We start from the raw sequence: 253,157 nt of genomic DNA on the forward strand, positions 1-253,157 counted from the left end.
TTTATATCTACCCAGTAATTATAGATTCCTCTCCCTCCCTCTATCTCCCTCCATTCTTAGCATCAGCCATTAACCACACTCAAGTTCCTCTGATCTGTCACCAGCAATTAAATATGCTCAAGTCTCTGCCATCTTTAAAAAAAATATCCTCCCTACACACTAGGTACCTCTCCAGCTCCTCTTTATGGGCAAATTTACTGAAAATGTACTTTACAGGTACATTTGCAATCTGCATTCCCTTACTTCTTACTCAGCAATTTGGCTTCCTTCCACCAACACTCCACTGAAACTGTGCTCAACAAGATACCCAACCAATGATCCCTGTTTCAATAAATCTGTATAAATAGATAGATAGATAGTAGATAGACAGATAAAGGCATTTTCACTCCTTATTTTGCTTGACCTCTCCCCTACATTTTACACTGTTAACCATTTCCTCCCCCTTGAAAGTTTTCCTGAGGCATCTATGAGGCCATACTCTTTTGTTTTTCCTCCTACCCCTTTGCCCTCTCTTCAGTCTCCTTTGTAGATTCCACTTCTGCTATCTAACCTCTGAAAGCCAGACATTCTCAGGACTAGGCTACATATACTCTGCCCCCCCTAAATGATCTTTCATGCATTTGGTATTAATTACCATCTATATGGCCATGACTGTAATTTTATAGCTCTATCTAGACCTCTTCACTGAGCTCTGCTTTCTTGACATCTCCATGTGACTTCTTGCAGGCACCTCAATCTCAGCACTTCCAAAGATGAACCCACCATCTTTTCTCCTAAATTTGCTCCTCCTCCAGTGTTTCTTGTCTTAGTAAATGACAACATCCCACCCAAGGCAGAAACTTGGCACCTAGCATAGTAGCTGGCACATAGTAAGCCCTCCCTAATAGTTGTATAATGAATGAATGTTTCCTAAGGAAACAGAGATGTACCCAAACTTTTTGTACAATGATGTTAACCCCGGTATTACTTAGAATAATAAAATACTAGGAAAAAACACAATGCTTCAATGGTTAATTAAATTACAGTATAGTCATATAATGGAATATTATACAGACAATAAAAATGATGTTTGCACATAGTTCATAATGACAGGAAAATGCTTATGCTCTAATATTGTTTGAAAGTAAGATACAACATTAATACATGATCACAACAATTAGTGAAAATGAGTAGATATGCATGGAAAAAGACTAAAAAGAAATATGCAAAATATTAATAGTGGCTATCTCTAGGTGGCGGAACTAAACAAATTTTTTGTTTTCCTCCTCTGTTTTTGTATTTTTCAACTTTCTTATTAGCAAATATGGTTTTGATGATATAATTTTTTTTGAAAAATCTTAAAAGAAAAAGAAAAAATCATTTTAATTCTAGCAGACAAAACAGTAAAATTCAGCTCCCAGGCTCTACCCAGAGTTTCCTTCCATACTTTCGCCCTTCAACACCCCGCCCACAGCCTGAAGTGTGAAGAAGTCACTTCAAAACGGAAGTCCTTTTGTTCTGTCCAGCTTTGCCAACTCAGCCCTCAGGGCCCACTCTGCTCAGGCCTGGGCTTTGAATGTGTTCCCCTCCCTAACCTGGCCTGTGGGAACTCAGACCAAGCACTTCCCCACTCCTTCTTTACAGGTGATCCTTGGCAGAACTGGAAACACCCTGAGCCAGAAGGGACTTCAGAAAATTTTTAGTCCAATCCCCTTATTCCTCAGCAAAATTTCCAGATATTATTTAATGTTTTTACTTCCTTCTATACGTACAGTTTCTCACTCTCCAAGGTCTACCTCATTGAAGAGAAAGTGGGATCTGACTCATTTACTCTAAGACAGTCTCACTGAACTAGCTACAGACACACAGAGATAAACATAAATGATGAAGCAAAACTAAGTTAGTGCCTGTTTACACAGATTCTGTGTTCTGCAAACTGCTGCCCATTTCTGTTTGATTCTCCTTGTTTGCCACAAGGATGCTGTGCTCTAATTCTTCTGCCAAATATTGTGAGGGGTCCAATGCAAGCAAACCCAGACAGTAACCAGCTGCAACAATGGAAACAGGAATTTATGATTATCCTATGGAGAATACATAAACTCCTGTCCCATACTGAATGATCGGATTTAATGAGTTGTTTGATTTTTACCATGTTAGTTCTGGCTAGTGCAAACTAATAAGATGGAGATTTTCCCCAGCCCTAAGTAACAGGATGCCTCAGTATTGCACAATCATTCTCTTTTAAAAGTATTAAATATTTCAAAAATACATAACTGTATAAAAATAATATAACAAGAATATGCCCACTACTGAGCTTAAGAAATAAGGCATTGTCAGTGCAATAGAAGCCTTCTGTAACACCTCAATCCTGAGGTTTTCACTGTCCCAGATTTGATCTTGATCATTTCCATGTATATATTTCTACATTTACTACATATATGTCTATCCCTAAACAATATAGAGTACTGTACATAAGTAGTATCACTCTGTATGTACCTTCTGCAATTTGCTATCCTCACTCAACATTATGCTTAGGAAATGTATCCCTGTAGCTTTAATTCATTCATTTTCACTGCTAGAGAGCATTCCAGGCATAAAAGTATTATAACTTACATATCTGTTCTCCTGTCGATCCGGTACATCTCAGTTGCCAAAGTCTTAATTCTGGTTTCCAGGACACTCCATTTCTGGTTGGATAAGCTTACTTTTGTTAATAAAAAAAAAAAAAAAAAAAACAAGGAAAAAACAGGCTTCCTGACAAAGCAAATGTAGTGCACTAGTGGTCTACAGTAAGCATAGCATGTAAAAAGTAGATTCAGTCTCTTACTCAGGCAAGATCAGGGTTTATCCACCTCTACACTATTGACCTTTTGGACCAGTTAACGCTTTGCTTTGCTGTTGGCCGGGAAGGAGGGGTGTGGGACGGGAAGTGGGGAGGGAAGGGCTGTCCTGTGCACCGTAGGATGTTTAGCGGCATCTCTGGCCTCTACTCACTAGATGTCAGTAGTGATGACCAAAAATGTCTCCAGATATTGCCAAATGTCCTCAGTTGAGAACCACCGGTCAAGATGTACTAAGCCCTCATTGCATGTGAAGCACTTTAGCAGATGCTATGGGAAGAAAGAAGATGAGTAAATATTGAGAGCACACCCTTTTATTCAAAAATATGTATTGAGCATCTACTACATGCAAAGTATACCATACTAGGCACTGATATTTTGGTGACCCTTTCCTCAAGGAGTTCACAGTTTATCACATGGACTGAGGGGAGGCAGACAAACCATAAACATAATATTATAATATGATGTGGAAAGTGCAGAGCTGGGGAGATATGCAGGATATGTGGGAGCACCAAGGAAGGCCACTTGAACCAGCCTGGTGGGCAGTGAGCAGTGAAGAGTTTCTGCGAAAAGTAATAGCTTCTCTGAAACTTAAAAAATGAGTAAGAATTACCTAGACCAGAAAGGGTATTTCAGGCAAAAGAATAGCATAGGCAAAAGCACAAATGTGGGAAACATGAGGTCTATGCAAAGGAAGTACAAGGAAGTTGGTGTTGCTGGAGCATAAAGTGTAAGGAAAAAGTGATCAGAGATGAAGCTAGAAAGATGGTGTATTAATTTGCTAAGGCTGTGGTAACAAGGTACCACAAAGTGAGTGGCTTTAAACAACAGAAACTTATTGTCTCAGTTCTGGAGGCTTGAAGTCCAAGATCAAGGTGTCTTCATAGTTAGTTCTTTCTTAGAGCCATGAGGGAAAAAAAACATCTGTTCCTCTTTCCTAGCTACTGGTGGTCTGTTGGCAGTCTTTGGCATTTTTTGGCTTACAGAAGCATCACCCTGATCTCTGCCTTCATCTTCACATGGCATTCTCCTAGTATATGTGTCCCTGTGTTCAAAATTCCCCTTTTTATAAATGCATCAATCATATTGCATTAGGGCCCATCATAGTGACCTCATCTTAACTAATTACATCTGCAATGACCCAGTTTCCAAATTAGGACATATTCTGAGGTACTGGGGGTTTAGGACTTCAACAAATGAATTTTGGGAAGGATGTAATTCAACCCATAACAGATGGGTAGGGATTAGAACTTCAGAGGTCTTGTAAGTCATGTTAAAGAATCTGGACTTTATTCAGTAGATAATTACAGCCATTCAAGGAGCCCTGCAGTTCTCCATTTGTGGTGACATCACTCAAATTATTCTTCATTCTTTTTATGGCTGAATAGTATTCCACTATATGCATAGGCCACATTTTGCTTCTCCATTCATCAACTGATAGATACTTGAGTTGTTTCCACACTTTGGCTATTATGAATAATGCTGATATAAACATTTATGTGTGAATTTTTTAAACATATGTCTTCAAATCTCTTGTGTATACACTTAGGAGTGGAATTGCTGGGTCATATGATAACTCTATGTTTAATCTTTTGAAGAATAGCCAGACTGCTTTCCAAAGTGGCTGCACCATTTTACATCCTCACCAGCAAGGTATGAGGGTTCCAATTTAACACATCCTCCACAACACTGGTTATTGTTGTATTTTTTTTAATTAGACATCCAGTGGGCGTGAAGTGGTATCTCACTGTAGTTTTGATTTGCATTTCCCTAATAACTAATTATGTTGACAATCTTTTTGTGAACTAAATAGCCACTAGTATATCTTCTTCGAAGAAATGCCTATTCAAATCCTTTGTCCATTTCTAAGTTGGGTTATTTGTCATTTATTACTGAGTTGTAAGGGTTCTTTATATATACTACTCATACTCTTGAAAAGAGGGGATGGATTAGGGGAAGGGAAAAGGGAGAAGGGTATCCTTAGCAGGAGTGGCATGGAGTTGTATGCAGATGTTAATAGCAGGTTTTGCTGTTTCATTCAAGAGGAGAGTCCAGGTCAGGGAAAATGTACTGAAATGTATTGAAGATGGGTCCTTTGCAGTCATGGCCAAAACTAAATAAGTGCAGGACTGGTTTGTTCTTTGGAGGATGATGACTTTTAAGACCTATTCAAAGATTTGAATCTGAATGGTCATTCATTCTAATAAAAGTATCTCTGAAGGAAGGAAAACCATTACTTACCAGGATATGAAAGCAAAAGATAGGGGCGCCTTGTTACAAAAGTTAATGGCCGTATCTGTTTTATTTTCTTTTGCCACTGTTGCCCATTTCTTCTTTTTAAAGTCTCCTCTCCTATGGCTTTTGGAACACTGCAGTCTCCTGGTTCTCCTATCTTTCATTATCTTTCTTATTCTTCTCAGACCCCACATTCTCTGCCCATACCTTAACATTGAAAGTTTAAGTGTCACATTAATTTATTCAGGAGAAGTCTGAGGGCACTAACATTTACTAGTGCCTGTTAAATGAACTGTTTTTAAGAGCTGGGAATGCAGCAGTAAACAAAAAAAGATCTTGCACACATGGAGCTAACGTTCTAAGTCAAAGAAAAATAAACAGCACTAATAGCAAACACACATAGCACTTGCTATTACTCTAAAATATGAATCTAAGACTCTCACACACACATTCAGTCCTCACAAAAATCCCATAATGTAGATACCATTATTATTCCCATTTTACAAATAAAGGAACTGAGGCACACAGAGAAGTCAAATGGTGAGATCTGAAGCCAGAATGGTTCCAGAGTCCATGTTCTTAACTAGTACTTTATATTGCTTCTCAGTAATAAATAACACATTAAATAAGACTTACTAAGAGGTAGCTAAACTGGTATTTCAATTATCATTACTCACCAGTCATTTCCATTCCATATAGGAGAATTCTAGAGATTAACTAGAGGAAAAGAAAGAGAATTTTTTGAGGGGAATTCATAGGAACAGAAAGCACTGCATTTCCCCTGCTCAAGCCAAGCAAACTGGTCCCAGTTAAACCTTTCAAGAGGGGAAACTGGCATCTTACTCCCAGGCTGAAGTCTTCTGCACAACAGAAATTTTTAGGCCTGCCTGTGTTGCCACTGAAGCAGGAAGAGTTCATGGGAGAACTTCACATGTGTCCTGTGGTGTCAAAGAAGATAGAAACTTGTGCTTGACTTTTACCTGAAGAAATCTGAAGGCAGGAGGCTGGTTGAAGTTGTTCACAGCAGCAGGGCAAAGAAAGAGGTCTAGGCTTCCAAGGGACCATGTTTTCAGTGGGCCAGGGAGTTTTCTTAGAGTGTATCTGGCAACTCCAGCAGCAAGAATGAGGATTCCATAAGAAAGTTGTGTAGGCAAGAGCCAAGGAGGGAGACAGGCAGGGCAGTCAGGGCACACATTGTCCCCATCAGGAATGGTGCAGAGATGAGGTCCGCTAGGCGGATGGGGAGTGAAGGAGTCTCTGAAGAAATTACAAAAGCACATTACAAAAAAGGCAGTATTGAGGCATTACAAAGGACACTGATAGCCAGATTACACCAGCCACAGTCAATTAAGTTTGGGCTGTCCCTTTAAGACTCCCTCTTTCTACCTACCCTCCCCCACACACACTGGAGGAAGCCCAAGCAGCAGAGCAAGTAGGGGAGGAAGTGGAGCAAGGAGAGTGAAAGAACAGACCAAGTCACCTTTCTTCACTGGAGATCTGTGTGATCTCTAGTCCCGAGGCACTGGAGGTTGGAGGCTACAGAAGCTTTAAACTGAATGTGAGATAGAAATTTTGGTTTTGAGTGGTTGAACTTTTTAATGCCTGTTAGTCAAACTATTGTAAATATCTGAGAGTAACCAAAAAGCTAATGGGTTATATACCTAACCTAATATGGGATAGTAATGTGTTACTAAATAAAAACAGGGTAAAGGAATAGAGTGATGGGGTGATACTTTGCATACATTTGTCAAGGAAAGCCTCTCAGAGGATGTGACACAAATGAAGTGAAGAACCAGGCCATAGGAATAAGCTGAGCCCTCATCTCTTTACAGTATACACATTCTCCTTGGACAATCTCATCCATTTCCATAGCTTCAGTTTCCCCTGATGACTCTCAATCTTGTATCTCTACCCTAAATTTTCTCCTGATCGTCAAACTCATATATTTAATGCTGACCAGATATCCCCACCTCAATGATCACATTCAAATTCAACTTTTCCAAACTTAAACTTCATCTTCCTTCCAAACCTCTTCCATACTAGTGAATAACATGACAAGTACCACAAGCCAGAAACTGTCCTCATTCCTAACTAGTCCCCAAATCCTACTGCTCTCATCACCTAAATAGATCTTGAATTCCTTCCCACTGCCATTACTCTAACTCAAGTTAAAATCATCTCTCCCCGGACTACAATAATAGCCTCCTGACTGGTCACCATAGATCTTGAATTCCTTCCCACTGCCACTACTCTAACTCAAGTTAAAATCATCTCTCCCCGGACTACAATAATAGCCTCCTGACTGGTCACCATAGATCTTGAATTCCTTCCCACTGCCACTACTCTAACTCAAGTTAAAATCATCTCTCCCCGGACTACAATAATAGCCTCCTGACTGGTCGCCTTACTTCCAATCTGTTTTCCACACTGCAGCTAATCTTCCCTAAATCTAAGCAGCATGATGGAGAAACTCAATGGCTCTTGATAGTTCTCAGAATTGAGTCTTTCATGTGACTTAGAGGGACTTTCATGATCTGCCTATCTGTCTGACAAGCCCTCTCTTCCACCACTCCTTGTTCTTGAGCACTCCTCTCCCAGCCAACCTAAATGATTTGCATTTCCCTCCAAACCCCCAATTCTCTTATGTCTCTTCTATCCTCCCTTTATCTTTGCCAGGCTGTCTTACTCATTCTTCAGCTCAAATGTGATGTCTTCTGGAAAGCCTTCCCTGCAGCCAACTATGATGGGTGCCCATTCTCTGGCTCTCATTGTCCCATAGCAACTTCCATTTTTTCCCAACAAAGCACTCACTCCATGGCTTTCTCATTTTTCAAGTGGTGGCCTCTCCCATTAAAATGTGAGCTCCTCCAGAACAGGACCTATGTTTTATTTATTTCTGTATCCATAAGGCCTGATGAATAAAATGGTTCTTTTTCAAAATCCAGACTGTTCCTTGTTCCTCTGCCTGAACTCACTCATCATTTGCCTTTTAAATTTCCAATCATTCCTAAAGATTTCATTAGCCTATACTACAGGAGGTTTGTGTGCCAAAGAGCTAGCAGATTCGTTTCTCCTAAGGCTCGTTCTCAACTGGAAACAAAGTTGCCCCCTCCCCAGGGGACACTTGGCAATGTCTGGAGATACTTTTGGTCATCACAACTCAGGGGAGGGATGGGGTGCTACTGGCATTCTAGTGGGTAGAGGCCAGGGATGCTGCTAAACATCCTGTAGTGCACAGTACAGCACCCCACACGCAACAGAGAAGTATCCAGATGAAAATGTCAGTATTGTGGAGGCTAAGAATCCCTGCCCGAGGGCAAGCAAAGCCCAAAGTCCAGCTATGGTGGACTTTCTAGCCTTATGTCTCTTAACCTGAATTACAGAGCTGCCTGTGAAATTCAGCCCTGTCTTCTGGAGTCTAAGATAATAATGAGGAGGAAAAGGAATCATAAAAATAAAGTTCTTGTGGTCTAGGGTTTTACTGGATGAGCAAAACCACATCTGAACGTACGCTAAAACCCATATTTGGGAATATACTTACAGAGAGATGAGCCATCCTACATACAGCCCAAAGGGCTTTAACTAATTCAGAGAACTCTTTAGAGCCATGATTTTTGACCCAGGCTAAGTGCACTAGACCAGCTCCTGTACAAGTGGAAAAAGAAAGACCAATGAACATTTGTTGAGCTATTTCCATATGCCGAATACTGTATAAAGTGCTTTACATGCATTATCTCTTTTAATCTTCACAATAGCAGTATAAATTAGGCACCGTTACTATCTCCACTTTACAGATGAGGAAACTGTGTCTCCGAGAATTAGGTCACACATTAATGCCAAATGAAGAAATAAGTACTTATATCCAATGCCTTTCTGTTACACCATGCTAGGATGCTTCAGTTCTCAAAGCACATAAAAATCAAGTTCTCAAGGCAGAAGATATCTTCTCATTCTTTCAACATCTAGTTTGCTTCAGTCAAACTTAAAAAGGAAAAAGTAGATCCACTCCAAGTCTAGTTAACTCTTTGATTCTTCACACTTGAGTAGGACCATCTTTCTTTGGTATATGTCTGTTGGGGGCACTGTAGTCCAACAGGATCATGCTTGAGCTGGGAATCAAAAGATATAAACCTATTCAATTAATGAGGTGTACTTGAAAAAATGGCTGTGCATTTATTTACCTCACTGTTCCTTGGTTTCTCATTTGCAAAATGATAAAGTTTGATTATGATAACTATAGGCTATGACAGATGTGTTGTATCCCACATACAGGCCTTTCTCAGACCCAGACCCACTCCCTAGCCAAAGGTCCCCAGGATTCAGTCTGCTCTTCCCTCTTTACAAAAGTGCTGCTGCCCTTTCTATCCCCTTGGGGTTCTCATCAATATTACCCTCCCCTCATTTGTAAAGTGGGAAGTAATCTTAGTACTCTAGATGACAATCACAGGAGTACTTTCTATGGAACCTGTTATATCATTGCTAAATTAGTCATTCCCTTACAGGAAGTGACTTGCATGGACCAGAATCAGAGGAAAGCGTGCATCATGCAACTTTTCTATTGTTTAAAAACACCACTGAAGACTGCTCTAGCGTCCTATATAAAGCTCCATAAGGATGGTGGTCACTGTAATAGGATGGTGCCTGCCTTATAATGCCTCAATTACTCAAGCATCAACATGCCCTGATGCAAAAGACAGTTTTTGCTGATGCGGTAGCATATAGTCTGACCATTTCACACCATAACCTGCATTACTAGCCACTCCCCCACTCTGCTTAATAATACCTCCTCTAATATCACAAGTTTCATCTTCAAGGATTTTGAGGTCACATCTCCACCTGCCTTGCTGTTGCCATTCCTTTTAGATAATGCAATTCAAAATTTCTGTCTTCAGACTTACAAGGAGCGACTGTCTGCACATCTCTTCACCTGGGTTTAATCCCTGCTTCTTTCTCCTAAAATTCTCCTTGTGGTTCTCTTTACACTCCTGCTTGATAATCTTGAGGTTGTTTTTAATGTGTAGCCAAGGGTATATGGGAACAAAGCCTGACAAAAATAAACTGCAATTAGAAGTGCAGGTAGTCGCTAGGGAGCTTCCGCAAGTTTGTTGAGTCCTGGCACTCATTTTGAGTAAACAAACAAGTTTACTGAGAGTCCACCCTTCCCAGATACCTTTCTATTTGAAGCTCAGTAAACTTAACAATGATCTCACCTCAGCATGAACTGAAAAGATACAACAAGATTTCTGAATAAAAGATACTTGACTAGTGGAGTTAAAGTGAAAAGTGGTCTTCTTTTTAAAATAAGATTGTTTCCCTCTGTGCTATGGGTCCTATGGTTGGCCTGTGTCACATTTTTCACATCTTTCTTTTGCTCGTCAAAGAAAACCTGATTTTTCATATGCTATCTCTTTATTTAGGTCTTAAAAAAATCACAACAGGATCATTTTAGAGTGAAACTAGGGCCTTAAAGAATAATAGAACAAGAAAGAAAGAAAAGGCAAGGGACGATGTCAAAATTCCATCCTTCCGTTGCCACTGCTGACCATCCAGAGGAGGAAACTGGTAGAAAGCTGACACTTCAGCTAGCTCTGAAGCAGTGAGACAAATAATCAGCTGGGGCATCCTCCAGGGAAAAAAAAATAAACATGCATCAGCACCAGTCAGCTAGCTTAGCGTAGCCTCCACTCTGTGTACATCTCTGCCTGTGCAGATTCCTCCACTCCAGGCTCTGTTTTATCAGCCTAATTTATAAACTTGATGAGAAAAAGCTTGATTATTTGGGGTCAGCATAACATTGGGCAGTGGAAAAGCAAATGCAGGGGATACGGACAAGATGTTCTACACATACATAGTGTCATTTCTTTTGAGGAGACATCGGAATCAAACAGCAGGAATTTTTGGCTCTTCGGATTTTGAGGGCAAACAAAATGACCTTGGCATCTAGAAAAAAGCTCCAGTTCTGAAGATTGAAGTTATTACCCACAATAAGATTAGATTCTGCTCTGTGGGAACATATCTGTGTTCTGCAGTCAATTTGAGATTAACATTTTCAGGGCCGCTGGAGAATTGATTGGTTCTTAACTTCTCTCTCTGGGCTGCCTTAGGCTCTAGAGGGTTCCATGTATTGCAAAGGAGCTTTGTGCAGCCAGCTGTGCGGCTGTAGCTTATTTACCCATGCTTCTGGCTTGGATTCCTCTGAGTGTGAGAACTGCGGAAGGCAGCCCCTCCCAGAGAGCACACAAGCCCAGCCCAGCCCAGCCCAGCAGGACTTAGTGTGGGCGGGGTCCATCCAGTGCAACAAATGTGACAGTCCAGAAAGGGGCGGTACCATGAAACCACCCCAGGTCTGCCTCCTCCTCTGCTGTGCTTCGCTTTTCTTCAATTGCTCCTGCTTTATACACCCTACCACAGACAGGGCACTTGTGAAAATTCCAAAAGCCCAAGAATTCAAGCTGGCACTGCTTCAGGAATTGTGGATGTTTCAAAGAAGTGTGCAACTTAGTTTAAAAGGATATTCATCAAAATGTCAATGGGGGTTATCTCTGGAAGTTTTCTCTCTCTCTCTCTCTCTCTCTCTCTCCCTCTCTCCCTCTCACTCTCTCTCTCTCTCTCTGTGGTTTCCTAAATTTTTCATCATGACCATGTATATTTTTTAAACTTCTTATTGAAAAAGGTAACCTTTCTAGATGAGTCATTTTTATTTTCCTGGTGCTCAATCTCCAAGTACTGGAAAACAGCCCAAAAAGTGTACAGAAAAACACTCAAGTGAGTTTTCCACTACCAGTATTATTGTTATTTAAAAGCATGGAGATAAGGCGAAGGATGAAGATATGAAGAGACTTTTATCAGCAGGGCCTTGGAAGGAAAATAGTTCACTCTAGATGGTTCAGATGAATAGTTTGCGAAAAGACTATTTACAGTGAATGGTCAGGGTTACAGGAAGAAACAAGGGAGAGTGAAGTATGAGTGGTAAACTGTTATCACCCCTAGAGCCAAGGGGTCAAAGGAAGTGACAGACTTCCCAGAGCCCAGTGAATGCTGGAACCATGAGGAGGAGGAGCACAGTATATGTTCTAGTCTACAGAGATGCAACTATTGCCAGAGACGCAGTGTCAGAACAGGGAGGGAGCGGGGAAGGAACACCTTGGCCCCCCTTTCTTTCCACTATCTGATCTCTTACCATTTCCACCCCTTTACCAAACCCAACTACAAGCCAGCAGGCAAGAGAGCCAAGAATATAGTCTGCAGGGGTAAATGTCCTAGTAAACAAAGCAGGGCTACGAAGAATAGAAATTGAATGGGGGTACAGGGCAAAGAATAATCAGCACGGCCTACCCCTTCTGTCATTCAAAGCCATTTCTGTCCTTTGTGCAAAAAAATACCATCTCCAACACAGAGGGGACACAAAATCTATGAGCCACTATATCAGCATGAGGTGATACTGATTCAATGATATTCCTATCTGGAACCTAACTTATAACATTTAGCCGCCACCATACTCTTTATCAAGGAAGCAAGGAAAGGGAAATGAGAAAAAGAGATAACTGATTAACATAAAATATGCATAGCTTTTCCAATCCCCACTTGCTGAGAAACCAAGGCAGTACTCCCTCATTCGCCCAACCCCACCTCCACACACACACCCAGGGAACAAGGCCTCCTCTGCATACAACCCTTTCAATAAACGCCCCTGGGGACGTTGCCAGACAAATTAGTGTTTAGCTGGATCCACATTCTCATCTGCTCCAAGTCCATAAGGAGAGTTAGATTCCTAACACAGCACAAATTAGAGTGGTACAAGGCCTGATCCAAGAGAGAGCCTGCCTATTCCCCAAGAGACTCTAGACCTCAGCAGTCTATACTGCCAAGGAGCACAGGATGCATGTATGGAACTGAGTTCTAAGAGTGCTGACCGGAAGGGAAGAAATGTAAGACTTGATGGTGTTGGATTCACTGATGTACTTACTCATCCAGAATTCAAAATTGAACGTGTTGGCTGAAGCATTGAGATGTGTTGTAATGGTCTATTAAATTGGTTAGTCAAAGCCCGGACTCCATGACAGCTTGCAGTCATTGAAGTCAAAATGCCTGAATTTCTCTAAAATCCTATAGAAGAAGGAATCCAGAAGTTCAGGGAAATGGATATAATAGAATACATTTACTTGCAAACTGCTTAGCTACCCCCTAGCCATACCTCCTGGAGGACACATAGGACACTTCCCTCACCAAGGCATTAAACAATGTATTGATGCACTTTCTCCTCCCTCCCATCCCTGAGCAATTCAGTCTAAAAGCCATCAGGAGGGGCAAAGCAAGGAAGGCATCATGGAGGGCAGGGCGGTAGAGCCTGAGTGCGGTCAAGAAGGCATGGCATAGGGTTATGAAGCCTAAGCAGGGTGTGGAGGGCACCTACGCAGATGGAGGTCATCACACATGGAAGCAGTCTGGCATGTAGTGTCAAAGCTGAAATGAAGAAAGGAAGGAGTTCATGCAGAGGGGTGACCTGGCACGGGGTTCTGGTGCTAAAATAGGGTTAGGAGAGTGTTCATTCTAGATGGAAGTCCAGCGTGGTGAGTCACAGCCAGGGCAGGGTGAGAAGAGCATCCCCAAGGAGAAGTGTTCTGTCTTGGACTATCAGAGTCCAAGGATGGTGAAGAAAGCATGCACATGGAGTGAGGAGGGATGCTTGGGGTGGGGAATCAGAGCCCCTTGAAGAGAGGATGGCCTGATGATGGGATGTCAGAGCCCAAGTGGAATGAGGAAGATGTCAACAGGGAGAGGGGGCCTGGCATGTGATGTCCCAGCCTAGGTGGGCTTAGGAGTATGTCTACACTGGAGCACAACTCAGCATGTCAAGTCAGAACTGAGCAGAGTGAGGAAGGCATTCACTCAGAGGTGAAACTTGGCATGCAGTATCAGAGCCCAAGAGGAGTAAGAATGGTGTGCATGATGGCAAGGAGCCTCATACAGGACGGCAGGTGCTGAGCAAGGTGAAGAGTACATCCATGCAGTAAAGTGGCAACCTAAAGCAAGGTGTCAGAGGCTGGGCAGAACGAGGAAGGCATACATGCAGGGGTAAGGCCTGGCATGGGGTATCAGATCCAAGAAGAGTAAAAAGAGGGGTCCATGAAGGAAAGAGACTTCTTGGCATAGGATGTAAGAGTCCAAGTGGGAGGAGAATGGTTTTCATACAAGTGAGTAAGCAGTCTAGAGAGGGGTGTTTGAGCCCAAACAAAAGGTGATGTCTCCAGGGAGAGGCTGCTTGATGTGGGGTATCAGAGCTCAAGCAGTGTAAGAAAAGCATCCATGTGGGAAGAGGGGCAGTCTGGCATTGAGGGGTCAGAGCCTGAGCAGGGCAGAGTGTAGAAGGCATCCCAAGACGGGTGGCCTTGCGTAGAATGTCAAAACCCATGTGGAGTTAAGAGGACATCCACACTGTGGAGGGGGAGTGGGGTGGGCAGTGTGCAATATCAGAGACTTAATGGGATGTAATGGGCATCCCCACAGAAAGATAGCCTGGTATGGGATGTCAGCAGCCAAGAAGGATGAGGAGGGCGTCCATGCAGAGGGATGGCCTGATGTCAGGTGTTGAAGCCAAAGTGGGGTTAAGAGGGCATCTCCATCGAGTAACGGTTAGTGGAGGAAATGCAGATTAATTACATACAAGGCGCTGAATCAAATTATTAAGGATAACTGAAGCCAGGTTTTGTGTGCACTGTCAGAGAAAAGAGTTACCAATATGGTAAGGGAAAAAACCTATAATGAACCTTGTGGTATTGGATTGGAATTGGAGGTATCAAAGAGAAGTCATGGCTTTTAATATAAAAATAAATATAGATGTAAATGTGTTTCTGTGTATTTATAAACATTTAGATAGATAGCTAGAGAAATAAATACACACACACACATACATGCATTTCTACATATATTTCCTAACTCTGTCTGCTGAGAGGACCTAAAAGCAATGTCACTTCAGTAGCAATGATCACACATAGCACCCAGATCTTGTTTTCTAAATACCATTTTCTGCTAAAAGAAATCAGAGCTCCTTGGAGAAGTGGCTTGCTTATTGCAAAGGCTGGACCAGGAAAATGATAAGATGAGCCTCTAATACCTTTTTGTGCTAGAAACTAAGGAAGGAAGGTAATGTTTGAAGAATGGGTTATTTATGTAATTTCTCAGTATCTCCTCACAAAATACTTATGAATTACAAAAGATAAAAAGAGTAACTTTACAATGGAGAAGCCTGGCAGGTACCACCTTAATCAAGTGATCAAAGTGAACATCATTAGTAATGGGACAAATAGAAATTATTCACCACCTGATAGGACACTAGAAGAAGAATGCAGTGTTACTTTTGTGATATTCCTGCTAAAGATGCCCTATCAGTCAGGGTTCAATGAGAGAAACAGAGCTACAAGGAATTGGTCAAAGAAATTTCATCTTTTGCAACTGTCAGACCTGGTTAATCAGTGAATGCAAGGCTATTGTGTTCATGTCTGATGCTGGAGCTCGCAACCCACAGGTCAGGCAGTTGGAAAGGTACGATAGACATAAGATGTGGGCAGGGCGGGTGGGTGGGGAAGCATGGACAAGTTGGAACTCACAAGCATAAGCTGGCAGTTCTCGTTGCCTCTGCCCCGTGGTATGGGTATCCCACAGAAGCTGGGCGCTTCATTGTGAAGCTAAACCTATATCTGGCCCAGAGAAGCTGAAGGGAGATCTAGGGGAGGGAGGGGCAGTTTCAGGCCCAGTTGGTGCCCCACACCAACAAACTAAGACAACAGACAAACAACAATGTGAGTAAACTATAAAATGGCTGCTGCTTCACTTCCACCCTCCAACTCTCCTGTGAGAATCTCTTTCATGGCCCCTTCAGCAAGAAACATACTGAAAAGGGAATTCTGGAAAATGCAGTTTACCCAAACCAGTTGACATTACAAAGCCACCAGAGATACCTGACATGAATCTAGTCATGAGAAAATTATCAGAGTAATCCAAATTGCAGGACAGTCTACAAAATAAATGTAATCTTCAGAAGTTTCAAGATCATGAAAGTTAAGGGAAGACTGAAGAATCATTTCAGACCAATGGAAACTAATGGTACATTACAATTTAATGGAATGCATAATTCTGTACTGAATCCCAATGCTCTGAAAGACAACTGGCACAACTTGAATAGGGTCTGAGGATTAGATGTAATAATGTATCAGTGTTAATCTCCTGATACTGATGGTTGTCATGTGATTATATAGGAAAATGTCCTTGTTTATCAGAACTACACACTTAAGTATCTGGGGAAATACATACTTTAGTATTTTGAGGTGGAAGGGCAATATGTTGGCAGCTTACTCTCTAAAGGTTCCAGGGAAAAAAGTTACTTGTATTTGGCACTTTTCTATAAGTTTTCTGTACACTTGTGATTTTTTTAAGAAGTTATAAAAATATGCATTGGTAAGGGGAGCATTGCATCTTTGACAATCTAAGTAATGGCCATACTCGGAAGGCCCGAGATGATGATGGGAGATACTGCAATGGAACTGAGTTCCCTGAATTCATATGGGACCTAATAGGTTCCCAAAGAGATAAGAATCCAGTGGCAGCCTAACCACAAAATAGGAACATTTACCACAGTAACACTCAGAGACAGAATGGGACTCTGAGTGTTTTGGCCATCAAGGATCTGTGGTAATGGCTAATTGATCACAGGGTCCCTAGAAATAAAATATATGGGTAGCCTACTAAAGTGCTGCTTAACATACATAGGAGGAAAAATTATCGGTCTGCTGGGCAGAAACCTAACTTCCTTTGGTCACTGTTAAGAAAATTCATGGCCTCTTACTCGGTTTCCAGTCATAAGCCAGTTCACAAAGAGCCCCCTGACTGAGGAAGGATCCTGCAATGCAGCCACAGATATGTATCATGAATCTTCCTCCAAGGGTCTTGTGGCAATTTATCAGAGTAACTGGGCTCAGGGAAGGGAAATATTAAGACCTTCTGGGGATTATTAGATACTGGCTCTGAAGGTATGCTAATCCCTAAGCAACTGGAATAATCACTACTATCCACGGATAATAGGGAACCTGTGGTGTTTAGGCGATAGATGGGAGTCTGGGCTTGAACATGTCTTACATTGGGACTAAGGACGCATCCTATGGTTATTTCCCAAGACTCAGAATATATAGTGAGAATAGATATACTTACTAACTGGAAGAATTCCCAAATTGATTCTCTGACTCATGGAGTGAGAACTATTATGTGAGGAAAATCCAGGTGGAAGCCCCTGGAACAACCCCCACTCCTACCATAATAGTTAAACCCTAAGGAATAATGTGTCCCTGGGGGAACTGCCTTGATAACCCATATCAAAAATTGAGAGATGCTATAAAGGCAATTTCTACCAAATTCCCATTTGACTCACCTGCTTGGCCACTGTAAGTGAGATGATTTATGGAAAATTAGAGTAAATTATCACAAATTTAATCAAGTGATACCAATTGCAGCTGAGGTTGCATATGTGACATCTCTATTGGTGTGCAGTTATTGACCTGGAAAGTGTATTCTTTTTCACTTCAATCAACAAGCCAAATCAGAAACAGATTCCATTTACAGGACAAAGACAACAGATTAACTCTATACCTTTACTGCTGCCCCAGTGCTATGTCAACTTCTCACTTAGTCCAGAGGAAGCTTGATCATCTCAATATCCCAAAGAGCATAACACTAGTCCATTATATTGATGATATTATGCTAAGTAAACCCAGCAAATAGGAAATAGCAAATAAATACCTTAGCAAGACATATGTATGCCAGAGGACAGAAGATGAACCGCGGAGAAGGTCAAGGGCCTGCCACATTGGTGAAGCTTCTAAGGGTCCAGTGGCATGGGGCAGGTCTGGATATTCCTTATAAAATAGAATATCAACCCCTGCACTTGTACATCCACCATGAAGAAAGAGACACAAGGTGTGGTGAGCCTCTTTGGATTTTGAAGGTAATATTTAACTATATTTGATTATGTTCCTCTGACTCATTTATCAGGAAACATAAGGCTCGGCTTTGTTGAGTGAAGCCCAGAGCAAGTAATGACTTTGTAGCAGGTCCTGGTTGCAATGAAAGATGATCTGCCCCTTGGGGCTTAGGACCAAGCAGACCCAATGCTATTCAAAAGATCATGTCAGTGACAGGCAGAGAAGTAGTATGAAACCTCTGGCAAGCTCTAATAAGATATCACTGTGAAGATCACTACGGCTTATGAGTAAGGTCCTGCCCTCCTCTGCTGACATACTATTTTGTATTGAAAAATCACTACTAGTTTACTACTGGACCCTGGTAAAGACTGAACACCTGACGATGGGAAACAAAGTAATTATACAAACCAAAATTGTTTTCATGAACTGAATGCTATCTGATCCACCAAACCATAAAATTTCTCATACAAAGCAGCATTTTGTTGAAGGTGGAAGTGAAGGAATTCCACAACCAGAATGACATATGAGGAGCCCTGTAGATCCACTCCAGAGTGAAACAAGCATAACCAATAAAAATCATTTTAAAAGCCAACTGTTTAAAGTCCCTGATTTTTGTCCTAGGGCAAAGAGCAAATGCAGAAACACTTCTTCTTCAAAAGAAGCTACTAAAACTCAGTAAAAATAGCAAAAATCTGTGACAGTTCAGCCAAGAGCCATTCCCTCCCTCCTCATCCCCCAGCTGGGTTAATGCAAACTTTCCTCTAGGAGGATGTGGCCAAGAAGACAAGTCTCTCCTACCCCTCAGCTCCAAATCAAGGCTTACCATATTTCATTGGGAGAGGCAAGATCCCAGCACTTCTCACTCCCTCCCACTTGAAGTTGAAGAAGTCAAATTCCTGGTCAATATGGCCAAGAAGTTGGGACACCCTTCCTTACCCAACTTCCACTCACGGGGCAGAGGCTCTACATCAGGCATGGCAGGCTAAAATACTAGGGCCTCATCACCCTTGCTTCAGCTTACTGTAAAAGAAAGGGCTCCAAAGATGTGGAGAAAAGGGGACCCTCCTACACTGTTGGTGGGAATGTAAATTGGTGCAGCCACTATGGAAAACAGCCTGGAGATTCCTTAAAAAACTAAAAATAGACTTACCCTATGATACAGCAATCCCCCTCCTAGGCATATATCCAAAGGAAACTCTAATTCAAAAAGGTACATGTGCCCCAATGTTCATAGCAGCACTATTTATAATAGCCAAGACACAGAAACAACCTAAATGTCCATTGACAGTTGACTGGATAAAGAAGTTGTGGTACATTTATACAATGGAATACTATTCAGCCATAAAAAGAATAATATAATGCTATTTGCAGCAACATGGATGGACCTAGAGTTTATCATGCTGAGTGAAATAGATCAGACAAAGACAAATGTCATATGATAACATTTATATGTAAAATCTAAAAAAATGATAAAAATGAACTTATTTACAAAAATAGAAACAGACTCACAGACACAAAAAATAAATTTATGATTACCAAAGGGGAAGAGAGGGAGGGATACATTGGGAGTTCAGGATTTGCAGATACACACTACTATATATAAAACAGATAAACAACAAGGTCCTACTGTATAGCACAGGGAACTGCATTCATATATTGTAGTAACATAAAATGAAAAAGAATATGAGAAAGAATATATGTATAACTGAATCACTACATAACACAACATAGTAAACTGAATATACTTCAATTTTAAAAAAGAAAAGAAAGGAAGGAGGTTGGGGGTATAGCTCAGTGGTACAGCACATGCTTATCATTTGCAAGGTTCTAGGTTCCATCCCCAGTACCTCTGTTAAACAGTAAATAAATAATTTTAACAAAGAAAGGAAAGGCTCCATATCAGGAGAAGACCAGAGGCTACTACTCTCACACAGTGCCCGAAGAATGGCTCAGAGAATTTTCCCAAGGGGAGAGGCCATCCATAATAACAGAGTTCCAAAGTTCTTCTCATAGAAATTGATTTAATTTGAAGTGGTATATGGGAAGACCAAGGGTGCTCTTAGAAACAATGGGCATTTTGGTAGTAAGAAGAGACTGTTTACTCCTTGAGAGCAAGGTAAGTTGTAGGCCAATAAATTTGTCAGAAAGAGACAGCTAAGACTAACCTTCCAGGTATCAGAACAAACCTCAAATATGTACCTCAAAAGCTATCCCTACAAAGGAGCCTAAATTTAATTGGATCAAACTATGGAGCAATTTAAGTCCTCCAGATAACATCATACTTAATGATGAAAGACTGCATGCTTTCCCTCTACAATCAGGAACAAGACAAGGATGTTGCTCTTGTCATTTCTACTCAACACTGTACTGGAGGTTCTAGCCAGGGAAATTAGTCTAGATGAAGAAACAAAAGTCATACAGTTTGAAATGAAGAAATAAAACACTTTCTATTTGTAGACAGCATGATCTTGTAAATAAAAAACTCTAAGGAATCCACAAAAAAAACTATTAGAGCTAATAAATGAGTTCAATAAGGTTTCAGCATATAAGAGCAATATAGAACATCAATTGTATTTCTGTAAATATAATTGTATTTCTGTAAGTCCAAAACTCAGTTGCATTTCTGCAATGAACGATTTGGAAATGAAACTAAGAAAACAATTCTGTTTACAAAAACAACAGAAGCATAAAATATTTAAAATAAAATATTTTATAAATATTTTATGAAATAAAATAAAATATTTAGGGATAATTACAACAAAAGAACTGCAAAATTTCTTAATATGGTGTATCACATTTATTGGTTTGCATATGTTGAACCATCCTTGCATCCCAGATAAATCCATCTTATAGTGTAAGACCTTTCTTTTTCTTTTGATATATATTTATCATTATAAATTTCCCTCTCAGCACTGCTTTTGCTGCATGCAACAAGTTTTGGTATGTTGTGTTTTCATTTTCATTTGTTTCAGGTATTTTTTCATTTCCTTTTTCATTCTTCTTTGATCCATTGGTTGTTTAGGAGTGTGTTTTTTAATTTACACACATCTGTGAATTTCTCAGTTTTCTCCTGTTATTGGTTTCTAGTTTCATATTTTTATGATAAGAAAAGATACTTTGTATGATATCAATCTTAAATTTGTTAAGACTTGTTTTGTGACTGAACATATGATCTATCTTGGAAAATCTTCCTTATGTGCTTGAGAGGAATATGTATTCTGGTGCTGTTAGATGGAATGTTCTTTATATGTCTGCCAGGTCTATTGGATCTAATGTATGGTTCAAAGTCAGTGTTCCTTTATTGATATTTCTGTCTGGATGATCTATCCAATATCAAAATAGTGGGATATTAATGTCCCCTACTTTTATTATATTGTTATCTATTTCTTCCTTCAGATGTTATTATTTGATTAATATATTTAGGTGTTCCAATGTTGAGTGTGTTTGTATATATACATACATGTATATATATACACAATTATACACATATATACACAATTGTTATATGCTCTTAATGGGTTGCCTCCTTTACCATTATGTAATAAACTTCTTTGTCTCTTGTTACAGTTTTTGACTTAAAGCATATTTGGTCTGATATAAGTTCAGCTACTCCCACTCTTCTGTGTTTTCCATTTGTGTGGAATATCTTTTTCCATTCCTTTACTTTGAATCTCCATGTGCCCTTAGTCCTTAGACTCCTGATGTGTGTCTCTCTTTTGTGTTATTCATTTATCCACTCTGAGCCTTTTGATTGGATGATTCAATCCACTTGTAATTATTGATTAAAGTAATTATTTAAAGGTTAAGGACTTACTGATGCCATCTTATCAATTGTTCTCTGGTTGTTTTATAGTTTCTTTGTTCCTTTCTTCCTCTTTTGCCGTCATCTTTTGTGAATTGATGATTATCCATAATGCTATGCTTTGATTCCCTTCTCTTTACCTTTTATGTATCTACTATAAATTTTTAACTTGTGATTACTATGATGCTTACATAAAACATCTTACAATTATTATAGCAGTCTATTTTGACTTGATAGCAGCGTAACTTCAATCATGTACAAAAATTCTACCATTTTACTTCCTACACATTTTGTGTTTTTGATGTCATAACTTATAACTTTTCATATTTTATATCCATTAACAATTTGTAGCTATAATTATTTTTAATGCATTTGTCCTTTAACCTTTAGAGTTAAGTGGTTAACGCACCACCAGGATTAGAGTATTTTGAATTTGACTATACATTTACGTTACTCTTGAGTTTTATACTTTCATACGTTTTTATTTTATTAATTAACATCCTTGCATTCCAGACTGAAGAACTCCTTTCAGCATTTCCTGTAAGGAAGATCTAGGGGTAATGAATTCCCTTGGCTCTTGTTTGTTTTGGAAAGTCTTTACTTTTCCTTCATTTCTAAAAGACAACTTTGCTGGGTAAAACATTCTCGTTGACAGTTTTCCTTTTTTTTTTTTTTTTTTTTTTTAGCACTTTTAATATACCATCCAACTCTTTCCTGGCCTGCAATGATTTTGCTGAGAAATCCACTGACAGCCTTATGAGAGTTCTCTTGTGAGGAATTTTTTATCTTGCTGATTTTAAAATTCTTTTTGATTTTAGACCGTTTTGTTATAATGTGTCTTGCAGAAGACTTCTGGGGGCACCTATTAGCTTCATGAACTTGGGTGTTCATGTGTCTCCCCAGATTTGGTAAGTACTCAGCCATTATTTCTCTAAAAAAAGCTTTCTATCTCTTTCTCCTCCTTTTCTCCTTCTGGAACTCCAATAATGCATAGATTGTTTCACTTGATGGTATCCCATAATTCAAGTAGCCGTTCTTCACTCTTTTTTTTTTATTATTATTCCTTTTCTATTGTGGTAGAGTTGATGTAAAATATTATAAGTATCAGGTGTACAACATAATTATTCACAATTTTTAAAGGTTATAGTTCATTTATAGTTATTATAAAATATTGACTATATTTCCTTGTATATATCCTTGTAGCTTATTTATTTTATAAATAGTAGTTTGTACTTCTTAATCCCCTACTCCTATCTTCTCCTTCCCCTCTTTCCTCACCCCACAGGTGTGTTCTCTGTATCTGTGAGTCTGCTTCTTTTTTTGTTATGTGCACTAGTTTGTTGTATTTTTTAGATTTCACATATAAGTGATACCACACAGTATTTGCCTTTCCCTGTCTGACTCATTTTACTTAGTGTAATACACTCCAAGCGTTGTTGCAAATGGCAAGATTTCATTCTTTTTTACGCCTGAGTAGTATTCGTGTGTGTGTGTGTGTGTGTGTGTGTGTGTGTGTGTGTGTGTGTGTGTGTGTATGCCACATCTTCTTTATCCATTCATCAGTTGAAGGACACTTATGTTGCTTCCATATCTTGACAATTGTAAATAATGCTGCTATGAACATTGGGGTGCAAGTATCTTTTCAAATTATTGTTTTTGGGTTTTTCATATAAATGCCCAGGAGTGGAATTTCTGGGTCATCTGGTAGTTCTATTTTAGTTTTTTGAGAAACCTCTGTACTGTTTTCCATAGTGGCTGCACCAATTTACATTCCCATCAACAGTGTGGGAGGGTTCTCCTTTCTCCACATCCTCACCAACACTTGTTATTTGTGTTCTTTTTGCTAATAGCCATTCTGACAGGTATGAGGTGATATCTGTGATTTTAATTTGCATTTCTCTAATGATTAATGATGTTGAGCATCTTTTCATGTGCCTTTTGACCTGTGTGTGGTTTTTTTTTTTTTTTTTGAAAAAATGTCTATTCAGATCTTCTGCTCATCTTTTAATTGGGTTGTTGTTTTTTTTTTTTTTGATGTTGCATTGTATGAGCTATTTATATATTTTGGATATTAACCCTTTGTTAGTCATATCATTTGCAAATATTTTCCCCCATTCAGTAGTTTGTCTTTTCATTTTGTTGATGGCTTGCTTTGCTGTGCAAAAGCTTCTAAGTTAAATTAGGTCCCATTTATTTATTTTCACTTTTGTTTCCTTTGCTTTAGGAGACAGATTCAAAAAAAATATTGCTACAGTTTATGTCAAAGGGTATCCTATGTTTTCTAATTTGTTTTCCTTTGTTCTCCTGATTAGATAATTTCATATAACTTGCCTTTGACTACACAGATTCTTTTGTTTGATCAAGTCTGTTTTTGATGCTCTCTATTGCATTTTTCATTTTATTCATTGTATTCCTTAGCTCCATAATTTCTGTTTGGCTCTTTTCTATGATTTCTCTCTGTGTGAAACTTATCATTTTGCTTCTATATTGTTTTCCTAGTTCCTTTTAATTGTCTTTCTCTGTTTTCTTGTAGTTTATTGAGCTTCCTTGCAACAACTATTTTGAATTCCTTATTGGGCAAATCACAGATCTCCGTTTTGAAAGATCAGTTACTAGAAACTTATTGTGACCCTTTAATGGTGTCATGTTTCCTTGATTTTACATATTCCTTGAAGGCTTATATTGCTGTCTTCATATTTGAAGAAGCAGTAACCTTCTCCAGTCTTTACTGACTGGCTTTAGGTAAGAAATACCTTCTGTCATCGCTGCTAGTGATTCTGAGAGTTTCTCAGACCTTTTCTATAAATATTCCTACTCCACACTTCTTGTTCACTCTGGGGGGAGGGGGCAATTATTAAGTTTGTATGCCTTCTCTCAATAATACAAAGCCAGGCTGGGTGCTGACAGCCTCCCATCTGCTTTCCCTACGGCACTGCCAAATGTTCAGTTTTGTGTGCTTTCTCCCAGTCCCACAGAGACAGGGCAGTTTTCTGTGTGTTCTCATTAAACATTTGCAAAGCTTACATGTGTTTCCCTTGGAGTAACACACAGGGAGCCAGCCACGTGGTGAAGGTGTGTGTGTGCATGAGGAGCATGGAGTATTGGGGGCCAGCTGGGGGGATCCACAAATGAGATGTCCCCAGCGGCTTGTGGGTGGGTTTCATGATGGAATCAGTGAAAGGGTTACTAGGATCTACATCCTTTTGGTGCCCTCCAAGAGCCCTGGTTGCTGTTCTGCCAGCCCCTCTCCACTGGCCAGTCATGCAGCACACTTACGTATTTTGGTGGGGTGAGAAAGAAGTGGGCTTCTTTGGCAGCTTTCTACACAGCTGAGGAATCTTTTTACTCACTCACACTTTATTTTCCCCATGGGAGAAATCATGGGTGGAGAGGGTCTTTTTTGGCACTGAGCTGTGCCACCTTAGGGAAAGGGTGATGATGCAAGTGAAGTGAAACTTATCTTCTTACCCTTTTCAATGTATCCAATGTTGGGTAATTTTTGCTCCAATAGTGTGCTAGAATTTCTCACTGGACTCCTGGACTTCCACGAAGGCACTCTCATCTGTGCATGATTGTAAAAATTGGTGTTCTGAGGAGGGAAGATGGTACAAAACTCCTATCCTACCATTTTGCTGATTTCATTCTTAATCCCATTAAGTCTTGTTATATTGTGGGTTTGTTTTCATTTGTCTCAGATACTTTCTAAATTCTCTTGTGATTTCTTCTTTGATTATTTAGTTGTTTAAGAGTGAGTAGTTTAATTTCCACATATTTGTGGATCTTCTGATTTCTATTCTTCTATTGATTTCTGGTTTCATTCCATTGTGGTTAGAGAAGATACTTTGTATGATTTCAGTCTTCTTAAATTTGTTAAGACCTGTTTTGTGACCTAACATGAGAATATTCTTGTGTGCCTGAGAAGAATGTGTATTATGCTGCTGTTAGATGGAATGTTCTGTATACGTCTGCTAGGTGCACTTGTCCTATGGTAATGTGAAGTCCTGTTTCCTTATTGATCTTCTTCCTGGTTTTTCTATCCATAACTGAAATCAAAGTACTGAAGTCTCCTATTATTGTTGTATTGCTGTTCATTTCTCCCTTCAGCTTCCTCAGTGTTTCCTTCATATATAGGGGAGCTCAAATATTAGGTTCATGCATATCTACAATTGTTTCATCCTCCTGATGAATTGACCCTTTTACCATTATATAATGTCCTTCTTTGCCTCTTTTAACAATTTTTATCTTAAAGTTTATTTTGTCTGATATAAGTATGGCCACCCCTATTCTTTTTATGCTCCTGTTTGCATGGAATAGCCTTTCTATCCTTTCATTTTTAGTCTGTGTGTCCTTAGACCTTAGTGTCTTGTAGATAACATCATGTTAGATCTTGTTTTTTAATCCATTTGGCCAATCCATGTCTTTTAATTGGCATGTTTATTTACATTTAAAGTAATTACTGATAGTGAAAAACTGAATATTGCCATTTTGTTCATTGCTTTCTGTATGTCTTAGTTTTTTGTTGTCCTTTCATCTCTTGCTGCCTTCTTTTGTGTTTTTAAATTTTTTTGTAGCAACATGACTTGATTCCCTTCTCATTTCCCTTTCTGTTTATTCTATAGATATATTTTGTGATTACCATTGCAATTACATAAAACATCTTAAAATTATAACAATCTATTTTAAACTGATAACAACTTCATTCCAATCACACATAGAAACTCTAATCCTTTAAATCTCTATCCCCCCAACCTCATGCTACTGATGACACAAATGATCTTTTTATACTGCATATCCATTAACTTAGATTCATAATGACTTTTTATGCATTTGTTTTCTAAATTGCATATTAGTTTTAAAAGTGATTTATGCACTTACATTACATACAATACTATAAAGTTCTATACTTACATATTTACCTTTACTGTGGAGTTTATATTTTCATATGGTTTTGTGCTATTTTTTATCATTGTTTTACCTTAACCTGAAGGACTGCCTTCAGCATTTCTTGCAGGACAGGTGTTTTAAGTGGTGATAAACTCCTTCAGCTCTCATCTGGGAAAGTCTTAATTTCTCCTGTAATTTTGAAGGACAGTTTTGCTGGATAAAGTATTCTTAGACAGCAGTTTTTTTTTTCTAGCACATTGAATATATCACCCCATTTCCTTCTAACCTGCAAGTTGTCTGCTGAGAAATCCACTGATACTTTAATAGGAGCTCAGTTGTACAGGCATACATTGGAGATATTGCAGATTTGGTTCCAGACCACCACAATAAAGTGAGTATCACAATAGAGCAATTCACAATTTTTTGGTTTCCCAGTGTATATAAAGGTTATGTTTACACTATACTGTAGTCTATTAAGTGTGCAATAGCATCATGTCTAAGAAAACAATGTACATACCTTAATTTAAAAATCCTTTATTGCTAAAAGTTTCTAACCAACATCTGAGCCTTCAGCAACTCATAATCTTTTTGCTGGTGGAGGGTTTTGCCTTGATGTTGGTGACTGCTGACTGATCAGGGTGGTGCTGACTGAAGGCTGGGATGGTTGTGGCAATTTCTTAAAATAAGACAATAATGAAGTTTGCTAATCCATTTACTCTTCCTTTCAGGAACGATTTCTCTGTAGAATGCAATGCTGCTTGATAGCATTTTTCTTACAGTAGAACTTCTTTCAAAATTGGAGTCAATCCTCTCAAACCCTGCTGCTGCTTTATCAACTAAGTTTATGTAATATTCTAAATCTATTGTCTATTCAACAATCTTCATAGCATCTTCACCAGGAGTAGATTCCATCTCAAGAAACCATTTTCTTCGCTCACCTATAAAGCAACTCCTCATCAGTTCAAGTTTTATCATAATATTGCAGCAATTCAGTAACACCTTCACCTCTAATTCTAGTTCTCTTGCTATTTCCACCACATCTGCGGTTACTTACTCCACTAAAGTCTTGAACTCCTCTAAGTTATCCATAAGAGTTGGAATCAACTTCTTCCAAACTGCTAATGTTGGTATTTCGACCTCATCCCATGAATCACAAATGTTCTTAATGGCATCTAGGATGGTAAATCCTTTCCAGAAGGTTTTCAATTCACTTTTTCCATCAGAGGAATCACTATCTATGGCAGCTATAGCCTTACAAAATGTATTTCTTAAATAATAAAATCTGAAAGCCAGAATTACTCCTTAATCCATGGGCTGCAGAATGGATGTTGCATTAGCAGACATGAAAACATTAATCTTATTGTACATCTCCATCAGAGCTCTTGGGTGACCAGGTGCATCAACAAGTAAATAAGCAGTATATTTTGAAAGGAATCTTTTATTTTGAGCAGTAGGCCTCAAAAGTGGGCTTAAAATATTCAGTAAATCATGCTGTAAACGATGTGCTATCATCCAGGCTTTGTTGTTCCATTTATAAGCACAGAGTAGATTTAGCCTAATTCTTACAGGCCCTAGGATTTCAGAATGGTAAATGAGCATTGGCTTTAACTTCAAGTCACCAGCTGCATTAGTCCCTAACAAGAGAGTCAGTCTGTCCTCTGAAGCGCTGAAGCCAGGCATTGACTTCTTTCTAGCGATAAAAGTTCTAGATGGAATCTTCTTCCAACAGAAGGCTGTTTTGTCTGCATTTAAAATCTATTGTTTAGTGTAGCCACCTTCATTAATTATTTTAGCTAGATCTTCTGGATGACTTGCTGCAGCTCTTATACCAGCACTTCCTTTACCTTGCACTTTTGTGTTATGGAGACAGCTTCTTTCCCTAAACCACATGAACCAACCTCTGCCAGCTTCAAACTTTTCTTCTGCAGCTTGCTCACCTCTCTCAGCTGTCACAGAATTGAAGAGAGTTAGAGCCCTGCTCTGGATTAGACTTTGGCTAAAGGGAGTGCTGTGGCTGGTTTGATCTTCTATCCAAACCACTAAACTTTTCTCTATATCAGCAATAAGGCTGTTTTGCCTTCTTACAATTGTGTGTTCACTGGAGTAGCACTTTTAATTTCCTTCAAGAACTTTTCCTTTGCATTCATAACCTGGCTGTTTGGCACAAGAGGTCTAGCTTTTGGCCTCTCCTGGCTTTCAAGATGCTTTCCTCATTCAGCTTAACCATTTCTTGCATTTGATTTAAAGTGAGAGACATGCAACTCTTCCTTTCACTTGAACACTTATTGTAGCATTATTAGACTTAATTTCAATATCGTTGTGTCTCAGAGAACAGGGAGGCCTGAGCAGAGGGCGAGAGACTGGGGAATGCTGAGTGATGAAGCAGTCGGAACACCACAGCATTTATCAAGTTTGCCATCTTATTTAAGGTCATGGTTTGTGGTGCCCCCAATTACAATATGACATCAAAGACCACTGATCACAGATCATCATAACAAATATAATAATAAAGAAAAAGGTTGAAATATTGCAAGAATTACCAAAATGTGACACAGAGACACAACAGTAAGCAGATGCTGTTGGGAAAATGGTCCTAACAGACTTGCTCGATGCAGGGTTGCCACAAACCTTCAATTTGTAAAAAACACAATAAAGCAAAGTGCAATAAAACAAGGTATGTCTGTATGTGCTAAGTTCCTCGTCTCTTAACTTCTTTCAAGATTTTCTGTTTGTGACTTTTGACAGTTTGATTAGGTATGTCATGCTGTAGGTCTCTATTTTATCTTAGTTGGGGTTTTTTTTCTTTTGAGCTTCTTGAATTTGTATGTCCATTTCTCCTCAGATTGGGTAAGTTTTTGGCCATTAGTTCTTCTAATAGGCTCTCTGTCCCCTTTTCTCTTTCTTATCCTTCTGTGACTCCCATATGTTGTACCACTTGATGGTGCTCTTAGACTCTGTTCACTTTCTTCATTTTTTTCTCCTTCCTCTTCCTGGGTAATTTAGAAGTCCTTTAAGTTCACTGATTCTTTCTTCTGACTGGTCAAGTCTGCTGTTTAACCCCGCTAGTGAAATTTTCAATTCATTAATTGTATTGTTTAGTTCCCCAAGTTTATTTCTTGTTTCCTCATAATATCTTTTTGTTATTATTCTAATTTACTTCATGCATTTTCCCCCCAATTTCGTTTAGTTGTCTATCTGTGCTCTTTTAATTCCCTGAGCATCCTTATGGCAGTTTTAAAATTTCTTTGTCTACAAATTCATATGTCTGTTTCTTTAGGGTTGGTTTCAGGATGTTTAATTTGTTCCTTTGATTGGGCCATGTCTCCCTGTTTCTTTGTGTACCTTGTTAAGTTTTGTTCAGACTTTGGCATTTGAAAAATCAGCCAACTCTCCCAGTCTTTGTGATCTGGTTTTGTGCAGGGAAGACTTTCTCCAGTCACCCAGTAAAGATTCAGGAGACCTTCTAAAACTTCCAGAGATTCATCTTCTCTGGGTTTGTATATGTAATCTCCTAATTGAAGAGATTTGCAGGTTTCTACTCACAAGCACTACCTGGTGTCTATGTGTGGTATTGCAGCCTCTTTGGTAGTATACCAAGCCACAGTGTTGGATGTCCATCTAGCGTCTGTTTGTGGTACTGCAGACTATGACGCATGTTGCTCTCATTTGTTCTCATAGTCTCCCAATCTGGCACCCTGCTCTTCTCAGAGTTTAGATTTAAGCAAGACAAAAACCGATCTCTTGGAAGCCCCCCAAAGAGTCAGAACATTGGATATGTTATATTCTTTCTCTCTCTCCCCAGGGAGAAGTAGGCAGTTGGGAGTTTTCTCCCAATCATGCCTACTGTGCTGGAAGGAGAGGCTCTAGTGTGTGCCATGAATTTTTCTACCAGACTTTGATGTAGTTGGCTTCCTGCTTGTAGAGGTGCGGGAACCTCCTGTTTCTTAATTCCTTACAAAGGCAATTGGTCTGTGCATTGTTGTTAAGTTGGTGTTTCTGTGGAGCAAGGAGGTTCTGGTGTTTTCTATTCTGACATCTTGCTGATGACATTCCCAATGAGTCTAGTCATTCTCTTTGTTAAACAGCCTTATTGGATTATAATTTACATACCATACAATTTACCCACTTAAACTGCACAACTCAATGACTTCTTAATATATTCACAGATGTGTACAACCACCATCACTGCCAATTTTAAAACATTTTCATCACCTCAAAAAGAAACCCAGTATAATTTAGCTATTACTACCCCTCTCACTGCCACCCTCCCAATCCCTAAGCAAACACTAATCTACTTTGTCTTTACAGATTTCCTTATTCTGGACATTTCATATGAATAAACTCATATAATATGTGGTCTTTTAAGACTTGCTTTTTCCACTTAGCATGTTTTCAAGCTTCATCCACATTGTAGTATGTATCAGTACATAGTATCTTTTTATGGCTGAATGATATTCCATTGCATAATTATACTACATATACAAAAAAGAAATCTACAAATATCTCACTTAGATTAAAATATTCAACAAAATAACAAATTGAACCCAGGAATGTATCAAAATAATTATACCAAGAGCAGTTGCTTCCAACTATGCAAGGTTTGTTCAGTATCAATGTAATCCATTATATTAACAGGCTAAAGAAAACAACCCACATATCAATTCATGGTGAAAAAGCACTTGAGAAAATTCACCCATATGCAAATTCCAATAAAGCCATCTTTTAAAAGTCTTAGTAAACTAAGAATAGAAGGTACCTATCATTTTGTTGAAGATTTTTCCATCTATATTCATTAGGAATATTGTTCTCTAGTTGTATTTTTTTGTAAGTGTATTTTTTGAAAACTTGGCATCAAAGTAACACTCCCGTAGAATAAAGTTGGAATTGGTCCCTCCTCTTCTATTTTTTTGAGAATTATATAGGTTTGATATTAATTCTTTAAATGATTGGTAGAACTCACCAGTGAAGTGATATGATCCTGGGCTTCTTGTTATGGAAATAAATTTTATTGAAATATAATTCACATACCATAAAATCCAACTTTAAAAAGTGTACAATTGTGAATTACTGTTTGCAGAGTTGTACAACCATCACCACAATTAATTTTAGAATACATTCATCTCCCTTGAAACAAAGTCTGTAACAATTGGTATTCTCATGCCAACCCCATCCCCTCATTTCTATACAACTAATATCTACTTTTTATCTCTACATTTTTGCCTATTAATGGACATTTCATATAAGCGGAATCATAAAATATTTGGTCCTTTGTAACTGGCTTCTTTCACATAGCAAAATGTCATTAAGGTTTATCTATGGTGTATCATGTACTAATACACTTCACTGCTTTTAACATCTAAATAATATCCCATTGTATGGATATGTCACATTTTGTTTATCTATTCATTAGTTGATGGGCATTTAGCGTGTTTCCACTTTTTGGCTACTATCAGTAATGCTGCTATCAACACTGACGTACAAGCTTTTGTGTGAACATGTGTTTTCAATTCTGTTGGGTATACACCTATGAGTGGAATTCCTCTATCTTAACTCTATGACTAAACTTTTGAGGTTTTGTTTTATACAGAGGCTGCACCATTTTCCATCCCTACCAGCAATGTATGAGGATTCTAATTTCTTCACATCCTCATCAACACTTCTCATTGTCTATCTTTTTTATTATAGCCACACTGATGTGTGTGAAGTAGAATCTCATTGTTGTTTTTATTTGTATTTCTCTAATGACTGAGGATGTTGAACACATTTCAAGTGCTTACTGGCCATTTATATATCTTCTTTGGATAAATGTTTACCCAAATCCTTTGTCCACTTTTAAATTGGCTCATATGTCTTTTTACTTTGTGTTGTAAGAACTCTTATGCTCATGTAAGAGTTCATATATTCTGCATACTAGACTCTTACCAAATATATGATGCAAATTATTTTCTCCCTTTTGTGAATTTATTTTTCACTTTATTGCTAGTGTCATTTGAAACAATTTTAAAATTTTTGATGAAGTATAATTTATTCATATTTCCTTTTGTTGCTTTTCCTTTAAGTATCATATCTAAAAAAAAAAAAAACATGGCCTAATCTAAGTACAGGAAGATGTACACCTATGCTTTCTTGTCATAATTTTACAGTTCTAGCTCTTATAAATAGGTCTCTGATACACTTTGAGTTAATTTTTATATATGGTATGAGACATTTTCAGGAGGTCCCTGTACTCAAGCAGTGGTCAACAAGCATCTAACATACAGGCCACCTGTGGCTATATATATAGAGGTCGATGACAAACTCAAGATGCCTCTTTCCTTTGGGATTCCATTGTTCTACTGTCTATTGAAAAAGGGGAGAAGGTGGGAGTCCTGGTAAGTATATCCCACCCCCAGCCCATCTCCGCATGCCTGACAGTGTTGCCTCCCCTAGCAACATGTATGGCATGCACAACCAGGTCAGATTCCTAAAGCTGCAGCCATATTAACATCTACAGATCAGACAATGTGTTATTCTTGTAGAAGGGGAAGACCTTTACATACAAGTTCCTGCTAAATATCTGTCTTTTTAACATTAGACTTCTGCTGCTCCTTTCCTGTGGCATTCAGTCGCTGGATGGGCACATTTTCCACTGGTAGGATTATTTGGCCATTGTCTTTATTCCTCCCATTGTCCTGGAGAACATCATAGCACATATAAAATCCCTTACCAGATTCACTCAACAAGACTTAAGTGATAGACAGCAAAGTCTCTAATGGGAAAAACCATCCTCTAAAATAGGATGGCCTTGGACATTATAACTGCCTCAGAAGGAGGTATCTATGCCATTATCCAAGCAGAATGTTGTATGTTCACATCTGATGAGTTTGTTAATGTATCATCTTTATTAAATCACATGAGGACACAAGTGAATGCCCTGAATGAGCCGATATCTAGCCTATGCGACTTAGTAAATCAATGGTTTGGATCATGGGGTTCTTGGTGGAAGAAGTTGTTACTTATATTAAGAATCATTGTCTGTATCTGTGTATTGTCTTGTATGCGCTTATACTCTTGCTGTGGCATCTACCTCCAATGCAGCCAGACAGCTGCCAAACGAGCCACCTCCATGGTGATAAAACCCCTTGCTGATTACTCAGAGACACTGCAGAAGAGGAGGATGTATAACATTATAAGAGTTGGATGGAGAGTTAGAGGAGGTCCTTGAGAGGACACTGAGAAGATGTGACCTTGAGCTGATCTGCGAGCTGGACCTGGTCAATGGAAGGCTGCCTACCCACTCCCCATCCTTGGAATGTACATTTTGCCCACCATTCCATACTACAAGTTGCTTCAAGGATGCAACCTTGAGAGAGTTATGTATTGTTGAGACCATCTGACCATCTGAACTGTGTATGTGGCTGAACCCTGTTAAGGCCTCTACATAAAAATTTTAGATTCTGGTGGGTGGGTGCAGACATCAATGTCTTATAGCTACCTAGGACAAGCCTCATATGTAAGTTCTCTTGCTTATTAAAACTGACACCTACCAATCTGGAGTGGTCTAACTCTTTCTTTGGTTTCTTCTTATCCTCCAAGTATGGGGGCCAGTTTCAAATTTCACTCAGGGTAGACTGATTGATCTATCTATCTAATCACATTGCTGTACACCTGAAACAAATACAACATTGTAAATCAATTATATTTCAATAAAAATTTGTTTTAAAAAAAGTATAAAGCTGATATAAACATCCATGTGCAAGTTTTTGCATGGCAATAAGTCTTAAGTCCTTTAGATAAATACCAAGGAGCATGATTGCTGGATCATATGCTAAAAGTATGTTTACTTTTGTAAGAAACTGACAAACTGTCTTCTAAAGTGGCTGTACCACTTTGCATTCCCACAAGCAATGAATGAGAGATCTTGTTTCTCCACATCCTTGCCAGCATTTGAGGTTGTCAGTGTTCTGGATTTTGGCCATTCTAATAGGTGTATAGCGGTATCTCATGTTTGTTTCAATTTTCATTTCTGTTATGATATATGATGTGGAATACTTTTTCATATGCTTAATTTCTACCTATGTATCTTCTTTGGTAAGGGGTCTGCTAAGGCCTCTTGGCCATGTTTTAATTGTGTTGTTTTCTTACTGTTTAGTTTTAAGAATTCTTTGTATATTCTGATAACAGTCTTTTATTAGGAATATTGTCTACAAATATTATCTCACAGGCTGTAGGTTTGTCTTTTCTTTTCTTTTTCTTTCATTTTGACAGTCTTTTGTAGAGCAGAAAATTTTAATTTTAATTAAGTCCAGTTTATCAATCCATTCTTTCATGGGCTATGCCTTTGGTGTTGTATCTAAAAAAAATCACTGCCAAACCCAAAGTCATCTAGATTTTCTCCTATGTTATATTCTGAAAGTTTTACACTTCTGTGTTTTACATTTAGGTCTATGATCCATTTTGAGTTGTTCTTGTGAAGGATAAAAAGTCTGCATATAGATTCATTTTTTTACATGTGGAAGCTCAGTGATTTCAGCACCATTTGTTAAAAAGACTATTATTGATCCATTTTATTGCCTTTGCTTTTTTGTTAATTGTATGGTACTGGCATAAAAATAGACACAAAGACCAACGGAGTAGAATAGAGAGCCCAAAATTAAACCCTTGCATACACAGTCAATTAATTAGGAAGCCAGGAATATCCAGCAGGGAACAGATAGTCACTTCAACAAATGATGTCAGGAAAACTGGATAACCATATGCAGAAAAATAAAATTAGACCCCCATCTTACACCACTTACAAAAATTAACTTGAAATGGATCAAAGATTTACACATAAGACCTACAACCATAAAAGCCCTAGAAGAAAACACAGGGAGAAGCTCCTTGACATTAGTCTTGGCAATGCTTTTTTTGATGTGGCACCAAAACCACAAGCAACAAAAGCAAAAATCAACAAGTGAGACTATATCAAACTAAAAAGCTTCTGCACTGTGAAAGAAACAATCAACAAAATGAAAAGGCAACTTACAGAATGGGAAAAAATATTTGCAAACCATGTATTAGATAAGGAAGTAATATCAAAACTATATAAAGAACTTTATAATACATACAACTCAATAATTTTTAAAAAACCCAAACAATCCAATCTTTGAAATGGGCATAAGAACTACATAGACATTTTTCCAAAAAAGAAACCCAAATGGCCAACAGGTACATGAAAAGGTGCTCAACACCACTAACCATCAAAGAAAAGTAAATCAAAGCCTCATTGTGGCTTTGATTTACACCTGTAAGAATAGAAATCATCAAGAGATAACAAGTGTTGGCAAGAATGTGGAGAAAAGGGAACCCTTGTGCACTGTTGGTGGGGTTGTAAGCTGGTTCACCCACTATGGAGAAAAGTATGGAGATTCCTTAGAAAATTAAAAATAAAACTAATATATTATCCAGCAATTCCACTTCTCAGTATATATCCAAAGGAATGAAAGCAAGTTAACAAAGAGATATATACACTCCATATATACACTCCTATGTTTACTGGAGTTTACTGTTTACTATTCTTTACAATAGCAAGATACGGAAAAAAGCTAACTGTCCATTAATGGATGAATGGGTAAAGAAGATGTGGTATATACATATACAACGGAATACTAATCAGCCATTAGAAAAATGGAAATTCTGCCCTTTGCAACAGCAATGGATGGACCTTAAGGACATCATGTTAAGTAAGTCAGAAAGAGAATGACAAAAAAATGTATGACATCTCTTATATGTGGAATCTAAAAAAACCAAACTCATAAAAGCAGAGAATGGAATGGCGGTTACCAGAGGCTGGGGGGTGGCAGAATGGGAGAAATGTCATTTAAAAGTAAATACTTGCAAATAGTAGATAAATCCTCCTTGAGACCTATACACAGTACAGTGATTATAGGCAACAAAACTGTATTAAACATTAAATTTCCCAAGAAATTAATTTAATTGTTCCCAATATTAGAAGAAATGATAACCACATGATGTGATAGAGGTATTAGTTAATGGTACAACAGCAATCACACTGCAAAATATATGTATTAAATCAATATGATGTACACATTAAACTTACACAATGTTATATGTCAAATACAACTCAATAAAAAACTAAAAATAGAAAGTTATCAAACCACAAAAGAAGAGAAGAGGAACAAAGGAACTACAAACAGCCAGAAACCAATAAATAATGTGATAGGTCCATACATATCAATAATTACTCTAAATGTAAATGGACTAAATTGTCCAATCAGAAGACATAGAGTGACTGTATGAACTGAAAAAAAAAAAGACCCAACTATACAATGCCTACAAGAGACTGACTTCAAGTTTAATGACACACATTGATTTAAAGAGAAAGCATGGAAAAAATATTCTATGCAAATGAAAACCAAAAGAAAGCAGGGATAGCTATGCAGTAGTCCCCTCCTTATCCACAGAGAATATATTCCAAGATCCCCAGTGGATGTCTGAAACTGCAGATAGTATAGAACCATATATATACTATGTTTTTTTCCTATGCATACATACATACCTATGATAAAGTTTAATTCATAAATTTGACATAATAAGACATTAACAGTAACTCATAATAAAATGGAACAATTCAATTATAACAATATGCTGTAATAAAAGCTATGTGAATGTGGTCTCTTTCTCTCTCTCAAAATATCTTATTGTACGGTACTTACCCTTCTTCTCATGATGATGTGAGGTGATAAAATACCTACATCATGAGATGAAGTGAGGTAAATGACATAGGCATAGTGATGAAGTGTTAGGGTACCACTGACCTTCTGACAATACATCCAAAAGAGGACCATCCACTTCAAGTGATCCTGGATCATTAGGCAATGACAATGTCTGTGATTGTATGTTAGGAGCAGACTATGTCAGTGGTTAGGGATCCCATTTGGGAACAGAGCAGAATGATGTGAGATTTCATCATGCTACACAGAACAGCATGCAATTTAAAATTTATGAATTATTTCTGGAATTCTCCCTTTAATATTTTCAGATAGCAGTTGACTAAGGGTAACTAAAACTGGAGAAAGTGAAACTGTGGATAAAAAGTGACCACTGTACTTATATCAACAAAATAGATTTTAAGCAAAAATTACAACTAGAGACAAAGAATGTCATTATATAATGATAAAGGGTTCAATTAATCAAGAGGATATAAGAATTATAAATATCTATGTACCAAATCAAAGCATGTAAATATATAAAACAAACATTAAAAGACCTTTATAGTGAAATATACAATACAATAATAGTCAGGACTGTAATACAAACTTTTGACAAAGGGTAAATCACCCAGATAGAAAATTAATTAAAAAAAATTGAATATAAACTACATGTTACACCAGATGGACTTAAACACATATATAGAACATTTCATCCAACAGCAGCAGAATACATTCTTCTCAAGCACACATGGAACATTCTCCAGAACAGATTATATGTCAGGTCACATAACAAATCTTAATAAATTTAAGAAGACTAGAACCATATCAAGCACCTTTTCCAACCACAATGGTATAAAACTACAAATCAATTACAAAAGGAAAAATGAAAAATTCACAAATATGTGGAGATTAAAAACATGATTCTGAACAACCCATGGGTCAAAAAAGAAATCAAGAGAGTAATCAAAAAATACCTTGAAACGAATGAAAATGGAAATACAACATAATAAAACTTACAGGATGTAGCAAAAGTAGTTTTAAAAGTTCACAGCAATAAATGCCTATATTAAGAAATTAAAAAGATCTCAAATTACCAACCTAACTTTATACCTGAAGGAAACAGAAAAAGAATTTTAAAAGGCCCAAAGTAAGTAGAAGGCAGGATATTAAAAAGATCAGAGTGGAAATCAGTGAAATAGAGTAAAAAGACAATAGAAAAGTTCAATTAAACTAAGAGCTAGCTTTTGAAAAGATAAATAGAATAGATAAAACTTTACCTAGTCTCAAGGAGGACTCAAATAAATAAAATCAGCAATGGAAGAGTAGACGTTACAAATGACAACACAAAAATAAAAAGGATCATAAGAGAAAACTATGAACAATTATATGCCAATAAATTGAACAACCTGGAAGAAATGGATAAATTCCTAAAAACAACCTACCACAACTGAATCATGAAGAAACAGAAAGTCTGAATAGACTGACTACTAGTTAAGGAGATTAAATCACTATTCAAAAACCTTCCAACAAACAAAAATCCAGGACCACATGGCTTCACTGGTGAATGCTATCAAACATTTAAAGTAGAATTAATACCAATCCGTCCAAACTCTTCCAAAAAAATAAAAGAGGAGGAAACACTTTTAAACTCGTTTTACAGGGCCAGTATCACCCTCATAACAAAACCAGGCAAGGACACCTGGAAATGACAGGCCAATATCCCTGATGAATATAGATGCAAAAATCTTCCACAAAATATTAACAAAATAAAACCAACAATATAAAAGAATCACAGACCATAATCAAGTGGGATTTACTCCAGGGAAGTAAGGATGGTTCAACATCTGCAAATTAATCAAGATGATACACCATATTAACACAATGAAGGGTAAAAATCATATGAACATATCAATAGATGCAAAAAAAGCATCTAACAAAATTCAAGATGATTTAAAAAAAAATCTCAACAAAGTGAGGAAAGGGAACATACCTCAACATAAAAGAAACCATATATGACAAGCCCACAGCTAACATCATATTCAATAGAGAAAAACTGAAATCTTTTCATCTAAAACAAGGAACAAGACAAGGATGACCACTTCACACTTTTATTCAAAATAGTATTGGAAGCCCTAGCCACAATAATTAGGCAAGAAAAAAAAAATAATAAAAGGCATCCCAATCAGAAAAGAAATAGTAAAACTGTTGCTGTTTGCAGATGACATATAACATATGGAAAACCCTAAAGACTCCATAAAAAAGAAAAAACTCTTAGAATGACTGAACAAATTCAGTAAAGCTGCAGGATACAAAATCAGAAAAAATGTTGCATTTCTATACACTAATAATGAACTACCAGAAACAGAAAATAAGGAAATAATCCCTTTTACAATTGCATTAAAAAATAAAAATAAAATACTTAGGAGTAAATTTAACCAAGGAGGTGAAAGACCTGTACAATGAAAATTAGAAGACACTGATGAAAGCAGGAGAACAAATGAATGGAAAAACATTCCATGATCATGGACAAGAAGAGTTAGTATTGTTAAAACGTCGAAACCACCCAAAGCAACCTACAGATTCAATGCAATACCTATCAAAATTCCAATGGCACTTTCCAAAGAAATACAACTAATAATCCTAAAATTTTTTTGGTATCACAAAAGACCCCCAAGTAGTCAAAGCAATCTTTGGAAAAAAGAACAAAGCTGGAGGCATCATACTTCCTGATTTCAAACTGTATTACAAAGTTATACTAATCAAAACAATATGGCATTGGAATAAAAACAGACACATAGATCAATGGAACAGAATAGAGAGCCAAGAAACAAACTCATGCATACATAGTCAATTCATTTACAACAAAGGGGCTAAGATATACAATTGGGAAATGGCAATCTCTTTAATAAATGGTATAGGGAAAACTGGATAGTCACATGCAAAAGAATAAAACTTGACCACTACCTTACACCATATACAAAAACTAACTAAAAATGACTTAAAAACTTGAACATAAACCTGAAATAATTTTTTAAAAAACTCCTAGAAGAAAACATAGGCAGTAATCTCCTTGACACTGATACTGTTAAGGATTTTTTTGGATTTGACACCAAAAGCAAAGGTAACAAAAGCAAAAATGACAAATGGAACTACAGCAAACCAAAAAGCTTCTGCATAGCAAAGGAAACTATCAACAACATGAAGAGGCAACCTACCAAACAAAATAAAATATTTGCAAATCATATGTCTGATAAGGGACTAACAACCAAAATATACAAAGATCTCAAACAACTCAACAGCCAAAAAAAAAGATTGAAAAATGGGTAGAGGATTTGAATAGACTTTTTTTCAAAGAAGAAATACACATGGCCAACAGGATATAAAAAGGTATACAGGATCACTAATTATCAGGGAAATGCAAATCAAACCTCAAGATATCACCTCACACCTATTAGAATGGCTATTATCAAAAAGACAAGAAATAAGTGTTGGTAAGTATATGGAGAAAAGGGAATCCTTGTGTGGTGTTCATGGGAATGTAAATTGGTGCAGCCACTATGAAAAGCAGTATGGACGTTCCTCAAAAAATTAAAAATAGAACTACCGTATGATTCAACAATTCCACTTCTGGGATTTATCCAAAGAAAACATAATCACTAACTTGAAAAGATATGTGCACCCCTATTTTCACTGAAGCATTATTTATTATTCATAATAGCCAAGACACGGAAACAACCTAAGTGTCTATTAGTGGATGAACAGATAAAAAATGTGATGCACACACACACACACACACACACACACACACACACAATGGAATGTTATTCAGCCATGTAAAAGAAGGAAAATCTTGCCTTTTGCAACAACATGGATGGACCCTGATGGCATTATGCTAAGTGAATAAGTAAGGCAGAGAAAGACAAATACTGTATGACCTCACTTAAACGTGGATCCTAAAACAAACAAAAAACCCTGAACTTATACAAAGAACAGGCTGGTGGTTTCCAGAGGTGGAGCTGGGGTGTGGGTGTGATAGGTGAAGGTGGTCAAAAGGTACAAACTTTCAGTTATAAAGTAACTAGGTCATGGGATATAATGTACAACATGATAACTATACTTACTAATACTGTATTGTATATTTGAAAGCTGTTGAGAGAGGTCTTAAACTGTCTCATCACACACACAAAAATTTCTACTGTGTATGGTGACTGACGTTAACTAGACTTATTGTGGTGATCATTTCACAATATATACAAATATTGAATCATGTTGTATACCTGAAACTAATATAATGTTACATTAATTATATATCAATTAAAAATATTTTCAAAAGATATATCTGATATGGGACTGTTATCCAAAATGTACAAAGAACTCTTTAAAATAACAATAAGGAAAAGTGATATACCACATTAACAAACTGAAGAATAAAAATCATATGATCATCTCAATAGATGCTTTTGACAAAATTCAACATCCATTTATGATAAGAACTCTCCAGAAAGTGAGTATAGAAGGGACATATCTCAACACAATAAAGGCCATATATGATAAGCCCACACACAGCTAACATCAAACTCAATGCTGAAAAGCTGAAAGCATTTCCTCTAAGATCAGGAACAAGACAAGGATGCTCACTCTCGCCACTTTGATTCAACATAGTATTGGAAGTCCTAGTCATGACAATCAGATGAGAAAAAGAAATAAAAGGAATCCAAATTGGAAAGGAAGAAGTAAAACTGTTACTGTTTGCAGGTGACATGATACTATACATAAAAAATCCTAAAGACACCACCAAAAAAACTACTAGAACTCATCAGTGAATTCAGTAAAGGTAGAAGATGCAAAATTAATATACAGAAACCTGTTACATTTCTGTACATTAAGAACAAACTATCAGAAAGAGAAATAAGGAAACAATCCCATTTACCATCGCATCAAAAAGAATAAAATAGGAATAAATCTATCTAAGGGGGTAAAAAACCTGTACTCTGAAAACAATAAGACACTAATGAAAGAAATTAAAGACAACACAAACAGATGGAAAGATATACCATGTTCATGGATTGGAAGAATTAATATTGTTAAAAATGATCATACTACAAAAGATAATCTACAGATTCAATGCAATCTCTATCAAATTACCAATGACATTCTTCACAGAACTGGAACAAAAAAATGTTAAAATTTGTATGGAAACACAAAAGACCCTGAATAGCCAAAACAATCTCGAAAAAGAAGAACAGAGGTGGGGCAATCATGCTCCCTGACTTCAGACTATACTACAAAGCTACAGTAATCAAAACAGTATGGTACTGGCACAAAAACAGACACATAGGTTAATGGAATCAGAAAGTCTAGAAATAAACCTATGCACTTATGGTCAATCTACAGAAAAGGAAGCAAGAATATACAATGGAAAAAGAGTCTCTTCAATAAGTGGTGCTGGGAAAATTGTACAGCTACATGTAAAAGAATGAAATTAGAACATTTTTTCACACCACATAATAATAAACTCAAAATGGATTAAAGACCTAAATATAGGACCAGAAACCATAAAACTACTAGAAGAAAACATAGGTAGAACACTCTGACATAAATTGTAGCAATATTTTTTTGGCTCTGTCTCATAAGGCAAAGGAAACAAAAGTGAAAATAAATGGGACCTAATTAAACCTAAAAGCTTTTGCACAGCAAAGGAAGCCATCAACAAAATGAAAAGACAACCTACTGACTGGGAGAAAATATTTCCAAATGATATGACTAATAAGGGGTTAACATTAAAAAAATGTATAAACAGCTCATACAACTCAACATCAAAAAAAAAAAATCCCAATTAAAAACTGGGCAGAAGAGCTGAATAGACATTTTTGTAAAAAAGATACAGGTGGCCAACATGCACATGAAAAGATTGCTCAACATCTTTAATCATTAGAGAAAAGCAAATTAAAACCATGAGTTATCACCTCTTACCTGTCAGAATGGTTACCATAAAAAAACACACACACACAAATGAGAAATGTTGGCAAGGATGTAGAGAAAACAGAACTCATTTGGTACACTGTTGGTGGGAATGTAAATTGGTGCAGCCAGTGTAGAAAACAGTATGGAGATTTCTCAAAAAACTAAAATAACACTGCCATATGATCCAGCAGTTCTACTCCTGGTATGTATCCAAAAAAAAAAAAAACTGAAACATTAATTCTAAACTATACATGCACCCCAGTGTTCACAGTAGCATTATTTACAAGAGCCAAGATATGGAAGCAACCTAAGTGTCCTTCAACAGATGAATGGATAAAAAAGATGTGGCACATATACACAATGGAATACTTACTCAGCCATAAAAAAAATGAAATTTTGCTATTTGCAACTAAATGGATGGACCTGGAGGGTATTACGCTTAGTGAAATAAGTCAGACAGAGAAAGACAAATATTATATGATATCACTTATGTGTGGAATCTAAAAAATAAAACAAACTAGTGAATATAAAAAAACAAACAAACAAACAAAAAAAAGGAACAGACTCACAGATACAAAGAACAAACTGGTGGTTACCAGTGGAGAGAGGGAAGGGGAAACACAGGGGTAGGAGATTAAGAGGTACAAACTACTATGTATAAAATAAATAAGCTACAGGATATATTGTACAGCACAGGGAAATTAATCAATATCTTATATTAACTATAAATGAACTATAACCTTTAAAAATTTTGAACCACTATGTTGTACACCTGAAACTTATATAGTATTGTAAATCAACTATACCTCAATAAAAAAAGAAATAATGTTAAGAGCCAATGCTTTTGTAACTGAGCTCTATCTAATTATTAAAAAATGAATGATTGGGGGAAAGGTATAGCTCAAGTGACAGAGTGCATGCTTAGCATGCATGAGGTCCCGGGTTCAATCCCCAGTACCTCCTGTAAAAATAAATAAACCTAATTACCTCCCCCCCAAATATAAAATAATTAAATAATATAATAATAAGTAAATAAAATTTTTTAAAAATTAAAAAAATTTTAATTTTAAAAATTAAAAATGAATGATTAAAATAAAAACAATAAAACACCTTAACTAAAAAATGGACGTAAAATCTTAACAGACACCTCACTGAAGAAGATATACAGAAGGCAGATATATATATGAAAGAAGCTCCATACCATATGTCATCAGGAAATTGGAAATTAAACGAGAGAACACTATACACCTATCAGAATGACCAAAATCCAAAACATTGACAACACTAAATGCTGACGAAGATGTTGAACAGCAGGAACTCTCTCATTTATTACTATTAGAAATATAAAATTGTATAGCCACTCTGAAAGACAGTTTGGTGGTTTCTTACAAAACTAAACATATTCTTACAATACAATCCAGCAATCACATTCCTTGGTATTTACCTACAGGAGGAGAAAACTTATGTCCACATGAAAATGTGCAGACAATTATGTATAGCAGTTTTATTTGTAACTGCCAAAACCTTGGAAGCTAATAAGATGCCCTTCAGTAGGTAAATAGATAACTCAATTTTGGTGCATCTGGACAACAGAATATTACTCAGTGCTAAAAAGAAATAAGCTATTAAGCCATGAAAAGACATTTAGGAACCTTAAATTCTTATTACTCAAAGAACACAAACTGAAAAAGCTACATACTATATGATTCCAACTATATGACATTCTGGAAAAGGCAAAACTGTAGAGACAGTAAAAAAGATCAGTGGTATCCAGGGGTTGCCGGGCAGGGAGTGAGGGGTGGTACTAAGCATACAGGATTTTTCGGGCAGTGGAAATATTCTGTATGATACTTCAATGATGGATACAAGTAATTATACATTTGCCCAAACCCATTGAATGTACAGCATCAAGAGTATACCCTAAGGTAAACTATGATCTTTGGGTGATTATGATGTGTTGATACAAATTCATCAATTGTAATAAAAGTACCACTCTGCTGGGAGATGTTGAAAATGGGTAAGACTATGTGTGAATAGACAGGGAGCATATGGGAAATCTCTGTACCTTTCTCTCAAATTTGCTATGAACCTACAACTGCTCTGAAAAAAATTAAGTCTTTCAAAAGACATACCAAATGGAAGGAAACATTTGCAAATCATACATCTAATAAGGTTTCAATATCTTGAATATATTAAGAGCTCTTACAATTCAACACCAAACAGACAGCCCAAATAAGAAGTGGATAAAGGACCTGAATAGACATTTTCCAAAGAAGTTATACAAATGGCCAACAAGCACATGAAGATGTTCAACAGCATTATTAGAGAAATGGAAAACAAAACCACAAGGAGATACCAATTCACACCCACTAGGCTGGCCATAATCAAAAAAACAAAGTAACAAGTGTTGGTGAGGATATGGAGAAACTGGAACCTTTGTACATTGTGGGACTGGAAAATGGTACAGCCACTCTGGGAAGCTTGGCATTTTCTCGAAAAGCTAAACATAGAATTATCATATGACCTGGCAAGTCCACTCCTAGGTATATGCCCCTATAAGAATTGAAAATAGATATTCTAAATTTATCTAAAATGACTAACAGTTGCATACCCTGGATTACACTAAATACAATTGAACTGTTCACTTTAAATGTGTGAACTGTACATCATATGAATAATGTCCCAAAATAGCTGTTAAGCGCACTTGCACACATGTAAACACACACATTCTCTCACACATAAATGCGGAATGAAGTACTGATATATGCTACTCTATGAATGAACACTGTGCTAAGCAAAGGGAGCCAGTCACAAAGGATTATATTATTCCATTTACATGAAATGTCCAGAATAGGCAATTAAAGACAAAATATACATTAGTGGCTGCCCAGGGCTTGAGGGACTAGGGGATTGGGGTGATTATAGCTAAAAGATACATGGTTTCTTTTTGAGATGACAAAAGTATTCTAAAATGACTGTGGTGATGGTTCCAGAACTCTGTGTATATACTAGAAACCACTGAATTATATATTTTAAGTGTGAATTACATCTCAATAAACCTGTTTGTTCTTTAAAAAAAATTAAAAGAGATCACTAGGAGACGAGGGGATTACAACTTGGGTTGAACTAATAAGTTAAGGGAATCAACTAGGGAAGCTTACTCACACACGGAACCCTTATGCCCTAGGATTCACCTCCTCTAGTCTATGAGAGAACAGGGGTGATGGTTCACATCGAGGACCATGTGATCCACATGGGCAGCACAGGATTTCACTGGCTGAACATGCAAGACTTGTGTCTGCGTCTTCCACAGTTTACTGTGCACTTGGTGGAGAATGGCAATGTGTGTTTCTACAGGTTGAGCCCACCTCTGCCACTCCGGTTTCGTGACTGCTGCCAGCATTTCCCTCACAGAAACCCTAGTAGCTTTATATTTCCACTCCTCATTGATAATTTACTGAGGATAATGACTGCACTGCTTCTCCTCTATGTCCCTGCTTCCAAGTAGCTAGAGATTCTCCCCCAGGAAAGATTCCACATTTTGGCTGACATGCAAAATGCCTCCAGTGTCCTGATGTAACATCTGGCAGGCAATGAACCAACCTTCTTCAGGGCTAAGGGCCAGCCAGAGAATTGCCCTGTCAGCCATGCGCAACAGTTTCAGCTACAACAGGTGTAAAGAAAACGAAGTAAGGAACAGCAGCAATACTATCAAATGCTACCTAGCCATAGCGCAGTAAGAGGGGAAATGACTATGTAGATTCTTCCAAGTCTCTTTTCCAATTGTGTATTTTGAAAAGAAAAGGAGAAAAACAAAGAAACAAATTCTTCCCTACTTTATTCTGCAGGAAATGAGGATGACTCATTCTTCATGAGTTTCACTCCATCTTAACATTTCTCCCATCATTCTCCTCTCCAATTTCTTTTACAGCAGGCAATCTACATCTCTAAAACCACATTAAAAATCTAAAGCCCTATACTTGTATTTTAATCAATTTATTATCTTTCTGTACTAGTTTCAGACTTTGGCTGCTTACTGAATCCCTCCTCCACCCAATTACATGCAATTAACTTTCTACAGTGTATCACTCAAATTCTCTGAGTGAAATCATTCAATATATAAAGAACAGTACATTGTATAGTGAGATGAAGGCAAGCAATACAGTTGGTCTTATTTTGTTTTTGGAGAAAAGGGTATTTTCTGAAAGTCACCGCCTGGTGGTATATGTGGAATGTCACTCTGAATTGTCACAAGATATATTTCCCCTGCACTCACCTTCCTGTTATCCTCAAATTATATTTGGCACCAATCAGCTACTCCATTCATCTCTAGATTTTCTTTCTCAGAGCAGCTACAGCATGAGGATTCCAGTCACAGGCATGGATGAAGGCAGCATCAGCAGAAACTAGGAACGGCAATGTAAAATAGTCAATCTCTACAGAGAGATCAGACGCTGCTTGAGATTATGGGCCCCAAGTGGTCAACCATAAATAAAGGTTCCAAGCTCTGAGACTCAGAAAGAGCAATTTCCTTGAGGGACCACTCAGCTGTGGACTGAGTTGGGAGTTAATTTCCTGTAATCACAGCCAAGGGACTAAAGAAGGCTGTGAAGCAACCTTAGATGTAAGAAGTCATCCCCTCCTCATTCAAATTTATAGATGACTATACTCTAGACCAATTAGAGTCTTCATCTTCCTCCTCATTATTAATAAGCAGATACTTAGTACTATATTGACTGGGGCTCTTACATACACGTTCTTTAGGGAGAAAACAACATTAATACAAATATTTAAAAGATACATAGAAACACAACCAAATGTTGAATACTTTGAGTATTCACACCAAACACATTATCAAGGGTCAGTGCACTCTAGGGAATAACTGAACAGTAGTGTTCAAAAGACAGTACATAAGGAGGTATTACCATTCCTTAAATTACTCCAGGTGGAGTTTAAAAGGTTCTTTGAATGACAGTCTCATGAAGGAAAATATGAAAAAACATGTCAGGCATATGGGAGTCATGGGAGAAGGCTCACAGGTATTAAAAAACGTGGCAATCTAATACGTGGTGCTGACATTCAGGAGGAAGATTTTAGACTTCATCCACAGTGAAACAGGAAGGGCCTTTAAGAGGAGAATCACATGATCAAAAGGAAGACAATCTCTCCTTACACTTTAAAGAGGTCACCTAACAAGGGGACATTAAATTTGTTAGGAAGGTAATAAATAATTTTTATTTGTTAACAAAAAGAGATTTGGAGTTCACTGCACTTTAATATGAATATATCACATTTGAACAACATAATTTTCTCATGGCTTTGAAGAAAAACACTGATAAAGACTCAAGAGTGGACTGAACCTGAATAGGGGTCTGGGGAAGAGGTGGCTACTTCAAGCCCATGGTCCCTAGAATCGTCACCTGTATAGAGACCCCCTAGTGCTTCTCCAGTACAGGGCAATGATGTCACTCACAGCTTCTGTGTTGTGATATCAAAGGAGAACATACACTGGGTCGCATAGAAATTATTCCTAGGGAAAGAAATATAACAAGAGGGAAGCTGAATAACACAGGCACCAAATTTAAAAAGTGAGAACTCACAGCTGTTCATGACATTATAGAAGCTAGTTCAGACAAGTAAAGAACTGTAACTGATAACAATGGCTAACCTGTGAATGCTCACTATGTACCAGGCACTGTGCAAAAGCATGTGTTCTAAATCATTTAATTATCACCCCAACAACCTCATGATGTTATTATATTCATACCACAGATCAGGAAATTGAGGTTCACAGACACACAGGTAGAAAGTGACAGAGTTGGCATTTGAACCAAAGGCATCTCTTAGTTTGTGCTCTTAAATTACCTCCAAATGTCTAGTAAACTATCATTTGAGAGAGAATTGGATTATGACCATTCTAGCTTTCCCTTTTTTCTTTTGCTCCTGTTAACCATCTTCTACACACACATATCCCTCCAAATGAGTTTCCATTCATTCTACCACAGCCATCTAGATTTCTCATATTCTGAAGACATTTTGATTTACTAATAGGAACCAGGGCTCCTTGGAGAAATGGGTAATTCTCCAAGGGCTGTGGCAGGGAATATACAAAATGAGCAACCTATAGTGCCAGAAAGTAAGGAAGTACTCAAAAAACAAAACAGTGGCGGCATGCCAAAGGAACATAGGGACCAATGTGAAAGGGCTTCCAATGAACAAAGCTGGAATAATTTGAGAAACAAAATAAATAATTCTTCCTTATAGAGGAATGCTAAATAATTTATGTAGATTCTCACCCTCCAGTAAGTGGAGCTTTATCTTCTCCAATCCTTCTTAAAAGTGGGCTGGATTTAGTGACCTCCTTCCAAAGAATGGAGCTTAGAAAGTGGGGAATATAACTTGAAGGAGGAGAAACCTGGCAAAGGTTGGCCAGCTGATCAAAACCTTGATATGATATGATATGATATGATATGATGAGAATAGTATTTCACCTATGTGGTCTTTCTCCCAAGCACCCGTTACCCCAGTCTAATCATAAGTAAATATCATACAAATCCCAACTGAGGCACAGTCTACAAAATACCTGAGTAATACTCCTCAATAATTTCAAGATCATCCAAGCAAAGAAATTCTGAGAAACTGTCACAGTCAACAAGAACTTAAGGAGACACCAGAGCAATGTGATGTGGCATCCTGGACTGGATCCTAGAACAGAAAAAGACATTAAGTAAAAACTAAGGAAATAAAGTATAGACTTTAGTTAATCAGTATTGGTTCATTAATTATAGCAAATGTACCATACTAACCTAACATGCTGATAAAAGGGGTAACTGTGTGCAGGGCAGGGAGTGGGTGAATATGGGAACTCTCTGCACTATTTTTGCAACTTTTGGTAAATCTAAAATTATTCTAAAATACAAAATTTATTTTTTAAAAAATTCACAAAACCTGGAAGAAGAAATAGAATCAAAGCCTAGCTTTTATCCTCATTAACTGGGTAACCCTGTACAAGTCACTATCTAAGCACTGGTATCCTTGTTTATAAAATAGATAGGGTACTAGCTTTTTAGTGACATTTGCAAGTTGGCAAACTAGGAAGCTCCAGGCCCTCCTTTCCCCATCCACATTAACATTTAAAAAACCAACTAGAGATTGGCTAAAATAACTTTACAGGAGGTCTGGAAAACAGTCTTTAACAACCAAGTGGAAGTTTAATCAAGAAAAAGCCACATAGGAAATGGTAGGAAATTCCATGGCATTTTTACTTATTTTAACCCCTCTTTCCCCTGTAGTGCAGTGAAGCACAGTCTGGGGAAAGCAGTGGCCCAGCTGTCAATTCCCTCCCTCTAACTGGAGAGAGGAAGGCAGACCTTTTTTGCAGTGTTCTAATCTGCCTAGGACTACCTGAGGTATTAGTCTCCCGGAGTTCAGGAAGAGAAAAGCAGTATAGCTCGGATCTCGGGGTAGGAAAAGCCATGGGAAATGGTGGACACTGCTTGAGAAAGCTGCAGAGGGACTACAGTCTCACAACATCTGAGGCAAGAGATTAGAGGCAGAGGAACACAGTGGAATATCAATGGCCCCCCGAAGAAGCAGTGGTGGGAGTCTTTGGGAAATTAAGACACTTAAACCAGATGTGTATTTAAGGGAATTGAAAAAAGCACACACAGTGGTCCAGACAAGATGTATGCCTAGAAAAGGTCCAGGAAGACCTTTAAACCTTTACATGAGGCTGATCTCAAGGCTCAGAGCAAGCCGTCCTAACTCGTAAATGTCTTTCCCAGGACAGAGCCTATCTGCAAGGCATTTTTCAAATGCCCAGCTTTCAATCAAAAAAACCACAAAGCATACAAAGAAACAGGAAAATATGCCACATCAAAGGAAGAAAATAAAGTGGTAGAGAATGTTTCTGAAAAAACACTAGGCAATGACTAAAACAATGATCTTGAATACGCTCAAAGAGCTGAAATAAAACACAAAGAACCAAAGGAATGAGGAAAAGAATACGTTTTTTAAATGAGGACATCAACAAAGAGATAAAAATTATAAAAAGGAACCAAAAAGAAATTCTAGGGCTGAAAATATAGTAACTCAATTGGAATATTCACTAGTGGGATTCAACAACAGTTTGAAATAGGAAGAAAGAATCAGTGAAGTTGAAGATATCATTTGAAATTCTCGGGCCTAAGGAGCAAAAAAGAAAAAGAGGATAAAGAAAAGTGGGCAGAGATTCAGAGACTTACAGTGTACCATCAAGCAACAAATGCATTATCAGAGTTCCAGGAGGTTAGAAGAAAGAAAAGAGCAGAGAGGCTATCTAAAGAAATAATGGCCAAAAACTTCCCAAATTTGAGAAAAAACATGGATTATTCACAAGTCCAAGAATCTCAATGAACTCTAAGTATGATAAACCCAAAGAGGCTTACACAAGGATACATTATAGTCAAACTGTCAACAACCAAAGTGAGAATCTAGAAAGGAGCGAGAAAAAAAAAGCGACTTCTGTACAACGGATCCTCAAAAAGATGATCAGCAAATTTCTCAGTGGAAACCTCAGAGACCAGAAGTGAGATAATATATTTATAGGGCTGAAAGAACAAATGTCAACTGAGAATTCTGTATCTGGCAAAACTGTCCTTCAGAAATGAAGGAGAAATTAAGACATTCTCAGACAAACAATATTCAGCATGAAAAAGGAAGTTTTAACCATGGAAATTAGCCAAGAAAGTTAAATGAAAGGCATCCAAATTGGAAAGGAAGAAGTAAAAGTACCTCTGTTTGCAGATGAGATGATCTCATATGTAGGACACACTAAAAATTCCTCCCCAAACAAAAAATAACTCATTAGAATTAATTCAGCAAATTTGCAGGGTACAAAATCAACATAAAAAACCAGCTGTATTTCTATACACTAACAACAAACAATCTGTAAAGGATATTAAGAAAGTAATTCCATTTATCATAGCATCAAATAGAGTCAGTAAAGGCAACAAAAACGAAAATAAACAAGTGAGACTCCATCAAACCAAAAAGCTTCTGTACAGCAAAGGAAGTCATCAACAAAATAAAAAGGCAACCTACTACATGGGAAAAAATATCTATAAATCATATATCTGGTAAGGAGTTAATATCCAAAATACACAAAGAATTCCTAACATCTAATAGCGAAATGGCAAACAATCCAATTAAAAAATGGGCAGAGGCTCTGAATAGACTTTTTTCCAAAGAAGACACACACATAATCAACAGGTACATGAAAAGGTATTCAACATCACTAGTCTTCTGGAAAATGCAAATCAAAACCACAAGGAGGTATCACCTCACATCTGTCAGAATGGCTATTAACAAAAAGGCAAGAGGAGGGTATAGCTCAGTGGTAGAGTACAAGCTTAGAATGCGCGAGGTCTTGAGTTCATCCCCAGTACCTCCATTAAACAAACAAACAAACAAACCTAGTTACCTCCCCTGCCAAAAAAACAAACAAACAAAAAGACAAGAGATAATAAGTGCTGGTGAGGGTGTGGAGAAAGGGAACTCTTGTGGACTGCTGGTGGGAATATAAACTGGTATAGCCACTGTGGAAAATAGTACGGAGGTTCCTCAAAAAAATTAAAAATAGAACTACCACACAATCCAGCAACTCTACTTTTGGGTATTTATCTGAAGGAAACAAAAACACTAACTTGAAAAGATATATATACCCCAACATTCACTGCAGTGTTATTTATAATAGTCAAGACATGGAAGCAACCTAAGTGTCCATGGATGGACGAATGGATAAAGAAAATGTAGTATACAAATACACGGGAATATTATTCAGTCATTAAAAAGCAGGAAATATTGCCATTTGTGACAACATGGATAGACCTTGAGGGCACTATGCTAATGAAGTAAGTCAGAGAAATACTGTATCAGCTCTCATATATGGAGTCTAAAACAAACAAACAAACGAAAAACAACCTATAGAACAGATTGGTAGTTGCCAGAGGTGGGGTCTGGGGGCAGTGGGTGAAAAGGGTGAAGATGGTCAAAAGACACAAACTTCCATTTATAAAATAAATAAGACCTGGGGATGTAACGTGCAGCATTGTGAATATAGTTAGTAATACTACACTGTGTACTTGAAAGTTGCTAACAGAGTAGATTTTAAAAGTTTTCATCACAAGAAAAAAAGTTGTAATTATGTGTGGTGATGGATGTTAACTAGACTTATTGTGGTGATCATTTTGCAGTACAAACAAATACTGAATCATTATGTTGTACACCTGAAACTAATATAAAGTTATATATCACGTACAATTGTGTAGTATATACACACAATGGAATATTATTCAGCCTTAAAAAGGAAGAAAATTCTGACACATGGTACAACATAAATGAATCTTGAAGGCACTATGCTAAGTGAAATAAACCAGTCATAAAAAGAAAAAGTGTTATGACTCCACTTATATGAAGTACCTCAAACAGTCAAATTCACAGAGACAGAAAGTAGAATGGTGGTTGCCAGGGGCTGGGGGGAGGGGAGAATGGGAAATTAGTGTTTGATGGGTATGGTGTTTCAGTTTGGGAAAACAGTAATCTCTGGAGATGGATAGTGACAGTGGTTGCACAATGTGAATATTCTTAATGCCACTGAACTATACACTTAAAATGGTAAATTTTATGTTCTGTATACTTTACCACAATAAAAAATAGATAGCATACTAAAACTCTCTCCCAGGTTTTGTGAGAATCAAGTGAGATCTATGCAAAAAAAGCTTTGTAATCTATACGGCCCTTCACAAACATTAGCTCTTTTTAATCATCACCCTGTTTACCCCAACCTGATACCATTATCTACATGCTCAACCCAGCCATACTCACCTAGCAGCATACTGTTGGAAGTTTAAGTGCTGTCCAGTGACACCCATCTTCATTTTGCTAAGCCCTGGATTCCATATGCCCAGGCAATGGTCTCCCAGAGTTCTGGTTCTGAAACAAAACAAGCACCAAAATAGACATGTTTTAGACAAGCCTGGTGGATTCTAGAGAAAAAACTCAAAAGACTTCCTCCTCTTACTCTTCCCCCAATGCTTGGCTTGGAAGCAGTCCTCATTCAGCAACAAGAGGTCAGCAAGCCACTGCCAAGAACAAGGGAAATCTTCCTTCAGTTCAGCTGACCACCTAACTCCCTGGTCTGCTACCAAGCAACATATCTCATAAAACAGCCTTTGAGCAGGTGAACAGTCTTGAACCTCCTTTGAAGGAACAGGATTCTGAGAGAAGAATACAGGAAATATATTCAGTAAGCATGAATTGAGAACAGAAGTAGTTAGATAAAAAAATGAAAATACTAAAATTGAAAGGCCAGAATAACCAGCTTTGATAGATTAGACATCAGTCTGCACAGTAGCCTCAGAGGTGAACCCTCAAATATTCTCAGACAGTATAAATATTGGTACAGAACCAGCGTGGTAACACAGTAGTGCAAAACCTAGGAATGATGTTTCTTTCTGGAAAGCAAGCCAGTTGGTACCTACATCCAGATATTGACCAGGATCTGTGTCAGCATTCAGGTGCTCTTTAAGTTTCCTTATCTCTTACAAGCACTGCTCACTGAGGATTTCTCCTAACTTGGGTCAATGCTACAGTGCTATTTGGAATCTTTTTCATGCAATGATGTCTATCCAGAAGTTGCTGCCTTTCCAGATACTCTCTGGAGGGAATATCCTAATGAGGGATTTCATTCCATGACTCTCTGAGGAACTTTAAACATGAAGTAGCACCTACCTGGGCCTTGGAAGTTTGACCTATGGCCAGGAGAAAGAACCCAAGTCTCTGTGCCCTCACAATCTTGAATGTCTTTGCTTGCTTCACTTGTACCCTATCCAATATTCCTACTGTCATCAATAAGACTGGATAAGAACTCAGGACTTTTTAACAAAACTTTCTGCCAATGCCCCACAAATCTTACCTATGGTTTCCCAAATTCTTTGATTCTCTACTGTGTACCCTCTCCCTTCTGCTCAGAACCCCCAAATTACACTTATCCTATATATACAGTCCCATCTGTGTAGAAATGCATCTTTCTGAGTTCTTCCCCTACCTGTTCATTCTGTACCTATACTGTTCTGTTAACTGAAGTTCAATCATAATACCTACAACAGCATCAGATGTCCCACCTTCTGTCTTCATTTTGCTATAACCTGGAGGCAAAAGAAATGTGTCACTCTGGGAGCGTGGCAATGAAGGGAAAAGATCCTCACGGACAACAGCACTGAAGCAGGGTCACTAGCACAAGGCCTGTAAGAGAAACCCAAATACAAAAAAGCAAAAGCTTAGGTAATATTCCTTGTACACCCCTATGCTTTTCAACCAGCAGGAGTGGCTGATGAAGTGATATAACCAACAGTCCACAAATGGCTGATGGCAGAACAAACCCTGGCTAAGTGCTTCAATCTATTCTTTGGTGGTTCGTTATCATGAGCCATTGATCCACCATCACCAGGTCCTACGCTCTAAGTTCTTTTCCAAAACTGGTTTAAAAAAAATTGAGCCATTCTAAATTCTCTCAGTTATACTGGGAGGCAGTAGATACAGCAGTTAAGCATTCAGTCTCTGGAGCCAAAACAACCTGAGTTCAAGTCCTGCCTTAGCTGCCGGTCGTGTACCACACAGGTCACTGCTGTTTTCGGTTCTGATGTTTTCTGCTACCCTGCCAGCCAACGCCCTCCGCCGCCCCGCCCCCTCACCACCGCCAAGCACACGGAGCCCAGAGCCTACAAGGAAGCAGACAGGGGCCTGTTTGGCGTTTACCTCCCCATCTCCTCAGCTATGTCGGCGCCTTGACGTTGAGCGCCCCTCTCTAGGATGCTGCGACTCTCTTTCCTCATCTCACTCCGTACGCTCACAGCTTTTGCAAAGGGATAAAACGCATGCCGCTGGGGCGGGGCCAAGCACTTCCCTCCCCTAACGGGGCGGAAATAAAACGAAAGTGCCACGCTTGTTTATCCAATGACTTCCCCGTTACCATAGTAAAACCGCCGCCGCCATAGTTATTTCGGTGGACGGTTACTCGCGTTTAGCCAAAAAAAAAAAAAGCCTTCAAACTAGCCGAGCTCCAGCTCGGAACGGAGTTACTCTCAGGCAGGAGCCCAGCCGGAACGGGGCTCACGCCCTCGCGGACGTAATGCGCGCCGGCTGCTGACGGAATGACGCCGGAGAAGGGGTCTGCGTCCGTCCGGCCCAGGCGCTTCCAGCTCACGCGCCGTACGGAAGCGTGTTCTGCGCTGGGCTCATGCGCCGTACGGAAGCGGGCTCTGGCGCACCGGAAGCCGCCGGAAGAGAACGATGGCGGGTTTGACTGTGAGAGACCCTGCGGTGGATCGTTCTCTACGTTCGGTGTTCGGTGAGAGGAATTCGGTGAAGCCAAGCATCGGGGAGGGACAGAAAAAAGACAGGGAGCAGCGGGGAATGCCCCCCTACACTTCATGAATCGCCGCGGGAGCCGGTGATGGGTCGGGCTTGCAGCTCGACCTGCCTATCCTGCGGGGCGGTCAGCCTGGTGGACTTGTGGGCAAAGTGATGCTCCCCTTCGTCCGAGGTCTCGCCCCCTTTCCACGACGTGACTGAGGAAGTTAAACTAGTGTTCAGCTTCTATGCGTTTCTCCTTTCATGAGCTTCAATTGTTATCTAGAAGCGAGGGCTCATGGCAAATGTCCCATAGTATTTCTCACCCCCTATCCCAGAGTATAGGTTAGGTGATGAGGGTATAGAGCCTTGTGTCCACTTCCCTTCCCTCTCATAGGGACTTTCATCCTCTGCTTTTTACCCGTTATGTTTTAGTTCGTCGTTAGTGGTAGCGGCTACCTGGCGTCTTAAGGTGGATTGTAAATGAATGAATGAATGAGCTATTAAGACGACGTCAAAGAAATTTTAAAGAGGATTGAATCGATTCTGAGTAATCTTTTCAGCCGAAATAAGTTTTTTTTTAAGTATGTGTGGTGATTTGAAAGCACCTTCTAGAAGGGACATGACAAGACAATTAAGAATAATTTTTAAACATCCTCCACTACATTCAAGGTCATTCTCTTTGAGTGTGTGTATATGTGGAAATACGGACGTATGAGGCGGTTTTTAAAATTACAATATTGACATTTTTAGTAATTGATAAGACTTGCAGACCTTCGGGTGAATACCAGTGCCTAAATATTTATTTTCAACATAATTAAGGACAATCTAACACATGTCAGATCCATCTGAGAACTAATACTTAGAAGTGCCTACACCTTTTTTGTTTAATCTCAGTGGTTTATTTCTCTTGTAATTAACGTCAGCAGACACGATTGAAATCTTGTCTAACAGAGTACCATGGAACCAGGATTGGATGAACACTGTATTAGAACCAGTCATTACATTTTCAGTGATATATGTAGATACTTTCTCACTAAAGATCTAGATTACAAACTCAGAATTTTGGTTTGTTATCTATTTTCTTCCTTAGTGGGGAACATCCCATATGAGGCTACTGAAGAGCAATTAAAGGACATCTTTTCTGAGGTTGGACCTGTTGTTAGTTTCAGGTGAGATTCCCTTTTATTACTTGGTGGAAGTTCCTTGAAAAATCACAAATCTGGCCCTTAGTTATAAAAGGTTTTTGCTGGTGACTTCTCACACACATTCTTTTTTCTTTGTTTGTTTATACCAGCTTTATTGAGATGTAATTCACATACCATGCAATTCACATTCATTTTTACTAAAAGATAAATATTTTTTCATTTAAAAAGATGTGTAAAAAATATTCCAGTGAGACGGAAAGATAAGGTTATTTGTCTTAACAGTAGAACAAATTTAGAATGTGGCAATGTCAGCGGGAACCCTGTGTGTATGTAACATTTGTGCCTGATACTTAGTTCTGCTCTCTAGGTTGGTATATGATAGGGAGACAGGAAAGCCAAAGGGTTATGGCTTCTGTGAATACCAAGACCAAGAGACAGCACTTAGTGCCATGCGAAACCTAAATGGACGTGAATTCAGTGGGAGAGCACTTCGAGTGGACAATGCTGCCAGTGAAAAGAACAAAGAAGAGCTGAAGAGTGAGTATAAACCCAAGCTGTGTGCAACATGAGTTAGTTAAGATGTGACAGTGAAGATTTCCACTTATGAGACCTTTAGCATCTGCTAAAATGCTTATTAGCCATACAGCTTCTTTCTTTGACCCACATGAGGTACCTACACTAGGAAAGTGTTTATCTTAGAAAAATAAGGTAAAGTTGACTTAAGTCCACCTGTTGCCAAGGAGCTGATTGCTGGTTGAAGATGAATTACAGGCTCACCAAGCCATTAGCAGTGCTAACTATGTCTGTCATTAGTGTTTGCCGTTCCTGTGATTATGTTGCCAGATGTATAACTGGTGGGAATACCAAGGCATTCTCGTGGCTTTTTTCATAAGGTAATAAATAGATCCAGGAATTCCATTTTGAAATTAAAAAATTTTTTAAATAAAACCTTTTGCTTCTTGGGGGGAGGGTATAGTTCAAGTGGTAGAGCACATGCTTAGCAGAGGTCCTGAGCTCAATCCCCAGTACCTCCTCTAAAAAGTAAAATAAACAAGCCTAATTACTTCCGGCCACCAAAAACATGGTTTAAAAAAAGCCTTTTGCTTCTGAAATGACTTGTGAAAGGAAATGGATATGCCTAGTCCGTAATTTAGGTTAACATCATTCACCTGTGTGATCCTGGGTCAAACTTTCCTCTAAGAGCAGAAAATACACTCTCATCTTCCTCCACAGAAATAAGAGACTCGCAAATCACTTATTTCTCAGCTCCAGAAAATTTAAAGTTATCAACAGGCCCTTATAGCAAACCTGGGAAAGTAGATACTTGAAATGATTTAGCTCTTTATTTTGCCTCCTTAACATTTTGGTACTTTCTTCCCCATTAGGCCTTGGCACTGGTGCCCCTGTCATCGAATCACCTTACGGAGAGACCATCAGTCCTGAGGATGCCCCTGAGTCCATTAGCAAAGCAGTTGCCAGTCTTCCACCAGAGCAGATGTTTGAGTTGATGAAACAAATGAAGGTGGGAGGAGGTATTAGGTTATGGATAAATGAAATCACATCAGATTTTCAGAGTTCGTTGATTAGTTAATGGAAATGATTCCCTGAGCTCAGATAGAAGGTGTGCCTCTTGACCAACATTTCTGGCACCTTGAGTATCCATATATGCACAGTGTATTTTACATTTCGTGCAAAGAGCTTTCCATTTTCTATACACAAACACACCTATACAATCTGGCTGGGGTTTTATGGCCCGTAGATACCAAATGTAGATGTTAAAATGTGGCTTTTTTCCTAAGTGATGGTATTATGGTATTTGAAATGCCTCTTCCTTCTCTTGCCTACCGTGACTAAGATTTTATTGCTACATGAAAACTGAGAATAGCTTTAAAAGCCTCTTGAATAATACGTTTCTCAGATGGGAATGGCTGTAAATCACTATCAATTTCTAAATAATAAGTACTGAACCTAATGATGAACCTCTTTATCTTCTCAGCTCTGTGTCCAGAATAGTCCCCAGGAAGCACGGAACATGTTGCTTCAGAACCCTCAACTGGCTTATGCTTTGCTACAAGCACAAGTAGTGATGAGAATTGTGGATCCAGAAATTGCCTTGGTGAGTGCTTCTGGTTCTTGTATGGAAATGCTGGGGTAAACCTTGAGTGGGGTAGAAACAGACAACGTATAGATTCGTCTTTTCACTTTTTAGAAAATTCTACATCGCCAGACAAATATCCCAACGCTGATTGCAGGCAACCCTCAGACAGTCCACAGCGCCGGACCTGGCTCAGGATCCAGTGTGTCAATGAACCAGCAGAATCCTCAGGCCCCTCAGGCCCAGTCTTTGGTAGGACTTTATTATGCCTTAATATTTTTTTAATGTGTCTTAGAATGTTATTGTCATTTTAGGAGGATATATTGAAAGAAGAATGGTCAGAAGCCAGAGATGATAATTTCAATTTCCAGGCATAAAAGCAGTTAACAAGTTTGCAAAGTACATGACAGCTGAATGAATACAGGTTCAATGCCACGTTTGTAAAACAAAGATCCTTCCTTTATGCCCTTTTTTATAAGCTGATTTTATGTGTATGTGCATGCATGGCACTGTGGTTGACACTTTTGTCATTCCATATATATTATCTCATTTAATACTTATAGCAGTTTTATGAGGTTGGCACTCTTTATTCCATTCTTACCGATGAAAAAAGTAAAGTTCATTTTCCAAGTATGACACAAAACCCTGAAGACATGAAAAATTGGTATATATGAAAACTGAAAATTTTCTGTATAGAGAAAAAGAAAGAAATACCAAAGACATGACAAATTGGGGAAAAGTATTTGCCACACACATGATGGACAAATGGACGATAGACTGATGATTTAAGAGCCCTTTAGTTATGTTCAAGAATGTTTATTGCCACATTGTAGTGGTGAAAAATTGGCGACATCCTAAATGTACAACAATGGAAAAATGGAGAAAATGTGGTATATTTATTCAATGAAATACAGCAATTAAATAAACTACATGTGTCACTGTGAATGACTTTCAAAAATATAATTCCATATAGCGGTTAAGATGAACTAGGATACATGGTATCAACACAGATAACTCAAAAACGTAATGCTATACAGAAGTGAAAATAAATGAATGTGGAAGTATTCCAAAATACAGGATATATGTGTTTGTACATACCTCCAAAAACATGTTGAATGAGTTGCAAAGTATATGTTCAGTATGTAATGATTTACATACAAATTCAAAACATCTATTAGAGTTCTTAAGTGATTGTCTAAGAAGGGGATACAGGATGCAATTGGGAAAGACGATACAGAAGATTTCAATTGTATATATAATTTGTTTTCTAAGCTGTGTGCTTATTTTATTCTCTATCCAATTTATATATCTGAAATTTTTCATAAAAAACAAAGACCTCCTATAAATTAGTAAGCAAATTACCAAAAACCCAGTAGAAAACTATGCAGTGGGCATAAACAGTTCATAGAAGTAGAAATACAAATATATATTAAATATATGAAAAATGTTCAACCTGAAAATAAGATAAATGTGGACAAATACAATACGCTACTATTTTCACCTGTTAGATTGGCAGAGGTAGACAACTTGAATAGCTCATTCAAAGGTTTAATTTAAGGTAGGGGTCAACAAACATCTTCCAAATGGCCAGACAGTATTTTTTGGCTTTGCAGGCCATAGGATCTGTCTTAACTACTCAATTCTGCCATTGGAATGTGAAGTGAGCCACAGACAATACATAAACAACTGTGCATCATTGTGTGTCAATAAAACTTTTATTTATGAAGCCATTCAGTGAGCCAGATTTTGCCCATGGGTCATAGTTTGCCAACCCCTGCACTGATTCAGTGAATAATTTTTCAGAAATAGGAAGGAAATAAATTAAGGCCCAGAGAGATCAACTGCTCCAAAAATAACAATCCTAAGTGGCAGATCCAGGATCTGAACCTGGTTCTGTCTGACCTTGTAGCCTGTTTTCTCTTAATCACCTCCCTAGGCATTTCCTCTTTTCTGTTTTAGAGTTTTGTTTGTGTTCTCTGAGAATATATGTGATTATATGTGTGTGTGTGTGTATAATTTAGCTTTTATTATTTATTGAGGTCTTTCTGTTCCAAGGGACTGCTCAGTTTTCTTGGGAATACACAGATGAAAATATAACATTCCCTTTCCCTCCAGGAGTTAATGTAGCATTAAATTTTTTTTTTTTTTACATTCCCTCAACCCAGAATTATATTTGAGGACATGGATGAGAAAAGATTGGTCAAATGAAATAACTTTGATCTTAAAAATGTAGGCTGCCGGCAGTTCCTTTTTTTAAAAAGTCCTAATCTCTCCTTGGGATCAGCACTTTTTTTTAAACATTTTTTATTGATTTATAATCAATTTACAATGTTGTGTCAAATTCCAGTGTAGAGCACAATTTTTCAGTTATACATGAACATATATATTCATTATCACATTTTTTCTCTGTTAGCTACCATAAGATCTTGTATATATTTCCCTGTGCTATACAGTATAATCTTGTTTTTTTTTTAACTCTTAATTGCCAGGCCCTGGTCTTGAGGCTGTATATGGCCTCACTACACAGGTAAGACTTGTCAGTCTCTGCTTTTAGAATATGGTCCATCTTAACCATGTTCTATATAACCAGACTCATCGTGTGTATTGCAACTTCTGTTCAAAGTATGTTATAAATCTAATGCTGCAGAAGACATGCTGTAGGAAAAAGATATTTGGTAGAATATTTGGGAGTGTCAATTTGAAGAGTTCTTTAAGATCATAGACTTTGTGTACTGAGTCTCCACAGAGGCATACTCTGCTTTTTCTCTTGGTCAGAGTGGAATGCATGTCAATGGCGCACCTCCTCTGATGCAAGCATCTCTGCAGGCTGGAGTTGCAGCACCAGGGCAGATGCCAGCCACTGTAACAGGACCTGGCCCTGGTTCCTTAGCTCCTGGAGGTATGTTTCATTTAGAGTCTTCATCATTTTGGTATTTTGCTAAAGTTTTGTTACAGCAAATGGCATGGTGTAGCCAAATTATTATGTGGCAATGAGATCTTGATATTAAATTAATATGTAACTAGGCAGTATATATCCTAGTTGGAGGAAATAGTTGATTTTTTTAATGTACAAATCCTATATATCTGATTATGAGAGCAGAGGAAAGGACAGTAGATTGGAAAAGTACAGTAAAATTCCAAATTACTGAGGGGAAAAATAGAATAAATGGAAACTAGACCAAGCCAGTGAATACAGAGAAAAGGAAATGACATTGTGGAGTAATAATAAACACAGTTAGGGTGGAAGGAATAGAATTTCGTATAGTCATTATTCTGCTAAATGTGAATGGCCTGAATTTTACCATTAGAACCCAGAGACTGTCAGTTTAGGTTAAAAAGCACATGGGAGGGGGGAAAACAGAAACAAAATACCTGATCACATTTGTTACTATATTTAACAAACATAAAATTGGATTTCATGGAATATCATTAGACCAAACAATAAAAGGAAAAAAATAATTTTAAAAACTATGTATGTTCAGTAAAAGTATATATATAGGTATTAATAGAGTATTTCTATTACACTTGTAGCTTTTTGTCATTCAACAGTCGTAACTAAAGAAGTTATAGGTGAGATAGTTATTCCCCATGTGAAACACCTTTATGAATACATGATGTATATTAGTATTTAAAGTTTTTTTATGCAACAAACTTGTTTCTTGTTAATTTATCTAATCTGGGTTAGATTGACTACAACACAACTCATGGGGAATCATTTGAGTTTAAAATGTTCTGTTTTATAGAGGAACCAGTCTAAAGGGCTAAACTGACAGGGAATAAATTTCAGCAAACTACGATTTTCACTTATCCTATAGAATTAGTTAAATTATCTTTCAATGAAAGAAATAAGATTTTGGTTTTATACATTTTTGTGTGTTATAGGTGCCTAGCCTACCTTAAAATAGCACAAGTTGTAATGTGGTCCTATTACACATGACAAGTGTGCAACCCATGACATATGCAGCTCATTACATAAGTCGAAAAACACCCAAACTAGCCTATACTCTGTTCAGTGAGACAAGTGCACTTCATGCAATTGGATGTCATAGCAATGTCAAGTTGCTATAAGAGTTTCTAAGCATCTGCTGTCCATTTTTGTACTTAGCATTGTCATAAACTGTTAACACAGAGTGTGTGGATCACTGTCATCTGTGGACCACACTTTGAGTAGCACTGTGGTAGTAGACAAAAAATAAGGATGTTGAGAAATAAAATAATAGAATCAATAAGCTTGATTTAATGTATAGAGGGAGGCTTTTATCTTTTGACTAAAGAACATACTCCCCCCCATTTAAAAAAACTTGACCATGTTTTTAGCCATAAAATAAAAACAAATTTTAAAATGTAATGATTTTAGAGGCTGTATTCTCCAATTATGCCAGTAAAGTTAGAAATAAGTAATTAAAAGGTGACAAAAAACTTTACTTAAAAAATTAAGGAACATATGTAATCCTTGAATTAAAGAAGAAGTAAAAAAATTTATAAATTTTGTAAAAGACAACAAAAAGTAGTACACTTCATACAAAAAAGTGCAGGAAATAGTGAAAGCAGTACTTAAAGGAAAATGAATATCCTTAGGTGCCTGTATTATTAAAGAATAAAGGAACTTACTAGTTCTAAAGTATTAGAAAAATAATTTTTTAAAAAATAAGATATCAAGAAGAGGGAATTAATAAATATAAAAGTTGAAAGTAAGTGTAGAAGGAACTTAAGTGAATTTTCAAGTGATTTTTTTGTGAATTTTTAGCATTTATAGTTCTGAAGTTATTAAAACTTCACAGATTTTTGAGCTACCCTGTACAAAGTTCTTTGGCAGTTGATGAGAGGTGGGGGCAATCTAGTAGAAAAGTAGGCAAAGAAAATGAGTAGGCGCTTCATAGAAGAGCACATCATAGAAGAGCAAATTCAAATGGCAACAAAAACATTCATTTATAATCAGGGGATTGCATATTAAATAATGAGGTTTCACTTTACTTAAACCCATCAGCCTAGCAAAAGTTTTAGAGGTGACACTTGGTATTGGTGGGGAGTGGTATACATTGCTGGTAGAAATGTGAAGTTTTTCAGCCTTTTAAGAAAGTAGCCTCACATTAAAATTAAAAATTCATATACACTTTGACCTACCAATTTCACTTCTGGAAAGCTAGCCCATACAAATAAAAGTGCCATTATGTGATAGAGTATAATATGAGCAATTATGCCCAGAATGCCTTCTGAGTGGTCTGAATAAATCATAGAATATTATGGATAGAAGAGAGCTTTGAAATCATTTGGACCTCACAGTTTAGTGTGAATTAGAATCACCTGAAGGGCTTATTAAGCCACAGATTGATGGTCTCCACCCCCAGGCTTCCTAATTCAGGATGTCTAGGGTAGAGCCCTGAGAATTTGCAGTTTTGACAAGTTTCTGGTGATGCTGATGCTGCTGGTCTGGGGACCACGTTCTGAGAAAACACTGGTTTAGACAAACTTATTCACTTTATAGATGAGGAAGCCTGCAGATATGTTAATTTTATCAGACCAGTTGTTCAGAATTACAAGTACTTAGTAGCATTAGTAGGCTAACACAGATTCAGGTTCTTAATCCTTGCCCGGGATGTTAAATGGGATAAGAGAATGTGACATGTACTTGGGGTATTTTAGGTGAGTATTAATGAACTACAAACAGTTCAGCTTGTCTTTTGTCCCCACTCGCAGCATATATTGTTCCTTTGAAGAAAAGAGAATTAATTACTATGTAGGAAGGACCAGACAAGGACTTGTGACACATGATTAGTCTTTGTGTAGCAATCATACCCCACTGGTTAGAGTAGACCTGTCACTCTCAACCCTGTTAGACCACGTGGTCCCTTTTTGTAACAGGTATTTTGCAGTGACCATTTACTACCCTAAAATGAAATGCACAGATGACATAGCATATTTAACACAGATTCAAAAAAACTCAATATAGTACCCTAACTATAATACTAAAGGAGAACTAAAAGGAAATCACAGTAAAAGAATACTTTTAATATGCAAGTATTTGAGCACAGCTACACTGGAAAACAAAAAATAGCAGTCAGATATTTGTACCTATACCATAAAAGTAAAAGACAGATTCACGTATGTTGTTTTGGCAACTCAGATACCACAAGGACTGTTAACATTGATGATGTGATTTTCTAAAATGGTGAAAATAAAAACTCTTGGTAAAGTTCTTAACAAAACAAAACGCGGTACCCATACTTTACTTAGTATTGGCATTTTGGGAAAATTCAGTGTATGTGTGTATATATATATACACAGATATATATCTATCTGTATGTGTGTATATATATTTATGTATACACACATATCAGCAAAACATTTGAAGGTTTTGCAAGACGGTAATTCCTGATTCTTCAGGACTATCTCATACGTTGCAGGAAAACTAGTATCTTTTTTGGCTTCTCATAAAATGCCAGCCATGCCCCCACGGTCTTTGTCACAACTAAAACAGTGTACCCACACATTTATAAAATCCCCTGGGAACAGTACTGCCTCCTGTGGGAGTAGTTACATGGGAAAGTGCCATTGTTCTGTATTACAGAACTCCCTGCCAAGGTTTTGGTAACCAATGAGATTAAGAATTGTTACTGAACTCACTTTTCTGTCACCAAAGCCTAAAATGTACTACCAAACTCCATCTCCTGTATAACTGCATTGTTTAGTGGTAGTTCTGATCTTCCTTTGTAGGTTTTTGCTTGTTGGGCAGAAAGAGGAAATTTGTTAACTCAGCCACTGTCCATATTTTTTCCCCACTGTCCTAGTTTATGTCTTCCTTTCCCGCCCTTCATCTTCTAGGAGGAATGCAGGCCCAGGTTGGAATGCCAGGAAGTGGACCAGTGTCCATGGAGCGGGGACAAGGTAAATAAATACTAATGTCTGATTAATGTGGACTAGACTTGTGAAGGTTCTATATCTGCATTGTCTGATATGGCGGCTACTAACCCCACATGGCTATTTAAATATTAAATTAATTGAATTAAGTTAAAATTAGGTAAAACCTAAAATGCATTTCCTCATTCACACTAGGCATAGTCTAAGTGCTCAGTAGCCATGTGTGGCTAGTGGATATCATACTGGATATTGCAGACATAGAACATTTCCATCATTGCAGAAAATTCTGTCAGCCAGCACCGTCTCGATTTCTATCTAGTGACTCAGAGCGCGGCTCTACAAGAATTGATGACAAAGCAAATGGATCCTTTGTTTCTATTTAATTTATACCACCTTTTCTGATAGTTTAATGCTTCTGCTGACACGTTCTCTCTGCCTCTACGGAGATCTGAGTAAGGAATTTTACTAATGAGCATGTAATATGTGGCTGGGTAAGTGGAAGACTAAATTTAAACCCCAGAGAAAACTGGGAGGGGATCAGAAGTCTGTGAAGCCTGCTTGATAAGTGCATGTTGTACTGTGGCGGTAGCACTGGACACCACAGCGGCAGCCATTCCAAAATCTCTGCGTTATTTCTCTATGTTACTGGAGTTTGAAGAAAAAATGCAGTGATTCGGTTGAAAACAACATCAGGAAGAAAGAGAGTGAGAAAAAGAACTAATAGTAAAAACTGAGTGCATCCTAGAGGCCATGCACTTTAATTTTCATAAACAGCCTCATGAGTTAGGTGGCAGCACCTCAGTTTTCAGGTGAAGAGCTGGAAGCTCAGAGTTTTGAGTTACTTCCTCAAGGGGACATGGTAAGTAAACGCTGGTGTCTGAGTAACATGGGCTGGGCTTGGTGCACTCATCATCTCTTCCTAATAAGCTAATAAGCGGCAGAACTAAGATTCTCAAGTCTCTGGCTCCAAAATCTATCCTTTTTCTGTCAATCTACAACTGCTTCTATTAACTTCCAAAAATGCTCTTTAATGTCTTCTTATTCACTGCGTCCTTGCGATGAGAATGAACTGCTTTGGACAAGCATAGGGAAGCTTAAGTTCCTTCTTATTAACATATGGTCTATAAGTAAAACCCATTTTTTTAAAAGCACAATACTAAAAAAAAAATAGGCCTGTGCACCGTACTCCTCGTCTGTGGTTTGTACACTGGGATTCGTTGCTGAAGCGACAAAACTAATCATCTTGGCAGGCAGTTGACAGTGGAACAAGCTCTTGTCCAAACACCTCATCTGAGCAGCCCATGCTTTTGTGCTGTTGTGCCTCGCCACTGTCAGATCATGTGTGTACCCCAAACTATTTTTGCAACAGTGAGAAGGAATTAGGGTTTCAGTCCTACCGTTACCTCTCCCCCAGCCATCAAATCAATCAAACTTCAGCTGTTGAATACACACTTCCGCAAGACATCTTCCTTCCTGCTATGGTTATCTTCACCTTTCCGGTCAGAAGTTAACAAAGGGAAATGACTTGAATTTTGAAGGTGTATCAAGGATGTCTTCGTGAAAAGACAAAATGAAATGGGTTTCCTTTTATAGTTTTCCTTTAGCATCCAGCCGAAGAAGCGAGAATCTTCCCATTTGTACCCAGTCGGTCTTGCTTTTCCTGCAATCCATGCTGCTTTCGCACATTTGTAATGGTGAAAAGAGACAATGAGATGTTTAAGAAGATACTTCTTCTTGCCTTCCACCACCTTTTTTTAAGTGTTGGTGCCCTCGTCATCTTATTAGTCTTGGTTTGCTGTTGCCATGATGTTACTTATTGAAGACTTGCAGTGGCAGAGTATTTCTTGAGGAGTGATATTCTCTTTCCTTGTCTAAACTTCATTTACTGCATTCCTCCGTTTGATACTTTTTGATAGCAGAAATTCTTGTGCATTAAAAATACAGCAAAAATAGTTACCCTACTTTGTTATGGGCGTTTCCAGAATGAATCTTGCCTTCCAGGTTCAGTACAATCGCTTTCATTTTTTGCTTATGAAAATATGCTTGTGTTCTTTGCCTAACTAGAGATTCAGAACCATCCTTTTTATGTTTTTAATTCTTTTTTTTAATAGAGTCACAAGGAGATTTAAGGGGAATTGTGGTAGCAGAGGTGAAAATTGAAAGTGGCTGGTTATTACTGTCCAAATAAAATCAGTGGCCATAGGTTTTATGTTAGGAAGCGGTCTCATCAAAGCAAAACAGTTTCAGATCCCAAAGAAGCTAACATGGTTTCAGAAGGTTTTGTAGCCCAGGGCAAGCTAACGAACTGTTGGCTTTTTAACTTGTATGTGTAAATCTCCAGTGTCTGTCTGTGTATGCTTCTGCGTGTGTGTGCAAGCTATTTTACGTGTCTGCTCTTTCTCCTTTTGAACTTACTGCTCACCTAGGAACCCTACAGCACTCGCCCGTGGGACCCGCCGGGCCTGCATCAATTGAGCGAGTTCAAGGTACCCATTGGATCTGCGGGTTTCCTTTTGCTTGCGGTATTCAGGGTGGGACGTTGAGAGGACAGGGCTACTTGGCAGTCACCCTCACACTCAGAACCCAAAAGGGTAGTGTTTTGGGTTTTTGTTTTTTAATTTGTTCCTACTGGGGCCACAAGCCTAAGCTTGACCTCTTCACACAGGGCAGAGAGCATGGATGATATGGGCATCTGCCTCCCTACTGGTGTCAGGAGGCTTGGATGGAATAGCAGTCTGTAAGGAGACAGCAGGTTCTTGCAGAGCCATGGCAGTGTTCACATATGCCGAGACCCTACGTCTCTTTTGAGACTCCAGTCCTTGAACTAAGGTTGATGATAAGGAAAACCAGGAGCATTAAGTTGAGGTTGTAGTGCTAGTCCTTGGCAGGTTGCTCCCCAGTTTGCTCTTTATATAATTCCATCCATACCTCTAACAAGGCACAGATTCTGCCTCCACCCTGCTTCTTTTCTTGAGCTGCAAGAGGAGTCTGCTGTGGTGAGGTCTCACCCACTCTAAGGTGTCTGAATGATATCGTCCACGGAATATAGAGTCATTTCTTGTGTCCTCATGTGTCCTTCACAGCAGTAACTCCCCGTTTGTTTCCCTGTCAGTGCCGATGCAAGACCCCAGAGCAGCTATGCAGCGTGGCCCCTTGCCTGCCAATGTCCCAACTCCTCGAGGTCTGTTAGGAGACGCTCCAAATGACCCACGCGGAGGCACTTTACTTTCTGTAACTGGAGAGGTAGAGCCTAGGTAAGCACTAACACAGAAGGAACAGTTTGGAGGAATCAGAGTTTTCCCTTGCTTTGAGAACAAAGTCTCTTCGTTTGGACCTGTTTGCCTGCTTCAGAAGATAAATATTCCTGGCTGCTGTCTAAGACTAAGCACTTCCTGGGCAGAACCATGTAGCTGAGCATGTCATTTGGAACTAACCATTGCTACTCCATCTTCAGAAATTGGAATACATATCTGAACAGGAAAAACGTACATTTCTTATTGGTAGTAGGAACACTGATGACAGTGATAATCATAATAATTGATATTAATAGGGATTATGCCTCTGATTCTGCTCTGAGTGCTTCACTGAGATCATCTCATTAAATCCACACAACACCCCTGGCAGATTGATACTAATATCGGTCCCATGTTACAGATGAAGAAACCAAGGCATAGAGAAGTTAAGCAAACATGCCTAAGATCAATCAGCTGTGAAGTGACAGAGCCTAGATTTGAATCCATACAGTAACCCATGTTCTTCAGCACCATACCGCGTATTCATTACATATAATGGATATCCACTACTTCCTCCTTAATTTGAGTGCCCCGACCAAATATGAAATTCTGGAATACATGGATTTACATCTCCATAGCTTTTCTTCGACCTGTTTGGTGTTATTCTCTTAGCATCTTTAGACTGATGTCTGCATCAGTTCTTTGTCTGATTTTTACTTACTTATCTTCTGGTTGACACTTTTTTCTTGTTGTTTTGTTCTGTTTTAAAATATAACATTTTTTTCTCCATCTCTAGAGGTTACCTGGGACCACCTCATCAGGGTCCGCCCATGCACCATGTCCCTGGCCATGACAGCCGTGGCCCACCCCCACATGAGATGAGGGGAGGGCCATTAGCTGAGCCCAGACCTCTAATGGCAGAGCCAAGAGGACCCATGCTAGATCAGAGGGGTCCACCCTTGGATGGCAGAGGTGAGGGGAAACCACGTCACAAGGCTGACTGGCAGTTGTGGGCTCACGATGAACCCGCTCTCTTAGGCTCTAATCTGGGATACAGAATGCTGGGGCAGTAGGGTTGGCAAGCATTTTTTAGGTTTATCTGCAAACCTGAGAAATTGAGGAGGGAAAGCAGTCTCATGTAGTTGGGGGGAGATGTGACTGGAGGAATAGATTTCTATCTTTCTTTGGTCATTGGTTCGTCTTGCAGTAAAGGTGAGTAACTACACAGTGGTTTCCTTGCCACTTTTTTTTTTTTTTAAATAGGCGGAAGAGATCCCCGAGGCATGGATGCACGAGGGATGGAGGCCCGAGCCATGGAGGCAAGAGGATTAGATGCTAGAGGATTGGAGGCCCGTGCAATGGAAGCCCGTGCAATGGAGGCCCGTGCAATGGAGGCCCGTGCGATGGAGGCCCGTGCAATGGAAGTCAGAGGGATGGAGGCCAGGAGCATGGATACAAGGGGCCCAGTCCCAGGCCCTAGAGGCCCCATACCTAGTGGAATCCAGGGTCCCAATCCAATTAACATGGGTGCAGTTGGCCCCCAGGGATCCAGACAGGTATGTGTAACACTCACTTCTGGCTTCTATGTGAAATCTTGATCTATTCAGGAATTGATTATTGAGGCTGATTATTACTGCTTTCTGATTTGGGCTGTTTCTCAGCTTGTTAGGGAAGATTAGGATCTCTCTTTAGTTTCTCTGTCCCTCCGGGTGGTGATTTTCTGATCACCAGGATTATAGTCCAAAAGAGTAACCTTGTCCCACAGTTTCAAATCCCATTTAGAGCAGAGTCCCTGATTTTAGGGAATAGAGAGCACATCGTAGAATCTAGGCATGGATAATTTTAAAAACCTCCCCCAGTGATTCTAATTTGTAACCCTAAGAACCACTACATTGGAGCATATGAAGAACTATCAGTGGTCATTTAGATAATATTAGGTTTGCAGAAATCTATTTTAATTTACTTTCATCCCAAAGCCTAAGTGAACAGTGGCGTATGAAAGGCGCTTTACTAATGCGCGCACTAAAACCTGTGCATCTGAATTCTCATCGCTTCTTTCTCTTTATTTGGCTCTCTCCAGCTTTGTGTATATGGTGGCCTATGATTGTCTTGTCACCTCCATCATTTTTACCGTCCAGTTGGTTGTGGGAAGGTGGTACGTGTGTCTCTTCCCTGTGAGGTTTTTTTGTTGTTGCTGCTGCTAGCACCTTTGTTTCCCTCTAGCCCCTCCACCTTCCTCTTTCCTCTGTGTGACTTCCTCCTTCCTCTGTGCACTTCTCTCTTCTTTCTCCCATATGCTTCTGTGCCTTACTCCCTTTGTGTGTGTGTGTATGAGAGAGAATTGTATTGTCAGAGCTGGAATGGAATGGGTCAGTTATCTAGTTCTCTTATTTTATAGGTTTGGAAACTGAAACCCAAGAATTCAGGTGACTTGTCCAAATTCACACAGCTAAAAAGTGGCAGAGCAAAGAATAGAACCCACTGTTTTTTCCACTGTCCTAATCTGTCCTGTTCTCTGCACGTTGTGTATGTGTATATGTGTATCTGTCCCCCTTCTTTAATATGAAATATGAATATGGTTTTTGGTATGCATAGAATAACACTTTTCTATTTTTTTTTCAAGTTTTACTTTTTAAAAAATGTGTTCATGGGCTTGATTTTTATTGTGCCCTCTGGTCAGTAGCCTCATAATTAAAATATTCAACAAATATTTATTGAGCACCTACTATGTACCAGACAGAGCTGTAGGTACTGGTGATATAGCAGTGTGAAGAAAACCAAGTCTCTGCCCCCTTGGGGCTTGTATTCTAGTTGGGGAGATAAATAACCGCATGATGTGCTTATGCAATTCTATCAATAATTCTTTGGAGAAAGATGTTGAAAATAATGGTTGGAAGACCATTTCTGGTTAACATCTTGGTCCTTTATCTCTGCTAGTACTTGAACTCATTACTCCTTAGTATTAGGATTATTATAGTTTTTATTAGCAGATTCTATAAGACCAATTAGATCTCAGGTAGAGAAAACAACTTTTATCTTCAAACCTTTTCAAAATTGTTTAATATGTTCAGTTATAAATAAATATATAAAATACATTCATTCATGTATAAAAGATAGGAAGAACGCCACTATCTCCCCTCTACCTGTCTCCCCATGACCCCATCTCCTGTAGATAATCTCTTTTATTAGATTTTTTTAACGTATCTTTCTAGCAAATTATATATATATACTTTTTGCAAATATGAATAAACATATATTCTTATTTTTCCTTCCTTTAACTGTTCTGCACCTTGTTTTTTTACTTAACAGTATATCCTTAATTCATAGTTTTAAATTAGATTTTAAATTTAACTCCAGTCCACCTCATTGGAAACTTGTTGGTAAAAGGCTTATTACTGGGGTGACTGTGTAGCTTATTGTCCAAACAGGGACACGTTTGAGAGTGAAGAGTGCTGCTAGTAATTACTGTGGGGCAAAAGCATAAACTGGGACTGTCTTGGGCAAACCTGGATGTGTGGTGGTCACCTGTGTTACTACTTGTCTGCCCAGAACAGGCTCTTTTGGAAACTTTAAATGGCCGTTATTAAATGGTTAGATCACATTACAGTACCTCGAATTAGTATTGACTGAAGCTTCAAAAAGTTTATTCTCATAGCTGTTTCAGGTCTGTAACAGATCATTAAGGTTTAGACGGGTCTCCAGATTAAGTATTGATAAAGAGCAGAAAGTGATGATATTCCAGCAATTGTACAAAGCTGTACTAATGCTTCATGTTTCTAGTGTCTTTGGGAAGTGAGTTAATGCATGTAAATGATTGTTCCAGATAATAGAACTATTCGACCAAGTTTTAAGCTACTTTAATAAAGAATAATATATAAAATGTACTGTGCTTCCTTCTCTTCTTAAACAGGATACCAAAAAAATGATTTTAATCATTTCTGATTACTCGAGGTCATGATTAAATGTCCCCATGATTGTTTATGCTGTCATAGAAAGCATAGTTGTCTCCTGTTTTGGTTTCTGGTCTCCTTTGCTGTCAGGCTGTCACCTGGCTCTTCACGCTGCTGTCATGCTATCTGCTCCTAATGGTTTACCCACATTTCTTGTATGCTTTGCTGCTTTTCATCTGCTAGGGAAGCAGGTAACGTGTTTGTTAACAATTTGTGTTTAATAGTAGTACCACCTAAGCTCTGGGTGAATGCTTTGAGTGTGAACACAGCTGCAGCATAGGGACCTTTTAACAATTAGTCTAGGTGCTCTGAGGCCCGTGCCTTGGATTCTGGTTATCTCTCAAAAGCTTGAACCTATCAAACAGCATATTAAGTACCAATAAGCATGATGCCACTGTACTTTGTTAACTCAGGTCAGTTATGTTTCTTGGTCTGAGGTTAGCAGAATGCTTCTGCTGCATATTCTGTGTGGAAAGTTATAAAAAGCAAATGTTGGGCTAATAGCAATCTTTTCCCCAGAGGCCTTCCCTTCTCCTTTCATCTCTGCCTTACTTGTGGGTTAAGGCCCTTTGGGACGAACCGCCCATCTCTGATTGAACTAGAGGTAGGCGGTGTCCCTATGAATGTAGCTTCCCCAGAGGAGCAGCATACATTATTCTAGACTCTCAGCTTTCGTTTCTGTTTCCACTGAGTGCTAGTTTCCGGGATGCTCTCAGTTTTCCCTGTGCTTATGTGGCTGAATTCTGCTGGATTTGATGGTATCCGGTTGTGCTGTGTGATATGCGTTGATGATGCTGGAGCTGTTGTAAGCAAAAGTATCTAACTTGCTAGTTGATCTCTGGCTGAACCCTGCCTTCTGCTGTTGCTGACAGTAGGAAATGATCTTCAGAGTCATTAATTTGCTCTCTTTACTCCTATCCATAATTAGATCATATTTTTTCACATTGTTATTACTGGATTCTGGTTATCTAAATGAGAAGTACTGAAAATCTCTCCTCATCTCTCTCTGTGCACATAGGTCCCAGTCATGCAGGGAGCAGGCATGCAAGGAGCAAGCATTCAGGGTGGAGGCCAGCCTGGTGGCTTCAGTCCTGGCCAGAACCAGGTCACTCCACAGGACCATGAGAAGGTAAGCAATGCTGTCCAGCTGCCTCCATATGCACAAATCTTTTGGCGTCCCCTTTTCAGTTACCATGCGGAGGTCCTGGGTCTTCAGTCCCTTTGGAAGTGATGTTTACACTTAGAACTCTTTATGATCTTGTTACCTGAAAACCTATGGGCCTGCTCCTAAAATTCTTAAATGGATGTATTTGAACGGCAGCTTATCTTACATTTCAGACATCTGCCAATAGATTTTTGTGTGCGCAGTCCTGATTGACTTGGAAATTCAAATCCCTTTCTTCCTGCCGCTTCTACCTTATCCCTAAAAATGATAGCAGGTTCCCTGTGAGTATATCTTTGTTTCTATATTTGACCATTGTGGGGAGCTCATCATATCTGATGGAAAGGCCAAAACTTGTGAAAAGGAGACATTTTCAAAACAGAATTAAAAACTGTAGACTGCCCAGGACTCACAGATACCATCTTAGTCAGCAAGAATTTGGGGTTCATGAAGGTGTCTGTTTTGAGTCTTCTAATCTGAGGTAATGTTGTACTTTTACTTTTCATTGTGCCTTTTCTTACCAGCTGGTTTTGGTTTTTTCTTTGTTTTGTTTTATTCTGTTTTGTTTGGCCTACTGTGTTCTGTGAGTGAACTCTCCTTCCTTTTTGGACAGAAGCTGGTGGTGGTGTTTTTTAGCTGCCGTCATTAAAACTCACTACCTTTTTTTTTCCTCTGCACAGGCTGCTTTGATTATGCAAGTTCTTCAACTAACTGCAGACCAGATCGCCATGCTGCCTCCTGAGCAGAGGCAGAGTATCCTGATCTTAAAGGAACAAATTCAGAAATCTACTGGAGCGCCTTAAAAGGTGAGCAGACTTAACTCTGCCTGAGTCAGACAGGCTCCTTGTGCACTTGGTATATGCTTTCAGGCTTAACCAACAAGACTCTCTGAGGCCTGCCCTCCTCTTGGCTAGACCCTTCACCCTTCAGTAGTTCAGCCCCTATCACAGCAGGGGAAGGCGATAGGCATTTGTCCAGTTGTTGAATTGATTGTAATCCAATGTAACCTTTCCTGGTGGCAAAAGTGACATTGTCAATCTAATGATATTAATAAAATACAGAAATCTAGAAAGTTTAGGGTAAAAGCTCTGCTTCCTCAACCTCATTCCCCAGACATAACCTCTAAATATAGTTTGGTGTGTATCCTTCCTAGAATCAGTTGTTATTTTCTTCCAAACTATCCCATCAAAACGGAATATACAAACAAGTTCAATAGAATGTATAAACATTTGAGTTTCCAGTATTTATCTTACTTTGAGTATTTTGAGGTTAAACTGCTACAGCACACAATTTAAGGCAGTGAATGTCCACCATCCCCATCAGTCCCTGTACATTTTAGAGGTTGCTCTACACTGCTGCCCTTATTTTTCTTGCTCATCAGTTGGATAAAAAGGAACATAATCGTGTGAGACCTAACTAGATTACGTGTATTGGTGTTTCTTTTTAAAATTTTTCCCCAACATCTTATATTTTATAAACAATTCTGTTTTCTAAAAACAGTTTAAAAATCTGCATTGTCCCAATATCAGCTGCAATATCACATTTTGAATTTCTACTTTTTTCTCCATCTTTCTTACAATTCCCATCTATGTATCATCATGTAACAGTGAACTCATTTACACTAACCTAGCCGTCTTTACTAAATATATTGTACTTGAATCCTTATTTGTAACATTAAAACATCCAAACTGGAAATATGCGTTGTATCTGTATCTCAACTTTAAATGACTGAACTTCAATGGGAAGCAGTCATAGACAGACGGGGATAGACTTTCAGTATGACCAGTACTTTAACTTTTTAGTCCAGATACCCAAGGCATTCTATTTTCTTCAGTAAAACTATAGACTATCTGTTATATTCATAGGAATATAGATTTTCTGAAAAACTCTTCCTCTCTTTTACTTTTTCTGATTTATTTATGCCAGAGAAGGCATTCCCTACAATGTGGGGAAATTGTGTTTTGGGATAGTACAGGTAGAAATGTTTCTGAAAGTTCTTTCTTTGTGTCATTGTATATTCTTGCTTATAAGATACCTCATTTCAAAACCTTGCACATAAACCAGGAAGCGAGGTTTTTTGTTTGTTTTACCTTTTATTTTGAAATATTAAAAATTCACGGCAAGTTGGAAAAATAGTACAAAGAGCCTTGTGTACCCTTCCCCTAGCTTCCCCTAATAACATCTTGGGAAGTTAGCAGACACAATACCTTTTTGGTTTGTAGTGAAAAATGAAGAAATTGACATTAGTATATTATTAAGTAGACTACAGACCTTATTTACCTTTCACCATTATTTTAAAACCTGCATTGATATGTGTGTGTGGTGGGTATGTAGTTCTATGCAGTTTTATGCAGGCAAGGTTTTAATGTGCATTTGCTGGTATTTGTGCATACTGTAGCCAGAAGGTTGGCTCTCCCTCCATCCTGTACATTGCTGGTTGTGATCCATCTCTGCTATCACTGACAAACTTATACAGCATCGCCGTTAGATCGCTGGTTCTCAACCAGAGGCAGTTTTGCCCCCTACAGGACATTTGGAAATGTCTGGAGACATTTTTGGTTATCACAGTTTTGGGGGGTATGGTGTGCTACTGGCATTCAGTGGCTAGAAACCAGAGATACTGCTAAATGTCCTATAATGCACAGGACATCCCCTGATAACAAAGAGTTATCTGGCCCCAAATGTCAGTAGTGCTGAGGTTGAGAAACTGCTGTAAGAGCAGATTACTTTGAGGAGGCAGGAGGCAGACACCTTAGGAATCTGTCCCTGGTGTTGTCCTCTTATGCACAGCCTCCCTTCCCTACCTTTAACTTTTTTCCCTGCTGTTTGGGGAAGAGAACTTTGTCTCCACTTCTAATGGATTTCTCCCAACTTTTTCTTACAGGGTTTTCAAAAATACCTGGCAACAAATCTGGAAAGTAATTCCATAACTTGGTTGAAATGTTCCAAAAAGATGACTTCTGCATCCTAACCCTTGAATGACTCAAATTGGTGCCAGGTGGAGGACTCCCATCACCTCTCAAAACAAAATCAGCTCATTCTGTTGTCTTAGTTTGTATATTTTCTGTGACTTGAAATAAACTTTGAACACAATTTTAGTATACTGCAAATTGATATACACAACCTTTTTGCTTTTAAAAAGCGGAGCACCAAGGGTGAAACCTTAGATGCGTTTTCTACCCTTACCGCAGCATTGTACTTTAATGTTATGTTGCCACAGCTCTGTTTTTTCCTTCTAAGTTAGCCATTTATTCTTCTTGATGATATTTGAGAATTTCTCAGAAGCAGTGTTTTCTGGGACTTAGTTTTTGCTTAGTTTGCTACCAACAGGAATAATACGATTTGCCCTTTGAGAACTTGCTAGAACTTCTGAGTCTACTGGGAAAAAATAGCATGTGCTTAGAGCTGTAAAATGGTCAGTAGACCAACAAAGCAAAGAGCCTACCTAGCAGAGCAGTGTATTTAGTTTAGAAAAATGCAAATATCAAAACGCATTTCTTTTTGTCAGTACCAGGTCTATTCACATACATAGTTCAGAGTTAAGACAAAGATGACATATGAGCACTGGTTCGAGTGTGTCAACAACACTAGAGACCGTTGACATTTACCTGTCTCTTCTAAAACACTTCAGCCTGGGTAGTCAACCATAAAAGTTAAGAAAGCCACTAATTTTTCACATGTTCAAGATGAAATAAAAACAGAAATCAAACAAACAAAATACATTTCATCCTCCCTTCTGGATAATTACTAATCTACAGCCCTACCGTATAACCAAATTTATTCTGGGAAATTAAAACATAGAAACTCTAAAATTTTACATTTTTCTCCTTTAAGAGGACCAAATATAGAGCACAAGCAGTCAGACTGCCCATTAGGCCTGCCCCTGCCTGCTTCCTTCCAGATGGGTATGAACATCATTAGTGCCACTAGCTCTAATCTATGGCTCTTCTGGCCTGGTCTTCTTTCTCTCATAGTGGCATTAAGGAGAAACATGATTTCTCTCCCATCAGGCCAACCTCAAGAGGTTAAGAGGTGCCTTAATAATTAGTAAAGTTCCACTGGAACTACTCTTGAGCCTATTTATATTCTCAGAGTCCTAGCCCCGGCGTTAGGATTATGGTCAAGTGAATTAAAAGCCTGCCGTAGGCTTAGAGAATGTAATAGCATATTGCTTACATGCCAAGCAAAAGAATGCAAAGATAATCAATTTTATGAGAGGCATTAAAACTGAGGGATTTTTCTACTCTGATACATAAACATTTACTACAACAAAAATTTGCTGAACAAAATACTTGATATTACAATTTAGGAAGAAAAACTTGCTCAAAACAGCTGAGGAGCTTTCTGGGTATCCTGCTCATCCCCAGTTCGGGCTTGGGTGTTGATTGTGTGTAGGATTTATTATCATTACCTTTTCTGCCTAGTCCATGAACATTCTAGGCCTTGATGTATTGATTTTAGCAGTAGTCATATCTTGAAGTGTCACTGTATTTAGACATTAAGACCAAGAGTGAAGCCTTTCTCATTAGGACCTTATAAGTTTCAAGGAACACTAAGATTCCAAATCAAAGTCACTGAAGATCAAGTTTTCATTTGGTCAGCAGTTGTTTACTAGGAACTGTATCATCAGGGTTCCATTGTGCATTTTCCTAAAGCCTTATTTAATTTAGATAGCTGAAATCCAGGAAATTGGCAACAGCAGAGGTACTCCAATCTATTCCGATGGAAACATCCATTAGGTATTTTTTTTACTGATGTCCACTTAATAAATGAAATACAATTAGCTACCATGAGTTCAATACTTACCTTTATTTTGTTCAGACTAGTGACTGAAAAAATTGGTTTTACTAATCCTTCAAGTCATGTACGTTTCTGGATAATTTAAAAACAACTATTTATTCATTTTTGTTCACTTAATGGTAGAGAAATAGGTGCTATAAGGTTAATTCAGTAGACTCATTCTTATAAGTCTAATGAATTGAACTGTCTTGGGGCACAATGAAGTGTGGATTTTTCCCCTCTTTTAAGGGCCCTGGTCTTTCCTGCTACTGATTTACTGTGACTACTAACATCCCGGAGCCAGGTAGATGGGAGAAAATAAAAAGCATTTTGCTAGAAGAAAGAAAAGGCATTTTGCTTATGTCATTAGGTGAATGATTTCTTAGTGAATAGGTAGATAGGAGCAAAAAACATGTCAAAATTTTAAATTATCTTTTTTCAAGACTAAACATTAATAAACCGCTTAATAAAAATGGCAGTAAAGAGCCCTTGTTGACTAAATAATCATCCTAAGGTGGGACTTCAAGTTTTCACAATTATTTCCAACAGAACAATGCAAGCTAATGACAACATAGCTTACTCTCCATTATAATGCAATTTCAATTAAGATTAGCATACTTTCAAGATTTTCTTTCCCAAATGGACAGCCTAGATAAAGTAACAAAAGATTCATTCATTAAGCAAAGAAGAAAATCCTTCATTTTTTGACAAGCAAAAATAGGTAAAGCATAAATTGCTGTTCACACTGGATAAGACTTATGTTTAACAGTGGTAAGAACGTACATGGTGTTATATAGGGATTGAGTTCTTGGTAATTTTATGTTTGTTGTTTTCCTATTTATGCTTATTATTGTGTTGTCATTAAGTCGTTAATAAATTTTTATTTTAAAAAAATCACCCTACTCAGAAATCTTCTTTGAGGGTGGGAGGTAGGGGAGAATGTGACCCAGAGCCCGGGAAACAATAACACTTGGAATCAACAAAATCACCTGGCGTTAAGTTGTATAACTGTCAAGCACCTCTGCTACCTTGCTGCAATCAAGGCATTCCAAAAGGATTTGCAATTGTCTTCCCAAGAAAGGATCCATGGGCTTTGCAATTATTGGGACTTCTGGAGTTTTTAAGTCCATGAAGCTCAGTGATGATGAAGTTGAATCCAATCAATAAAGAATGCCAGGGAGTCAAGGCTTGAAAAACACGTTATTGTCCTTAAGTGGCTGCCCAGACCTGACCAGACCAAGTAAACTGTTAAAGATACAAAGGAGAGACAATGCAGATTACCATCCTTATTCCCATAATTCAGAAATTTTCTTTGTTGAAGTGGAATTGAACCTTCCTTGGATCCAGACTGGAGTATCGTTGACAGCATTTGCTCAGGCTCTTTGCCAAGGTCTGAGGTCCACATAGGAAGACTCCCACCGCCGACCTGCAGGAATAGAAAGGTAGGCCTAGAATGCCGTGGGAATGGAGAAGCTGCCTCTGCGCGGCAGGCCGCTCCTACTCTCAACAACCTTGCGTTAAAAATTCAGCTATTGGGAGTGGGGTGAAATAGCTCAGTGTTAGAGCATGTGCTTAGCATGCATGAGGTCCTGGGTTCAATCCCCCGTATCTCCAATTTTAAAAAATAATTAATAAACCTAATTACCCCCCAAAACAAAATACTAATAAAAATAAATTTTAAAAATAAGTAAATAAAGGTTTTAAATTCAGTTGTTGACTCCCTCTCACGTTTGTCACAGTAGCTTTCTCACCTTTTCCACTTGCAAGCCCCAAATGTGCTCCCAGCCCTTAACACTCTCAGCACTCAGCCTTTCTTATTCTCTTGGTCTTGAGCACAGACGCTCAGGAGATGTAGTGCCACGTAGTGATTCAGTGCTAGGTTCTGGAGCCAGGCTGTCTAGATTTAAATCCCAGTTCTGATGTTTGTCCCAGCTGTGTGACTTTAGGCAAGTTTCTTAACCTCTCTGTGTCTCTATGTCTCCCCTCTGTAAAATGGGGATAAAAATAGTACCCACCTCCTAGGGTTGTTTTGAGGTTTAAACAAAAAACATATGTAAAGCTATTAGAAAGATGCCTAGCACATAGCAAGTGCATATGTGTCAGCTGCTATTAAAGCCATCCAGTGTGCACTTATCTCCACAACAAATTTTCTCACACTGAAGACGTGGTGGTTCTTCTTGCCAAGGATAATCTTTCTGACTAGACTCTGGGTCCCCCTCTCCTTCCTTCCCTCATACCTTCCTCTCCCCTCATTTTACTTGACACATAATTCACACATTTACCCTTTTAAAGTGTACAGGTAGTGCTTTTCAGTATAACCACAAAGTTGTACAACCATCACCACTATCTAATCCGAGAACATTTTCATCGTCCGAAAAAGAAACCCCAAACACATTAGCAGTCACTGCCCCCTCTCCCCATTTAGTTCCTTAATACTTAAGCATTCCTTAGTACTCTGTCCTCTGCCACTCTCTCTCCTAATAATCTCATCCCTTCTCACAACTTCAACTATGGTCAGTTTGACATAATAATTAACATAATCTCTTTTGCTTATATGCTGCTTTACAGTTTACAGAGCATTTTTCATATATGGCATAATATTCATGACAATCCTGCAAGTGAGTAGAGCCAGCACTTACTAATACAACCCCCGTTTTACAGATGAGGATTCTAAAGATCAGAGGGTTTTCGAGCTCAAGGTCCCAGACCCGGAAAGTGTCAGAACTAGCAGCAGAACCCAGGATCATCCAAATCTGAGTCAGTACGTGTTCTCCCCACTGCCTTCATGAAGCCTTTCCTGACCACCCCATGTGGGCATGGACATTCTTTTGCTTCATGTCCACGTGCGTGTTTCATGGAGTGCATCATTTTGCTTTGAGCTGATTGTATGCATCGCTTATTAAAATGTGTATTCTTTGAAGGCAAGAATCATACCCTATTTCTCTTTCAACCTCCAAAGCTTTTAGAAGAATGTATGCTGAGCCTACAGAAGGCAACCAGTAATGTTGGTGGAATTGAACTGATCTTACCTGCCAACTTGTTCCAGGAATTTATGTAACACCATCGGCTTAATCTCCTTGCCATTGGAGTGGCTGATTTTGTGGTACCAGACTTTTATGTATGCTCTAGTATGTCTCAAAACCCCTCAGAAAACCAAGGTCAGGTCATTGGTTAATCAGTTAATACACTCCAAACTCTTTTTAGTTTAAGTTGGGGTCATTAAGGCCCAAGATAATGCATTTGAATTGTTCCATTCTCTATTTTAGTTGGTAAAACCACCAGAACTGAGTTTCTTTGCCTTACTGTTTGAATGCGGACTTTAAGGAGCAGCAAACGTCTTCTCATCAGTTACGAGATCATGGCCCTTACTGGATGAAACCTTAGATGAAATTTCCTCATTTTTAAGCAAGAATCTAAGATTCATGCAAATAGTTTCAGCCTCAGAGGTCTTTCGCCAAGAATGTTCAATGTACTGTAATACCTTTCCTAAATCTTAATTTTGGAAGCTCAACCAACTAGAGAACACACTTACTTGGGGTGGGCAGCAGCTACTGCAGAAAACTCATTGTCCCACATAGGTCTCCCAAAGAAGGTTTTCTGTTTCAGACCTGTCAGGATGTCAGTGGCCTTGTCAAAGTTTAATGTTGCATGACCAGCCTGGAGTCAGAGAAATAAGAAGTTAGAAAAAGCAGGTCCTGATAGCTGTCTCTTCCTTCAGCCACTTTTAAATTTGGGTGTGAAGGTGAGAGCAGGTGGGAAATCTTAAGAAATAATTACTTCTAATCAGCATAAACTACCTTTCATCTAGCATTCATCTTGCATCTATAACATGGAAATTAGTATGTTACTGAACTCACAATGTTGCTGTCCCATCCAGTGAGGAAGAGACGGTAGTTTAGAAAACCCACTTTGCCTAATTCCTCCATCTCCTGTTCCAGGGAAGCCAATAGGTCATTGAACCAGGCAAAGGCACCCGTCTCCCTGCAGATCCAGTAGAAATAGATCTGGAAGCAGCAAAAGAGAACGTAACCTTATTAAGTGCCCTTTACGATGTGCACTAGGATGACACGCTTATGTACATATACACTGTATTTATTGATCAAGTCTAAGAGTGACCTGAAAAATCACATCTACAGAGCAGCAGAACCTAGGTGGCATCCATATCCAGAGTCTGACAACTACCCACATGGAAAGAGAACTCCAACATTCTCTTTGGTTCAAGGTGACTTTAAACTCCAAATTGAAAATGAATACCCAGTTCTTATGGTAAGTCTGTAGAGTGGATGCCTTGGCAAAGAGAAGTGATCACTTACTGTCATAACTCCTGGGAGAGGTTACTCTATTATCAACTGTAAAGTGCTTAGCCCAAGAAAGCAACAGACCTATCAGGCCCAGACCAGATAAAAAGTGGTATTCAAGAGTGTACCGTTTGTGTTTTGAGGTTGTGATCTGCATGCCGGAATTTGTACCAGATGGATTTCAAGATGGAAGCGAAGGGGGTAACCCCAATTCCTGCTCCAACCAACACAGCCACTTCATAATGGAAAACATCCTCACTGGCAGTGCCAAAGGGACCGTCCACCTCAATCCTGGCGGAAGGCAAAAGACAATGGGCAAGTGAAATCTCATTTCCATCCCCAACATCTAACATCCTCCCAGAAACGTAGTTGTTCCACAGCTGATTGCTGCCTGCTTGTTTTAATCATACTCTATTGTACCAGACTTAAGGTTCAATGAGGAATTGCTTTCTCTTTTCTGTCTGTCTGCACTCTGGTCTGGGTCTCTGCTGCTCTCAGGGACCTACCTGGGAACCGGGGAATCCTGTTGTTCAAAAGCCCTAATGAGATTTTCTGTCCAGTCCCCTGCTGCTCGGATATGAATGGAGAAGAAGTCTTCCTCCGGAGCAGATGTCAGGGTAAAAGGATGCCATTCCAGGTAAGAGATTGAGGGGCAATTAACAAAAATATACTGGCCCACTTCCATGCTGAAGCCACACTTGTTCATCTGCAATTCCACAACTTTGGATGGGTGCATGACAACCTATGAATGAAGCAGAGGGCAAAGGAGGCAAATTCAAATGGTGACAGGGGCAGGCAGATAAAGTAAATGAGTAAAGCTGGAGGGCTGGTGATGGCGGTGAATTGTAAGCATAAGTCCTTTCTAAAGGGGGCAGCAGTTACTAAGCCCAGACAATGGTTACACTGTGGAACTGAGACAGCATTATCAGGTTGCCTGATTCTTGAAGAGAAGCCAGAAATGCCATCTTTAGAAATGGAAGTACAGTTGATTTACAATATTGTGTTAGTTCCAGGCGTACAGCACAGTGATTCATCTTTTTTTCAGATTATATTCCAGTATAGGTTATTCCAAGATATTGAATATCATTCTCTATGCTGTAACTGGGTAGGAAGGAAAAGCAACAAGAAATGCCATGTTTTTTTAAATGTGAAAGCCTCCATCCAGATTTCTAAATGTTAGCAACCAATTCGGCTTTCTAAACAATCAGTGTGTGAGGCGAACAAAATCTTTCTGTGGGCTAGAGCTTGCGCAGGCTGCCTGTTTGCAGCTTCAGACAAAGACCCACGCTGATGACTTCTGCCAAACCTCTCTTTCCAGTTCTGTCCAACACTGGAGGAACTAAGTATATTGCCCTCAAGTTCTTTTTTATTCCCTTCAAGATGACAACGTGACAACTTATTTCTATAATCAGGAAGAACAGAACTCCTTGCATAGCAAGAAGGAAATGCATATTCTTTACCTTGGTAATCACAACCTTCTGCTGGGAGCGATAAAATCGAAGGATCCTTTCAAAGAGATAAAGAATGCTTGGTGCAAGGATCCACTTCCAAGACTGCACACAGAGACAATAAAAAATGAGGTCACACATTAAGCTCTTCTTTAGGATTTATTTGTGTAGCAGTTCATTCCTTCATTTAATAAATATTTATTGAGTTCTCTGATGTGTATCATTATTAAGCCACTAATTTCACCAATATTTGAAGACGGAAACAGAAAGAAATAATCTACAAAGGTTTTGTTTGCTAAATTGTTACTCATAAAGCAGATCATTTCCTGAAATGTTACCGGTCTCACCAGGACACAAGAGAAAAGCAAAGGAATAAAATACATGGTAATAATATATATTATATACATTCTTAAAATTTTTTTAAAAGTTTAATTTTAAGAATCTGAGACCATCTTTCAGGACAACTTGTCCAATCTGAAAAATCAACAGAGAAGGTAGATGTGAAATAGAAGCAGATGACTGAAAACCAAATGAACAAAAAAAGGAAAGTGCGTAGCTGACACACTATTAGTAACAATATATTAAACTCAGTATTTATCCGTCACTTCTTTTCTCAAATGCTCAAAACATCTAACATAGTAATACACTTTATCTTGTCTATATTTTTAAAAAACAAAACAAAACAGCCTTTCCATCCCTGAGATCTTCTCAAAGGTAGCAGGTTGCTTCCATATGCACAATAGCTACTAACAATGTATTTCCTAGTAATGCTAAGTCATGTTCTTTTTCACACAATTGCTTAAGCGTGATACATCGGAACTGTGCAGAATGAGGTTTCTTATGCCGTTTCAGGCAAATAACTTCCTTGGGTATCTCTGGGGAGGAAAGGGGCATAGACTGGATAGTGAACCTGAGAGTGGACATAATACAGTTTGATGCTACTTCTTATTGGGAAAGAAAATCCCCAGCTGAATTCAGAAGATATGAAAAAAAATATATTTATGAAGTCGCTAATAACAACGTGGGAAAAAAATGTTAGCTTCGAAAGTAATCAGAGAAATGAATACTAAAACAAAATAGCATCTTGGCCTCTCAAATTGGAAAATAGCTTTCAACAATAATGCCCACCATTAACTGGGGTGCAGGGAAATAAGCATATTCAAATGTGCACCTGGGGGAAGTACAAATAAGTAGCATCTTCCCAGAGAGCAATCTGGCAACACATCTCAATGGCCTTGAACATTCCTTCTCTTTGACCCAGGAATTTTACTTCTAGGAGATGGAGTATAAAGCAATAATTAAGTTGTGTGTGCACAAAGTATGTGCGTATACTAATGGCCCATTATTTACTAAGAAAAAGAAGACAAATTGGCATATCATACAGGTTTTTTTGGCCAGTACCAAACTATCTTTTCTTAATATTTATTTCTTTGTATTGGGATATAATTGACATATAACATTTTAGTTTCATGTGCACGACATAATGATTTAATATTTGTATATATTGCAAAATGATCACCGCAATAAGTCCAGTTAACCCTTCTCACCATGAATGGTCACAAAAATTTTTTTTTCTTGTGATGAGCAGTTTTAAGATCTACTCTCTTAGCAACTTTCAAATAGGCAGCACAGTGTTATTGTAGTCATCAGGCTGTACATGACATCCTTGGGACTTATTTATTTTATAACTGGACATTTACACCTTTTGACTACCTTTACCCATTTGCCTTATCTCCCCTACAACCCCTGTCTCTGGCAACCATCAATCTGTCCTCTGTATCTGTGAACTCATTTTTTTCAAGTAGATTCCGCATATAAGTGAGATCATACAGCATTTGTCTTTTTCCGTCTGACTTATGTCACTTAGCATAATACCCTCAAGGCCATGAAAAATGACCATGTAGGAAAAAGTGACAAAAATGGGATACCATTAGGCTTTTTTAAAACAAATGTTTCAGGAGAATATTTGACAATAGACTGAAGCATCCATGATACAGATTAAGGGGAAACAGTTATTACCTCTAGGTGGTAAAACTGTGAAATTTTAATTTTCTTCTAAATATTTTTCTGTGTTTTCCAAACTTTCTACAATAAACATATTCTTTTTATCATTTTTAAATGGGGAGAATGCAAACAGATTATTTTTGTGTGTGTTTATGGAAGAAGGAAACCAATGCATTCAAACAGATGGCAAAACTGGTGTTCTCTCCCTTGGGGTATTACATGACCAATCAAAGCAACCCCTGAGTTCTAAGTGTACATCCAAATAGGCCAAACGTACCTTATCTCAGGTAATAGAGGGGAAAGAGATAGAAGTTAATGTGTAAGGTAAGACAGGAGATTTATTGCCTTAACTAGTAAGGGGCTAGTCAAGCTCTACAACTTCCTGTATTTAAGGACTGCCTGCCAACTGGTCAAATAATACAGAAGGTGTCTGGTCGTAGCCTGCAAGTTCCTCTGACTTTAGAAATGAAATGTGCTGTTAACATGCACCAGGTATTTCCTTTTAAAATTATTTTAAAAAATAGGTAATACATGTACATGTCACAAAATTCAAAAGTACAACAGGGTATATAATAAAAAGGAAATCTCCCTTCCATTCCCATCCATCAGCTCCCCAAGGAAATCAATGCTATTATTTTGTGAATCCTTTTTGGAGAATATGCATTTAAGTGATAATATTGGATTAAGTACAAATGGTAGCAGACTATACACACTGCCCTGCCTTTTTTTTCATGTAACATCTTAGAGACTGGTCCATATTAATAGGTATAGAGCTACCTTTTTCTTTTCAGTGGCTACAGAGTATGCCATTGTAGGAAAGTTCTGTGATTTAACTAGTCCCCCATTAATGGGCACTTATTTCCAATCTTTTGTTCTATCAAGCAATGCTACAATGAACAACCTAATATGTGTAGTTTAATACAAAGACAAAAATATTTTAGAGTAAACTCCTGGAAGTAGAATTTTAAAGTTTGATAATATTGCCAAATCACCTTTACAAGCAGTTGTACAGATTTACATTCTCACCAGCGATGCATGAGAGCATTACCAACATAGCACGTGAGCAAACCTTTTGATCTTTGCTGACCCGTTAGGTTTATTGCTGTGGTCATTCTGGTCATATCGCCTACATCTTTTTAAAACATCAGGTTGTTAAGCTTTTTCTTATTGATTTGTATGAGTTATTTATATATTAGGAAATTAGTTCATGGTCTGTGAGTTGTAAAAACTTTTCCACTTAGTAATTTGTCACCTGTCTTTATTTATAATGGGCTTTTTTTGCCATTAAAATTATACATAATGTATGTGTGGAGAGAAAGAGAAAGGGAGAGAGAAGGAATAAATAAATTTGAATGAATATATATTATCTTTCCTTTTCTGGCTTCAAGCTTTTAAAAAATATTATATAGAGAGTATTTTTACTAACACTCCAGTATTAGAAAAAAATGCCCATGTGGTCTTAGGGTGCTTTTATAATTTCTTTCTTTTTTTTCAACATTTAAGTCTTTAATCCATGCATCTTTGATCCATATTTTACTGTAAAGTGTGGAATAAAAAGACAGCTTTTTTCCTAGATGTCTATCTTATTATTCTAAAAAAAATTACTAAATAATCTTTCTCTCCAACTGATTTGAAATGTCAACTTTAGAGGATTTTTAAACAAGCAGTTTTACCTTTCTATATGAAGACTGAGCTACTGCTCTTAATTCTGCATATGATTTAAAGACTAATCATGCTCAGAGCACTTTGAGGCACCTCAAGTCAACCTTTCCCTTCTATTTATTCCTCAATCTAACATATTTTATGAACAAACAAAGGTAAGGCATAATATCCATGATAATTACCTTGAGGCACACCTTGAATTCCCTGGAACCCAGTTTCTTGATCATCCACTCTCAGACAGTATTTTCCAAGCATGTTCTTACAACATCAAAGAAATCCAACTTTAAGAATGCTTTAAAAAATAAATTGAGGGGGGTTCTAGTGTGGGCTCTGTCAATGACATATGGCAAAATAGGGCACTAAGCTTCCCAAGCCTCTGGTTCCCCAGCCAGGAGTTGAGGAGAGGACCCTCCTTCAGAGGGTTCTTGTTGACATTTTATGAAATCACAAGGCAGCAGGCTGTGGCCAAGATCGTGGAGTAGGAAGACCCTGGTCTCACCTCCTACCACAGGCACACCAAAACTACAACTATCTACAGAGCAACTATCTATGAGAATGACCTGAAGACTAGCACAAAAGATTTTCCACAACTAAAAATACAGAGAAAACCACAATGAGATGGGAAGGAAGGGTGGAGTCGTGGTATAGTTAAGCCCCATCCCCCTAGCTGGCTGACCCATCTCCCCGGCTGGGTGACCTATCCCCCTGGCTGGGTGACCCACAAATGGGAGAATAATTACAACTGCAGAGGTTCTCCTCAAGGAGCAAGGGATCTGAGCCCCATATCAGGCTCCCCAGTCTGGGGTCCTGCACCTGGAAGACAAGCTCCTAGACTGTTTGATTTTGAAGGCCAGTGGGGCTTACTTCTGGGAGGCCCAGAGTGCTGTGGGAAATAGAGACTCCACTCTTAAAGGTACACATAAAATCTCACACACTGTGGGACCCAAGGCAGAAGTAGTAATTTCAAAGGAGCCTGGGTCAGACCTACCAGCTGATCTTACAGTCTCCTGGAGAGGCAAGAGGCCACTGGAGCTCAACCTCTAGGATATAGATCCTGAAGGCAGCCATTTTGGGGAACTCATGCTACCACGAGGACACTGATGCTGGCAAGTGCCATTTTGGAGTCATTCCTCAAGCCTATTAGTGCTGGGAGCTTACCCACTCACCAGCGGGCTAACTCTGGGATCCCCCCGCCAGACTGCACAGACAGTCACACTGGGACCTGGTCCACTCAAGAGTAGGCTGGCACCAATCCCAGGACCTGCAGACTGTGAAGGCAGTCATGCAGGGATCCAGTTACCCAGCAGGTCGGCAGCTACCACAAGAGGCAAGTCCTGGCAGCCAACTCAGCCAGAAGCCAGCCATGCTTACCAGTGTGCCCACAGTAGTCAGCCTCATCACAACAGAAGAGCCTATGCAGCTCGCATGGCAGGAGGGTGCCATATAGTATATACCTCTGGTGACCAGAAGGGAGTGTGCTACTGGGCCCCATAGTATGTCTCCTATATAAGATCACTTCTCCAAGATCAGGAAGTGTAACTGACCTACCTTATACATAGAAATAAACACAGATCATTAGGCAAAATGAGGAGACAGAGGAATATGTTCCAGATGAACAAACAAGACAACACCCCAGAAGAATAAAGCAAAACGGAGATAAGTAATCTATCTGATAAAGAGTTCAAGGTAATGATCATAAAGATGCTCAACAAACTCAGAAGAAAAAATGAACACAGTGAGACATTTTAACAAAAGAAGAGCCAAACAGAGCTGAAATTAAATAAATAAAACAAAAAATACACTAGAAGTAATCAACAGTATATTAGATGATACAGAGGAACAGATCAGTGAACTGCAAGACAGAGTAATGGAAATCACTGAAGCTGAACAGAAAAAATAATTTTAAAAAATGAGGAGAGCTTGAGACCTCTGGGGCCACATCAAGCATGCTAGCATTCACATTATAGGGATCCCAGAAGAGAAAGAGAAAAGGGCAGAGAACTTATTTGAAGAAATAATAGCTGAAAACTTCCCTAACCTAGGGAAGGAAGCCGATATCCAGGTCCAGGAGGCACAGAGAATCCCAAATAAGATGAACTCAAAGAGGTCCACACCAAGACACATTACAATTAATATGGCAAAAATTAAAGATAAAGAGAGACTCTTAAAAGCAGCAAGGGAAAAGGAAATAGTTATATACAAGAGAACTCCCATAAGACTAGCAGCTAACTTTTCAGCAGAAACTTTGCAGGCCAGAAGGGAGTGGCACTGTATATTCAAAGTGATGAAAGGAAAAAAATCTACAATCAACAATACTCTGCCTGGGTGGAGGGTATAGCTCAAATGGTAGAGTATACGCTTAACATGCACAAGGTCCTGGGCCAGTACCTCCTCTAAAAATAAGTAAAATAAACCTAATTACCCCCCCCCCAAAAAAGAATACTCTACCTGACAAGGCTATCATTCAGATTTGAAGAAGAGGTAAAGAGTTTTACAGTCAAGCAAAAGCTAAAAGAGCTCAACAGCAGTAAAGATCAGAGTGGAAACAAATTAGAGACTTAAATAAATCCATGAAACTAAGAGCTTGTTCTTTGAAAAGATAAACAAAATTGATCAACCTTTAGCCAGACTCATCAAGAAAAAAGGAGAGTGGGCCCAAATAAATGAAATCAGAAATGAAAGAAGAAAAGTCACAACTAACACCACAGAAATATAAAGGATCATGAGAGATTATTACAATTATTAATTGCTAATAAAATGGACATCCTAGAAGAAATGGATAAATTCCTAGAAACATACAATCTCCCAAGACTGAGTCAGGAAAAAATAGAAAATATGAACAGACTGATTACTACTAGTGAAACTGAATCACTAACTTAAAAAACTCCAAACAAACAAAAATCTAGGACCAGACAGCTTCATAGGTGAATTCTACCAAACACATGAAGAATAGTTAGCACCTACTTTTCTCAAATTATTCCAAAAAATTACAGAAGAAGGAACAATTCTGAACTCATTTCACAAGGCCAGCACCACTCTGATACCAAAACTAAAGGCACTACAAAAAAAGAAAATTACAGGCCAATATCACTGATAAACATACATGCAAAAAATCTCAACAAAATATTAGTGAACAGAATTCAACAATACATTAAAAAGGATCATACACTATGATCAAGTGGGACTTATCCTAAGGATGCAAGTATGGCTTAATGCCTGAAAAGCAATCAATGTGATATACCACATTAACGAACTGAAGAATAAAAATTATATGATCAGCTCAATAGATACAAGATAGCTTTTGATGCCATATGATACCACTTATATGTGGAATCTTAAGAAAAGGACACAGATGAACTTATCTACAAAACAGAGGCAGACTCACAGACATAGAGACTAAACTTAAAGTTACCAGGGGGTAAAGAGGGTGGGAAAGGATAAATTAGGAATTCGAAAATTGCACCTCTTGGGGAGTGATGGAAATGTTATCTATCTTGATTGTCATGGTGGTTTCATGGGTGTATACAGCTATCAAAATTCATCAAATTGTACACCTGACATAGTGTAGTTTACTCTACAGGAACCATACAACAATAAAGGTGTTTTAAAAAAGAATGAATAAAAATAGACAGCTTTTGATAAAATTCAACATCTATTTATGATAAAAACTCTCAACAAAGTGGGTATGGAGGGAACATACCTCAACAAAATAAACACCATATATGACAAATATACAGCCAATATCACACTCACTGGTGAAAAGCTGAAAGCATTTTCTCTAAGATCAGGAACAAGCTGAGGATGCCCTATGGCACTTTTATTCAACATAGTATTGGAAGTGTTAGTTAGCCACAGCCATCAGACAAGAAAAATAAATAAAAAGAATCCAGATTGGAAAGAAAGAGGTAAAATTGTCACTGTTTACAGATGATGTAATAATATATATAGAAAATCATAAAGACACCAGCAAAAAACTATTAGAACTAATAAATGAATTGAGTGATGTTGCAGGATACAAAATTAATATACAGAAATCTGTTGTGTTTCTATACAATAATAACAAACTATCAGAGAGGAAAATGAAGAAAACAATCCTATTTACAATGGCATCAAAAGAATAAAACACCTAGGAATAAATCTAAACAAGGAGGTAAAAAACTGTACTTGTAATACTATAAGACATCAATAAAAGAAATTAAAGAGGACACAAATACATGGAAGATATACCATGCTTATGGACTGGAAGAATTACTATTGTTAAAATGATTGAACTACCCAAGGAAATCTACAGATTCAATGCAATCTCTATCAAAATACTAAAGGCATTTTTCACAGAACTAGAAAAAATAATTCTAAAATATGTATGGAAACACAAAAGACCAGGGATAACCAAAACAATCTTTGAGAAAGAACAAAGCTAGAGGTATCACACTCCCATATTTCAATGTATACTATAAAGCTACAGTAACCAAAACAGTATGGTACAGGCACAAAAACAGACAAACATATCAATGGAACAGAATAGAGAGAGCCCAGAAATAAACCTACACTTACATGGTCAGTTAATCTATGACAAAGAAGGCAAAAATATACAATGGGAGAATGATAGCCTCTTCAGTAAATGGTGCTGGGAAAACTGGACAGCTATATGCAAAAGAATCAAACTGGACTACTTTCTTACATCATATACAAAAATAATCTCAAAATGAATTAAAAGAATCCAATGGAAGATCTGAAACCATAAAACTCCTGGAAGAAAACAGGCAGTATGCTCTTTGACATTAGTCTTAGCAATATTTTTTAGATATGTCTCCTCAGGCAAGGGAAATAAAAGCAAAAATAGACAAATGGGACTATATCAAATAAAAGCTTTTGCACAATGAAGGAAACTATCAACAAAACGAAAAGACAGCCTACTGAAAGGGAGAAGATATTTGCAAATGATATATCCAATAAAGGGCTAATATCCAAAATATACAAAGAGCTCATACAACTCAACATCAAAAAAACAAACAATCTGATTAAAAAGTGGGCAAAGGACCTGAACAGACATTTTCTTAAAAAGAGACATACAGATGGCCGACAGACACATGAAAATATGCATAATGTCACTAAATCATCAGGGAAAAGCAAATCAAAACGACAATGAGATATCACCTCACACTTGTCAGAATGGCTATTCTCAAAAAGACAACATATAAGTGCTGGCAAGAATGTAGAGAAAAGGGAATCCTCGTGCACTGTTGGTAGGAGTGTAAATTGGTACAGCCACTATGTAAAACATTATGGTAGCTCCTCAAAAAATTAAAAATAAAACTACCATAGGAGCTAGCAATTCCACTTCTGGTTACAGTTGACCCTTGAACCACATGGGTTTGAACTGCACATGTCCACTTATATGCAGGTTTTTTCAATAAATACATACTACATTACTAAAAGATCTGTGGTTGGTTGAGTTCACAGATGCTAAACCACAGATACAGAAGGCCAATTGTAAAGTTATATACAGATTTTCAATTGCCTGCGGATTATCACATGTAACCCCTCAGTTGTTCAAGGGTCAACTTCATTTTTCCAAAGTAAATTAAAATACTAATTTGAAAAGATACATGTACCCCTATATTTATTGCATCATTATTTACAATAACCAAGATATGGAAGCAATCTAAGTGTTCATTGACAGATGAATGGATGAGGAAGATGCAATTATGTATTTTTTAAAACACTTTTTATTGATTTATAACCATTTTACAATGTTGTGTCAAATTCCAGTGTAGAGCAAAATTTTTCAGTTATACATGAACATATATATATTCATTGTCACAATTTTTTCTCTGTGAGCTACCATAAGATCTTGTATATATTTCCCTGTGCTATACAGTATAATCTTGTTTATGCAATTATGTATTTTATATATAATATATATACATACATATATAACATATATACATATATGTACATATATATAATGGACTATTACTGAGCCATAAAAAAGAATGAAATCTTGCCATTTGCAACAACATGGATAGACTCTGAGGGTATTACGCAAAGTGAAATAAGTCAGAGAAAGACAAATACCATATGATTTCACTTATATGTGGAATCTAAAAAAACAAAACAAGTGAATAAACATAACAAAACAGAGTCATAGATACAGAGAAGAGACTGGTGATGGAGAGAGGAGCTGGGTGAGGGGGATGAGTGAAATATGTGAGGGACATTAAAAGGTACAAACTTTCAGTTATAAAATCAGTCACAGGGATATAATGTGCAGCATGGCAAATACACTCAATAATGTTTTAATAACTCTGTATGGTGACAGATGGTAACTTATGGTGATCATTTTGTAATGTATAAAAATATCAAATCACTATGCTGTACACTTGAAACTAATACAATATTGTAAGTCAATTATACTTAAAAAAAGAAAAGAAGTTGAACTCAGAAACAGAAAGTAGGAAGGAGGTAGGGGTTGGGGGAAATGGAGAGATGCTGGTCAAAAGGTACAAGCCTTCAGTCATAAAATGAATAATGTACAGCATAGTGACTATAGTTAATAATAATGTGTTGCATACTTGAAATTTGCTAAGAGAGTAGCTCTTAAGCATTCTTACCACGCACACACGCACAAAATGGTCACTATGTGAGGTGATGAATGTGTTTATTAACCTTATAGTGGTAATCATTTCACAAAGTATACATATATCATTCATCACATTGTACACTTTAAATATTCATGACTGGATTTGTCAGTATGCTTCAATAAAGCTTGAAAAAAATAATGCTTTTCCCCCCAAAATTGACTGGGCTTTCACAGCTGAGCTTTGGGACATTCCAGTGGTCAAAAGCACAACCTTTGGAATCCGAAAGGCCTGAGCTCAAATTCCAGCTCCACTAGTTACTTGCTGTGAGAGCTTGACAGTTTACTTAATCTCTCTGAATCCTAATCCTTTTGTTTTAATATGGAGGCAAAAAGTGTCTACCTCATAGGTTATTGCTATGTATAAATGAGAATCTGTATTACACAGCAAACCTGGCACATGGTAAACACTATTAATAATGTAGGCTATCATTATTATCTTTAGAGAGGGTCTCACAACATGCAATAACCATTCGTCCTTCCTTTCCAGGATCTCCTGCAAATGATAATTCTTTAGCCTGTTGCCAGTTACTTGATGGTAGAAACTTTGTGGATATATCCTCTATAAGACCCAGAACGAGGCTGAGCTAATAATGGTTATAATAAGAGTAATAATAACAACAATAGCAATACAGCTCCTAACAAGAGTCTATCCTTGTCCTGGTCTTACCTCAGCAGGGAGCCCTTCAAATTGAGGACGCTTGCAGTGGAATTTGGGATCATCCCACTTCTCGAAAAACTCTGAACAGTTGTCAGGATGACTCTCACCCATGCTCTCTTCTGTTTGACCTCGGACAATTCCACTGAGACAGGCAAAAAGGACAGTATGTGGCAAAGAATTATGCAAAGTTAGGGGCTGGGGCATGAAACGGTGGGGGAGGGTTGAGGACCTTACCCAATGCCGTGAATCGCTAAGCCAATGAAGTAGATGACAAAAAGATGGTGTGTATACCAAAAGACCTCAAAATAACTTCTCCGGATAAATTCTATAGCTGAAGTCACCATGAGAATCAGAGCTATTGTGATGATCACTCCAGTGAGACCAGCAATGCTGGTGAATGTCACATACTCCACTGTCTATTGAAGGGAGAAATTTAAGCCTGACACAATGTCCACAAAGGACACCATGCTCATGACCAGATCCCAGGTGCTTTGCCATTGAGTCAACTCACCATGTTTGGGGACTGGATGGGATTTAGCCAAGAATCCCCCTTTTTCTCTTGATGAGATCGGTTGGAGAGAATGGAAGCAAGGGATCCATCTGTGGCCCGTCGGCCTCTGCTGTATCGTTCAAAGTTAAACAGGTGTGCGATGATGTGAATAGCTAAATGGAAAGATGGAAAGGAATGTGAGAGGTGTCTCTGGAACATCATGGCAGGCATGCCCCATTACAAAAGGAGGATCTAGTCCACAGAACATGCCCAATAATGATTGCAGAGAGAATCAAGATCTTTTTCATACTCTCTCTGTTCCCAAAGGAATAGAATATAAATTCCATGAAAACAGATCTAGAACAGTGCCTGCCAAATACTACCAAGTGTTCGATTCTGCTTTTTTTTTTAATGGAGATACTGGGGGTTGAACACAGGACCTCATGCATGCTAAGCATGTGCTCTACCACTGAACTATTTCCCTCCCTCCTCAATTATGTTTTAAATGTTGATATGAATGGATGAATGAAACTACATTCTGAATGCTCGGGGAGCCCGCAGTTTGCCTCAGTTTGCCTCAGTCACCTGTGTGTAGGCAGATCATATACGCCACCAGCTTGTGGAAGGTGAGGTTGTGATCCAGTTGCTTTCTCAGGGTGCTCCTACAAAACTACACATATAAAATGATCAAGGTCAGGTGTCTCTCGGCAACTTAGTGAAATTTACTAACCCGTAGCCAACATGTCTTACATAGAGCGTGCCAATACCCATCCCCTTGGTTACCAAAGGAGACCTCTGGCTTCCATTCTTAGGGGTTTGGTGCTGAGCTGTCCTACTGAGGAATTCAGAGTCTCTTGTCTTTAATGTGAAAGTTGACCTACAAGTGGTTGGGACTCACTGAGCAGGTGCCCCTCAAGAAGGACAGCAGATTTCGACACACGGGAAGCAGGATCAGCATGCTGTTAAAATTCAGGCAGCGAGCAGAGGCTCGGGCCCAGGCCAACGCTGACTAGAACAGAGAGAAGAGACCGTCAGCTGCTTTATCTTCTCATCCAGCAGGTGAGCCCAGACCCAGTCTGACACCTGAACAATCAGTCCCAGCTCTCTGTTTACAAACGACAGAAAATTTGCTGAACTTAATATTGAATTGAAAAATTCTCATGACAGTGGTTTGGAAATGTTTGACTATGCATTTATCAATATGAAAGAGAATAAGATTTAATGATTTCATGTTAACAAATAAATTCTATGAAAGCAATACTTTGCAATGAGTATTTTGCTGAATACACTCAATGATGAGTTTTAGTTTGTCATTTGTAAAACAATCTTGAAGATCATATATATCTTACTTGCATTTTAAAGAAAGTTTATATTTCGAAGTATAATTACAAACTGTGACTATTTTTCTCTTTTCTATATCTTCTAATGTTGTCATTATAAGCATATAATAATCATGTCATAAAAACAATAAAAAAGTAACTACCTATATTTAAGATCTCTTTAATAACTGAATAAAGCAATCAAAACTAATGAACCCCTCAGAACAAAAATTTTAAACTTAGGAAGAGATTTGAAAAGGGAAAATGTCTAAGAACAGAATTTCAAACTGATTTCCTTGGCTAGCCAGGCAGCATACATCAAGATCAATCTGATCTAGGAGTAGAAGCTGCTAGAAAAGGAGACAAAGATTCAGTGCTTCAAAGAAGTACGTAGCAAAACAGAAACAGACTCACAGACTTAGAGAACAAACTTATGGTTACCAGGGGGTCAAGCAGGTAGGAAGGGATAAATTGGGAGTTTGAAAATTGCACCTCTTGTGGAGTGATGGAAATGTTAGCTATCTTGATTGTGGTGGCGGTTTCACTGGTGTATATAACTATCAAAATTCATCAAACTGTACATCTAAAGTGTGCATAGTTTCTTGTATAGGAATCATACCACAATAAAGGTGTTTAAAAAAAATAAGTATGTAGCCCAGTAACAGGCTTGATTAGGTATAGGCTGGACAGAGTATGTTCAACTCCATGGTAGCTAATTCTGACTTCTCTCCTCCATTGTACAACTGGTCTCCTCATCAGCTCCATGTACTTGGGACTGTAGACAATGGAGTGTGACAATTTCATGGCAGCAGGGGTGCCAGGCAATTTTTGTTGCATTTCAGCTGACTGGCCAGCCTCACATGCGTGCCTGTCACGACTTGGTAAAACGAAGAATATAAGTTAGGCTTAACCATTTTTCAGCATTTTTCTAACAACCTTTTCAGCACAAAAAACTATTTTTTCACCCAACCTAAACCCTAAGGCAATGTGACATCGGTTTGATAAGGCAGGACAAGATCTGCCTAGCATCCATCATGGCTGATGATGGCGGGCGGTACAGTGAACAGAGCTGCCCTACTGTTTTCCATTTCTGACTCTTCCACATGACCTGTGTTTTCTCCCTCTGCTGAGTCACACTCCGGCTGTTTTTGGTAGAGACAGTCTGTTCTATGCCTGAGTCAATTTTCTCTGCTTATCTCTGAGATCCTGCATTTCCACATTGGTTCCCACAGCTTGCTTATTTGAGTCACAGAGGTTCCTTAAAGCTAAAATTGAGAAGTGAATTGAAAATACAGGCCTAGAACTTGACAGCTCCCTATTCTTGTGGAGGCTATCTGGAAGGGACGAATTCTTTATAGAGCAAATCTTGTTTCCCTGTTGCAGCATATTGAAATATCTCAATTTATGTTCACTTTTCAACACCAACACAAACTGCTGTTGTAATTCAATTGCAGCTGTCATTAATACCTCATTGACTATGGATTTAAACTCCTTCCTCTGCTACTTACTTGCTCTGCTATATAGTGAATCAATTAACTCTGTGTTTTCCTAGATGAAGCACAAATTTAAGAAATTCCCTACAGAATGATTAAATAAATTAGGGTGCTGTTATGTTCTTAAAAGGATGAGAGCTATATGCAGTGGTATGGGGTGGTAAATGGTTAACAACCAGCTTTTGGTGGAGGGGGGTTCTTGATTTCCAGCATTTGCCAGTTTACATGATCTAAGTATTCCCACCACGGCAGATTTCAAGGTGCCAACTTGATGTTATTGAACACCCCTGAATGCAGGGTTGGGAAGTGATGCACACAACTGGCTTTTGCAAGCTAGTATGAGCTGGTTCCAGCATATCAATGGTTATATACATACATGGAAAGACATCTGAGATGCATTAAGTAAGTGTAGGAAGAAATTTCCAGCCAATATCTCCAATGTGATCTTTTGGTTAAAATAAAAAACTGTGTCCTATTGAATGTGTTTATCTAAACACCCCAAAGAGCAAATTTTACTGTATACAAGAAATAAAAGAGGAAGTATAAATAGTACCCACCTCAAAAACAAAAACAAAACCTCTATGTCTGATGCATTTGTGTGCATAAGTCAATGTGTCTCTATAGACACACACGCCAAACTACTAACAGTGGTTATCTCCGGGGAACTGGGATGGGAGGGCAATTTTCATATTTTACCCTTACACTTCAGTATCATTTGATCTCTTAGAAAGCAGCATTATTTATCATTAATTTTTTTATAGAGAGGATTTTAAAAAACAAAATGTCCACAGGATATCAGCGTGATTCATTTTTCTGCTGCTGACTTTTTGGTCATAAAGCAATTCAGTTCTTAATAACTAGTCACATTTATTGCATCATTCTCTTAATAAAAAGCTATTTTCAAAACAAATTAACACTTCCTTTGGAGTTAAAAGTTTCCAAAGAAGGATTAAGGATCAACATTTAAAATGGAAAACAGCAGGGTGAAATAAGTCATGAACAGAACGTTCAAATTAGTTGTGATCTCAACATAGATCCTTTGATTATGGAGAGAAAGGAAGTGTTTTGAAAAAGGACAAGCTGTCTTTAAACATGTACATTGGGTGGGATGTTGTGGAAAGCTAACAAAAAGAGGCACCGTCAAGATGAAAGTGAATTCTCCAAATCCCTTACCTTTTACTGAATAACTGATTAGCATTAGCAGTCAAATTTGTTTTACTAATCAGGCAGTGGCCAGATTGATGAGACCGGGAGAGAACCATTCTCACCTCCAGGCTTCTCCCTGTTCACCTCCATATCAACGTGCTCTACCCACCCCCTACCCTTCCTGTTCTATCCTTCATCTGCTACTTCTCCAGCCTTCTCCATCCTGTTACTTTGACTGTATCCCCACCTTTTTGTAAACTTTGAATTCTGCAATGCCATCCACTCCACAGACTACCCACCCCAGGAAGTACCCCACTTGTTTGATAAGTATTTTTCTGTGGGATCAGTCCACAGTGATGGTTTTCAAGCTATTTATTTGCTTTCAACCAAACTCATTCTTAAAATTATAAGCAGGAGTCCGTAAGACAGATAAAGGCTGCTTTGGTTAAAGTGTGGACTGGGGCAGGACTACTGTCCAGTTGGCCTTCCCCTCACACCCTCCCTGTAGGGGCACTTGAGTTTCTGTGGAAACCAGTTTGCAGATTGCTTAATATTTTCTTTACTGTGTGTTTTCATTATTAGGTTCAGGGAGTATGCCCTGGATAAAGCTGTCACATTTAGTGAAAAAAAATACAGGATGCCCAGCTAAATTTGAACTTCAGATTTTAAAAAATGAATAATCGTTTTTATTGAAGTATAGTTGATTTACAATGTTGTGTTAGTTTCTGGTGTACAGCATAGTGATTCAGTTTTATATATATATATGTTCTTTTTCATATTCTTTTTCATTATAGGTTATTATAAGACATTGAATATAGTTCCCTGCGTTATACATTAGAACCTCATTGTTTATTTATTTTATATATATTAGTTTCTATCTGCTAATCTCAAACTCCTAATTTATCCCTCCCTCCCTCCCTCTCTCTTTCCCCTTTGGCAATCATAAGCTTGTTTTCTATATCTGTGAGTCTGTTTCTATTTTATAAATAAGTTCATTTGTCTCATTTTTTTTAAGATTCCACATATAAGTGATATCATTTGATATTTGTCTTTGTCTGTCGGACTTACTTTATTTAGTATGATTATCTCTAAGTCCATCTATGTGGTTGCAAATGGCATCATTTCATTCTTTTTTATGGCTGAGTAGTATTCCATTGTGTGTGTGTATATATATACACCACATCTTTACTCATTCATCTGTCTATGGACTAGCTTGCTTCCATGTCTTGGCTATTGTAAATAGTGCTGCTATGAACACTTGGGTGCATTTATCTTTTTGAATTAGAGTTCCCTCCAGATATATGCCCAGGAGTGGGATTGCTGGATCATATGGTAATTCTAATTTTAGTTTTTTGAGGAATCTCCATACTGTTTTCCATAGTGGCTGCACCAAATTACATTCCCCTCAACAGTGTAGGAGGATTCCCTTTTCTCCACACCCTCTCCAGCATTTATTGTTTGTGGACTTTTGAATGATGGCCATTCTGACAGGTGTGAGCTGATACCTCATTGCAGTTTTGATTTGCATTTCTCTGATAATTAGCAATATTGAGCATCAAAAATGAATGATTTTTAAATATACCACTGTCTCATGCAATACTTGAAATAAGTTATACCAAAAAAAGAAAGCTAGCTCTAGAGGAAACCAGGACACTGGGTCTCAAAGGATCCAGGGTCAGAGATAAGAAAAGAACAGAGATTTCCCACATCACAACTGTGACACTCACCCCCAGGATTTGTCTTGTGTAGTAGTACTTGTCGGCCTTCTCAAATGACAGGAAGGCATACACAAACAGGAGAACATTCAGCCCCAACCAAGCAGCCTAGAATAAGAAATTAAGCAAGGAATAAGTGACATTTGGGTATGGGAAAAAGTAGATAAGGGGTAGGAAATAGTGTCACCATCTTGGCTATTTTGTGTTTATCTGCTTTCAAACGAGTACAATCCTTCTAGTATCTAACTTACTTTCAGAGTGAGTTAGGAGTTCAAGACATGCATTAGAAGCTAATAACCAAGGTCAGTAAGTCAAGACCCAGAGGTCAACTCTAGCTCACCACCTGTTTTGTACAGCCTACAAGCTAAGAGTTGTTTTTACATTTTGTTGTTTTCACATTTTTAAATGGTTGGAAAAAATCGGAAGAAGAATGTATTTCACAACATGTGAAAATTATATGAAATTCAAATTTCAGGACTTATAAAGTGGTTTTGGAACTTAGCCACGCCTACTTATTTCTGTACAGTTTATAACTGCTTTTGTGATTCAATGGAAGCGTTGAGTAGTTGTGACAGAGACCATACGTCCTGCAAAGCCTAAAATATGTACTACCTAGCCCTTTACGGAAAGCATTTGCCAGCTTCTGGACTAGAGCATTCAAACTATTGCACCTAAAAGATGGCAATAAGTGAATAAATGGATTTCTAAAGAAACAAAGAATAAATTTAACACCTACAACAATACCCATCTGAAAGGACTAAACCATTCCAGACGGGCCTGCCTCTTTAATTATACCCTGACACACATTTTTCTGTTTTTAGATTGTGAGTCTTTTTTCAAATGAACCTATCCTTGCTTTGGACTCATTTGAGCTCTTAAGACTGCTTTTGTCTATCCCAAGATCTGTCTCTGCATTGCCAAAGGGGGAAATTTAGAACCTACCGCCCATTGCCTTGGAGAATAGCCAACTGGGCTCTAGCCTAAGCTTGAAGGTGCTAGTCTGTAATTGAGCAGGACTCGAGGGCACTGGGATGCCACTAATAATGTATCCTTGACCCCCAGGATGGTCCACAGGTAGAGGGTCTTTAGCCTAGGACATGGCCCATTCAGATTCCCTAGGTCTGGACCACTCACACACCTCTGGCAGCATAACATAGTGATTTAAATTATGATACTGGAGGCAACCTGCTTGGGCTCAGATTCTAGTTGTACCACTTTCTGGCTGTATCATCTTAGATAGACACATGATTTAACTTTCCTGAGCCTCAGTTTTTTCACCTATAAAATGAGGATAATAACAATATCTACCTCACAGCAATACTGTGAAGCTTTCATGAAATAATGCATGTGGAATGATTCATACAATGCTTGGTGCATAGTAGGAGCTCAATAAATGCTGGCTACAGGGCTGTGTCATTCCCAGACTGGCTTTACCAATCAATTTCTTCCTGCATCCTTTGCTCATACACCCTTTCCAGAGCTGTGTGTCTTCCAGAGATCCTTTGACCCTATTGGTAAAAGAGAGGTGAAAGACACATATACCTCAAGAGTTCAGAAGACAAAGGAGAGAAGCCTACTTAGAAGAGCAGAAATATTTCAGGATCTGAGAGGGACACAGAGGCAAAGAGTCCTGTGTCAGCCCATTATCAATTGTAAGCAAGGTGAGTGATGAAATACAGTGACATCTGAGAGTAAGGAATTCCATTTCCCACTATAATTTCCTCCACTATGAATGGGAAAGAGAATGGAATAGAAGACCTGGCAGGAAGGAGGAGTAAAAATATTTTTTAAGTAATTTATTTCTCCTTAAAAAATAGTTCAAAAGAGTATATGTCGGGGGGGAGGGTATAGCTCAGTGGTAGAGTGTGTGCTTAGCATACATGAGGTCCTGGATTCAACCCCAGTACCACCATCAATAAATAAATAAATGAATCTAATTATCTCCCCCTTAGAAAAAAGAAAGAAAGAAAGAAAAAGGACTAAATGTCAGAAACAATAAGAAGCCTGAGCCTGCTGGCAGGATTGGTGGGAGGTGGAAATTCAAAACTTGATGGTTAAATGTGAGTCACCACCAAGGGTGATGAATTCTCCTAGCAAAAACTAAAAGAGGGATAAAAAAAAGACAAAAGTTTATAGCTAGAAAAACATATATTTATATCTAATCTAGTTTTCATGGATCTTCACACACATACACACACAGGTGACCTGGAGTCTAGAGAGGATAAAGAATTTGTCAAGGTCCCTCAGTTAAGAGCAGAACTGAAACTAGAGTTCAGTTAGAGAGTGTGTTAGGAGAAGGGGATTGTGCATATGTGGTGTGGTGAAGGATTTCTGGCCTGAACACTGGGGAGCTGGATAAAGATGGACATTGCATAATGATAAAAGATATGATCTACCAAGAAGACATAGTAATCCTAAATCTGTACACCAAAGAACGGAGCTTCAAAATATGGAGCAAAAACAGATAGAATTGAAAAGAAAAATAAACCAATCTGCAATATAGTTGAGGACTTTAACAACCCCTTTCTCAATAGAACTACTAGATAGAAAATCAATATCAATATAGAAGAAACACACCACTGTGGTAGGCAGAATAATAGTTTTTCAATTCATCGTGGGATATCTGGGTCTTATTTCCCCATGTAAAATCAGGAAATTCATTTATATGTGAACTATACAAAGCCGTAGCCACTACCCACATATGGTTCCTAAGCACACAGAATGTGGCTAGTTTTAACTGAGATGTGTTGTAAGTATAAAATACACATTGGATTTCAAAGACTTAGTAAAAATAAAAGAATATAAATTATCTCATTAATATTTTCAGTATTGACTACATGTTGAAAGGATAACATTTTCAATATATTGGGTTAAACAAAATATATTACTGGACATTAATTTCACCTATTTCTTTCTACTTTTTTCAATGCAGGTATTAGACAGTTAAAAAAATTTTTTTTCACCAGACTAAATAATTATCAACTCATGGGCAATCTTGTTCAATCTATTAGCCCCCTACTGCCCTCATCATTTCTTAGGAGCAAATCCCAGACTTCAAATGACTTCATCTATAAACATTTCAATGTGTATTTCTAAAAGATATGGACTCTTTAAAAAACATAGTCACAAAACTATTGTTACATCTTAAAAAAATGAAAAATTTCTTAATATCAAAGATTCAGTGTTCAAATATCTTTGATTTTCTCACAAAGTTTGTGTTTTACAGTATTTGAATCAGGATCCAAATAATGTTTATACACTGCAATTGCTTGCTATGTCCAAATAATGTTGATTCTCTAGAATCTTGTAAATGTGACCAGTTTCTTCTAATCATTATGAATTCATGGATTTAAATAAAGTTCATGGTTTAAAAGAATTTTTATTGAAGTACAGTCAATTACAATGTGTACAATGTGTCAGTTTCTGGTGTACAGTACAATGTCCCAGTCACGCATATACATACATATATTTGTTGACAACTTTTAAATTACGTATGTGACGCATGTTATAGTTCTAGTCGACAGCACTGGGCCATAATCTCTAAGATGCCAGCGCTGGCCTTAATCTCTAAGATCACTTCTGTCTCGAACGTTTCATTATTTTATGGTTTCTTTTTTTTAACTGAAGTATAGTCACTTTACAAAGTTGTGTCAATTTCTGGAGATGTTATGGTTTCTTAATGTGAGCAATATAGGAAGGATGGAGAGAAATGAATGTTCCATGGCAATAGTTAGAAGTGAAATTGAAGAGAAAAACAGAAGACAAAAAACAAAAACATTGAAATTCCAAATACTTGTGGTTTATAGTATTTGTCTCTTTACCAATTTCTGGAGTTGGATATTTTTCCTTTTCTAAATTATTGAAACATACACAGAAAAGTAGAATATATATATATATATATATATATATATATATATATATATATATATATATATATATATATGTATTTACATATATAAATTCTAGAGTTGAACTTTTCAACTTATAACTGGCCTTGATGAGCCCAATATTGGCATGGAATCTTTCCCCTTGAAGTAACTTTACAAATATTAACAAACATAATGTCTCCTTACTCTGTTAAGAGTAATTAATAGAAAGTAGAACATCACTTACCAGAAACAAAACTGAAAACCAATGGTTAATCACCCAGTTTCCCATTGTCAAGAGTAGTTTGGAGCCCATATAGGCAGCAAGGAAGACTTATCAACCTGGATTCTGGAGAGGTTCTTCAAGGTTGGCACGTCTGTCCAGCTGGGGATCTGTGAATCCTTAAGATGTGAAAGGTACACACCTATCCACAAAGCTCCCAGGAATGAATAAGTGCATTCTGCCTTCCTTCTCTGGACGGAACTATGTTATCAGCTTCAGTAGACCAGCCCTACCTATGAGAACCACAGGGGTTTTCCCTGGTGGGGTTTTATCCCTTCAGGAAATAGCAATCTTCCTGGGTGAGAATATTCTTTGTCATCAACTTATCAACATGACTTAATTGATAATACATTTGCTAAGATTTCTCACAAGAAAGATTTAAGGCTAAGACTATAAACAGATGATCTCAGGAAAAACAAGACAGGAAGCAAGCATGTTAAAGAAGCTGCTTTCCAGGTGGGCTTTCTGAAGAGCTGCCGCATCTGCCTGCGGCAATTTGGACCTCAGCCTGGCTAGTTTAGAAACTTCAGTTTACCAATTCTTCTGGATGATGATCTGGCTCTGGGGAGCACAAGTAAAAAGAATGGCCAAATAGAGTTAAGAGAAAATTTATCAGGTATAAATGTACACCTTGGTTCAAAAAAAAAAAAAAAAAAACAGAGGCAAAATACTCAAAACAAGGGAGGTAATTGTCTTCTAGTATGATGGATCAGCTAAAGTTGTATGTTCAATTCTGGGCACTGATATTTTTCCTTTCCTAAATTGGTGAAATATACACAGAAGAATGTATAAAACATATACATGTAATTTTAAAAATAATTTTAAGGAATGAATATCCATGTACTCAGTACCCAGGTTTAAAAAATTGAATATTTATTTCCACTGTCTTAAAGTCCTCTGTGTGTCCCTCCATGGACACATCTCCCTTCTTCCCCAGTTCCTCCTCCATCAGATGTAACTACTATCCTGAAATTTGGAGTAATCATTGCCTTGCTTTTCTTTATAGTTTTACTAACTAAATGTATTCCTAAACAACATATTGTTTAGTTTTTCCTGTTTTTGAACTTTAAAATAAATGGAACCTAGATGTTAGTATGTATGTAATACTCTGTGATTTGCTTCTTTCACTCAACATTGCATTTCTGAGATTCATACATGTTGGCACCTGTAGTTTCAGTTTAATTATACTACTATTTTCAGTTTATTCATTCTACTATTTTGGATATGATAATGGAACAAGGTTGATGGAATACGCTACTGTTTCTGTAGGGTATATACCCTGGAGTAGAATTCCTGGGTCCTGGGATTTGCACATGTTCAACTTGACTGCTTAATGCCAAACCCTTTTCCAAAGTGCTCACATAAATGTGTACTTCAAGGAGCCATGGATGAGCATTCTACTTTCTCCACATGCTTACCAGCATTTGTTATTTTCCAGACTTTTTATTTCTATGATTTTACTAAGTGTGAGATATTATTTTATTGTGACTTTAATTTTCATGGCCCTCATTACTAATGAAGTCGAACATCTTTTAATTCAATTATTGGCCATTTGAGTTTTCTTCTTTGAGAAGTACCTATTCTAGTTTTTGGCATTTCTCCCTCCCTCCGTCTCTCTCTCTCTCTCTCTCTCTCCCCCCTCCTCCCTCCCTTCAGTTTCCCAAGTCTTTATTGTGTGGTTACAGAGGATGTGAAGATTGGTTTCAGGAGTTTAGACATGCTGGGAAAGACAACGCATTCCCTGAGCTCATCAGTGTTTTTGTAGGTTTCTCAGTGCTTGGCTCTGCATCCTTTTCTGGCCACCTTACACCAAAAGACTAAGTTTTGGGAATCAAAAAACTCAACCTGGTTTCAGCCCCTCTTGGAAAGGTGATAGTTTGAGCTTGTTTTCTTTTTTTTCTTCTCTTTCTTTTTCTTGATATTTCCTCTTTTGTCATGTCTCATTGTGTTTCCTTCTTTATATCTTTAGTTGTAGATCTTTTCTGCTAGTCTTTTGGTTTTTCTCATCAATAGCTTCTCTGTAAATAATTGTAATATCGATGTGCCCGTAGGAGGAGGCGAGCTCAAGGTCTTCCTATTCCACCATCTGGGCCACTTCTATTGGTTTCTTTTTCTATGGCTTGTAGATTCTTAGAGTTCTCTTTATAATCTGATATTAATCCTTGATTATGTTTATGGCTTGTCCTTTCTCTCTCCTAATGGTGTTTTCTGATAAATAGAAGTTCTTAATTTTAACGTACTCTGACTTGCCACCTTTTCCTTTATGATTTATACATTTTGTGCCTCCTTTTAGAAATCTTTCACTACCCAGAAATCATTAAAACATTACCTTATATTTTCTTCTAAAAGTTTTACATTTTTGTCTTTCACATTTATGCTTTGAATCCATCTGGGGTTGATTTATTTTAATGTATAGTATGAGGGATTGCACTCACTAGAACTTCTGATACAATGTTGAACAAAAGTAGTAATAATGATCCCCATTGTCTAATTCCCAGTCTCAAAGGGGATTCTTTCAACATTTCACCCTTAAGTATCATGTTTGGTGTAGCTTTTTGTAGATACCTGGCTACATATTCTTATTTTACTCTATTCTAGGCACAAAAGTGAATATTTATTTAAAGTAAGAAATCACAGCACATTTTTAACAGCTTGATTGAGGTATAATTTACATACCATAAAATTTCCCCATTGTAAAGGTACAGCTCAATGCCTAGCACATTTTATATTTTAAAAAGCTGAAAACTCTCTTCAATATCACAAAACTCATAAAAATAACATAACACTTTCTTTAGCTGCCTAACACATCTGCAACTTAATGTCATAATACAATGTGAATTAGCACACTGAGTGGTAGTAGTAGTCCTGGAAGCCATTCCTCCACTAAGACAGCTAGCAATCAGTTAACTATACATGAAAAGTGGCAGTGAACCACATAAAGTAAATTCTTCTCAATCCAGATTAAATATATCACTCACACAACTTCCCCTTAGCTGTATTTCAGATTTTGCATGGCCACTCCAGCACTGCTCGACATGAGGACAAATGTGACAGAGGAGAAAGGAGAAGGAGGAGTGGAAAGACAGTCGTCTTAACCATTTGCAATGAAGATATCTTACTTTTGCAAATTTTACAAAAACACTTGACCACACCTTAAAAAAATAACTAAAACCTGTCCATGGGAGGGTGACCAGAATGATGTAACGATTTGAAATCATCTTATATGAGGAGGCTTTAAAAAATTTAGAGTTTGGCCTGAAAGAGAGGCTTATCAGGGATGTGAGCTTATCTATGTGTGTTTTTTTTTTTTTTTCTGGAGGTTTAGTTTGTTTTGTATTTGGACCCAAGGAGTTAATCTAGGACTGAAGGCTCTTAAGTAACATGTTTTTGTTAACGATGCAGATATTCATTAATAAAGCAGAATTTTCTAACACAGGTATTCAAAGAAGTAAAGAGGTAATAAATTTCCTGTTACTTGAGATGCTCAAGGAAAAATTTTCAAAAATTTCAGCACCAAATGGCTGGTTAATTAAATGTCTTTGAAGTATCTTCTAATCTTGAGATCCTGTGATTCATAGAGAATGACTTATAATTCAAATGGCAATTTATGTATTACCTAAGTGATTATATATAGGCCATTCTGAATGGAGCCTTGTGTCTGTGGGTAGAGACTCTCATTCCCAGAGTACTAGGAAGTCAATTGATAAGTTGGTGAGCACAGAATCTGAGTAAAAATAGTCAGATGATCTTAATGGAATATTATTATTAAGCTCCAGCACCAGGATCAGGTGGACCCTTTTAAAATAAGATTATACTAGCTAATCCAACTATAATACTCATGCCCTTAGTCTGAGGTCCCTCTTTCTCGGGCAATGCTGGACACACTAAAAAATTCTTAGCATCAAACTCCCTTTCTTGTAAATTCTGCCAAGAATTGCTTTCCTTCTTTGAGCTCTACACATTATAGCTTCTCCGCCTTCCTTATTTCACCAGATTGTCCTAATGTTTGCATTTCCCAGGTTTATAGATTGACATTATTGAAAAGTGAGGTTGGTTACTTCCTGGAGACCTCTAGGGAGTACCCAAATGTCATCAGTAACTTATCCACAGTTAAACTATAAATAGGTTTCAGTCTTTTTGAAAGATTTCCTGTAAACGGTTGATTCCACCCATGGTAGGTGGATTTTTTTGTAAACTACAAACGCAGAGCCCCTCCCTAACTTGCTTGCTCTATCTTCTTCCTGATTACTTGTCTATGTCATTGTTTGTCCCAGATTTAACCTTTACAACTATAACTCTTGTACACCCTTTCCAGGTATTAACGTGTAACAGTCAGCACTGAATTATTTAGCAGTTTAAACATGTACTTAGGATACCCAGAAAAATGCTTTTAAGAATTCTTTTAAGAATTTGTGGGTATTTCAAAAGAAAAAATTAAGTAGTCATGATGGGGAAAATTGGTACTTTGTTGTATTTATTTTACTGTTTATAATTGCTTTTAATTTGTATCCACAGAGGATGGTTTTGGAAGAACATCCTTCTCCTTTTAGAGCTTAGAGCCTAAAGATATTAATTAGGCCTTGATCACAGTGTCCAAAAATAAAACATCCCATAATGATAAAAGGAACTGATGCATGTGGAATCATTTGAAATCAATTCTTTTCACTATGTTGGATCAGAACCAGACATCACAAAGTAGCCTCTCCTAAAAACAGCATGGTGTGATGAAACTGGATTTAACTCCCAGTTGTCCGCTCACTACCAATGCTGCCTTGGAAAAGTCTACCTTTTCCAGGACTCAGTTTCTTCATTTATCACTTAGTACTCTGGTTCCTAACAGAGTAAATGTCCAAGCAGTAGCCTATACTGATAGGCAGAAGGCAGGTGGTGGTAGGAAGAGACAGTGGGGAAATATGGTATAATGGTTAGGAACATAGACTCCAGAGTCAGTCTACCTGGTGTTGGAGTCAGCTTTGTTTTAATTATCCATAAAATGGGTTGCTGTGATAATTGAATGAATTAAAATATGTAAAGCATTTAGAACAATGTATTCTATAGCTGCTTACCACTCTGATGATGATAATGATCCCTAAGAAAATATAAATAGAAGGCCTGAACCCTATGGTACTTCCCTTTACCATTGAAAAAGGGAGCAGAAATTATAGTTTAGAGGTCATCATTATATAAATTTTATAAGATTATGGAACCTTTGCCACTCTCTTATGTCTATCAGTCTTATCCTGTTTCTCCAGAGTACTTAGCAGATAAACCTTAAAACTAAATGAGCCTGTGTGCTTGGCTTCAACATCAGCAAACAAGTGGGAAAGGTGGAGAGACTGTGTCTCATTCTGCAGCTAGGCTTAGGAAGACAACTACCAAAAGGAGAGAAAACAGGCTGTGTTCCCGTGGCTGCAAGAAAGAAGGAATATGGGGAGCAGACGTTGCGGAAAGGGACCTAGGAACTTAATGATGGCAATGTTCTCGTGTTTCTCTGCCCTCCCTACTTCCTTCACAGGGCTGTGGTGAGCACCAAACAAGCTTTATAACAGTGCTTTTAAAAAAAATTGGGAGGGGGTTATTTAATTAGGTTTTTGTTTTTAATGGAGGGACTGGGTATTGAACTCAGGAGCTCATGCATGCTAGGCATGTGCTCTACCACTTAGCTACACCCACCTCCTGTAATAGTGCCTTTTAAGCTAAGTATTATGAAGACAGCACTTGAAAGCAATGAATACTTTCATTCTACAACTGTTACATTGGAAAGCTGAACTCAGAAGTGTGTGTTGTTTGCAGAGAAGCTGAAGCATGTTAAAAATATTAAGAGTTCATTTGGCAAAAATGGATTTGAATAGGACAGCACCAAACTGGAAGTGGTTAGGAGCACTCCACCAACAGGAGCTAGGGGAATAAATTATACAGAAAAGGTATGGAAGCAAAGAAAGGAAATTATTTGGCCATAGCTTAAAGCCTAGCTGTCTATTTGTGATTGGTTATCCTTAAGTTTCTATTTCTTAACCTTGAAGCATTTACAGGTGTAGGTTTGGGTTTGTTTACATAGGTCACCAAAGCATTAGAGCCACCTTAGTCTAATGGCCTCCTTGTTTAATTAATTTAACAGTGTGTAAAGCTTGTTCAACTCATTGAATTCAGTTCAATGTTTCACTATTGTTGAAACAACATTCAAATCTTGCCCTTTCTTGAAGATGATTAACCAAGTTCTGCCTCTTCCAGGAAGCCTTCTCTGAATTCCTCAACAATCACATCACACCATCCTCTAATTTTCATAGCAGGAATTCCTCTTACCTTCTTAACTTTTCTGTGGCCTATAAAGCCATCTATTGTGATTTATACTTTTCTACGTAATTCCTGCCTCCCCCAGATGACTCTTAAGGTGGATCACAAAATCCTCTCTGCAATAGTAAGTGTTCAACAAACCGTTGTCAAGTGATGGCACAGTGGGCAGTATAATAGCCACCCAAGGATGTCAGCATTCTAATCCCTGGAACCTGTGAATATGTCACCTTACGTGGCAAAGGGAAATTAAGTGTGTAGACGGAATTACAGTTGCTAATCAGCTGAATAATAGGGATATTATTCTGGATCACACAGATGGAATGATATAAACATAAGGATCCTTAAATGTGGAAGAGTGAAGCAGAAGAAGAGGTCAGAGTGATGTGACATGAAAAGAATACAGCCCTCTGTTGCTGGCTTTGAAGATGGAGGAAGAAGGCCAGGAGGCAAGGCATGTAGGCAGTCTCTAGAAGCTGGAAAAGGGCAAGGACCTTGATTTTAGCTTACTGAGACCCACTGCAGATTTCTAACATCTAAAAACTCTAAGATAATAAATTTGTATTGTTTTTTGCTGCCAAGTTTGCAGTACTATGTTACAGTAACAATAGGAAACTAACACAGATGGCAAGAAATGACCTTCCTGTGACTGTACCCACTTGCTCTGAGCTTCCTGCTCTGCCTGCGAAGGAAAAGCCTTAAGTTTTCAGAGCTTAAAGTTGATGGTCTAAAGTCCCTACCATTAACATAACATGTGCTGTGGGGTAAATGAGTTAGGACTATTTTGGTTGCAAGTAAAGCAGGATATAAATGATTGGTCTTTTTAATAAGAAAAAGCAACAGCTTTAAAAATCACATTTTCCTTTGTTGTATTAGAAACATTCAGTTCATTCTAGGTGTAAGGATGGAAATTTCTGCTCTCTCTTCCAGAGAGTACAAGATGAGATTAACTAAATGTTGAAGACTGAGTCTTTCTTGCTATCAAGAAAAGGTTTTTGATTGTTAAGGATTTGGACTCTGGTTTGAAGTTCTTCACTGTGGGTCATCAAGATCAACAAAAATAGAACTGGGCTTTGAGGGGAAAGGAAGTATCTTGAAACCCAGGAAGGATATGGAGTGGGAGAGACAAGGAAGAGAATTGCTGGATGGGTTAGGGAAGGTGGCCCAGATGCACCGGGGCTCAATCCTAGAATGCTGTCCCCACACCTGTAGCTGGTCAAGTGCACGGAGAGAAGAGCCACACTGAAGGGCAATACTTGCACCCAGGGCCTGGGCCCATTGTTCCTCCAGTCTGCATGTGGGCAAGAACACGACTCTGTTCTGCCCAGTGCTTTACAATCTGATCGTCCATTCTATGTGATGGAGTTAATACCTGAACTTCAATAAGATCTTTGTGTGTGTAGTAAAACACACATAAAATTCACCATTTTAATCACTTTAAAGTGCACAACTCAGTGGCATTTAGTACATTCACAATGCTGTACAACCATCACCAGTATCTAGCCCCAGAAAAATTTTGTCACCATAAAAAGAAATCTTGTGCCCATTAAGCAATCAGCCCCCATTCCTGCCTTCCCTTAGTCCCTAGCAATTGCTTTCTGCTCTCTGGTATCTTCTTTTTGTCTCTATGGAGTTGCCTTATTCTGCACATTTCATGTAAATGGAACCTTACGATGTGCGACTTTCACTTAGCATAAGGTTTCAGAGTTCATCTGTGCTATAGCATATATCAGGACTGTATTTCTTTTCCTTGATGAATAATACTCCATTGTATGAATATACCATATTTTATTTACCCATTCATCCTTTGATGGACATTCAGGTTACTTCCACCTTCTCACTATTATGAATAGTACTGCAATGAACTTTAATGCACAAATTTTGGTTTGAACATCTGTTTTCAATTCTTGTCGGTATGTCCCTAGGAGTGAAACTGCTGGGTCACATGGTAACCATCAGTTAACTTATTGAGGAACCGCCAAACAGTTTTCTACAGTGGCTGCATCATTTTGCTTATGATAAAATTTTGCTAGGGAATGTAATGTACAGCATGGTGATTATAGTTAATAATACTGTATCACATATTTGAAAGTTCCTAAGAGAATAGATATTTAAAGTCCTCACCACAAGAAAAAAAATTCTAACTATGTATGGTGACTGATGTTAACTAGATTTACTGTGGTGATCATTTCATAACATGTATAAATATCAAATCATTATGTTGTACACCTGAAACTAATATAATGTTATTTGTCAATTGTACCTCAATAAAAATAAAGATTTTGCTCTGTCTTCAACCCACCTATCCCATGCAGATATCTCCCCACAATATCCACAAACATCCCTTGTTCTGGGAGCTACTCCTCCACAAGTATCTCATGTTCCTACGTATCTTGCTGGGTATGCCAAGAATGCAAGGTCCTGACCCATTCTTTACCCAGGCCATTTCTCAGAGTTGTATTTGCAATGAGCAGCCTTGAGAGATGAGTTAATATTTCCCTGCAAAGAGTGGGCTTGCTTCTGCTTGCTATAGGTCAATAAATCCCACAAGCTAAGTGTTCCTTGGCCATAAAGCAAACTCATTCCATGTATAGCACTGCCTGGCCCTCCCTCACCCTGCTTATGTCTCCCCTGTGGGACTTGAGAAACATGGGGAATCCACACAAACCAACATGAAGCTCGTACTGCTTGCTGTGTCATGGGTAATAAAATCCTTTGTCTCTGACCCAGGAGTCTCATGTCTTCACCAGCATCCGTGACACAAGCAGTCTCACTTATTAACTTGTTAAGTAAGGTAAAATCCTTGACATTTCAGTTCTTGACACCTATAAGCCTTTGACATTTATTGGGGTAGTGGGGATAAGCTTCCACATCTGTTCTAGGAGGAAATGTGAACTGATCAAGCTTAAACCCCAGGGCTGGGACATAGCATTTTGGTATTTTTAAATGTCTTTCTATGAACTATGATTATTTTACCATAGAAGACTTGTATATTTTTCTGTGTATTTATTCCTAATAGCTCATATTTATTATTGCCTGACATTTTGAATTTTAAATTTCATTTTTAATCTGTTTGCCATCTCTATGGGATTCAATTGATAGATGTATTTTTACCCAAGAACCTAGCTCAATTCTTTTTAATTCTAATAACTGGACTTTCTTTTGGACTTTACAGTTTAAAAATTAATGAAGTTCACTTGACACATTGTAACCGACTATACTTCAATTAAAAATAATAATAAGTAAATAAAAATGAATGAAATTCAGGCACCTTGTAAGAAAAATCATTATTACTTAATGCATATTAAGTAATATTTTTAGACAATATTTTTTAAAATATAAGGTCTATGGAGGAAAATATAAAGAAAGAAGTCCTGAGTGATGAAAAGTTTGGGATCAACCAAACTATGCTATCCAATCTTGATGACTTGCATGCATCACAAAAATTGAATTTTACATTTGGTATTTATTGGATATCTGTTCAATACAAGTAGTGAGGAAGTCAAAGACACAGTCCCTTCCTTCAAGGAGCTCATAGTGTAGCAGGACAGATGGAAGAAGTGTCTTTAATGTTCTGTTTATGCAGAAGCCACTGACTTTGTAGTCCACCATTCATTTATCCCTCCAGACTACAGTGTTTTTGCCTTTATTATTGCTTATTTTTTCACCCCTGTGATTCAAAGAACAGAAACCAACTCAATGTACTACAAGGAAAAGAGGCCCTATTTTCAGGTGCATCTTCACTGTTCTTTTTATGGATTACTTTCCCTCTCATCTCTATATCTTTTCTGTTCCCTCACCAGTATTTCTGAGAACAGACTTTGATTGGCCCAGCCTTTCTTATGCTATAGGCCAGATGTGGTTGCTGGCCATTCTACTTGATGGTGTTGACTGTCTCTGGGTTACGTGATCATCCAATCAATTAATGTAATTACTAGTGAAGGATATGGCCAGTGAGGCAGGAGGAGGATAAAAAAAAGACTTTAGAACCAGCGCCCTTCTGCTTCCCATGGGATCATGAGAGTAAAATCTCTGAGTGGGGAATGAGACAGGAGAGAACGGGACAGGGCACAACCATTAAAAGAATGACACAGCAGTTAGGCCCAAGATGGCAGAAGATTCGACTTCCAGTGGACCTTGAGACATGGTACACCCTCAGGTGCCATGGCAGTTCCCAGGTGGACCACAAAAGGCCAAAAGGTGGGTGGGTGACCAATTCTTGGAAATCCTCGCCCCTTCCCTAATACAGTTGGAATAATCCTTCCACTCATTAGCGTATAAAATTACCAAGGCCATAAAAAGTAATCACCCCTACACCTCGTGGCTGCTCTTCCTTCTGAGTGAGATGGACCATACTCTGTCTGTAGAGTTTGTATCTCCCTGAATAAACTTACTTTCACTTAAAAAAAAAAAAGACTTTAGAATATAGGTATAACATAGGTAGAGCAGATAATCATTTACAGCTCTGGTATGGCAAATTAATCTCTTGAAGATCCCATTTTTGTTCCTATAAATGAGCATGTGAGTAAGCCCCATAAACTATTTTGTGCTGTGGGTTGAAGGCCTAAATAACTAGTTTTATGTAACTAGTTTCAGTTCTACCCAAATGAAGAAATTATAACATAATTATTGGGTGAAATATTGGTCAAATATTATCAGGATCCTTTAAGCTTCAGTAAATTCCAAGTAACGTACTGTCATCTGCAGGGAAACCTTCACTCAGATCTCTGTTGCTTCACTTGCTTTGGAATTGCAACTCATTTGTACATAAACATGAAATAGCTGATCACATGACAGCTTCATGGTTCCACTTCTAAAATCAGACAGTGTTGCTTATAATGAGACCAAAGCAGATGAAAGGTAGAGCAGGAAGTATAGGATAGGTAGGCAGTCTCCTATGTTGTATAATTTTTTGAGAAATTCAAAATGCTATTCCTACTTTCCACCTGACTAAAAAAAGTAGCCTTTTCATTAGTCTGTCATAGCGCAGGAAATTCTCACCATTGGAATTATTCCTTTGGGAAAAGCTTTGTTCCTAGAGGTTATGATTAAATCCCATTGTTATCTTGTGATGGTGCAGGGGTGGGTGGGTGGGTTTTCTACTCAAAGGAGAGAGAGAAGGAAGTAACTAATCAACTTATTATTGCCTGTAACTCATATTTTCACAGAAGGCAGGGTCCAGAGAGAAAGGGACCTAAGACAGGTCCCTGGGGTGTCTGGCAATAAGGGGGTAGTTAGAATGGGGTACTACAGCAGAAGGCTTTGGAAAACCGGATGCACTGGGTGTTTGGAGGGGGCCTGAAGCCAAAGTGAATGCCTGAAGGCCCAACTGATCCACCTATAATGTCCTCTCCAGACCTACTGAATCAGAATTTTCATTTTAACAGGATCACCAGGTGATTTATGTGCATGTTACATTGAGAAGCATTGCTCTGTGGGGTCTGCAACTCACAAGAGCTCAAAACCTACTGACTTACGTGGAAAAAGATTAGATGGAAAAAAGTTGGTGAGGTATCACCTCACACCAGTCAGAATGGCTATCATTCAAAAGTCCACAAATGACAAATGCTGGAGAGGCTGTGGAGAAAAGGGAACCCTCCTACACTGCTGGTGGGAATGCACTTTGGTGCAGCCACTGTGGAAAACAGTGTGGAGATTCCTCAAAAGACTAGGAATAGACTTAACGTATGACCCAGGAATCCCACTCCTGGGCATATATCCAGAAGGAACCCTACTTCAAAAAGACACCTGCACCCCAATGTTCATAGCAGCACTATTTACAATAGCCAAGACATGGAAACAGCCTAAATGTCCATTAACAGATGACTGGATAAAGAAGAGGTGGTATATTTATACAATGGAATACTACTCAGCCATAAAAACCGACAACATAATGCCATTTGCAGCAACATGGATGCTCCTGGAGAATGTCATTCTAAGTGAAGTAAGCCAGAAAGAGAAAGAAAAATACCATATGAGATCACTCATATGTGGAATCTAAAAAAAAAAAACATAAATACAAAACAGAAACAGACTCATAGATATAGAATACAAACTTGTGGTTGTCAAGGAGGTAGAGGGTGGGAAGGAACAGACTGGGATTTCAAAATGTAGAATAGATAAACAAGATTATACTGTATAGCACAGGGAAATAAATACAAGATCTTGTGGTAGCTCACAGCAGGAAAATAAAATGTGACAATGAATATATGTTTGTTCATGTATAACTGAAAAACTGGGCTCCGCACTGGAATTTGATACAACATTGTAAAATGACTATAACTCAGTTTAAAAATGTTAAAAAAAAAAGAAAAAAGTTGCAAATTGATCTCACAAAATGATTTAATTAAATTCCTTCCTCCCTTTATTTAACAAAGATTTGTCTTTTAAGAAATGGTTTAGATACTAAGCCTCCTTTCCCACTTGCTTGAATCTTCCCAGATAGCAAACCACACACAATCTCAGCTTTCTTATATTACAGGAAAAGCTGGAGTTTAGGTGAATAAGCATCAAAGATTCCGGGTTATAGCCCTTCTTTGATCATTAAGGAAATATGAAAACAAACAGTAATCAAAAACCCCCAAGACACTTTGTTTAGATATGACTTTATCTTAGCAACTGTCAGAGGTCATACAGCTGAGTGCTAGGAGTTAGGTGGCAGGTCAGAATGAGACAGCAGGACCCTGTGGCGTTCTCCCTGGTGCACATCCTTTCCATGTCCCCCATTCTTGTTTGTAGGAAATAGGCTTCATTCAGCCTCCCTGATCTTCTCTGAGTTCCAAAGGGCAGATTCAAATAGTTTCTAATCAGGGAAGGGAGGGAATGCAGAAGGAAAGGGGGAACAGGCAAGAAACAATAGTGCAGCCTTGGGGCAGGGTCCTGGTTCCTCCACAAGGGATATACAGAACTACATCTTTGAGTTCTTCTGTAGGAACAGAGGCCCCCCACCCAGGTGGAGGGTGGGAACTTCAGGCTGAGCACAGGGTTCCTGGAGCACCGTCCTGTTACCTCACCCCCAACCAAGCAGAAGAAAGTCATACACCCTGCAGCCCTCATACCAAGTTTTGCCTATAAAATTTTTTTCCCCAAAACCATTGGGGAAGTTGGGATTTTTCAAGCTCGAGCCGCCCATCCTCCTTGCCTGGCACTGCAATAAACCTTTCTCTGAAGCAAACGGTGATATTTCAGTTTGTTTTGCCTCATAATGTGTCAGGCTCACGAACTATTGTTCTGTAACAAGAACTCAAAGTAGATAACTCTTAAAAACAAAAACCTTTAAGGAATAACATATAGACATTGCTCTGACTTAAGGCTCATACATTTAGAAATCCATTTGGGAAGTTAGCTTGGTTCCTTGGCCTTTTCTGAGCAAGTTGATTCAATGAAAAGGGATCCCCTATTTTTCCTAATAGGTAGTCTCATTAGGCCCATTAATGTGTGTCTTCCAGAAGTGAAAAGAACTTGCCAGGCTGCAGACAGAGCAGGTGGTGGACAATCTTTGAGGAAAGATTGAAAATGTGACTCTGCCTTGGAACTGACCCCTCTTCACTCTGATTTTTGCTGCCCTCAGGTGGTTTCCTGGTAGTACAAGCAGAGGAAGACCAGGGAACTTCAGGGAAGAGGAGTAATATTATTCTATTGTTTTATAATTGGATTATAAATTACTTCATTTCAAAGGGGAAAAACAGACATCTTGAGGAGTTTGGAATCAGTTCCATTTTCTCAGGGAGAACTTCCTTCTACTGAGCTTTCCAGAGACTAAATCAGAGAATCAAAAAAGTGAGCATTTCCTCATTCAATGTTCACTCAACAAACATTTATTACATATTTACTAATAGGCACTGTGTTAGGAGCTGATGATACAGACAGACAAGCTCCCTGTCCTTATGGAACTTATATTCTGGTGGGAGAGACAGATAAAAACAAGTTAAAAAGAAATATATTTCAGGTAATGATGAGTGCTATGAAAAAAACTGAAACAGGGAAGGGTGTAGACAACGATGAGTTAGTTGGGAGTCACTCTTAGTCATTTCCATAATATTCCACTGGTTACACTACAGTGGTTACATTCTTCTCTATTGAGTGTGGGAAGGGAGTAAGTACACAAGAAAGGAATTACTGGGATATCTGTTAGGCTGGCTACCACATGATGGGATATAGGATATAGGCATTCTGAGGCCTAGAATGCCACTCCAAAGAGTGCTGAGCTGCTGGGCTAGCTTGAAGCCCCTTGATGACATTTCTAGTCACTCCATATATTCTGAACACAATTCATTTCACCAGTGAAGATTTCTTACATCTCTCATGCTAATAAGAAGAGTCCGTGGGGCAAGGTTTCCTAACCTTGGGTCCTGTGAATAGAATCCAAGGAATTCTTTGATGGGAAAAATTATTATGCCTTTATTCTTATCAATTTCTAATTGAATGTAGTCAACAACCACAGTCTCATTAGCAGTACCTGTAACTCTGCTACCAACACATATCAAAGATATTTTCACATCACATTATAGCTATTGCCACTATCTCAAAAGATCATTAAGCTTATCACTATTTCAAAACTATGGTAATTATTAGACCTGCTGCCAGATCTTGTTATTTGCTGAGTTAATAAAGAATTACACATATGAATATGTCAAAATTGTATCTTTAATATTTTGATAATGTGCATTTCAACGCAATTGATTTTAATTGGAATCCTATGTGTTTTATCCTGTTGTGCATTAAAAACACTCTGAAAAGGGCTCACCAGTTGGCCAAAGGAGCCTATGGGACAAAGAAAATAGAAGAGCTCCTGCACAGGTTCAAACAGGAAAATGTGAACATCCTGGGGTATAGCTACCTGTGGGGTAAGGACACCTGAGTAGGATCTTTCAGATGCTAACTAACCATTCCTGATTAGGATAATTCAAATGTTAATTAACCACCCCCAGAGTGTGGGTTAAAACGAATTTACAATGAGTTGTATAAATTGTTTATCAATATGAGTAAACATCTCCTGTTTCTTCTCCACTTCAAAATATATCCTAAATCCACTCCTTCTTCCTACTTCCACTGTCTCCAACCTAGACCAATATTTCAAAACATTATTTTTTAGACCGATACACCATTACATTAAATCATTGAGTCTATGAATCCAAGCTGTCCCTAGGTTGTAAGACCATCATTCTTCTATGCACCAAGAAAGAAAAATTGCTTCTATGCACCAAGAAAAATTAAACTATGACATACTATTAATGGTAAAGTTCACCCCAAATTCAGAGGTGATAAAAAGTGAAAAAATGCATCTTAGAATAGATTAAATAAAGTATATTACACAGCTGATACCGAAGTGTTTTGAAGTAAATTAGAGAAAGTATAAAACATAGCACATATACAATATAACATGGCAAGGAGTTTTGGATTTTATTTTAAATGTGATAGAAAGCAGTTTTGAGCAGGGAAGAGGTAGGGTCTGGTTTTCATTTTTTATACGTATACTCTGGTAGTGGTGCAAAGAACAGATCATAGGAGAGGTGGATGTGACCATAGAGGTTTGGTCTAGGGTCAGAGCAGTGGAAGTAGGAAAAAAGGGTGGATTTAGGATGTATTCTGAAGCAGAAGAGGACCAATAATGTTTATTCATATTGATAAACAATTCATACAACTGGAGCAAAAAGAAAACATTGCTACAAATCTAAATAAATCCCAGAATAATTAACTCTTGTTTTTGGCATTTATTAAGTCAGTACTGCTGAATCTCTGACTTCTAGAAGCTCTGTCAATCTTTCATTAGCTGCAGCTAGTTCCACCTCCAGGTGCCAGTATTTCACTTCATGGTAAAGGAGGAAGCAGCATGAATGACTAGCCCAAGGGCAGGAACGACTGACGACAGCTCCTTGTGTGAGTCTTACCCAGGGACATTGATATTTACATATGGGTACTTGAAAATACAAAGTAAGTATGTATATTAGTCTGTTTGTGCTGCTTTAACAAACTAGCACAGTGTCTGAAATAATAGAAATTTATTTTCTCACAGTCCTGGAGGCTGGAAGTCCAAGATCATGTCACCATCAGGTTGGTTTCTGGTGAGAGCTCTCTTCCTTGTATGTAGATAGCTACCTTCTTACTGTGTCCTCACATGGCCTTTCCTCTGAGTGCATGGAGAGGGGGGGAGAGGGAGGGAAGAAGAGAGGGCAGAGTAAGAGAGACAGGGAAACAGGGACCATCCCTAGCAGATTAAGGCCCCATCTTCATGACCTCAACCTTTATTACCTACTTGTATGCCTTATCTCTAATATAGTCACATTAGGGGTTAGGGCTTCAACATATGAATTTTAGGGACACACAATTCAGTTCATGGATGAAGGTACTTAATGCTTTGTCCTACTTACCATTTGATCCCACCATCCCACTCCTAGGTATTTTTGCAAGAGAAAATAAAGCATATGAACATACAAAGTTCTGTACATGAATGTTCATAGCAGCTTTGTTTGTAAGAGCCCAGAGCTGGAAACAACATAAATGTCCATGAACAGATGAATGGATAAACAAATTGTGTATATCCATATGGTAGAAGACCACTCAGCAATAAAAAAGAAAAGGCATTGATACACACTACATGATTAATCTCAAAATAACTATGCTGAGTGAATCCAGGGGAAAAATGCATACTGTACAATTTATGTAAACTTCTAGAAAATAAAAATTGATATATAGGAACAAAAGTAGATCAATAATTGTTTGGGGATGCAGGACAGGAGAGAAGAAGGAGAAAGTTATAAAGTGGCAAAAGAAAACATTTCGGGGTGATAGATACATTTATTATCTTGATTGTGGTGATGGTTTCATGGGTGTATACACATATAAAAATGGCCAAATTGCACAATTTAAATATTTACATATCAGTGTATGTCAGTGATACACCAATTAAGCTGTTAAAATTTGTGGGAGTAAACAGATGAGGAGGATAAAGTAGGAATTTCAGTGATAAGTGTAAGAAGTTCTAGAATAAAACAAATGCATAGAATTTTTAAAAAGCACCATTCTTCAGAATATGTTAGGGAAATAATTTCAGTACATAAGAAAATCATGAATAAGGATACTCATTGCGCATTAGCTATAGTGGCCCAACAAAAAGGAAATAATCTAAATGCTCAATAATAGAGAATAGTCAAATCAATTATAGCATATCTACACAGTGGGACACTACACAGCTATTTAAAAGACTGTAACAGGAAAATGTATTTACTTTGAAGTTAATGGAGAAGAAAACCCAAGATATCAAAATCACAATAATGTATAATTTGGCAAGTAAGAAGCCTGAAAGGAAATATAGCAAAATATTAGATGGGGCAATTGATAAGTAGTGGGTTTCTTTGAGATTTTTTTTTTTTTGATTTTCTGAATTTTCTAAGTTTTTTATAATGGGAATGCATTGCTTTTATATTTTAACTTATTTTTTTTATCAAAGTTAGACATAGTTTACAGAGTTAAATAGTTCTACAAGTTTCATTATGAAAAACAGTGCTCTTTCCCCTTACCCATAATTTCCTGCTCCCAGGGGCAAGAGCTTTCAACTCTTTTAGCTGATTCTTTTCGTACTTATCTTTGTTCTCTGAATAACATTATTTTATTGCTACTTCTTGAATTTTCAGTTTTCAGCATTGTCTATTGACATCACCTTCATGCACCCTGCCCCCCACCTCCTCCAAAGACCCTTCCTATCCCTACATTCTTCCAATATAGGCATATCATAATTTTGGCTAGACCACTCTTCAGTGTTTACAGTATGGTGGCCAAGGAAACATTCTTCACCGCTGAGCCATAAAGTGTCACAAATACTTTTCCTTACTTGCACAGTGTTTTGTTTTTCCTGGAGCTAATAATTATTTTGTTTTTTGTTTAGTTTTCTATGTACTTAGCAGAAATTCAACTTTAAACTCTTGTTCAGTTATCTCCAGCTCCTCTCCATGTGTTTAGATGAATCAGATATCTTGAAGATATCTTCCCCTGAAGTCTTCTGAGCTGTGTGAGTGAGCTGTCCTCGATTCTTTCTTGGTGTGCAGCTGTCATTCTGGAACCTCCTTTCACCATCATTCTGGAGCTTCCCTTTTGCCTCTTTCTTATGCTGGATCCCCCCACCCACTAACCCAAGTCCTTCCTCTTTCTTGGTTTAAAACTCTTGTTTTCTATAACTCAATAATAAAAAAAAAAGAAACATAAAAAAAAACACTCTTGTTTTAAGCAAGAGATGCATGAAGGGTAAATTTTTGAGACCTCACTTGTCCCTCACACTTGATTGACAGCTTGGCTAGGTACAGGACTCTAGGTTTAAAATAATTATTCTTCAGAATTTTGAAGGCATTTCTGTTCATCTCCTAGTGTTCCAATGTTGATATTGAGAAATGCAAAGCAATTCTGATTCCTGATCCATCATATATGACGTGTTTTTATCTCTGGGAGCTTGTAAAATCTTTTTAACCCAACGTTGGGAAATTTTAGGGAGCTGTATCTTGTTGTGGGTCTATTTTTGTCAGTCGAGGATCTTTCAACCTGGAAACTCATAACCTTCAGTTTGGGAGAAATTCCTTGAACACATTAAACATTTTATTCCCTTCATTTTCTCTTCTCTCTAACTAGAACACCTCCTATTCAGATGTTGGACCTCTGGGACAGGTCTTCTAATTTTCAAATATTCTTTCTCCTATTTCAATCTTTGTCTTTTTGCTCTCCTTTCTGGGAGATTCCTTTAACTTTACCTTCAACATTCCTATTGAATTTTTCCTGCTGTCATATTTCTATCTCCAAAGAGCTTATTGTTATTCTGATTTTCCCTTATAAAGAGTACAACCCATTCTTGTTTATGTCTTAACTCTAGGAATACTAATGATACAGGAAAAATGTGGGCTGTGAGAGGATGGTGGTGTCCCAGGTCTCAGAGTGCCTGGGATGCGCCCCACCAAGTGAGGGTTCTTGGCTTCACGCAGGAAAGAATTCAAGAGCAAGCCATTGTTGAGTAAAAGTAGATTTATTCAGAGATGCACACTCCATAGAGTGAATGCAGACCGTCTCAAAAGGCCAGAGAGGCCACGAGGCAAGGGAGGTTGGTTAAAGTAAAAGTAGATTTACACACTCCATAGACAGAGTGAGGGCCATCTCAAAAGGCAAGAGAAAGGCCTGGGAGATACACATTCCATAGGTAGAATGCAGGCCATCTTACTCAGAAGGGAGAGTGGCCTCAGAGCATGGAGTCGTCTAGGAAAACTGAGATCGGCCAAGTGGTGTGAGGGTTGTTAGTTTTTATGGGCTCGGTAACTTCTTATGCTAACGAACAAGTGGGAGGATTATTCCAACCACTTTGGGGAAGGGGCTGGGAGTCCCAGGAACTGTGCCATCATCTACTTTTGACCTTTTATGGTCAGCCCTAAAACTGTCCTGGCACCTGTGAGAGTGCCATCTAGCATGCTGTTGTATTTCAATGAGCGTATATTGAAGCTCAAGGTCTACTGAAAATTGAATCTTCCACCATCTTGGTGCTAATTGCTGTGTCATTCTTTTAATGGCTGTGCCCTACCCCCTTTCCTCCTATCTCACTAACAACAGTTTTTTTTTTTTGTTTTTTAAAATCTTTTCTTCTCCATATGTAGTAGACACCTGGTGTACATTGCTTCACATCCTCTCAGCCCACCATTTAGCCCAGTCATTGCTGTGGCAATCAGTGCTTTGCAGGAGTAATCTGCCAGTGCCTCACTTGAGGTGTACCAAGAATTGCTTTACACCCTAGGGCTCTTCTGACCTACAGAGGTATGCTTGGGGAAATCAGTTCTGTGCTGCAGCCTACACAACCCAGAAGTGCAGGGTAGTTGATATCCTTGACCAATGAGGGCTGGGAGCCAGTGGATTAATGCTCTCCCTTTTCATAATACCCTATAAAAATCATCCCTCAGGATAATTCTGACGTAGGTTCAACATAGCCCCTCAGAAGATACTGGCAAGGTAGAACCCCAGTTGCCAACAGCAGTGATTAACTTGATAATGCATCCTTCCTTTCCTTCCCTATTTTACTATCCTAAGTCTCTCATTCTTGTCTCCTGGGATTACTTCCCAAAATTAACCAGCTATGGGCAAGCCTCTACCTGAAGCTCTGCTTTGGGGTAGAAGAAACAGACTGAGAAGTTCTGAATTATCCACTTTTGCTATGTTTATTTTGGCTTCTATCTTTCATATTAGAGACTTTCTTCAGATGTGTACTGATCTTTGACCACTGACTATAATTAGCAATGGAAACGAAAAAGCTGATTGGAAGTTCAAAGCCTGTAGTTGGTGTTTGTCAACTGTGACCTTACTGTAGGATAATGTAGTTGGGCCATTTCATTGGGGAACACTTGACATCAATATATTTAGGTCTTTCTTCCTGGGCTTTTCTGATTCTCCAGAGAAGGGTCTTCCAATCTCCTATCTGGAGGATACACACCTGGCCAACAGCTTTCTGGAAACTGAGTGGGGAAGAGGGCTAAAGTTATCAGCATTCAGTTTGTAAACATTCACTTAATCTCTCTGTTTCTGGTTGGATACCTTTGTCTTCAATGGTATCTGGAATCCCTCCTGTCTAGAGATTCTCTGTTTTACCTTTTCCAGAAAATAAATCTCCAATCTTTTGCCAGGGAAAAGGACAGTTGCCATGTGCATGGAATGTAGGAAGGATTCTGGAGATTTGCTTCTTAGACAGATTTTCAACCAATCCCCCTGTTTTTAGGCCCATCTTCATTCCCATTTTCAAAGCTGCTGTCAATTTCTGAGCCCTTTTGGAGGGCAGTGTAAATTGGTTTTTTTCTCACTATTGTTATAAGGTTCCACTTTCTCAGATCTGCTGAGTAAATTACCTACTTCACCACTTGCTTTCCAGCTTTAAAAATACTACCTTTGCTATCTTCTTTCCTATTCCCTTGGTTCTTGTGGGTTATGCCTTTTAAAAAATCCCCGCATTGTCATTTTTCACATATTCAACACACATATTCTGGATACCAATCCTTTTGTCTTGTTATCATTTTGCAAGTCATTTAAATGGGGCAAAAACAAATTCATATGTTCAATCTGCCATTTTGAGTGGAACCATGCTTTGCTTTTATAATTTAAAATACATATATTCACATACAAGTGAAAATTTCCAGAAGAGAAAAAGTCTAGTGGAAAACATCTTTTTGGTTCCAGAGTCTTTCCAGAACCCTTCGGGTCACACCTTTTAGACTACCACTGAAACATCGAGTCAGCTCTGGGGAAAAACTTTAATGAGCTGCAATACCCAGCATGTACCATGGATAGCAATAAATGAAATGGTACTGTGAAAATTTGCCATTATATCAGAAAGTGCTTTCAGTTTCTCTCTCAGCTTGCTAAGTCAGGGTCCCTGCAGAGGCTGAATAGATGATGCTTGTATGACATGATTCCAGGAAACAGTCTCACTCTCAAGTTTGTACCCTCCCTTCATTCTACCATTGCCAGCCTCCCTGGTGCCTGAAATCCTTTTAGCCAAAGACAGAAGCTTTCTTTTCACAGCTAGAGGACAGACTCTCTGGGAGAGGAATGTGATGACATATGGTTACAAGAAGCTATTGATGGGTGCAGAGACCACCAAGCCTCTAAGTATTTCAGGTCAGAGAGAGGGTACCTTGAAGAAAGTCTGGGAGTGCAAGAATAAGGGGAGGTCTAGAAAAAATCTTGGAACACTGGTAATGAACATTTTCTACTTCACAGTGTTGCCAACATTTTCTTCACACTTATGAAAAGTCAACATTTCAATTCTTAAGCCTGCCGACCTGCCACAAGATGGCAAGAGCGCCAAGGAGACACTTGGAGAAGCAGTGAATGCAAGTGAAGACTAGTGGCACAGATGAAAGAAGTGTCAACAACAATGACAATGATGTGTTTGTCTTTTGGATGCCTCCATTGGGCTTAGTTCAAAGCTGATAATAGTGAACAGAAAACAAGTACTTCAGGGAAGTATAAAGGTGCACATCTAATGTCCCATTCTGTCTTGTGTGTCCTGGCCTATGCCCTCCAGTCAGGGGCATAGGCAAGATCACATAACTGGGACAGACAGCAGACCATGTGGACTCATTTGCAACCAGGCTGTCAGGGCTGTTTAACATGTTTCAGAACCTGCCTCAGCTTCAGACAGCTTGGGACGTGGCTCATAACAAGCCAAGGCTTGCCACATTACTTCGTTCCTCATTACTGCCAGGCAACTCATTTGTTTTTAGCACAGGGTATGTAATAGGGAAAATAATAGGATGCCAGCTCTGGTATATATCTGTGGGATGAGCGGTGAAGGGTGTGAAGTAGCTCCAGTTCCATGAAGACCAGAGATACCAATTGGATCCTCACTAGCTCTGTGGAGAGATATAAAGAGGCCTGAACTCACACACTGGTGATGGGAATGCAAAATGGTACAGCCCCTATGAAGATGAATTTGTCTCTAGTAAAATTAGATAGGCACACATAAAGCAATCTCAATTTCCAGAAACTATTCCAAAGACATATTAGGAAAAAAAATGCAAAATGGCATGCGTCCTATATTTTCATTGTGACATTATTTGCAATATTAAAAGACTGAAAGAAACCCATGTATTGGAGTAATATATGGTTATAAAAAGGGATGAAGATAATCTTCATATATTGACAAAGAATGATCTCCAGGATACAGTAAGTGGTAAAAAGCAAGGCAGAGAACAGTTCCTACAGCGTGCCGCCTTTTCAGTAACAGGCGGTAGAAATACATACACATACATATACACACATATACATATTTGCTTATGTTTTCAACAAGGAGCTCAATAGTATAAACCAAACTCTTAAAAAGCTGGGGGAAAGAAGGAACAGAGTACAGTGATAAGAATGGAAGCCACCCTGCTAGGTTTCCAACATGATTCTAGATTTCTAACCTGGTATTCAATCTAGATTGGGAAACAGGAAAAGGAGCAGGGCCAGAGGTAGTCATGATGCCTAAGAGGCATCCAAATGCGTGGCAAACACACGGCCCAGAAAAAATGAGGGCACAAAGCAGCTTCCAACCTTGGTTGCTTTGTTAAAGTACAGAAACATCTGATTAGAGAAGCAATGCATAGGTTAAATTTTTAGAAAACAGCACAGAAAAGGGAAAAAAAAATCCATTGTAATCCCACTGCTTAAAGAGAACTACTATTAATGTTTAGCTTTTAAAAAAAGTTTAGCTTTACATGGTTCTAGACTTGTGCTTACTTCTTCCCCTTAACTTTGACATATAAATGTCAAATGTAATAATGAAGGGGGAAAAGCATTAAGTTAGGCAAAGTACTTCATTTTATATTGAAAAAAGCATTATTTATGATGAAAGCAAAATAACTATTTGTTAGATAGTGAAATATCAAAATATATAAAGAAAAACTATTCAGAGACACAAGAATATGGAAAAATTGTATTAATATTACCAAGGAAAGCACAGAAATTGGCTGTCAGTTTTGGGTGGAATAAAAAATAAATTCACCACTTGGAAGACTATAAAAAAAAGAATGGAAGCTAATCTCTGAATGTACCTTGTGATCTAGTTCTGATGTTGGAAGCATAATTAAAAATGAAATTAAGTCAAAAGAAAATAAAAAATAACCCTTAAAAATGGAAAACAAACAGAAACAAATGGCCTCACTGCATATCAAGTTGGCATAATCATACAAAGAAAAGAATAACATCAAGTGACTTTAAAAGACAGTATTTTGGCTATACATCCCTAGTGATATGTGGTCTAAGAACAAAATGAACCACAAAGAAATTTTAAACAGCTTTCAGTAGTCTTATTGTTAATAATAATATTGGCATTGTTATTTTGAAATTATTATTGCTTTATTTAGAATAAGCCAAATAAGTATGATGTTAATGTAGTTAGAAACCAAGATTATCAGGGTAAGAGAAAAAAGATAAAAATATAAAATAAAGAAATTGGGTAAAGCCCTGTACTACTGAGTTTGAACTGGAAATATCATTATGAACTCACGATATTTTTCATTTTTACAAATGTTTTCCCTAGCTCTAGCCAGTGAAAAGCCTAGACGCAATGACAACTCAACAGCAACTAATACCCTTAGCACACAGGCTTTGGTCTTTAAATACCATTTCCCACCTAAAGGAACCAGAGGCCCTTGGAGAAATGGCTATCCAGGTCTGAGTCAGTGAATGTCCAAGATAAGCCTGAGACCCTGTACCAGAAAGCAAGGGAGCTAACAAAGATGACTGGGATTCTGTCAAAAGGACAACAAGCCATTCTGAAGGGGATTTCACTGGCCAATGATGAAGACAATTTGTGCATTAAAAAGTAATGAGTGGACATCTGGTTTTAGCTCAGTCATGTTAGGAGCTTGGAAGTGGAATTGCTATCCTTACAAAAAAAAAGAGTTTACCAAAAATGATGGAGTAGGTAATTCCAGGGTTCCATCCCTCCACAAAGGCAACTAATAAGCTATCAGACTTTCAAAATCAACTTTCTGGGATCATTGGAATCTAGTAAAAACTCATACCAACCAAGGGAAAGCTTAATGAAGAAAGAAGATGCTGCATAGCAGGAAAAGGGGACTGTGGCATTTTTAAGTTGTATGCTTGCCATCCCTCACTCACCAGATTGGCAGCAGCTGTGAAAATAACAACCTATACTCCTGGTGCAGGTGGTTGTGCCAGAGGAAACAATATAGTCCTTATGCTCAAAGAATTGTGAATGTGTATTTTGACCTGTCTGGTAGTTGCCTAAAGGAAAATTACAAGGGTTGGCTGGTTTCTTCAAAAAACTAAAAACAGAACTACAGTGTGATTCAGTAATTCCACTCCTGGGTATATATCCAGAAAAAAACAAAAATACACTCACCTTAATGTTCATAGCAGTGCTATTTACAATAGCCAAGATATAGAAGCAACCTAAGTGTCCATCAACATATGACTGGATAAAGAAAATGTGGTATGTATACACAATGGAATAGTACTCAGCCATAAAAAAGAATAAAATCCTGCCATTTGCAACAACATGGATGGACCTAAAGAATATTATGTGTTATGCTTAGTGAAATAAGTCAGAGAATGGCAAATACCATATCATTTCACTTATATGTGGAATCTAAAAAAATAATACAAATGGCACATCAGGGGTATGAGATTAAGAGACACAACAGTGCTATATTATATAACACAGGGAATTATAGCCATTATCTTGTAATAACTTATAATGGAGTATAAACTGTAAAAATACTGAATCACCATGCTGTACACCTGAAACTACTATAATATTGTAAAGCAACTATACCTCAATAAAAATGAACTAGATCTCAAAAAAGAAACTTGCAATGATATGGCATTTAAAGAATTATTATATATAAAGATTTTTTAATTGCCTAACACATGCTAATTGTAATGGAGGAAGTAAAACTATGTAGAAAACCCCAAAGAATCTACAAAAAACTGCACAAACTAATAAGTGACTTTAGTGAGATAGCAGGACATAAGGTCAATGTCCAAAAGTTCGTTGCTGGGAAGATGGAGTAGACATATTTTTTCCTGTTCCTTTCACTAAGGACAACTAAAACCTCTGGAAATAAACAAACATAAGAAACCTCTGAAAGATGGAGATAAGAAGGCAGACAGGCTAGGGACCTGAGTTCTCTGGGTTTTCTTTTTGCTTCATATATCCTGGAGTGGAAGAAGCCAGCAACTTGGAAACACCAATGAGTATAGACAGAAAAAAAAAATGCAAAAAAAACAAAACCCAAAAAACAAACAAAACTCCAGCAGAAGCCTGCTGTCTTTATCCAGTGGACTAGGCAAGGGGCAGCCTAACAAGACAGAAAATTTTTAGAGAACAACTGCTCTATTCCAGCCAAACACAACAGGAAAAAAAAAACGTGATCTCACCCCATCTAGACTTTCACCATCACTAGATGTAACAAGGTACTATGAATGAATGAGAGAGAAAGAGAAAGAGAGAGAAAAGGGAGGAGAAAGGAAGGAAGGAAGAGAAGGAGGGAGGGAGGAAGGATTGGATTATAGCCCAAAGAATAAAATATCCATGATGCAAATAAATGATTGAACAAATAAATAAATGGGGGAGAATAGACAAATTCCCCATACAGATAGAATTTCAAATAATTTATGTAGATAATGCCTCCTTACCGAGATGGAACTTAACTGCCCACCCCTTGAGTGTGGGCTGCTCTTAGTGACTTGCTTATAAAGACTAGAGTATGGAAGGGGGGCAGATAATATTACAGCAGAGAAACCTGGCAAACACTACCTCAGCCAGGTGATCAAGGTTACCACTGGTGATAAGTCATGTTGATAGCATATATCTTTCATATGATGTGGTGAAAAGAGTACTTTTCCTCTGTAGTCTTTCTCCTAAGAACACATAAGCCCAGTCTAACCACAAGAAAAATATTATACAAACCCCAGTTGAGGGACATTCTACAAAATACCTGACCAGTACTTCTCAGAACTCTCTAGGTCATTAAAAACAAGGGAAGTCTGGGAAACTGTTACGGACCAGAGGAAGCGAAGGAGACATGACAGTTAAATGTAATGTGGTATCCTGGGTAGGATCCTGGGACAGAAAAGAGGGGTTAGGGAAAAATTAGTGATATCTGAGTAAACAATGGAGTTTAGTTAATAACAGTGCATCAATAATGGTTTCTCAGTTGTGACAAATGTATCATAGTAATGTAAGATAGATGTTAAAAATAGGGGAAACTGAGTGAGGGGTATATGAGAACTCTTTGCAACATTTCTGTAAATTTTAAGCTAGTCTAAAATTAAAAGTTTATTAAACAAAGAATAATGACTGCATTGGATTGAAGCACGTCCAACATAAAATTACATAAATTCATACTGATGCTAAAAAGCAAAGCAAAATGAAACAAAACCTTTGCTGAGCACCATTGGAGACTGCTAAGGCAACAACTTATTCCTCAGAAGACCAAGAGAAAACAAAGTATTTATCCTGGCTTTCCTTGTATAAATTGCCTCAGATTAAGCAAATAGCTGATGAGGGAAAGTTCTTTTTTATAGAAGAACTTTAGCTAATAAATGCAGAAGAAATGTTAGTATTAGAAGAATCACCATTTTGCCATTCTATAATGATCTAGGCAACGGTTATTTGGTAAAAGGTTGATGGAGATCTTCACAATAGGGGTATAAGCTGGCATCATCTAAACCCACTGATCAATCTTAGCGTCAATCAAAATGAGATATGCAGACATAATGCACCTTATAATGTAAAAAATTGATACTAAATCTAATCAAATCGCTGGATCTAACTAAGAGTTCACAGGAAATATAAGTGACAGAAGAGCAAGTTAAACAGTATCATAAGGAAGCAATTGGCCAAATCCATAGTGCAGGATAGTCTACAGAAAAAAATGACCTAGTTTCCTCAACAAGTCAGTGACATAAAAAAGGGAGGATGGACTATTACAAAATAAGAGAGACGGTAACTATTACCCAAGTGTGATGGGTGGATCTTGTTTGGATCCTGATCTGAATAAACCAACAGTACAAAGACATTTTGAAAACAATTGAGAAAATATGAATATGGACTGAGAATTAAGGAATTATCATTAATTTTGTTGAGTGTGATGATGACATAGTACTTACGTGCATTTCTTAATATATTTCACAGTTATAGAATGCACATCAAAGTAATTACTGTGAAACTTTCTTCAAAATCTTCCAGCCAGATGAAAAGAAAAAATAATTGGAGGCTTGATGAAATAAGAATAGCAAGATGATAAATGTTGTAACTGGGTGATGGTACATGAAAGTATATTATAGTTTTCTCTCTTCTTTTATGTACGTTTGAATATTTTTATAAGTTGTTTTTGAAAAGAAGTATGGACTAGAGGTATGAGCCCTAGATTCCATTCTGATTTACCCTTAATTAGTTGTGTGATCCTGGCCAAGTCAGTTCATTACAGTACCTTAACTCTTTCCTTAATAACTTAGAAATTATAACTGATAAAATGATGATAAAATTTATCACATCTAACATATGTCTAGAATTATATCAAGTAGTAAAAAAGCACAAAGAACTTCATATATCCCACTTATTCTCCAGGCATCAGGGTTGAGGTGGGGGAGCAGGAGGAGAAGAAATATGGCTTTGGAAATGTAGAATATTATATAGAAGAAAATTATCACTTCTAATCCCATCACACAGAAGAAACACATTAAGATCTTGGTGTGTATTTATACACCTTCCAGACATTTTACTATCCATATATACACGTCTTTTAAAAAAAAAATTTTGGACTATATTGTATGTGTTTTTTTGTGGCCTGGTTTTTTCTATTTGTTTTGTTTTGTTTTTTGGTCCCTCTGTGTATGTACTATTACACCCTTTGGGTGATCATACTAAAGTATATCAAAACATTATAGATATGTAAACATAACCTTGTTTAGTTTCTTTTTTCCCCCCACAGCTATTTGATTAATTACAATCAGCCCTTTAATGAATATGTACCATTAATGGTCATCTCTGGTTTGAACTCTTGGCAGCTGGTCTCTTGACATCTAGTTTTACACTCGTCTAATCCATCCTTCACACAACACCAAAGTGATCTTCCTGAAATAGCCTTAACTACCTCTGCTCAGAAACATTCAGTGCAAGAGGTTATGTACTGTATGATTCCATACAGACGACATTCTCAAAAAGACAAAACTATAGGGAAAGAGAACAGATCAGTGGTTGCCAGGGATTAGAGGTGTGGGAAGGGTATGACTACAAAGGGGTAGTATAAGGGAATTCTTTGGGGTATTGGAACTGTTCTGTGTCCTGATTGCAGTGGTGGTTACACAAATCTCTACATGTGTCAACATTCATAGAACTATACATTATCCAAGAATGTCAGTTTTTCAGTATGATGCTTTCTTAAAGCCTTAAGTAATTCCCCATTGCTTACAGATTCAAATTCAGGATTCTTAGCCAATATATGTAAGGCACCTCCACAGTTCCCCCACCTCCCACTCTACCTTTCTAACTTCATCTCTCCCTGAGCCTCATCTCTAATGCACACTATATTTCAGCCACACTGCGACTACTTCCTGTTTAGTGAACATATATGTCATGGGCCTTGACAGCTTTTTTTTAATTGAAGGATAGATTGATGTAAAATATTGTATTAGCTCCAGGTATACAGCATATTAATTCGGTATTTTTATACATTACAAATAATCACCCTAAGTCTAGTTACCATCACCATACAAAGTTATTATATTATTGACTATATCCCCCATGCTGTACATTACATTCCATGACACTTATTTTATAACTGGAAGTTTGTAACTCTTAATCTCTCTCACCTATTTCACTTATCCTGTATCCTGCCACACCCCTCCCCTCTGGCAACCACCAGTTTCTTCTCTGTATCTGAGTTTGTTTCTGTTTTGTAATTTTTTTTTTCATTTGGGATTCCACATATAAGTGAAATCATACAGTATTTGTCTTTTCTTGTCTTATTTTGCTTAGCATAATATCATCACATTCCAGCCATTTGATATGACATTGCCTGGCAGTGTCAGGCAATGACATATAAGCAACATTCATCCTTTTTTTGTGACTAATATTTTATTGTGTGTGTGTGTGTGTGTGTGTATCTCACATCTTCCTTATCCATTCATCTATCAATGGACACTTACACTGCCTCCATATCTTGGCTATTGTAAATAGAGCTGCAATGAACATAGGGGTGCATGTATCTTTTCTAATTGGTGTTTTTGTTTTCTCCAGAAAAATACCCAAAAGTGGAATTGCTGGATTGTATGATAGTTCTATTTTTAATTTTTTGAGGAACTGCCATACTGTTCTACATGGTGACTGTACCAATTTACATTCCCACCAAGAGTACACAATGGTTCCTTTTTCTCCACATCCTCACCAACGCTTGTTATTTGCTGTCTTTTTGATTATAGCCATTCTAACAAGAGTGAGGTGATATCTCATTGTGGTTTTCATTTGTATTTCCTTGATGATTTAGTGACATTGTGCATCTTTTCATGTCTATTGGCTATCTGTATGTCTTTTTTTAAAAAAATGTCTATTCAGGTCCTCTGCCCACTTTTTAATCAGGTTGTTTTTTTAATGTTGAGTTGTATGAGTTCTTTGTATATTTTAGATATTAACCCTATATTGTATATATCATTTGCAAATATCTTCTCCCATTCAGTAGGCTGTTTTATTTTGTTGAGTTTCCTTCACTGTGCAAAAGCTTTTTATTTGATATATTCCCATTTGTTTATTTTTGCTTTTGTTTCCCTTGCCTGAGGAGACATCCAAAATATCGCTATGACTAATGTCAAAGAGCATACTGCCTGTTTTCTTCTAGGAGTTTCATGGTTTCAGGTCTTACATTTAAGTCTTTAATCTATTTTGTGTTTATTTTTGTATATGATGTGGGAAAGCAGTCCAGTTTTCCTAATACCATTTATTGAAGAGGCTATCTTTCCTCCCATTGTATATTCTTGCCTCCTTTGTCGTGGACTAGTTGACCATTTAAGTGTGAGTTTATTTCTGAGCTCTCTATTCTGCTCCATTGATATATGTCTGGTTTTGTTCCAGTACCATACTGTTTTGAATACTGTAGCTTTGTAGTATAGTCTGAGGTCAGGGAGTGTGATTCCTCCAGCTCTGTTCTTCTCTCAAGATTATTTTGGCTATTTGAGGTCTTTTGTGTTTTCATATGTATTTTTAGAATTATTTGTTCTAGTTCTGTGAAAAATGCTATTGGTATTTTAATAGAGATTGCATTGAATTTGTAGATTGTTTTGGGGATTATGGTCATTTTAACAATATTAATTCTTCCAATCTATGAGCACAGTATATCTATTTGTGTCGTCTTCATTTTCTTTCATCAATGTCATAGTTTTCCAAGTACAGGTCTTTTATCTCCTTAGTTAGATTTATTCTTAGGTGTTTTATTCTTTTTGATATAATTGTAAGTGGGATTGTTTTCTAAATTTCCCTTCTTTATAGTTAATTGTTATTGCATAGAAACACAATAGATTTCTGTATATTAATTTTGTATCCGGCAACTTTACCCAATTCATTTGTTTGTTCTAATAGTTTATTGGTGGTCTTTAAGGTTTTCTATATATAGTATCATGTCATCTGCAATAGCTCTGTGTCATTGCTTGTTTGTTCCCTCTGTTAAAATGCACCCCCACCCACCACCAATGGCAACTCTACTTATCCTTCAAGGCTCTCAGTCCCAATTGAATCTTTCCTCAGTGCTCTCACAGCACTTTGCTTATATCTCGTTGCCTTCACTGACAGGTATTATAGAGAAAGCCTAAACAGAAGCAGTCTCCAATGATTAGGCAATAAAACCCCAAACCTCACTCATTCACTTAGTGACAAGCATCTGCATTCCTTCCTTCCATTGCTGTCTCAGTCAATGCCACACTGGTTTTCAGGCCAGGCTACCCCTGTAGACTTCAGATTTGTCCTGTTATTTACCTGCCTATCCTTCAGATCCCAGCTTCAACTTCATTCCCAATTAATAAATTCCTGCTTTTCTGCTCTGGCACTGAATTCCTGGCTTGGCCACTTAAGCAAACATGAGTCTTCCCTGACACTCCCAGAGACGTTCTAGTTTACTGACCTGGCTATGCCCATTCAGTCCCACTTTCCTGGCTGGAAGACAAGGCAGCTTACCTAGCAGGTGTGAGTACCTGGGGCCAAGGCTTACAGGAGGAATCTCTCATTGGCAAGGGAGACAATCCAATGGGAAAGAGCAAATTGAACAGTCAAGTGAGACAGGCAGAGGTTTGTACACCAGAGAAGCAGAGCCAAATGGATCAGGAAAGCAAGGAGGCACTGGAACCTAAAGCCAAGAATATGAGCAATGGAAGACAGGAAAGCATATAGACAAGGCTAAGCCATCGCCTAATTTGGGTAAATATTAGAGATAAGGGTCCTTTGTTCCCCTCTGTGAATGTACTTGCCCCATTTAAAGAGCCAACGATGAGTGTAAAATACCCATTAACTTCAGTCCTACCCAGTCCAGACCATGAGACCAACATCTATGTGAGGCAGTGTAGTAGAATGCAAAGAATATGATCTTTGGAATCAAAAAGACCAGGATTTAAATTCTGGCTCTTTCCCCTAGTAGTTGTGTGACCTTAGGTAAATCACTCTCAGCTTTAGTTTCTTCATCTGAAAAATGGAGACAGATATCATCTACTTCAGAGGACTGTTGTGATGATGAAATAAAATTATGTAAATGATCCAACATGGACCTTGGTATCTAATAAGCACTCAACAGATGACAGCCCACTTCATTCATGGGTACCTATCATAATTTGCCTTATATTTCTAGTTAGTTGTATAGAGTACATCTCTCTCCAACCAGATTTTAAACTTGTTGGGGGCAGACACTGTGCGTAAATTGTTTTTTACATATATTTACTTTTTAATATAATATATTTTTCAGATTTCAAACATCTAAAATTATACAAAATTCAAATATTGCAAGCTACTTAACACAAAAGAAATCCCTAATCATCTCTGCAACCTCCTCAACCAGAGAACTGCTGTAAAGAGTTTGGAGCACTTTCCTCCAGCTCCTCCTACCACCATATTGTTGTTTGTTTTGTTTTCACAAAAATCATCATTGTTAAAATATGATTTTCAAAATGTTCAAAAAAATTCATGCAAATAGAGTGTGTGCATGTGTCAAAGTTTAATTTTAACTCATGAAGGAAACCAGCAGGATGGCAAAGTTAAATCAAAAGAGGATATGAGAACTGGTAGTTTATATATAGTCAGTTAAAAAACAAAGAAATGCAAAAATAATATTGCTAAGTTAGAATTAAAGCCGATTAATGTCCAACAGGGCAGTATGAACTAAAATCGTGGTGTCTTCTTTAGGTGGACAGAAAATGTCATTGCATCTTATCAGTTTCACAGAATTGTAAAATGACTGAATCCAATCATGCCAAATTACACTTCTCTAGACCTAGAGAGTCAGATGACACCCAAACAGGCCTATTAGAAAATGCTTTTTTTTTGTTTCACATTTTTTTTATTTTATTGAGTTATAGTCATTTTACAATGTTGTGTGAAAATGCTCTTAATGTGACATTAAAGCATCAAGTAATCATCTCTTTCCTTTGTATTAGTTTCCTAGTGCTGCTTTAATAAATCACCACAAACTAGGTGGTTTTAAAAACCAAATTTTCTTACGGTTCTGCTGAATGGAAATCCAAAGCCAGTTTCACTGGGCTAAAATCAGTGTCGACAGGCCCTGCTCCTTCTAGAGGCTCTATGGGAGAATCTTATTTCCTTGCTTTTAACAGCTTCTAGAACTGCATTTCTGTGTGTGGCCCCTTCCTCCATCTTTAAAGACAAAAGTGCAACATCTTCAAATACCTGTGCCTTCTCTCTATGAGGACCTTTATGATCATATCTAGCACACCTGGATAATCCAGGGTAACTTCCCATTTCAAGGCCAACTGATTAGCAACCTCAGTTGCCCCTTAATTCTCCCTTGCCATGTAACATAACATATTCACAGGTTATGAGGATTAGGACAAGATTTCGGGGGCAAGGTGGAAGGAAGTGATCATCATTCGTCCTATCACACCCTTGTTTCCAAATTTTGAGTAGTTCTTCAAACCTTATCCTATATATTTTGTTCTCCAACTTGCTTTTTTAACCTATCTTTTCACTCAGCACATGCTGTATACACCCACTCCATTCTTCTTAATGACTGGACAAAACTTCAGGAATGGAATTGCCAGAATTTAATCATTTCCCTATGGATGAAAATTTAAGTTGCCAATTTTTCATTTACAAACTGCCTCAGTGAACATTCTTGTACATATCTCTCTGCTCAACTGTGGCTGAAAAATTCCTAGAGGTTAAAATTCTGAGATAAAAAGTATACCCGTTTAATTTTGACAAATACTGACAAATTGCCTTCCAAAAACTTGTGCCAATACTTTACTCTCATACCAGTAATGTATGGAGAGTGCCTGTTAATCTCTAATATTACTTACACTCAATATTTTGGACTCACTTGTCTTTTAGCATCTATATAGCACTTTCAGATATCAGCAAAGGTTTTCCAGGCACAAAATAAGAGTTTAATAATTGTCTGATTAATTGAATTGAAAGTTAGAACAATGCAAATCCATGTGTACAACTCAGAGGGCTTGTTCTAACAATGACACAGTGGTACGAGAGCTAATACGTGTTAAGTGTGCCTTGAATTTTATAAAGTGCTATTTCTCTTCATGGAAATGTGTTTTCACATGTAGTTCCCATATCTCACACAGGTTGGCCTTGCTACTTCCTGGGTTCACATGGTATATGCTTTGTTGCCAAGGCTCATAACATACTCTCACTGTGCACCTCAGAGGCTCTAAGGTCTAAAGTGTGTGACTGATGGTGCCAGTCCTTCAGGAGGAAAGGCAGGATAAGATTATGGGCATATGCGTCCCCTGGATAGTAACTGTGTGGCTGAACCACACTGACTCCATTTTGTCAGCTCCACCTGAGGCCCGCAGTCCTACGCCCTTCCCTCTTCGCATGACTGAACTTCAGCATAACTCACAAGGAATGCACCCAAGCCAGATGAGTTCCCTATCAACTTTTACCCTGCTTTCATCTGATATGAAGAGTTTAAGAATGCCTTTTGCTGACACAGGTGGTTAATGGTCATGAGACCCCTGCGGGGGAGGAAAAACACCCAGTTTGCAACAGTGTGGACATGCTTTTCCCTTGGTAGTCAGATTCTCTTTTTATCTTTCAGCGGTGCAGTGCACAGTGCAGCTGAGAATACCTCTGAATTGTTGCTCACTCGATCCTGCCTAGACAGAAGTTACCCACAATAAACTTCATAATTGCACTTTATGGAGCTGCCTGCTTCATTTTTCAGTCTTAAAGTTCCTTCTCAGTTTGGAGGATATTATTCAATATCCCCACCTCCCAACAATAATAAAGCCCAATAGCAAAAGCTTCAGAGAAGGAGGATCCCCACTCTTTGGTAAATATTTTGGAGGGTCCAGAGTCAAGTGATTTGATACTAAAGGATTTCTCAGAGACAGAGCCTTATTGATTTAGATGGAGTATTTGGGGGAGTACCCTACAGCCACCCACCTCAACCCTGCCCCAGGAAGCAGCAATCAATTCTGTAACACCAAGGACTATGACCTTGTGAGGTGCAGGCATGAGAGGGTAGCTGAAAGAGCACTCAAGGTTGACCCAGGCTCTCAGGACTGTGACAGCTCCTGGAGGGGCGTTATTCAGCACTGTCCCCATTCCCTGGCCTGCTCTAGAACCAAGACTCAGCTTCTCAGCAGGAGTAAGAGCAGTGTTGGCAAGACAAAGTATGACAGCATGAGCTTCAGCACCACCCTGCTCTGACTGCTTGTTTCTGGAGGAAATATTCATACAAACCTGCCTGGGAATTGCTCCTTCCTGTTTTATTCCCACAACCAGGGTCTGGAAGGTGTGTGTTTAAGAACATAGAGGAGACAAATCCTGAAACTAGAAAGGAAATGAGTCCTTCCACCATCCTTCCCCTCCCCCCAACCCCACTTCCCAACCCTCCCTGTTTCCAACCTTCAAGTCCATGTGAACACACGCTCAGTTTTCATCCCAGGCCTTTTAGGACTTGACCCTTCTCTAGAGTGGATTGAATGGTGCCCTTTGATAAGGAGTATTTGTGAGAAAGCCTGCTTGATATGAACCCAGCCATAGCCCATAAAATATTGCTGAAAGCACTAACATATTAAAATAGTTTCACAAAGGACCTAAGAGGACTCAGAGGTTTGTGTCATGATCAAGAGTATAAACTCTGGCCGGGGAGGGTATAGCTCAGTGGCAGAGCACATGCTTAGCATGCACGAGGTCCTGGGTTCCATCCCCGGTACCTCCTCTAAAAAATAAGTAAGTGAACCTAATTACCCCCTAAAATAAAAAATAAATAAGATAAAATTTTTAAAAAAGAGTGTAAGCTCTGGAGTCAGAGTGCCCAAGAATGAATCCTGGTTCTGACACTAGCTGTGACCTTAGGCAGATCACTTCACTTTTCTGTACCTTCGAATCTTTTTTTTTATACAATGGGGAATAACAGTATCTACCCTCATAAGAGTTGTTTTCAAGGCTGAATCAAACAATGTATATAAAGCACCATGCCAGATATATAGTAAGTGCTCATAAATATGAGCTAGTGTTTAATTCTCTTGCAGTGCCTCATGGTTCTATGCCCATAGTCTTTAAAGCATTTGTGGCGCAAATGAAATTGACAACGATTCATTTAATCCATTTCCCCAGCATGTTCACTTGGCCTACTGAATTTCCAATGACATGAGAATAGCTGTTGCTACCATGGCCTAGCTTTCCCCCCTGAACTTCATGGTTCTGCACTCCTATTCCAAGACTCATTTGCTGGCCCCATCTCTGGCCCGCCTCCCACTCAGTTAGACTTGCCCCTACACAAGTACCAGTGTGGCTTTAAGATTTCAGAGGGTAAAAAGAGAGTAGTCAATTAAAGAAGTGTTTGCAGGTAGAAAGGAGCACGTTCCTCTGCCCGACCACCCATATCCCACAATTCCTTCATCTCTGGTGTATCTAAAAGATTGCTGTGGAACAGAAAGACCACCACCTATAGGAGGTTCCGCATGTTCATTTGTATAATGTACCCCTGGAGTCTCTTCTCCCTGGGTAAGGGTAGCAGGTTTTTCCGGTGGAAGCTGCTCTACAGACCTCGCCCTAAACTCTCTGCATTCCTGGGATATTAAGTCACTGAGGCTGGAGAGGATACACGGCGGGAAATGCTCCTGGTCCAGCACGAGGCACATCTCTCAGCCTGTATATCTCCACGCCAGCTCTAATTGGCTTGCCTGGCTCAGTGTGTGTCTCTATGTTCTCATAGCACTGGCCCCTGAAGGAGTTGACTCACATGGCTTTTATGGACCAAATTATAGTTCCGCACACTCTTGCTCTTAATGGAAGGCATATTAACCACTGGGGAGAAATTCCTGCTTGAATTCCAAGGGGACAGTGTGTTCTTCTGGAGGTTTGGTAGATTATTTCTTTCAAATGCACCTTGAATAACACTCAGAGGACAGCAGTGTGTGCTTTTTATGACAACAACCTAAGTCTCCATCATGAAAGATGAGGATGAGGGATGAGGGTGTTAGACTGAAAAAGGAAATCTCCACTACTTCAAAGCAAGTCACTTCGCTCTCCCCCAAATTAAAGTTCCAATCGTTTTAGCCCTAAACAGTGCTTGAAGATGGGAAAGCTTCACTAGACATGTCAGGAAATAGGACAATTCTGGCTCAGAGCCCTGCCACTTAGAAGAGGGAGCTCTTCCAACAAAATGTCCTGACATGGGATAAGAGGAGGGGAAGTGGCTAAAGATAAATTCCTAACGTGATCCCAAGAGTAAAACTGGATGAGAATGAAAAGCCTTAGGTTAGATTGTTCACAATTCCTCACAGCATTGTGATGGTCACAACTGGTACGTGCTACCTGGAGTTCTTCTCACTTTTCTGGTGTGTGAGGGGCAAGCATCAGTTAGGTAAATGCTGGGGGACTCGGTCCCAACAGGCAGTGGCCATAGTAACTTCAACCCCTTGGTAACTTTAGAGGCATCCAGCTGGCATGCTCATCAAAATACCCAACAAATATGAGATCTAAACACTAAGATAATTAAGAAAGAGAGACCTGCATTCATCCATTGGGGGTGTGGCAACGAACAGACAGCTGATAAGCATAGGCTCCTTATTAGAAAATAAAATCGTGTGGGCAGAAAGCAGTACTGATGATGATTTAAGGCGATCAGACCTGGTTTCCTTCCTCTGCCTTCACTCTGCCTTGGAGTGTGAGCCACTGTCCCAACCCCAAAAAACATAAAAGTGATGTCCAAGTTATTTTTACCTTCTCTCTTCCCTAAAAAGTCAAATCAACAAAATACTCAGGACAGTAGGAGACACAAAGCAATCTTCATTTCTTCCACACTTTAGAAACATTTTCAATTACAGTTGAGCTTCTCTGAGATCCACATCAATTTTGGTAAAAGAGCACAGAAAAAGCCAGGTTGGAGGAAATCCCTGATAATGAGGCATGAAGCTTTGACTCAACCAATCCACTCAACATGCTGGAAGCCCATGCAGGTCCCTGAGATAAAGAGTCATTCTGGTTTACACCTTTAAGGAATCCTACTCTGCACTCCCTCCTCAGAGCATGCCTTTGAAGGGCCACTGACAAGTAAGATCCTTGATGAATGATCACAAGTAAAATCCTAATGGAGAACTAACTCATTTGGGGAGCAGCTCTTTTAATAGTAGGGGTTTTCCTCTTAATCAGAGTTTCTCATTGGCATTAAAAGACCCCAGCCACGTTCACAGTTACAGGTTCCACATTAGTCAGACCATTTCCTGGGAGGCACCCATAACCAGTAAGCAGTCACACCCTCTGATCAGTCAAGATATATTCTGGTGGGATTTGGGGCCTTTCGGCTCAGCCTATGGAAAGGTCAGTAATGCTCAAGCAAATGAGCAGAGCTTAAAGGTCAGAGAACCTTAGGTGTGTGGAGGTAAGTCATCCCAGAGGGCAGCCAGACAGCTGACTTGGGTGGGAGGGATGTGAATGATATCTCTGACCCTCCCAGGTATACAATGGCTACCTTGGTATCCAAACATAGCAGTCAATCTTAAGGAAATCAAATCTATTTAGGGGCTGCTCTTTCTTCTGATAGGATTACCAGAAAACTCAAAACAATGTCCTGGTGGGTCCTCACCCATGAGCCTCGTAGTCTCCTTCAATTTCCCAGTTGCTCTTGGCAGTTTCCCCAACCCATTCCCACATACCCAGAAGACAGAATCAGACAGTGCTTTGCCTTTCTTCAGCATCAACAGATGGCTCTGAGTTCTCAACCCTGCCCCGAGGATGTCGGTGGCAGCAGACACAGTGGAGGTAATCCACTACATTGTGGGTGAAGAGTGAACGCAATGGGTGCAAGTACTGGAAGAAAAGGAGCATAAAGCCAATGGAAATCAGATAAGCAATAATGAGCTGCAAGGCAATCAAGGAATGACAGTAATTCAGTAACACTTTCACGCCAAAGAACTTAAAAACTAAGACCATGATCACATTCTCTATCAATCTCACACTATAGTGAAGGCCCATATGTCCCCAGTTCTGACCTTTCTCAACAAGGTCCCTGTCTGCCAACTTCAACTGCAAAGCCGACCAGCAAGAGAAATTGATGCCAGCGTAGAGGACAGTAACAGAAATCAACACCATCAGGGTGCCGACCCGGCTGAAGTTTTTCTCAATGTTATTGGGCATCTGGGCCCCACTCCTCCAGAACTTAACCCAGGGCTCAAAGAGGATGATCAGGAAATTGAGCAATAAGAAGGGCACAGCCTTCAATTTCAAGGTGGCTGAGAAGAGCACCAGAATCAGAAGGCGGGAGGTGATCTCCAGTGTCCGCCAAATGGTGATGCAGAGGACTTCTAGTGGCCCCAGGCGAATCTTGTATTCATCGTACTTGATCTGGATAGCCAACATATTGCAGAGGGTAGCCCCATAGGTGACAGATATCAGGGAAAAGACCATTAGCACAGCTGTAAGAAAAAAAAATAAAACAGAAAAAATAGACAATCAGTCAATGTTGGTGAAGTCTATATTCTGACCCAGAGGTTCAGAGAGATGACAGGTGAGACTTGACGGGCCCAGTTAAGAGCAAATCTAAGTACGAATACAGCTACATAAACAAATAACATGCACAGAAAGAAAATGGAAAGAAACTAAATTTTTTGTGGTAAGGGTTGTAGCAGTTTTTAATTTTTTCTACATTTCTCTAGTGTCTAAATTCCCCAAGAAATTAGAAAATGACCATGTACTGCAATACTTATACAATCATAGAAACATACAAAATGAAGTTTTTTTAAAAAGTGGGTCTCTGAACAAGCATTGAGAGGCACTAACACAAGAAGAGCACATATAAAGGGATGGGCAGCATCTACCCGATGAAACAAGGTTCTGAGGAAACAATGGAGGAGGCAGAAAGAACTCTATCCGGAAGAAAACCCAGTCTTAGAAGACTCATAGAGAATGCCTTTGGTTATAGAAGTCCCTTCTTTGATGAATATCTTTCCCAAGGAGCTAATCTTGTTTGTGTGTGCTTCTAAAATGTGTCAAAATATATACTGGAAATCCCATGAGGGCAGAAGGGACCAGGTCTATTTTGCTCACTGCTGCATCCCCGGAGCCTAACACACTGCCTAGAGTATAGTAGGTGCTCAATAAATGCTTGTAGAGTTAATGAAGAATTCTGAGTTTAGAGAGGCAGCATAAAATACCCACGACTGGAAGTCCTTGGTTCAGCAGTGTGGGAGCTTGTGCCAGTCACTGAATATCTAGTTCCCTAGGTCACTCAGCTAATCTAGAGTTGCTTGTATGAATCATCAGCAGTGCCAATTTATCACCCCGGGGTTTTGGCATCCTTTAGCAACTTCCAGAAGAATGGTTTAAAAATTTTAAAGCCCCATTTCCTAGCCCATAACATCCGTATCACCATGTGTTAGAGTAGGGGCCCTGAAGGGTCAGGGTGCTCTATAACCTGCTATGCTAAGTCTCAGCTATAGAACACACAGTGGCCCTTTCCTTTCCTTTCTTTATGTCAAAGGATACCGATCACTAAGAAAAATCTCGTGCTCTCTAGAAGAGTGAGAGGTCTGAGTGTACTCATCCAAAAGAAAAGCTGGAGCTTTCTGTTCCCATAAAAACACTGCATCCAGGGAACTAGAGCCACTGAAATGTCAATTTAATACCATCCTCAAGAATTGATGTTCCTTGTGGAGTTTGGAACACCAGAGCATGTACAGCTAGCCAGGTGTGGTGATGCTTTCTCTTAAATTAGAACTCATTTATTGATAGTAGTGTAATAAAAGGTAGAAAGCTTCCAATAAATATAAAAACACTTTTTGTCTGTCTCCCTGCAAACAGATACACGCCATAAGATGTCATAATGCTGCTAGTGAATTTGCTCATCTATGCTGATACAGATGGCCTCTCAGCAAAAAAGGAATTAGAAAACGGGTAGCAAGGAGAAGACAGCAGGGTGGGTGAAAATGAGGAAAACTAAAACCAAAAAGATGCTTACAAAACCTTAGAAGAGATGGTATTGTCAGAAAGTTAACAGGAGAAATCACTGAAGAACTGAAAACAAGGCCTTGCAGAAAGCTTCCCTTACATTCTTTGTAGAGTGATATAGTTAGAAATACCGGTTCTAAAGGAAGACATCCTGGATTCCAATCCTTTTTGCCACCGATTACTTATGGAGCCTTGGGGAGTTTGCTTAACCTCTCAGTGCCTCTATTTTCTCATTTGTAAGATGGGGATAACAAGAAGTATGTCATAGAGTTGTCGTGAAGATTTAAATGAAATAATTACGTTAGAGAAGTGCCTGGAACACAGTAAATGCTATCTGCTAGCTCCTCTCATCATTATCACCATTCCCTATTTCCAGAAGTGCAGTAGGTACATTTACTTTACCACCCTGACATTTAGGAAATCAGGTGAGTCTAAAACTGATAGAACACCTAGAAATAAGCCTTACAAAAATGTGCAAGACCCACAGCAAGAAAACTATACAACTTTACTGAAGTATATTTTAAAATATTGAATGAAATGTACTTCAGTAAATTCGTATATAGTTGGCCCTCTGCATCTGTAGATTCAACCAACCACGGATAGAAAATATTCATAAAAAAAATTCCAGTAAGTTCCAAAAAGCAATACTTGAATTCGCTGTGCACTGCCAACTATTTACATGGCATTTACATCATATTTACAACTATTTACATAGCATTTACATTGTATTAGGTATTATAAGTAATCTAGAGATGATGTAAAGTATACGGGAGGATATAGACAGGATATATGCAAAAACTATGCTATCTTATATAAGGGACTGAGGATTTGTGGATTTTGGTACCTGCAGGGGGTCCTGGAACCAACCCCCCACAGATTCCCAGGGTTGACTATAGTTTTCTTGCTACAGTTCTTGCATATTTATGGCATAGAGTACAGTGATACTTCATGGATGTATACTTGTCTCCAAACTCATCAAGTTATATTCATTAAATACGTAGAGGTTTTTCCTTGTCAATCATATCTCAATAAAGTGATTTTTAAATATTTAATGAAATGGAGAGTTAAATTAACATGAAATTGACTGATCCTATAAAGATGTAAATTCCATTGAAAGTAACTTAAATAATTTAATGCAATCCCAATCACAGTCTCCACAAAATCTTCTTTTGTTGTTATTGTTTTGCTTTGTTTTGGTTTTTTTGTGAGGGAATTGACAAATTGACTGTAAAAATTTATTCTGTTGGGAAGACCAAGCTAAACTGCTCTATCAGATATGAGCTGTGAAAGGCCTTTCTAAGAAAAGCATGGGATCTAAAAGCAATAAAGAATTTGAATATATAAAAATTTAATGCTTCAAAATGCCAGAAAATACTACAAGTATATTGTCTCTTATATATATTGGGTTGCATATCTGTTACATGTATGACATGTATATGCACATTTAAAATATGTGTGCATGCATCTATGATCAATTAATCTTCGACAAAGGAGGCAAGAATATAAAATGGAGAAAAGACAGTCTCTTCTATAAGTGGTGCTGGGAAAACTGGACAGCTCCATATAAAACAATGAAATTAGAATATTCTCTAACACCATATACAAAAGTAAACTTAAAATGGATTAAAGACCTAAATGTAAGGCTGGACTATAAAACTCCTAGAGGAAAACATAGGCAGAACACTCTTTAATATAAATCGCAGCAATATTTTTTTGAACCAGCTCCTAGAGTAATGGAAACAAAAGCAAAGATAAGCAAAAGGGACCTAATTAAACTTAAAAGCTTTTGCACAGCAAAGGAAACCATCAACAAAATGAAAAGACAACTTATGGAATGGTAGAAAATAGTTGCAAATGATGCAACTGACATAGGCTTAATTTCCAGAATACAAAAACAGCTCATAGAACTCAATAACAAACAATCCAGTCAAGAAATGGGCAAATGAACTAAACAAACATTTCTCCAAAGAAGACATACAAATGGCCAATAGGCACATGAAAAAATGCTTAATATCACTAATTATCAGGGAAATGCAAATCAGAACTACAATGAGGTATCACCTCACACCTGTCAGAATAGCCACCATTAAAAAGTCCACAAATGATAAATGCTGGAGAGGGTGTGGAGAAAAGGGAACCCTCCTACACTGTTGGTGGGAATGCAGTCTGGTGCAGCCATTATGGAAAACAGTACGGAAATTACTTAAAAAACTGAAAACAGACCTACCCTACGATTCAGAAATCCCATTCCTGGGCATATATCTGGAGGAAACTCCAATTTGAAAAGATTCATGCACCCCAATGTTCATAGCAGCACTATATACAATAGTCAAGACATGGAAGCAACCTAAATGTCCACTGACAGATGACGGGATAAAGAAGTTGTGATATATCTATACAATGGAATAATATTCAGCAATAAAATAGAATAAAATAATGCCTTTTTCAGCAACATGGTTGGACCCGGAGATTGTCATACCAAGTGAAGCCAGAAAGAGAAAGAAAAATACCATATGATATCACTTATATGTGGAATTTTAAAAAAGGACACAAATGAACTTATTTACAAAACAGAGGGATTCACAGACATAGAAAACAAACTTATGGTTACCGGGGGGAAAGGGGGTCAGAAGGGATAAATTGGGAGTTTGAGATTTGCAGATACTAACCACTATATATAAAATAGATAAACAACAAGGTCCTACTGTGTGGCACAGGGAACTATATTCAATACCTTGTAATAGTCTATAATGAAAAAGAATACAAAAAGGAATATATATATAGAATATTATATATATATATATACACACACACATACATATGTATAACTGAATCACTATGCTGTATACCAAAAACACATTATAAATTGACTATACTTCAATAAAAAATAAATGTATGTACACATATACACAAAACACTATGCAAATATATACATACATACTTATCCACAGCAGAGAAAGAATAGCCAGAATAAGTAAATAGCTCCTCCAAATTAATAAGAAAAAGACAAACAACCCACTAGAAAAAGTGAGTAAAATATATAAATAAGAAATTTAAAGAACAGAATGACTAAGCATGAAATAATGTTCAGTTTCACTCATAATTAAAGAAAGCAAGTTATTAAAACAGTTATAGTTACACAAATATTTGGTTTAAAATATGAAGAAACAGGCACATTCATACACTGCTAGCGGGAATATAAATTCATACGTTTTGGAAGGGTTATTTGGCAGTACTGATAAAATTCTAAAGGAGCATATCTTTTCACCTAGCAATTCTACTGCTAAGAATTTATTCTACCAAGTATCATTCCACTAAACAGATACTTATAAAGATGTTCACAGGAACATAGTTTGTAATAAAAAAAACTTTTTTAGGTGGAAAATTATAAATAAACTTTAATCTTACCAAAAGCCAATTATGGAAATAAGAATGGTCCAATGCATATAAGGGAAATACATATTTATCATCATCATTATTATATATGTACGTATAAATAACTTTTGAAGAAATATTCTCATACTTTTGAAAAAGACATGTTGCTGAATAGAATGTTTAATGAAGTCATTTTGGGGGCAAATATATATATACATATACATAATATGTTGTATGTATGTTTATATTTACATAGTAAAAAGAATTCTGGAAGGATATACACTAAACGGTAAACAGAGATTACCTTTGGGAAGTGAGATTACATTTCCTGTTTTACATATATTCTACATGGTTTTGAATCTTTACCATAACCATGTATGATTTTTATTAAAAAAATAAGGACCCAAGGACCAAAAATAGTAATAGACGATCATGGTAAAAAGAAACTGAAACCATATAAAAGGGTATAAAGTAAACGCTAAAAGGTGGCTGACTTCTCATTTTCACTCCCTAGAGGTAAATCGTTTCTTGCATACCTTTCTAGAAATAGTCTGTCCATATACGATTTCCTGCAGGTCATTCGGTTTGTGCATTATTACTTTTATAATGCATACATATTTTAATTAGATGATTTAATTACTCTCAAAATTCTCAGGAGGAAAGGCATCATCATTTCTGGGGACTTTTCTCCCCAGACTACTGTCAATTCTAGGCATGTAAAAAGCTTCAAGACGAAAAGAACTTCATGAATAATTCTTAGTGGAGAAAAAGAGAAAAGAGGGAAAATTTCCTCCTGACATTTATTTGCCAAGCAGGGTCAGCACCTAATAATAAGGAAATGGTCCAACATTCTACCCACAGCTGTCCCAGCTCCAGCCCAAGCAGATGAAGCTAATCTCAGGCTGTTAAAACTCATTAACAGAATTTTATCTCGGCTTTGAAAACACTGACTCACATTTCATCCTCTGCTTACAGGTCTTAACTCATCTCAGGATCCCTTTTATAAAGTGGGAAATTAAGACAGTGACCTCTTTGGTAACTTCCTTTAAAGATCACAGAGAAGGTCAGAACTGGGACCAGGTCTGACTTGCATCAGTATTCATTCCATACTTGTTTTTCTTTCTCCCCGCTGGAGTTGGGAGAAGTGATTAAATTAGTGGTTCCCCAAAGTGGCTGATCAGAATCAACCGGGGTACTTCCAAAAAACATGGATTCCTGGTCCCCCCACACTCATATTGATTCAGGTCAAAGCATGGAATGTAAATTTAAAAAGGAGTTTTCACCCAGTAATTATGTTTTCTCATGATCAGTAATATTTGGGAACCTCTTATTTAAAGGCAGCCATCCCTGAAAGCAACCAACGAGCCAAGCAAGCAAACAAAAACTCTCAGTACAACTTAAACACTGTGGATAGGAAAAATGTCCTACTGGATGCTGGTATTACATGCTTCTTCTGGGCCCAGAGAGGGTTTATCTGTGTGTGGCATTTTTAGTCTGGTTTACCCCGGTTTAAGAAATCTGACAGGCCTGAGACGTCTGGCTCCCCAAGTTCTCTGACTATCGGTGCTGTCCAATAGAAATTTCTGCAGAAACTTTCTGTGGAAAGTTCCATAATACCAGTACAGTAATCACTAGGCAAACATAGCTATTGAGCATGTGAAATGTAGCTAGTATGACTGAAGAAGTAAATTTTTCACTTTTCATTATAATTTAAATAGCCACATGAAGCTGGTAGCTGGTACACTGGACAGCTCAGGTCTAGATTTCTAAGACCTTTGATTTAAGTGGAGCCCTCCCCTCAACTGACCCCACTCACCTCTACCCAGGGGGACTTCTGCAGAGATCAGGGTCACATAGAGCTGATAGGTCAGCTGGGGCACTGAGCCCAGGAAGGCTTGGATCTGTGACATACGTTTGTAGGCATTGCGGTGCATGGCCAGGGTCCGGATGGAGTGGCCCACTTCCCATTCTATCAGCACCTCCTCACCATCTATTAGCATCTTCTTTCTGGTGAGGCTGACATAGGGCTCCTCCTGCCCCTCTTTCTTCCACAGTGTGAGGTACTTAATCATGGCCTCCAAACATCTGCAGAAGTAAAGCATCACGGGAACTTAACTAAGACTGTCCTGGGAAGGAAAGTTGCAGTGGTGGGAGGGGATAACTCAGGGAGGTTGTGCTAATTTTTTGCATTTCTTCTCTCCTGTTCTACTCATTTCTCATGAGTCAAGGAGTTGGTCGTGCCTTCTACAAGTTACTTGAGTCTAAATCCTTTTGTAGTCAGTCATTGACCAACCTAAGAACACCAATTCAAAAGTGTCTGAGGACTTAAGAAATTGCTTTATCTCCTTAAGAATAAGCTTGAGATAGAAGAGTGGCTTGAAAAGAAAAAAAAAAAAGAAAAGTGGCTTGAACACAAAGACATTAACAATGTATCATGAGAAAATCATGAAGGTTCCAAAAGGCTCTGGTTTTCGTAACACCTCAAGCTCCTGAGGTAAAGCATTTCTTATTCAAAGCATTCAGCTCCATTATCAAGGCTTTTGAGCTCTGCTTTTTCAAGACAAAGTCCACACAACTCTAACTGTCTCAGCCAGAGTCTTGGGCAGCATCTGGGGAAAACAAACTCTGGAAAGCCATTTAGCAGCAAAGGTACTTAAAAGACTTGACAACTCAGAACTGAATGTACTATATACCTAGGGAACTTCAAAAGATCTCTTTAAGGGTTGTTTTGGGGGGCCCTCTTGACCTGTTTAGGAACGATAGCCTTTTAAACTTCATGCTTTCTTTACAAAGAGGAAAACATCCTTCTGAAAGCCTATCACCCTTGAAAATGGTGAGATCACATTTCCTGTTGTACCCGTCCCATCTCCCCCATGTAAATCAGAAGCCTTTAGCAGTTCTGATGTGGTGAAACGAAAAGCTACTAGAACATCTTGTTTTGGAACACCTGAGTTACCACTTCCCCTGCTCACCCTGAAATGAATGGAAAGTGTGGACTATTTCTTATGATAAATAAGAACAGTTGTGTCGAAAATTAAGCTGTCTTTCCTGATAAGCTGAGCGCATGGGTTGTACTTATCCTGTCCACTGCACTTACCACATGGAGCATTGAATAAATATGTGCTGAGTAAGCGAAAGAGTAAGAAGGAAGAAAAGAATACAGAGTGAGAAGTGATGAGGGGAGATGATAATAATAATGGCAACATAATTTAACAGAAAAATAGACTGAAGGCAAGCTCAGAGATGTATATGCTCTCCGGACCTTCGACTCCCAATAGGAAGATCTGGAACATGCGCTGCCATTCTCCACAGGACCCCTTTGGTGCATGTGTGCCAGCCTGAAGCATGTAGTTTGAAACATCCACGTTGTAGGGACAAATTCTAAAATCCAGGGAGAAAAAGACAGAAGGAGAGAACAGAGAAGAAAAAAAGCAATTTTCTCTTCCTATTGTGGAAAAATGCGTAAGTGCATTTCCAACAAAAGATTTTCACTTTTAACCTGAGCCCATCAATGCTATTGCTGAATAAAATATTGGGGGAGTCAATGGCATGAAGCATTCTGTTTATGCTTCTGTTCTATTCTTAAGGCTACTTACTGGTTTAAGTAACAGTGTCTGCCTTGCCTATAAGTGTCAAGAAATTAGAGTACATTTTCATTTTCAGAAGTATCTTTGTATTTCATATAAGGGAGCCAGGCCCTCCAAACACCTTCATGTGCCTAATAGCACTAATCAAGTTCCCACCTACCAAAAACATAATTTGCCTTGAAAATAAGCATTATCCAGGGTATCACTTATGAGCTTTTAATTATTTTTCCCTGCTGTGGGGTTAGCTGATTGAGATTATAAATGCTTTCCAATCATTTCTAGTGGAAGCTGAATGACAAAAATGAAACAGTACTCAACACTCCACATGGAGGGTCCAAATCAAAGATGGCTTGGGGGCCACAAAGCAAAGAAAGAAGTCAAAACTGGGAACTGGGGCAGTATTTACTGAAATTTGCATCATGAGAGTGCTTGATCTGTTAACTCAATATATTGCATTTGCAAAGGGGGAGAACGGTTTCCTTGCTCCTCTAATCTCTAAAAGGACATCTTGGTTCCAAGTCAAAATGAGGTCTTCCTTTTACATCTGACCTTCAAAGATTTAGAACTGGAAAGGACCTTTAGATTACCTTGTCCAGAGGTTGTACATAACAGAGGCTGTCTGGCCTAGACTGTGTTTTTATTTGATTACCATAATCAGTTGTCAAAACTTTAAATCATTATATTTCACATAAAATCCTGTCTTGGGAGCTTCCTCTGAAAAGTGGGGCCCTGGCAATACTGGGTCCGAATTTCAACAGGGAAACAATGGGCCAGAGCTGTAGAGTGGCTGCCTCCTTTAGGCAGATCTTGCAGACTCCAGATTGCCACCATACTCACTACTCTCCATCATTTCCCTAACACTGAGACTTCATTTTTATTTATCATCACAAATGAAGCTACTGTATCTTCTCATACTTGGCTTGCTTCACTCCTTTATGATACTGCCTGGCCTCTGTAAGCATTTGAGTTTGAGATCCATAATCTAGCCCAACCCATTTATTTTAACAGACGAAGGAACGGAGGCTCAAGGCATCTTCAGGGCTTTCACCAAGGCCATGTAACTAGTCAGTGACAAAAGGAGGACTAGATCCCAGGTCTCTTGAATTTCAGGCCACTGTTTCTGTTGATAGCCCATATTTTCTCTGATGAAACATAATCAATTCCTCCCCGTTTAAATAGATTGATTTAAAACAATTTTAAAGGGGGAATTCCATCCCTAGTTTCAGACTGTTTACTTCTCTAAGGATGAAATACCTTCCCATTGTAATTACAACACCAACACTCTGACACACATTCCTCAGCTGACTGCAGGTTTCTGCCTCTTTTGCAATCAAGACAAACTTGGTCCATTCTTTCCTACTGACCTCATAAGTTTTGCAACATCTCCCTACCTTGGAAATACCATAGCATCCAGATGAGACTTCTGGCACAGATGCCTGACTCCCTAGGATAAGGCATATTCTTGTCCCTTCAAGGCAATCTGAATGGAAAGACTCAATACTATCACAGGGTGCTACAAGCATCCAGATGGAGAGATAGACTATCTTCCTTTGCCCTTTTCTAACTGTGTATTCTTTACTGCAGAAATATACAAAGAGATAAATAGGAGACAGATAAACTGACAGAGAAAAATAAACTCAATGGCACAGATGAGCGCAAATGGCTTAAAATATTTTCCAGATGTCAGATAACTCCAGAAAATTTGAAAATGTCAGGAACAGCAACCCAAGCAGCTCAGGGTAAAGAAACTGAATGTGAAATGGAATGGAGGGGGTTAGGAACTTTCATCCAATTTAAAGAGCAGCTAAAAGGCAGAGTCAAAATAGCACGCTCGGAAGCTACAACCTGTTTTCACAAGGTGGCGACATCAATTGGTCCCATACAATTTTCACAGTCCAAATCCAGATAGCAAACATTGTCTAATGAAATCTTATCAATGGTAACCATACAGTTTTAAAACACAGGTACAAACCACATCTTCACCGTGGTGGCACTTAAAAATGCAGATAGAGTTTTTGGATAGTAGGCAGGGAAGCCAAGAGTGGGAGAGAATGGGAGAATCACTTAGAGGCACAGTATCAGTCTTAGAAATATTAAATTCATCTTTCTGTGTACAAGTCGGGTGTAGGGGAGGAGGAAAACAATTCAAAAGTTGCTCACCTAATAACAGGTCCCAAGAGGATTAGATGCATAAACAATGAGAGTGGCTTGTCTTTGGCCAGATCTCTGTGGACAAAAATGAGGGTCAACTGGACCATAATGGATGAAAACATAAAGAAGGAAAAGGTGTATGTCATCCAGTAGGTTTCACTATTCTTCCGATAGATTCTAACCATGTACAAGGCAGATGCTGCCTCCCCACAGTACAAAAAAGTGGAGAAGAGGATGCCAAATGGAAAGGTAAATCGGGGGTTGGTTCCACGGATGACATCTTCCTCCAGAGAGGACACTGGATCCACGTTTGGCTCCTCAGGAATTTCAAAAACTTGGTCCATTGTCGAGGTTCTGAGTGTTGTGGTTTGGTCTTCAGAGCACCTCCGCCCCAATTCCCCTCAAGAGAATCCAGGAGCCACTGCAGTCCAAGTAGTGGTGAGGACAGCTGTCAAGTCCAACTCCACAACGTTGATCTACTAGTTAGAGCAGGAGACCACTGTCTTCTAGTCTCAGATTAGACTTGTTGGAGTCTGGGATGGAGAGCCCTGAGTGCCACTTTGAACTTGACTCCACTGGGCCTGGATTCCAATTGTCAAGATGCGTGCTGTAGAACTTGGACAAGGCAAAAGCAAGCATTTTAGCGCCCAGTCTGGAGTCCAGTTCCAGGACTGTAAAGAGCCATGGGAACAGCTGTTTCTGTGGCGACTCCGGCTTCGGCTTCAGCTTTCGCAGACCCCCAGGGATCTGAATCCAGAGGGAAAGCCACTCTGTCAGGGACACCGACACTCAGCAGCTCTTCTCGAGGAGTCCTGACCAGTGTGCCCTCTCCAATCAGCTGAGAACTGAGCCAGGGCAGAAGAGGGGGCGCAGCCTGAGCATCCCTTCAGGGATTCAGTTCAGTGCCCAGGTACCCTAGCTATCGCTAGGCTGTGGCTATTAGCTCGCCCGCTCGCCGGGGCCGGCGCTCTCTCCGGACCGCGCAGAGTCGAAGGTTCTCACGCTGGCTCCTCGGATTCTCCAAGCTCCGCCCCCAAGGCAGCCAGGCCAGGGGCTGGAGCAAAGCCACAACCCCGTCCCGGAAGCGCAGTCTCGGGGAGAGAAGCAGAGCGCGCGCCTGCTACAGGATGAAGAGAAAGCTGGAGGGGCTTCTTTTCCAAGGAGAAACTTTGCTAGCGAAAAACACGACGTGCGGGCGCCAACCCCGCCAGACGGATGTCTCCAAACACTTGGGCGACCGTCTGCTGCCGGGGTCCTGCCGGGCCCGCAATTCCAACTGTCGGTGGCTTCAGAAACTAAGGCACCGAAGGCGCCTGCGAGGGAAATGGGAGACAGCTGGGGCCAAACAAAACCAGCCTGCGAGTTCCAGGGCGGGCAGATGAAGGATGCTTGGTGCATAGAAGCGCGACAAAAAGGGGCTTAGGCCAACCTTCGCGAGTCCTTCTCACCACGACTCCCGGACCCGGGAGTCACAGCTCTCCTCTTCCCAACAGCAGCACTCACTCCTACCCCGCCCTCCCTAGCTAGCTCGCTCCCACACTAGCTCAACCCACGCGGTTAGGCAGGTGTGTCTCACTCGGCCTCAGGGTTGAACCTCCCTAGGTCCTATTGCCCTCCAGATACTGTCACGGTGGGGTTGCGGGGGAGACGTGGGAGGCAATTAGGCCATAGAGTTTCTTTTCCAAGCGAGACTGTATGCAGCAGAAGGAAGAAAGAAAAGAGTTAGAGGGGATGTCAGGACTCAAGGTCAGCCCACAGACCCTGAAAGCTGATACTATATATGCCTTGATTTCTCCACTTGCAGAATAAGGCCGGGATAGGAACTTTACAATGAACTTTCAAGTTTTTGGCTGGAACGTTCTGAAGAGGTGCCAAATTCTAAATAGACTGGAGAGGAGCCAAGAGAGCTGTTAGTAAAAACTGAGAGAGCTGTCTTAAAGAGCTCTGAAAATTGCCTAGTTCTTAAGAGCCATTCTCCCCCACCTTGCTCAGCTTTTGTTTTTGTGCCTTCATTTGCATAATTCTCAACCCCAGGGTAAAAGAGAAAACAGCTGCCCCCTGGTAATATAAATGTAGCAGAACCTGTGCCAATCTCCTGCTGCTGCAGGAGGTCAGGAGAAAGAATCTATGTGAGGAGGGGCCAAGTAGCAGCCACCAAAAGGATGGCCTCAAGAAAGACAGTCTTGCCCTTGTGCTGGTTTTTTAAGATTCCTTTAATTGCTGCCTCCTTTCCCTAGGGCTGATTCAGGGACAGATCAGCTTCTAAAGATTGTTGCCTTTGAAGCTGACACTCCAGCTTGGTCTGCACCTGTGCTTGCAGCTGGGCTAGCAGGCTGCTCCTTCCTCCTTTCTGTTTCACAAGGCAGGTCAACACTGAGAACACTTCACACTTGATGGGCTGGGACTTTCCAAATGGCACAAGGTTCACCAACAACAGTGTTATGGTGCAGAATTTCTTGGGGGCTTCTCAGAAAACTATTCTCAAGGTGGATCACAAGCAGGGTGACCAGCTCATCTCAGTTCGCTGAGATGGGATGAGTTGGTCACCCTAGCATGGGAGACTGAAGCTAGGGAGACCAGAATCCACATGTTTTGCTTTTAGCCTTTCCTCTTTCTTCCCTGTGCCCTTGCCACTCCCCAAATACGCAAATCTATGATGCCTTCCTATTTTGTTCAAATATGACTCCTTCTGTCTGCCATTCAAGGCTTTCTATAATTATCACACAATTTCCCTCTCCAACTTCATCGCCCACGTTACCCAGCCACACCCTTTGCTCCAGTCCAGCAGGTTTTTTGCTTAATCACATTTGGTTTGCACTCTCCATGCCTTGCTGAGGCCATTTTCAGCCTCCTTCACTCTTTTTTCCATTAGTCCAAACCCTAACCTTCCTTCAAATGTCAGCTCAAGTACTACCTCCTCCAGGAAGCCTTCCCTCACCTCCCCAACTCACACTTTTCCCTGTCTTTGTGCTGCTGGCACATACTCTCTTGCTCTGGTCCTTCAACTCTTTCTGTGTTTGCCCTGTCCTGCCCCCAACAGAAGCACAGACTCAGGGAGGGATGCTCAATTAATGTTTACTGTGGTTCTTGTTGATGACAATAGTGATTAACAAATAGTGATGATGATGAAGCCTCCTCTGCTATTCGTCCTCCGGGAAAACATGAGGCACACTCATCTCTAAAAGCTGTAGCCACTGTAGCTGGGGCATAAAGTCTTTTGGGACACCCACTGCCTCAGTCAGCCATTCAGGTCACAGAGGATGTCAGCCCACAACATCTGTCCCTTCCCGGAGTTCCTATAGCACTTTTTCTGTTTCTCAGTCCAACAGTTAAGCAACAAATTACAAATTATTTCAAGTCTATTAATTTTTATTTCACAACTGAATTACTATAAACCCCTTGAAGGCAGAGCCTACTGTTATAAATATTTTGGATTCCCCCAAGGCTGGTACAGACCTGTAAATCTGCCATCTGATCCCCCTCACCCACCAGCTTCTCTGTTTTCAGCTGCAGGACTCTCTGGCGCTCCAGGTCACTAAATCCTCTGGTCTCTTATTTCCCTGTTCCTTTTGCCCTGCTATGAGAAACTAACTGAGAATTTGCCCTGTTTCCGTCCAACTCTTTCCTCTTTTAGGCAATCTCTAGACTCCAGCCCTTTACTCTTCCTAGGACTAGAGATGCTGGAGATGTTTACAGTCATGAGACTGCTGAGGCCCTGGGAACTTCTTCCCCATAAAGATCACTGATCTCCCAAGGACTGATCATGTGAGGTGACACCCCTAGGCTGTGCCCTGAATGCTAGGCCGTGTTCAAAGGTTTGGTTCTCTAAGAAAGGGAGACCCAAGATTTGATTCCCCATTCTCCCTATACCCAGGCCCCAACTCAGCACGAACAGAGAACCGATGTAAAAGGCATCTGGTTGAAAAGCTCTTGGCATCTTTATCAGGTTTCAGAACCCCTCTGAACCATATAAGGCCCAGGGACAGGTTTGAGTTTTCAAAGCCCACTGCAGCCAGAGCTGACTCATAAGAGGTAGTAGGTGGCATCCACGAGGGAAGAGGATAGGAAGGAGACTGCTGTGCAGCAAATGGCTGATAGTCCAGTCACAGAACACTGTTTGGTGGGAGGTGATGGGCCAGGCCCAGAGAATCAGTAGCTAGGATGGAAGAAGGCTTCCTTCTAGAGGACGCTCAGTTTGGACTGTTCGAATCCTTCAAATATACCTAATGCAAAATCAGTCACCTATCCTCTGGGCCATCTCTTTTTAAGTTCCCTGGGGACAAAGACTTTTGCCCATCTTATTCTGAGCCACTCTCTCAACAGGTATCATCCATTTTTCAAAGTGGCCAAATCATTTTACATTACCATCAGCAGTGCGTTTCACCACATCCCAAACAGCAAACAGCATTTGTTACCTTTTTTCATTATGGACATCCTAGTGGTTTTGGATTTTCACTTCTCTGATGGCTAAATCGTGTGTGTGTGTGTGTGTGTGTGTGTGTGTGTGTGTGTGTGTGTGTGTGTGTGTGTGTGTGTGTGTGTGTGTGTGTGTGTGTGTGTGTGTGTGTGTGTGTGTGTGTGTGGTCATTTGACCACAGTCATTGATTACTTCAATAAACATTTATTTGTAATAGCAATGAGCAAGACAAAGATCTCTGCTCTCAAGGAGTTCACACAGTATAATAGACATTTGTCCTTTTGGGGGTGTTGCTGTACAGCATTTGAACCCTTTTGTTTGGGGGAGAGGACATAGGAATCTTGTAAAGAAGCAGGTCCTCCTTGGAGTTGGGGCACAGGCATATGACTTCACTCAGTTCAAGGATCCATCCCTTGAATTGGGAGCTAGGGACCCAAAGAAGTGGACAATCTTCTCCGACTGAGACAGTCATGAAAATGTGCCTCTTGGTTCTTCCAGTGGGGGAGAGTGTCAACGACCTTGGCCCCAGCTGCTGTGCTTTAAATTCACCCCAATATTTGCTGCTTTGCTCTGAAGCCACACTGCTCCCAGCCAATGACTGAGCACAGCAGGAATCCTAAGTCAGGCACATTTCTAGGAGATGCAGGACTACGTGGCCTGTGACTTTAGTAACAGGACTCCCCATCAGTATGGTGGAACTTTATTAGCACAGCACTTCCTACCCCATCTTCTTCTTTCCTTCTCCCATCCAAAAGGTCAGATTTACACTGCAGTGTAAGAGCTCTCCCAGCTTCCTCTGGTTCCCTCCCTAGGTTCCCTCATAGACATTTTCCCGCAATAAATCTCCTGCATGTCTAATCCCAGCTTGGTTTGTGCTCCTCTGAGGACCTGAGCTAACATACTAATGGTGCTAGCATGGCAGCAGTAAGGGTGGTGCTGTGATGTTGGCTGTGTAGCCCTGAGTCTGGTTCTCTGGTCCAATGTGTGATTCTGTAAGCTATTCAAAATGCTTTTAAGCATCTTCTGCTTAAATTAGCCAGTCAATTTCTGTTGCTTGCAGCTAAGAACCCTCTGGGTTATAGGGAAAGGGACAAAAACATTCAATTACAATATAGCATGACAAGGGTTATGACAGGAGCACAGAGTCTGTGGTAGTACACAGGGGCCACCTAACCCAGGCTTTATATCTTCTCAAGTGAAATAACCATGTGCTACCTGGAATGGCTAATCAGCTCGTTTCACAGGCCACTGCAAATTCAACAGCGCAAAACCATCTTCTCAATTTTCCATTTCTCAGGCAGTAGTTCTCATAGTTACATTCACATGAGAAGTTTCTGAGGAAGAAGACTGCTTGCAGACTTCAGGGCCCCGTCCTTTAAGCAATGCTCAAGTGCTCAGATGATCATAACTTGAGAAAAACTGTCCCAGGGATAGGTCTACAATCTGTTCCTAAAATAATTTTATCCATCATCATAGTGTGCATTTCACAAATGCTGGCAGCAGTTTTCCCCTCTATGGCTTGGGCCAGAGTAAAGAGATAGATTTAAAAGTCATTCCACACAAGGGTCCTTGATTTCCTTTGGCTGCGCACAAAGACTATCACCTGTAGTTTGCTCCCTAGCACAATTCGGTAAGAATTAAACTATCTGCACACAGTTTCATATTCTTTCCTATTTGGCACATTATACATTTGTTGGACCTCAAGGTGCTCAACCCTATGGCCAAGGAAAGGAGATAGCCAAGCCGTGCCAAGAGGAGAAAGGCACTCCCCCTAGACTATATGATGACTTAATGGATGTATCAAGAGAAGAAAGCTTGTGTAAGATCATAAATCTTGTGCCATTCCCAGATGTCTTCCCCATACTCCTGCCTCTCCTACTTGGCTTTACTTCTAAAGGGTCCTCTAGTTGTAATGGACTTCAATTCTAACTTAAAAAAAAAAAAAGATGGCATTATTATTAGTGGGAGAAGTCAGAGCAGCAGGGAAAGTAAGGTAAATTAGGTTGGGAAAGTCAGATCCTGCAAAGAGAAAGCATGTAAAAACAGGGTAGTGAGATCACGGCAGGGCAGATAATGCAGAGTCCTACCTGTCAGGACAGAAATCGGGCCATGTCAAATCTCTCTGACAGACAGCAGCATGGTGTAGTAAAAAGAGCTACATTATGGACTGGAGTAAAACACTATGGGTTTTAATTCTGGACCTGCTTCTAAATTTCTGTGTAATCTTGGTCCTCTCTGAGATCTCTAAGATTCCTTCTAGCTTAACATTCCATGACTTCTCTGTAGTTGGGCATAGCTAGGCCTCCTAGAATCTTTGATTCTACACATAGTACTGTGGTTTTATCATCACCAAGCAACTGAACAAGCCAGTGACCCAAGTGCCCTAACCAATTTCTCCTAGAGATATACTCTCACATGTGAAATATAATATCTATAAACATGTTTGTAATAGCTCAAGGTTGGACACAATCTAAATATCCACCAACAAAGGGCTGCTTAAATAAATTCTGGTACATCTATAATAATTATGGAATGCTGTGCAGCCATGCAGCCATAAAGAAACTCTTTATGCACCGATATGAAATAGTCTTCTGGGGGGGAGGGTAAAGCTCAGTGGCAGAGTGCATGCTTATCATGCACAAGGTCCTGGGTTCAATCCCCAGTACCTCCATTAAAACAAACAAACAAACAAACCCAATTACCTGCACTCCTCCAAAAAAAAAAAAAAAAAAAAAAGAAAGAAAAGAAAAAGTCTTCTATATAAAAATTGAAAAAAAGCAAGGTGCAGAATAGCATTTATGGTATGCTACCATTTGTGTAAAAACTAAGGGTATACATATACAAATATGCATAGACTATCTCAGAAAGGATACACAAGAAACTAGTAACAGTGACTGACTCCAGGGAAGGGAAATGGACAATGAGGGAGATGATAGGGAAAACAGATACTGATCTGCTCAAAACATAAAAAAAGAACCTTAACCAATCATGTCACAGACCTATCTTTTTCAACCATTGAACAGAACCTAAGGAAACAAAGTTAGAAGCAACTTTCTGAAAGCAGAAATAAAAGAGTCTAAGGCAATTTCCTGGCTTGGCCTGTCTCAGAAGTGTAGGTGGCTATGCTGGGTCTTCAGCTGTTTCCTTCCCTCTGCCTTCCAGACCTGAAGGTGCATCTTGAGAGCTGCATGAGCAGCTGACTGTCAACGGAAACTGGCGAGGCTAAGAGAAGCTTCCGTTTGGGTGAGGCCTGGAAGAAAGTGAAGCAGCAGCCAAAAGTTCACAAACTACCAAGCATGCATCTAGAGACTTTCTCATTCCACGAAAAAGCTGTCACTGCACCCACAGTACATCGTGAGCTCACTGACACCAGACAAGAAAATATCTTATTTTCATTATCAGTCCCCTATGAGAACAAGGAAGAGTTCATTCTTTTTTTCTGAAATGAGTATCGTAATAGCATTCACTGAAAGCTAGTAGCAATGTAAAAACTACAAAGTTTAAAAAGATATAGAATTCACTGCGAAGAACTAACCATAGATTAAAACATTCAGTGGGAAGGAAAATTTGTCCTCTATTTAGACTTATTTTATGAAGGATAATCATATGATAAATTAAGTGAAGAGTTATACTTTGAAATAGAACTCATTAAACAAAAAGTCTAGGGCTCAGTTTTAATATTCTGAATGGGCAAATTTAACACTTTTTTGGTGAAGATTAGCTTTAACTATTATATAAATTGGAATAAAATAAAAGAGCTCTTTAGTTTAATATTAATACCAACATTAATTGAGTGCCTACTATGTGCCAGGTGCTGTTGTAAGCTATTTAAGATCTCAGTTAACACTCACAATGCCCCTATGGGATAGGAGCTATGATCATCTCCAGCTTACAGAGAAGGACATTGAAACACAGAAATGTTAAAGAGACTTGTCTGAGCCAAAACAGCTTAGATAGTAGGGCTGGGATTTGAAGCCAGGAAGTCAGGCCATGTTGCCTAGGCCTTAGTCATTTAAAGTAGCCAACAAATTGTGTGCAAAATTCAAATATGGCCTGCTGGGAAATATTAGGGATTGATTTGACAATTCCAAGGTACCAGCCAGAAAGAAGATCAGGATTTGTGAAGTTCATGTCTGAACTACTTTAACAGTAGCCTAACTGGTTTCCTTAGCTAGTTTCTATATCCTACAGCATCTCACCTTATCAAGCTTCCTATGATTCCTCTATCACCATGTCACTCCTTTGACTAAAAGCTTCCAGTGGCTCCCTTCTGCCTATCTGATGGATCTCAAACTTGAATGTGCATCTTTCATACCTGCAGAGCCTACATACAACACTGATTTCCTAAGCTGCAACTCAGAAAATTTGATTTAGTAGGTCAGGGAGGGGCCTGGAAATTTGTGTTTTAAGCAAGTGTTGCAAAACATTGGCCTCTGTGGACAAAGCCAAGCACTTTTCTCTAGCATTCAAGGCTGTCCATGACCTGGCCCAAACCCACCTAACTCCTGATATGAATACTTATTCTAGAAAGGCCATTGTCCTTAAAGTTCTCATATAGGATGCATTTCTAACTAAACTTTTGCCCACCCACTCCAACCCGCTGGAATGACCTCCTGCCATCTTTCCTCCTATCCGAACACTAGACATCCTTCAAGGTGAAACTCAAGTTTCACCTGTTCTACAAGACTCTCCTTAAATTCCCCAGCCCAGAAAGGGTATCACTCTTTTTCTGAACAATTAATTGTCTGACCCCAATCCTTTTGGTATTTAACTGGTTTCAAGAGTATATGCCTTACTTCCCCAGTCAGACTGATGGCTGCCACTATCCACACATGGCTATTTAAATTTAAGCTAATTAGGATTAAACAGAATTGAAATTTCCATTTCTCAGCCACACTAACTACATCTCAAGTGCTCAACGGCCACATGTGTATTTGTCAGAACAGAGAGAGAACATTTCCACATCGCAGAAAGTTCTAATGGGCAGCATGGTAAGAGTCTGCTATGTCTGTCACAGCTGCAGCTACCTTCTTACATACTCTCCCTAAAAGCACTGCTTGCTCTGAAGTTAAAGTAAATATGTATCCTGATCACAGAAAGTGATGGATTTTCTTTTTAAACTCCAGTTCCCACTTCCAGTAAAAATAAGGAGCTCAGAAGAGAAGACTCAAATGTAAATATCACTCTGCATTTCTAATCAAGCCTCAAAATCCTTGCCTTTTCTCAGTTCTCATCCTCCTTGACCTCTCTGCTGCATTTAGCATTAGGTAGGGCAGATGTCCCTTGTCTACTGAAAATGCTCTCTCCCTCTGTTTCCATGACACTGTAACAACAGCAAGAATGATCATCATTAATTTATTGAGCTCTTACCATGTGCCAGGCACTATGCTAAGTAATTTGCATACCTTAACAACCATATTAGGTAAATACGATTATTGGACCACTTTACAGATGAGGCAGCTAAAGTTCAAAGACAATTGAGTTGCTCATAGTAAGTGGCAGTGCTGGGACGAGAACCCAAAACCTCTTTTAAGGCTCTTCTCAAGGATCATTACTATATCAAGTGCCTAAAGCAGGCAGGGCAGACCATCAAAGCCAACATCAAAGAAAGGAAAGAACCCATTAAAGAGAGTCTCTTCTTTTCTTTTCTTCCTTTTTCCCCTGCCCTTCTCACACTTTCTTTTATTCTATCTCACATACACCTCTGATAGACTTTCAAGGTGTTAACAGTCTAGGGAATTTAGAGCCAATTACTAAGTAATTGAGAAAAAGTAACCACAGTAGGTCAGGGAGAGCAGGGACCATGTATTGCCTTTTCGTTTTCAGGAATTCTGTTTTTTCCTAAATACCTCATAGGCCCTTAACATTAAAACCTGTGTTGTCCAGGACTTAGAATTTTGATTCAAGCACTCTGCCAGTAGTCCATTTTAATTATACCAGAGACCATTTATAGCTTTTCTGTTCTCTGGGCTAGGTAGGCTTTGAATCCAGCAGCTATGCCAGAGCTAGTCAAACATGACAGAAATGCTGAAGTAGTTCAGCTTTAGATTGGAACACTCACCTGCTTACTAGTGTTTCATGTTACCCTGTTTACTGATACCCCTAAACAGGTCCAACTCAGCATTCCTGGCCAGTAGACAGAAGGTGAGGATGTAGAAAAAAAAAAGTTTATAGCAACCTTGCCCCTCTGCCTTCATGTAAAAGAGACGATTAACCTGTTGATCCCCAAACTCAACAGGCTCCTATAATGTGTTCTGAACTACACAAGGCAAATTGTAATGACTGTGCAGACCCTTTAGAGTTTGATGTCTCCATTCCTTTGGTTAAAGAAGAATAAGGAATATGGAAAATCTCTGTACCTTCCACTCAATTTTGCCTTGAACAGTAAACTTCTCTTAAAATTAAGTCTTAATTTAAAAAAAAAGAAAGAAGAAGAAGGAATACTGGTTTCTCTCCCTAGCTCTGCCACTAGCTGGCTGTGTGCGAGCACAAATATTTAGTGAGAATTTTTTTTCCTTTTCCTTTCCATGCATGTACCATAAACATTACAGGATATTGTTTTGTGCTCTTATATTTTACATAAATGTAATTATATAGAACTTTATGTTTTTTCCTCAACAGTATGCTTTTGATTCATTTTGCTCCAGTTCTATGTTGCTACATGTAGTTATAATTCATCTAACTGCTTTATGGAATTCTATCAGATGAATACACCATACTGTAATGAATGTATTCATTCTGTTGATAGTCATTTAGGTTGTTTTCCATTTTTTACTATCACAAACCAAAATCTTCAGTGGACATCTGTACATGCATATGTATCCTTGTTCACACGTGGGAGAGTTTCTCTTGATTTAAAATCCATGAGTGGACACAGACATAGAAAACAAACTTACGGTTACCAAAGGGGAAAGGAAGGGGAGGGATGAATTTGGAATTTGGGATTAAGAGATACACACTACTATGTATAAAATAGATAAACAATAAGGTCCTACTGTATAGCATACAGAACTATATTCAATAGCTTGTAATAACCAATAATGGAAAATAATCTGAAAAAGAATACATATATGTATAACTGAGCAACTTTGTGGTACACCTGAAACACTACAAACCAACTACCCTTCAATTTAAAAAAATAAAAATTAAACAAAACCCATGAGTGGAATTATTTGGTCATAGGTTATACATAAAAGTTCAGCTTTACTAGGCACTGCCAAATAGTTTTCCAAAGTGGCTGTTCCAATTTATACTCCATCAATAGTGGAAGAAAGTTCCAATTCACCCACATCTTCATCAGTACATGGTATTGTTGGTCTTTTTTCACTTTAGCCACTCTGACGGGTGTGTACTGGTATCTCACTGCGGTTTTAGTTTTAATTTCCTTGATGACTAGTGAGATGGAGCACATTTCATAGGTTTATCATCTGGTATGTTTTCTTAAAGTAGATATGGATAAGAACAAGAAAGGGCTGAGAGGAAGGATACGGGGCAGGTAGTGACTAAGGGACATAGGTGGGAAGAGAAAACCGTAGAAACAAGAGCCTAAGGGCATTAAATCAAACTTTCTGAGAAAACCAGTTTTTCTGAGGACTAGCCAAGTGTACACAGATTCGGGAGTCTTGACAGCTAAAGGTGCTGTCAAGGTGCATATAAAACATGTTTGAAGTCCAAACATAAAAATCTCCTGGCAGTAACCCAAGGCCAAGTTCTCCTTCCTTGTGTCACTGTTGTCAGCAACAGCTCCGGCTGCACCCTGGCACCTTTCACCAGGTTAGGTTCCCGACTGGCTCTCAAAGCCCTTGTCTCAGAAAATGACAGCTCTGGCCTTGTAGATTCCACTTAGAAGGCCATATGATGCCAATGTTAAAGAGCACAGAATGGTAATTCTTTCTTTCCTGCTTTATTGAAGTACGACTGATAAAATAAAATTGTTTATGTTTTAGGTGTACAACATGATGTTTTGATATATGTATACACTGTGACAATTACTACAATCAGGCTAATTAACATCTATCACCTCACATAGTTATCTTTTTTTTGGTAAATGTTCTTTTTACTGATCAAACAGAACTGTCTACAGTATTCAGTAATAGACTGTAAAGTAACATGATTTCAAGTATTGCATTGCAAACTTTCATGTGCATGTGAATCCCCTGGAGATCTGTTAAAATGCAGATTCTGATTCAGGAGGTATGAGGTAGAGCCTGAGAGTCTATATTTCTAACACGCTCCTGGATGCTGCTGATCTGAGACCATACTTTGAGTTTAGAACATGAGCCATGGAGTCAGACAGACCTGAGTTGAAATCCCAGCTCTGCTTTCTTAGCTGTGAAATCTCTGGTAAGCTATTTAATCTCCCTGAGCCTTAGATTCCATGCCTATAAAAAGATAAAAATCATTATCTACTTCATAGGGTTGTTGTGGAGGTTAAATAAAATAATACATATAAAACATGTACAGCACAGTGCATGGAAAGAGTAAGTAATGGATAAATGTGAGCTATTATTAATATTCCATGAACTGGCACTCCTACACATTATGATACTCTGAAGACTGTGCTTCAGAATGGTTATCTGGAAACACTGCAAGAGCCTAGATTAATCAGAGAGAGACAGATTGAATCATATTTAGTCGTATTTTATGTTAGGCTTACTTCATTGTATTCTAAGCCTTTGAAAATTGAGACTTCATCTGTTTCAGTCAGGGTCCCAGCAGGAAACAGATGGCACACTCAAATTAGTGTAATTAGTGGAAAGTTTAACAAAAGGACTAGCTACAAAAGTATGAGCAGGGTATAGGAAAACAAAGAGGGATATATTGTTTAGTAACTTGGGGCTGTTACCACCCCTATACACAAAAGGATGAGGGAGAGAACATATATAAGAAAAAGGAGAATGTGGTGTAGAGAGGGTCCCCTTGAGAGGCACTATGACCTTTAGTTAAGGGATAGCAGCCAGCCAGAGGCAGTCCTACAAGGAGGAAACCAGGAATAAACACACTGACCTCAGTTTCTTTCCTCTTTTTGATGTCCTGCCAGTGATCTCCACTGGCCAAAACCTATCAGAAGCTAAGAAGGAAAGGGAACTCACTGACGTAATCCATACAGATTAGCCTCCTTGGGCACAGAGCAAAGTATAAAAGGGTGGAGTGTGGATCAGGGGGATCAGGAGGGCTAAGCAGAAGATATCTGGTACACCATCCACGATACATATACTCAACCAAAACACTACCCAAACCAGAGCACTATTCCTCTGACCAAACCAAAAGAGAACAGACCACCTACTATTTTAGACAAAGCTAAACTCAACTAGTTCATCATCAAATAAGGATCAATAACTTCCAGGGTATCTCCCCATTGGACATCTTATAGTCAGCCAAAATGCAACACTGCTAAAAGTGAAATCATCTTCCTCTACCACCATAACTCAAGTTTCCCACTTCCATCAAAGGTGGCCTTTGCTATCCCAGTCTCTCAGCCTGAAACATTCTTCCCTTTCCTCCTTGCATATTTAAATCCTACCTACTTACCTTTTTTCTTTTAACATTTTTATTGAGTTATACTCATTTTACAATGTTGTGTCAAATTCCAGTGTGGAGCACAATTTTTCAATTATACATGAGCATACATATATTCATTGTCACATTTTTGTCACTGTAAGCTACCATAAGATCTTGTATATATTTCCCTGTGCTATACAGTATAATCTTGTTTATCTATTCTACATTTTGAAATCCCAGTCTGTCCCACCCCCCGCCCCCTTGGCAACCACAAGTTTGTATTCTATGTCTATGAGCCTGTTTCTGTTTTGTATTTATGTTTTTTTTTAAGATTCCACATATGAGTGATCTCATATGGTATTTTTCTTTCTCTTTCTGGCTTACTTCGCTTAGAATGACATTCTCCAGGAGCATCCATGTTGCTGCAAATGGCGTTATGTTGTTGGTTTTTATGGCTGAGTAGTACTCCATTGTATAAATATACCACTTCTTCTTTATCCAGTCATCTGCTGATGGACATTTAGGCTGTTTCCATGTCTTGGCTATTGTAAATAGTGCTGCTATGAACATTGGGGTGCAGGTGTCTTTTTGAAGTAGGGTTCCTTCTGGATATATGCCCAGGAGTGGGATTCCTGGGTCATACGTTAAGTCTATTCCTAGTCTTTTGAGGAATCTCCATACTGTTTTCCACAGTGGCTGCACCAAAGTGCATTCCCACCAGCAGTGTAGGAGGGTTCCCTTTTCTCCACAGCCTCTCCAGCATTTGTCATTTGTGGACTTTTGAATGATGGCCATTCTGACTGGTGTAAGGTAATACCTCATTGTAGTTTTGATTTGCATTTCTCTGATAAGTAGTGATACTGAGCATTTTTTCACATGCCTATTGATCATTTCTATTTCTTCCTTGGAGAATTGTTTGTTTAGGTCTTCTGCCCATTTTTGGATTGGGTTGTTTGTTTTTTTCTTATTAAGTCATATGAGCTGCTTATATATTCTGGAGACCAAACCTTTGTCAGTTTCAATGTAATACATCACATCAACAAGAGAAAGGACAAAACCCACATGATCATCTCAATAGATGCAGAAAAAGCTTTTGATAAAATTCAACACCCATTTATGATAAAAACTCTCACCAAAGTGGGTATAGAGGGAACATATCTCAACATAATAAAAGCAGTATATGACAAACCTACAGCCAGCATAGTACTCAATGGTGAAAAACTCAAAAGCTTCCCACTAAAATCTGAGACAAGACAAGGATGCCCACTATCACCACTCCTATTCAACATAGTCTTGGAAGTCCTAGCCACAGCAATTATTGAGAGAGAGAAATAAAAGGGATCCAAATTGTAAAAGAAGAGGTAAAAGTGTCACTATATGCAGATGACATGATACTATATATAGAAAACCCTAAAAGGTCCACACAAAAACTACTAGAAATAAAGAATTCAGCAAGGTAGCAGGTTACAAGATTAACATTCAAAAATCAGTTGCATTTCTTTACACTAATGATGAATCAACAGAAAAAGAAAGTAAAGAAACAATCCCCTTTAAAATAGCACCCAAAGTAATAAAATATCTGGGAATAAATCTAACCAAGGAGGTGAAAGACTTATACACGGAAAACTATAAAACGCTGATGAAGGAAATTAAAGAAGACTTTAAAAAATGGAAAGATATCCCATGCTCTTGGATTGGAAGAATCAATATTGTTAAAATGGTCACACTGCCCAAGGCAATCTACAGATTTGATGCAAGCCCTGTCAAATTACCCAGGACATATTTCACAGAACTAGAACAAATCATAATAAAATTTATATGGAACCATCAAAGACCTAGAATTGCCAAAGCATTACTGAAGAGAAAGAAAGAGGCTGGAGGAACAACTCTCCCAGACTTCAGACAATATTATAGAGCTGCAGTCATCAAGACAGCATGGTATTGGTACAAAAACAGACATATAGACCAATGGAACAGAATAGAGAGCCCAGAAATGAACCCACAAACTTTTGGTCAACTCATCTTCGACAAAGGAGGCAAGAATATACAATGGAATAAAGACAGTCTCTTCAGCAAATGGTGTTGGGAAAACTGGACAGCAGCATGTAAATCAATGAAGCTAGAACACTCCCTTACACCATACACAAAAATAAGCTCAAAATGGATCAAAGACTTAAACATGAGACAAGATACAATAAACCTCCTAGAAGAAAATATAGACAAAACATTATCTGACATACATCTCAAAAATGTTGTCCTAGGGCAGTCTACCTAAGCAATAGAAATAAAAGCAAGAATAAACAAATGGGACCTAATGAAACTTAGAAGCTTCTTCACAGCAAAGGAAACCATAAGTAAAACAAAATGACAACCTATGGAATGGGAGAAAATTTTTACCTACTTACCTTTAAGGTCTAACTAAAACACTTCTCCTTCTTTCAAGAGGTCTTGCCCCAGCTACTTTAGCCTACACTGATTTCCTTTTTCTCTGAACCTCCACTGCCAGTAATTTAGTCACTACTGTCAGGTATCGCTATTTAACTAGTTTGGCTTTACTTACCGTCACCCCAACTAGATACTATACTTCTTGAAGGCAGTAACTATGTCTTAACTTTTTTTTTCCTCCTTGTCAAAACTAAGCGTCCTGAGACTTAATTGAATATAAGTACATGATAAACACCTAAAGAATGAAGAATAGGGTAAGAAGCAAGGTTCAAAATTTTAATCTCATCTTTCTATGAGAGCTTCTCAGAAAAAGCCTCTCTGAGGGACTGGATGGCATTATGTAGAAATATGCAGGCACAAAGGAGAGCTCTACCTCCCATCTATCCACTTGGGATTTCAAAAATGCTCTTCTAAATAATCCTTGGGTTAAATAGAGAATCAAAACAGAAATTATCAACTGTTTAGAAATAATCAACAAGGAAATCAACACCCATCAAAGTCCATGACATCCAGCTAAAGTGGTACTCATAAGAAAGTAGTAGCATTAAAGTCATTTGTTTACTGCAATATATTCAAATATAACTCAGTTGATAATACATAGACTATTTCGACTGACAATAAATGAACTAAACAGTCAACCCAGGAATACAGACAAATGACAATAAAATATACCCAAAGAATGTAGAAAGAATTAATAAATTTTTTTTCAAAATTAGTGGTCCATTTCTCACTAGTTCTCCCTTTCACAACAACAAGGAAAAAAATCCTTGACAAAATAACAATCAAGCATAGGAAGACTCGAAAAAGTGGAAATGAGAAAGTAGACTGCCTGGGGACTTCAGGATGTGAGGAACGCTATAGTGTTGAGTTGCCTGGGATTTCTTTTTGATTCCCATATATTGCAGATGGGGCACTGGAGAAGACTGCAACCTGAAATTGCCAATAGGGCCAAGCCAAAAAAAGACCCAGGAAAAGGTTGTTCCCTTTAGCTAAATAATCAGGGAAATGGTGGCCTATCTGAACAGAAAACTTTTTTGGTAATACTCAACAAATTCTGGCCAAATATCAAAGGAAAAACTGCCCCTTCCCTGTGGTGTCAGTCACATAGAGCTACCCATGTCTGGCCCCACATGGCAGCAGTTAGGCAGGGAAAGTTAATCTTCTGTCTCTCACAGGGGTGATGTCAGTGGGACCAACCAGAACTTCCACCCCACCTCTCTAGTAGCAAAGAAGTGGAACAAGGCAATGCAAGGTGGTGATAGTTGACACTCCATTTTCCCCATTGGGGTGACGTTAGTGGGGCCATTCCCACCTGGCAGCAATGAGGTAGCAAGAGTCAACCCTCTATTCCCCATTTTTCCACCTGGTGTTGGGGGAACCTAACAGGGAGCTGAACTTCCACCTCTTCCTAGCAGGAACAGGGAAGAAATTAACAGAGCCTCAGGGACCTGTGGGAAAATGAAAAAAGGATAGCATTTATATCACTGGAGTTTCAAAAAAAGAGAGAAAAAGACTATGGGGCTAAAAAAGTACTTGAAGAAATAATGGCTGAAAGGTTTCCAAAGGTTAAAATGATGACATTAGTAGACTGTGATAAGTTACTTATTTATAATGTAATAACTAGAGCAGCCACTAAAAAAACTATACAAAAAATTTACTCAAAACCTGTATAGATAAACCAAAATGGAATTTTCAAAAAAGGTTCAAGTAGCACACAGCAAGGCAGAAAAACTGAGAAGAGAAATAAAAAAGAGGGAATAAATAAGAACCAAAAAATAAAACAGCAAACATAAGCCTTAACATATCAATAATTACATTAAATGTAAAAGTAATAAACATTTACATTTGGCCTACATAAATCAATTAAAAATGAGATTGCCCAAATGATTAAAAAAAATGACCCAAATATGCTGTCTACAAGAAATCCACTTCAAACATAATGACATAAATAGGTTGAAAAGGATGTAAAAAGAAATACCATGCAAAAGAGTCAAAAGATAAGACAGACTTTGGAACAAAGAAAATTACCAGAGACAGAGAAGGTTATTACATAATGATAAAAGGGGCAATTCCCCAAGAAGACAGCAAATCTAAATGTATATGTGCCAAACAACAGAGATGCAAAATACATAAAGCAAAACTAACAGAAATGAAAGACAAACAAATATACAATTACACTTAGAAAGTTCAACATCGCTATTTCAACAATTGATAGAACTATTAGAAAATCAGCAAGTATATGGAAGAACCGAATACCATTAACCAACATTTGTAAAACATTCAACCCAATAGCAGAACACACATTTTTCTCAAGAGCCCATGGAACATTCACTAAGACAGACCACCTCCTGGACGATAAAATAAATGTGAACAAATTTAAAAGAACAAAAACTATAAAAGTGTGTTCTCTGACCACAGTGAAACCAAGCTAGAAATCAATAACATTAAAAAAAAAAAAAAGGAAGATTTCCAAACATTTGGAAATTAAGCAACTCACATAAAAATATATCATGGATCAAAGATGAAATCTCAAGGGAAATTTAAAAAATACATTGAACTGAATAAAAATATAAATAAAATATACCAAAATTTGCAGATGCAGCCAAAAACAGTGCTGAGAAGGAAATTTATAGCAATAAGTCCTTATCTTAGAAAAGAGGCAAATTCTCAAAATAATCTAAGCTCCCATCCTATTTTAAGAAACTAGAAAAACAACAGCAAACTACACTCAAAGCAACAGAAGGAAGGAAATCATAATGATAAGAGCAGAAATTAATAAAATTGAAAATAGAAAAACCATGCAGAAAATGAATGAAATAAAAAGCTGGTTCTTTGGTGGGGGGGGGGACCAATAAAGCTGATAAACCTCTAGAAAGACTGAAAAAGAAAAAAGAAGATGCAATTTACCAATATCAGGAATGAAATATTGCCACAGAACTTGCATACAGATCTGACAACTTAGATGAAATGAACTGATTCTTTGAAAAGCATAAATTACCACAACTCATCCAATATGAAATAAATAATTTGAATTGCTCTACAACTATTAAGGAAATTAAAGCCATAGTTCAAAAACTGCTGAGAGTTCTCCAGGCCCAAGTGGTTTTACAAGATTTCTACCAAATTACTTAAAAAATTAATTTTACGCAATCTCTTTCAGAAAAGAGGGAATTACAAATCACTTTATGAAGCCAATATTATCTTGAGATCAAAATCAGATAAAGCCAGTAGAAAAAAAAAAACTATAGTCCATTATCACTCATGAACAAAGATATAAAAATCTTCAACAAAATATTAACAAAGAATATCCAGCAATGTATAAAAATAATTATGCACCACAACTAAATGAGGTTTATTCCAGGGATACAAGGCTGGTTCAATACTTGAAAAATCAATATAATCCTACTATCAACAGGCTAAAAAAGAAAAACCACATTATCATATCAAATAATGTAGAGAAAGCATTTGACTAAAACTCAACATCTATTCATGAGAAAAGCTCTCAGCAAATTAGGAATACAAGATAACTTCATTAACCTAGTAAAGAACACCCACACAGTTGAAAGACTGAATACTTTCAGAAACAAGAGAAGGAAGTCTGCTCTTACCACTGTTATTCAACATAGTACTAGAGATTCTAACCAGCACAGTAAGGCAAGAAAAATGAAATTAAAGGAATAAAGATTAGAAAGGAAGAAATAAAACCATTAATTTATAGGTGACATGATTATCTATGTAGAAATTCTGAAGGAATACACACACACACACACACAAACTACTGATACTACACACAACAAATTGGATGGCTCTAAAGGGAATTGTGTTGAGTGAAAAATCCAATCTCAAATCATGATTCCATTTATATAACATTCTCAATGATAAAATTATAGAGATCAAGAATAGATAAGTGGTTGCCAAGACTTAGAGATATAGGAGGAGAGATGATTGTGACTATATAAAGGGGTAGTCAGAAGGATATCTGTAGTTGCAGAACAGTTCTATATTTCATTATGGTTGTGGTTACAAAAATCTATGCATGCGTTAAAATTGCCCAGAATTTGGGGACAACTGGATATCCACCTGCAAAAGAATGAAGTTGGACCACTACCTCATACCATTTACAAAAATTAATTTAAAATGGATAAAAGACCTAAATTTTATAATTTATAAAATTATAATTTATAAAATTATAAACTCTTAGACGGCATAAATCTTCATAAACTTGAATTAGGCAGTGGTTTCTTAGATATGATATGCAAAGCACAAGTAACAAAAGGCAAAAGATAAACTGAACTTCATCACGTTTAAAATTTTTTGCTGCAAAGGAAACCATCAAGAAAGTGAAAACACAACCTGCATGATGGGAGAAAATTCTGCAAATCATATATCTGATACAGTTCTTGAATCCAGAATATATAAATCTTACAAATCAATAATAAAAAGATAGATAGTCAAACTTTTAAAATGGACAAAAGATTTGAATAGATTTTTTTTAACATTGTTGTGGGGAGGAGGTAATTAGGTTTTTTTATTTATTTTTTAATGGAGCTACTGGGGATTGAACCCAGGACTTGGTGCATGCTAGGCACATGCTCTATCACTGAGCTATACCCTCCCCACCTTGAATAGATATTTCTTGAAAGAATATATACAAATGGCTAATAAACACATGAAAAGATGCCCAACATTATTAGACATCAGAGAAATACAAATTAAAACCACAATGAGATACCCCATCACACACACTAGAATGGCTATAATCAGAAAGACAGATAATAAAAAGTGTTGGCAAAAATGTGGCAAAGTTGGAACCTTCATACACTGATGGTGGGATTGTAAAATGGTGCAGCTGCTTTGAAAAATTCAGTTTGGCAGTTCCTCAAAAATTTGTTACCATTTGACAGCAATTCCACTCCTAGGCATATGACTGATTGAGAGAAATGAAAAGATACACCCTTACAAAGTTTTGTACACAATACACAATATCCATCACAGCTTTATTCCTAATAGCCAAAAAATAAAAACAACCTAAATGTCTATCAGCTGATAAATGGATAAACAAAATGTGGTGTATCCAATACAATGGAATATTATTTAGCAATAAAAAGAAATAAAGTACTGATACATGCTACAACACGGATGAATCTTCAAAATATTATGCTAAGTGAAAGAAGCCTGTCACAAAAGATTACATGTTGTATGCTTCCACTTGCATGAAATGTCCAGAATAGGCAGTCAATAAAGACCGAAAGTAAATTAGTGGTTGCCTAAGGCTGGGGGTGGGAAGAAAAGGTGAGTGACCTCCAATAAGGAATATCCTACACAGCAAGGTTATCATTCAGAATAGAAGGAGAGATTTAAGAATTTCCAGACAAGCAAAAGCTAAAGGAGTTCATCACCACTAGATCAGCTTTATAAGAAATGTTAAGGGACTTCTTCAAGCTGAAACAAAAGGGGACTAATTAGTAACAGGAAAACATATGAAAGTAAAATCTCACTGGTAAAGGTAAACACTTAGTGAAATTAGGAATATTCTAATATTGTAAAGGTGGTGGATTAATCACTTATAAAGCTAGTATGATGGTTAAAAGACAAAAGTAGTAAAAATAACTATAACCACAATGCTTTGTTAATGGGTACCCAAGATAAAGAGATATAAATTGTGACATCAAAAACATAAATCATGGGGGTTCAAAATGTAGAGCTCTAGAATGCATTCAAACTTAAGTTGAATAGACTGTTATAAATATAAGTTGTTACATGTAAGCCTTATAGCAATCACAAAGCAGAAACTTATAGTAAATATACAAAAGATAAAGGACTACATAAAATCATCAAATCACCAAAGAGGAGAGCAAGGACAAAGAAACAGAGGAACTAAAGCACAGGGAATATAGCTAATATTTTATAATAACTATAAATGGGTATAATCTATAAAAATTTTGAATCACTATGTTGTACACCTGAAACTAATAATATTGTAAATCAACTATACCTCAATTTAAAAATATAAAATCACATCCATCTTGTTAAAAAAATCCTGAATATGAATGTTTATTCTAGCTCCATTCATAATTGCCAAAAATTGGAAATAATCCAAACATCCTTCAAAAGATGAAATAAATACACCGTGGTACATCCACACACTGGAATGCTACTCCATAATAAAAAGAAACTATTTATACACACAGCTACTTGGATGAATTTCAAGAGCATTAGACTGATGTAAAAAAGCCAGTTTTAATCATAAATGTATGATTCTGTTTATATAACATTCTCAAAATGACAAAACTATAATAATAGAGAAGAGATGATTAGTTGCCGGAGGTTAGGGGTATGTGGGGGGAGGGAGGGTTGGGGGAGAGGTGAAACTATAAAGGGAAAGCAACAGGGAGTTTTTTGGGGTGATGGAACTTGTCCTGTATACAGATTGTGGTGGTGGATACATGAATCTCTGTGTGTTAAAATTATATACATGTGTTTTTTAAAGTGTATTTTATTTTTTAAAAACATTTTTAATAGAGGTACTGAAGACTGAACCCAGGACCTTGTGCGTGCTAAGCATGTGCTATACCCTCCCCCCCAAGTCTATTTTAATGTATGATAATTTTAAAAAGAAAAAAGAAAGGAATAGAGGATAAACCTGTAGATTAAATAAGATGATAGTTACTAGGGTGTTCAATTTATAGTAACTCTTTAAGCTAAGTTTTGTTTTCTGTATCTTTATTTTTAACTAAAAAGTTGCTTAAAATAACAGGGATGAAAGGGGAAAGGGAAAAAACCTGGTTCAGGGAAGGTTTCTTTTGAGGTGACAAGAAGATGAGAGAATTGAGAGATGAGAAGGAACCATGAAAGTGAAGGGTGGGAGGAGAGTATTTGAGGCAGAGACTGGACGCAGGAGATAAAGGGTAGGACAGGAAGTCCTGATGCAAGAATATGTAGTTGTTCATATCCCAGCAATAGGATGTGAGAGTGTGTAGATTTATTATAAGGTATTGGCTCATGTATTTATATAGTCTGGCAAGTCCCAAGATTTGCAGGGTGAATTGACAAGCTACAGGTCCAGGAGAGCTGATTAATTGGTTCCAGTATAGTCCTAAGGCCTGAGAACCAGAAAAGCTGATGGTGTAGTTCCAGTCCCAATGCAAGCAGGCTCAAGACCCAGGAAGAGCCATTGTTTGACTCTGAGCCTGAAAGAAGGAAAAGAATCCAATGTCCCAGCTCAAAGACAGTCAGGCTTCTGCCTGACTTCTTCCTCTCTTACTTGGGGGATGGTCAGCTTTTTTCTTCTAGTCAGGCCTCCAAATGACTGGATGAGGCCTACACATTAGGGAGGGCAATTTACTTTACTAGGTCTTTCTATTTAAATGTTAATCTCACCCAAAAACACCCTCACAGGAAGACTCAGAATAATGTTTGGCCAAATATCTGGGCACCCCATGGCCCAGACAAGTTGAAACACAAAACTAACTTATTACACTATGTGTATTACAAATGTATCAAACACTTCACTAAAGGGGGTAGGCAAGACGTGTTGACCCAACTAACTTTGGAAATAAGCGGAGTCTGTAACACTAAAGGCAAACGGAACTGCATTAAGGAAATGAGAATGAGGACTTTAGCTGACCTTAGTATATCGATACTGGTTCTTACCTTATGCACTATATGAGCGTAAGGTGCTGTAAAAACTAATAAACAGAGTCAAGAAGCCAGAAGGGGGAGTTCTCACAACCTAGACACAGCAGCCACCAACGGGAAGTAGAAAGACTTCCTATTTTTGCCTAGTAAGAGCTCAGCCAATGAGAGACTGTCACAACTCAGCCAATGAGAAGCCACTATACTGCAAACTCTCGATTCCACCAATGGAATCTTTGCTTACTAGGCCTCCCAACCGCCTCTTTTCTTTTATAAAAGAGTTCTCTCCCCTGTGTGGTACAGGGAGTTGCCTGTGGCTCGCCAGCGTTGCAGGCCTGAAACGGCCGTTCTCCGCTAATTCTGAGTAAATCTAGTTTTTGCTAGCGAAATAACTGACAGCCTTTTTTGTTTAAGGTCAACATTTTGGTGGCTCACAAGGGGATTCAGAGAAGACCCCCCAACGACTCTGAGGCTGGTGAGCGGACAGGTGTGTGGAACCCAAGGAGCGCACTGAGGTAATTTTTTTCTCACCACCCCGAGGTCTGAGGGTAAGTCTTTTTCCTGGATCCAAACTTCTGCCCTCTTTGCGTTTTGAAACTCTCCAGGTTTAATTTGGGGTTTATTTTAAGGGTTTATTCTTTCTGATTAAGGCATTGTTCTGTGAGTACTTGTTTGGCACTTTGGCCTCGTTTCTTTGAAATTACGCTGTTCCAACTGGAACTGTGCTAGCCTTTAGCTTGATTTCTTTTGGAATAGGAGCTGTTTCATTGGAAACTGTGCTGTTTGGCCTTCGGCCTGACTCACTTCAGGAATAGGCTGTTCCATTAGAGCTGTGCTGAGCAGACTTTGGCCTGGCTCCTTTGAGTCTAGACTGTTCCCTCAGAACAGGCCTGCACGCTGTTTGAGGCTGTTTAAGCTGTTTGAGCTGTTAAGACTGTTTGAAAATTGTTATTTTACTCTAGAAAAAAACTTCTGAGAAATGGGATCCCAATTATCTAAATATTTTGAGGACACCCCCGCCTACAGGGACCCTGGCTGATTTTATGTTTAAAAACTGCAGTTCTTCCTCATACATATTTCTAACTAAAGGGACCAACCTCACCAAAGGCAATTTAGAACGTCAATGGACATTATGGGGAAGTTCTGAAACCCCAAACTTACTTTTCTCAAAACCAAACTGAACAACCACAGCTCTAAAATTTCCAAAACTGAATGGAATGCCTATTCCGATTATTTTGAGGCTTCAATACGTTATCAGGAGCCTAAAATTGCATCTCTGCAAAATAAAGTTTTAGGATTAACTGAGGCAAAGAAAGAAAGAAAGATAAAATGGCTTCCAAAGCCTCATGTCCCTCTTCCCTGCCTTCTATGTCTCACATCCTGCCTCCAGTATTATCTTGTTCCTGTTCCCTAGCTCCACCTCCAGCACCATCCTCCTTCCCTTCTATATTGCCTACAGTTCCTCTGTAACTCTCAGTTCCCCCATACCAATTCTCTCACCAAACTTTCCCTTTTCTTTGAAACTCTCCCCACTGCCTTTTCCACTGAACTTGTCAGAACCCATCCCTTTAAAATTAAGGCTTCTGAGGATCCAGAAGCTAAACTCAATCTTTTTTTATATTCCCTGGACTAAAGTAGAGCTGTGAACCATAGTCAAAGATTTTCTCAAAGTAACTGAAGATTGTCACAGATTTTCTGAGGAATTTGATACAGCCATTCAAACTTACCAGCCTGGTTACTCTGACTTAAATCAGCTAGTCATATACTTGTCAGCGAAGGCCAGGCCCAGCTTCGGATGAAAAAATTGCCAACTGGGAAAATCCTGAAAGATCTCTGAAATTACAACTGAGAGACCAGCCCATTAACTTATTATATGATCAAGTTCAGGCAACTGCTAAGTGACTTCATAGAGCAATTCATAGGGCTTTTCCAAAGCCTGTTGATTAGAACAAAATTCAAGCTTGCACACAAAAAAATCTGATAAACGTATTCATGACTATTATGATCAATTTCAGAATGTATTTAAGGAAAACTCTGATCTTTCAGATGTTGATTCCACCCAGGTAGCCTTCAACTCTATTTTTATTAATGGGCTGAACTGGGATCTTTTCTAGTAAAAAGGACCAGGATGGAATGGAAAACTATGACCACTCCAGATTTAGTTATCTGGCAAAACACCTCTCTCACACTCAAGATAAGTCACATAAAAGGAAAATTGCTAAAATTCTTAATCTTCAACTCCAGGAAATGGAGGCCCGTAACCAAAATCAAAACCCTCCTAGTTTCTGCTATTATTGCAAAGAGCCAGGACACTGGAAAAGAGATTGTTAACAAATTTAAGCACTTCAGGTGCCTTCAGCTTTCTAACTTGCCTTTCCAACATCCTCCCAATGCTAAATGACAGGACTCCAAGGAACTACAGGGGTTTTTCCCAACCCCTCCCTCTTGATTATCTTGGAGAAACATTTCTCCAGATTAAGGATAAATCTTTTCTAGTCCTGACACCAGAGCCACACTCCTGGTGCTCAACCTTACTACTATGAAACAGTCCCTGTCTTGGAGTATTAAAACATTTCAAACAGCGGGGATCTCTAATGAACCTCAAGAGATTCCTCTGAACCTGTTGCTTTTTATTTAGGTCATTTGAGAGATACACACCCTTTTCTCCTTACTTCCTCCACCGTAGCCATTTATTTGGCCGAGACTCCTTATAGAAGTATCATGCTGGAATTTTTCTCTCAAAAGGAGGAAATGATTCTTCAGTTTGACACTAGTCATCAAAGCAGCTAATCAAGTGAATTAAATGACCCTGTGAAATCTTTTTATTTGCTCTGTCTCCTTACGTGCAAAATCTCCAACTAATATTGGTAAAATTCACAGAACACCTCCCATCAAGATCCAAATAAACTTCTCAAAACTTCTTCCAGAATTAATCAATACCCTATAAGTAAAGAAGCTATTCAAGGTAAAAAGCTCATAACAGAAGATAATAAGGCTTAAGACCTTATTATCCCTTGTACTAGTCCCTGTAATTCTCTGATTTTACCAGTGAGAAAACCTAAGGGCTGAGAGCAGAGGTTTGTCCAGGACTCCTGAGCAATAAACAAGACTGTTATCCCTCGACACCCTGTTATTCCTAACTCTTATATGCTACTAACCTCCAATTCCACCAGAGGCAAATTCTTCACTATAATTGATTTGTGCAGTGCATTCTAACCAATACCTTTTTGCCTTCATTTGGGAAGAAAAACAATTCACCTGGATGGTAACGCCTCAGGGTTATACTGAGAGTCATTCTTATTTCTCACAAATCCTGAAGGCTGATCTGGATGATATAAAGTTCCTTGGGAGTTCTACTTTGTTGCAATGTGTACGGTCTGCTTCTTTGCTCTCCTTCTCAAGCCTCCTCACAGAAAAACAGTATCCACCTTCTAAAGTTTTTAGCCTTAAAGAGACATAAGGTTGTTAAGGAAAAATTGCAGTTTGCCCAAACCCAGGTTCGATATTTAGGGCATCTAATATCTGAAAAAAAAGCTACATCTAGATCCAGAAGGCTTCATCATGTCCTAATTTCCCCCAAAACCAAAACTAAGTGCCAACTGTGAGGTTTTCTTGGGCTAGTTAGTTATTACTGGAACTGGATTACAAGTTTTTCTCCTATGGCCAAACCTCTGTATATTTTACTAAAGAGCAATACCAACCCAACTTTATGGGAAGAACCAGACAAAATAGCCTTTAGGACGTAAAGGAGAGTTTGATGAGCCCACCCACCAATTATCCAATTATCAGATTCCCTTTTTCATTTTTATATATGAAAAGGACGGTAATGCCTTTAGGGTACTCACCCAAAAACATGAGGACCACCATCCATCCATAGGGTATTATAGCCAGCAACTGGACCCTGTGGCACAGGGATACCCACCTTTTGCCTTAGAGCCATTAATGCCACCGCCCTTTTGGTTAAGGCCACCAAAAAGATCATTGTGCAATCCCCTTTAAGCATTTTTGTACTTCATGCAGTAGAAGCCCTTCTGAATTCTCATCACACTCAACATTTCTCAGTCAGCCTCCTCACCTCCTGTGAAGTCCTTTTGTTAACTTCCTCACATAATTCTTTTAGGTTGTTAATAACCTTAATTCTGCTACTCTTCTGCCCTCCATCACCAATGAAGTCCCTCACGACTGCTTAACACTGATGGATCACCTCCTGATACCTCGTGATGATCTGCAGGAAAATCCTTTGGGTAATGCTGACTTCTCATCATTCGCTGATGGTTCTTATTTAAAAGATGATAATGGCAAATATTGTGCTGGGTATGCTATTGCAACTCCTTTTGATGTTGAGGTAGCATGTTTACCTCTGGCTACTTCAGCCCAACAGGCTGAATTATATGCTCTTACAGAGCTTGTACTTGAGTCAAGCACAAAACTCCCAATATTTGTACTGATAGTAGATATGCTTTTGGAGCAGCTCATGTTTCTGGAACACTGTGAAAGCAACATGGCTTCCTAACTTCTAGTGGACATAAAATTTAAAATGGCCCCTATGTTCATGAATTACTGAATGCAATTCTTTTACCTGCCACTTAAGCTATTATTAAAATTCCAGAGCATTCTAACCTTGACTCCCTGGGAGATAAGGGAAATTACCTTGCTGACATTTCCACAAGGAATGCTGCCCTTAAAGGAACCAACAGCAGTCAAATTTCTGTCATGGTCCAAAGGGATATTTCCCCAACTGATACTGTAGAAAAACTAGCTGGATTGACACAACATTGTAAAATGACTATAACTCAATAAAAAAAAGTTAAAAAAAAAAAAAAAAAGAAAAGAAAAACTAGCTGGAGAAGCCCAACAGCTGACCTCAGAAAAGGAAAAACAAGACTGGAAATACAACAACTGTTGGTTTGATAAAAAGAGAAAGCTCTGGTTCAGACCAAATAACAACTCAGTCCTACCGGAGACTCTAAAATTCCCATTCCTAACCACTGTACGTGCATTAAACCATTGGCCTACTGACCAAATTATAGCTTTCATGAATCAGTATTGGTGGGGAAACATTAACAAGGCTGCAAAAACTACCTACCTCACTTGTCCCACTAGTCCAAAGTACAACCCGGGGAAGCCTGTTCTTACTGCTCCTGGACATTTAAACTGCCTAATGGACCATTCGAGGTCTGGCAATTGGATTTCATACAACTTCCTCCATCTCAGAGATATAAATACGTTTTAGTCATGGTCTGAATGTTTTCACACTGGACTAAAACATTCCCTTGCAAACAAGGTACTGCCTCTTCTGTGGCTAAAGTCTTTTTGTAAAATATTATCCCCACCTGGGGAATTCCTCTCAAACTTCATAATGATCAAGGGACCCATTTTCCTGGTCAGGTACTTTGGCAAGTCTGTACTGTTTGGCCAGTTTTACAACACTTTCACTGCACTTAACATCTTCAACCCTCTGGTGTGGTCAAATGCATTAACAGCATTATTAAGACTCAATTGGCAAATTTGTAAGGGCCCTCTAAGTAACTTAGCCAAAAGCATTGCCATTGGTCCTTCTAAATCTTAGATCCATCCCTTTTGGAACTCAAACTCTCACCCTTTGAGATAGTCACAGGACACTCAGTGCACTTGGCTTCTGCCTCTTTTGACCCACAACTGATAAAAGGAGAGATACTTCAATATTGAAAAAGCCTATTGCTTCTATTTAAAATAATGATGTTTTGGTAGAGCAATGTTTTCACAGTGCGCTCTTAGGAGACGAAGACCTTAAGCATCGTTGCAACCTAAAGATTTCATCTACTGGAAAAGACACCTCCAGAAGGGCTCTCTAACCTCACTGGAAAGACCCCTATCAGGTACTGCTAACCAACCTTTGTGCCATCAAACTCCAGAGAACAGACTGCTGGATTCATATGACATACCTAAAGAAAGCACCGCACCCTGAGAGGACCTGCATATCATCTGGTGACCTGAAAGTTAATAGTTCCCGGAATTGAAGCAGACAACATCTGATGAGACAGCTTACCCCAGACATCGAGACCAGACCTGCTGGAAGTTCGTCTGCCAAACCTTTGATAATGATGTGACACTTCATATGATCCCCAATGTCTATGATCTTGATGATATATGGACTTTAGATAAAAAATGCCTGAGAGATTTCCCTCCTACCCTTCCTTGTTACTTGAATGTGACCTCAATAGGTTTCCAATACGTGCACTTTCCCTCCACTGTGGGACACTATACCCAGTAAAGGTCCCTTCTGGCATTCAAGGACAAAAAGCCACTGGAACCAGAAAACCTGACTCTTGATCAGCCATGCTTTTAGAGAAAGATCATGATCAAAAGGAGGAAATGTAAAAATGAATAAACAAAAATCACAACTGAAAGTCAGGAGGCTAGAAAGGGGAGCTCTCACACCCTGTGACAACAGCAGAACCCAACAGGAAGAAGAAAGACTTCCTCCTCTTGCCTGGTAAGAATTCAGCCATTGAGATTGCCACAACTCAGTCAATGAAAAGCCACTATAATGCCAACTCTCAATTCCTCCAACAGACTCTTTGTTTACTATAGCCCCCCAACTTCCTTTTCCCCTCCTTGCTGTAAGAGGTACCTGTGTGTGGCTTGCCATGGTTGGAAACCCCAAATTTTAATTCTTTGTTGACCCTGAATAAACCCATTTTTGTTGGCAGTCTATTTGTTTTAGGTCAACATTGTTAATAATAGGGGAATATGGGTATTTGGGGACTATCTGTATTTGTAATTTTTCTGTATATCTAAAGCAGTTCTAAAAATAAAGGTTTTTTAAAAGTTGACTAAAAAAAAAAAGATAAGTACCATACAGTTTGTCCAGAAGAAATGGAGAGGCCCAGAGCTGAGACAGTTACTCTGGTACCCGAAATCTCACTCACACAGCCTGTCAGACCCTTAACTTTAATACACAGACGCTGAAGCCAGACCACCTGGCTTTGAATTCTGGCTTTACGACTTACTAGCTGGGTAACCTTGGGCAAGTTACTTAACCTCTTTGTGAACCTCATCTCTTAAAAAGAATGAAAGCCCTGCTTTTTGTCATGTTATAATAAGGATTAAATGAGTTGAATATGTATAAAATACTTAAATGTGTGCTGGCAAATAGTAAGTTCTATACGAATACTTTGTAAACTGAAAAAGGAAACCATGATGACTAAAAGTTCATTTAGTAATTAGCTATAATCATACAAGGTAGGGAGATGTGGGTTTGGTTGCTATGAATCAGGCAGTGGTTGCCATGGACATGACAGAACCTTGCCAGCCACTGTTAGGACACTGCCATACCCTTTATAAGGGGGCAACTGAGCTGTGTTACTCTGCCAAGAAGGCTAGAAAGCTTAATACACCTTCCAATTATTCTACACATCTTATGTCTTTCACCCAAAAAGAACCAACTTCTAATCAGATACATAATTAACCACCTCAAGGTAAGAAAAATATATCATTATCTCCATTCTATAGATAAGAAATCTGAAAATGGCAGGTTTAATTTAGGTGATTTCATCCCAGAGTATCCAGGAGAGGTGCTAGAAATGAAAGAAAGGACCTGGTAATTCCTAGCCCAATTATTTTCCTTCTCGGTTACCCTATGTATCCTTCTTAGGATATGTTCTTAAGGAAGAATTTGTGTGATGCCAGTTTGACCTTTCTTAGTGGCACTAACAAATACAGACTGCCTGAGATCAAGTTAGGAAGCTCTGCCAATTATCAGGAAATAGACATGAAGCTGCTACTGGCCTTGTCTCAAAGGGAGATGGCTATCATGGAACCCAGATGATCAGACTCTGGTGTTTCAGGCTTCAGGTCTTAACAGCTTTATGAGCAAAGCCGGAGTGACGCTGGTTTTGATCATAGGCCACATATAAGGTTTCTCTTTTGTCTGGCATAAACCAGAGCCATTCTCCAAGAGGTCCTTATGGGAAGCCGAATAACTTCCTAGAGAATGAACTATGCTCTAAGAAATGATACGAAATGTAAGAGTCTCTGTGGGAAAGGCCGTTGTCCGAAACAGTGGGTGACTCTGCAGAACCCTGCTAAGCTGGCACATACCACTGTGCTCATAGACAGCTAAGCAAAACCCATCTGGGTATGAGCCTAAGTACTTTGTTAACCCAGCCAGAGCTTCCCCCAGCCCTGGACCCCAACATAATTATTCATTAGGAAAATATGAATCAAAACCACCATTAGATACTACTTCACACCCCCTAGTATGGCTATAAACAAAAAGACCAAAAGAAGTTGGAACCATCCTGCACTGCTGGTAGGAATGTAAAATGTAAAAAGAGTCTGGCACTTCCTAAAAGGGTTAAACATAGAGTTATCATATGACCCAGCTGTTATACTCCTAGGTATACACCCAAGAGAATTGAAAACACATGTACACACTGAAATTTGTATACACATTTATATAGCAGGATTATTCATAAGAGCCAAAAAAGTAGAAACAATCCAATTGTCCATTAACTGATGAATGGATAAACAAATGTGGTATATTCATACAATGGAATATTAGTCAGCCATAAAAAGGAATAAAATACTAATACATGCTACAACATAGATTAACCATGAAGTGATTGTGTAAATTACTTTTTACTTAGGCAATCACTCCCAAATATGGCTGTACTTTGAAATCACCTAGGCTGCTTATGCAACCCCAAGAATCTTTTGAGAGTACAGCACCTGGACTGATGTTTGAAATCCATTAGACTAGATGATCTCTAAGGTGTCTTACAGCACTAGAAATTGTATGCAATCTATGATAGTGGGTCACCAACACTCACATTTCTGAAGCAGAGGCAGTAAGAGAACCAAGCCTAATGGATAATTGTTACTTAGAACAGGTTTTCCAATAGCTCCTTCTTGAAACCTAAGCTAGTTCTTCTCCAAGGCATCACTCCATCCCACCCCGACCCCCAAAGCTGAATGAAGATATTCCTAACAGGGATAAACCAAGATTGAAGGGATAGGCCATACCTGATGCCATCATGCCTGTGTGGGTTGCTTTAGTGAGAAATCACCCTATTTTGCCTCTCGAGTTGATGATAACCAGTCCCTCCCTATATGACATAGGCAAGGTTGGACAGAATGAAGTAATGGACTTCCAGTAATCCCAGGCTTTCCGTTTATCGGTACCTGTGTACTCATAAGCTGACTTAGGTTTGGTGTTAATAATGGGGCTGATTTCTTGTTTACTTGTTTTCTTTAATATTAAAGAACAAAACTGAATCATGTTCCGGCTACTGACCTCCTGCTGGTCTCGCAGTAAGGAAACTGAAGAGGCACGAAGGTAATGTAATTATTTCTCTAGACCTGTTCTCTTATTTCCTCCAATGTATCTGCCCACAATCCCTCAAAGGACAAGTCTTTATGATATTTATTGTTAGGTGAAGTGACTAAGCAGTGTCTACAAGACTGGGGGCAGGGTTGGGGGAGGATGGGCAATTCTACAAAGCCAGTGAATTGGGGAAGAAAAGCAGCCTTGGAGGCTTTGGGGAGGGGTTCCCATACCACCTTCTAACACCTTGCTGTGCCTGCCTACTGCAGGCAGATCCCCAAACACCAGGAAGAGTAGAATCCTTTGTTTAGCCCGAGAACTAATGGTGCTTTTAAGGCTTTGGCTCATTTTTCTTTTCCATTTCTAGGAGTGTGACCATCATCGTCATTGGATTGGACAACTCAGGCAAAAGTGTTCTTGTGGAGGCGATCCAGAGACGTAAGGAACTAAGAGCATTAGATACTGGTTTAGGTCTCCCATGGGCCCCAGGGACCAATGAAATAATAATTCCCTCCTAGCCCTTACTTCATGGCCCTCAAGTTTCCTCTTTTGAAGGTAAACACTTCCCAACACACACACACTCACTCACTCCTCTCCTCGGGTGTTAGCAGCCTGTTTATGTAATGTCTGTCACCTGCTCCCTTTACAAGCTATCCTAATTGAACGTCCTCTCATGGTGTCAGTACAAATGAACTCACACTATATAAAGCACTGCAGTCAATTATGAAGGATATTTGAAACAGTGTCTAGTTTCAGAGCTCAATTAAAGTGGAATTTGGTCTAGATAAGAGAGACAAGTGTGGGATGATGAGGAAGTTTAATAACATGCAACTCTTTGTGACAGTTCATATAGAGGGTTGGAGCTTGAGAAATGTTGTCAGTCCAGAGATGTGCAAGTTTAATACTAGATCTCCAGTTTAATACCTTGACATTTCAAGAAGCAGTTACACAGAATTGCAGGGAGCTACTTTTCCAGTTGTGAAGACCTTGCTAACTGCAGGCCAGTTAATCAAAGAGCCTAACACAGTGGCTGGCATAGGATGCCCTCCACTGATTTTTAATAAATAAAAGAAGGGGGTATGAGCACGTGGCCATATTTTATATAACCTGGCAGCCCTCTTCAAAGTATAGCAAAGGGCTAATCTGACTCCTCTGCCTCTGGCCAACTTGAAGCCAGTATCAGTTTCCTTGAATGACAGCCATAGCCCGCTGGCTGGTCTCACCGTCTCTAGTTGTCTCCCCAGTATTCAGTCCACACTGTTACCGGAAGGACTTGCCACACCTCTGCCATCATACCATTCTCATTCACATGCCCACACTTTCTGTACATGCTGTCCTGCTCCCTAGCACTTCATCCCCTCCATCATCTACCTACTTAATCAAATGCCTCAAGACACAGCCTCAGCTTGACCTCAGGAAAGTTATCCCCAATGCCCGGTGCCTCCTTCCCCGGCTCCCACTCTATTCTCTGCCTCCCTCTATCATGCACTTATCACGGCATCGTTGTGCAACTGCAAGTCCACCCCCTGCACTGTGAACCCTTGAGTGAAAAGAATGGATCATTTTAGCTCTGTATCTCCAGTCTCTGTACTTTTATTGCCTTCAGGTAGGTACTCATATACATTTGTGGAATAACTGTTCTCCCAGACTCCACCATTCTCCTCAGGCTACATGTTGACTCTTAACAACTTCTCCCTCTCCCCCACCGACCCCCCAGAGGGGCAGCCCCAAGCACAGTTTAGCCAATGGTTCAGCCTAGTATCCCACCTTATAACAGGCAGCAAATTTGACTCCACCTCTCCCAATTCTCTGATAGGCAGACACAGTAAAAAGGTAAGCAGTAGCAAGAAAACCAAGGAGCCAGGATAAATCACAAGATTGCTGATAAAAGTGGGGGTAATTTTTAGAGCCCAACTCAACCCCACCCTAGGTTCCTAGGTTTACCAGTCTGAGTGGGGCCTGGGAATCTATATTTTAAGAACTCCCCAGGTCTTTCTAATGGCCAGCCAGCTTTGAGAAGCACTCACCTGCAATTACCCCTATGCTATTTTGTCTAGGAGAATACTGTCTGCTTTCCATCCTCATTTCTAGAGGATAGAGCCTGGACTCTTAAGTTCTTACTGTGTAACTTGCCTTGTGCTTGGTGAATAACTTGGGGCTGATTCCTAAACCAACAGGTTTATGGTTGTGACTTCATTCACAGAGTTTTTAATGGCTAAGGAGCAAAGTGCCACTGATGTCCATTCTGAAGAATATCTCAGGCCACCTCTGTCCATGGAGGACTGCCAGAGTCAATCCAGTAGGTTGCTGTGTACCCAAAACATAATAGCTCACCTCCCCTGCTCTGGCAGATGTTTATGACTGCCAAAAACAGACAATAACCTAGGCAGGAAGTTCTAATCTACGAGTCATCACTTGTGTATTTGAAGATACCAGCTATAAAATATTTTGGGACATAAGCCATTACTGTCAATGACTCCATTCACTGTAACATGGCATGGTCATGTGGGGCAAGAAACCCGAGCATGAGCACAAGCAGGTGCTCTAAATGAGAGCGTTTAGAGCAGTGCCTCTCAAACCTGGCTATACATTTCAGTCATCTGGGGAGCTCTAAAAAAAATGATGCCTGAACCCCACCACAGGTCTATGGCATCAAACCCTCAGAGAATGCGGCCTCGTGGCAGGGGTTTCAAAAGCTCCACAGGTGATCCTGGAGCACAGTGAGTACTGAGCCAAAAATCAGAATCACTTGAAGCACTTTCACATCTACTGACCTGGGGAACAAAGGTTCAGATATTTTCCTCTGAAGAAGGCTCAGGAATCAAAATCTTAAGCACACCAGACAATAATGAGACACAACAGGCATGAGTTTTACTGCTTTCTAAGCTGGCCTTGATACAGTGAATATTTTAAAATTACCTTTAGAGTTTTAACCTATTCATTTATTTTTAAGTAGTCTAATCCAGACATAACAAATAACACATCAAAGTTATAAGTGAAAATTGTATGTTATGTGAAAGCTATAATTAAAATCATTGACTAACATAAAAACAGAAGAGGACATTATGAGATGACATTAAATGTGGTATGTACATATACACACATACATAGAGACATATTATGTATACATATAAATGTGTGTATCATGTATTTCCAAAGATCTGAAAGCATCCTGTTAACTTCAGAGCTAAATCACTTGTTCTGGCAATCCTATGGAAAATGTCCCAGGTAGATCTGATACTATAAATAAGACACTACTGATTCTGGTCTTGGAACTCCCAGGTGTAAGTGCACAGAATCTATAAAATCATTATGCTACTAATGTAGGCAGAGAGCTAGGCCAGAACTGTCAGCTCAACAAACTGGAATGTATCTACAGGCTGTCATGCTGAACTACATTTCTCTGGGGCTGACTGAGGTGTGGAAGGCCCTGCAGGATTGTATGGTCTGACCATAGCCCTGAAAGGGCAAATGAATCTGAGTTTAGCATGGTTTCTCGGGGGAGATATGAGGAAGAGGACTTCATACTCTCATTCACAGTAATAGGCACGATCACCATTTATTGAACACCTACTAAGTGTAAGGGAAGGCGAGCCCCTCCCTCACAGAGCTTATATTTTAGTTGAGGAGACAGCACACGCACAGAATGAGGTGAAGGACCAGTGTAACAGACCATGTGCTCAAAGAGAGAGAAGTGAGAGCCGGGCAGGTCAGAGAGGCTTCCTAAAGAAAGTGGTACTTGAGATGAGCCTTGAGAAGAGCTGGGAGAGAAGGGCTTTCTGTTCATTTATTCATTCGCTTATCCAATTCAGTCAATAAATATTTCCTCAGCCCCTGTGTGCCAGCTTCTGTGCTTGGCATTGTGAAAATAACAGTAAAACCGAGGGGTTCCTATCCTGTTGCAGTTTATAACCCAGACAAACAAATCACAGAATGCAGAATGCTGTAATATGTGCCATGATAGTGGTTAAGTCCAGAAGACAGGCACCTTATCCAGACTGGGGGATGGTGGTGTGCATTAGAGAAAACTTTCTAGAAGCAAGATCTAAATTGGTATTTAAAAAACCAACCAGGTGTTAAGCCAGCAGAGCGTGGTGGAGGAGTGTCCTAAGCAGCAGGAATAGCACCTTGTGAAGGCCCAGGACAAGAGAGAGTGTGACAGTCATGTGGAGTAGGGGCTGGGGAGGTAGAGGAGCCAAGAAGTAGAGGGAGGAAGAGATGGCGTGTGGACCAGGGACCCTGGACACCAGTCAGGGTAGAGATGGATCTGGCAAGTTAGGAGGTAAAGGAGTCTGTAGTCTATCCTGGAAGCGGTGGGCACTCACCAAACGTTCCTGAGCCAGGAGAGGGTAGCATGGGTAAAGTGCCAGCTTAGGAAGATGAATCTATGTGTGAGCAGGATGGCAGGACACCCCATAGGAGCCCTCAGGGCAGGCTCTATTCAAGTCTCAGATCACCTTGTGACAAATTCCTTCATCTAACTCTAGACCCCTGTCTTGTGGTTATTTCTCCTTTCTTTCCCTATGCATAGTGCTCCCCAGTAGGATGGGCAGTTGTATGAAATCTGAACTGACCACACTCCTGCTGGATGATTATGAAGTTTCCATCTATGACCTGAATGGAGATACGAAGGGTCAAGAAATCTGGCCCAACTACTACGCGCAAGCACATGGGCTTGTTTTTGTCCTGGATTCCAGTGACTTCAGCCGCATGCCAGAAGTGAAGTTCATCCTAACACGCCTGTTGTCTGATGAAAGAGTGGCAGGAAAACCCATCCTACTGTAAGATTCTACCTTTGTGTCTGATCTTCCCTTCCCATTTTGTGCCTTTAGAAAAGCAGCAACATAGGAAGGACCTAGGTGGTCCCTTTGTCACATCCAGCTAGTCCTCCTCTCCTCTTAGGCTCAGTGAGGGGGAGCAGCTCAGTCCTCTGGGGGTGGTTTTCAGGAGCCACTTTCTACCAGACACTGCCATGGGGAAACCTATTACCTAATGGTGCAAAGATAATTCTGAAGGCGAGCATCAAAGGGAAACAGAGTAATATCTGGACCTTCCACCCCTATCCCTCAACTTGTCCTGAAGACTGCTTTCTTAAATTTGCTTCTCTTTTCTGGCTTCAGTCTCTGACCCTGAGACGATGGCAGAAAATCCCTATTTTGTATATTCATTGCCAGTGGCCTCCTCCCTTGGTGGACTGCCTAAGAGTTATGTAACTAACACTTATTCCAGGCTAATAATTCGGGTGGCCCATCAATCTGCATCCCTCACCCCACTCCCTTTTAGCCTTTTTGGTTCCTCATTAGCACCCCCAACTCCAGCAAGAACAGAGCTTGGAGGATGTCAAAGCTCCACATCTGTTCATATCCCAGGTAGCAATTCTAATGAAAGTTTAATGGCGTAGCGTAGAGGAAGTGGGAAATGAGGCCTGGAGATTAATTGTGGTTTCAAATTATTTGTGCTATTCTTTCCTTCACTGAGAGGTGGCTAGAAAAATGTCTGGCTCACCTCACTGGATATGAACGCTAGTTCCTGGATATGCAGCAATTGTACCAGAATTGGTTGACCCCTCCCTTTCCTTTCTTTTCTTGCCCTTGACCTCAATTTCTGTTTCACTTGTCCTCTCTTCTTCCCTCCCTCTCTCCAATGCCCTGCCCTAGCCTGGCCAACAAGCAAGACAAGAAGGATGCCCTCCTCCCTTGTGATATTATTGAATATCTGCTGCTGGAAACACTAATGAATGAGAAAAAGTCCCCGTGCCGAGTGGTAAGTGTCCAGCCCTCCCCGCCTTCATCCTCTCCAGCAAGGCCAATGCCTCTCCTGGCCTGGTCCATAATCAGCCTCCTATGGCGCGTCTTAGGCAAAGATTCTCCCTGCCAGGCAACAACCATGGTCATGATTTCTGACTCAACAGTGATAATAAATATCACACTCTGATAACACTTCACATCTGTTTTCTCATTAGGCCTGCAAAATAGCTCTTTAAAATTGGAAGTTTCAAGAGCCTCGTTTTATGGATAAGAAAGCTAAGGCTCAGAGACTCTCAGTGACTTGTCCAGGGTCACACATCCAAGACATTACACTTGATTAAAGGATCTTAGCTTTTGTACCTTTCATTTACTCTCTCAGGAGTGAATGCTGGGTGTCTCCTGGAAAGTCTTTTTTTTTTACTTTGTTATTGTATTATTTAATTATTTTATCTCGGTTGGGGTGGGGAGACGTAATTAGATTTATTTATTTTTACAGGAAGTACTGGGGATTGGACCCAGGACCTCGGGCATGCTAATAATGTGCTCTACCACTTGAGCTATCCCCTCCCCGCTCCTGGCAAGTCTTAAGAGCCTCTCTAGGCACAGCAGAGCTTACATGTACCTCTGCTCTTTGGCTCAGGGTGATTGGGATTGTGGGCCCCAGGACTCCCAGGTTCCTGGGCTGGAGCCTTCTCTTCTTTTTTTTGTCACAGGAACCCTGTTCAGCCATTAAAAACCTTCAAAGAAGGAACCATCAGCCTGTAATTGAAGGCCTGCGCTGGCTGTTATCTGTTATTGAGTATAAACGTGAAGAGCAGCATACTCGCCAACAGCCACCCCCATCAAGCATTCCAGCTTCCGGAAGTTTAGACGAAAGATGCTCATCAGAAAGGTACTGAGCGGCCTGTTAGGTGTACTGATAAGAATAGATGCAGGATCAATCTTCAACATAAGCAGGGAGTCCTGGGAGGGGCTTGGATTCTGTGCAGCACTGGGCAAATCTCTCAAGAGCAGCTGGCCCCAATGGGGCAAGAGCAGTGACCTTGAGCATGCCAGCATGGTTAGGTACTCCCTCCCCCTGGCACAATGTGAGTCATCACGTTAGTGGGATGAGTTGTACAAAGGTGAAGCCATCAGAATTAGAGCTTCTCCAAAATAGGGTTTCTATTCCCTGGTTTGTCACACAGAAAAGGAGCACGAGCCCCTTAAGGAGCATACTGGCAATATCCTGCGGGTGAATATCCTGGAGCTGCCCCATTCTCCACTTCCCATTCTCTGATCCTCCCAATAATAAGGAAAGATGGGAGAGAACAGGAATGTGGAAAAGAATAGGATCAAGGTTTTGAGGAGTAAAAGGACTAAATGTCCTCTTGCTCGGTTATCCCTTTCATTGTCCAAACACATATGGCAGGGATGGGGTGATGGCTGTGCTTGATTAAGGAGCTTGCACCTTTTTTTCACTATAGCTTTGTCCCTTCTATCTTTCCCAGTTTTGCTACCCAGATGGGAATGGCCAAAGGAAAAAGACCACATCAAGAACAATCCTCAATGGAACCAAGGCCTCTAAAGCCAATCCTACAGGTTAACAGCTCATTAAATGTCACTGCCCTAGGGACCAATCACTGCACTCTCAGGCACCAACTGACCTTTTTTTTCCCCCTCTGTCTTGCTATACAGAAAGAAGATATAAGAGTAAGAGCTAAAAAGAACATATCAGTTACATTTGCTTTAGAAGAACCCATGGAGGAAGGTGAATGTTTTGGGGGAAATGGATCTCATAACATCACTGAGCATCACTACAATCAGCGTGATAACTTGCAGTCCCAGGATCCATATGCCGAGGACAATCCTTTTGAAGGTAATGCTGGATCAATGGTTCGTCAGAGAAGAAAAGATAGAAAGACCTTCCCTAACAATTTATAAAACAGTATTCCTATTTTGAGTTTGAAACTTTTCTCATACTGTGGTTGGTGGTCAGGAGAAAGAGGAGTAGATGAAGTGTAGGGAGAGTGTTCGGGGACCACTCGCTGGCAGCCCAGTATGATGCCCCAGCACTGGCTGACACAAGATCTTTGTTTGGATGGCTGTAGGGTTAGCTTAAAGGTTATGATTTCCGGTGGTGGAAGTATAAATTGGTACAACCTTTAGGGAGAGTAGTTTGCTCTCCTGCTCTCCCTCTCAATATATATATCAAGAACTTTCAAAATGTGGGAACCCTATGAGCTAATCATCTCATGTCTTAAACTATAGCCAAAAATAATTCTACAAGTACCCAAAAAAGGGTGCTCATGGTTGTTCAATCATGGTATTGTTTACAACAGCCGAAAGTTGGAAACAAGCTAAATGTCTAACGATGGTGAATGGCTAAATAGATTATGGTGCCACCCACACACATGGAATGCAATGCAGACATTAAGAGGGCCAATGTTGTCTTACATTTACTGGCCTGTAAAGTTTTCCAAGACCTGACGTTTTGTTAGAGAAAATGGCAAGTCAGAGGACAGCATGTACAGCATGATGTGTATACATGTGCAGAATATCTGGAGGGAAATCAAACATGAACAGTGGTTTTCTCTAGGGCTAAGATTCTAGGTGATTTTGAGAAGTAAAGGATCAAGGTACCTTTTTTGTGGATTTTGCTTTTATTGGAACTTTTTAATAATCATATATGATTCTCCCAGTACACTAAAGGCACTGAAAAAAAGCTGTGAGGACTTACAGGCCCATTGTTGTTAATAGCTTATGCCATCTCAGTGTTCCTTGGCCCCAGTCTCCATGATGGTAAACTGCCCATATTATAATTTCACCTCTGCTCTTCAAGGGATCTGGCCCTTCACACTACCCCAGAGCCTTAGGCTGTCACACCCATACCAGAGGGGCCTGAACTTGGCCAGGGCTGCTGAGGAAGAGAGAGGCACTGCTCTGAGATTGAGGGGTGAGGATTAGAGTTGAGTGGAAGGAATCTGGTAGAAGAACGGAGGAAGTGTTTTACTAGAGGTCAGAAAATACCCCTAAATCTCTGTCCAAAATTGAAATCCATTTTTTATTTCTATAACCTCAGAACCAAGGGCAAAAAAGAGAATGGACACCTGGGACCCAGAGGAGATACTAGTGGACAATCCCTGTGGAGAAGCCTTTGGATCCTGCGGTTAGTATTCCTCACGGGAAGGGGAGAGGGGAGAAAGCAAAAGGGAGAGAAAGTATGAGGTCAGGGCAGAGGGTGTGTAGCTAGTGGGGTGCAATCTACACCCCCTAGGGAAGTAGCGAACACCCTCCTCCCCCGGATGTGGTCTGGGAAGGACAGGAAGCCTAGTACTTAGCTTCACTTGCAGTGACTGGCTGTTTTCTTTCTCTTTTTAGACTTTTAACAGAGCACTGAAGAGAAAAATGGAGGGAAGTCAAAAGAAATATATCCCTCCTTCAGTGAATGGATTTATCTACAGAACCATCAGGATTACTTAGCTTTTCAATTTCTGTTTGCTAATACCTCTACAGTCCCCCCTAAAACTCCACCTAATCTAACATAATATTCCTAAGAACCCCCATTGTTCTTGTCCATCAACATTCTAGCCATCAAATGAATCTTATCCCCACGGAGAGGCTCAGGAACAGCAGGGGAGCATCCACTTGAGAATGAAAACAACGTTGGCAAAGAAGATCAGAGCCTTGACATTTCTGTACCCAGATGCTCCTGATGAAGTCTGTGAACATGTCGTGGGTGACCAACTGAAACTGAGGTTTAGATGTACACAGTCAGTTTAGAATTACATCTTCCCCTCTACGGTTATTGGGTATAAGGGGACTGGCATAAACAATTTCTCTGCTGAGAATTAGGCTCTGTTGAATCATTTTCAGTCATGCCTCCAAAAACAACTCGGTTTTAAATTCCCAGCCACTGTCTGTGAAGCCTGGCAACGATTCTTTTGCTGGCCCTTCAGGAATAACAATTGCTGTCTGTCCTAACATTTGGGTTAGGTATGCAAAACCTGTATGAACTTAAACCCATTCAACTCTCCATCCCAAGAAGGGCAGTGGTAGTGGTGGTAGTTATGATTCGTTATTATTACGACTATAACTTTCACCATCAGCAGCACAGCCCCCATTTACTGAGTGCCTTCTGGACATCAGGTGCAGCACTAAGCCCTTCCCATTCATTATCTTATTCACAACAACCCTTGGGAGTAGGCAGTATCCGTGCCTGCGAGTTACAGATGAGGAAACTAAGGGGCAGACATTAAATAACTTATCCAAAGTCCCACAGCCTGTAAGAAGCAGAGCAGGATCCTGTATCCAGATCTCACTCTGGGGCTACTTCAGGCCAGAAAGATCTGCTTAGGCTTTTCTCAAACTCCATCCAGAAAGAGAAATCTACACCCAGGAGAGATGCTGAAGCTTAGCTATGCCCAGGTCAGAATTATGTTGTTAGCAGAAAGCACACCAGTAGTCTTAGCAGACAGCTGAGTGAGCACTTTCACTGTACCAGGTGCTGGGCTAAGTGTCTTACATACATTATTGCCTTTCATCTTCACAAGTTCTGAGGTCGGCTCTATTATCATCTTACAGAGGGAGACACTGATGTTCAGAGAGGTCAAATCACTTGTCCCAGGGCACCCACTTGGAAATGGCAGAACTGGTGTTCAAACTAAGGTCCAGCTCCATAACTCAAGCTCTTAATTCCTACACTATATGGTCTCACCAGGCAGTATAAACCAACTAGCCTACAATTGTTTCTGAGAAATACAAACCTGGCCCAGAAAGCTCAGTCTCACAGCCCCATCTGGAGGACCCAACACTGTCTAAGGCTGCAGCATTGACTCTTCTACCTGGCCTGTGGCCTTATGCCCAAGGGGACCACCCCAAGAACCTTGTGGGACTTTGACAGGATTCTGACTGAGGCTCAGCTTATTAGTGATGGAGCCAGAAGGAAACTTACAGAACCTCCAGTCCAACCCCAGTTGTTAAAACAGATGAGAAGTTTGGGGTACAGAGAGGTTAAGTGACTTGCCCAAGACTATACAGCTGATCACTGACAGACATGCTCCTAAGATCCAGATCTCCTGAGTACCCGAGCCAGTGCCTCAATGTACTATGTCCTCCCTGGGTCTTCTCTGGCCACTCTTCACCCACCTCCTCCAATTTGCCAAAAAAATATCACTGGACAATTCTGCTGACAGTTACTCTCTGGGGTGCAGCAAGTATCTGTACTGATGCAGAGTTTTATCAGGCAGGAGACCATGATTCAACAAACCAAGGTTCTTCAGAAAACAGAATCTTCCACATTTCTCTTTATGACATGTATGTCTACAAGGCAGGCACACTTTCTCTGCCAAGGGGGAGGGGGACATGTGGCTAAAAGGGGCTGGGAGTGCTACCTATGACTATGGACAGGGTGGACAATTTAGGCTGAAACAACCTCTGACAAAACTGAAATTCAGAATATGGGCACAATTCCCTTTCTACAGTATTGTTCCTGTGCTCCTGGGTGTCAACCAAATTTTCCTACATAGAATCCATCAATCACTAAAAGTTATTTAAAGAATATCTTCCAAACACAGCCAGCACGCTCTTATTTATTTGGAGTGAGTAGTTTTGTTGCTGCCAGCTGTTAACGTACTTTCCAACCCCTTATCAGGCTGGGTGACTGGCCAGTTTCCCCTAGTGGAGGCAGGAATACGAGAACCTATCTCATAGGCTTGCTGTGAGGATCGAAGGGGACAATCCAGATCCAAATGTTTAGCATAGTGCCCAGCACATAATAAGTAGCTCCTGAAATGTCAGCTGCTATTATTACAATTAGGGGAGGATCTTAAATCATTAGACAGCTATACCCCGCTTCTGGGAGAAGTATCCTCTTTTCTGTAAAGAACAACCCAAGGAGAGATGTCTTAGAGTCTACGGTCCAAACATTGAGAATCTATGGTAACTATAACCACTGCCGACCACTGCTTCTCACATCCTTGTCTTTGAGAATCCTAAATCTGCCAAAAAGGTCTTACAAATCTATCTCAGCATGGCAGCACAGAGACCAAGATTAATGAGAGTTTCTTGAGCCTCGAGGGCAAATTTTCTTTCAGGCAAGTGGTTGCCTTGGAGTTTCTCTCCTTTCCTTGTCAAGGTCCTGGCCTCCTCTGCCAGGACTTTTAAAGTCTAGCTCCTGTCAGAGGCACTTCGAACATGTGACCCTGGACCATCATTCAACAAGCCCCATGTGGTCTGGGTTCTTGTCCATTTTGTCTTGCAAGACAGGCCTGGGCTTTCTGACTAGAGAATTCAATATGCATACGTAGAGGGGTCCCTCTGCTCCAAATGGTTTTTACTCTTGAAATCTGATCTCCGCTGTTCATATATTGTTTCTACCCACCCTGCAGTGCCCATTCTGCAGGGTTGGTATCCAGTATGACCTGCAGAACATGGGTCATAGAGTCACTACAGAGTAAGGATTAAGGAAGAACTGTGATAATTTAGGGCTGGAGCATGGAAACCAAGAGTAACTAACCCAGCTACAAACGCCCTGAGATTTAAATGTGTGTTGCTTGGGCCATCCCAGTTGTGTTTTGAATATCACTTCTCCTTCCCAGTAACCTATTAAAATTACTTGCTTTCCAGGCAGTTGCAACTTGCAAGACTTAACCAAATACACCGAAAACACCACCACTCAGAATTCTGCCAAGTAGCATTCTTAACCATAAAACACCACTGGCTATGGGTGGGGTAGGGGGCAAGCCTGCACTCACTGCTTTGTCACTCACTCCTGTAAACCCTTCACTGGATGGCCGAAACTAGGATTTGTAACAGGAAGTGGGGTAGAGAATAGGACTTGAAACCATACCCCCATCCCGCTTCATTTTCATAGGTGCACCTAAAAGAACTGTTGCCATGTCACCCCGACTTCTGCCTTATTCCTTTAGCTATAATAATCTATCTTCCCACTCCCCTTGCATTTTCTCTCATATCAAGCCCTGTGGGAAACGCAGGTGGAGTTGTTATCCCAGGCGAGAGAGAAAGCAGCAGGAACTTCCTGCTGTTGGCAAGGAGACAGTTTCAGCCGAGGGTTGTGGGAGTCAGGGTCTTGCACTTCCAATCCTGCGCCCATGAAGTGCCTGGCTCAGGTCCAGGGAGCCCAGGAGGCCCTGCTGCCGGGTGGTGGGCAGAGCGATGTTAACAAAGCGCTCAAACTGTGCTGTGCACTGATGACTCAAGAATCCCACGCAATCCCACACTCAGGCTAGTCGCCACTTCCAGGAACTAAAATAGACCTCTGGTGCTAAGAGACAGCAGGCCTTTTATATCTGCTCAGAAAAATGAGCCCAGCCCTAAGAACCATCCTGCTATGTGATACAATGGAATGTTACATTAGCCATTAAAGGTGACAATTATGCGCGCTGTGTAGGTGGGAACCAGAATGTGAAATAATGTCACGAAAAAAAAAAACCAGCAAAATAGGTAACAGGTACACATGCTGATCAGAACTATGGAAAATATACAGAGAAGAGCTCATCCCTAAAGAGCGAAGAGAATGAGGAGCACCAGAGTTGGAGTTTCCACTCTCCCTCCGCTGACACCTTTTGTAATGATACACTTTTTAAAGTCGCTGTGCTGGTCACACTAGGTTACTGAGACACCTGCCTTTTAACTGACACAGGAGTTAACTCTGTAGATCATTTGATTCAGGCAATAATGAAGAACTGAATGCTAAGGGGGCTGGTGCTTTAAAATGACTGGATCCTTCCTCTTACCACTTCCTTTCTCAGAATCAGTGCACAGATGAACATTTCAGGTTTAGCACTATGAGAAATTAGCAGTATGAGAAAATAACAGAATTTAGCACAATGAGAAATTCCTTCCAAACACCTGGCCAACCAGACTCTAAGATGAGAGTTTAAGAAAATGTGTATTTGGACCTCTCTTAAGTTAAGCTGCTGTGTTTTGAAGTTGGCTAGCTTATATGGAGAGAAAGGAACTGTTTTTTGACAGGCTGCCAGAAATTCCTTATTGTAAAAGAATTTGCTCAATGCTCTCCTCCCCACCCTTTGTCACTTTGTCACATGTAGTACTTACAGTCAGCCAAACATCCAGCATATTATCTGTGTTATCTCCTGGGGCCCTGGCCTCAACCCTTGCCCAGACTTGGTTTTTCTAGAATTAGCTTTCAATCAGTATGTTTAGTTTTTAAAAGATTATGTGTAGGTTTTTTTAACTTTGTATCTTTAAAATAATTTTAGATTTGCAGAAGAGTTGTAAATACTGTACAGAGGGTTCCCATATACCCTTCACTCAGCTTTCCCTAATGGAAAGCTACGGAACTTTGATCAAAACCATGCTATTAACTACGGAACTTTGATCAAAACCATGCTATTAACATTAGCACAATACTATTTACTACACTATAGACTTTGTTCAGATTTTCATCAGTTTTTCCACTAATACCCTTTTTCTGTTCAGGAGCCAGTTCAGGATCCCATGTAGTATTTATAGCATGGTTAGTTTAAAAAAAAAAAAACAACCCTAGAAATAAGTTTCCTTTTAGAAGGTGGAATAGGTAAGTAAATGTCTGGGCAATTTATGATCCTGAGCTGTTGTACCCAAAGGGGACCTCTATCACTTCTGTACCAAAGCCCTTAATTCATGACACCTCATCACAGTTATTTTCAGAAATCATGTCTTACATCACTACTTCTCACAGTAGTACAAAGGGATTTGACAAGTAAACTATTTTAGCAACCAATATTATAAGGGTGACAAAAATGAGAGGGATGGCCTTATCTGTTTCCTATGCTTCATTTTTCTTCAGACTGTATTGAAACTTTGTACCAGAAGCTGTAATATTTGACTATAACATAAATGCTGAGAAACACCCACACCAATAGCAAAGGGACTCTTTCCAATGTGTATTTGGTTTTGTTTGCCTGAAATTTAAGTATTGAAATCTTACAGAAACCAAACTGATTAGGTTATTTTGGCTCATTAATCTCAAGAGAGGGAAGAGAAAGCAGGCTATGACATCCATTTCTCGCTTCAACAAATAATGAGATTATTAAGAATAACTCTCACTTAATCCATGCCAACTGTGTGCTGGGCAATTTGCAAAGTGCTTTACATACATTATTTTGCTGAATGGGGCACAAGAATGCCGCGAAGTAAGTAATGTTATTACCCTTCTTTTACAGGGAGAGGGGCAGGGAAGAGAGGATTGAAGAGGTTAAGTAACTCGCCCAAGGTCACACAGCATGTAAGTGACGGAGCCAGGTTCAAGGTTAGGTCAGCCTGATTCCAAAGCCGGTCCTCTTGGCCACTATGCTTATTGCCTCTCTGCCACCTGCCACATTCAGACACTGGGCTGGGTGTGAGACAGAGATACAAGAGTGAATGGCCCTTATTCCCTCAAACCTTACAGTCTAGTTGGAGGCGAGAGACCATTAAACAGCTAAGTAACAGCCCTCTCTTCTCAGGTACTCCTTGCATTGGTTACAAATAAAGGTGATCAGCAAACGCAAGCAGTGAATCCCCGTACCTTTATATATTTAAATTCCTTTTTCAGGTCCTCAGGGGAAAGTCCTCTCCCCTCCCTGTACCCTGAGGATCCCTAACAGTTAGGAATGGACTTGAGGATACTGACATGTTCCTCCATTTTGTGGCTCTGGGCTAGATGTTGGCATTGCCACCCCACTGTCTCCTTTGAGGAGAAACAATAGGAAATATAATGTGCAGATACATATAATGATGGAATCAAACCAGCTGATGGAAAATTGTTAAGTCTGGGACATAATAATTATACTCCATTTCAACTGTCCTTTTTTAATGTTTATTTATTGATTTATTTATTTATTTAATGGAGGTACTGGGGATTGAACCCAGGACCTCCTGTGTGCTAAACATCAACTTTTGCACTTGCATTAATTGGTGAGCTCTAAGGGAGCTTCAACTGATTAATGACTGTACTTTATGGACACGCCATTTTGAGACATATTTCTTAGAAAAATGACAATGATGACCCTGTAAATTATAAACTGGCAACATGATTTTGAAAGTGAAGGGCTGGAAGACTTAAATCTCAGCAAATGACAATCAGTCTCTTCTCCCTCCCAACCTTCAGTCAAATACCCTAACATTGTGGTATTCAATGCCAGCGGCACAAGGAAATCACTGGGGAAACTTCAAAATTACCAAAGCCTGTGTCCACCCCTCAGCAATTGTGATGATTTAACTGATCAGGGGTGTGGCCTGGATTTTGGACGTTTTAAAAGATCCCCAGGGGATTTTAATGTGCAGACAAGTTTGGGAACCACAGCCGTAATGCCCTAATCAGAGGATCATAACCCTGGCTGCACATTAAGATCACCTTGGGGGAATCTTTTAAAAATCCAGATGCTGGAGCCACACCCTGGAACAAATAAATTAGGATATCTGGAGGTAGCACCCAAGTCCCAGGAACCAGGATTTTTTGAAAAGCTCTCAGAGGAGTCCGATGTGCAGCCAAGACTGGGAAGCATAGCAGTAGCTGCAACTCCACACCTACAATAAAGGTGCATGCCAAAATTTGCACCCAGAGCTGCAGCAACTCTAAGGTAAGCCTAATGAGAAGCAGCCAGCTCTAGGAGCCAGGTAGGAAGCAGGCTGAGGACAAACCCTTAAAACAATCTTCCTACTTTAATATTAAAATGAACCCCCTTTTCTCTTGCCGTGTACGAGGGTGAATTTTAAGGCTTATCTAGCATCACTAGTAACTGATGGCATCTAAGCCCCACTCTCTACCACACACACCAAAACAACTGCACAACTAATGGGAAAGAGAATGCTTTAAAGGGATGAAAACCTTTGCAAAGGACTGCAAACCAGTGCTCAGACAAGAAGGAAGCAGACAAGCGAGCTATTTGGCCCACATACTACCCAACTAGTTAGTTTTTATGTGCAACTTGATGTGCATTTTTATTCATCAAGCCAAACACCGGGCTTGGAGAAAAAAACAAAGCAACCTAGATTGTGTTTCTCATCCTTACCTACACATGAGAGCCATCTGGGGAGCTTTTAAAATAATGATGCTAGGGCTGCACCCAAAGTGAGTGAGCTCAATCTCTGAGTAACTCACCCAGGAATCTCCATTTTAAAAGGTCCCCAGGTGATTCTAATGTTGCAACTATAAAACAAAGAATGTTGCCCACCATCCAGTTCTACCTAGAGTCCACCCTGTAAGGAATCCAGGAATGAGGCACTCTCTGCTCTGGGAAAACAGGCAGAACAGGCCCTCAGATTATCTTCAGAAAAATTTTTATGAACCAAGATTCTTGCATCTTCTCACACTTAGAAAAGCACTAAAATCATTAACAGATAATTATCTGTTCCTCGTTACTAGCACCAACCTTCTCGTGACTAGCAGGAACCTTCTACTGAGCTGTGTGCTGGACCGCATGTACCCCTTCTCCAAAATCACATACATGCTAAATTCCCAAGCTACCTCTTCATCAGAGCTCTCTGAGAGGCTGTGTCCGTAAGTCCCCAAATAAAACTGAAACTCATAGCTCTCGCACTGTGCGTTTTTATTTTAGTTTACACAACCAAGGCTGAGAACTGTTGCTCTAAACCAGTGGTTCTCAAACTTGAACATGCATCAGAATCACCTGGAGGGCAAATTAAATAAAACACAGAGAGCTGATCAGTGTTAAACCAGGAGTCCCAGGCAAACCAGGACTGTTGGGCACACTACAGTCAGATTCCTAAGTGGCCCCAGTGCTGTTAACAAAGGGTGGGGAGACTGTTCTAGATTAAAAGACTAAAGAGACTAAAATGCATCATGTGAACTGGCCATAAAAGACATTCAGGGGACTGTTGGGGAAATCTGAATATAGAGCAGTGCTACTCAGCCAGCCCACAGATATAAATGAACCACGTCACTAAGCACACTATTTAATGCGGCTGACATATTTTTGGTAACAAGACTTTCTCAATGAAGGATGTGGCACACTGATACACTCTCTGGTGCAAGCTCCTTATCTCTGTGAACCATCAAGCAGTCTGCAAATCACACTTGAGGAAGCACTGGACTAGATATTAGATAATGTTAGTAAAGATCAGTGATGGACTGGTCATTGTTTTTAACTGGGCTTATGGTATAATAGGTAGAAAAATGTCCTTATACTTAGACGGTGTTGTTGAGATATTTAAAGGTGAAGTGTCATGGTGTCTACAACTGACTTTAAAATGGTTTATCGAAGAACAGATACACACACAGATAAAGCAAATATGGCAAAATGTTAACATTTGTTGAATCTCTGTGTTACACCGATGTTCATTGTACTACTCTTTCGACTTTCTTCTAAGTTTAAAAGTTTTTATTATAAAAATGACAAAACCATGATTCTAAAATCATCTTACTTACAAGATACAACACTAACAGAAGTTGATTATCTACAGCTAATCTTGTATTTATTCATTAGATATTCCTTGTGGAAATAGCTAAGTTAAAAACAGAAAGATGAGTTAGCCAGAAGGAAAAAGTGCATTCCAAACTGAGGAAATAGAATGTGGAAAGGAGCAGGACAGAAGAAATTTGTCTTTTTCAGGGAAAGGAACTCAAGGTGTATAGAAAAATGAGGCTGCCTAGATTATGAAGGGGCTTTGAGGCTAATGAATCATTTGGGAGTTTATTTTAAAAGCAGTAATAAGCCAATGACAGATTTCAAGTACTGAAGAAACACAGTGAGCTTGGCATTTTTGAAAACCCACTCTGGTTGCTTTACATTTATGCTTTACATTAAAATTGTTTAAGTTATAGAAATAATATTATTTACATAAAATGAAAATTAGAAAAATGGAAATAAATAATACATAACAATATATAAAATGAAAAATAGGGAAATGGAAATAAAACTTGTCAATCTGACTACCATTAATACTTTTTGTCATTTTAGATTACTTCTTTCTAGTATTTTTTAAATGGATATCTATATAAGTAGTCTTAAGAGCCATATTTTTCTGAGAAAGGCTTCTCTAGAGGTATTTAGGATTGAGAAGAATTAAAAACTCTAGTTGATCTTGTATCATTTTGTAAATCAGACGGTGTTTGCTAAGTTACACGTCCTTAGGCTGTTAAGATTCAAAACATAATCTAAATTGCTGGGCAAGTATCCAAGAATAACTCCAGAGTTAAAGAAATCATGACTAGAGAATATTAATTTCAATATCCAGTTTATTATAGCACATACTGGATCATTAGGGGATTCTAGAGCTTTCTGTCTCTACACTACACAACACAATTATAGGGATTCAGTGTCTGCTTTGAAGTTCCCCTTTCTTATAGGGTCTCCACTACATCCAACTCTCCCTCCACAGGTGAGAGCTAATTGGTGCTATTGCTCCCAGGGGTAACTACATTTTTAAAGACTGTTCTAGAAGCCTCAAAGCCTAGAAAACCCAAAGGAATGAAGCCCTAACGAGATCACGCAGTCGCTCTGCAGTCACGTCATAGCTTACTCTGCTTTTTAAAAAAGCTAGACTTGTTTCCAGTTCCAATCCTTGGCTACCTCATGAATGCAGATCACATCTAGTAAAATCTCTGGGCAAATACAGAGACCCGAGTCAATACGAAATGATGACCAGCTGCAGAGAAAAGCTCACTGGTCACCCTACCACAGGCAGAGCCAGACAGAGACAAGACTATAGACAAGGACCCAGGGAACCACGGCCGGCTGACAGCAAAAGGAAGGAACAGTCCAGATCCAGGGCCAGCGAGTGGTCACAACCTAGCAAACTCGCACAACAGCCAGTGAACCTGAGAGCTAAGGTTATAAATCTGCCTCAGACCGGAGGCCCACTAGATTCTTCCTGCTCACGAGCCAAAGATTGGTTTCCCCAGCAATGCTCTCAGGGTCTGTAATGTAGCAATATGCCAAACCTGGAAGTCACCGACACTTCAGCCTTAAGAAAGAGCCTGCAGGCTTGTAGGAGGCTGCTTATCTATCGGGTGAAGAGGAGCACCAGCTCGCAGTGCGGGGTGTGGGGGAACAGATCCACGGGCACAGCTTGTCTCAGGACGAAAGGCTCCCCGAGGAGCTTCTTCGCAGAGTTTGGAGGACAGCACAGCCTGTAGAAACAGACCATAATTATCAGTTCCATAAACCAAGAAGAAACTACAGGAACAGAGTTCCTTAGAACTGAAGCCCTTCCTCTGTTCCCACAGCCCTCTGTGTTTCTCACTAGAATAGCATTTATCATATTTTTTAAGTGTCACTTTTTTATTGCCAGTTTACAACGTTGCATCAATCTCTGCAGTACAGCATAATGTTTCAGTCATACATGGACATATACTTCTTTTCATAATCTTTTTTATAATAAGTTACTACAAGATATTAAATATAGTTCCCTGAGCTACACTAGAAATTTGTTGTTTATCCGGTTTTGTAAGGATTTTCCTCATAATTCTGATAGTAAGAGGTATTCTACCGAAGTTCAGTAGGTATTTTGTACAAATTGTTCCACATACAGATGCAGTTTTTGTTGTATTCGTGGGAGAGGGTTGGTACCACGTCCTTCTACTCTGCCATCTTGGCAATCCTCCTGGCATTCACTATATGTAATGTAACCACCTGGGGTTCTTTTAACCATCTTCCTCACTAGAGTATATAATCTTTTTCAGGGTAGAATTGAGGCAAAAACTACTTATTATTCATCTCTGTGTTCCCAGTGTGTGACACAGAGTAAGGGGTTCAATGGTGAAAGGAGAGAGGGGCCTCAACCATATACTTTTCTGTATGATTTGCACACAACAGGTAATTAAAATATATTACTGAATTAAAGTGTTCTATTGAAAATTCTCAAAGCAAATTACTTTTCCCCTTATTTTAAAGGCAGTCAAATACATCTATCAAAATTCATCAAATTGTACATCTTAAGTATGTCTAGTTTACTATATAGGAATCTTATCACAATAAAGGTGTTTTAAAAAAAGAAACCAAAGGCAGTCAAGTAAAAATGAGAACAAAAATCCACCTATAAATTCACCATTCAGAGGATAACCACTGCTCACTTTTCAGGATGTATCTTTCCATATATGTATGTTTAAATCGGTTTCTTCAAGTGGAGTCACACTGCATATATTATATATACTGCTTTACAATAGTTTCTTCAGTTAATAATCCATCATGAGCATCTCTCCACTATATTATATGTAAAGCTACCTCACTTTTATTGGCTCTATGGTATTTCATTAAATAAATGTAACAGCTTGGAAATGTAAGCTGTTTCTAACTTTTCGCTATTTCATAAAGCCCCTTCATATTCTTATAGTTTTATCGTTGCATACATGTTCAGTTATTTAGTGGAACTGCTGAAATGAAGGACCTGTATGTTTTTAAGGCCTTAAGACATACTAAACTGTTGTTAATAAAAAAGAAAAAAAAAAGACTGTACTAATTTACACTCAAACCAACAAAGTTGAAGAGTTCTTGTTTGCCTGGCTAACACTCAGTCATATCAATAGCACTGTCCCATGAAAATCAGGAACAAGACAAGATATGCACTATCACTCTTACACTGGAACATTTTCTTATTCAATGTAGTAAGGAAAAAAAGTATTGGAAGGAGAGAGACAAAACTTTTTATATGGTGATCATATGACCAGCTACCAAGAAAATGCAAGAGAATCAACTGGAAAACAAATAAAAGACTAAGGTAGCTGGACATAAAATCAGCAATAACCAATTAGAAAATGTCATGAAAAAGGTCCCATTCATAACAGCAATAAAAACTTTACAATATCTTGTATTAATCTTAAGAAAAAAGATCTATATTGGGAAAAATACATGTATGTATTTTTGGAGAATTACAGAAGCCTAGAGTAACTGAAGAGACAGGTCACATACCTGAACAGAAAAAATAATGTAAAGATTTCAATTCTCCTTAAATGACTTAATAATTTCAGTGTACTTCCAATCATAAGCCCCAAAGAATATTTCTGAGAAGTTGATTCTAAAGCTCTGTTAGAAAATACATGAAAATGAAGAGCATATATTCTTTAACCCAGCAATTCCACATCAGGGATTTATCTAATATATAGACTATCACATACACTTATTCATTATATACATACACATTACACAAATGTGCAAAGCTATATGTACAAGAATAATCACTGCAACATTGTGGTAACAATAGAGTAGAAACAACCTTAAAATTCATTAGCAAGGGACAAGTTAAATGACACATTTATGTAAGTTAAAACTAAATGGCTCCTTTTAAAACTCAAGTAGACCTATAAGTATTGATGCAGATTCTCAATCATTGTAGAACAATCTCCAAAATCTATTATTAAGTGACAAGCATGGTGCAGAATAGTGTTTACAGTTTGTTTCTATTTGTTAGAAAGACAGAGACAGAGACAGAGTATCTCTGGTAGGCTACACAAAAAAACTGGTAAGAGTGGTGACATCTGAAGGATTAAGGCCATCTTAGCTGAAGGACTAGCTGAAGGACATCTGAAGGCCAGGCATAAGAAAAAGACCTATTATTCACTGCATACTCTTTTGTATTTTTGCATTTTTTTTCCACATATGCACATACTGCCTTTTTAAAATACATTTCTCTTGCCTTTTTGAGGCCATGTTTGTTTTACTCTGTATTAGCAGAATCCAATGTTTACTCTTAATCATTGCATTTTTTAATCTATTATTTGCAAAATAAATATTTTCATTTTATTCAAAAGTGAAACAACATAAAATATTCAGTGAAGTTTCCTCCTCACCTATGACTCCCATCCTTGCGGTTTTCTCCCACCATCGACAACTACTATTATCAGTTTCTTATAAAATGTACCAGTTTCTCTACCCATATACAGTAAACACAAGCATATATTCTTCTCTTTATCCTTTGTCCTTTTTACAAAGATAGTTTAATATATAAACAATTCTGCATACATTGCTATTCCCACTTAGTAACAGACCCTAGAACCAAAAATCACAAATCACAAAGGAAAAAACAGACTGGACAGCTTCAAAATTAAATACTCCTATCACTTCTCGGCCTTTTGGCTAAGATCAAGTGTAAAATTAAATACTCTTGTGCTTCAAAGGATACTGTCAAGAAAACGAACAGACAACCCACAGAATGGGAGAAAATTTTTGCAAATATATATCTGATAAGGAACTTGTATCAAGAATTTTAAAAGAACTCTTAAAACTCAATAATAAAAAGACGACCCATCCGAAAAATGGTTAAAAGATGTAAACAGACATGTCTCCAAAGAAAATATATAAATGGCAAATAAGCATGTGAAAAAATGTTCAATGTCATTAGCCATGTAGAAAATGCAATCAAAACCACAAGGAGATACCACTTCTTACCCGTCCGGATGTAATAAAAAAGACAGATGATAATAAGAGTTGACAAGGACATAGAGAAATTGGAACCCTCATACATTGCTGGTGGGAATGTAAAATGTGGCAGCCGTTTTGGAAATAATCTGGCAGTTCCTCACAAGGATAAAGTAGTTACCATTTGACCCAGAAATTCCACTACTAGGTATCTACCCAAGAGAAATGAAACGTGCACACAAATGTTCCTAGCAACATTACTCATAAGAGCCAAAAGGTAGAAACAACCCAAATGTCCATCAACTGATGAATGGATAAATAAAATAGGGTATATCCATACAATGGAATATTATTCAGCCATTAAAAAGGGGTGGAGTACTGATACATGCTACAACATAGATGAACCCTGCAAACATCATGCTAACTGAAAGAAGCCAGATGCAAAGAACCACATATCATGACTTTATTTGTATGAAATGTGCAGAACAGGAAAATCGTTAGAGGCAGAAAGATTAGTGGTTGCCTAGAGCCAGGGGGTTGGGGGAAAATGAGGAATGACTGGTGAGAGGTGCAGGATTTCTTTTTGGAGTGATAAAAATGTTCACAGTTAAATGGTAGTGATGGCTGCGTGAATTTGAAAACATACCAAAAACCTTTTGAATTACATGTTTTAATTAAGGATGAATTTTATGACATGTGAATTATAACTCAATAAAGTTGTTATCAAAAAATAATATACTTTCGAGATCTTTCCATATCAGTACACAGAGAACATCTTTATTCTTTTTTATAGCAGCATGGTATTCCATTGTACGGATGTAGCATATTTAACTAGTTCCCCACTGATGGTCTTTTATATTTCATCATCTGTTGTTACACTGCAATAATACCTTTATATACATATACACACACACACACACACACACACGTCATTTTACATGTGTGTCAGTGTATTTGTAGAATCAAGCCTTAGGAATGGAATTACTGGGTCAAAGGGTATATATACATTTAAATCTTAATCTATGTTGCTAAATTTCCCTCCATAGAGATAGTACCAATTTACACTCTGATCAGCATTTTTTTAAAAATTCATGGTTCCTAACAGTATTGCCAATAGTACATTATCAAACTTTTTAACTTGTGCCAATCTTAGATATAACAAGTGGTATCTCAGGGTACTTTTAATTTGCACTTCCACTATAATGGAAGAGACTGAGCATCCTTTCATGGTTCCTAAACACATTTATATTTTCTTTTTAGACCTTCTGTTCATTTTTCTTTTGGATTGTTGTTCTTTTTCTTACTGATTTCCAGGAGTTCGTTATAAATTAAAAGAAAAAGTCTTTGTCCGCGATATGAACTGCAAATTTTTTTTCCAGTTTGTATGTTGTCTCCTGTCTTTGCTTTTGGTGCTTTTTGTCATGCAAGGTCTTGATTTTTTAAACGTTTTATTGTGATATAATTCAATTTCACACAGCTCACCCAATTATACAGTTCAGTGGCTTTTAGTATATTCACAGAGTTGTGCCTCTATCACAACAATCAATTTTAGAATATGTTCACTAACTTCTTAGTAGTCACTCCCCATTTCTCCCTAAAATCCCCACTCTTAGTTCTAGGCAACCACAAATCTACTTTCTGTCTCTAACAATTTGCCTAGTCTGGACATTTCCTATAAATGGAATCATATAGTATATGGCCTTTTGTGTCTGGCTTCTGGATACCAGTCCATTATCAAGTAAATGATTTGCAAATATTTTCTCCCATTCTGTGGGCTCTCTCTACACTTTCCTGACGGTATTAGTTGCAGCACAACAAGTTTTATTAACTTTGATGATGTCCAATTACACACAGACACACACACACATATTTTGTTGTTGTTGTTGCTTGGTTCTTTGATGTTCCATCTAAGAAGGCTTTGCTTTGCCCAAGGTCACAAAAATTTACTTCTATGTTTCAAGCTCTTACATTTAGTTCTATGATCCATTGTGAATTCACTTCTCTGTATGGTATAACAAAGGAAGTTATTTTTTAAGTAGCCAAACTTAATAACTTTCTATTATATGGCTTCCGAATTTTCATAGTTAGAAAAGGCTTCTACACTCCAAGAAATTCTCTGATTTCCTAGGGTACATTTATGATTTCCCCTTTTTACACTTAAATCTCTAACTCTTCTGTAATTTACTCTGGTCTGCAGCATGAGATATGGATCCAAGTTTTTTATTTTTCACCTTGGTTACCCAGTTGTTCACCACTATTGAATAGTTTGTTTCCCACTGATTGGCAGTGCCATCTTCATCATAGATTCAAAAACATTTTTAAACTGTACAATGAAAATAAAGGTAAAGCACAACTGGCAAAGTGTACAAGACAAGGAAATAAGACTGTGAAAACATATGGGCCCCATGCTTTTATCCCGGGTAGAAGCAGCTCTTTGACAACTTTCTCAGTTTTTTCCCCATGGGTACTGGTATGTTTAGGTTTACTGTAGCTTCCAGAATTAATATTAGCCATTTGCATTTTCCCAGAAAATCTCCCATTTCATCTAGGTTTTCAAATGTATTGGGAGGGAGTTATACAAAGTACTTTCTCGTATTTTTTAAAAATTTCTTAACATACATAGGTATGCTCTTTTTCTCATCTAAGATTTTTAATTCTTGATTAGTTTTATTTATCTATTTTTTTTTCTCTCAGTAACACCTTCTGGTTTACAGGTTCTTTTGTAGTTCACTAATTTCTGGATTTTAAAAATGTTATTGATTTCTTCCTTCAGTTTCCTTTAGTTTGTTCTTTTTCTAGCTCACTGACTTGAAATCTCAACTCATTTCCTTTTAATTCTCACTTGCTTCACCCAGGTATATCAGCTATACTTTATACCCACCTATGTTGTTTGAATATTACCAAAAAATTGTGTTACTTATGTTACAAAGGGGGAGGGATTGATTACAAGAAGAAAATATTTCAAAAATCAAAATAATTGACAAGGGCCAGGAGTGGAGTGAAGCAAAAGGCACTCATCTCAGATGTGAAATTTAAGAGGGTGACCAAAACTCAGTAATCAAAACAAATAATACTTTGATGCAGTATTTTGGAAAAATCAAATTGTAAAACTACAGCCTTCAGGCTGGCTGCCTCATTTTTATAAATAAAGTTTTATTGGAACTAGGGCAAGGACTAGAGTGAGGTGAGTGAGGCAGGGTTTAGCAAGTACAGGAGTGGATCTCACCTTTTTAAAAAAACTTAACATTTTGTTCTATATTTTCCAAATTCTGTACAATAAGCATAACAATAAGGATTACTTCGATCAGCAGGAAAAAAATAATCTAAAAAAGAAGTCAAGACTCACTCAATGATGTTCCTTGTGGTTTCACCCTGGGGCTTGCAGGAAACAAAAACTAGTGTGCGGATGGCCCTGCAGTTTCGAATAGCTTGAACCACCTGGTAATCTGAAGGAAGAAAAACATTGCTATTAATAATAATTAAACTATCATGATCCAGGTGATTACAATCTCTGAACTGTGATCACAACCCCAGCACCTAAGATTGGTTAGGAACAGAGAGGGAAGCCGGTTCAGAGCCAGCCCACTGGGAGCACCCCTAGCATGGTGTAGAAATGAGAGACTAAAGCTGGCAGACATCATGGGAACACCTAACTAGTTCTGCAGCAGGAAAGCTATTCATCCTTACGCAGTCCCGCCCGGGCTGGGTTCACTACAGCAACAATTAACTGCCCATCTTCCTTTGACTTTAGTAGCTGTGGTAAAATCTTCTCTGCTCGACCAGTGTGGAATTCACAGTTGGTGATGCCTGCAAAAGAGAGGCCCACATAATATAACTAAAAACGTAAGTCCAAGGGGTGGGGGTAGAGCTCAGTGGTAGAGCATGTGCTTAACATGCATAAGGTCCTGAGTTCAACCCCCAGTACCTCCATTAAAATAAATAAATAAATAAATAAATACACCTAATTATCTGCCCCCTACACAAACAAAAACAACAACAAAAAAACCCCCACAAAGCCCAGCAGTGAGGGGCAGGGAGCTTTAGCTTTATAGAAATGTACAGGAACCAGGGAGGGCTCTGCCAACTTCCCTTTGGATCCAGCATACTTCCGAACAACAATGAAAGAAATGCTTTTACACCTACTTCAGTTTTTCCAACGCACTTTCCCTTGTAACATCTCACCAGGCCTTTCAGTTTGATAGACTAGTCGTGTTCTTTTACAACGTAGCAACTCACACAGCACATAAGGACCTACACTAAGAAAAGAGCCTTGACTTTAACATAAGTGCTCTTTCTGCTATATTGGAGGTTTTCGCACAGAGCCTCAGGAGTTGTCTGGAGGTGAGGCATAGGGACAAGAAAATCTGTTCTCTATACTGCAGTTTGGCGTAAGGTTTTGTTTGAAGAAAAGGTCCTATTGCTAAAAATAGTTTGAAACTTATTGTGTTACGTTAGGATGCCTCATGAGTCTAATGTCAAGAAGGCTCTTCTATTTTATCTAGTTTTGTCAAGTTCCCTTCCTATCAGCTAGGCTTGTTCCTTTCCTCGGGCTCTTCTGGATAGAAAAAAAGATAGATTAGCTATGGGGACCTCTTTTAGAAAACCATTAGGATCTAACTCTGACCACTCCAGAACACCATCCTTTCCTCCTCACAGTCATGGATATGGCAGACGCCCTTTCCCCTACAACTCTTTCCATAGCACAGGAACAAATGCACCTCTTAACTTCTCCCCGGAATGTAAGCAGTGTACCATTGAAGGCTGCAGTCCACCTGGCATCCTCTACCGCCTGCTCCACCAACTCAATCCCAAGGACCTGGGAGGTATATGGAGCCAGAGAGAGGCCGATCACACCTGGGGAAGTAAGAAAGAATAAGAGGAAGGTATTTTAGGGTATTAAGCCAACGAGATTATGCCTACATCATTACCACTACCCCTCCACCTTGGCTTCATGCAAGGGTCGTGGGTGCTGAGGGGATGGCGCTGGGGAGATAAGCTGCATGTAGATTCTGCCCTGGGCTGTCACTTGCCAGTTCCACAGCAGATGTCAAGGAGGATGGTGTTAGAGTTCACTCCACTCAGCTCCCCCACTGTACGATACAGCATCTCTGCACCAGCAGTGTTAATCTGGAAAAAGGCATCTGGAGAAATGCGAATCTTCAAGCCCAAGAGATCTTCAAAGATGTGGGGTTCCCCAAATAGGAGCTGGTAGGGGGACTGCTGATGGCTGCAACGGGTCATGGTGCTAGAAAAGAACAAGAGAAGAAAGCAACTTGGAAGGGCAGACCAATCCGTCTTTAGTGGTTGGCTGGAGGGGGAGGCACCAGCTTCTCAGCTAGGAGACACTACCTCCATAGCATGGCCCTGAGAGCTCTGGAGGAGTCCCCCTCTCAGGGGATGGAGGTACATGCAGATACTCTGCCATCAGCAGCGCTGCCCCAGTTATCCACAACTCAGACTACGTATGGCAAGCCATCAGCCTCCTGCTTCCTGTTGGGCTGTCCCAGGTTTACCTTTCCTGGAAGTAAAGTGATGTCAAGTCACAGACTGCTCCTGGCCCTTTGGTGAAAAACTCCTTTATGGTCTCCTTCTGAACACAGAGCTCCTCCTGCCCAGACCACAAAATCAACAGTCAAGCAAAAACTCATCTCGGACAAATTTTCTCTCCAAGCTCTAGAGTAATCAGCCCTGCAGTAGTCAGACAAGAAGGCACAAATCCTATTATAAATAACACTTAACATAAAGCAATGTTTTGTAGGACCAAAAAAAAGCTATTTTCACACCTCAGCAGAGGCACTGCTTTGCTTTTCGGCTTTTGACAAATCCTATACAATAGACACGGCACTTTCTCTAGTTTAAAACTCTTAGTAATTCCCTAAAGAAAGTGTGAGTTATTCTTGTTGTAACCAAGGAGCTAAACTAAGCTTTTGTTCCATCACGAAGAAGCAATAACCTTTCAATTCCTTTCATACATCTCTACTTCAATATCCCAACCGCCCCCCCAAACACCACCTCAGAAGACATGCGACCTAGGAGAAAGGAAAGAGATGGCATGGAAGAGAATGAGCACATTAACTAAATCCTTTCTTTGAGTTCCAAACATTTAAAAATTCTTGACACAAGAATATACGACTATGAACTATGTTGGAGCTATAGAGATAAAAAGGTCAGGAATCAATGACCTGGGTTCAAACCCTAGCTTTGTTATTTATTGGCTCTTTCACCTTCGAGTACCTGTACGCCTCCAATTACTCATCTGTGAAATGAAGGTGACAGTACCTCCCCTCCAGCCTACTTCACAAGTTGGTTGAGATGATCACATAAGTATATTTTCATGCAGGAATGTTTGAAAGCTCTAAGCGTATTACAAATGTAAAAGTATCATTTGGATTATGAGATTCTGACTATATATAGTCTAGTCTCTTATTGATTGGATTTTGGATTTAGTAGAGCACCCACTAACTTCCATGGGCAAAGTTCTTGTGAAAATACTCAGGAGTCCTCACATGATAATTAACTTGGTAACCTAGCCTGTCTCTTTGGTTTGATTATTCCATCAGCATAGTTAAGAGTATACTTGCCAGCTCCTCTTCATCATCATCCCCAACCCCTCTTTCCAACCCATACAGATATTCTGTGGGTGTGTTGCTTCTGCTACCTGCCCTGAAACCTCTAAACACCAACTACAGTGTAGTGATAGTAAGGGTTGCTTACTAAGCTGCCCCTTATCATCCTGAGTCTCACCTGCGTTAATTCCTGGGGATGGAAAGTGATGATGGCCATTGTATGTCCTTGGCTATTGGTGCGGACTATGAGCTCACGCCAGTACCCACCTTCATGAAACAGAAGGCAGGGCTCCATTGGGGACTGTTGAAGGAATATTTCATAGTACTAGGAAGAAAACAGTAATATTACACAGGCAAAACTAACAAGTTCCACAGCTGATTATTCACGCTGGGTGATTGCTACAGACTGAAGTGTATCCCTCACCACCCAACAAACTCATATGTTGAAACCTCAGTACCTCAGAATGTGACCAGATTTGGAGATAAGGTCTTTAAAGAGGTGATTAAGTTAAAATGAGGCCATTAGGGTGGGCCCTAATCCAGTCATTTCAGTGGGCCCAGGCTACCACCCCAGTGGGCCCGGAGGACAGTTATCAACTCAAAGAGGATTATTCTCAAGCCTTAAAATCTAATGGAATTTGCCCTGCTAGGTTTCAGATTTGCTTGGGATTTGTGACCCTTTCTTCCTTCTGATTTGTTCCTTTTGGAATGGGAATGTCTATTCTATGCCTGTCCTATGATTGTATTTTGGAAGCAGATAACTTGTCCAGTTTCACAGGTGCATAGCCAAAGAGGAATTCTGTCTTTGAAGATGAATTATACCTTGATTGATACCTCTAATCCACATTTCATTTAGATGATATTTAGATGAGATGTGGGATTTAGACTTGGTGTTGGAATGGGTTAAGAATTTGGGGCTGATGGAATGGGGTGAGTGTTTTTTGGATGTGAGAACATGAATTTGGGAGTCCAAAGGATAGAGTGTCATGGGCTGAATGATGTCTCCCCCTAGGATTCATATGTTTAAGTCCTAACCCCCAGTAGCTTAGAATGTGAAATAGAGCCTTCAAAGAGATGATTAAATGAGGTCATTAGGGTGGGCCTGAATCCAATCTGACCGTTGTCCTTGTAAGAGGAAATCTGGATACACAGAGACATCAGGGTTGGACACGTGCACGGAGAAAAGGCCACAGTGAGGACACAGCAGAAAGGCGGCCATCTGCAAGCCAAGGAGGGAGGCCTTTGAAGAAATCAAACCTGCTGACACCTTGATCTTAGGCTTCTAGCCTCCAGAACTGTGAGAAAATAAGCTTATGTTGTTTAAGCCAGTCTGTGGCACTTTATTATGGCAGCCCTAGCAAACCAATGCAGTGATATAAGAAACATGATCCCTGCCCTGCGACCTTACAGAGGGATCCTACCCATTGTAGCCCAAACAGTACACGCCATGAAGGCTCAGAGTTGTATCCTTAGTCTAGCACGTAACTGCTCAACAATTATTATTGAACAAAGGTATGAATGAAAGAACAGGAAAGGTATTCGCATGTAGACTCAGTTTATTGTATATACAATGTGGAATACGATTATCTTCCATGTCTCTGAATTCCTCCTGGGAGCAATTCCTAATATACTACTAAGCTGCTATAATTCCATTCTTACTTATAACGTCCTGATGTAAGCCCATCATTTCTGTATTTCTTCATATAATCAGGTGCCAACTACAGGATAGCTTAGTTGGATCCTTCATTTTCTCCTGGTAAATACAGGTCAAATGATTTAGTGTTAAGATACCAAAAATCCTTAAAGCCAAACTTTCCAAACACGAGCCAGCTGCTCCCACGACAGAACACAGAGTTACACCAAAAAAAGTACTGCTTATGAGGGTAAAAATCAATTAAAGCTGCACTTGATCACTTTTGCAATAATTTCATATAAATGCAATGAAGATATGCTTAACTATATTGAACATATTTTTCCAAATTTTGAAGTTGGTGGTTTAAAGAAAGACTGATTCAACTGTTTACTTGCTGGTTGGAAAGGAATGTGTTCTGGAAGCAAGACTCAAATGTCATTGAGGTCCTAGAGGATAGGAACTGAAAAACTGAGTCTGACCTGGAAGATAATGGGTAAGTAAATATGAAATACAGCTTCTCCACTGTATGAGCTAAGGCCTTGGTTTCTTCATTTATAGTGACTGAAACTCCTATTCTTATAAGGAAATGCCTAAGTATCACACTGCAATATACAACTGACCCTTAAAGAACATGGGTTTGTATTGTGTGGATCCACTTATACACAGATTTTTTTTCAATAAATACTTACTACAGTACTATAGAACCTGCAAATGGTTGAATGTGGGGGTGGTTGGACCCGAGATGCAGAACCGTAAACATGGGAAAACAAAGGAGGGCCAACTAAAGTTACAGGCAGATTTTCTCTTCTTTTAATTGAAGTATAGTTGATTTACAATGTTGTGTTACTTTCTAGTGTACAGCATAGTGATTCAGTTATATATATATACATACATTCTTTTCCATTGTAGGCCATTACAAGCTATTGAATATAGTTCCTTGTGCTATACAGACTGTCCTTGCTGTTTATCTGTTTTATATAGAGTACTGTGTATATGTTAATCCCAAACTCCTAATTTATCCCTCCCTCCATTTCCCCTCTGGTAACCACCAGTTCATTTTCTATGTCTGTGAGTTGATTTCTGTTTTGTAAATAAGTTCATGTGTGTCATTTTTTTTAGATTCCACACATAAGTGATATCACATGATATTTCTTTGTCTGACTGACTTCACTTAGTATGATAATCTCTAGGTCCATGCACGTTGCTGCAAATGGCATTATTTCATTCTTTTTATGGCCGAGTAGTATTCCATCATGTATATATATACCACAACTTCTTTATCCAGTCCTCTGTCGATGGACATTTAGGTTGCTTCCATGTCTTGGCTATTGTATATAGTGCTGCTATGAACACTGGGGTGCATGTATCTTTTCAAATTAAAGTTTTCTTTGGATATATTAGGCAGGTTTTCAAAATGTACAGATGGTCAGCACCCCTAATTCCCATGTTGTTCAAGAGTCAACTGTATAAACGTATCAAATCAACATATTGTACACCTTAACTTACACAATGTAGTATGTCAATTATATCTCAGTAACATTTTTTTAAAAAAAGACTGAAAGGGCCTTCTAGTTAAATAACAGACTATTCTTCTTAAAAATCCTACTAAAATGAAGTAAAGGAATAAAAAAACATGAACTTACTTAAACTCATTGCTCCACCAATTCTCCCTTCTCTTTCTCCTGCATCATTTCCCTCCCTCACTGCTGGATCATTCCCATCAATATACAAGCATGGTCTTACTCTCCCACCTTTGAAAAGGAACCTTCTCAACCTCACTTTCTCCACTAGTCACTATTCCATTTCTCTGCTCTTCTTCGTAGCAAAACTCCTCAAAAGAATTGCCTATATTCACTGCCTCCCACTCATCTCCTTCTATTCACTGTCTCCAATTATGTCCCCACCCCTTCACCAAACAGCTCCTATTAAGGTCACCAATGACCTACATGCTATGCAATTCAATGGTCAATTTTCAGCCCTCATCTTAACTTGACCTACCAGCAGCACTGGTACAGCTGATGGGCACCCCCTCCTCAGTTCACTGTCGTCAGTTGGCTTCCAGGAACCCACACTCTTTCAGTTTCCTCTGGCCTCGCTGGCTGCTCCTTCTCAGTCTCCTTTACTGGCTCCTCCTCTCCTCCTAGATCTCTTAAAATGGGAGTGCCCCCGAGCTCAGTCCATGTTCTTCTTCTCATTCCTATCCACTGTCACACCCTTGGTGATCTCTTCCAGTCTCATGACTTTAAATAACATCTACATGTTAATGACTCCAAGAATTCTGATTTTTGAACCTCAACCTAATATATCCAACTACCTATTTAACATATCCACTCAGATGCCTACTAAGTATGTCAAATACCGAACTACTAACCCCCACTGCTCTACCACAGTCTTTTCCATTTCAGTTGATAGTAACTCCATTGTTCCACTTTCTCCTCCCAAAAACCTAGAGCCAATTTTTTTCATTCTTTCTCTTATATGTCTTATCAATTCATCAAGAAATCCTGTTGTTCTATCTTCAAGATAGATCCATCTCCACTGCTACTACCACTAGTCTATACCATCTTTCACCAGGATTATCACAAGAGCCTCCTAACTGGTCTCTCCCTGCTTCTACCTTCCCCTACAACAATCCATCCAGAAGGCAACAGCCAGGGTGATCCTGATAAAAACCTAAGTCATATCATGATATTCCCCCCATCAAAACTTCTAATATCTCAGAATAAAAGCCATAGCCCCTACGATGACCTCAGAGGCACTGCATGATCTGGACCCCATTAACCACCTTTACCTCATCTTCTGCTACTCTTCTGGGCCTACTTTCAGTTCCTCCACAAAGCCTGCCACACTCCTATCTTAGGGCCTTTGCCATGGCTGTTCTCTTAGCCTAGAATGCTCTTCCCTCAGACCTCCACATGGCTGACATCCTCATTTCTTTTAAGTCTTAATTCCAAAGTTTCCCAACCTTGGCACTATTGACATTTTGGGCCAGATAATTCTTTGTTGTGGGAGGCTGTCCTGTGTATTGTAGGATATTTAACAGCATCCTTGGCCCCAACTCACTAGATGCCAGTAGCACCACCCAAGCATCCCCTGGTGCTGACAACCAAAAATGTCTTCAAACATTGCTAAATGTCCCCTGTAGGGCAAAACTACTCCCAGCTGAGAACTGCTACTTTATTCAAATATCACCTTCTCAATGAAGCCTACCTTGACCCCATTTAAAATTACAACCCATGTTTCCCCCAACCCTAGAACTTCTCATCCTCCTTATCTGCTGTATTTTTCCCATGGCATTTGTCTTAGTCTGTTTGGGCTGCTAAAACAAAAATACCATAAACTGGGTGACTTATAAACAATGGAAGTTTATTTCTCACAGTTCTGGAGACTGCAAAATCAAGAGGCTGGCAGTTTCAGTGACTCATGATGGCCTCTTTATTGATGGCTGTCTTTTCACTGCAACCTCACATGGCAGAAGAGACAAGCTAGTTCTCTGGGGACTGTTTTATAAGGGCACTAATCCTAATTATGAGGGTTCCACCCTCATGTCCTAATCATGTCCCAAAGGCCCCAGCCTCCTCATACTATTACCTTGGGGCTTAGGATTTCAACATAGAAAATTTGGAGGGGCACAAACATTCAGATCGGAGCCACACTTGTCACCTTCTAACATATTATATAATTTACTTTACTATGTTTTTTAAAAAATCTGTCTCCTTTCTAAAATGTAAGTTCCACAAGGTAAGGGATATTTTCTTCATTATTGTATTGTATCCTAAGCACTTAGAATAGTGCCTGGCGTTTGTAGGTACTCAATAGTACTTGTTGAATGAATAAATGAAAGAAAGAACAAAGATAATGGGAGAGAAAACTAAAGAAAGTCTTAAAAGATGGAAAGCAGATTGGAGTGGCAACTTATTAGCAAGATGAAGGATGCTACATCTGGATTGCCTACAAAAGGGGAATCTGATGAAAAGGCAGGCTTATTTGCTCCATACAAGCCTGGAAGGGCTCAAACTTGAAGTGCAATGTACTGCAGGATGCAGAGATGGGATAAGGTACAGGGCTACAAACAGGGTTTGGTTGAAAATCTGGACATAAAACTGGACAACCTCATCCTACCAAAAATTTCCATCCTCCTCTAGCAAGAGACTGGGGATTTTTTCTCAGGAGAAAATGAACACACAAAAGCTCTGAATTTGGAAATACCAGGCAGAATGGTGGTGGAGGGGTGGAAACAAGAAGATTCAATGTAAATTCTCTCAAGAAACTGAACAGTCCCAGAGTAAGGATCTCCCAAGACAGACATGGGCCCATACCCACAATCACCAGCAATGAAGCCAAGAATCAACAAATCCACTCAAGCTGAATTGCCAATCAATTTTTAAGGGCTCATTCTTAAATATGAACAATCAGGCAAGTATTACCAGCTATTTGATTAAAGTTTCCATTGTGAAAGATGATACTCAAACAAGAAAAAGAAAATCCTGAAGGAAGCAGATAATTCAAAGAACAGGAAAAAACAAAGCAAAAGCAAAATACTAATGATAAAGTACATATATATATATTACATTACTAAAAAAAAAAGAACAAGATGTGTACAAAAGGAACAATCAGAGGACAAGAAAGTTTTTGAAAATTAAAAGCAGTAGAAAAAAATTCAATAGAAATGTTGGCATTTATGTCAAGAAAATTTCATAAAAATAACAAAAAGGCAAAGAGATGGAAAATAGGAGAGGAATGAGTAGTAGTTACAGAATCAATTCATGAAGTGCAAAATCCAAATAATAGGTGGCATAGAGAGAACATATTAAAATGAGAGGAAGGAGGTAATTAAAGAAATGATACAGGAAAACTTCCCATATCTGAAAGTATTAGTTTCCAGATTGACAAGAGCTAGAAAGTGCCCACCACAATGAGTTAAAAAAGGACTACATGGGCACGAAGTGTCAGGGATAAAGAGATTCCCTAAAAGCTTCTACAGAAAAAAAGAGGGGAGAGATTATCTGCAAAGGAATAGGACTTAGGGAAAGTAGCATTTAGACTTATACAACATTAGCAACCAGATGACAATGAAACCATGTCTTCAAATTTATAAAGGCAAATGATTCAAACCCAGAATTTGAAATCTAGAAGAACTCAGTCATATGTCAGGAAAGAACAAAGACATTTATAGACATGCAAACACACTAAAACTTTACTCCTAGGCACATTTCCTCAGGAAGCTAGTGGAGGTTGTACTTTGGCCAAATGAGGATGTAAACCAGAAAAAGGAAGACAGGGGAATCTAAGAAACAGGGGGAAAGATAGGAGAACAGCAAAAGGAGTCCTAAGATAACAGCCAAGCAGAAGGCCTTGGAGGGCTTGGATGGAGACCCCAGGAAGAAGGTCCTCAGAGAAAAAAACTAAACTCAAGTTTTTGATCACATGGAAAATACTGATGAATGTCTGACAGAGCTCTTAGAGCACTCAGAAAAATAATTAGCACTTCAACATTAATTATTCAAGCCAATGAAAACACAAAGTTGTAAAATCCATCATATTACATAGAACTAAGCAGCTATAAAAAAAATGAAGTACATTATTATGTGGGGAAAAGGTATAGAACAGTGTCCATATTAAGCTACCTTTTAGCTAAGAAAAGGGAGGGAATACAAATGTTTCCATTTTTTAAATAAAAAAATTAATTAAAATTTTACCTATAGAAGGGAACTGGGTAGAGGAGACAAAGGTGAAAACTATACCTAAGATGTACCTTGATTGTGTAGATTTGACTTTGAAATATGTAAATATTTTACAAAATTGTAAAACAAAATTTAATCAAAAGGAGAAAAATCAATCCCTAGAATTCGAAAGCAAGCAAAATTTAAAAAGAAAAAATCAGTGGGGAGGATATAGCTCAGTGGTAGAGCACATGTTTACCATGCATGAGGTCCTGGGTTCAATCCCCAGCACTTCCATTGAATAAATAAATAGATCTAATTACCTCCTCCTGCAAAAAACAAAAAGTAAAAAGTAAAAAAAATCAGAAAGATCCTGTGTATCAAGTGTCAAGTTGGTGGTGTAACTACAAAGAGATGAATTCCTTCAGAGCGACAATAATTTGACAAAAAGAACTAGACAGAAATCCTGTACTCTTTTCAGTAATCATTTGTTAGTAGTAATATTGGTACTATTGTTCTGAAATTATATATGTAAAGAGTAGGATAGAGTAAGTATAGCTGACTGTTGAACATGGGTTTGAACTGCACAGGTCCACTTACATGAGGGTATTTTTTTCAGGAAACATGTACTACAGTACTACACGATGCATGGTTGGCTGAATCCGTGAATGTGGAACCACAAATACAAGGCGGATTTTCGACTGCACTGGGGTTGGTGCCGCTAAACCGTGGCCTTGTTCAAGGGTCAACTGTAATTATGTTAACGTCAGGACTAAAGTTTTCTTTAAAGTTTAAGAGACAAAAGATAAAAATATAAAAATCAAAGGATTTAAGTAAAAACTCTATAATTTTAAATTTGATTTGGATGTATCACTGTGAACTCATATATTTTCTATTTTAAAAACATTTCCTAGCTCTATCCACTAAAAAGTCCTTGAAATATGACCAACCCAGTATAAATGGGCACCCCTAACACCTAGTCATTTCCCACTGAAAGAGAAGGATTCCTTGAAGAAATGGCTGATTTCAGTTTCCAGGCAGAAAATGGACTAGATATGCTAGAAAAATCTTATCATTCCAGAACTGTCAGGGCAACCTGGGGCTCTCAGGCAACTTAAAGAGGTTCCAATTAGCTAAACACAGAACAATTAGAGTAACGAAAAAAAAGAAAAAAAAAAAACTAGTATCTGCAGTAGATTGAAACATATCAGGTATGTTAAAAAAAAATCTATGAGTTCATAATGATACTAAAACAGACAAATTTAACTGATCATTTTCTGAGGAAGACGAAAGAACCAAGGATTTACCCTGCCTTTCTTGTATAAGTAGCTTAGAGTCACCAAAGGGTTGATAGGGAAAAGTTATTTCCAGAAGAATTCCACCTAATAAATGAAGAAGGCATGATAGATTTAGACTATCAATGCACTGCACCTCCTCCTGAAATAAGGGATCTAGGCAACGATCAGCAACGACTGCTAAACCACCAAGTGAAAAGCTGAGAAGGAATATTATTTAATCCTTTTTTTTTTAATGGAGGTACTGGGGGATTGAACCCAGGGCCGTGTGCATGCTACGTTCGCACTCTACCACTGAGCTACACCCTCCCCACTTGACAGGGAACTTTTTAATGAGTGGATCAGGCTGATGACAACTGAATCCACTGTTCAATCTTAACATCACCAAAAGAAAGCCCATTAGACATCTACGTAGAAAAACATTCTTGCCAAAAATCAAACCTGCATCTGATCAATACTCTAGACCTACCAGCTTATGGGAAACACAGGGTATAGAGGAAGAACATTCAATGGTATCAACCAGGAAAATCCAGAATGTGAAAATCTCCATGGGAAAACGAACCATTTTCTTCAAAAAGTAAATTGCAGGGACAAAAAAATTAATAGGAAGGGGTCCTTACAAATTAAGAGACTAAAGAGACACGTTAATCAAATGCAATGTGTATACCTTGTTTGAATCCTGTTTTGAACAAACCAACTATAACAATCAAGCTTTTTATGAGATAAAACAGCACCAAATCTGAACATTTACTAGGTAGTTGATGATATTATGGGATAAATGTTTATTTGTAGGGTGACAATGGTATGAAATTATGTTAAAAAATTAACTCCTTTCTTTTCAAACTCACACTTTGGTATTTACACTTTGTATGACATAATGTCAGGAATTTGCCTCAAACAAATCCAAAGGGGTTGGTGTGGAAAGCGGGTGAGAGTATACCTAAAACAGGATGGGCATGTTGACAGCTGCATGTTGAGTTACTGAAGTTAGGTAATGGGTACACATGGAGTTTGTTATACCATTCTATACTTTTATATGTTTCTAATTTTCCATAATATGAAATGAATGAAAAAACATGCACAATAATGAAAACAAAATCTTAGTACATCTATTTGGCTCAGGAGTGAATATCTACATAGTCATAACAATATAAACACTAAATATCAGTGAGACCAGTTTGGAGGCTACTGTAGTAGTCTTGGCAAAAGATGGTAGCTTGGACTGGAGTGGTAGTGGTGATGATGGTGGTGGTAATAGAAAGAAGAGGGTAGAGTCAAGGTCTTTTCAGAAAGGAAAACTGAAAGGACTTGGAGATTAATTAGAAGTGGTTAAGAAGGAAGTGGTGGGATTAAGAGAGAGAAGTCTAGGATGACATATGTTTGCAGTACATGGTGCTACCATTTACTAAAGTGAGGAAAAAAGAGCACATTTGGAAAGGAAATAGGATAAATTTAGTTTAGGGCAATGATTCTCAACTGGAGGCCATTGTGCCCCACAAGAGATACCTGGAGACATTTTTGGTTGTCACAATGATGGCATCTAGTGGGTAGAGGCCATGGATGCTGCTAAACATCCTACAATGCACCCAAGAGTCCCACTCGAAAAAAATTATCCAACCCAAAATGTCAATAGTGCAGAGGTTGAAAAATCTTGATCTAGGGCAATGCTGATTTGAAGAGCTCTGCAGGACAACTAAGTGAGGGTGTTCAGTAGCATTCTGGAACTGTACCTCCCAAAGCTCAAGAGGGAGCTGGAACGCAAATATAAGTTTAGGAGTTGTCAATTTATAGGTGGTCATCCCAAGCATCAGCTATAGTTATGTGCAATCTCCTATGAATAGATTCAAAAAGAAGGCCAAGAACAGAGTCCTGGATGACACCAACACCCGTGAGAAAGACTAAGAAGTGGCCAGCAAAAATGGAGGAAACCCATCAGAGAACTGTATCACAGAAACCAAAGATAATGTTTCAAAGGAGAAAATAAGAATAATAAGTGGTGCCAAAGGCAGAGAAAAGTTGAGTAAGTTAGGGGCAGAAAGTTTCCACTGAATTTGTTAAAATGGAGGTCACTGATGACTCTGGCCAAGATCAACTTCTATGGGCTATTGGGGACAGAAGCAAGAACCATCAGATTTTTTTTTTTTAAATATGAGAGATGTTGAATATGAACTGAAGGAAGAGAACTGACAGAGGTGGGGAAAAAGAGGGTATGTAATGAAGGAGCAAGGATCCTGGGGAGGGAGACGACTCCAAGGTGGTGTTTCAATGAAGAAGACTGACAGCATTTCACTGAGATTGGAGGGGAGGTGGGGTAAGATTTTCAATGAAATTGGCAGATGGTAGGGGAGGCAGCTAAGGGTGTTTTCATCTGATGGTCTTAATTTTCCAGTGAAGAACCAGGCAAAGTCATCTGTCAAGAACAAGGGTAAACATGATGGGATAGGAAATTCAAGGAGAGGTAAGAGTTTAAAATTATCACTGAAGAGAATGGGAAAAGAAATTGACAAGGGTCATGTAGGAAGATTTCTGGAGAATGATTCTAGATGGGAGCCGTGCCCTAGTGAGGAAATCTTGGAGATCAAGATGTGTCCTATCAGAAGGTACCATCCAAGTGTCAGAAAGCTGAATCATCAAGAGGATAGGTGCTGGTAAGTATAAACAGGGAACAAGTATGTCAGTTGGGAGTCTTGTTTAGTCCTCATAAGTAAGGCTTTTGTCTTTTTTGTAAGAACCAGGAGGGCAGTCACCATGTTTGTTTGAGTCACCACTGGATCTCCAGCACCGAGCAGAGTGTCCAACACATAGTAGGCACTCAATAAATAGTGGGCACATGAAATCAAAGGATATAAAAATGTCTCAGAGACCAACCTGATGATGTAGATGCCTTACCACCACTCCTATACCTCTCATGATATTTTTCAACTCTGTTCTGCTGAAAACACTAGCCTTCCAAATATTTCAGACACCTGCCACTTGCTATACTGTCCTCATCAGCACCTCTCGATCCTAAATTCCCCTATTAAATTCCTTGGATGCTTGATATTTGCAATAGTGGATGCAGCTCTCTCTCCTCCTCTCCACCCTCTCTGAAATGAAACACTAGTCATGTTCCCTCCACCATTAAGAGGTATGCTTTCAGAACAGAACCCTTACTCCACTGCAGCACTAGAAGCGGCTCTATTATTAAAATGTCAGGGATGCTGTTGTTATAGACTACAATGCCCGGGGTCACCTGCAACCAGCCTTTGTTCCTTATTACCTTGGCCACTTGATTGTGTTTCTCGGGGATGTTTTTCAGATGGTTAGATCGTACACAGACGATGTTCCTCTCTACAGAAAGAAAAAGAATTTGATTTATATGGTTTTCTTCTTAAGATTAGTTAGAAGAAAATGTCTGGCAACTCAAACCCCTCCTTCGAAGAGACATATGCAGATATGAAGAAGCAAAGTACCTAATTTCAAGCTCAAGGCCATTTTTCAGAGAAAACCTGCTTCCCAGTCTGGCCGTTAAAAAGCTTCTTCTTAATGGAGCTAGTCCACAATATTTTCTCTCATGCCACAAATGTGCAATATGACAATGTCTGCTTTCTGTTCAGATTTTAAGAGGGAAATAAAATGTAATGGGTTTTGTTTTTCTGTTAGTGAACAGCAGAACACTGACGTCACATACTCATTTAATTCAGCAGGGGAAAAAAAAGAAAGCCAAGCACCTGCCCTAATGAACTGTAGTTTAAGGCATATGGATATTAAACAGTATGACTAATATAAAATGATGGTATTTCAAGTGGATTTATTGAAAATGGGCAAATAGAAAGTTCAGGAATGGAATTCTGGAATGGATACTGGAATTAAGTCTCAGAAATATGCGATTGTGATTTCCCTCACCAGCACTCACCTCTCCTACCAATTCCTTTAAGGTACATTTATCACAGAAAGCTCTAGTTTTCAGAGATATGGGGCTGTGAACTAGAAAGCACATCTCTCTAATAAGCAGGATACTGCTCCCAGTACAGAAAACAACATAAAATGATTATGATGACAACGATGATGATGATGATGACAACGATGATAATGACAGAGCAGCAGCAGCAGCATGAACATTTACGAAGTGCTTACTAGGTCTCAGACATGGCTTTCAGAGGAAGAAAGCAGGGAGTGGGGGAAAAGAAGGGGGTTGATCCCTAGCACTATGGTACAATGACTACCCACCCAAAAGTATCTCCAGTTAACCTTGTGATCATGTTCTGCATCAAAGACTTCCAACTCAACCTTCTCCTTTAAAGCCACTGCATCCCCTACTCCTCTCCACTCCCACCAACACTGTTCTCTGTACCCTTCCCTTTCCTCTCAGTCCTTGGTTTGTTATTTCTACTAGTCACAGCCTTCAACTGACCTCTCCAAGATCCCAGGTAGTACCCCACAGTCTTCGGATTGCCATCTGGACCTCGGTTCACAGAGAAGGTGGACTTATTTCGGTAGCCATCAATGACAGGCTGGAGAAGGCAGAAGGACAGGAGAGGGACAACAATACAAGGAATGAAAGAACATTCTCTGGATGAGGACAAATAAATGATGCTTGCTTGGAAGGCATGGCGTCTCTGAAAGTCCATGGCTGAGAAGATCAAGGCACTCCACAGACATTCCTCATAAAAAAGGAGTTCCAATCTTGCCATAAAGCAAGAGTTGAAAAAGTTTTCCAATAAAGAGCCAGATAGTAAATTACTTCAGGCTTTGCAGGCCATATGGTCCCTCTCACAACTATTCAACTCTGCCTGTGTAGCACAAAAATAGCCACAGACAATCCATAAACAAGTGAGCTCGCTGTGTTCCAATAAACCTTTATTTACAAAATCAAGCAATGGAACAGATATGGCCTAAAGGCCATAGTCTGTCAACCTCTGCCATGAATTAAGTTTGACCTCTCTGAAGAGAGGATGAGGATTAGATTTTCAAAGTCTGGAATCTTCTAAGGAGGTAGGAATGTACTGGTTGAGAAAGGAGGCTGTGCATCAGATCAACCTCAGCTCTGGCACTTTCTAGATATATGTCCTTGGGCAAATCACTTAAACTCTCTGAGCCTCAAGTATTCATCTGTAAAATGATAGTGTCTACCCCTCAGTGTGATCGTAAACAGTAAATGAGACAATGATGCGTGTTACTCACTAAGCATAGGGCCTGGATCCCAGCAAGTGCCTGGTTAAGTACTGGCTTACATTATTAGCTATTAAGGGGACTTAGTAGATAAAGGATTGGGAGTGGGGGCTTACAGAAGGTATAACAGGATGGAGAAAACAACATAGCCCCTCGGATCTGGGTGCAGCTATTGTCCCATTGACTCCATTGAGCATTTTGAGGTAAGACTCTAGTCTCTGTAGAATTTTCTTCTGAGCTTCAAATTTCATCTGCAAAAGAATATAAACAATGAAACAAAAGACTTTTGCAGTATCACCACAAAGAATAGAAAACAAACAGGATAAGAGAAGGCTGTTCCACGGATTCTTGGGTCACGGTCTCAGCAGATAAGAAACCCTTGGACTGATGGAACAGCAACCAACCTAATGAGGTACTGGGAAAAGGTCAAGTGAGCTCTTGTGTAAGCTCATCATTTTATCTGACCTTTCAGACTGAACATTGCAGCTATATGTTAGTGCTGTCCAGTGGAACTTGCTGTGATAATGGAAATGTTCTCTATTGGTGTTATGTTCTATGTAATATGGCAGCCGACACTAGCTACATGTGGCTACTGAGCACTTGAAATGTGACTTGTGACTGAGGAACTAATTTTTTAATCTTACTTAATTTTAATTAACTTATATAGTCAGCTCTGCTATCAAATGACACAAGCATTCCTAAACCATACTATGCGAAATTACTCTAAAAAAATCACAGAGCTCATGGGGAAATAGGATTGGGCACACACATCCCAAAACCTTGTCAGTAACACACAGAGAAAAGATAGGAACCCAATAAAATTGTAGTTTTACACATGTTAAATGGTTAAGCAATGTCTAACTACTACAATAAGGATGGCACTTTACCCTGATGAAGCCCTTTAGTTTGCTCGTGGAAGTGGCTCTCCACTTGTGAGTTATCATGAGGTGGTGAAAGGAGGGTTATGTGAGTGGGACAGAAAGTTCTCACAGCAGATGTGAATGAGTGTGGCTCACAACACACTCAGTGAACTGAGGAAGCCGGGAGAGGTGTGTGCGCGTGTTCATTTCACAAATTATTACGCAGCTCAGTTCGGCTTGGTGCAGACCCCGTCTTTCATAGAGTGTTTCTCACGGACGAAATCACTCCCAAGCCAACGTGAAATGTGCATTATGTTCAAATTGTTCCCTAATATGTCACCTGGTTGGAACAAATTTTCATTTTCAAAATAAGTATTTTAGCAGAATTGACTGTACTTAAATTTAAATAGCCACATGTAGCTAGCAGCTACTGTGTTGGAAAGTGCAGCTGTATATGAGGCAGCAAGAGCACTTGCGCACACAGAGCTATGAGAATAGCCAAGAAAGCAAGGAAGAGAGGAAACAGGCATTTGGACACATAGCTCGAGAGCTTGGAAGACATAACTGGCCTAAAGCTAAAATTTCAGCTTCATTAGCATATTGAGTATAAGGACCTGTTGAGGCATCTGGATAGAGCTGTCCAGTCAAGCCTCCTACAGGTCCAGCGCCATTCACCTGATGGAACGGACGAGTGAAGACTTAAGCTGGGTTCCTACCTTGAGCTGTTCTTCATAGCTCAGCCTCCAGAGTGGTGTCACAACATCAGCCAACCTTGAATAAAATAATCCAGGCATCTCATTCATTATATAAATCTGTACTGAGCACCTACGACACACAAGTACTTCCTGCCACCATTTTCTCTGGCATTTAACTTATCATTCAGAAGACCTAACTCTTGTGCCCCTGGAGAGAGAGTCTGGGAGAAGAGCCCATTTTGGTGCTGTCTACTTAACAAAGCAGAACAGATGGGCAAACCTAATATAAGAAAAAAATCCAGATTTATCAGGAGGTAATTAATCATATTACAAAAAGGCTTCACTGTTGGGTTCCTTTAAACAGCTCACCTCCCTAATGCTTTTAAAATATAATTTGATTTAGAAAATACATTTGTTGCATAAAATGAGGTACATTTGTGTTTGCATGGCTGCAATGGGACTATTCATTTCTAATCCATCTAATCTCTCTCTGAGACCCTGGTTTTCAGCTTACCTGTCCTGGACCTTTTGAGAAAAGTACCCAGTTTAATAACCCCTTTCTGCCAAAAACGCACATAAAGTCAAGGAGAATATTTTCTGCAATCCCAAAGCATTTTCACCAACATTCCTTAATGTCTTAAGCTTGCCCTGGGTATCCTACCTGAGGTGCCCCCTCAAATACTTGCAATGCCACATTGTCCTTCAGGAACACAGAATTTCAACAGGCCCCAAGATTCAGACTTGGGCCTTACCTTTCCTGCCAGGAACCTTCTGGTGGTCCAAGATGTCTTGGTTTCTTCTGACTTTTCTGTCCTCTTTGGTGCTTCTTGGCTATCACATGGGTGAAGTTTCCCTTACATGCTGAGCCCAAAAAGAGCTGTGACCAACACGGAGGTTTTCTGGCACACCGGGGGAGCAGTTCTGATTTGGAGAAGAGATCCACCCTGGAGAGGAAGCATCTTGCACTGTGCATTGGGACTCTTCTCTTAATACCTGCCCACCACAGAAACACGGACATTCATCTGCATGAAAGGTGGACAAACAGAAGTCAGGAAGCAGAGACACAACTCCCAGAGCCCTTCATTCATTTACAAACCTTACAGAATCCCAGCACATAGCACAGTGCCTGGCCCAGAGTCAACCTCGGCAGAACTGAATTGCTTTACACTAGGCACTGGCTTCAGCTCCCAAAATTAAAAGATGAGGAACAGATAGCTTTTGTCCTCCAGGAAAGAGTTCAATTCTCTGGATACACTTCAATGGCCAGTCCATCTCCATTGTCTACCCTCCTACCCCACAACTGATCAATCAACTAATGTTTAATAAGTGCTGGGGGGAGGGTGTAGCTCAGTGGTAGAGGGCATGTTTAGCATGCACAAGATCCTGGGTTCAATCCCCAGTACCTCCATTAGAATAAATAAATAAACAAACCTAATTACCTCCTCCCAAAAGAAAAATAAAACAAACAAAAAGAGAAGTATGCCCTAAAAGGCCTCTGATTTAAAAAAAAATTAGTAAGTGCTTACTATGTGCCACACTAGACACCAGAGGGGTTACAATGGTTATAATCTAATTGAGGAGATCAAGCACAGACACAGGAAAAGATGATAATAAATAACACGATATGCCTGGTTCCTGATGAGTGCTCAGGAAAGGCTTCCCAGGGCAGGCAGGCCTTGCGCTGGGTCTCAAAGGATGGCAAGGAGGTGAGTCAGGTATTTGGAGGACAGTGGCTAGACCATTCTGGCTAAAATGGTAGTTCATTTTAGGGAACAGGGAAAATAAGACTGAAAAGTTATATCAAAATGAGATCTAGAAGAACTTCAATGCTCGAATAAAATATGGACTTGATTGTGAAGGCAACAGTAAGTTGATGGAGGCTTTATGTAGAAAACTAAAGATGAAATATGGAGGTGACTAAAAAGCCAAGTCATGTTTGAGGCATGTGTTTGAAACAGTAGGCAAATATCAAAATGGAAACATCTGACAGTAAGTAGAAAAGCAGTACTGCAAGTCAGGAGAGAAGTCAGGGTGAGAGGTTTGGTCAAGTGTCCATAAGAAATACAAGCTCTAAGATAAAGAAGAAAAAGCTTTTAGTAAAGAGAAGAGCAAAAGGTCAGTGATTAAACCTGGGAGAAAGGCAGTATCTGGAAAGCAAGAAGAGATGCTGGTGACCCCGGAGAATCAGGAGAGTGTGGAGCTTGGAGGCCAGGGGAGATGCCTTCCGGGAAAAGCACTGATGCATCCAGTAAGTCTAAGGCCAAAGAAAAGGGAAGTGAGGCGATGGGAAGTGACAGGCAGTGGGGACAATGGAAGGTTTGAGATCTCAGGCACGAAGACCCTACCTAGAGTCAGACAGACCTGGGCGGTCCCCTGGCTCTACCACTTACTAGCTAGGTGGCCTCTGGAACGTTAATCACTTTTTCCGACCTTCCTATTTTTCATCTGTAAAATGGAAATAATAATAGCACCTACCTCATAGAGTAGTTGTAAGTATTAAACAAAAAGCACTTGGCAGAAGATTAAATAGAAATGATGTTTGTGAAGCTCTGAGCACAGTATCCAGCACCTGGGAAAACCCCAGCACGTGTTCATTATAACTGTCATGATATTTAAGGACAGTATAGTACTGAGTAGGGGTGGCAATATTAAAGGAGGGGAGGAAGGAACAGTGGGAGTAACTATGAGGCAAAAGCTGGAAGAGTTAGAACAGGTGAAGGGCTTCACTTTGGAAAGAGGAAGGAATCCCTCTTCCTCCAACGCAGGACTCTGTGTTACTGCCTGTTTACCTTATGGTATCTGATCATTGATGTGTAACTTTTTTGAGTACCCTGACACGTCTGGACTTGGCCAGACACCTTACTGATCTGCTATGAAATTGTTTTGCCCTTGCCCTCTACCTTGGATTTCATCCCAATCTTAAGTCATACCTTAATTCCGAATGATACATATTTAAAGTCCAATGTATGGAATAGATTTATTAACAAAGATACCTCCATGGCTCCCTCTATCACTGTGAAATTAATATGCATGATCACTAGGTAACTTAGGGGATGCTGCCACGGATGCTGTAATATCTAGCCCATACACCATTTCGTATGCTTACAAAGCACTAAAGTAACTGTCACAGCCTGGAAGCATTTTGAGGGGATTTCAAATTTCTAACAGAATAAATTTAAGGTGGCCCAGAGTTCAGGTGTTAATGGTAACACACTCCACCCAACTTCCAGGAAGGGGCCCGTCGTTAAGAACATAGGCTTTGGGGCCATGCTCTAATCCCAGCTCTGCTTCTCATTAGCTGTGACTTTGGGCAAGTTACTTAAGTGCTATGAATTTCAGTGTCATCATCTATAAAAATAGAACCGATAACACTTATCTTTCAGCGTTGTGGTAAGAATTAAATGAGCTCATGTATCGGAAGCACTCAGGATTGTGCCTAACACAGCAGGTGTTCAACATGTGCCACTGCCCTGCCTTAGGCTCTGATTTGAAGCATGTCATTTGACTTCCCTATGCCTCAATGTATCCAACCTGCAAACCTGACGTGATGTAATAGTGCATGTGAGTGCTGTGAGGGTAAGATCGATTACGTGGAAACTTAACAACAACAACATCACACACACACACACACACACACACACACACACACACACACACACACACACACACACACTCCTAACCTGCATTCGTGCCTGCTGCCCTGGACCACCTGTTAATACTATCAAATGTGTGACCTGTGACAGACATTTTTCCAAGGTGAGACAAATATATGTATTTGATATGAAGAAAAGCAAAAACCGGAGACAAGCAATGAGTGAAGGGGCAGGAGATAAAGAATACAGAATGGTTTGGTGGGGGGCACCGAGGAGGCCCAGACTACAGCGGGAGGGAACAGTGCTCGTCCACGAAAGGGGCCCTGTCCCTCCAGCTGGCAGGCAAGGATGAAGGAAGCTGCAGGCCCATTTGGGGGTTGGCAGAGAAGGGACAGGGGAGCTGAGGGATTTAAAAACAGCTATGTCTACCCCACAGTATTTAGACTTTTTGGTGAACATGCCGGCCCTCTCCCTGGTGACTGCCACCATGATTCTGCCCCATTTGCCCTGCACCTCTTGTCCTTCTAGGTTTCTCCCTCCAAATTATCAGAGAGAGTCTAAAACAGGACTCTACTATTTCAGCGTGCCAATCAGACATCGCTCATCATACTTAGTAATTTCGCTAGTGAAATATATTTTCCAAGGCAGTACTGTAATACCAAAGTGAGTTATACTTCTTTGTTTCTTGATGGGCATTTGTTCACAGAAAAGACTGTTGTTTTTATAGTTTTTCTGTTTTAAATAAATGCTTGGGTTTGTGAGCGAAAAATACTGCAAACCATATCAGTAAACAAAGAATGCTGAAACCATCAAGTCATCAGCCGCTGCCGCCAACCCCCAGTGAAGACAAGCCTGCAGCCCAGCCTCTGCAGCCACTCACAATGGTGCACCCTGAGGGGACTCAGAATAAGAAAGGACAGGATACTGGCCCTAGATAGCTAGGTGCTTGTCAAAGGAATGAATTCAATGAACCCAAATGTTTGCTTCCTCCCATACATTGAAAAGCACTAAATCATTTAACTTGAGATACCCGGTTTTCTTTAGTTAACAAGCAATCTTTTAATGTTCCAACTACCTGGTCTTTGTTGTAGAACTCCTATATATCCTAGCTCCTCCCCTACCTCTTCGGAGCAGTCCCTAAGAGCGATCTGAGAGGCTGTTAACCCCAGGCTAGAAGGGGTTTGAGTTCCGAGAAATGTCCGCCAAATAAAACATAACTCTCAACTTTTAGGCTGTGCATTTATTTCAGTAGACAGGTTCAAAAAAAGAAAAAAAGTGTATGACAACTGTTCTGTTTCTGCCTCAGGAATTGATTAGAGAGGGACCCAAGGTCCCCAGCTGCCAGATAGCAAGGCAGACTAACTCTTGGGCTGGAATAGGTAAGCAGCCTGAAATGCTCAGAGAGGTTCAAATCAGAGATGATGTGATAGTTCTGATCCTCGCAGAGCCCACGATCTCCTTGGAGCAAAATGTTTACCTACGGAAAGGGATCCTGCTTACACTCTCTGTGCACCCTTCCTACAGTTGGCCTGGCCCTAGACATGGTTCCTGGCTAAACCGGATAGGCAGATGGGCATAACTGTTGCGTCCTGACTGCAGCCCCCATGCAGTCAAGTCCTTCCCTCCTCGACCAGACCCCCTTCACCAGCCCCTTCACCCCTTTCTTCTGGGCAAGTTCTGCCCACCGTGACTATAAGAAGAGTAACAAGGAAGAGACACTAGGAAAAAGGCTACCACTGAACTTGGGCGGGCTGCAGGGCCAGGGGAGCCGGAAAGAGGAAGAGGGAAGGTCACAGGACAGGCGGACGCAGGGCTGGACTCGACCACATGCAGCCAGCGTCAGGTCCCGTGCGGGTCTCCACCCCGCCCGCCTTCCCAATTCCCCGCCCCGCAGGCAGTTTGGCGCAGTAAGCAGTTTTCTGTACTGTAGGGGATAAACCGGGTTTTCGGACACTCCCTGTACCCCCCCCCCCCGCCGACCTCCGTAACCAGTAAATACTCTTACTAACCTGAGGCAGTTAACGAAAAGGCCAGCCGAGGGCCTGGACCGCAGCCGCTGGGAAGAGTCACTTCCTGGTGCGCGCAGCGCCTCCACTCCCGACGCGCGCGCAGCCAGCCCGGGGCAGGCGCGGCGGGGCGCGGGGCTCCACGCGGGGCTCCACGCGGGCGAGGCGGGCCCGACCTCGGGCAGCTTGTCTCAGGAGTCCTCCTCCCTACTTTGTCAGGGGCGCTTCTCTAGAGACCTTCCCCCAAAGCACTCGTTGCCCCGTTGCCCGGCCTCTTCCTTCCCAAGTTCCCCTCCCACCCCTCCCCGGGACCCCGCCCACTGCCGGCTCTCTTCACCCTCCCATTGGTGGATCCGGATAAACCTCTAAAATCACGGAGAAATTCGCGCTAGAGTGTAAACAGCGCTACCCGCGTCGGGGGTGCTTGTGGTTGAACTCTTTCAACCAAAAGAATAGTCTTCTAATGGTAGAATTGCAGGCATCAGCTCCAAAATGGGTTGGAAAATTGGGAGATGAAGAAAGGAGTGGTTTCCTCAAATCGCAACATTTTCTGAAAGTCAGCTTCCTTTGGGTTATAGGGTTTTTCAGGTTTTCGTTCACCCTCTATTTTATATTGTATCAGAAAAGTATTACTTTATTATGATAAGACAAACCTGCTTTCGTAAGTGGATCCCACATAGATCTCACTAAATCCTAAAACCTCAAGGAAAGAATTGTTTTTCTTCAGCTGCAAAACTCAGAAGGCTAGATACTACTAGTTCATTTACCAGCTCCTGGACTACATTCAATGATTTAAATGAGTAAGAGAACGCTGAAGAATGCACACATGTGTGTGCTGTAAAAGGCTGTTACTTTAACAGAATAAAATTCACAGCGAAGTGAATTTACATTTTTGACACTTGATTTGTATGCTTAATAGTAATTAGACTTAAATGGAAAGCACCTTATAGTCAACATTTCAGTTCTTTATTTATTCAAAGCATACAATGCCTATTATGTGCAAGGCAATGCATTAGCCCTAGTGAGTACAGCAGTAAATTAAACATGGCCCAGTAACTCAAATAGCAGCAAACGCTGTCAGCCAGACCAAGGTTCAAAGCACACTCTTAAAAGCTGTGTGAATTTGGGCCAGTTACTTAATTGCTCAGTGCCTCAGTTTTCTCATATGAAAAAAATGTCCATAATTGCACCTACTTCCCTGGGTTGTGATAAAGATTAAATAAGTTAATACATGCAAAGTGCTTAGAACAGAGTAAGCACACACTCAATAAATGTTAGCTATTATCATTCAAAAATAATTTTATATACTGTGTGTACACATACACATGCACACACATGCATATATGTCTTTTAAAAAAGACATCTTTATATAATGTGTAAAATAAATAAGCTACAAGGATCTATCGTACAGCACAAATATACCCAGTATTTTATAACTTTATTTTTTATTCTTTCTTCTGTGTTCTTCTCTATGTAGATTAGACTTTCTGACATATGTAATTTTTCTCCATCTCTAAAGTTTATTTTTGTTTGTTTGTTTTGGGGGAGGAGGTAATTAGATTTATTTATTTATTTTAATGAAGGTACTGGGGGTTGAACTCAGAACCTTGTGCATGCTAAGCATGTGCTCTACCACTGAGCTATACTCTCCCCCTTACAGTAACTTTAAATGGAGTATAATCCATCAAAATTTTGAACCACTATGTTGTACACCTGAAACTAATATAGTATTGTAAATCAGCTATACCCCAATAAAATTTTTTTAATCCACTTTAAAAAGAGAGATCAAGATCTAAAGACTTGAGTAGGTAAGTGTGTAACTCAGATTGTGGTCTTCCTAACTGCTCTAATGGCTCTTAAGCAAAATTGGTGCTCAAACCAATGCTTCGGGTTTCTAGGCCTGTACTGTGTGCTATCAAGTCAGACCAGGCCAGAGAATGCACCTTTGGGTCTCTTCTCCCTTTCTCTCCTTTTAATCCCCTCTTATTCTGATTGCCAGCTCTACTGCTTTCCTCACCTTGTCTTCCCATGCCCTTCTGCTCCGTCATCATTTCTCATCTTGGCATTCTTTGTTGTGCCTAGCACAGAGCCAGGAGCCCAACAGGAGCTCAATAAATATTTGATGAATTGAATTGAATCCCACCTTGTCTACTGTAAGGAAAAGGGCATATCTTCGCTCACCCCAACTCTCACCTGCATCCAAGCAAACTCATTTAAAGCAGGTCTGTCATTTGAGAAGGCAGAACCCTGAGGGATGAAGAGAGAAAAGAGATTAAGGAAGCTATAATGTAATCATTTAGCCATTAACACTTTTATATATATTTAATCTGATAAGCCATGTTCTTCTATAGAAGGCAAATCATTACATTTGTAAAAGGGGAAAGAAATAGCCCATATTATAGAAAAGGTTAGACTCTTCAACCGGAAAGTCAATAAATGAACATGTCATAGGTGATAGGCAATATTGTTAAATTAAATAAGAGCTGAAACCAAGATAACCTTTGCTTAACTTTGTTATGAGGAAACCAAATCACAACAAAGTGAAGTCTGTAGAAATTTGTCAAATAGTCTCATTTCAGGCCAAGGAAAAGATTTCTGAGAGGCTACACCATTAACTTTCAGAAATAACATGTATTAAAATCACCTGGCAGTTAGGGCTGGTTTGGTTACACTAACCACATTCTTCGGGTGTACATTCCTTGCGTCCAGGACTGTGTTAGAATCCGTGAGGGGTAGACACAGACCTCGCCCTCGAGACTGTGCGACCTGTTGGAAAGACAAGACTCACAAAGTGAGAATACACAACCCTGGGCTTTGGTAATTCTAGGAAGGCAGTGGATCTTCTTGGTAGTCACAGAAGGAAGAGAACGAAAACTGAATTGAATGCATAGGATTTTAACAACCTGAGAGGAGGTGGGGGCTGCAGCATGTAAACAGGAACGAGCAATATGCATCCCATGTCCACGAGGAGGGAGGCAGGCTCAGCTGGAAGTCAGTGGAGATGTGGCAGATTAGGTTAATAGGTCCAGGAAGATAATGAAGGGCCTGGAGTGCTGGGGTGAGGGGTTTGATCTAGTTCCCTTAACAGTAGGCAGCTAAATGAAGAGTTTTTCATGCGCTGTTTCTGAAAGCAAACTCTAGGAGCTGTGTATAGGATGGATTTCAGGGTGTGTTGACCTGGAAGCTGAGGGAGGCAGCTATAACATCTAGCTGGGAGGTGCTGAGTCTCTACTAAGGTAGGCCACAGTGTGTTCTGCAAGAGTTTCTCAAAATGTGCACAGGGACCCATGGGCAACGTTATCAGAAGGGTTGATTGTAACAAATGCAGGTAGGTCCCTGAGCTCCACCTCATACCTTCAGAATCTAAATCTCAGTGGGGTAGGTTTCAGGAATACCTGGGTTTTTAACAAGCACCCCAGTGATGCCCATGAAAATCTGAGCCCTACTACCATGCTTCAACTTAAATTCTGGAGGAATGAGTTGAAGATCAAAAAAAAATCAAATCATAAAAGCCCGAAAATAAAATATAGATGATTATGCATTTGAAATTTGGACATAGGACTTTCTAAATGGAAAAACAGTAGGAAAAAAACTGTTTGTAGGTAGATTTTACTACATAAACCTTAAAAACTTCTATGTGACAAAAATATAATTAAATTCAATCATAAACAAACAGAAAAAGATATATGACTATAGCAAAAAGTCATTATCTTTATTGTATAAAGTGCTATATAAACTGATAGGAAAAAAAACACGGTGACCCCAACAGAGACCTTGGAAAAGGTATGGAGAGATAATTCACAGGAAATAAACATAACTGGTCAAAAAGTGCTTTGTTCTACCTCACTAGTAATGACAGAATGTGCAAAGAATATCAAGTAGATAATATGATTTTACCTATCAAATTGATGAAGATTAAAAGAACTGATCAAAGTAGATCATGGACAGCGAGGTAGGTGCTCTTTCGCATTGCTGGTGGGATTGTAAATTGATACAAACTTCCTGGAAAGCAATTAGAATCCAGGGCCTTTAAAATTTCATACTATTTGCCCCAGAAATTCCACCTTTAGGAATCTATTCTAAGGAAGTAGAGATGTGAACATAGATATACACCCAGAGGGTCTCAAGGTTAAAAATAAAAAACCACCTTCTAAGTCCAACATTAGAAAAATAGGGAATGGTTACATAAAATATGGTCTGTCCATAGACTATTGCAGACACATTGAAAATTATGCTCATGGTATGTTGTTAGAACTCAAGATGGCATTATCTTTAGGGTGCAGGGAGTGGCTGGCAAGGGACATGAGGGGGCTTTTGAGGTATTGATAGTGTTCTATTTCTTCAACTGAGTGCTGGTTATACAAGTGTGTTCACTTTGTGAAAATTCATCAACATACTTTTTGGATATGTGCACTTTATGTGTGTTATGTTTAAATAAAAATTTTAACTTGAAATTCTGTCTTTGAAAAGTTTGTAATGACATGGAAATATATGAAGAAGGCAACCTTAAGTGAAAAGGGCAAGAAAAAGAATTGTGCATTCAGAAATCCCTATCAAATTACCAATGGCATTTTTCACAGAACAAGAAAAAAAATTTTTTAATTTGTATGGAAACACAAAAGACCCCAAGAGCCAAAGCAATATTGAGAAAGAAGAATGGAGCTGGAGGAATCACACTCCCTGACTTCAGACTATAATACAAAACTATAGTAATCAAAACAGTATGGTACTGGCACAAAGAAATACAGATCAATAGAACAGAATAGAAAGCCCAGAAATAAACCCATGTACTTATGGACATTTAATCTATGACAAAGGAGGCAAGAATATACAATGGAGAAAAGATAGTCTCTTCAATTAGTGGTGCTGGGAAAACTTAACAGCTACATGTAAAAGAATGAAATTAGAACATTCTCTAAAACTATATACAAAAATAAACTCAAAATAGATTAAAGACCTAAACTTAAGACCAGATACTCTGAGACACAGAGGAAAACATAGGCAGAAAACTCTTTGACATAAATCACAGCAATATTTTTTAGATTCCTCTCCTAGAGTAATGGAAATGAAAACAAAAATAAATAAATGAGACCTAATTAAACTTCAAAGCTTTTGCACAGCAAAGGAAACCATCAACAAAATGAAAAGACAACCTACAGACTGGGAGAAAAAAATTAAAAATAATGCAACTGACAAGGGCTTAACTTCCAGAATATACAGACAACTCATACAGCTCAATATAAAAAAAAAAAAACAAAAAACAAAAAACAAAAAACAAACAACCCAATCAAAAAATGGGCAGAATACCTAAACAGACATTTCTCCAAAGAAGACATACAGATGGCCAACAGCCACATGAAAAGATGTTGAATGTCACTAATTATTGGAGAAATGCAAATCAAAACTACAATGAAGTATCACCTCACACCAGTCAGAATGGCCATCTTTAAAAGTCTACAAGTAATAAATGCTGGGAAAGGTGTGAAGCAAAGGGAACCCTCCTACACTGTTTATGGGAATGTAAATTGGTGCAGCCACTATGGAGAATAGTAGGGAAGTTCCTTAAAAAACTAAAAATGGAGTTACCAAAAGATCCTGCAATCTCACTCCTGGGCATATATCTGGAGAAAACTCTAATTCAAAAAGATACAGGCACCCTAATGTTCATAGCAGCACTATTTACAGTAGACAAGACATGAAAGCAACCTAAATGTCCATTGTCAGATAAATGGATAAAGAAGATGTGGTATATATATATACACACATACATACATACATACATACATACATACATACATACATACATACATACATATAATGGAATATTACTCAGCCATAAAAAAGAATGAAATAATGACGTCTGCAGCAACATGGATTAGAAATCATCATACTGAGTGAAGTAAGTCAGAGAAAGGCAAATATCATATGATATCACTTGTATGTAGAATCTAAAAAATTATACAAATGAACTTATTTACAAAACAGAAATAAATTCACAAACATAGGAAACAAACTTATGGTTATCAAAGGGGAAGGTGGGGAGCAGGGGAGAGATAAATTAGGAATTTGGGGTTAACAGATACACACTACTATATATAAAATAGATTAAACAAGGACCTACTGTATAGCACAGGGAACTATATTCAATATCTTGTAATAACTTATAACTGAAAAGAATCTGAAAAAGAATATTTATATATGTATAACTGAGTCACTTTGCTGTACACCTGAAACTAACATAACATTGTAAATAAACTATACTTCAATTAAAATAAAAAATATTAAAAATCATTCATTCAGTAAAAATGCATTGGAAGGCAATATGCCAACTGTTTACAGTGGTTGCCTCAAGAGAGTGAGCTTGGGGGTGATCATTTGCAAAATTCTTTTTCATTTCTGTGCTCCCCAATTTTTTCTACAATGAACAGTCATTACACTGATAATTAGGGAAAAAACTTCAAAATATCAGAGAAAAAAGTGAATTGATGAATCTTGGTGAAGCCCCCATAGCCCAATCTGTGAAACTGAGAACTAGTTTTCATCAGTTCTTGAGGAAGTCATTTAGACTCTGAGGGACTAACTTACACGAATCAGATTTATAGGAGACTGGCTTACAAGCCAAATGCCAGCAAGGAATGTAGTTTCTAGTGGCTGAAATATTTTTGTCTCCTACACAAATATACCTGCCAGCTATTAATATACCTGAAAAGCCAAATTAGCAATCACTTGTAATTTGAACATATAGAGCTGAATGGTTTTGAGGAGCTCTTTGACTGGGTTATTTGTAACACATCTACCAGAGCAGTGTTACTGTTACTTGAATAGTGCTGGATAAACACTGACTCCAATGTTCTTTTTCCATCATCTCTAACTAGTTACCAGAATCTTCTGTCATTACAATATTACCTGCCTCCTATCCTCATTACATGTCACTGTTGCCAAGGTAACAGCTCATCTTACATGAATTACATTCTAGGTTGGTAGCTCCCAGGTGAGATATTGGGAAGCATCTTAATCTCATCTGCAGTATATCTACAAATTATATTTGCAAGAAGTCGCTTCAGGGAAGAGTCACAGATGGCTAGTTTCATCCACTGTGAGCCTTTTTAAAAAAATTTCAATTGAAGAGTCTATCATTTCCTGATTTATGTGTCTAATTTTTTCTAAACTCTATCTTTTAGGTTTGGAGTTACATATTACTTTTGGGGCCCTTCAGTTCACTGATAAACGTCAAGGGTTTCTGACGATAGTACTTAGGAGAATGGCCTTGGAGCTTACAAAAATAGGGAAGTCAGAAAGGGAAACTTTTGGGAGAGGGAGATGATAATGTAGCATCGAGTGAAGGTCCAGTGGGCATGTAGAGAAAGAGTTAACATAATAGGAAAGCTCTTATGTTGGAGATAGGAGGAATTACCCTGGAAACTGTCACAAAACTACCTAGCTACCTTTATGTTCTGGTTTCTAGGGTAACACAGATATTTACTACCTCACATTTACATGGCTGGTGCTAATGTTCATTTTCTTACCTAATAAGGTCTCAACCCTTTTCTTTTTATAGTGTTGAAATTTACAATTCAATGTCAATAGCATTCCAGCACTGACAGCTCATCCCTCAGAGCTAGATGTAGAGAAATAACATGGGGACGCCTATTCCATGTTCTGCTCTACATTGGAATGCCATCAGTACGTGAACCTTGGCTTCATGCCTGAGACTCTGCACCAAGGGCACAAATTCTACAACTACCTAGAGGCTATAATTTCAAACCTTTCCAAATCACCATCCTCAGCAAACCCTCAGTAATAAAGACACTCATCTCTACTTTCTTTCCTGATGCTACCAGGATTTCTTTTAAGAGCCATTATTAGGTTGAATGGAATGGTAGAACTGGATTGCTTTTAAGGTGCACCCCCACTTTTATGTTCCATGATTCTGTGAAGAAACTGGTAGATGAAATACCTTCTGCCCCATCCCCACTGAGTTGTTTAAGATACACTGTTTGGGTTCTGATCTTATAATTAGAATCTTTTCCAAAGGAACCCAATCATATCTGAAATGAAAGTTGATTATCCAGAACAGCCCATATAATGATAACAATGGCTATCCAACATCTACTGAATCCTTACTTTGTGCCTCACAATCTGCTCAGTGCTCTATGTGCATTATTCCATGTAAGCACCTATTTTACAGATAAGAACATTGGTAGCTGTATTTTACAGATGTCAAGACTGAGATTTAGAGAAGGATCAATAACTTGATCAGGGTCACACAGTAAGTGATGGAACCAGAACTTGAATTCAACTGTCTGATGCCACATCTCTATTTTTCTTTTTTTGCTTACTTTTTTTATTGAAGTATAGTCAGTTTACAATGTTGTGTTAGTTTCTGGTGAATAGCATAGTGATTCAGTTATACATATGTATGTATATTCCTTTTCGTATTATTTTTCATTATAGGCTATTACAAGGTATTGAATATAGTTCCCTGTGCTATACAGTAGGACCTTACTTTTAATCTTTAAACTTTAAGCCAGCAGTTCTCAAATTTTAGTATGCCTCAAAATTACCTGGAGGGCTCCTGAAAACACAGATTGCTGGGTCCCATCTCCAGAGTTTCTGATTCAGTAGGTCTGGGGCAGGGCTTGGGAATCTGTGTTTCTAACAAGTTCCCAAGTGATGCTGATGCTGCTGGAGTGGAGGACCTGCACGCTGTACTCTACCGCCTCCGTCCAAGAGCAGAAGAGCCCAGAGCTGAAATGAAGTGGAGGGGGCTTGTGCTCTCCTCTGGGGATCTCCTCAGTGCTCAGGGATCCTGGGGATGTTCTGAACTGCAGATTTCAGCCACTACCTCTGCCTCTCCAGGAAGACCAGACAACTGGGTAGAGACTCCAACCTGTGGGAGAACACAGTGCATAGGCTGCCCTCATAAAACACGTTTCTGGAAAGAGCCGAACATATCCTGGGTTACTTTCTAACTTAGTCCTGACAGCTACAAAAATCTGATTCATTTACAGTGTGATCTTGGTTATTCTTTGCAAGTAACCTTAAGAGTTAAAATTGAAGCACAGGATTTGCTGACAATGGGTACCTGTCAGTTGGGATTTTGATATAACTCACACATTCGGTCCGAGGCTGTGGAGGGTCTCAATTTGCACTACTTGTGAAGCTGAGAAAAGAGCCATTACCGTGCAAGCTCTCCTCAGAACCGGTTGTTCACACCTACCTTATAAAGAACACATGTTGCCTATAGTGGGCAGAGAGAAGCATACGTTCAACATAACACTCACCCGCCATAACCTTGTTTCACTTTTCACTCTTTTTCCACCATGTGCCTTGTATTTTCCTGAGATACAGATGAGGGCACTGAGTTTCCAGGCAGCAAAGCAGAGTAGTGTTCATTAGTGCAGCTGCACATTGGAATAACTTGCAAATCTTTTTGAAAATACCAGTTCTGGGGACCCCACCCCAGACCAATTAAATCAGAATCTCTGCAGATGGGCCCTGCTAATATGCATTAAAAATGAATTTCCAGGTGATTCTCATGCTAGCTGAGGTTAAGAACCAATAATGATCCAAAAAAATAGGCTCTGCTGTGGGGCGGACTCCATTTTTAGCTCTGCCACTTATGAGAAGATGGCGTTGGGCAAATGGCCCTACCTCTCTGAGCCTCAGTTTCCCCATCTGTAAAAATTGGCATAATAACTGAACCCATTGGACTTGTTTCATAGGGCTGTCTTGAGGATTGAATGGGCTGATGTATGTAATGCACTGTAGTGATACAGTGCCTAGCACAGCATTGAGACAGGAGGGAAGGGGGCAGGGCACAGCCACTGAAGGAATGACACAGCAACTGGCACCAAGATGGTAGGAGATTCAACTCCCAGTAGGCCTTGAGGCCCAAGATAGTGGGAGATTTGATTTCCAGTAGACCTTGAGTTTCATTATACACTTATTGTAATGTATTAGCATGGTAAATGACACTTCCACAGGCTCCATGACAGTTCCAAGGCTAATCATAGAAAAAGTGGGTGGTGGCCCAATTCCTGGGAATCCCAGCCCCTTCTCCAAAAGTAGTTGGAATAATCTTCCCACTTGATGGCATATGAAGTTACCGAGCCCATAAAAACAAACAACCCCCACACCTTGTGGCCCCACTCCCTTCTGAGTGAAATGGAATGCACTCTGTCAATGGAGTTTGTAACTATTCTTACTTTAAACTAAACACCCATCCCTATGCCTTGTGGCCTCTCTGGCCTTCTGAGATGGCCTATACTTGGTCTATGGAGTGTGCATCTCTCTGAATAAATCTACTGTTACTCACCTGTGGCTCTCTCTTGAATTCTTTCCTGCATGAAGCCAAGAATCCACACTTGGTGGGGCACATCCCAGGGACTCAGCCAAGACCTGGGACATGGCCATCCTCTCGCCCCACATTTTCCTGTATCAGGGTCATCACTCTCTAGATGGTAGCCAGTGATAAAATTAAGGCATCCCACTTCAGCCTACAGAACAAGTCATGAAGTCCTGATCCTTTGGGAGGTGTGAGCATTGTACCCACTTTGCTGTGGATCTCACAGTCTTTAAATCAGGACCATTACTGCAATGCAAATGACTTTGCAGAACATCTACTATATATCACAGCAAACCTTTCCCATAACAAACGAGGGAAATGATGCTTCTTTGGATAAGACACCAAGTAAGAGCAAACCAGAAATAAAGTAATATTACTGCTCTAAGAGACCAGCCCACAGCATACCTGAAGGAAATAATAGACCACTTGGGGTTTCAGACCACACACTTTGAGAACCACCGAAAGAATGTGTGAAGATCTGTGCTATAACTGATGGCCTCATTAGCAGTTATCCCCAAATTTGCAGAGTATTCAGGGGTCACAATACAAAAAAACTTAGTATCTGTGCCTAATGTCTCACCAATTTCACATTTATGTTAATTCTTCACCCTCTGTAAGCACGTGAGTTTGTGACTCCTTGGGCAGTCCCCATCCAGAGACCTCTACAATTGAAGCAAAAACCTACAAATATTTAAGTGGTAGGATGTAAGGAATGAGATGAATGAAGAATAGAATTTCTCAGGCCCTAAGAGACAACAAAAAGGGATTTACCTCTTTGTAGGATCCGGGTATTGGATCTCAGCTCAGTTTCAAGTTCAAGTTGAAAAAGAAGGTATTCTATTTTGCTTCCAGAGTCAAATAAAGGAAAAGAATATCCATCTCAAACCAATAGCCAACATCATGATAAATGATAAAATAGAAGTTTGTATAATGTAGTAGTTAATAAAAATGGACTTTTGGTTTTAGACTTACCTGGGTTTGAAATCCTAGTTCAGTGACATACAGGCATGTGACTCTGAGCAAGTTACTTAATCAACCAAAGCCTAATAATGATAGTTCCCACTTTTTAGGGTTACTGTAAGGAATGAATGGGATTATGTGTGTAAAGCACTTGGAGTGGCACTTGACTCTTGGTAAGCTCTCAATAAATTATAGCTCTCTACTAACTTGAAACAAAAGGAAAATACAGCCGAATGCCATGAAAGTTTGTGAGTTATGCTCCTGCTGATGTCAGACACTACTTTGGTGTACAGGGAGAATTTGAGCAGCAGAAGTGCTTAGAAAGAGAAAAGATAAATTAACTTGTCAAGTCCTTCATCTCTCAACAGCAATAGATTCTTTCATAACAATGATTGTTTCCCAGTAGTAACAAGCATCGGCTTTCAAGCTTCTTTTTTGTGTTCCAATTCATGGTTCCTTGACATGTGGTAAGTG

General features: G+C 39.2%; 5 protein-coding genes and 1 non-coding gene across 10 annotated transcripts; 3 read left to right on the forward strand and 3 right to left on the reverse strand.

Annotated features, from left to right (window-relative positions):
• Nucleotides 1-56,561: 56,561 nt before the first annotated feature.
• CSTF2 (cleavage stimulation factor subunit 2) lies at nucleotides 56,562-78,297 on the forward strand. 2 transcript variants are annotated; one of them, XM_010969693.3, is made up of 15 exons: nucleotides 56,562-56,756; nucleotides 57,852-57,930; nucleotides 58,274-58,443; nucleotides 59,292-59,428; nucleotides 59,903-60,022; nucleotides 60,116-60,253; nucleotides 62,777-62,900; nucleotides 66,824-66,886; nucleotides 69,286-69,345; nucleotides 69,972-70,113; nucleotides 70,889-71,064; nucleotides 71,356-71,648; nucleotides 75,061-75,171; nucleotides 75,885-76,010; nucleotides 78,089-78,297. In XM_010969693.3, exons 1-14 carry the CDS (start codon nucleotides 56,699-56,701, stop codon nucleotides 76,005-76,007), a joined length of 1,794 nt encoding a protein of 597 aa, XP_010967995.1. In that variant the 5' UTR covers nucleotides 56,562-56,698; the 3' UTR covers nucleotides 76,008-76,010; nucleotides 78,089-78,297. The 2 variants fall into 2 exon arrangements, with proteins under 2 accessions (XP_010967995.1, XP_010968004.1); XM_010969702.3 differs by lacking the exon at nucleotides 69,286-69,345.
• Nucleotides 78,298-81,164: 2,867 nt separating this feature from the next.
• NOX1 (NADPH oxidase 1) lies at nucleotides 81,165-210,635 on the reverse strand. 2 transcript variants are annotated; one of them, XM_010969679.3, is made up of 13 exons: nucleotides 210,502-210,520; nucleotides 102,872-102,967; nucleotides 98,085-98,195; nucleotides 97,772-97,856; nucleotides 97,208-97,359; nucleotides 96,931-97,112; nucleotides 96,706-96,838; nucleotides 85,742-85,834; nucleotides 84,788-85,023; nucleotides 84,410-84,572; nucleotides 83,841-83,987; nucleotides 83,516-83,640; nucleotides 81,165-81,409 (listed from the first exon to the last, which is right to left on the reverse strand). In XM_010969679.3, exons 3-13 carry the CDS (start codon nucleotides 98,142-98,144, stop codon nucleotides 81,283-81,285), a joined length of 1,503 nt encoding a protein of 500 aa, XP_010967981.1. In that variant the 5' UTR covers nucleotides 98,145-98,195; nucleotides 102,872-102,967; nucleotides 210,502-210,520; the 3' UTR covers nucleotides 81,165-81,282. The 2 variants fall into 2 exon arrangements, with proteins under 2 accessions (XP_010967981.1, XP_074215897.1); XM_074359796.1 differs by lacking the exon at nucleotides 102,872-102,967 and having other exon boundaries at nucleotides 210,502-210,635.
• On the reverse strand, nucleotides 107,648-165,655 carry XKRX (XK related X-linked). The gene is made up of 3 exons (XM_010969763.3): nucleotides 157,571-165,655; nucleotides 153,640-153,908; nucleotides 107,648-146,917 (listed from the first exon to the last, which is right to left on the reverse strand). The coding sequence occupies exons 1-3, from the start codon at nucleotides 157,903-157,905 to the stop codon at nucleotides 146,172-146,174; spliced, it is 1,350 nt and encodes a 449-aa protein (XP_010968065.1). The 5' UTR covers nucleotides 157,906-165,655; the 3' UTR covers nucleotides 107,648-146,171.
• Nucleotides 190,820-200,472, forward strand: ARL13A (ARF like GTPase 13A). Its single transcript, XM_010969752.3, has 9 exons — nucleotides 190,820-190,878; nucleotides 191,234-191,304; nucleotides 195,398-195,647; nucleotides 196,524-196,629; nucleotides 197,327-197,505; nucleotides 198,104-198,194; nucleotides 198,291-198,471; nucleotides 199,675-199,761; nucleotides 199,974-200,472. The coding sequence occupies exons 1-9, from the start codon at nucleotides 190,820-190,822 to the stop codon at nucleotides 199,979-199,981; spliced, it is 1,032 nt and encodes a 343-aa protein (XP_010968054.1). The 3' UTR covers nucleotides 199,982-200,472.
• Nucleotides 209,779-241,656, reverse strand: TRMT2B (tRNA methyltransferase 2 homolog B). 3 transcript variants are annotated; one of them, XM_074359795.1, is made up of 13 exons: nucleotides 241,379-241,656; nucleotides 236,529-236,798; nucleotides 235,798-235,852; nucleotides 234,338-234,472; nucleotides 233,464-233,563; nucleotides 232,330-232,400; nucleotides 220,658-220,780; nucleotides 219,427-219,521; nucleotides 218,944-219,158; nucleotides 218,666-218,767; nucleotides 217,601-217,720; nucleotides 217,260-217,359; nucleotides 209,779-210,690 (listed from the first exon to the last, which is right to left on the reverse strand). In XM_074359795.1, exons 2-13 carry the CDS (start codon nucleotides 236,792-236,794, stop codon nucleotides 210,564-210,566), a joined length of 1,509 nt encoding a protein of 502 aa, XP_074215896.1. In that variant the 5' UTR covers nucleotides 236,795-236,798; nucleotides 241,379-241,656; the 3' UTR covers nucleotides 209,779-210,563. The 3 variants fall into 3 exon arrangements, 2 of the variants coding, with proteins under 2 accessions (XP_074215896.1, XP_074215895.1); XM_074359794.1 differs by having other exon boundaries at nucleotides 220,658-220,804; XR_012504843.1 differs by having other exon boundaries at nucleotides 210,652-210,690; nucleotides 217,568-217,720; nucleotides 220,658-220,804.
• Nucleotides 228,000-228,072, forward strand: TRNAG-ACC (transfer RNA glycine (anticodon ACC)). The gene has a single exon. It is a non-coding gene; the product is annotated as a tRNA-Gly (tRNA).
• Nucleotides 241,657-253,157: the final 11,501 nt, after the last annotated feature.

The sequence above is a fragment of the Camelus bactrianus genome, chromosome X, assembly GCF_048773025.1.
Source record: "Camelus bactrianus isolate YW-2024 breed Bactrian camel chromosome X, ASM4877302v1, whole genome shotgun sequence".
Classification (NCBI taxonomy): Eukaryota; Metazoa; Chordata; class Mammalia; order Artiodactyla; family Camelidae; genus Camelus; species Camelus bactrianus.

What these genes read in the sequence shown, in the direction of transcription:
- XKRX (XM_010969763.3), bottom strand. Translation starts at nt 157,905, where the DNA reads ATGGACCAAGTTTTTGAAATTCCTGAGGAGCCAAACGTGGATCCAGTG. An exon ending in CTCTTGGGACCTGTTATTAG is followed by an intron (nt 153,909 to 157,570) that starts GTGAGCAACTTT and finishes TTACTTCTGCAG; the next exon opens with ATGTTTGGAGGCCATGATTA. An exon ending in AGAAGTCCCCCTGGGTAGAG is followed by an intron (nt 146,918 to 153,639) that starts GTGAGTGGGGTC and finishes TTTTTCTTACAG; the next exon opens with CTGTGCTAATGGTCTTTTCC.
- CSTF2 (XM_010969693.3), top strand. Translation starts at nt 56,699, where the DNA reads ATGGCGGGTTTGACTGTGAGAGACCCTGCGGTGGATCGTTCTCTACGT. An exon ending in TTCTCTACGTTCGGTGTTCG is followed by an intron (nt 56,757 to 57,851) that starts GTGAGAGGAATT and finishes TTTCTTCCTTAG; the next exon opens with TGGGGAACATCCCATATGAG. An exon ending in GCCCCCAGGGATCCAGACAG is followed by an intron (nt 71,649 to 75,060) that starts GTATGTGTAACA and finishes CTGTGCACATAG; the next exon opens with GTCCCAGTCATGCAGGGAGC.
- TRMT2B (XM_074359794.1), bottom strand. Translation starts at nt 236,794, where the DNA reads ATGTCCGTGTTTCTGTGGTGGGCAGGTATTAAGAGAAGAGTCCCAATG. An exon ending in AACACAATCAAGTGGCCAAG is followed by an intron (nt 220,805 to 232,329) that starts GTAATAAGGAAC and finishes TTTTCTTCCTAG; the next exon opens with TACTATGAAATATTCCTTCA. An exon ending in ATCCCCAGGAATTAACGCAG is followed by an intron (nt 219,522 to 220,657) that starts GTGAGACTCAGG and finishes TGGTCTGGGCAG; the next exon opens with GAGGAGCTCTGTGTTCAGAA.
- NOX1 (XM_074359796.1), bottom strand. Translation starts at nt 98,144, where the DNA reads ATGCTGATCCTGCTTCCCGTGTGTCGAAATCTGCTGTCCTTCTTGAGG. An exon ending in TTGAAGGGCTCCCTGCTGAG is followed by an intron (nt 85,835 to 96,705) that starts GTAAGACCAGGA and finishes CTCTGTGTGCAG; the next exon opens with TCTTGGAAGTGGATCCTTGC. An exon ending in CTGGATGGGACAGCAACATT is followed by an intron (nt 83,641 to 83,840) that starts GTGAGTTCAGTA and finishes CTCTGACTCCAG; the next exon opens with GCTGGTCATGCAACATTAAA.
- ARL13A (XM_010969752.3), top strand. Translation starts at nt 190,820, where the DNA reads ATGTTCCGGCTACTGACCTCCTGCTGGTCTCGCAGTAAGGAAACTGAA. An exon ending in TGTGGAGGCGATCCAGAGAC is followed by an intron (nt 191,305 to 195,397) that starts GTAAGGAACTAA and finishes CCCTATGCATAG; the next exon opens with TGCTCCCCAGTAGGATGGGC. An exon ending in CGAGGACAATCCTTTTGAAG is followed by an intron (nt 198,472 to 199,674) that starts GTAATGCTGGAT and finishes CTATAACCTCAG; the next exon opens with AACCAAGGGCAAAAAAGAGA.